At 41.0% G+C, this 288,358-nt stretch overlaps 8 protein-coding genes and 1 pseudogene across 12 annotated transcripts in view; 5 read left to right on the plus strand and 4 right to left on the minus strand.

Moving 5' to 3' along the window:
- Positions 1–32,387: 32,387 nt before the first annotated feature.
- Positions 32,388–36,778, plus strand: LOC144522976 (immunoglobulin superfamily containing leucine-rich repeat protein 2-like; annotated as a pseudogene).
- Positions 36,779–41,986: 5,208 nt separating this feature from the next.
- Positions 41,987–56,521, minus strand: LOC144522987 (receptor for retinol uptake stra6-like). Its single transcript, XM_078258232.1, has 17 exons — positions 56,421–56,521; positions 53,497–53,563; positions 51,784–51,869; positions 51,555–51,694; positions 50,948–51,114; positions 50,074–50,181; positions 49,322–49,389; positions 49,087–49,166; positions 48,084–48,145; positions 47,787–47,949; positions 47,606–47,681; positions 46,459–46,592; positions 45,130–45,247; positions 44,925–45,026; positions 44,099–44,262; positions 43,099–43,236; positions 41,987–42,246 (listed from the first exon to the last, which is right to left on the minus strand). The coding sequence occupies exons 1-17, from the start codon at positions 56,519–56,521 to the stop codon at positions 41,987–41,989; spliced, it is 2,034 nt and encodes a 677-aa protein (XP_078114358.1).
- A 3,804-nt stretch (positions 56,522–60,325) lies between these two features.
- LOC144522995 (photoreceptor-specific nuclear receptor-like) lies at positions 60,326–68,272 on the minus strand. The gene is made up of 8 exons (XM_078258244.1): positions 68,182–68,272; positions 67,418–67,568; positions 66,604–66,707; positions 65,947–66,243; positions 64,745–64,923; positions 63,091–63,331; positions 61,729–61,834; positions 60,326–60,458 (listed from the first exon to the last, which is right to left on the minus strand). Exons 1-8 carry the CDS (start codon positions 68,270–68,272, stop codon positions 60,326–60,328), a joined length of 1,302 nt encoding a protein of 433 aa, XP_078114370.1.
- Positions 68,273–89,486: 21,214 nt separating this feature from the next.
- On the minus strand, positions 89,487–102,189 carry slc67a1 (solute carrier family 67 member 1). Its single transcript, XM_078253904.1, has 11 exons — positions 101,987–102,189; positions 100,493–100,658; positions 98,772–98,869; positions 98,505–98,650; positions 97,178–97,310; positions 95,998–96,110; positions 93,290–93,400; positions 92,814–92,914; positions 92,588–92,689; positions 90,682–90,802; positions 89,487–90,146 (listed from the first exon to the last, which is right to left on the minus strand). The coding sequence occupies exons 2-11, from the start codon at positions 100,652–100,654 to the stop codon at positions 89,959–89,961; spliced, it is 1,275 nt and encodes a 424-aa protein (XP_078110030.1). The 5' UTR covers positions 100,655–100,658; positions 101,987–102,189; the 3' UTR covers positions 89,487–89,958.
- Positions 100,449–114,832, plus strand: LOC144520248 (very-long-chain (3R)-3-hydroxyacyl-CoA dehydratase-like). Of its 3 annotated transcripts, none has more exons than XM_078253923.1 (12): positions 100,449–100,546; positions 102,590–102,693; positions 104,345–104,390; positions 104,612–104,685; positions 105,172–105,336; positions 106,994–107,045; positions 107,200–107,310; positions 109,211–109,338; positions 111,294–111,406; positions 111,504–111,610; positions 111,724–111,855; positions 113,353–114,832. In XM_078253923.1, the coding sequence occupies exons 2-12, from the start codon at positions 102,613–102,615 to the stop codon at positions 113,427–113,429; spliced, it is 1,086 nt and encodes a 361-aa protein (XP_078110049.1). In that variant the 5' UTR covers positions 100,449–100,546; positions 102,590–102,612; the 3' UTR covers positions 113,430–114,832. The 3 variants fall into 3 exon arrangements, with proteins under 3 accessions (XP_078110049.1, XP_078110054.1, XP_078110041.1); XM_078253928.1 differs by lacking the exon at positions 100,449–100,546 and adding an exon at positions 101,676–101,786; XM_078253915.1 differs by lacking the exon at positions 100,449–100,546 and having other exon boundaries at positions 102,461–102,693.
- Positions 114,833–121,066: 6,234 nt separating this feature from the next.
- LOC144520269 (sodium/potassium/calcium exchanger 1-like) lies at positions 121,067–145,779 on the plus strand. Its single transcript, XM_078253939.1, has 8 exons — positions 121,067–122,036; positions 125,269–125,439; positions 126,313–126,421; positions 132,943–133,079; positions 135,738–136,013; positions 138,146–138,235; positions 139,563–139,729; positions 140,564–145,779. The coding sequence occupies exons 1-8, from the start codon at positions 121,068–121,070 to the stop codon at positions 140,811–140,813; spliced, it is 2,169 nt and encodes a 722-aa protein (XP_078110065.1). The 5' UTR covers position 121,067; the 3' UTR covers positions 140,814–145,779.
- A 2,127-nt stretch (positions 145,780–147,906) lies between these two features.
- LOC144520280 (C-myc promoter-binding protein-like) lies at positions 147,907–238,148 on the minus strand. The gene is made up of 33 exons (XM_078253950.1): positions 237,924–238,148; positions 219,875–220,205; positions 214,632–214,878; positions 210,824–210,893; positions 207,370–207,539; positions 199,222–199,514; positions 197,332–197,398; positions 196,351–196,409; positions 195,781–195,925; positions 194,019–194,194; positions 192,839–192,939; positions 191,532–191,747; positions 186,648–186,793; positions 185,834–185,872; positions 180,165–180,298; positions 179,013–179,145; positions 178,357–178,563; positions 177,555–177,683; positions 172,907–173,048; positions 170,626–170,742; positions 168,635–168,754; positions 168,196–168,345; positions 166,394–167,598; positions 165,273–165,489; positions 164,743–164,846; positions 163,780–163,955; positions 163,240–163,407; positions 162,193–162,373; positions 160,372–160,626; positions 159,639–159,756; positions 155,499–155,661; positions 152,748–152,812; positions 147,907–151,609 (listed from the first exon to the last, which is right to left on the minus strand). Exons 2-33 carry the CDS (start codon positions 220,183–220,185, stop codon positions 151,473–151,475), a joined length of 5,961 nt encoding a protein of 1,986 aa, XP_078110076.1. The 5' UTR covers positions 220,186–220,205; positions 237,924–238,148; the 3' UTR covers positions 147,907–151,472.
- Positions 238,149–263,144: 24,996 nt separating this feature from the next.
- Positions 263,145–266,937, plus strand: socs4 (suppressor of cytokine signaling 4). Its single transcript, XM_078258257.1, has 2 exons — positions 263,145–263,237; positions 264,015–266,937. The coding sequence occupies exon 2, from the start codon at positions 264,035–264,037 to the stop codon at positions 265,229–265,231; it is 1,197 nt and encodes a 398-aa protein (XP_078114383.1). The 5' UTR covers positions 263,145–263,237; positions 264,015–264,034; the 3' UTR covers positions 265,232–266,937.
- Positions 266,938–270,438: 3,501 nt separating this feature from the next.
- The window catches only part of wdhd1 (WD repeat and HMG-box DNA binding protein 1), a 30,493-nt gene continuing 12,573 nt past the window's right edge, over positions 270,439–288,358 (plus strand). Inside the window, exons 1-15 of one of the 3 annotated variants that reach the window (XM_078253961.1) lie at positions 270,439–270,502; positions 270,840–270,935; positions 272,738–272,849; positions 272,981–273,132; positions 279,736–279,847; positions 281,874–281,924; positions 282,026–282,121; positions 282,250–282,342; positions 282,530–282,636; positions 284,335–284,476; positions 285,014–285,227; positions 286,274–286,458; positions 286,560–286,744; positions 286,849–287,090; positions 287,522–287,659. In XM_078253961.1, the coding sequence (XP_078110087.1) occupies positions 270,859–270,935; positions 272,738–272,849; positions 272,981–273,132; positions 279,736–279,847; positions 281,874–281,924; positions 282,026–282,121; positions 282,250–282,342; positions 282,530–282,636; positions 284,335–284,476; positions 285,014–285,227; positions 286,274–286,458; positions 286,560–286,744; positions 286,849–287,090; positions 287,522–287,659 (1,906 nt within the window). In that variant the 5' untranslated portion in view covers positions 270,439–270,502; positions 270,840–270,858. The other 2 variants (XM_078253976.1, XM_078253969.1) reach the window with 2 other exon arrangements.

Below are 288,358 nucleotides of genomic sequence, written 5' to 3' on the forward strand. Positions count from 1 at the left end.
ATACTTTGTTATATACCCTTTGTTGGCAATGACAGAGGTCAAACGTTTTCTGTAAGTCTTCACAAGGTTTTCACACACTGTATTTTGGCCCATTCCTCCATGCAGATCTACTCTAGAGCAGGGCAACACGGACTTTCAACTCCCTCCAAAGATTTTCTATGGGGTTGAGATCTGGAGACTGGCTAGGCCACTCCAGGACCTTGAAATGCTTCTTACGAAGCCACTCCTTCGTTGCCCCCTTTGCAGAAAAACAGCCCCAAAGCATGATGTTTCCACCCCCATGCTTCACAGGTATGGTATGGTGTTCTTTGGATGCAACTCAGTATTCTTTCCCCTCCAAACACGATGAGTTGAGTTTTTACCAAAAAGTTCTATTTTGGTTTCATCTGACCATATGACATTCTCCCAATCCTCTTCTGGATCATCCAAATGCTCTCTAACAAACTCCAGACGGGCCTGGACATGTACTGGCTTAAGCAGGGGGACATGTCTGGCATTGCAGGATTTGAGTCCCTGGCGGCGTAGTGTGTTACTGATGGTAGCCTTTGTTACTTTGGTCCCAGCTCTCCGCAGGTCATTCACTAGGTCCCCCTGTGTGGTTCTGGGATTTTTGCTCACCATTCTTGTGATCATTTTGACCCCACGGGTTGAGATCTTGCGTGGAGCCCCAGATCGAGGGAGATTATTAGTGGTCTTGTATGTCTTCCATTTTCTTATAAATGCTCCCACAGTTGATTTCTTCACACCAAGCTGCTTACCTATTGCAAATTCAGTCTTCCCAGTCTGGTGCAGGTCTACAATTTTGTTTCTGGTGTCCTTTGACAGCTCTTTGGTCTTGGCCATAGTGGAGTTTGGAGTGTGACTGTTTGAGGTTGTGGACAGGTGTCTTTTATACTGATAACAAGTTCAAACAGGTGCCATCAATACAGGTAACGAGTGGAGGACAGAGGAGCCTCTTAAAGAAGAAGTTACAGATCTGTGAGAGCCAGAAATCTTGCTTGTTTGTAGGTGACCAAATACTTATTTTCCTGAGGAATTTACAAATAAATTCATTAAAAATCCTACAATGTGATTTTCTGGATTTTTTTTTCTCATACAGGCCTCTCTCATCTTTTTAAGTGGGAGCACTTGCACAATTGGTGGCTGACTAAATACTTTTTTGCCCCACTGTATATGTGTGTCCAACCCTCTCTTTCTCCTGTTCATCTCAGTTCTCAAACCCCCCCCAACACCTTTTTCCAACAAGTCCTCCGAACCATTCAACGAAATAGGCCATTTATTCCTACCCTCTAATACGACCCTCAGCAGAGTTTTCCGTCCTCGTATCTAAACCAGAGAGCGTAACTGTCGCGCCAAATAATCCGCTTACACTCCATCTTTTTCGATTCAAAATATGTCACATTGACCCCTTCAGATGAAGAACAGCGGGGAGACTTGTAAATGACTTTCCATTTGTCAGAATGAGCGATTGTAAATCGGAGGCATCCCTCTGTGATGGTGATGCATTTCCCCTGCCTCGGTCCACACAGTGATTATAACTCTCATTTGGTTCTTATATTACATCACTGGAAAGCTTGCCTGTGCTCAGGGTGTGCATTACTTACAAACTAATGTACCCACCCAGCCCAGATACACTATCACCATGCCCTATTGTTGCCTGCTGCTCCATAATATGCCAATTATTTGCCAGCATAATGATGTTCTCTCATCATGTTTGGAAACTGAGGAATGTGTAGGCAAATAAATATTCACATATGGAGACACACAAATTGAGCGTCCAGCGTCAGTTCTGACAGGCCAGGTAGTCAAGACGCCGCTAACCGCTATTGGCCAACAACACGGTCGCATCAGTTGATCTGCATCAGCGCATCAGCTGGTCAACTCCCCTCGCTTTTAAATGGCTACACTCAAACAGGGCGCCCTACTTAAAGCCGCTTTAGTTTGTTCCTAACTGCTTGCTGCTCGCATCTATGCAACCCACCTCCACCCCAGCTCCACCTTATCGTGTATAACGTAGCATAGGCTTCTATGTCATCGTTGCCGCTCTGTTCATATGGGGGAATAGTTTAGCTCTCCCAGTCTTAAACTGTGTGAGCGTCCCCTAATTCTGCTGCTGTCTCCTGACTCTCTGCTTTTTCATGGTGCTCATGAAAGGTCAGGGGACTCCTCTGAACAGAGCCATACCGCCAAATTTAATTCAGAATTTTTTCAATACATTTTTTTGGACATTTTTGGAAATGGACATTTTTATTGTCTGTGTTGTTCTTTACTTTAATGGACCTGACAGAAACTTTATTTCCTCTCCTTCTGTCTGTCTCTCTGTCTACCCATCTCCCTCCTCTCCTCTCTATTTCAGAGGAAGAACCTAATGAATATTTCCCTTTGAGCGGGAGAGTGTAAAACAAACACAAGCCTGGATCTCCTCTCCCTTTTTGGTGGTTCCTTGGAGGGAAAATGTAAGATGCATGAAAAAGCTGTGAGGCTGTAGATCACATGCACTATTAGGGCATCTGCACTGCCTCCTCTCAAATCCTCTCCAGTCCTCTCATCATCTCCAACAACCTGGCAAACACTAATCATAGAGAGCTGATGAAAGACAGAGAGATGCTGCTTAAAAAGGGATCTCTGCAACCCAAACTGAGCTGCTGATAACTCTGCAGATAACTAACACATAGGCCTAATATAGATGCATGATGTTGGAAAAGTGAGAATATAATCTAATCACAGAGTAAGAATGTGAAGAAGACACAGCTAGAAACTAGAAGTTGTTTGATGATGAAAACGTGGAGTGGAAAGATTTCATGGAATTACCATTAGTATCAAACCTCAATTGTTTTTGAGATATGCCGGTTACACTCATAGACTGTATAAAAAGATGGACGACACGTCTCCACTTCCACTGACTGTACAAAAGTCAGGTCAAAATATCCTGGATACGGGCGCTGCCATCTTGTAATTTTGGAGCCGCAGTAGTGATCGCGTGATAAGAACTACCTAAAATGACGGAAGGCATCTTTGGGAAAAATTTATTTGACGTGTACTTTGATTTTTTTTTAGCTAACATGGAGGGGGCTGGACTTACTGAACCTATACTGTAGCCTGCCACCAGGGGGCGATCCAGAATGGATCATTATCTCTGACTTTTTGACTGGGACATGCAGCTTTGTCACGTATGTGCATGTTTAAGACAGAAACAAATTGCTGGTAACATAAAAAAATCAGCTGGAGACTTCAACCAGCTCGCAGTTAAATTATAAATTCTAGAAGCGACATTATTTTAGATGACAAAATCCTGTCGTCTAGAAATGAGAAACCTGCTTTTGTTTACTTCCAGGGTTTCCCACAGAAAATGTGTTAGTTAAGGAGGTAGAGTGGGGTTTGCCAACTACAGACTCTGTACTACATTTATCAATTATTTATTAAACACTAAATATTAAATTTAAATAATATGTAATTAGCTAGTAAGTGCCGATTTTTGGCAGCCAGCCTTCCAAAAGATAGAACAATGAAATTAAATGTTAACCGATCATTAACTATTGACCGACAAGCAGGAAACAGAGTCTGGCTCTGACACATTTTCAGCACTCTGTGTCCGCGGACAGCTGTAGGCTTGAACTGGTTAATGTTCTGTGCATTGTCGGACACATGCAGGCACTTTTCTGAAACCGCTTGCGAGACTGACAAGTCCACAGCAGCCCGTGGCGTTTATGTCCAAGCCTGTCTCCACCGCCTCCACCTGTAGGTTGTCAACTGTGTGGTTTGGAATGAAAGGGCAGATATCGCTCATTTACTTTTTTCTTTTTTTTGACGACGTAGTTAAGGTGGCAGGCGTGTGTTGCTTAGGCGGCCGCCTTAGCTGCAAAGTGCTGCGGGAAACCCTGACTTCTGTGTGAAATCGAAGACACATTGTTTAAAAGATTACTGCAAATTTCAAGTGTTAAATCTACCGCAACTATCTACAGTACGGTATTTTATATCTCCTTCTCAAATGCCCCTACTGTAACCCTTGTAGCTACAAAATGGTGCCAAAAAACAGCAAATGTGTGCTGGGTGAAAGACTAAAAGATGAACTCCCAGTTCATGACAGCTTGTTCTCAACTGGGACATTATGTTTGCAACGATGTGCAGGAAAACTGAAAATATTTTAGAAATAAAAAGTGACTGCAAGAAGCATTTGCATGACAAGGTTTTCATGCAGTGAGTTATATAGAAAAGATCTACGTCACTCATTTCAGAATGGGCAGTTTCACATGGTATTCTGATTGCGAGTTAAATAATAACTCCATGTAAACTCAGCTTATGTTACTCTCTGCTACCTCCAAACAGCTCACTGGTTCTCCAGGGTGGCTGCTCGGTACAGCAAGCCTCCCCGTGGCCATGCCTGGTGTATCGACTCTGATCAAAGGGGCTCCGGCGGGAAGACTACCCAGAGAGGGAGCACTCCAGCCGGGGTTTCCGCAGGGCACAGATGACACACAGCGAGCCTGGAGGCCCGGGGCAGGAGCTGGTGAGGAAAATTAGAGGGATGCGGGCATGGTGCTGAGGCCGTCTGGGGAGAAGAGCCCCCTGGCTGCTGACAGTCCATCCAAATGGAGGCAATTTTACAGCCCCTCAAGGGAATGGCTTGCAAATGTACCTTCCTACTAGCGTGCCTCTATCTCGTCCATCTGATGTATGAATGATGCCGAACAGGAGGGGGGGGTCGAAAGGATGATATGGTGGAGGAGAGGCAGGCAATCTCTGTGTGTCCTTTGAAGCTTGTCTTATGGCTTTTCTCTGTCAGGTTTCTCTCCAGGGACACTCAGGGAATCTGGCTCTGGAAGGCATCCGTACTCTCAAAATCCGAGGCTGAGTTCATGCATCCAGCCGGGAAAGTCTCTGCATAACCTCCCAACATAACCTGTGACATTCAGACTTCCACTAGTACAGAGACAGTGACATGTGAACAAGGCAGGTCAACATACACATATGTGGCTAAAGTAAAAATCGTATTTTTGTATTTTTTTTCATGGCAGGAATGACGATAGTGTGCAACCCCAGCTGGGTGCAGGTGCAGGACAAAAAAACAGCATACGAAGGAAAAGGAGAGGTTTTCTGCACAAATAAAAGTATTGATGCAACATTTTGATCTACAAGGGCTTCACAAGGCTTTTGTTCATAAAATGATAACAGGAGGAGGCTGGAAATTCACCAAACACAGCTTTACGCCAGCAGCCATGAGAGCAATCAACACAAGTCTTTACTCTGTTCTTTCAACTTAATTGTTACTTCTCCACTGCACCGGCCAGGCCAAAGTCCTCCAATTTAAAGGATGAAATACATCTTTTGTAACTGCCTTCCAGAACAACACATATAAGTTTTTTTCTGATCTTACATCTCTATTGGACATCATTTGTCAGTGGCTTCATAAACGGTTACAAATAACTGTGGCACCACCATGGTTAAGGTTTCAGCACAATATTGACTTTAGGGTTAGGGTTAAGGAATGACCGGTGTTTTGTCACGGCCACATGTACTAACATGCAAGCGGATTACAACACACAGAGAGGGAGCGTGACTCCATTGGATGCCATTCACTCCATCTTTACATAGCAAATATTTGTTTGCTGCTATATTAAAGCAACACAAAGGCACTTTTCCTCTTCGGTCCCCCTACAGGTTGGAAGCGGAATTGTCCATTACTGTTCTCATTTGAACTACAGATCCGCTAGCCTCGTGAGACCGTCCTGATCTCGCGAGCTCCAGTCCAGAACTCGCAGATTAGTCTGGCATCTTGAGACAGAAAATTTGGAGCCGTTCGCCAAACGACCGACCAATCAGCATTGGTTTTGAGGCGGGTTTAGGTGTGACGCAAAGAGAAGCGACTGTCTAAACAAGATGGCGGCTTCCACGGATGAGATGAGCGTAGCTGTCGCGGAAGTTTTATCCAAATTAGGAAGTATTCCTTCATTGAAAGAAGAGCAAAAAATGGCACTGTAGGCTTTTCTTGGAGGAAAAGATGTTTTTGCTCTTCTCCCGACGGGTTTCGGCAAGAGTTTGATATATCGCTGATTTGATTGGTTGATTTGACAGATGGTTTGTCCAATCAGCTAACCAGTATTTTTGCCCCTTACCAAAAGTTCTCCAACGGAATGTTCCCAGATGGATATGCTGAGCAAATGCGAAGTAATCCATCTGGCGTAGTCAGGTGTTACAGATCCGCTACCCGATCTGGCAAACTTGCATAGCACGGTTATAGCCGATAGAAGGCCGCAAAGCGAATGCAGACGTGCCGTTCACCCTGTTACGAGTTGATGAACCACTGAAACGATTTTGGAAACATTATTTTAAGGTACAAAATCATCTTTGGTGTTGCTTTAATGTTCTGACTGTTTAGTACAGAACCTTACATTTTGGACTGTTGGTTGCACAAAACAAGCAATGTCAAGACACCACATTGGAATTAATTGATAATGGAAATAATTACTTGTTGCTGCCCGACTTTATCTATCAGCCAAATATGTAGTTTAGATAATTGCATTTAAATTGGACTTTTTAAAGAATTTTTTGTTGCCTGCCCTACAAAGAGATAAAAAGAGTAGATTCCCCAAGTCTAAAATCTTTGCAATGTATCTTGAGTAACATGTTATCAGGAATGTTGGCCACAACTAAAATAAGATCTGGGGTTTTAAAACCTGAGTTTTCTCTCTAAGCAGATGTGTTTGTGCCTGAGCTCCAGTCTTTCTGCAGAGGTCTCCGGTCAAAAGCCTATCTTTAGCCTGCTGTGTGATTGTGGCAGAGCTCTGTAGGCCTTGTTTAGTCCCCTAGTGCAGAACTAATGTGCTTCAGATCAATAGTGGCTCAGAGGCAGGGGCTAAGATGAAGTCTGCACAACAGCAACAGAAACATGGCAACTGTGCTCTCACCATGCTATCCCTTCTCTCTCTCACAACAGAGACAAATGCAAGGGGGGTGGTGGGTTACTTCAGACTTTCCCTGTTTAATCTGAGTTTAAAAAGGTCTTCAACGCTTCAAATTAAAGTGCACAGTGGCTGCAGAAAAAAAAACACACTGGGAATAGGTGCACTTTCTACTTGCTCTGATGGTTTCCAGCGTGACATATTTTCTCTCAAATGTCCACATTGATTGTCTTTTCTTTTTCTTCTTTCAATTTCTGTGAGGCAATTCATGTATGGTATTCTTCAAGCTTCGTCAGGACTAAATAGCCTTATCTGAGGCTGCCTGCCGCCTTGTGTACGCCGTGTCAGAGACGATTGTTTTCGGAGGACATCACAGGCAGATAGACAGATACTGCCGTATGCCGACTCCTTGTCAATTCTCTGAGCGGCAGCATGTGCGTTCACTCTGTGTTATCAGGCGGGAGATTGATTTCTCTGTCTATCTTGTTTGCCCTTCCCTTTGTGTTTCAAAGCTCAATTTAGAGAGGCCTATGATGTATTGACATGCGCACCGTGAATTACCCTGCTAAAAGATGCAAGCGCACAAAACATCTCCCAGAAACGGATAGGTTCTGTCCTTCCATTTGTGACGGCGGGTTGTTGCCGTTCAGGGCACGTCCTCATTGTAAGGCGACGTGTGATGCCTCGCAGAGATGAGGCTAATGTTTGGCAGCCAAATGTTTGACTGCAACAGCACTAACTAGATCACTTCGCACTAAAATAGGATGTCAATGGTGACTAATTAAAAACTATTTGCCTCGTGGTGAAGCTTTTTCTTGTGTGGCTCTATTCGCCTTGCAAGCGCATTCATCACTGAACAACACAATAAGCGAACAAACACCATCACTCTCTACAGCAGGAACCCACCACCCCCCCCTACACACACACACACACACACACACACACACACACACACACACACAATTTTCTCTCTCTCTTTATCCACTCTCCTGCCATAAACCTGGGCCTTTATTTCATTACCTCGACAGGTCGTTTGTAGGCCTGAATGCTGCACATCTAATTAAGAAACTTGCTTAATTAAAAAAGAGGCAATAAGCCCTTTAATGGTGACGAAAAATAATGACTGTCAAGGAGGGAGCCAATAATGACCAAATGAAATACTTATACTTGTACTTAGACTGCCGTCCGCCTCAACTGCAGCCTGGACCTGCAGAACACTCAGCTAGCCGCCATTGTTGTTTGGTCAGGAGGACAAATGAGATAGTTAGTGGCTGTAATAGATGTGGCAGTAACAACTACCATGGCCGTATTAGCTCTGCTGCCTCACCCATCAAGAGCCGGGCAGAAAATCAGCCGCTAAAGGCCTTAAGGAGAAGAGGCACGTCTCCAGAATACAGAGGAACATGCAGCTAAATGCCAGTGGGCCACAGTCATTTATCTTCCCATAATGTTTCACGACTATTATTATGCTCGTTCAGGCTCTCTGATGTACAGATTTGAGAGTTCATTGGTGTCAGATGGTTGTAATATTGTCAAGTGTTGAGTTTTTGATGCTAATTGTCAAACGTTTGACCTTGTTTCCCTTCACGCCATGAACAAACTGGAAGATATTTAAAACCCTGTGAAAAAGACTTGCAGGCTTAACGACTACATTCTACATTCAGATTTCAGTCTCCAATAGTCTGAAACTACAGGATCCCAAACAGATTCACAGTTGTAAAAATCAAAAATGTTTGATAGAATCACAACTGACGAGGCTGCATGATATCATATACGGTCCTGTCCTATTTTGCACAAACCATTAAAGACTCTCTACTGATCATGAAACTCATTAATTATGGCCAAATCATGGTTAATACAGACTCTGATAATAAATCAATACATACAATAGAAAAGCTCTAATTGCAAAAACACATTCTGCACAAAAATACTGACTTACTAAAATACTGAGAAATATCATAGACTAAAGATTATTTGCTTATTTCTTCCCTTGTTTGACTTATTGGAGTATGACCTTGATATTTTTTTATTTATGTGTTCAACATCATCCAACCACACTGTTTTCTGTATTTTTTTTCAAGTATTTTTCCGTTTTATTCCGTCAGTGTTTTTGCTCAGTTTGTGCTGTGAAAAGCAAGGTACTGTGTAAGATGTGGCTGTATTTAAGATTATTTTTTTGATGGGCGCACAAGGGCAATAACCTCCTGAAGGTTAGCGGAAGATTGTGGTCATTGTTAAATAATAAAAATGAGACGGGATGTGAACCTACATCAAAAGCTCTGAACATTCTGCACATCAATCTCCCAGCCTGTTCTCATGAACCATTCTTTCAAAAAGCTACGAAAAGTTAAGCACTGTAATTCCTTAAGACACAAGACTTTCAAGCCAGGAAGCGGAGTTTGCTTCCCGGGGGAACTAAAAAGTTTCACCCAGGAAATACGTGTTCCTTGGGAGTGTTTTGATTCAAACCACGATCTTTTTCCTAATCTTAACTAGTAGTAGTAGTAGTAGTAGTAGTAGTAGTAGTTTAACCGTAATCTTCGCCGAAACGAGCGGCAGCTCGCAGTGCTCTATACCCGGCTCAAAGTCACCCATTTTCGGCTAAACACATCTACTAACTGCCGCTGATACTACCGAGCTGTGACAGAGGTCCGTAGCCCACGTCGCGAAGCTCTGTAGCGGCTTAAACAACTAGCAACTGCCACTCGGCGTCATGGAGCTTGTAGCCAGCCAGTGTCACGTGACCAGCCGGTGTCACGTGATCAGCCGGCGTCACGTGACCAGCCGTTGGTCTCCTAAATTCGTAGGATAACATACGTTTTGGTATGCATAAATTTCCGTTGACGTGAAACATGGGAACATTTTGACATGTTACAGTATGAAAAGCACTGGTGTGAATCATAAAATCAATGATGGCTGGAATCCATTTATAGGACGCTATCAATACATCCATGTATCATAGGGGCCGCTATTAACTTTTAACTATTAAAAAAGAAGTAACATTAATGAAAATAAATCAGGAAACACTGTGATTTACTGGGACTCTTTAATCGAACAAAGCCCTCATTAATGTCATTAGTAACTCCTGTGCTTTTCCTACTGACTAGTTAAAAATGTCCGCAGTGAAAAAGGTCTGTGAAGAGAGAGATTATTGGCCAGCATTTCTGTCGACATGTACTCGTCACGTGTCGTTGCATGGATGCTGTTTAGCAGAAGCTACATAGTCTCTCTAGAAATGATTTACATTTTTTAGATGTGGGAACTGGATGTTACATCAATACCATCGATACAAAGACATGAAAATACTCCATTACGGGTAAAAAACCTGGATTCTTAATTGAGTAAAAGTACAGAAGTATTATCAGCTAAATGTACATAAAGTAGCAAAGTAAAAGTACTTGTTTGTTCCCTGTGATTGATTTATTATTAGATTGTTAATACTGATTCATCAATGTGTAAGTAGCTGCTGAAGGTGGAGCTAGTTTTAACTTACAGTTTGCTAGTTTATTTCCCTCTGAAATGTAGTGGAGCAGAAACATAAAGTAGCAGAAATTGGAAATACTCAAGAAAACTACAAGTGCCACGACTGCCAGTTATGCACAGAAAGAAGATAATTAAATGCACAAAGTTCCATGCCCGTCTTTTTCACATTGCAAGGGAGTTATTTGGTAAATTGTGCCTTTCAGGAGAGCCATCATAACTTGAGAGAGCGCCATAACTTTTGCAGTGTGCTATGTGCTGATATAAATACCAGCAGCTCGGCTTGTGAATGCATGTAAATACCTTCATGAATGCTAATAGCACATTTACAATACAAAGCAGAGCGTTCAAGAAGGTGAAGGCGCTCAAACATAATGCGTTTGCTACATAACAGATGGTTGCATCGGGCTGTAAATTTCCTCACACAAGGCCAGCATCTCTGCCATGATGTGACCCGGCCGGCGAGCAGAATGGGGAGAGGGAAGATGGAGGAGGACGAAGTCAAGGATGAGTGTGCTCTTTGCTCTGTTTAGGCTGAGCTATGATTGCTGGGCTCTCGTTCAACAGCGTTTGTTGCTGCAGTGAAGCGATAATCAATGCCTGTCTATCAGCATGAGGGAGAGAATTTCTGAGGCTCAGTGGGAGAAGAAAGAAATTTGTAAAGAGCAGCAGTCAGGGATAGTGTTGAGTGTGAAATGTCAGCAAAGGTCACAATCTGTCAGGCATGGGAAACAAGTCACAGTTCCTTTTTTAACCCAGACCTTGGTGATGAGAGTGAGCACAGTTTCTTACCTCATGATTGAAGAAAAGAATTCACCTTGTGATTCGCTGTGAACAGAACACACTCTTCAGTCACACAACGTGGTGTTTCTTATTTCATCCAAAGCCGTCTCTGCAACACAGCTACTTTATTGTGTTTCACTTTTTCCGAGTTGATTCAATGAACTAAAATGAGATGAGACACATTCATTCCTGCAGGAAAGGACAAACGCTCTCCAGAGTAGAAACACTGACTGGAGCTTCAACCGAAGAAAAAAGGAAAAAGAAAATCCTCACGCTTCAAGGTTGCTTTTCCCTGCTCATGTAAAATGGCTTGTCATTATTAAATCAGATCAGATTGTGTTTCTATCTGAAGTTATAGCAGGGTTTTATTCAGGGTTTGAAGTAAAGTTTCACCTCATTTAATACATTTGCTGCCAGTTTTACTTGTTGGTCTCATATCTAATCAAGCACCTGAGTCACTTTTATGTGAAAATATTGAAAATCAATTTATTACAATTAATCCTGAGTGAGCAAGAATGTCTGCATTAAATCTTATCGCAATCCAACCAGGAGTTGTCGAGATGTCCAGCACCAAATCCATGTCACCCAAATCCTCAAATGTTAGCATCAGTCTGCGAATCATCATAGTCAGTGGGGTTTATTGTCTGGGAACCATAAATGTCTTTACAACATTTCATGACAAACAATCCAATAGTTGTTGAGATATATCTAGTCTGGAACAACCGAACAGCATTGCCGTCAGCGTGGCAAAGAACCTATGTGCCAACTGCATGGATGAAATTATGAATATCTAACAAAATACTTTGCAGACAGCGTGATGTCTCGCCATTCTAGACTTGTCCTCTGTCGGACGCACATTTAACACATCAGGGATGAAATTGATGAGAACGTGTCAGGGGATTTGCTGCTCCGTGCTTACAATAGTAATAATGTAAGGCTTCATCAGCAAAATAGGTTTTAAAATCCTTCAGTGATACTGTTTTCCAGCGGGACACCGTCGCACAAAACATCCTTTGGCATCTGTATGGAAACCACCGGGAAGAGCAGTTGCATCATGTAGTATGAAGAGCGACAATGGCAGTAATTAAGACCAGAAGTCTTAAGTTAACTAAACTTAACCAGAAGGAGGGTGGCATTAGCTTGACTTGGCTTGGGAACCAGAGGGTTGCCGGTTGTAATTTCCCCTTGTAAAATATGTCCTCTTCTTCGTGTAAGGAGGGAGGACTTTCACACAGGAGACGGGGGCTCGTGTCTCCTTCATGTCTCGTGTGTCACTTAAACATACATCTTTTAACCCCACCCTAACCCCAACTAAGTGGTTTTACCCTGCACGTTGAAAAATGACGCCAGGGGTCAAGCGTCAGTATTTGACGAGTTGGGAGTGAGAATGTGTTGGCAAGGTATAGGCTACTGAATGTCACGCAAGCATTAGCTCTTTACGTTACATGTCTGAATAACACATTACACAACATTTACACAACAGACTCCTATATACTTAAGCTATTAATTAAACAGGTGAAGTTGGCAACGTTACATATTCAAAGTCTGCAAAGAGCTTTGGTTTCACTGCTCATTTCTATTCCACACAGCACCACGACGTTACCTGCCTCCTCTGTCTGCCTTTCTTCGTGATAAACGGAGAGTTTCACACGGTGCTCTCAGTGTTTGAGCGTCTGATGAACGCACGGACGATGTAGCGTTAATGGGTTTGTGAGTGCTGTTTTAATTTCCCATGTGGAGGCCGGGGGAGCCCGTCCTCCTGACCCTGGCGTGTGTCGGATAGCCCTTCCAGAGCTCAGCAGAGAAAAACGGCCTTATTAGCCCAGTTCATTAAAATCATTAATAGTCATGAAATGAGAGGCACCAGAGTCCAAAAGGCTTAATGCTCCATCCATATTAATTAGACACCCACAAATCTGAAGTGAGGGAAAGCGGGGCTGCTGCTGCTGCAGCACACACAAACATGCATGCACACACACACACACACACACACATACACACATTTAAGCAACCTGCCTAGTGTGGTGTAACCTCCTCACAACCCCTCACCCTCCCCTCCCCTCCCCCGGCTGTCACCGCCGCTACCCTCCTGTTACTACTCCCGATTAAATTCCGTTTTAATTAAAACTGATCACATTAAGAAACTGATGTGGTTAATTAACTGGACTCTGGTGGAAGTGGCTTCCTCTACATCTGACGGCTGCATTGTAAAACACTTTCCGTCGAGGGGAGCAGCGCTGCATGTCATACCATCACCGGCACCCCCACTGTCTTCCACCTTCACTCCCCTTCCCCCTCTTCACACCATCCTCATTTCTCTTTAAATTCACTGCAATACTCATCTGTCTTCACAAGTCATTGAAATCATTTTCAGGCCCCAAGACTCTTAATTCACGGGAAAATCTCCCAACCGGGTGACTGCATGTGCTGCAATTTCTCTTTTGAAAGTATTTCATGAAATGCCAGTATCTTTACTGTCTACTCTTTAATCCTCAATATGGCTCTATAGTAACGTCTAGTTGCAGCTGTAGGAAACTACAATTGTAAAATGCCTTTACTTCTATTTGCACAAACCTCTATTTTTGTCCACCAAATTCTTTTTTTTGTGATCAAATGTTTTTTTATTCAACAAACACAACTAACAGAACATACAGGTGCTGGTCATATAATTAGAATATCATGAAAAAGTTGATTTATTTCAGTAATTCCATTCAAAAAGTGAAACTTGTATAATGTATACATTCATTCCACACAGACTGATATATTTCAAGTGTTTATTTCTTTTAATTTTGATGATTATAACTGACAACTGATGAAAACCCCAAATTCAGTATCTTAGAATTATTAGAATATTGTGACAAGGTTCAATATTGAAGACACCTGGTGCCACACTCTAATCAGCTAATTAACTCAAAACACCTGCAAAGGCCTTTAAATGGTCCCTCAGTCTAGTTCTGTAGGCTACACAATCATGGGGAAGACTGCTGACTTGACAGCTGTCCAAAAGACGACCACTGACACCTTGCACAAGGAGGGCAAGACACAAAAGGTCATTGCTAAAGAGGCTGGCTGTTCACACAGCTCTGTGTCCAAGCACATTAATAGAGAGGTGAGGGGAAGGAAAAGATGTGGTAGAAAAAAGTGTACAAGCAATAGGGTTAACCGCACCCTGGAGAGGATTGTGAAACAAAACCATTCAAAAATGTGGGGGAGATTCACAAAGAGTGGACTGCAGCTGGAGTCAGTGCTTCAAGAACCACCACGCACAGACGTATGCAAGACATGGGTTTCAGCTGTCGCATTCCTTGTGTCAAGCCACTCTTCAACAAGACACAGCGTCAGAAGCGTCTCACCTGGGCTAAAGACAAAAAGGACTGGACTGCTGCTGAGTGGTCCAAAGTTATGTTCTCTGATGAAAGTAGATTTTGCATTTCCTTTGGAAATCAAGGTCCCAGAGTCTGGAGGAAGAGAGGAGAGGCACAGAATCCACGTTGCTTGAAGTCCAGTGTAAAGTGTCCACAGTCAGTGATGGTTTGGGGTGCCATGTCATCTGCTGGTGTTGGTCCACTGTGTTTTCTGAGGTCCAGGGTCAATGCAGCCGTTTACCAGGAAGTTTTAGAGCACTTCATGCTTCCTGCTGCTGACCAACTTTATGGAGATGCAGATTTAATTTTCCAACAGGACTTGGCACCTGCACACAGTGCCAAAGCTACCAGTACCTGGTTTAAGGACCGTGGTATCCCTGTTCTTAATTGGCCAGCAAACTCGCCTGACCTTAACCCTATAGAAAATCTATGGGGTATTGTGAAGAGGAAGATGCGATGCGCCAGACCCAACAATGCAGAAGAGCTGAAGGCCACTATCAGAGCAACCTGGGCTCTCATAACACCTGAGCAGTGCCACAGACTGATCGACTCCATGCCACGCCGCATTGCTGCAGTAATTCAGGCAAAAGGAGCCCCAACTAAGTATCGAGTGCTGTACATGCTCATACTTTTCAGTTGGCCAACATTTCTAAAAATCCTTTTTTGTATTAGTCTTAAGTAATAGTCTAATTTTCGGAGATACTGAATTTGGGATTTTCATTAGTTGTCAACTTTTTCATGATATTCTAATTATATGACCAGCACCTGTACATGTAACACCCCCCCAAAGAATGAAAACAAATAATTAATCAATTAAAATGAAATAAGGACTGTATATTTACATACGCAAAACAATATCACCCCACCCTCCCCAGGACCCCGTGGGCTGGCAACTGTAGTCACAGTCAGCCTTTTAATGTCTCTGCCATTAAAAGCCACATATCCACATTCACCTGTCTAGGACCATTAATGCAGGCTGTTGAAAGTTCCATATAAACTATTTCAAGAAAGGTCAGAAGTCACTGCTTAGTGTGTTCAGGCTTCCAGAACACCGCCATCATTTCCTTTGCAGCTGTATAAGCCCAGCAAGGACTATTCTTTTCTGACATTTAGAAATCTGGAGTGAAGAAGTGTCAATCAGTAGCAGAACTGGTATTGTCACAGGAACTGTCCCAGAAACGAATGTCGTCAGTTCTGAGGCAACATTTTGCCAGAACCGTGCAACAGGGGGACACTCCCAAAACGTATGAAGAAATGTGCCCATGGTCTTTAGCAAACACAATGTGCATGAAGCATCACCAATAATTTTCATTAGGCACAGCCTACAAGCAGTAGGACAGCTTGTTGGACAAAATTATAGTGGATTTGCTGGTGGTCCGGATTTCTAGAAGCCAATTTAACATTATTCCATACATTGCTCCAGTCAAAATCCAGCTCTAGCCCTGGGAAATCCCTCCTCCATGCTAGTTCCGTCTAGTGGAAGTGTCTGGTGTGAGGTTTCCCTTATATTCTGATATACGGTGGATACCATGCCCCGTGAATCACTTTTAGTAATGAACAGCTCGTGAAGAGGATGTGCAGGAAAAGGATGCTGCCACTGTACGCCATGTGCTTTAAGAGCTGCTCTAAGCTGGAGGTAAAAAAAGAAGGAGAAGTAGATTAAATTCTTTCTTGAGGTCTAGAAAGGAGCACAGTCTGTTTAGACCGAAAACGTCCCCTAAAAGGTGAATGCCCCCCTTTTCCCATTGGGGGAAGATGATTGGCCTACCCCCCCATCAACATCCATCCATCCATCTTCGTCCGCTTATCCGGGGTCGGGTCTCCGACTGGGGGATCCCAAGGCGTTCCCAGGCCAGGTTGGAGATATAATCCCTCCACCTTTGAGTTGTCTTCAACAGCAACTTTTATGGTCAACATTTCAGCTTTGATTAAGCCAATACTCCCTGAGATTGATGCCAGTTCAGTTCGGATGACATCCAGCTTACTGTCTGTGCCCTTGGCCAACTCATTCAGCTACGTGAAGCGAGATTAAAAAAAATCCATCTGTTTCTCCATCAGTGTGTCTGTAATGGTGCCGAGCTCGCCACCGTGTTGCCCTTTATTTGTCTTCGCAGCGGCTCCACTTGCATTGTTTCTCCTCACAGAGTCGGCCATTCCTACTCCTAAGAGCTGAACACTGTTGAGGCGACTGAGAAAGTCAAACTTAATGGGATAAATTTGTCAAGAAGGGAGAGTCAGGTGAGAGCGAATATCCTAAGATACCATCTTGTCCAACCGGCCACGTGACTCGCCTTTCTACCAAATTCTTACTGTTTGCTCTGCGCTAGACTGACATATTCTTTAAGCTTACTACCTGTTACTGACTTCAAAGATAAAATAGGTTGTTTATCTGCCTAACAAATACAATCTTAATTGTGCATCAGTGTTGAAGTGTTCGGAAGGTTTTAGGGAATTTAAAACAAGTTCAAAACACGTCGTGGGTAGTTCAGGGAGCCTGGAAATTACAGTTAGAGCTTTCAAAGCAAATACACGGAGGGTAGTGTTCAGTTCTTGAAAATGAGGAGTTTTACCAGCAAATACACAGAGTCAGTGTGCAGTGGTGTGCAGAAATGTGGAAGTTTCCCGACAAATGCACAGAGCCAGGACTTGGAAAGGTGGAGTTGTCCCAGCAAATACCCAGGGTATGTGTTATGCCTGTTTAGAAAGTTTTAATTCTCTGCAAACATTAAGGTCATACTAAAGTGGCTGGCACTGAGCTACAGCATTTGATTAAACCTTGATGATATATAATGGTGCCAGTAAAATATTGCTGATTGTACCTTTAAATGAGACAGAATGAGGCTAATCCCTGCATGATATAAAGAAAACGATTAGACGTTAGATTCTTTATGGGACTCAATAATCGTCTAAATAGCTGGCTAAGATGATTTTTTCAGTGTTGGCTCAACACTTCTCTTCCCCTTCTCAGTCTTTAATGGATGCTTTTTATATTTCATGCTTCATCCTTTTCAACCTCGACACTCACCTCTTCTTCTTCCTTTCCTCTCCCCTTTCCCTTTTTCCTTCTTTTTTTCCCTGTCTCCTCTTTGTTCATCTTCCCCCCCTTTCGTCACTGCCTCCCTGTCTTTTGCGCCAGCCTCCGACTACACGGCGCTCTTGCTAGCAGTTAGAAGTTATGGTTTGTGGCTGGTGAGCTGACAGCACTACAGAAGAGGGCGAGATAAGGCTGTGACCTCTCTGGCCGGAGAGGATGAGATGAATACATTTACTCCCTGTGTGATGGGAGGCTGGGGCGAGAGGAGAGGAGGGAGAGGATGGGGGGAGTTGATGTGTGCCGTCTCTTGGTACCTGGCCCCACCAACTAAATCTGCTGTATCTGTAACAAGGGCTTCAGACAGTGAAATTGGGAGGAGGAAAGGGGGCTGGGAGGGGCAGGAGGAGAGAGAAAAGGGAGGGGTTATGGGTTGTATGTGTGTGTGTGTGTGTGTGTGTGTGTGTGTGTGTGTGTGTGTATATATGAGTGTGTATTGTCTCGTCTTTTTCCCCAAGGCCTGATATTGGATGATGTTCCAAAATCAAGGCCTCCTGCCATGAGGCCACGATTCATCACCCTGAATATATGTGTGTGTGTGTGTGTGTGTGTGTGTGTGTGTGTGTGTGTGTGTGTGTGTGAGAGCTTGAGTGAAAGTATATGTGTACAGTACTGTATGTGCGTGCATGCCCATGTCTTTTACAATCTGTCGACATCTTGTTTGCCTTTTTTGACTTTTCAGCGCACACATTCTATAAGTAGGTTTAATTATCTAGCCTACTTCTACTTTATTTTTAAGACCTTTACTTGAAATGAACTCCTTTAACACTTAAAAAACACATATAGGACAAAGATGTGATAAGTTTTGCAAGGTGTCCTGTTTGAGATTATTTCATCAAGGAGAAAAGGAGAGGAAAGACGTGATTGACAGGAAGCAGAGTAATATAATGCTACACAGTCAAGTTGGAGTTTTAAACGATTGTTTTGCTCAGTTGAAGCGTTTCTGATACTGAAGAAGGGAAAACAGCAGATGTCATCTTCTGAAGAAGGAAAACGAGCTGACCTAAAAACAGTTTTGCATTATCTTTGCCCATTAATTGCAAACTGCCTATACTTTACATTTGATCCTCTTCAGAAGCATACCAGATGCTGATTTCTGTTTATTTTAGCACACAATGAAAGTCTTTTCAGAGACTTGAAACTTGCTTGAGAAACAGTTGATAAACCATCACGTTCACAGTGAGCATTTCTCCTTAAAGGTGCATTCAAGGACACTCAGTCAACAGCATTGTACCGATGATCTATGTTTGTAAAATAACCAAACCAAGAAGACAAACAAGATGAAAAATAGGATAATATGAACGTGTGTACTCCTTTATTATAAAGGTTACGGTTTTACAGTTGACACTGAAATCTCAGTTGAAGCATCCTTGAATCCACTTAGAGAGTTTTCTAAACTGTTGCTGCTAACAGCTTTATTTCTATACAATGACTAGCTCACTGAAATAAATATTTGCCTGCTTTGAAACCATTTAAAATATGAAAAACTGCCAGGATGTTGCTTTAAGTGTTGACATGAAAATTATAGATACAAACTCTACAAATCATGTTTTTGTTGACCAATTTTGAATTTAAGCTATAAAGTTTTAGATGTTTGAGGTGTATTTTTTCTACCATTCCAGGCAGCCAATAGTTTCCATTCATTTATAAACCTTTTTTACCTTATGATGACCCACTAAAAATATGCATCATCTACACATGTAGCATATGCCATGTGTTATGAGTAGTTCTACCAATTTTTTTTTTTATTTTAATGACTTTTAGAGGTCTAAAGAGGTAAAAGTATCAAGTTTTTCACAAGAAAAAAGCAATAACTAGAGAAACTTCAGAAAAGATAATTTTTTTTGTGTATACATATCTTTTGTGTCTTCACTTCTTTGAATCATCTTGAGACCTCTCAGGTTGTGTCTTGCGACCCCTTTAAATGGGTCCCTACCCCCAGGATGGGAAACATTGAATCAGCAAACTGTTAGTCCGGCATTGCATGACCTCCCTCCACAGCGCTGCGAAGAAAGGTCTGGCTAGTCCACACAGCACTCAGATAGAAGAAAAACGTGCTCTGGTTTATTGGCATTTCTAGTAGGGGCTTGTTCTGACCCAGAACACAGAGATTTCACACACAGACAATGAAAGCAGTTTGTAAAGGTTTTAATGAACAAAATGGTACTCAAGATACAGTGTGGATTTTGTCTGAGCAGGGAATGTCCTGGCTGGTCCGAGTACCGAGGCGAACCGAGGGGGAAGGATCCAGGTCGTACGAGACTCGAGGCGGACAGGCAGGGAAGAGTTCACAGACGTTTCCACAGGTGGAGGATAAGGCTGGATGGTGAGGCTGGAAGCCTGTAGGCACAGCGGAGGAGGCAGCAGGTCTGGACAGAAACACAGGGTTAGTATGAGCTCAGGAGAACAAAGACAAAAGCTAGGGTGCACAAGACAACACGGACACAACTTGAACGAACTGAGAACTCAGAGCCAAGTTACCACATGGGTGTAGATAACAAACTGGCGCCAAAGAGGTGATCAGCCCGGGTTTAAGTATTGCTGGAATGAATCTTGTAGATGAGCTGCAGCTGTGAGGAACGGCTGTGCAGCGTTGATTCGGCCATGCCCCTTGACCTACTTTCCTCTGAACACACCTCCAGCACTCCAGGGGCCTGTTTCACAAAAGCAGAATATATAAATCCAGGATAACTGATAAAGCGAGGCTTGACCTAGTCTAATCTGTGCATCCTGGCTTGGTGCGTTTCACGAAGGCCAAGCCAGGCTGAGGAGGAGCGACTAGGTCGAGCCAGGATGAAGTAATTCAGATAGATGCGTGTCCACGGCTTTCCTCAAAAGACCGCGAGGTCGATCACAGATTTACTGATGCCAAAATGGAGAATACGCATTGTACATACTTTATACAGAGTGAGCAGCAGCTTCTTGTGGAAGTATGATAACGTGAAACACTTCATTTGTATAAAAATAAAAGAAACAGCCGCTGTAATGAAACAGCGAGAGAAAGCGTAGCAGACGATCACGGACCGACTGAATGCGTAAGCAGCCTAAATACATGTATTAACTGACCACTGTTCTGAATTGAAACCGTCATAATCATTCCATTCAAGGATTAGGCTACTAATCATTTGCACAAATTAACAGTTGTACTCTTTGCCTTAAAAGTAAGCAGAAGATAATGTTACTCAGGAAATTTACCATGAAGATCAATTTTCTACGACGCTAGCATATGATGCGTAAATATCTCTTTCACTCTGTTCCTCCCTCTCTCTCATGGGCTAAAATATAAATTTCCTAAGTCATATGAACTTCCACTGCTCGCTTTTAATACAAAGTGTACAACTGTTCGTTTTTTGCAAATGACAAGTGACTCATTGAATGGTTTCAGTTAAGAGCAGTAGTTCATAAATGTATATTTTCATCTAGCCTATTATGTGCCACGCTTTTTCTCGCGTTTCTTTTTTTTTTTTATAGAGGACGAGTTTCCTTCTCTACATATTATATGCCTTGCTCCCTTGTATATATGGACATAGACATCAATGTCAGTTCAATCATCAGTTATTTCCCCCCCCAGCAAAATATAAGGTCAAAAACCATTGAGGTGTCCTCTCCCTGTTGTTTCATGAATGTACAGTAGCCTACATCACTAGATAGTTACTGGTCCAGTAAACTAAGACTATAATTTGGTAGGATTGTACAATTAGGATGTGTTCTTTAAATTGTACAATCCTCCCAAATTATAGTCCCAGTTTACTGGACAACACAAATTGTCTGCTAAGAATGCCAAATACAATGTACATGGAAGCTAAACAAACATGATCCTTATTGTTAAAGAATTTAAAAACAAATTAATCAACTAAAATAATTCGAGGTGCATTGGTCAACTATAGAAATGTACAGCATTGTATGTATTAACAGACTTCATTTAAAACACATTTGAAATTGTATCAGCCTTTTCTACTTATCTCAACAACTGTCATAATATATTCATCAAACTTCTAACAACAATATGAACAGCAGTCTTCATACAGCAATATAACAGTAACAATGACTGTCACATGAATAATTATTTAAAAAAAATAATGGTCACAACTTTAAATAGGCTAATAACAGTACTTAAATGAACAGCAATATGCACTTGTTGTATTTTAATCCAGGCTGATAACAATAGGGTAAAACCACTGCTGGGTGAACAGAAAAGGCTCCAGGATTAAATAAATCCTGGCTGTTAGCCTGGTCGGGAGCAGGCTAGCTGTACAGAATAAATCTCCATGGTGATTTATGTGCCTCCGCTTTCGTGAAACCGAGTCAAGGCTAAATTCATCCAGGATAACGGGGAAATCCCGGCTTAATCCCTTATCTTGGTTTTGTGAAACAGGCCCCAGGTGGAAAAACACAGATACACACAGACAAACAGAGAACAAAAACACCCAAAACAGGGCGGAGAGAGAGATGCCCATAACAATTTCTTTAAATCAAATAACTAATATAATAAGCATGTGACTCGTTCACCCCGTTCACCCCTCAAAGAAATGGAATCGAGAATCGATAATAACTGGAATTGGAATCAGAATTGTTAAAATCAAAATCCATATCCAACCCTATTCATTTCTGTGGTAATGCTGTTTAAGGTGGATTGCTTTTTAAAAGTCTGCGCCACATTGACTTGTAACATAAGTCTGTTAAGAGATTTTTTATATCATATGGAAATGAATTAAAATCACTGGATGCTTGAAAACTAAACAAAGTATTTTCTTAAAGACAGCACAATTTTGCAGTAAATGTTTAGTTGTAAATGTGATTTGCAGTAAATGCACTAAAACATGCACAACCACAGGTACAGGATTCTCCTTTTGTCTTTGTACAAGTGTGTGTGATTGTGATTCTCTTTTGAATTGTGTGTGTCTACCAAGGGCATCATTTATCCAGCAGCCCAGAGGAAAAAACAACCTGCTGCCAGTATTGATGGTCCGTCCTGCAGCACCTGTGTGGATTGGGTTCAGAGGTCGCCAGTCACAGGCAATCAGGAGTAAATGGAGCCTGTGTAACACTAGACAAACGGCTAAGAGCTTCAGAACAAGCCAAGGCCGTCGTGCTGTGTGCGTTGCTGTATACAGTATGTGTGTGTGTGTATATTTCTGCAATACTCAGCCTCCCTTATTTCACTCAGCCTGTAACAGGATTCATTCTTGTTTATTTCCAAGCGTCTGACCTTCCTTATGATCCATTTATCCTTACTTCTCCAAATGACTGCAAACCTCACCACAAAAACTCACATCTTTTTTTATTTTTAACTAAATTAAACAACTGCCGGGTGAGCCACTCAGCAGCCAAAACACATTTCAAATCCTTTTATCCCCTTAGTAAGGTTTAACACTCTCAGCTCCTACAGTCAGCCTCGTCCCCTGTTCATCTGCAGACTAATCCAACACAGTTTTATTGTCTTATTGACTCTCTGAGCCTGAACGCCAAGAATCATAACAGTTTCTGGGAAGCGCCACGAAGGCAAGCTGATGAATTCAGCATCTTGGAGTGGGGCGAGTCGAGGAGGGGCCTCCTCGACTCGGGAAGGAAGACACATATCAAAGAGGTATTAAACGCACCGATCCGTCGTGCCTTAATTCACTCTTACATCATCATAAAACATCATCCAATTTACCAGCACTGTCAGAGAGGAACCATAACACATTTGCATAATGCAGCGTCTTCACTATGTTAATTCTCCCTCAACTCAGCCATATACAAGGACCCTTTTTTGTGTTTAGGCTTATTCCACCTCTCTATTGTGTGTGCATGAGTGCATGACACCATGCTAGCACGTCGATGACTGAAAGATTATGGCGGTAAATGAGGCTCTCCAAAGCCCTCCAAGCGCTCCACACAGCGGTGCAGCGATACCACAGGGTATCACAGGAAGAGCAATAGAAACACATTACCGCCGAAATCACATTGCAACTGAGTGGTGTAAGTTACCGGGGAAATGGATGGAGCACACAGGGGGAGAGGTGGGGTTGGTGGAGGTGAGCCGAGCTACAATTTGCTTTGACACTTGTGATCTCTTTTTAATTTTGTGGCTGTGTGAAATATGTTAGATGACTTGATTAAATTCTACATCGGCTGGATTCTGATGCAAAGCAGAGCGCACTGACTGGCTGTGAAACCACGTCTGGTGCATTTGTAAGTTCAAGTGTGTTAAAGGGAGAAAATGCTCCTTCAGAAGCTCTGACACTGTTTTATATCATCAGATCTGTGGATTTATGTGATGAGCAGGAGACTTAAAATAGGACATAAAAAAGGATTTTTCCCATAGGCCACAGTTGTAAAAAAAAAGAAAAAAAAAGATGTCTGTAAAACTGCTGCCAGGACATGTCGAACTGCAAACAAGATCAGTTGAGTCTTTTTTAATCCATGGACTTTTTATATTTGAAAAACTCCCATCGAGCCGAGAAAAAAACGATTTAAAAACTTGTGATGTCACCACAATGTAAAGTCTATGGGCCAAGCAGGATCTCACGGGCGGGACAAACAGTACTGCACATATTCAGTGGGCCATATCACATATCACGGAAGTAAACCTGTATATTATGGAAGTAAAATCACTGAATAGGCGCAATTTTTGGATCCGGTGTCCAGTTAATATAATACATCCATGTTTTGAGCGAATAATCACACATTTAAACCAGGCCCGTAGCTGCCAGTAGCTTCTCACAGGACGCTGATTGGTCCAAGTCACTGTGGCTGGGACGAAAATGCATTACTTAAAGCTATACTGCGTAGTTTCTGTCACCCCCATGAGGAATTCTAAGTAATGACAATAAAACTGTCGGTGTGTCCACATGATACAAACCTTCAATCTTCTGAACATAGTCATACTGAGAGATACAGAGAGAGTTGTGTAGAGCTGATAGTCTTAATTAGCTTTGTAGCAACTCATTTGGCAATGGCTTGAATGTAACGGACGTTCATTAATATCAAAAAGTTACGCACTAAAGATTTAAAGCCTGACAAGATGGATTTTCACGTGATAATGTGAAATTGCGAGAATCCAGCTGCCTTGCAAGGTAAGAGACTTTTAGCCATGCTAGCATAATGGCTCCTATTCCATGCATTGCCAAGAAATTTTGTGCAGACATTCATGTTCCCCAGAAAATGAACCTTAGTGACTTTGGTAATCCCCTGAAATCTCCTCTAGTGGCACCATGACTTCTGTAGTTTTGAGTGAAATGTCAAATTAAACGTAGTTTAAAAGTATTGGATGGATTGTCATGAAATTTGGTTCACAAATTCAAGTTCCCCTCAGGATGAATTGAAATAACTGTAATAATGCTCTGACTTTTCCTCTTAATGCCATCATCAGTCAAAATGTCAATTTAATTTATGACTAAAAACCTGCAAAACTAATGACATTCCCATCCGCCTCCGCTGCACTGGTTATTGCTAATTAGCTAATACTAGCATGCTAACATGCTTAACTATAATTACGACCGAGGTAAACATTAAACCTGCTTAACATCTGCATGTAAGCATCATTGTGATTCAAGTGCATGTTAGCATGCTGACGTTAGCATTTAGCTTCACGTACAGCCTCACAGAGCTGCTAGCATGGCTGTAGACTCTTAATGGTGTTGAACCCAGGAACCCAGGGTCATGTCTAGATGGAAGCCAGCTTGTATCAAAGCTAATACTATGGCCAGTACTCTAAAGTACAACAGGACACTTCAAAACATCCACTTATTTAAATCAGTGTACACGGTATATTAAACTGCAGCCCAGTATCCCTGAGAACCATGTTCATGTTGGACAATTCCACAGCTCATGATTTACGTCAAATGCCAAATTTCAGTGTCAATAAGGGAGGTAGCAAGGCGGAAACTAAGGGTGTGGAGGTTGGGGGACTAAATAGAGAATGTGAAATGTGTTGCACATGGTGACAAACCATGAGAAAATTATCAATAGGCAAATCCCCTCAGCTCTATGGAGAATTGTAATGTTTTCAGGTCATTGTTTTTTGTCTCATTAAACCCCCTGTACGTTACACTGCCCAGCACTAAACAGCATACAAAGTTAGTAACTAACTGATGAACATAGTGGAGCATTTAACAGCTCTGTATCTGCTTGATGTATTATTAAGCAACTGTTTGCTAACATGTTCACCCTATCAACTTTTTAAGGGGTGCCTGACATATTTGGTATTGGAAGCTTTGAGATTTGGGCCAGCATAACATAGCACACAACATCTAAGTTTACAGATACTGACCCCTGGTGGGTCAATGAGGCTTTTTAAGTAAAACATAATTAGGTGCACAACACAAGAGTCCCAGAAACAGTGAACGCAGATTTGTTAAGAAATGGTCTGATCTCAGTTAGCTTCTCTGTCGGCCTTGATCACATCAGTTTTTAATCCCATGTGGTCACCACTGTTATCAGAGCTGAAAAGCTTTAAGATGCAGTACCACTAATGGCGAGGCAAGGCAGGGCAAGTTTATTTATATAGCACTTTTCAGCAACAAGGCAATTCAACATGCTTTACATAAAACAGTAAAAGCATTGAGACGAAGTGCAAAAGAAACACACCACAAAAGGACATTTAAATACAATTAAAAACAGTCAGTGCCAAGGGAATTGAAAATAAAAAACAAGCTAAAAAAAGAGTAAGACAGGTATAAAATACAAGAATAAAAGTCGGAGTGCAGTGTAGGAAATTAATAATTATTTAAAGGCATTGTCATAAAGTCTTCAGTCTTGATTTGAAAGAACTGAGGGTTGCAGTGGACCTGCAGTTTTCTGGGAGTTTGTTCCAGATATGTGGAGCATAAAAACTGAACGCTGCTTCTCCATGTTTAGTTTTGACTCCGGGGACAGAAAGCAGACCTGATCCACACAACCTGGTTCATAATGGAGCAGAAGATCAGAAATTTATTTTGGCTCTAAACTGTTCAGGGATTTATAAATGAACAGTATTTTAAAATGAATTATTTGAGGGACAAAAAGTCAGAGTAAAGACCTCAGTGATGTGATTCACTTTCTTGGTCTTAGTGAGGACTCGAGCAGCAGCGTTCTGAATCAGCTGCAGCTGTCTGATCGATTCTTTAGGGAGACCTATAAAGACATCGTTACAGTAGTCCAGTCTACTGAAGATAAAAGCATGGAAAAGTTTTTCCCAAATCCTGCTGAGATATAAGACCTTTAACCCTTGATATATTCTTAAGGTAATAAGCTGATTGTCTTAATGTGGAAAGTCAGGTCTGGATGCTGGCTACAAAAAACTCTCTTTAGAAATACAAAACACAAAATATATATTTATTTCACTATAAGGTATGTTTCTTCGTTCTTAATTTATCTTCTTCTGATGTGTGTCTTGCAGCAATTTGGAGTGTCAGAAAGCATAACAGCAAACCATGGAAACAGGTGGAGTTGCTTCACTAACAGGTTATTGTTATAACTGTTAAAGTGTGCTTTTAAATGTCTCTAAAAAGTGGTCCTCTAACCAGTTATTGATTAGATGATCTTTAACAATATTGCTTCAGAACAGAAATTTTCTTCATGTTTCTTCAAGGATTGTAGTGCCATCTGCTGGAGAATCATGTTCATTACATATGCGGCATATGATGTGACTTTTAAAGGACCATGCCAGGGATATTTCACGTTTACCCTCTTTATTACAAATCTTACACATTACTGTCAGCCAAGTTAACTTTTTGGGCCACACATGCTTTATACCAGCCTGCCTCATAAAGGTGAAATACAGGAAATGCATGAGCATCGTTCTTGAACTTGATAAGAATACACATTTAAGTGCTGCCAAGTTATTAACAAAATCAATATAATAAGTACTGGCCCCTTAAATTAAGGAAAAGGTCGTGGGTGGGCTTACGTTTCCATGACACGCGGGACAACAACGGGACAGTTGGGTTCAGGAAAACAACAACGGGACGGTTGGGTTTAGTAAAAGAAAAAAGTGACGGTTGGGTTTAGGAAATGTGACACGCGGGACACGATGCCCGGTCTCCTGGGTGACAGTTCTGTGTTGTTTGACCCATCCACCACCCCAACCAACCTCCCTATGCTGATTTTTGGGCTTTCATGCTACTCGCTACTGTAGTCCCTCTTAATGCTACGTCATCTTCTCATTGACTTTACATTGGCATTGTTTTCCGTGGTGGCCACACGGAATTTTCACACATTCCGTGCCACCACCACGTTATGCGGTGTTAACAGTTCGTGATCATTTCACGGAATTCTGTGAGACCAGGCTGTTCAGCCTCTTAACCCCAATAATATGCCGCCACATTTTTTAGCTGAAATCCAAGAAAATGGCAGACTTGGTTGAAATGTGAAAGAACAACAGTGCCAAAAAACAACCAATGAATCACTCAATTCTCTTTGGCTACCCGCCAAAGTGGCAGGTAGATTAACAGTTCAACTGCCGATGGCTAAATTAATTTGCATTTGGCCATTATTTGATAGGACAGATGAAGACAGGAAAGTTGGTGTTGTGTCTTTAGTTGCAGTGCTGCGTTGCCGATGTGTGAAGAAAAGACTCTGTTGACACTGATCTCGATTATAAAAAGGTTTATTACAGTCAAAGATGTAAATCTTCAGATACCACATGGGTAGAGAGACATGCAGCAAAGGGCCGCAGGTTGGACTAGAACCTAGGCAGCTGCTGTAAGGACTGAGCCTTAGTACATGGGGCGCATGCTCAACCAGGTGAGCTACTCCCCATTTCTTGGGGATGCCATTTTGTTTCAGTACGAACAGTAAAAGAAACTGGGGAGAGAGGAACAGGTGAGCAGGTGGATGAGAGAGGGACAGTTGGAAAAGTCTGAGGGCATCTGATGGATGGATGGATGGAGTTCCCAGTAGGAAATGTGCCTAAGGGCAGTGAGAAGTGTCTGGAGACAGACTGAGTAAAATGGAAACCACTGAGGCAGACATTGCATCAGGTCTGATGATCTTCTTGATCCAGCCTACTGATTAAAAAACATGCAACCAGGCTTCTCTGCTCAGGAAAAGAGAGGTCCCACCTCCACATTAGTTTGCTCCTCCACATTATACACAAGTGAATCTCTAAGAGGTGAAAGGTTTCAGTCGCTTCAAGACTTTGAATGTTTTCTGTTCGGTTTCACAACTTTCTCCAGGTCTGACTGGTCCTTTGCTGCCCCCTAGCGGACACAGAGCTGCTTCATATACAGCACATTAAGAAGCATTAAAGGCTGAGTTTAATTAATTTCTTGATTATATGGAAATGTACGTCTTGGATACCAATTGTATCTTCATACTTGAGGATATTATTTCATTTTAATGTATGCATTTTCACAATTGTTTATTATTTTAGTCTCTATTTAAATATTTCTACTGTTTTGTTAAAGGACAATTCCGGCGCAAAATGAACCTAGGGGTTATTAACAGATGTGTACTCACTCTTTCGCTCTCTGGGACATGTTTTCATGCTAATCGAATGAGTTTTTAGCTTGCAAGACGCTAGCGCGGACCGCCGATTAGCTTACAACGCTAGTATTCGGTGCACAGGGAACGTAAAAACAAATCACTATTTATACCACTAAAAAGGTTCAAAATATCACCAAACTTCAACGGTAGCATAATGAGGGTCCCAAAATGTTAACCGAAGCATTGAGAACTTTGTAAGTGTACAGACAGTTTATTGAACGAAGGGCTGCAGGAGCTCCGTGAAAGGGCTACGAGAGAGAGAGAGAGCTACCGGTAGTCAATGCCGCAACACAGCCCCGTACTTCGGGAAACTGGTGGTGTACCTGCGGACATTGTGAAGCTATGACCACCGAACAGTAGTGTCTGTGTTGCACGGAGTGGGACCTGTTGCGGTTTTGTACAGTCTGAAGATTTCCCCTCTCTGATAAACAGGGCTGTACTAGAAACTTTTTCGGCGACCCAGACCAGAAGGACCAGATGGACAGTTATCCACTGAGTAAGTACACTAGACAAGTTATGCAGAGTGCGATTATTTCAGATATATTGAGCAAATTGCTTTTGATTTTAGTTTGCATCGCCAGCTGTAAGTCATGACTGGTTTCCAAGATGGCGGCGGCATGTAAGCATGAACGCATTATGCTACCGTGGAAGTTTGGTGATATTTTGAGCCTTTTTAGTGGTATAAATAGCGATTTGTTTTTACGTTATCTGTGCCCCGAATACTAGCGGTGTAAGCTAATCGGCGGTCCGTGCTTGCGTCTTTCAAGCTAAAAATTCATTCGATTAGCATGAAAACATGTCCCAGAGAGCAACAGAGTGGGTACACTTCTGTTAATAACCCCTAGGTTCGTTTTGCGCCGAAATTGTCCTTTAACTTTCCTTGCTCATCAAAAATCTGTTTTAAAGTCTGGTATTTTATGAGCTGTTGGACTGCATAGAACCACCATAAAAACAGAACAAATAGAGGCAACTGTGGTGAACAGAGCCATAATGCCAACTCAAACCTCATATCTCCTTTTGTTTGATTGTTTTGTCGGATGCTCTTCAACACATTTAATTGAAATAATAAAATAACACATGAAATCATGGGTGTAAATCTGATCTAACAGTAGGTGGGGACAATAAACATAACATTTCTGAAGAGCAATTTTTGAAGAGGACACAAATAATACAGCCACAATTATACTCGTAGAGGACATGTGTTCACAGAGGAAAGCCTTTATACCATCATTAGTGTAGCATGGAGACTGTACCATTATCCTTCTTTTCAGCGTTTCTCTTGATTCAATAAAAAAGCTGACTAATTTGAACGAAATATTCTTCTTTAAAATCATGTATTTATTTTTAAGTTGTTTATAATCAAGCCACAAAAATACTTTAAAACATAATGACTTATTTTGAAAAAGTGTCCCCATATAAAAGAAATACAATGCTTTTGTACACTTGTTAAATTAGCTGATCATAATGTAAATGGAGCCGCTAATAAAGCTCATCTGCTCACCCTGACAGCCACACACCTCCAAAAATATGAACTGAGCTCAACACACCTGAGACTCTACACCTGTCTGTCCCTGGTCTCCCTGAGACTCTACACCTGTCTGTCCCTGGTCTCCCTGAGACTCTACACCTGTCTGTCCCTGATCTCCCTGAGACTCTACACCTGTCTGTCCCTGATCTCCCTGAGACTCTACAATTGACTATCCCTGGTCTCCCTGAGACTCTACACCTGACTGTCCCTGGTCTCCCTGAGACTCTACACCTGACTGTCCCTGGTCTCCCTGAGACTCTACAATTGACTATCCCTGGTCTCCCTGAGACTCTACACCTGACTGTCCCTGGTCTCCCTGAGACTCTACACCTGACTGTCCCTGGTCTCCCTGAGACTCTACACTTGACTGTCCCTGGTCTCCCTGTTCCTCAGTTCTTTCTGTCTCCTTTGCCTGTGACATAGTGACGTTAGTATTTCCATAAGCACCCATTCTTATAAAGATGTTACCAAATTGTCTTGATATGAGGACTTATTGTACTTACTTGGTGTTTTGGTGTAAGCCTACTGAAAAAGGATCTTATGTCTGTTTTTCTTTTCTCTGTCATTTTTAACAACAACACAAATCTTTAACGTCAGATGTCTAAATATGAGTTAGGTTCATAGGTTCACCACGCGATCATATTATAATTATAAAATGATCTTGCGTCCTCCACATAAATATTACGTTTCTTCTGGGACAGAGGATATATATTTATCAGCCACTTAACTTCATATTGAGCAAAACACAACTGTAGATCTTCAATATTAACCCTAATATCAGTTCACACACATAACGTTAGGTTTATCGCCGTGGTAACGTTAGTTGTAGTGGGTGCATTTCTATCCAACAAGCTATAAACTAGGTAACGTTACATTATATTACACTAACATAGCGAACTTTTTTTGTCATGACTAATTTATTAATTACTCAGCATCATTTCTATTTGAGAAAAGAAAAACTTAATCCGATGTTTAATGTGAATAAAACAGCCTTGAACCGCCTACTTACTACACTCCTGTCACTACCCGATGTGACTGTGAGTCTAGCGCAGATCCTACGGCATGCAGTGGACCAAACCACTGTGAGGCAAGGCAGGGGGGACTCAAAATGTTTCTAAACTTAAAACGCATGTTTGGGGGTTTGTATTGTTTATCTGCTTACAAAGATATTTTAAGTATACATCATTATGTTATTTACAATACACAGCATTGTGTTAATGATATTTCTAGGGGGGGACAACCCTTAGATGGCGGGGGTCCTTACCCCCCCAACCCCCCTGGGATTTACGCCCTTGCCCTAATGTAGATTATTGTATTAGTATGGAAGATTTTAAAAACAGGATTAAGGACTTTCTGACCACTGAATGCCCATGTCCTGTTACTGAACTCTGATAATTGATTGTTTGATGTCATTTGCTGTTTAAGTTTGTTTGTTTTTATGTTGAAACTTGTTATGCTGCCGTCTTGGCCAGGACTACCTTGTAATAGAGACTCTATGTCTCAATGGGAATATTCCTGGTAAAATAAAGGTAAAATAAAAAAAATAAAAAAAATCATTGTTACTGTTATTATTTGTACACTTTTTTTTAGTTGTAAAATACGTTGCATTAGTATTAGTAGTATAAGCAGCCTATGCTTATAGAAAACAATCAGCCCTCACTTTAGCCTCCTCTCAGTCATATTGAAGGACGTGTCCCCTTTAAAACAAATTGTGAAAACGCCGATGCTGTTGTGTCCAGAGATGTGAGGAGGGGAGGGGAGGAGAGGGGGAGATAACTCAGTATGACATACATATGCACAAGCAGCAGAAGTTCCGCAGCGCACACGCACGTTTTCACCATGTAGAAGCAGACACACACGGACTCAGCTTCATCTTCAGACTTGAAACCAGCATGTGCCCTGCGCTGCTCTGACTGGAAACACTTTCTCTGCACAGATCAAAACAAAAACGCAGGTAAGCTTGTCACGCAGTAACGCAGAGGTGAGGATATCTTCTTTCCTCTCGGGAGCAATTATTCATGCGCGACCGCTGCGTCGAGGTATTTTTTTTTACGGGGATGAACTTTGTTCTTGGTAGCGTCAGGACATTGACAGCTAGGCCTATATGTTGTTTTGTTTCATAGAAAGACTAAAAGAGTGAATCCCGGCGGTGTGCATGCCATGCAGCGGACCAGACTGCTGTAAACAAACAGAGCAGACATGCGGCTGCCTTGCAGCACCAAGGACAGAGCACCAGAGGCTGCTGCGTAGTTTAAAAACCAAAAGCTTCTGCCAGTGACATAACACACAGCTTTACTGTGTCCTCAGTTAATTAAACAGTTCAGACCGATATCAACCGAGTGCATCTTCAGAGCTTCAAAGCGAAAATCTTAATCTCTTTTAGGATAAACTGTGAGATTGCTTGCGCACCAGTTTTCTGTTTTCCCAGACACCACAGGGTGGGTGTATTCCTCTGTCCTCACAGTAGGCTGTACACAGCTGTCAGTCACAACTGCCAGTCAGAGAATATCATTTTATCAACGGAAGAATGATGGTGTGAGGATGAGCAATTAAGGATGAGTCTTTTATTTATATAGCTTGAAAACACATCAGAGGGTGTCGCATCTGTACAGCTTATAACACTTCCTATCCTTAGGAACCTCAGGAAGAGCACCATAGGATCCCTTTTCCCCTGGCAACATTATAATATGGATAATCAGGATGACAATATTGCGTGGATATAGATGCAAACATAAATGAAGAATATGGATCTGGGGAGATGTCCAGCAGCTTTTAGTTTACTGCCAAACAGGCAAAAAGCTAGACATCTGTATGGAGGTGCTCCAGATTTGTACCTAGCTTCTGCATTCTTTATATTGACCAAAAGTAGCTGCTCTGTCGCTCTCCTCCAGTAAACAGGTCAGTCATATCATGCAGAGAAAAGATTACTTACCTCTAGCCATCCAGACAGTTTGGGTTTTATGTATGTAGGTATTGTGATATCTGTGACTGAGATTTCTCAGTATGTTGGAGGTAGATGAAATGGCTCAAACGAATTGAAGGATTTAATTAAAAGATTCTGTAGTAAAAATCAATTTCCAGGAACAACTTCCAGGTAACTCTGCAATCCAAAGACTGCACAGTCAGGAGTCTTCAATAAATATTGAAGGCAGAAATGTCGGATGCAGTGATGAAGAAAACCTGAAGTCAGTCTCTATTGTCTTATGTGAATAATATATTTCATTTGGCACCTGCCTAGTGAGAAACTTACATACGACATGGGAAATATGAAATATGCTTGAGTAGGAAACCTCAGGTCATTTGGTCATGGCCTGAACATGAGCTAACAATTCCAGTCAGAACCAGTTTTGTACATTATCTTATGATGCTGAGATATCTTCAAAGTTTTTGCATTATAACAGTGCAAAATGTTGCAATGTCCCTTTCAAGCTATAGAGCAGATGATTCAGTAGTCATTTCATGTACATTTCCGCAAATTTTACAGCTGGACCACAATTATCTGCATGATTAGATGTAGCCAGAAGCGACAAAAATGATTTTTTTTTGTAATTTGTCTGGATCGACCTTTTCAATGTCAGTTTGCCAGTAGAAGTCATCCTTAAAAACAGACGAGGATCTGGTCAGAGGATTATATGAAACTTCTTGTGCTCCCTTTCTTTTATTTACTATCCTGAATGAAGCTCCAGCTCGGCAAATTTGCTTAGTTTGTTTCATATAAATGTCATTAACACAGTCAGGACTTTACAAGCTATCAGTATGTTTGAAAATAACTTGAAGATTCTCTAAATAATATGCGAATAAGCCTCTGAGTATGAAAAGTCTGTCAACAGGCTCCATTATGTGCTCTATCGTCTGCAAATGGGGCTAAAGTTAAGCTGTCTCAGTCTATATTTTGCTTTGGTGTGATATTTTCATTTTAAATAGCTATTTTTACTCTTCTTCTACAATCACTTTGCATTAAATTTGTTAAATAAATCAAGTTTAATCCACTGACTGATAGATTGACTGTGACGCTGTTTTACAGGAGCAGAAAATGGCAGCCGCAGACATCCTCTTCTTCACTTTGTGGATCGCCACAGTCTTCACCGCCGGACTCGGATGCCCTGAGCTCTGTACCTGCTCAGATAAATACGGCCGCCATTTTGCTGAATGCTCCTACAAAGACTTAACTGAAATCCCAGACGGTTTGCCTCCTAATGTGACAACTGTGAGTCTTTCTGCCAACAAGATCAGTTGGATACCACTGGGCAGCTTCGACAATGTCACCCGGGTGACGTCGCTTTGGATGGCCCACAATGAGATTGTCTCTATCGAACAAGGGTCCCTCACGCCTTTGGTTCATCTGCGTAACTTTGACATCAGCCACAATAGAATTGTAAACTTTCCTTGGGAGGATCTGCAGAACCTCACAGGGTTGCATATGTTGAAGATGAACCACAACGAGATGGTCCACCTGCCGAGGGACGCCTTCTCCAACCTGAAAGACCTGAGGTCCCTCCGACTCAACAACAACAAATTCATAACCATAACTGAAGGGACGTTTGATGGTTTGGTGTCTTTGTCCTACTTGCAGGTTTATAAAAATCCTTTTGCATGCAACTGCACCCTCAACTGGCTCAGAGACTGGATTACAACAGCCACCATCTCAGTCCCGGACCAGAATTTGATCATTTGTGCAACTCCACAGAAACTTAGAGGCGAAGTGATCGTAAAAATGCCCGAGTCAAAGTGCACAGGCACAAATGTGACAATACGAACCGAGCCAAATATCCACAACACGACTTTCTATGAGGGCAGCACGTTGGTGTTGACTTGTGAATTCACAGGAAACCCAAAGCCTCTGGTCATGTGGAATATTCACAGCAAAAGCCAGAAGCTAGAACTGGCTTTGTCCTTCACTGAGGATGACTCGGCAGAATCAGATCAGGACTCCTTACTGTCCTATAATCCGGTCAAAGTCTTTAATAATGGGACTCTTATCATTTCACACCTCAGGAAGGAAGACGGCGGCAACTACAGCTGCTCGGCCACAAATGAGTTTGGAAGAGACGAAGATTCCGTGTCAGTGGAAGTGGTGCCTCCACCTAAACCAACATCCGTAAAACAAATGACCACAACACCTGCTTACGCTAAAACCCACCCATCTACACATCAAACAGACAAAACGTCTGTTTTTGATTTTGTGCGTATCCCTGATTTAAAGAGAAAAGACATCATGAACATCACACCCACTTTCCCGCCCATAGAAGAGATCCAGTCTTCCGTGGAGGCAACAACGTATCCATCGCGTGTTAGTAAATGTGGCGTTACGGCTAACACAAGATACATTTCGAGCTATGTCTTTAACGGGAGCCTGGATGATATCAAGCAGTACACATTTGACTTTGGCGTCATTGCATTGGGGGTGTCAGAAACAGAGGCAACAGCGCGACTCAATCCCCTTCTCATACCCAGAGACAACAGCGCCAATCGGGCCGCCAACGCTGCCACCACATCTGATGAGAACGTCAACGCTGACAGTGAAGAGCGTCACGGCCTTTCAGATGTTGCCGAAAAAGTCAATTCAAATGGCTTGTATCTGTGCGTCACTGCCGACCGCAAACACTCAGCTGTGCAGTGGTCGAGGATCAAAGAGGGCGTCAACACGTATCTGTTCAGCGGTTTGCGCCCCGGCACGAACTACTCCCTCTGTCTGACCTACAGAGGGGAGGACTGTGAGGTCCAGGTGCTGTTCACCACCAGGAGGAGGGTACCGAACCTTCTCATCATCATCTCCGTCAGCATCTGCCTCCTGACCGTGTCCACTGTGCCTCTCCTCGGAGCGACATGCTTCCACCTGGTGTACAAATACCGCAGCAAGACCTACAAGCTGATCCTGAAGGCCAAAGACCAGTACCACATGGAGAGGAACCTCGCCGCCAACTTTAACATCCGTGCACCTCACACCGAGTCTCAGAGGAAGATTAACGGCAGCCAGCTGGACATCGAGGAGGGGGAGACGGAGAGCAGAGATGGAGAGAAAGAGGCGGATACAGAAGAAAGTTTCATGACTGAGTCCTTCTCTTTGTCTCAGTGCAGGGGGAATTTAGACAACTGCGAGGTTGGATCTGAGTATAGTGATAGGTTACCTTTGGGAGCTGAAGCAGTGAATATTACAAGCAACTACATATATCCAAATCAGTAATTATTGACATTGTTTGCAGTTTACTTTTGCATGTGGTTAAAAGGGTAGAACAGGATAATTTTTCAGTTTGCGCCGATGGTTTAGGTTCCCTGTAGCAGTGCAAAGGCAGCCCAGACATATTGCTTTGCTCCACAGTGATCTGACAAGACTCAAAATGCATTTGCTTTACTTGCACAGCTGCATCATTCAGTTACTAGACAGGCTACCAGCTGCAGGCTCTATCAATTGTCAGTGGATGTTTTCCAGACATTTTGTTTTTTCCAGAGATTCTAGTGAAAGCTGAACTAGGCTGTGTTCACCTTGTTGCCCATATTTTGTTTTGTAGCTGGACATTTATGTACAGTTCTGAAAAACAGCTTTCATAAACAACGCTAGAGAGCTGGTTATCTTAGCTTAGCACAGAGACTGGAAACGGGGGTACACAACAGCTTTAGTTGGCTTACTAAAAAGCACACCGAAAGTATGCACCTTAAACACAACTGTACAATTCTGGATCCAGATCTGCACCAAAATACACATAGTGATAGACAATCATGGGATGCATGAACCAGATATTTTTTCAATATATTTAAGGAAGTACAGTAGTTCATAAGCAACAAAAACGTTCAAAAATACCCCTGTAAAATATTTCTGTATCTGTCCATGTTCTTCGGTCCGACTATCGACCAAATTTCTGTAAAATCTGTTTTGAATTATACTTGAATGATAGAAAGGCAGAAGAAAGGGTCAGAATATGACGTCCTAATCAGGGTTATAATGAAACAGTAAACAGGCTGTTCATTTGTGCTTTTTGTGTGTAATTTGTCACAGTGAGATAGCGATCATACAGCTGCAAAATTGTGTAGCAGCATTCAGTTTGATTAGCTGGAAAAATGTTCCTGGAGACGATAAAGTCAACCCTGAAATAAACAATAAAGGGGTCCTAAATTCTTTCAAACATTCGTTGTTTTTTTATCAACAAATCAAACTCCTCGAGGAAGAAGTTTCTGCCAGAAAACAATTTTACAAAATGTTTCAGTTATAATTTGTATTAGTCATATGTAGGTGAACACAGGGTCAGTATAATGAAATGTATTGGAGGAGAGAACAGGTCATTATAAACATAATTATTGCTTCTGTCTATTTATTAAGAGCATCTTTGTTAAAACCTGTTCCTAATAAATTGCTAATGAGTAAAAAGTTGATGGACGCAAAAGAAATGCCCTGATTTCTGCCAACTGGCGTCAGGATGAGGACTAACGAGGTTGGACAGCAAAAAAAGATGCGTTGAATTAAATGTAACAAAGCTTGCATAGCTAACTTATTAGAAAATACTGTATGTCAACTACATGTAGGAAGTAGTAAATGGGTTAACTGTAACTAAAATGTACCTATATTCTGCTTTGAACTACTTGCAGTAAATCTGTGCTGTCTTAGTAGGAGTGCAATCTAAAATACAGAAACTTAATCCTGTCATACGGGAATTTAAATGTAAAATGTAAAACTGTGTTGTTTCAAAGAGAACAGTTGTGTCCTGCAGCTATGAGCTTGTTGTCCAGTTATACTGTGAACATTCCTATGAAGATAACTGTTTTCATGTTGCCGGTCAAAATGTGGACAATACTATCCCCCGAGTCTAATGCAGTATAAGCACTTCTGAGTGCTGAAGTTATTGCCTTGTTGTATCTGGGTCACCCTGTTGTATGTACAGTATTAGACCTGCATGCTGCCTGTCGTAAGTCGCAATATGCCGTATCTTGTGCAAATACTCTTGACTTGAAGAGTAACTTTGGGTCTTTGTTTGTCTTTCTTTTCTGTTTTATACCCCTGTAATAAAGGAAGTAGTAGGATTTACCAAAGTGTTTAAATATCCTCTCTAACTCTCCTCATCCTATGTGCCTAAATAAAGTTTTAGGAATACTCTATGATTGCTCATCTATCTGTCTCCCTTTTTCTCTCAACACCTTTAGATTAAAAATAGTTAGTGTGTTGTTCTTTTTGTGTAAATGATAATAATAAATAGGTAAAATAATAAACCAAGTAACTGAAAATGAGTGGGATGATAAAAAGGGAAAGATTAAATTAAAATGCTATTTACTAACTGAAAATTAGTACAACTCATACACACTACACACTATTCAATAATAGAGAAAAACATTTTGATGCCTTTACACATTTTATTATAATTTTAAAATGGGATATACACAAATTTCTATTTGAGCCCAAGCTCAAACATAATTAAAACATCTTAAACATAATTTAACCTTCATTATAGGGGTGATAGAATGCAAAACTGATTTTACCTTGTCATAGTTCAATAACGACAGTTCAGTGGGTAAATAGGACATACATAGAAGCTCAAAATCCCATTGATACCCCTTTACTATGCAAATCTCACATTTTGAAACTGCCGCTGAAAACGGGCAAATCTGAACGAAGCTAAAGTTGACGTAAGCATCTCAACTCCTAGTCTTTGTCACGCCCCAACATTTGCATAGGCTACACCACTGACCTGAGGTCAGCTTAGTCTTCTGAATCTAGCTAGGTCATGCAGATCTCCAGAGGTCCGTTATTTAATTACTAAATTCACTTCTGAGATTTTTTTATGCGAGAAATCAACTATGTAGAGGTCAAATATGGGCCGTTTTACGAAAATTGATGGCTAATTGCAAAATTTGTCCGACTGTGTGTCGCAGTTCAGCAGGAGCTCAGCAGGCTATGTGACAGCGGCCGGTGCGGCCTCGCCGGCACCGGCCTACTTCATAGACTCCGGCTCACCGTGAGCTAGCTGGATCTCCGTCACGAAGGGAAGCCCGCAGCGCTCCATACCTGTGCAAAGTCACCGTTTCTGGGTTACTGGACTACAAAATGCCGAGGCCCTGATGGAGCTCCAGGGCCTGCAGCTAGCCGCAATCTTTACCCATAGGACTGAAGGGACAGTAGCAGCTAACGAAATCCCTAATGTTCACAAAAATGTATTAAACTGAAATTGGACACCATTGTTAGCTTTATAAGACCTTGGGGTATAGAGCTCAACAGTCCCGCCCACAGCGGGTTCCGGAAGTATAAATGCAATGCAATTTCTCCATTGACAAATTGGAGTATAAGCTATAAAATCGTAACCGTCGATGGTAGACTTAAAACCAGCATGCTGACATGACTCGGCGATTGTATATGCTCATATAGACACCACAAATCATGGGGCACTACCCTTGTTTTGAGATAAATGTCTTTTATTCGCGATGTCTTGGATAAGTACTTCATTACCCACAATCCTGAAAAATCCCACAATCCCACAGTGATGCCTCTGATTGGTGGAACTCATGCTGGTGAGGAGAGGGGGTGTCAGTACCCGATCTGTGCTGCCTGCACAATCCGTCACGAGGATTTACAACACTGCACGATTCACGATCTGTTCCACGCTTCTGACGTTAGCCTCTGCCGGGAAGCTAACGTTAGTTTAGCTAACAGCTAATTTGGCTATCCGCTAGCTGACAGCTTGATTCAGTCTAAAATAACGTTAACTCAAACTTAACACTGGGTAAAGCCGTCTACAGCTGACGTAACAGCCGTTATATATGTTAACGGTTATTTTCAGGTTTTATTTTGAGGGTCTTTTAAAGTTATTACATGCTGTCTCAACTAGCGGTTAGCCAAATTAGCTGTTAGCTAAACTAACGTTAGTTTTCTTTGTTCAGTGGTGCGCGGTGGTTTATGGGATGAGTAGTTCCTTCGCTCTGAGATGACGATATGTACACAGTCTTGTACCTTTGACTTTTTGGGGATTTTCTGTTCGTTTTTTTACTCTAAATGATACGTTGTATGCTTATGAGTCACGTACTACCTGGTTAGCCTAAGGCATGGTCTAAAACTCTTTATATACGGATTTTTCCAGACGTCAATGGGAGAAATGAATGGGAAATTTATTTCCGGAACCCAAGGTCTCCCAGAGGAGGGCGGGACTGTTGAGCTCTATATGTTATATAAGTGGCGTGACGAAATTCAAACTGTAAATATACTCTAATTATGCCGAAAGTGAAGCTAACTGTACACATAGGATTGAAGGGACAGTAGCAGCTAACAAAAGCCCTAGCTAACGTTCACAAAAATGCATTAAATTGAAATCTGACACCATTGTTAGCTTTATGAGACCTTGGGGTATATGTTATATAAGTGGCGTGACGAAATTCAAACTGTAAATATACTCTAGTTATGCCGGCAGCTGGCAGCCAGCCAGCTCCGCGGAGCCCCGAGCCCCGGTAGTCCAGTAACCGAGAAACGGTGACTTTCACTGGGTATGGAGGTTGCCGTTTTCTCGTCAGACTGTGTGGAGCTCTTAAAGTCCAACACGTCTTACCAAAATTGCAATTAATCAATTTTCGTAAAACGGCCCATATTTCAGCTTTATATAGTTGATTTCTCCCATAAAAAAGTCTCAGAAGTGAATTTAATAACGAAATAGCAGACAAACAATGTATAACTTTGCAGTGTCTGAAATATGAGACCTGCTGTCTAGTCTCTAATGGATGGATGTGCTCATCTAAATATTCATGAGCATACCATATTTGGAAGAAAAGCTCTTGTTACAAATAGGGCCATATTCACAGGGTAGTTAAGGACCCATAAAATAGCATTAGAGCAATTTTCAACCCAACCAATGTTACATACCCTATTAGGAGACCTTAAGGAACAGTGTGAAATACCCTATATAATCATTCTATCACCTCTTTAAAGACTCTTTGGATAAACCTTGACTGACTTTTAAGTTTATTCTTGTGTCCTCATCTGGACTGTGTAAAAGTCTAGCATTATGTCAATGAGAGTACACAGTATACTCCAAACAAGATCACACTGGGCGCATTCATACACAAAAACAAAATGGCAGGTTTGTAACCAAATAACACAGCTCTGCATTTGGCATTGATCACCGAGCCCAGTATCACAAGCTTTCCCTAATCTTAACCAAATGTTTAAGTTGCCTAACTCTAACCATTAACTATGGTTTATGTGCTGTTACAACGATCTTTCTCTAATCTTAACCATATTGTAGTTGCTCTGTGCAGATACTGTAGAAAGCGAGAATTTTTAAAAACGGCATTAGATGATGTGAAGAAAAATTTAAAAAATGTGATTGGTTGCAGTTAATGTATAACTAGATTAAGCAACATACTTGCGAAATAGGATTTTGTTTGGAGTATACTGCCAACCACACAAGATAGACTAGGGATCTCAATCAGTTTTATCTTGGTTTGACGGGGTCTCAGTGGACTGGACTGGCTCGGCAGCAGGCTTGCCAGTCTCATTCTTGCTGCCTTTCTTTGAGCTGCATTTCGGGGTCCCGTTCAGGAAGCTCTCCGAGGTCTGCAGTGTCTGGTAGTGCTTCCTGGAGCCCAGCAGGGACGGGTTGTTGACCAGCGTGTACAGCAGCTGCCAGCGACAGCGAATCCTCGGACGGCTGGTTGCTTTGCTCGGCCTATTCTCTTGAATCCCTGAAAGCATGGAGGAGCAGGCTGTCAAGGCAGAAGGAGACACCACACTGAGGGATGAATGTATATACTGCATGTCGCTTTAAAGATGTATGTTTTGAAAATCTTGCAACTTTAATCATAGCCCTTTCAATGTTTTATAAGATCTTTCTGTTGGTCACTCGGTACACCCATTCATGGTCACCAGAGGATAAAGGCTACCGACTTTGAGGATCCTCTGACTCTTCATCTAGCACCACCAGCAGGTCTCAATTTTCCCTTATCAATTGAAAGATTTCGACAAATTTAAGTACAGACATATTCACGTTTGTGGTTCGACAACTGTTGGATGGATTGCCGGGACATTTGGTGCAGACAATGTTTTTTGTAAACTTTGGTAATTCCGTGACTTTTCACCTAGCGCCATCATCAGGTCCATATTTTTCATTTGTCGAATACTAAAGTCTATCTTTCTAACACTTTGGTTTTCTTTACAATAAACATTACAGCCTCAGGGGTGCATTACATGGGCTATAGTGTATACTGTTTATAGTAAGGGTTTCACGATTCGATTCAATTTGTGATTTAAACATGTTTTTTTTCTACAGGGACAGCAATGCCACTTGAGCAACTAGAAAGAAGGAAGGTACTTTGCAACAGTTTGAGTTTCTCAGAGTTTACGAGGTGCACCTGACTGCACCAGAGAGTCCCAAGGGTGGAAAGAGAAAAACATACTGGAAGAATCCTGGCTGATCCTGCGATTTTGACTATCGAAATCGAAAGCTCATTTGTTTGTGTGTGTGTGTGTGTGTGTGTGTGTGTGTGTGTGTGTGTGTGTGTGTGTGTGTGTGTGTGTTTGTAATTCAGGGTCTCTACCTTCCTCTGCGTCTCTTATTTTCTGTCCAACTCTGCCGCCTTCGATCATCATGTCCAGCAGCAGCCCACAGAAAGCCTTCATCACCGGGTGTGACTGGCTGACCTCCACCTTCAGGGATTGGGCGTAGTATCGGTAGGCTGGATAGGGTCAAAGGTCACAGGGCGTGGCAAAAGTCAGATTAACCATGGCCAAAAGTGTCCTGACAATTGATATTTAGGTACAAAACTAGTAATTAAGTATTGTCTGTACGTAAAGCTTGATATATCTTAAGCTCTATTCGCACAGGATTAGTATTACCTGGTGACCTCTAGTCATTTGTAATAATTACAGAGGTTGGCTGTGATCTTAATCCTGTGCGATGTCTATAATTTGTGAAATAAAGATTCCCTTGCAAATGACCTACCATATTCCGGCAAACACAGAGGTCCTGTGATAATATTAGTCCCGTGTGAATCAACATGTCTTTGATTTTGTTTCCTATGCGCCTTTTTATCCCTCGCAAAAACGGATATTGGTTCGCGGGGGGCTGCGAACGCCACCTTTCATGGCCAACCTAGTCTGGACCACTGCCCAACCGGAAACCTCCGGCCCTGAGTCGACGTGCTCCCCGCGGCTTTGTCCGATGGCTGACGGTGATGTTGTGTGGGTGCCGCCGTGGCAGGGATAGGGTATGCGCCTCTGTTAACCTCTACCGAGCCTGGCACAAATCGATACAGAACCCCGACCCAAGTGCGGCGCGGCGGCCTTGCCCAGGCTGTTCTCCGCGCGACTCCGGATAGCCAACTCTCGGGGTACAGATATGTCAGCAAATTCAAGTAAAAGCAGGCTTACTTACTTACTTATCCCATGCGAATGCGCGACACACAAAAATCAGATGTGGGAGGGTAATTTCTAAATTACACGAGTTCCCCAGATGATACTAATCCTGTGCGAATAGAGCTTTATTCCCCTTTGCAATAGGATTCCATTGTTTAAGAACTATAAAAGAGTAGCCTATACCTGGGTCGTAGGACTCTGCAGTGCGGTGCAGAAGACTGATGTCAATACGACCAAGATGGACGATGTTGTACAAAGCTGTTATCACCATTCTCCATATTGCGACTACCAGTCCGACCAGGGTGTTGATCAGGAACAGCAGGTACGTCAGGAGGAACAGACTCTCTCTGGAAATCACCATAACATGTGGTTTAATGATGGTTGTATTATTTTTCTGTATTCTGGTAAAGGGGCACACCACTGATTTTAGATCAATTTACTTGGCATTATATGTACTATTCAGTCTGTGACAAGAAGACTGTCCTCCCCCAAAAAACACCCACATAAGTTGTTTGTTCAAGCAGCAATTACGACATATTTATGTTTGTAGTGTTGGCGCCATCTAGTGGCTGTAGCAATTATGATGGGAGCAAAGCAGAAAGTAAGGAAGGAAAGCCTGATTTTTAAAAATACCCTTGTAGGCTATGTGTGGACTAGTGTCCTCAAAGGTAGCTACACCCCCTGCAACACCCATAATTAGCAATCAAATCATTATAATATCCCAGTCCTGTTTTCCAGTTTTGGGATGGAAACCTGCAGTGCTGGGAATGAAGCCAATAAGATAGTGGAGTAGGAGAGTTGAAAAGTGCATATATACAGAATGTATTTATTCTTTTTTAAGATAAATTAATCATTTACTCTGTAAAACAGTACAAATTATAATAAATACCTGGGAGGTCTCATCCTGAAAATCTTTTTCTGATCAGCAGCCAAAAAAACAATGACAAGGGATTCATCCATAAAGCATTAATTCCCTTATTATCACTCCACACATTAAGGAGCTTCATACCTGTTGTTCAAGTCAGTCGTACCAGCTTCTTTTTTGATAAAAGCAAACTTAGCAGTCACATGTTGAAGCGCTGTAACCAGGATCAGTGTGATCCAGCCCGGCCTGAGACATCACACAGATGGAAAATGAAAAAGATATTAAATATAGTCTCTGTTTTGATAATTAATCATAAAATTAAAAAAAGAGATAAAGGTTGCTGACTCACCATGCCTTCCCAGCGATTTCAAAAACAATGATATTGCGGCCGTAAAAAACAGGGATAATGATCAAAAACACCAGGAACAAGAAGCAGATGAAAAACACGACAGTCTGAATAACCATTCCTGCCGACACAACAGAGAAACAGGCCATTTTTCTAAACACATTTCCATTTTCATTTTTCTTCAAAGCATTCTTTAATAAAACAGTTGAGCAATGGATTCTCTTATGTCAGGGGTCTTCAATGTTTTTTAAGCCAAGGACCCCCTAACTGAAAGAGAGAAGGAGCAGGGCACCTCCTACTACATATATTGTATGAAATGAAGTTGCATATTAAACCGGGCCTACAATAACGTGTAGTGCGGCCTAAAGCCTTTATACATACCTTTTTAGTACATAGAATACTAAGCTATTAAAATAACAATTGTTGGCACGATTCTATAATAATATTTTAATTTGCAACATAAATGTGGCACAGTGAATCCATTGGAATGAACTGTATCTGTGGAAGGCTACCTTAGTGACAGCGTTACCTATAGACCAGTAAGCCTATGATCAGTGGGGATTTATATTTGCTAATAATATGTTGGATTCATGTAAAGACTTTTTAAATTTTGAAATAAATTCCAAAAATTAACAATAATTTCAAGGCCCCCCAGCAGTGACTCTGAGGACCCCCTAGGGGTCCCGAACCCCCTGTTGAAGAGCTCTGTCTTATTTCACTCTTGACTTCTAGCATTAACTAAAAGAATAGGGCTGACATTATTCTATATTTTTGGTATATATTGTCAAAAATTCCTGGGAAATACAAAAGTCTGTCTCTGCATACTGTTCAATTTATAATATCTGTCTTTTGCATTCAGCCCCGTTTTAAAGGATGATTCATTGCTGCCTTTAAATTCACTTTTCCCCTAATATATACCCAGTTCAGGTGCATCCCATTTCTCTTGATCATCTTTGATTGAATTCCCCTTGGGGTAGATTTAACTGATTGGACATCATTTGAAAAGACTTACACAGCTGTGTATGTAAAGTCTCACAGCAGACAATGCATATCAGAGCAAAAGTGCAAGCTTTGTTTTTGCTTTGACATTTTGGCTTATTAAGTGTGGACTGATGTTGTGACAATTTTAGCCTAAGTAAAGGGGTCTGAAAACATTTTGAGTGTGCTGTGCAGTATCCTTTCAATTGATCCTACGAGTGGGATTAATTCACTGTTGGTGTGTCTGTCTCTTTATGAGATGTGTGTATAATAAGAAAACTATAGAATATTACCAGCATTTTCCTTCAATAAAGTAAGAATTTGTGTGTATTTTTCTGTGTATTTGAGCTTCACCAAGGCAGATGATCGCAACCTGGTATCCTGTCAAACCCATCCAACAGACAATACCAGGTTTAGTTGGACGGATGGTCTTCTGGCTGTTATAAATGCTGTAAATGTCTCCCTTATACAGTCCTTTCAGGTTTGACCTGAAACAAATTAAAACAAGGGATGCATCTCAATCTCAAGCAAAGGAGAGGAGATCAAATGTGAAGTGACTGGCTGTTTCCAACACTTGGATGGACATGAAACTGGTTGAATTATCAATGCAAACCATAAAACACTGAAATAAAACTGATTCACAAAGTCCCAGAGAGCATTGCATGGAGGAACATCCAATCCCATAGCTTAAAATTGTGTTACCACGTAGCAGATATTTTTCTCAACAGTTGGTGACCAAAAAGACCAAAGCAGAGCTAAAAAGACCAAAGCAGAGCTAAAAAGACCAAAGCAGAGCGAAAAAACAAAAGACTCCAAATAAATATAATTTTTTTCTGTGTCTACAGGATGTGTAAATAGGCAACTGTTTGCCACCACTTTCACCATGTGACCATATTAACTTTATAAGGTGAATATATGTTGATACTTGTATTTTTTTTGTAATTGCGGAGATATGTGAAATCAGCAAACCTGTTTATTTCTGTAACTATAACGTTTCAAGATATATAGTTAAACACAGAAGTGTGACCTGTGCTGATTTAATGTACTGCAGTATTTTGCTAGCATCTTTGATAAACCAAATATTACTAACAGCAACATCTCACCGCCGGCAGTCAAACTGACTACTTGTTTGTGTGTTGTCATTTTCTTAAGTCTATGGCCCAACAGGTAAATTAGGTCTCCAACCTAATGTTAGTGAAAATGAGATGAGAGAATATCCAGTTGTTCCTCGTCCCTGTTTGCTCAGCGCCTTTAAATTGTATGTACAGGACACGGGGGTTTTCTACCCGGAAGTAATTGTAAACAAACATTGTGATTGGGTCTATAAAAGAGCTTCTTCTGTAACCAGTGACTCCTCAGTGTTGTGTCCAGACTTTTTTGACAACGGTGGCCCAAGTGGGGCACTGACTCATGCAGTGATGGAAAGTCTTGTTTATTCATCAAACCAGGCAGATAGACAATTTATGATAATGGTTAAACACCAAGGTTTTACTGCACGTACCTGTGAAGTATCATGGACCTCGTGATCATGATGAGACTGACCAAACAAGACAGGGTCACTGCACAGAGGAAACACACTAACAAACAACATAAAAAAAAATAAAAAATAATCATAAAAATTAGGCAATTGTTTTATAACGACACACACACTAGATTTAGTTTGTTGTTGTAGCCCCACATACCTTCCAGCAGCCAAGTATAGAAGGTCAGAATTTTGACAACCTCCATCCTGTCGTCTGACAGGACGATCCCAAAGCCCAATAACAGGAAGTACATGTTTTCATCGATACCAGCACGGACAATATGAAGAGTGGGGACTACCAGGACGATTAACAACAATGCTATCTGAAACACATTGAACAGTGAACACATTCACATGATACATGTATGCTCCACAATGGCAGACAGCAGTAACTATATTTTGTCTGATTTTAGAGTGTAAAGGTCATGACGGTGCCTTTGGTGTACATACAACTTACATGATATATTGCCACAAGGGCAACAAATGCTGATACTGCCAGTTTTAGTGGAAAACGAAACACTAAAGAGAAAGAAAAGAAAAGGAAGAATAACTCACAGTCACTTCTGTTACAGTGGAGTTTATCTCTCATATCATCACTGCATGACTTCAAAGATTTGGGCTGCATTCATACCAAATCAACACCAGTCCTTTGAATGTGGGTAGTGCATTTAAGCTGCGCCAGTGGGGAGAAAAAAATCCTGCGGCACAAAGTTGAAACGTCATGCTGCAGTGGCCAATCACGTAATAGCATTTGGTACCATCAGACAAAGCACAATGTACTCTAACATTAAAGTTCACGTAGTGTTGCCAACTTGGCAGCTTTCTCCTTCTCTTTTCAGACCCTCTTAGCGACTTTATTTCTAAAAAGTGACTATGCGACAAATTAAATTTTAAATTGAAGTGCAGTCCACGGCTCCTCTGCCAACAGCACGATTCCCTCTCCCTTTCTCCTTCGGCCATCAGCAGCAGGCAGTTAGCCAACACAGCCACGAAGCTTTATGCAAATGATACGCAATGGCGCCATCAATATGCAAATGAGCATAATCTGGTGATTTTTAGCGACTTTCGGAGTTAGTGCTGCTACTTTCATTCAAAATAAAAACGAGTTTGCAACACTGTTTTCACATGAAGTCACTCAATTTGGCCTTGTGCAGCAGTTTAAACTGAAATGATAGGCCTCACATTCTGGTTATTGAAAGTAAATGTGTTTTCTTAATCTGTCGATCGACAGACAATCCCCTGCATACTAGCAGCAAGGCTAAATGTTAGCAGCATGGGAAACACAATGGAGACAAAAAGGGGCTATTTAAGTGACACTCCCACACTGCTGCACAACCCTACGCTAATCACGCCTGATTTGGTGTGAATGCAGCCTTAGGGACTAAAATGTGTACTGTTCACTGAGCGGACATAGATAAAAAAAATTTTTAAAAAATCTCTACTTGTATGAGTGCTCACACCTTTTTCTGGTATATAAATATAACTCTTAGGCACCTCCAGTATTCTCTCTGCCAGCGTTGGTTTGTCTGTAGTTAAAGAGCTACAACGTATATAAACACAGAGAACATATCATGTTAGCCGCATGCAGTGTGAATGATCTTTCTTTAAATTTTAAGAAAGATGACGTCTGTACCTTATTTAACAATGTATATTATTAAATTACATTAAAAAAAAAAACACTTAATCTCCATTCACCTGGCATTTGAGGACTTTTTCTTGAGAAGTAACTTCACATATTTGGTGTAGTAGCTGCTGTCAAGGTCCTGTGAGCAGAGGGAATCAGACTTCACATCAAATTATCACTTTATGATGAGTCACTGTATGAGAGGATGTTTTTAGTAGAAGGTTGTGGGTTTAATTTCCATAATGATTTACAGTGAAAAACCTTGCTAAAGTGACTCTTAGGATGGTTCAGCATCATTTCAATATGAGAAACATTATTGTCTGTTATATTCTGAGTGATTTGGAGTCTTGATACTGCCCATTCTTGTTAATCGTGGCCTAAAAAGAAAATCCTCATTCTCAGTGGATGAGCAATAGCAATTAGTTTTTAACAAGCATAAATAAAAATACAAGAAAATAATAGATTAGTGACTGAAAGTGCTGGTTTTATTGCTTATTCTGTGACTCATCACAGGGATTTCTCTTCTAAATTATGAATGAAAACTGTAGACAGATTAAACCTGCTATTAAAACAAAAACTCTGTTGTATTAATATGTTTGAAAGGGAAAAAAATAGCAACTCCCTCGTCATAATCTGCTCAAGGACGCTGAGTTAAACCCACTCCGTTCTGCACAAGCTGCTTACAGTAATCATGGTTCTGTTTTACATAGTTGAAATTCATGTTTTTCTTGCTTCAGTTGCACCAGAGATTAGTTTACATGTTAGTATTTACACTTATATCAGAGGACAAATGGTAGTTTTGTACTGGCTGAACTTTTTTCACCTCGTCAGTCTGTGGTCCTTTGACAAACAGCAAAGGAAACTGGACACAGAGATATGCAAGGCAGGCCAGCTGTGGCAGACTTGCAAGCAGAGCGTAGTACTTATAGATCTGTGAGGAGAAAAATAGAAAGTAATTGAATGTTTTGAAGAATCAGTTCACTTAGAATCCTCCCAAAAACAGTTGTGGTTTTATTTCACCATGGTTTGAGTGTTGTTACATTATAGTCTCGCATTGCCAGACCTTCCTCTACAGCGCTGCGGAGGAGTTAAACGTGCTCTGGTTTATTGGTACTATTGTACTATTATTTGTTTAAACCAATCACAATCGTCTTGGGCTGTGAAAAAAAAGATTAAGACGTTTCAGTTTGCTGCTCCCTCTACCTGGAACATGTTACAGAGATCCATGAAACGTAATGAGTCTGATTAGTTAATGGTCTCATTGGTCGCTTTTAAGAGGATGTTGATTGACTTGGAGGCATCCACATCTGGCTGTGGATATTTTGCCTGATGCGTTTAGGATTGTGGTAGACTTTGAGGGATTTGCTGATTCAGTTGTTTTTATGTTTTATGTTTTTAGTGTTTTTGTGTATTTCGTGTTTGTGTGTATGTGTGGTTGAACTGCTGCCTGTCTTGGCCAGGACACCCTTGAAAAAGAGATTTTTTAATCTGAATGAGTCTGTTCCTGGCTAAATAAAGGTAAAGTAAAAAATAAATTAAATAAATATGCGCCAGACAGAGCCACGGTGCCGCTGCAAAATAGCTTTGGGAAGGAACTTGTCTTGGTGGAACATGTGTTCAAAAGTTGTTCTAGCAATCCAGGAAGTTAAACGTCATGGATATACACCAGTTACATTAAGATGTTATTGGTGTCTCACCTCTGGAGTCACTGGACAGTCGAACTTCTGCCACACCAGGACCACGAAGTGAGTGAAGGAGAGGAGCGTCCCGAACACGTAACCTGCTTTGTGCTGCAGAGTGCAACAGACCAACAGAGGATAATACAGGACAGGATAGTAGAAGATGGCGATTATCTTCATGTACTCTGAAAAACAAGGGATAAAAGAAAGGGATGTATCATTCCCTGATGTGCGACCTCTCATGGGATACTTAATATTGACTAAACAAAAAAGAGGGACCTGAAGTCCTGCCCCATTTCCAAATCTTATGTTCTACTAACCTTTGAAACATTTGACATATTTTATCATCAAACTGTTGTTTACATTCAGTCAGGGTCCCTAAACTTAAATTAAAGCCACTATGTGTAGAATTTTTTATTATTACTACTCATCATGTGAATTAATCTTAATCTAAAAAGCTACGAGTCATTTCAAAAATGAATTAAAAACAGATTACTCTGTGTACCTGCACATTCTGAGAATCTGAATTACAATGATCTAAAAATATCTCTTTAGAACCATGAATGTAATCCTCAAAGCACAATAGCAAATAATAATAATACTTAAATAATTTCGCCACCTCCACCTTTAATGTCCGCTGGAGTATCTTTAGAGAAAGGCAGAGGGTCTGGGGCGATCACGAGCATTGACAGCTTGCTAAACACCTGCCCAAAAACAGCCATGACCGGGCCTTTTTTCTGAGTCTGGTCCAGGAAGTTGACTGGACTGTGAGATCAGGAACAGGAACATTAAGTTAATATGAGACAAACCTGCAGTCTTACGTCCCATTTATGCTTAGACTTCCCAATATTCACCTGAAGATACTGGAGGATCCTCTTGTAAATCCTTGGCAGAGTTTGTTTTTCCTGGTGAGAGCTGCCAGGATTAACATGACCACCAGCTACAGGGCAAGTAAAGTAAATGTATCAGGACCTGTGTTAGGGTTATAACAGTATATCTTTGCACAATACATATTAGAATAAAATAGATTGGTGCATCAACAAAATCTTATCACTGTTTCCTCCTGAATGGGAGCCCTTTGTCAGTCTCAGCTGCTGCCTGAAAATGTTGACAGGTTTAGACATTTGCTCACATCGTCACAAAATTGTGGGATCAAAAGCTAGTAAGTGGACTTTGAGTTAAACGTTTAATTTTGTCAAACGACATTCTCATCTAGACAGGTTTCATCACGTTAGTTTTATGGAAAGAAGATTGTGCTTGTTTAAACTGATTCAAAGATTCTGTTATTTGTATTTTGCACTGAAATCTATAGGAGAAATTGATTGAAAACATGACTTGAAAATGTAGTTTTCGTAGTTTTTATGTGGGAGGCAGAACAAATAAGTTTATCTCTATTTAAACGTGAATCTGAAACCAAAACGTGCTCAACTTAGATACGTGATACCCTTTTTTGTAGGCTACTTTAAACATGTTTGCCTTGCTTGTCTGTCATAGCACTTTGTATAATCTGTTTTTTAAAGGTGCTATATAAATAGTTATTATTATTATTACCAGCTTATTGGCCGATATCTGCTACATAACTCGTATAAGTAACTATTTAAGTCATACTGTATTGTACCTCCTTTAGGCCCAATAATTTGAACTTTTCTAGTCAATACTAAATTACATTTTTCATAGTGTTTGCCAGCTACAATATCTCATGGAAACTACGTGAATAACAAAGCAACTTTGTAAATGCAATTGAAAATTGGGGTAGAGCGGCGAATTGTTCATGAGTGTCTTGAAAAAAGAACCTCATTTCTGAACTTTCTTCAGACTACGTCTTGTTATTTCCGATCAGCTGCGGTGACCCAGCTGTCACAGTTTGTACACATTGTTTTTTCTTAAATAGGTCAATGTCCATTTTGTGTGTACAGTATGAGGAGTTTTCTGACGTGGCCTCCATTTATAATTGGGTAAAACATCATTAAATGGAATGTCTGCCTGAGGTAAAGCATGCGGACGGATTCATAGAAAAAACACTGAAGGATTTGATGGAAGATGTAAAAACTTCAGGACACAATACAGTCACTGTATTTCGCTCATGCTTTACCTAGGAGGACAATGTAGGGGAAAAAGGGGAATCAGTCATTTTCACTGTAATTCCATCCATCAGTAACACAATGACAGAATATATGACTATTTTTGTCATGGGTTTCATACACTTTCTGTACTATAACATCTAAAAGCACAAATCCTATCAGATGGTAACCCCCCCCCAAAAAAAAGGACTCTGTGGCCTAATTTGTGCCAGTTTTGGGGTCCTTCATGTCAAAAGATTTAGCAATGTAAACTCTGTAGCTGTTTATAGCAACCCTCTGTCTGTCACTCGTCACAACGGGGTCCTGATCACCCTGTCGGGGTTGTATTTGACTGCCTCACTCTGCATTATCCCTTATACGACAGCATCATTAGACAGAAGGGTTGGGAACAAGTGGTCTAATCTATATCTACACCCAACAAAATGTGCTTTTACTTTGCAAATGTAGACCTGCAGTTGATTTTTTTTTAAACTTGAGTATGCTTACAGATATTGACAGCATGCATATGTGGAAGAGCTTGTCGTCCACTGTGGGGTCACATGGTGAAATAACTCTGTGACAAAGAGGCAACACATTAAAATAAACAAAGCTGAATTATTGGCATAAATCTGTAAACCAATAATAAACAGATACATGTTGTTAAAATTGTTGATTTATGATTTGCACAGCTGATAACTATAATTGCTATTGAATAAGTGATCTATATGATTTGATTAGTTCTTTATTACATTAATCATGGTCTATATCTACGACGTTCCACTTCCGGGATTGCTCCGATGCTGTCGGAAATTCCGCCGGATGTCACTTTTACGGCCAGATGTCCGTTACCTTCCGCTTCCTTTGTGTTGGGATTTTTGTGTGTGTGTGTGTGTGTGTGTGTGTGTGTGTGTGTGTGTGTGTGTGTGTGTGGGTGTGTGTGTGTGTGTGTGTGTGTGTGTGTGTGTGTGTGTGTGTGTGTGTGTGGGTGTGTGCAATGGGAGAGGTTAGGATTTTGATTGCATAGCTCATAGGTTTTAGGATGTGGGAAGGAGTGAGCCCATGATCATTTTATTGATGCAATTTTGCACATTATTGTAAATTAGGTGTGAATGTGTTTGTAAAATTGTATATTCTGATGTTTTGTACCTCACTTGCATTGAATACAGTCAGGTCCATAAATATTGGGACATCGACACAATTCTAATCTTTTTGGCTCTATACACCACCACAATGGAGTTGAAATGAAACGAATAAGATGTGCTTTAACTGCAGACTTTCAGCTTTAATTTGAGGGTATTTACATCCAAATCAGGTGAACGGTGTAGGAATTACAACAGTTTGTATATGTGCCTCCCACTTTTTATGGGACCAAAAGTAATGGGACAGATTAACAATCATAAATCAAACTTTCACTTTTTAATACTTGGTTGCAAATCCTTTGCATTCAATTCCAGCCTGAAGTCTGGAAGGCATAGACATCACCAGACGCTGGGTTTCATCCCTGGTGATGCTCTGCCAGGCATCTACTGCAACTGTCTTCAGTTCCTGCTTGTTCTTGGGGCATTTTCCCTTCAGTTTTGTCTTCAGCAAGTGAAATGCATGCTCAATCGGATTCATGTCAGGTGATTGACTTGGCCATTGCATAACATTCCACTTCTTTCCCTTAAAAGACTCTTTGGTTGCTTTCGCAGTATGCTTCGGGTCATTGTCCATCTGCACTGTGAAGCGCCGTCCAATGAGTTCTGAAGCATTTGGCTGAATATGAGCAGATAATATTGCCCGAAACACTTCAGAATTCATCCTGCTGCTTTTGTCAGCAGTCACATAATCAATAAATACAAGAGAACCAGTTCCATTGGCAGCCATACATGCCCACGCCATGACACTACCACCACCATACTTCACTGATGAGGTGGTATGCTTTGGATCATGAGCAGTTCCTTTCCTTCTCCATACTCTTCTCTTCCCATCACTCTGGTACAAGTTGATCTTTTGTCTCATCTGTCCATAGGATGTTGTTCCAGAAATGTGAAGGCTTTTTTTAGATGTTGTTTGGCAAACTCTAATCTGGCCTTCCTGTTTTTGAGGCTCACCAATGGTTTACATCTTGTAGTGAACCCTCTGTATTCACTCTGGTGAAGTCTTCTCTTGATTGTTGACTTTGACACACATACACCTACCTCCTGGAGAGTGTTCTTGATCTGGCCAACTGTTGTGAAGGGTGTTTTCTTCACCAGGAAAGTATTCTTCGGTCATCCACCACAGTTGTTTTCCGTGGTCTTCCAGGTCTTTTGGTGTTGCTGAGCTCACCGGTGCGTTCTTTCTTTTTAAGAATGTTCCAAACAGTTGATTTGGCCACACCTAATGTTTTTTGCTATCTCTCTGATGGGTTTGTTTAGATTTTTCAGCCTAATGATGGCTTGCTTCACTGATAGGGACAGCTCTTTGGATCTCATATTGAGAGTTGACAGCAACAGATTCCAAATGCAAATAGCACACTTGAAATTAACTCTGGACCTTTATCTGCTCCTTGTAAATGGGATAATGAGGGAATAACACACACACCTGGCCATGGAACAGCTGAGCAGCCAATTGTCCCATTACTTTTGGTCCCTTAAAAAGTGGGAGGCACATATACAAACTGTTGTAATTCCTACACCGTTCACCTGATTTGGATGTAAATACCCTCAAATTAAAGCTGAAAGTCTGCAGTTAAAGCACATCTTGTTCGTTTCATTTCAACTCCATTGTGGTGGTGTATAGAGCCAAAAAGATTAGAATTGTGTCGATGTCCCAATATTTATGGACCTGACTGTATGTATTGTTTCACCTACCTGCCCAGGGACTACGGGCCGAGAATAGCAATTGTGCTACAACTTGGTACAATGCATCTCTCCTTCGTTCTTATACAAGGTTAATGTTTAATTGTGCATTGTCCCTGTTTAAATACAATTATATTACATTACTTTATATATGCTTTTTTTTACTACCAAAAATATTCTGGTCAGGGGGTACTTGGCTAAAAACATATTTCAAATGGGGCAAATCAGTAAAAAAAGTTTTAACACCATTAATTACAGGGTATGGAGCAAACAACCCATATTGTGGTATGGTTCGGAGGACTTGTTGGATTTTGTGGTGTAAAATACCAGATTAGAAAGTAAAAGTAAAAATGTAAAGTAAAATCCACACTTAACTGTGCAGGCATCAGAATTGCTTTCATCTTTGAAAATGTTCAAATTAAGCACAGTAACAAGTAAAATCACCTAAAATCACCACTTTGCTGCCATTATGAAGTTATCAGCAATCAACTAATCAATTACCCAAAGTGCACTTGTACATAAAATCAATACTACAGCCCCCTTTGACACCTTTAGTTCTGACTTAAACATGAAATTGTCTTCAGCGGGGGGAGGGGGGGTTATACTCACTTTTTTGGTGGATTGGTTGGCTCTGCGTTGTTCGTGTACCAGTCTGAATAATCATAGTAGGAATATTCAAAAGGCTCAAGTTCAACCTTGCTTTGATTCATCGTAGCTGTTCAGTCGTGTCAAACAGGATGAAGCAGGACGGTTAAAGATCAAGAGGACTGCGGATCCTCCTTATCTTCTTTTAGTTAGGTAACCTCGCTCAGTGATCTGCTGCTGCTGCTGTAACGTGTCAGGAGAGTTTGGCCCAAACACCCAGACACATTCCAGTTCAACTGAGAGCTCAACACAGATTAACAACTGCACAGAGGGGAGTAAGAGGAGAGAGAGGGTCAACAACACAGTGAATAAGAGAAGAAGTGGAGGAAGAAACTGACCCAATGTGATCTCTGGTGATCCTTTAAGTTATGTTGAACTCAGGCCTCCTATCTGTCCAACATCTCAACTTCAGTTTGGTTTATCTTACAGATGTTCAGTGGCTAACACTTCTGCAATTTAAGAAAACTGTTACAAGTTTGTTTTTGTCGGTGCAATGTTATCCCTATGGAATGTCTTTGTAAACAACCCATGTAACTCCTAATATTATTATACCTTTCGTATTTATTCTGTTGATTTGATATTGTGTGTAATTTTTTTGGGGGGGATTTTTTTTCTCTTTCTTTTCTTTTCTTTTTAGTATTTTGTTTTTGTACCTTTTTAATTGGATAATGCATTGGAGAGTGCCCAGATTAAGCCCCTCTGAGGGGTTTTGCATCTCTCCATCACATCTTTTATTGATTATGAGTATATTAATCTGTAGTATTTGTATATGTGTAAACTAATAAACTAAACTAAACTTAACTTGTTTCTTCTGGATGTGATCTTCTAAATCATCACTTAACTTCAATACTACAATTCATTCAAGATAGGATTTAAGTACCATGTATTCAGTAGTTGAGTGTAACTAAGTACATTTACTCAAGTACTGTACTTGAGTGTAAATTCGAGGTACTTGTCTTACTTTTCATGCCACTTTTTGCCTCACTACTCTACTACATTTCAGAGGGATCAAATCACTTGACACAGAGATCACTTCAAATATTTGACAGCTGTAGTTACTAAGTACTTTATACATTAAATGTTTTACCTACAAAACATGAAGAGCTTATCAAACAGTGGTTATAGGTAAGATAACCCAACAGTAATGAAAGGAGACTTGATTAACTGATTACTTGATTGACAAGAAACTATTTTGAGAATTGTCAAGTAACTTATTTTTCATGCAAAAATGCCAAACATTTCATGGTTCCAGCTTTTCTAAGGGGAAGGATTTGCTGCTTGTCATATAATTATTTTAATCATTTTATTTTGTTTATGTTTTTGTTGTTGTCATTTTGGGCTCTGGGTAATTGTGGCAGCATTTTTCTCCCTTTTTTGAAGTTTCACAAACCAAACAATCAATCGATTAATAGAGAAAATAATTAGCAGATTGTTCCAGAATGAAAATAATGGTTAGTTGCAGCGTTGTATAAAATACATTTTAACCAAAGAAGGATTCTATTTGATGTCAGAAATACTGTAAAAAATCTCTTACTGTCTCACTCTGCCTACACAAATACATTTCCCTCTGTGTTTTAAAATCTTGCTGGTGAAGTGAAACACCACCCTCCCCAAACCAAAAGTAGAAACAATATTGATTTGCTTCATGTTAACAACATCATAATGTCTGATAGAGTGCATATGTTTGGTGTATTCATGTTGAAATAAAGCACTCTGTGGGACTCGTGGTGTTAACTTGCTGCCTCTCTCTGCCTGTTACTTAAGAGACTAATCTTATAATAACATGAAAATCTTTCATTTAAACAGGGGCAACCTTTGTGGGAAAAAAAGCTTAGGAAATGCCGAAATGAGAATGTGGATCGTTTTACACGTGAGGTAAATACGTGGGCCGACAGGGGCAAACGCTCTGCAACTTAAAATGCTCATATTATGCTCATTTTCAGGTTCATACTTGTATTTAGAGGTTGTACCAGAATAGGTTTACATGGTTTAATTTTCAAAAAGCACCATATTTTTGTGGGGTCGAAAGTCAAACTTAGCGCTCCCCCTAGAGGCCTGGAGAACTTCTGTTGTCTAAACTGGACGCAGCGTTTTTCTGTTGCATTTGTTTTCGGGGTTTGCGTGCTTTTCATTTTGCATCGTTTCTGTATTTGCAGCGTGATTATGTATATGGTTTTGCTGTGCGTGTTCGCAGCGCGTTTGCTAAATGCTGCGCATGTGTTGTCAAATTAATGAAGAGGTTTTCTTGATTTTCTTGTGTTTTGTCTATTTGCATGTGTTTTTTTTAGTTGCAGTGCATTTGTCCTTGTCAGGTACATTTTGCAGCACACTTTGCTGTAAAATGGGACAAATCTCATTTGAGAGTTGAAGGTTTCTTAATCTGGATGTGTGAGCTCGCTCATATGACAGAGGCTTTTCTGACTGTGGGCCTTGCACAGAACCCACTTCACTCAACTGCTGCTATTACAACATGAAAAGGCCTCCAATTATTAAAGCTCTTAGTATTAGTGTAATAAATAACTTGACTAAAAGCAACGCCGTGAATTGCCTTCTCTTGCCCAGAATCATCTTTTACAATTCCACTTGCAGCACTGGCCTACGAAACTGAATGGGTTTGATGTTTGTCTGATGTTTTTCATGTGTTTGATTTAGAAGGTGAAGTAAATACTGAGTGACGTCTCTTATCAGACTGACATTTCATTAAGGAACACCAACACTCGCTCGAGATGCTTTCACATCTCATTTTAAAGTAGAGAAGACTATTTCGATAAGTAATACTGCAATACTGTCACTATACAGGGTGTCTAAAGATATGTGGCACAGAGTTTCATATTAACGGTAATATTTGGTACATTTACCATTAACAAATAAGACCGAAGCCCCCTTTCTTTCACTGTATCCATCCATCTCCTAACAACAGCCTCTCCAGGCAGATTTATTACCCAAAGACAGGACTCCTGTTTGTAAAAAGCATGTACTGTAACAGGCCCTTAAACTCAATATGTCTGTTCCATAGAGTAATTGGAATATATAAGCGAAATTGGCATTCGGCAAACGGGGCAGATTATTTCTAATGATGCATCTGAACATCTGAGAAAAACTGCAACTCAACTCTCATCTTATACTTTATGTTTAGGCTGTGTGTGTGTGTGTGTGTGTGTGTGTGTGTGTGTGTGTGTGTGTGTGTGTGTGTGTGTGTGTGTGTGTGTGTGTGTGTGTGTGTTGAGGGTTTTGTGTGTTAAAGTAGACAGAAGAGGGCGCTGTTTGGATGGTCCTCTGCATTACAGTGTGTCAGTAAACTGACTTTTCACGTGTTGTCGCTACCACATCATATTTCAAATGTATTTTTTCCTTTTTTTTTCACATTTATATCTTTAAAACACCCTAAAATATTTCCTCTTAATAGTGAAAGTCTAAAGGCTACATCATCTCTTGTCAAACTCTTATAAAAACCGAATCGAAAACCGTTTTCAAGCATTGTTTTTTACTTTATCAAGGCATGAAAACATGAATATAACAGTCACATTAACGACAGCAGGGATATACAGTCCATCTATCACCAAATAATAAAGATCTGCATTGTAAATGTCACAACACTAGATGATGAAATGTGATCCGGAGTATCTTCTGACACAAATCAAAGTCTAAATATGATCCAAATAGACAGCAAGCATGATGATAGGAACTGAATTTGATTGTAGAATGACCTGACGTGGAACCAACAAACAATGATAAAGTGGCCTTTAAAAAAATAACAGCACGCAGATTCTCTGATATGTATACAGGAATACAAAGCAAATATCTGTTGAATATCATCGCTCAACACATGAAGATTATTGATGACTCAACGGGTGTGTGGGTGATGGTTTTTAGTTTTTGAACATGTCACACAACAGTTTTTCCATGGGAGTGTTTCCGATGGTCCTGTGGAAGAACAGCAGCTCTATCCGCTCAGAATTCACAAAACGCAGAGAGGGAAGAAGAAGAAGCAGCTTTCCAAACCTGAATAAACAAAAATATGATCAACTTCTGCATGCAACAGGAAATAGTACATTTATAAACAATGTGTAGCCAAATTACAAGTCAACATGGAAGTCTTTTAGGTCTTAATGCTGACCAATACAATTACATTTAAACACAAAAAAGTGTTCATGCATTTTTAATAATTCAATGCACAGGGCTAATATTTATAAATAAGGTCAAACCTCTTCATTTTTGTGACAAAAGTCTGACTAATAAAGTCTTAAATCTACAGCTCTGAATTCAAAATTCAGGGAGTTTGTCTTTATACTGGCATAACTTATACAAAATACTTTACTTTCTGAATGATTCTGAATGAACTTTTTAATTAGCATTCTTTTGGGGGAGGGGCGTCCGGCAGACGTAAGTAAGTCATTTTGCCTTGTGTTCGGACTCTAAAACATTTACATTAAATCATTTTGGCATCTGTCCTCCAAGATTTTAAAGTGACAAAATTACTTCAATAGAAGACGCACATTTAGAAACCAATTTCTTTAGAAACTAATTTCTACTGTAACAGCTAACAGCCCTTTTTGAGGGTTGTTGATAGAAGGAAATCATTAACTTAAAGCTATAGTGCGTAGTTTCTGTCGCTCCCATGAGGAATTGTAAGTAATGACAACAAAACTGTTGGCGCGTTCACGTGATACAACCGCACACAGCCCCCACCCCTCCTCCACGCAGTTGCTAGTAGCCAAGGAGGACACGGAGGATTAAAAAAAAAAACATGATGGACTCTTCAGAAGAGGGAATTATCTTCACTGGAGTTTCTGCGCGGGAAAGTCACCGGATGACACAATCTTCTGAACATAGCCATACTGAGAGATACAGAGAGAGTTGTGTGGAGCTGATAGTCTTAATTAGCTTTGTAGCAACTCATTTGGTGATGGCTTGAATGTAACGGACGTTCATTAATATCAAAAAGTTAGGTGTTTGGTGTTTTAAGCACTGCCTGGAAGGCACTAGGATTAGGCAATGGTTAGGGTTAGGGTTAGGTTTGGGTTAAAACGGTTAGGTTTAGGTGCCTTGAAGTTGATGGTCGCAGCGCTGCCTTGAAGTCGACATTAAAAACATTAAAATACCATCGAGCAAAAAGTTACGCACTAAAGCTTTAAATACAAAGTAGAGGAAGCAGGTGGACAGAACGATTACTAACCTAAAAAGTTCATTTTCCAATCACAAATCAACTCTTGTAACATAGAAAAGACTACAGGTAAATGAGATGTGACAGTGTAAACGCATTTAAAGGTACCTGGCTGGTTGACTGGGATAGTGGGAGCGAATGTGTTGTCCCAACATCACTTGAGACTGATCCTGCAGGTTCTCCACTTGTTCTGGATCTTTCAGACCACGGGTCTCTGTGGAGGACAGCAAACACCAACGTGAGTCACACAAATTCAGACAAATACTTTTAAAACAATACTGAAAGAACAGCTGTGTAATACGAGCTGGTGGTGGTGTCACTCTCTACACACAACTACACTCATTTATATTGACCACTGAATTATTTATATTTAAAATGAACAGAGAAAAGACCATGAAGTCTTTAACGTGAAATTGGTTTATTACCATGACTGAGACATTACCATGTTCTCAGCCAAGGCAGTAATCATAATGTAGCCTATATTGTAGGGGACATATCCCCCCCCAATATTTAAATATGCTAAAAATGCAGCCTTCTTCTCAGCTATATTACAAGCATGCACATGTGGTGGGCTTTAGGTTATGTTTTAATATTGCATTTGTATGATTTGTATGTGGTAGCATGTATTTTTATGTATTATTAAGTTCACATGTGTGTGCAATGTATGCTTCTCCAGGCTGCAAGGCCAATTTCCTTTAAGGGACAATAAAGTTAAAGTTGAAAGTCAAAAAGATTATAAAATATTTTGTGTGCCAAGCAGACATTTTGGGTGTCAGCTCAGGGTGGCGCGAGAGAAAAGTTTCTGTCTGAGGTTTCTGCCTGTTTAAAGTTTGTTAGAAGATTTGACGCGCCCTTGTTGCACCAACATTGTTTCCTGTAAAGTGTCCTGAGATGACGTCTGCTATGATTTGACACTATAAATAAAACTGAATTGAATTGAAAATGTAGCATGCTCATCCTCTGTGGAGAATGAATTTGCCCAGCAAATGTTACGGTAATCTTTCTTTTTCAAGATTATGTTTTTGGGCATTTTCAGCCTTTATTTGGATAGGACAGCAGAAGACATAAAAGGGGAGAGAGAGGAGGTGAATGACATGCAGCAAAGGGCCGCAGGTCGGAGTCCAACCGGGGTCCGCTGCGTCGAGGAGTAAACCTCTATATATGGGCGCCTGCTCTAACAACTGAGCTATCCGGGCGCCCATGTTACGGTAATCTTCCCATTATACAGTATGTTCAAAATCTGATCAGCAGCGGTGCTAAAGGAATAGTCAGGGAAAAACTGAAATCCTTAGGAACCTAAAGCTAATCTGCCCGGTAGTGGTTAAGATTTATTAATCTAAACCAGTCACTTAGGCCCTTAGAATGTTATTATTGCAATGCAATTATTAGGTTGTAATATCACCAAATAGAAGCCTGAACGACATCTGTATTATTTATAGTGCCGGCCCCTTAGAATCCTGTTGGCCTCACCTGGCTTGAAGAGTACGATGGCTTTGAGGCAGGCAAACTCAGTGGGATCGACAGCAAGGGCCTTGAAGCGGCTGAAGACCTCCTGCAGGAGGCGCAGGTCCAGGCTGGTGTAGCTGGTCTTCCCCTGCATGCCGGGGCAGAGGTCTGGCAGAGAGAGCAGCGGGCAGCTGTCCAGAGGCAGAGACCACTGGATGGCACAGAGCAGGAAGAGCTCGCTCCACGCCTCCTCCAGCAGGATCACCTGGTGGGACACAAACAAGAGTCGGGTTGTCAAAACTGTTTGTGTGGCTTGGCAGTTCAATCCTAGGCTCTTCCGGCCACATGTCATAGTGTCCCTGAGCAAGACACTGAACCCCAAGTTTCTCCCCAGATGCTGTATATATGTATATATATATATATATATATATATATATATATATATATATATATATATATGTATATATATGTATATATATATATATATATATATATATATATATATATATATATGTATATATATATATATATATATATATATATATATATATATATATATATATGTATATATATATATATATATATATATATATATATATATATATATATAGCTGTTTACTGCTTCTAATATACTTAGGATGGGTTAAATTGCAGAAATAAAAATGTACTACATTGTACTGTGTGTATGTGACAATTAAGAATAAAGTTTCTGAACGGTTTGCCAGATTGGATGTATATAGTAGAAAATGGGGAAAGTACCTGAGCTTTCTGGAGGGCTCCTAGGAAGCTTTGTGCTGGGGAGAGATGCGTATGATGGGCTTCTGGTGATGTCATTTCTACATATGTTTATTAGGCTTATGGTTTATTGTTTATTTTGTGACTATTTTGTTGAATGATCTGGAATATTGTAGTTACTGTGTCGTCTTTTCTTGATTTTTTTCTGGGTAGGTGGTGATGACAAAGGGGTTTGGGGGGGGGGGGTTGTATGTTTTGTATTTTGTTTAAAAAAAATCAAAAAATGGTTAATCACATAAAAAGAATAAAGTTTCTTTCAGAAACAGATGTAGCTGTTTTTAGCTTCACTGATTAGTCACAGTAGTTAGTAGGGTTGTATGGAAGGCCATTCCTGCCAAAAAGTAACAACATGTTGATAAATGATAATATATATTTATAAAATAAATCATTATCAGCAGTAACAGTATTAATTAATTTTCCAAAATAATAGTGTTTCAAAATAATTTATTAAAATAATAATTTGTAACTCATAATGTTTTTCTATATGTTTATATGATTAAGTATCTCATTTAATTATGTTTTTATAACTAATTTGTAAGTCCTGACCTACAAAGTAAAATTTACGAGATATCACAAGTTTATATTTTGACCATTCATTAAAAAAAAAAATTGTCAACCAGTGCAAATTATGTCAATGAAAACTATGACCAAAAATATTTGACAACTAAAATAATTATATACTAAAAAATATTTAACAATTGACAATACAAGACTGGACAAATGGACAAATTAAATAATTGTGAATGTTTTTGGTTGTTGTTTACTAGAACTAGAGTTAAGGTAACTAAAATCAAATGAAAACATCAATGAACTTTTACTTGTTAAATCAAAACAAAATAATGTAAGAATACTATATTCAGTAGAGTATATGTGTGAGTCTCACCTGGTCTCTGAAGGGCAGGTTGGAAAACACCGGCAGGTTCTTGGCCCACTTCACTGACATGAAAAGCAGCCTTGCCGACGTCTCGTACACATTTTCGGAGCTGGACGGGTAAAGAGCCATGTGGTACTCCGAGGATGCTCGCTCCGGCTCGTTGCTCGTCACGTCTATGTTCTCGTCAACTGAAAACAGAAAAGACGAGGTCAGGCTCATGCAGAACTCAACCTAGTTTACGTATGCATGTTAACACTTTAACTTTGGCCTGTTAGCTTGTTAACATGCTAACACTGGCTTGCTCTATGCTGAATATTACATGCAAAACAGAAGCATGTTAATGTCAGGAGCAGCTGATAAAATGACTGTCAGTCTGATAGAATGAAGTCTTAATCAGTAAGTTATGTCATATTTTGATTTATCAGAGACTCTTAGACACAATAAACAGTATAAAATCAACTCTAAAGCGTGAGAAAATACATTTAAAACATGCAGTAATTTAGTGATTAAGACCCACAGTGAAATTAGCATCCTATAAACATCCTACAGGTATTAATTTGTTCATATTCTTACTTGGCATGTTACAATTATATGTATATACAATCCTCTATCCCAGACTCTAAAAGACACAAAAACAAATATATATATATATATATATATATATATATATATATATATATATATATATATATATATATATATATATATATATATATATATATATATATACGGGAACACACAACTTCTTCTGGAAGGTCATTCCATGATTTTACCGCACGGAGTGTGAAAAAGTTCTTTCTCTTTTCAGACAGGCATGTTCTAGGGTAAAGTTTTAAAGAATTCCCTCGTGTCTCGTACCTATTGTTCCAAAACTGAAAGATAGGCTCAACTGTTACATCATATATTCCCTGTACAAGCTTATACACCTGAATCATATCTCCTCTGTATCTCCTAAATATGAGAGTCGGTAAACTTAATTTCCTCAATCTATCTTCATAAGACATGTTTTTCATTCCTCTCCCTCTATCCCCTCCTGCATCACGTCTCGCCCCAATATTTACAGTTTTCAAACATGCTCTTAAAACACATTTTTCCCATGGAATTTACATCACAGATTTGGATCCACAAACTTGGGTGATGTAAAGAATTGTACCATAAAATGAAAGCATCCCTTCTGTCTAATCTGATCTCAAATCCCAAGCCCTCCTCACCGTCCTCAGGCTCCAGCTTGGCGCAGGTCTCGGCCGTCATGAGGCTGGCCATGAAGCGGTGGTTGTTCTGGGGACTGGTGCAGCGCTGGGGGGCCGCGGAGGAGTTGATGGACACAGAAGAGGTAATGTGGGGCCACGTGATGACAGAGGAGGAGGAGGAAGAGGAGGAGGAAGATGAGGAAGAGGAAGAGGAGGTGGGCTCCCGTGTGGTGGCCAGGTGCTCCTTCTCAGGGTCCACATCGATGGAGTCCAGGCGGACCTGAGCTGTGCTGCGGGGTTGCCGCTCGTTCTGTACTGCTGCAGAGAGGAAAAGGACAGGGAAGGAAAAGGTGGAAATAATCATGAGATACGTGTGTAGTTAGTGTGTAGTTGTTAGCGTCATTTGATGTATTTTTTGCACGTTAACCCCCTGAGGGAGATTTTTACATATCTTCTTAAATATTGTATTGTATATTTGCATACAGCCTGATACCAATGTATTTTACATCACAATGTTCAGAACAAACTCAGCTGGTGAGCTAGTGAGGCCCAGGTATGTCCTAGAGCAATGTGTAAAGAGATTATTTGGGCCTAAAGCTGAAAAATTGATGTTCGCTTTTTGAAATTCTTCAAATCGCTTGGTAAAAAAACACCTTTACTCATGTTAAACACACTTACCGTCCTTATTCATGCCCGCCTGCAGGCACTTCTTCAGCCGACACGCCTGGCACTGGTTGCGATGAGCTTTGTCCACTGGACACATGCCTGTACCGGCCTGGCACCTGTTAACCCACAACCAAGACTTTAAAGGGAGAGTCCACCCAAAACTAACAGAAATACTGAATGTGATCATTAAAAATACATACTTATGGTGAAATGTATCTGAAATTCCTACACACTTGTATATGAAATTGAATCCACAATGAACAAACCTTTAATCCTAACCTAAATTTAAAATACGTTATAGCCTGACCTTCACCAAAATAACTTACAACCAATTTAAAGACACCATCTATAATTCAAATCTAAACAAATAAACCGCTTTTTAAAGGGATGGGATCTTACTTTTAATCCTAAATTGAATTACACGGTTTTTAATACACAGACACACTAAACAACAACTACATCTTTATTAAAGTTAGTCATGTTTTATGGCGCTTTAAAACGTTTGTTTGCATTACAATGCTCAAGTGAAACAAGCGTATATATATTTTCAGTTACAATCAGTTGAAAAAATAAATGATTTAATTTTGTTTTGATGTGACAAAAATGTACATTTCGTTCTGAAAAAACATGGCCATCTTTTCCTGTCCGATATTATACAAAATGTGTGGGTTTTGTTGGATATAAATCTAATGGCTGTGAGAATGTTTTGGATAAAAGTGCTTAAAAGGACCCTGGCCTTCCATACTGTATTGCACTTTGTATACTAACTGGCTTTTATGGGATGGGGGGGCATTGTTAATCTTGGTATCTGAAGTTTTTCTCTTGCCTGTAAATGAGCCTCCTCCTCACGCTGCGTTTGAAGAAGCCGCTGCAGCCGTTGCAGGCGTAGATGCCGTAGTGTTTCCCGCTGCTGGTGTCTCCGCACACTTTGCAGACCAGAGCCGGGCTCAGGGCTTTGCCCGGGGATGGACTCTTGGCTGTGAGTCAAAACACAGTGACAGGGTCCCGTCGGTAAGTGCCATTCACATGCTCTGGTATTGTTTCATACATGTGCCTGCCATCTGTACTGTCAGCTTGGTCTATTGCCACAGCCGTAATTAGGCCTGAAAATCTCATTTAGTGGATGATCATGAAATTAAAACAATAAAATGGCTAGAGGCAGATTAACAGCTAACACAAACGATGCAGGGATACTGATAATAAACCAAATAAACCCATTCATTATACATACATTCAGATGGAATTGCTTACAGTTGCATAATACATATTTATTTTGGTCTTGTTCTACATTTAATTAAGTATATTTGTATTTAAGAAATGCACAAAATTAATTTCTGTGCATATCATCATGCTTGTGTGATGTTTAATTGAATACAACTTTCTTTGACGGATGGTTTTTGTGTTAAATATTTAAACAGAAAGAAGGCACAAAACAGTTTTATGAGAATCTCAAACAGAAACATAACATTCAAGATGATCAAAAACCTCCGTTAGTCTACTTTTAATTTCTTTTACTACAGGCCAAGTTTGCGTCCCTTCTTTCAGGCTTCCTGACACCTGTTGCTCTTGGTCAACATGTGAAACTCGTACCTCCTCTGCTGTCGTCCATCCCGCCGCTCAAAGAAGACTCACTGGGGGAAGAGGACGACATCATGGGGAGCTTCAACAGGTGATCCTCCATCATTTCTTTATTAAAAAATGTCTCCTGGAATGATGGTGAATGATAACAAACTTTGTTGCAAAGCTATTAGTCCTCTTCTCTGGAGTTTGTCAATTTTCAAGTTACAATTTCCAGAAATGACAGGCGAGAAGTTCAAGTTCCTTTTGGGTTTGTTGTAGCAAAAACACTTAAAATGTGAAATAAGTAGCTGTCAGGCCTCCAGTGGTCCCCAGTGGGCAGATGGTAAATTGAGCCTCTACTGTGTTGTAGCTTCTGATGTGGAGATGCAGATAGGCTGGGGTCCTGCCATGAGCTCCAGCTCACACTTGTTTCACGTCAACAGGTTGTGTGTCCTCCCTCTGGCCGCCGGGGTCCGTCACTGTCTGTGGGTGCTTCCTCAGTGGCAGCTCCTCAAAAGGGAGCCCAGGGGGGTGGGTTGCAGGGGGAGGATTAGCCCCACGTGCTGTGTAAGCAGCATGCTTCTTTGTCATCCTTTTAATCTTTACTGTTCATCTACTGGATCAATCAGTCACATTGCCAGAACACTGGTGCTGCTCAGACTCGGATCTTCATTATGTCTGCAAACAAAAACAGAAAGAAACAGCTACAGTAACTGTAAAAATTTCTTCGGGAAAGATTACAGAGTCGACGATATGATTAATCAGATTCTTTTCTTCATGCAGCATGGAGAGCAGTCCTGTAAAAAGTGTTCTCTCCTGACTTTCAGAGCAGCTTGCCTTAAATGTCATGAAGTGAAACATAGGCACCTCATGACAATGTCGATTCAGTCAGGCATGTGCGACATTCAGTTCCTGAGCCCTTCCTAAAATCAAAAGTCAAGTTTATGTACCTCACAATAACCTTTGGTGGGTCATAACTGCCCCCCTGGTTTTACCCCCTAACCATCTCTCTGGAAAAATGACACTTCAGTCCATTGACTGTCAATGCACATCTGACAAACGTCTGACTTCACCAGAATTAATACAATGAGTACTAATAATCTAAAATCTAAAATGTCCGTTTCCCACACAGTGATGATGACTCCTAAAGCTCTCTGCTAAAAGAGTTGTTGTAACTTTAGACCAGTTCCCATGCAGCTCCGTCTCCTCGTGTCTCCTCTGTCCACGAGGGCATCCATCAGTCAACACTCCTCTTCGGTATCTGCATTCAAACGGATGATTACACGAGGTGCACATTATTATATTTACCAGCCTCTTCAATTTGTATTTCCCCACTTTTTTTGCCTCTGAATTACAGCTCCATTTCCCCCTGCTGTATATTTGATCTGTGTGATTGCCTGCCATTCATAATGACCCCCAGTGTTTGCTGAGGAGCTGCCTATTAACTCTCATTTCACTTTTTTGACAAACTAGAGATCATCCGCATCCCTCTGGCAGCCAGAAGAAAAAGGTCACAGAGGGAATAATAGAGTTTTGAATGGCTGATGTTTTAGCTGACACTAATTTAGCTCAATTCAAGAGGGTCTCCCATTTATTATTAAGAAGCTAGAGTCATCATCCATGTGGCATTTACATAGGCAGCAGTGTTGAGCTGCAGCTAACAGGAGACTGGAGGACCAGAGCTGCCAAGAACCAGAGAATATGAACCATGGAGTCTTGTAATTTAAATGAAATTGACTGGTTGTTTAGCAAAATGTCAGACAATTTGGGGCGAAATTAAAGCACTGTACCATAATGCCGTGATTAAGACAAGAAAGGCTTGAAAACGAAAGCCAAAAAAGCCATTAAAAATACTCTTGATTGTGAAAATCAAACTGGGGGAAGAGTCATAGAGGATCTCTGTGAAAGCGGAAATGTTTCAGTTCATAAATTCAAAGCAGGTGTCAAACAACGCTTCTGTTGTTAATGATGTTCCTGTGACGCGACTTTCTGCTCGTTTTCATTGTTTATTTTCTTGACACAGTTGAGCGGTTCAAGTGAATGATCTTAATCTGAAGAGGACACAAGCTGCCATGTTTATGACATCTGCGTGCTGGCATCTGTACTGTTGTTTGTTTGTCTGTTTGCTGTTTATTCTGTGCTTGTTAATAACTGTGCTCAATCATGACCGATCTTAGATTGGACATATGAACAATTTAAAGCTGCATTAATTGAGTTTTCAAAAGGCAACAAGCTTAAACCGCAACATCTGACATATCTGCATCCAGCAGACAAAAAACATTAATCTTCATTTAGAGTCATATTATTTTTTTTGTCTCCACCCCTCCTGAGAAAAAAAAGTCTGTTCTTTTTGCCGCTAAATGTTCCAATGTCTTTACCAGATAGTGGATAAATTTGTCTGTCTGCTGTTTGGTGGGCAGGTGGTGTACAATGGGGTAATTGGAGCGTGTTAGTCTTCTACGTTCCCCATACAACAAAACAAAACCCGTTCTCACTCTGAACTTGTAAAATACGGACGCTTGGGCAGTGGCTGTCAGCGTCAGATACGACACAAAAAGCGCCCTTCAGTGTGTGTGTAGAACGCAGCGGGGAGAGCAGCAGCTACACGGCACTTGAAGATGATGTAGCATTAAGAGCGACTACGGTAGCAAGTAGTATGAAAGCCCGAAAATCCGCATAGGGAGGTTGGTTGGGTCGGTGGATGGGTTAAACATCACAGGACTTTCATCCAGGAGACCGGGGTTTGTGTCCCGCGTGTCACGTTTCCTAAACCCAACTGTCCCGTTCTTCTTTTGCTAAACCCAACTGTCCCGTTCTTCTTTTCCTAAAACCAACTATCCCATTCTTCTTTTCCTAAACCCAACTCTCCCATTCTTCTTTTCCTAAACCCAACTCTCCCGTTCTTCTTTTCCTAAACCCAACTGTCCCGTAATTCTTTTCCTAAACCCAACTGTCCCGTTCTTCTTTTCCTAAACCCAACTCTCCCGTTCTTCTTTTCCTAAACCCAACTCTCCCGTTCTTCTTTTCCTAAACCCAACTGTCCCGTTCTTCTTTTCCTAAACCCAAATGTCCTGTTCTTCTTTTCCTAAACCCAACTGTCCCATTCTTCTTTTCCTAAACTCAACTCTCCCATTCTTCTTTTCCTAAACCCAACTATCCCATTTTTCTTTTCCTAAACCCAACTGTCCCGTTCTTGTCCCGTGTGTCATGGAAACGTACCTTTTTATTAGTCCCCACACAACCTTTTCCTTAACATAACTGCGTCAAAAGTGACGCCAATAGTCCAGACCAAGCGCGTTTAGATATGACGCTAAAGGAGACTTTTAGCGTCAATAACAACGCCAAAGGCACCTGACCAAGCGTCTGTATTTTACGCGATGGGAGTGAGAATGTGTTGTCCATGCTCATATCTAAACCAGAGAACATAGCAGGTCGCAGTTTGGTTATTCTTAGGCACCAAAACTACTTAGTTAAATTCAGAAAAAGACGTGGTTTGGGTTAAAATCATACGTTACGTTACTTAACTTTGGATTATGCACGTGACGCAGAATGTGACTTTGTTCCGTTTGTTCCATAAAGTAAGAAAGAAACTCTTACCTGCTTACTTTTGTTATAAAACGGGACACAAATATTAGTCGTAATTAATGCTTGAACAAACGACTTATGGGAGCGTTTTTCAGGGGAGGAGAGTCTCGTAGAGGGTATTTTAACTCATGATGTTAGTATTTCTTTCTTTTCTTTTTTTTTCAGAAATGTATCACAGTCATTTGATCCATTATCCATTTTATATATATATATATATATATATATATATATATATATATATATATATATGTATGTATGTATGTATGTATGTATGTGTATATATGTGTGTGTACATTTTAATATATATTTAATTGTTAATTTAGAATTAATCTGTATATAAAAAAAAATCCAAACAACTTCTGTCTTGTCTTTCATCGCTGCTAAACTCTAAGTAGAAAATTAGCTCGGAGGGCAAAATGAATGATGATGTCAGCGACTTCCAGCTCCACAATAACACAGCTCGACCATAACTGGAAAAACAAAGTGGAGAGCAGTTAAGTAGATTAGAGTTTGACCACATTTTGTCTGCCTGGGCACCAGAAGATGGGGGGAGGGGGAAACACAATTAGCCCAAAAGATTAAAAGAGCAGTGAAGACACACTTCTTGTGGGCATCTTTAGCCATATGGTGGCTACTCTCTTCATCCTTGGCCAACACACTGTTGACCTTTGTAAGATTTACCAGTTAATTAGTCTTCTGGGATCAGTGCTTCTGCAGGATTTTTGCATGGATTCACCCAATTACACACTGATTACTGATACGGATATGAAGTCATTCATGTCTCTAAAAAAAGAGTCACGTTAGGTACATTTAATTCCTATCTATGCACATAATTTGTGCAACAATGACAAATGTTTAAATAAAAGAGAGTGGTTGCAACCTACCTTATAAAGAATAAAAAGAGTGGAAATGTTTGTTACTTCAATGTCCCAGGTTTGAGTCTAGACAGGGTCCTTGTTGCAGCTCACCCGCCTCTCCGTCACCATAGCGACTGATAAAAACAACAAGAGAATCAGACGAAAAGTTATTTTATTTCAAAAACACACAAATACCACTGTAGGAGGCAGCAAAATAATGCTACTTCTGTACTGATACTTGCACAGGTGTTGTACAGGTGGATTTGCTTCCTGTTGATTGGTGATTCCATGATGCTTCCTTTAAAGAGAGCTCACCGCTGTCATACGTACTCAGCCCGTTGATTTTCAACTAAATTCACTCATTAGGGGCGCCCGGATAGCTCAGTTGGTAGAGCAGGAGCCCATATACAGAGGTTTACTCTTCAACGCAGCGGGCCCAGGGTTCAACTCCACTCTGCAGCCCTTTGCTGCGTGTCATTCCCCCTCTCTCTCCCCTTTCATGTCTTCTGCTGTCCTATCAAAATAAAGGCTGAAAATGACCAAAAAATCTTAAAAAATAAAATAAAAAATTCACTCATTAGATCAACAGTTAGATAAGACCTATATATACATCCCAATACTGCATCCCAATTGTGCAACTTGCACAAACATATGTTTTACTTACATCTTTATAAATATTATTCAAGTAGTTGTACATTTTTATTCCCAACTTGTATATACGTTTGTACATTCTTTCCATTTATTGTATTTTTTTTTCTTTTTGTATCTATCATATATTATCTATTATTTTTGAAATATTTGTTCTTGTATTCTATTCTATTTATTATTTCTTGAATATTCTGTATGTGTGCCATGTGTCTGATGTTTTGCTGCTGTATACTGCAATTTCCCAATTTGGGATCAATAAAGTCAATCTACTCTAATCTAATCTAACAATGAGGAGATTTTTCTGCTGTTTTTGACCTCCAGAGTTCTCTCTTCTTTCCATGTTTTTTGGGAAACTTACAGGAAACGCTGTGATACGTCAGAGTTCATGGTGCTCTATTAATAATCATGTCCTCTTGAATATATTTACATGATGGAGCATGCACTGATTCACATTTTATTGAATATAATTTAAATAAGTAATCTATATACTGTACATACTACATGTTAAATATTGTAAGTATTGTAACTTATATTTACTCTATATACAGATCTTTATTGCACCCACATTTTGTATGCAGCCATGCACTTATAAAATGTTTTTATATTGATATTTTATCTGTGTCAGTTTTTATAACTGAGTCCTGAGGAAACCATATTTCAGTTTCAGCCTTATTAGTTATAAACACAAAAACTTTCAACATATAAATGATTTGTTATACTTTAATGTACAAAAAAAGTACCAACGTGTACTCTATGTTTTTCACTCTATGCTTATGATGATAATATATTGCAGTAGTTATACTTATAGAATTAAAACAGACTGCAGTGCCACTGGAATGACCATAACTTGTCAAGAGTTAAAAAGCTTCAGAAGCAGCGTTTAGAGCAGAACCAACTAACCAGCTAGTGTACGACTCATCTCTTCTTCATGTTTTATGCAGCTTTAATTTACTTATAATGCGCTGGTGGTGCCTTTTCAATATCTTATGAGCAAAAGGACCTCATGAGCGACAGCATTATTGCTTTTCCGTGTATTATCCACTCAAATAATGTGAGATATAACAGGGTCAGGATTTGCAAACTCTCAGTTATTAACTGCAGTTATAATTATAAAAAAAATGAAAATAAATGAAGGAGGATGGGTGGTCTAAAATGTTTGATATATTTGTCATTCACATTCCTGCAGCTCTTTCTCTTTAGGTTGCAAACAGCTAAGCAATTTTTCAACCTTTAGTGTTGATCATCAGTCTACAATGTTTATTGTTTCTAATTCAAAGGACCTACCTACTAGTAGGGTGGGAATCACCAGAGGCTTCACGATACAATATCAACACGATACTTATGTCACGATACGATATTATTGCGATTTTAAACATACACATAATCTTTTTTTTATTTAATTTTTTTATTATAATCTTTGGGCTATTTTTGGCCTTTATTTTTATAGGACAGCTGAAGACATGAAAGGGGAGAGAGAGGGGGAATGACATGCAGCAAAGGGCCACAGGTCAGAGTCGAACCTGAGCAGCTGCGTCAAGGATACATATATAACCATTCATTACCATTACCATAACCACTCATTGTTTTGACTATTTACATAAAAGTTTGGGAAAGTCTTTCATATTTTGTGTCACCTGCCAACGATCAAAAATGCCTGAAAAAATATTTTTTTAAAACATCTTCTAATCTTCTAATCTGCATCTGGGTCATGGCAATGATGAGACACATTTGGACGTTTTTTTTTTTTTTGTAATTCATCAAAAAGAGAAATACTTGAAAAGATTCCTTTGTTGTTGTCTAACTAAAATGGAAGGAGTCTCTGTCTGTCTGTCCTTCTTTTCTTGACAACCGTTCATCACACTTGGCGGGTTTATTGCTGAGGACCCACGGTCTGGGACATATTTATTAGTAGTGCTTTATGTAAACAGTGTAGTGTATTGAGAGGGGATTAACAGTATTCCTAAATGTGAACAAGAACATATCACTTGTTCCTAGGTCCAGCAAATTTCATTGATTTCTGTTGGCTTTTTCCCCGTAATATCTTGCTTAGGCCTACTTACTAAGAAGGAGAGATCAAATAAATGGGATTGAAAATATTCTTTTTTTAAGAGAGAAGAATAAAACACATAAAAAGTAAAGCACATACTCTGATTACACAGTAGATAATTTAAAACAACAAACAAGCATTTGTCCCCTCTTGTACAAATGTGACACCTGCTGTAGGAGTGTGACAGTTTTGAGCTGCAGATCAGATCCGCTCTCTATGTTTAGAAGCTGACTTTGCTGGGCCAATCGCAGCATTATGGCGGTTTACATTATAATAATAAGCTGCAGCACAACGTGACACCATCCAGTTTTAGGCCAAGACTTGCTTACACGAGCAGGCCATAGATTATGCCAAGACAAACAGATTAGCATGGGAGCAGCCTAATATTCAGGATTCAAAGTGTGATTAGAGGAGCCGTGTTATTGAATGACGTTAATGAGTTTGAGTCTCGGTGAAAACACAAGACAGCACACCTCTCCAGCAACTGTGTGATAAGCATCTTAATGTGTGTTTAGATTTGATTTTCTGATTTCAAAGTCCCAGGTTTTTACCACCAATACACAGCGTGTATCACCAACACAAATCACCAATGTCGGAAATACATGCCTTTTAATTGTATTTATAATAATTAATTAATTAATTAATTTGTTTCTATGTTGCATTTTATGTATTTGTGTGTGTATTTTTCTGTATTTTTGTGTTAGCACCTTGGGCCATGGGAAACGGAATTTAGTTTCCAAATACTTTGTATGTGGAAATGACCAATAAAAAAAAACTTGAACTTGAAGTATTGTAAGTATTAGTAATTGAGTATTGATTTACCAATTGTTCAATTGAAGAATAACTCCTATATATTTTCAAGTGATAGATCTTTGTTTCTATTATCAGACAACTGAGCAACTGATAAAAAAAAAGTGATTTGATCCAAACATGTCGGCCATGTTTGTGTGGAACCATCTTTAATCTGTTGTTCACACCTGGTTACATCACCGCCTTCAAACTCAGTCACCTCACCATCCTGAGCCGGTCACACACACACACACACACACACACACACACACACACACACACACACACACACACACACACACACAGGGTAGGGAGTGTTACCATGGATCATGAAGGAAATTCAAGGAGGAGGGTGGAGATGAGGAGGTGTGGGCTGTTAAATCTGATCTGGCCAGTGCTGACGACGGCAGTTTGACTACGTCCTCACATCAGCCCTGCATCAGTGTGTGTGTGTGTGTGTGTGTGTGTGTGTGTGTGTGTGTGTGTGTGTGTTATATAACAGTGTGATAAAGCTGCCTTTGGGATCTGATCGTGGCTGCTGAGCCTCTTACCTGTGAGTTAGGTCTTCATCTCTGTGGACATGACCTCACAGTAGTCTGTCAACACAGAGAGGTGTATAATGGATGTGATATATTAAGAGTGTTTCCTGTACTGATGTTTGTTACCAGCCGCGACAGCGATACTGGTATTGTTTTTTCCTTTTGAGTCTGTGTGTGTGTGTGTGTGTGTGTCTGTGGACAGATTTTGTCACCGCTTTAGCGTCGTAACCGTGCAAGATACAGTCAGAAAACTTAACAGGTGTGTAGTTGACATCAAAATGAGGGACGCATTTGAAGATGGGTGTGGTCTCAGCAAGGGCGCCCGAAAGTAGAGGGGTGGGTAGTAAGGAAGGGTCTGTATCCTGTATTGTATAATGATAATATTCTTAAATAGATAAACTAAACTAAATACATTTTTTAATTCAGTAACTCTGCTATCTTGAAAACTATTGGCCAGATTTCTATTCAAATGTTGCTGTCATGGTCATTTCAGATTTCTGCCATCAGTTCTGTTCTGAGGTTTCTTTTCCTATAACATTTTTTTAATCTTAAATATCCATCTTTCCAGCCTCCCTGGATCATTCAGGGAAACTTCCAGATGTACTTGAGGCTGAGCGGTAAACTGTTGGCGGGAGCGTGGTCGGCTTTGTGTCCAGCTCTCTCTGTCCTGACCTAGATCTCTGACAGTAAACAGCTGGTTCCTAAAGTGACATTGTGCTGCTATCAGCAGAACAGCCTGCAGAGATAAATGTCAGATTGGACCTTGGCTGAGCCTCTTGATGCAGCTCAGGGCCCCACGGTTTGTTTAGGAGATCCACAAACACTTAGCAGCCAACTGCTGCTGCTGGCATTGTTTGGTTGTTGTGTTTTGTTCTAATTAACAATGTTTGCATTCAAGGCGCACAATAGATAAAAAAAACAAAACCTTCATGCTGCCTAAAGCAGAGGCCTCTTGTGTCTATATCAGTGAGCATCAAATGTACAGGATTTAAAGGACAAATCCAGCGCAAAAATATAGTTCAGAAAGACTCTTGTCTTTATAAACTATCTTTTTAATAAACTGTCTGTAAACTAACAAAGTTCTCAATGCTTCGGTTTACATGTAGGGACCCTCATTATGCTACCGTGGAAGTGTGGTGCTATTTTGCTAAAACTGGTCGCATTCAATTAGCATGAAAACATATCCCAGAGAACGGTCGAATCGGTACGCATGTGTTATTAACCCCTAGGTTCATTTTGCGCCGGATTTGTCCTTTAACTGACGGCAAAAGAAAAATCCCTTCAACTCTTCAAATACTGAAAGTGAAATCTGTGACGTGGTCTTTGAAATTGTGTCCTCATTAAGCTGGTTTACAGGAGCCAAATATTTAAAAGACATAAAATCCAGAACATTACCCAACATTGGGCAACATCAAACCGCAGCGCTGCCTGGAAGGCGACGTTGGGGGCTTTAAACACCAAACACCCTTATTTTATTGTGTTTTCAGTAATGGAGATCGTTACCAGTGGGTCTATCATTATGACAACGCAAACAACGGTGAACCAACTTACAACAGTTAAGAAAATATGGAAATTTTGAAAAGTCATTATTAGCCCAATTCATTTTATTAATAATATTTGAATATTTTTCTGTTTTTATTATGTGCAAAACTACAGTAATTGCTTCTACTATAAAACAAATAGTTGTCAACTACAAATAATGTATTTTATTAACTTATAAATAAAATAATGATTCAATAAATGATTTGTGGTGTTACAAGTGATTTGTCTTTAAGGTACCTCGTTGAGTTCTCACCTATCCAAATTTCATTTTGCATCAGTTGAGTAAAACAAACTAATTACTAGACCCACGTCTGGCAGATGGCTGCCAGTCAAAAGCCTAATTTACCTCAACCACTGCTGCTGCTGCTGCTGCTGCTGTGGTGGATTAGTTCAGATGACTTTAGATTGGATTAGGGCCCCTGTGGAAACACAGAGGAAACAAGAAGATTAAGCAAATGAGGTAACTGAAATGACCATTGTTACATTATTGTACAACAATACAGTGCCACTGCTTTGTTTTAACAGATGGAGAGATGTACTGTAGTTTAAGGAGCGACGTACTTTCTACATGGTCATTTGATAACTTTGTGCAAAATTGTAATTACCCTTTAACATCAGACACATGAGAGTTTTCTCCTGTGGTTCATGTTGTTGTGGAAATTTGGGAAATTGAACAATTGATTTTTGTCATTTGTTGTATGGAAACAATAGTAATTGGTTCACACAGCATCTCTGCATCTCTGTCATAAAGTGTGGCACATGGGGGGTGGACTTTACAAATATCCCATAAAATAACAATTATTCACTGAATACCTAACTTTTTTTGAAAATACCCTTTTTTAGGGCCTTAGTTAAGGTTCTGGTAATTTGATTTGCTTGTGTAAAACAAGTTAGACTTAAAAATCAATCGATTCATCTAAAAAGATAACTGTCCAAAAACCGAATAATGACATTTTTACTTTCAATTTTTCGCTTAATTTTACTGGAAGATTGTGCTCAAACATAAATAGTTTTTGTTTGCTTTTTCTACAAAATCCTCCATGCACATAGAAAAACAAAGTAGAAATACTACTTATACTACATGATAAAGACAAATATATAACTTGGAAAGCTTTTCTTTGTGAGTCTCGGGAGTGTACAGTTACAGTGTTTACAATACATTCTTTCTTCAACAATAGAACCAGGCTTTAATGGGGCTCTAATACCCCGCTCATCCCCTCCGCCCCCCCCTCACCCTCTGGCTCATCTACTGACTGCTGACACAGCCATTACTCACCAGTTTAAAGCAGCTCTTTGGTCGTGCGGCTCAGCGGGTTCATTAAGATTTCGGGGGTGGGGTATGTGTGTGTGTGTGTGTGTGTGTGTGTGTGTGTGTGTGTGTGTGTGTGTGTTTGGGGGGGGCGGGCGATGTCGCGTGTTGGTTTGGGAGGAGGTGGGTGAAGTGCAAGGGGTCAAGCCAATGGGCAGCTGGGATTACCACCGACCCACCATCTGCCATCCAAATAATAATCAGAGTGAGGAAATCAATGGCCTGAGTAAATATCACAGGTATGTAATCTAATTTAAAACAGTACATTAAACTGTAGGCCAATTTTGATACTGTTGTCAGTGTAATGAGTCACTGGTCTCCTGGTTATCAGTCTTATTCTATCTATGGCGCTTTTTAAAGCACTAACATGAGAGTTGTAACGATCTTCTCTCAACTCTTTGCAAGAAAGCAAATAAGCTTTCAAAGTCAAATATTTGTAAGTAATCAGAAACCCAGAAAGCACTGTATATTTTTATGATCCTTACTGTTAACATATTTTTGGCATTGTGTATATTTTTTATATATTTTTGATTTGCACCTTATTGATATTTTAGACCTGCACTCTTTCCTACTTTACACTGCAACTGCTGCACAAGAAGCCCTAACCCTTACCCTTGGGGTAAATAAAGTGATATCATATCTTTTCTACATACCACATAAACATAAAGGTCATATCTGGGATAATGGTCATATCTGGGATAATGGTCATATCTGGGATATATGGGCTATTAAAGCTGGAGCTCAGGGGTCATTAGCTTAGCTTAGCACAAAGACTAGAAACAGGGGCAAACAGCTAGCCTGGCTCTGTCCAAAGGTAAAAAGAGACTTCCTGAGAAAGAGCACATAACGCCTCGTAAAACTACCCTGGAAATCCAGAGTTCTCGCAAGAGCACAATTTGAATTTGCTCAGCGAGTCACTCTAGCATTCAGTAATGATGCTCATTAAATAATCCCTGATATAGGCGGGCCAGTGGCGAGTTAAACAGATGACAACAGCGCTGTGACGTCAAAGTCATTAGTAAACATTGCAAGAAGGCTATGGATGAACACCAGTTGTTTGAAACGGCTTTGGCCGCTACAATGAACGAGTTAGACTTGGCTAGGAACAGAAGACGGCGCTCGAATCGTTCTTTTGCAAGAAGGACGTTTTTGCTGTTTTGCCGACCGGATGCGGCAAGAGTTTAATCTACCAGTTAGCTCTGCTGGTAGCTAAGCATATGGGGCTCTGGATACGTCACCCCGTGTATTGTTGTGATTGGTCGTAGTGTTATCCAATTGCGTGTAGTGAGATTTTCAAATGCATGCTTGATGCGGCCCCTCGAGTTGGGCCATTTTCATTACTCATTGCCAGACCCTTAATCTTTTGGATTTGTGTCTTGATTTCCAAGGATTTCCAGGATTTCCATCGTAAAACCAGAAAACTTCGGTTTTTGTACAGGGGGAAAACATTTCGCCAATGCATAAAGTAATTACCTTATCCATTGGAGCTATTTACTAACAACAGCTTGGCGCAGTAACTGAATGCAGTATCTCAGAAGTCTCATTTTCATGGTGAAGATGCCAGCCTTGTACACCATTCCCACTCTGCACTATAATCCAGATGAATCTTGGATGTAGGGTGGCTAGCTTGCTATCTAACATTATATAACATGTAAACTTATAGATGCTAGAAGGCATAACTGTCTGCTTTCTGTTGAGGTTTTCTCTTTCCTCTGCTTCCAGTCTTTGTGCTAAGTTTGGCAACATGAGCTAGCTCCAAGAAATGTCTGACTGTATTGAAGTTAAACCACAACTTCTCTTTTAAAGGCCCTACACACTTTTTGTACATACACAAACACACTTCTTCTGCCGGATTAGACTGACTGATTGACTCCTTCACTTTCCTGTTAAGGCGCTGACACACCAACCCGATTATCGGTCGTCGAACAGTCTGGCGAGGTCGGTGAGTCGAGTCTGTTTGGTGTGTTCCGTGCAGTCGTCAGTCAGAGGAGCCATCAGCTTTAATTTGGGCCGATTTCACTTGTTGAATCGGCCAATGGGCAGGCAGACTCATTGACCAATCTGCTTGGTGATCAGTGCGCTTATGTTAAAACACTTACCGGAAATGACGAGCGGGATGAGCACGACAAACGCCTCTCAAAATCTGACAAAAATCTTTCAAACTGACCTTTGTCGAAAGATTCAGCAACTGTATGGCTTATTTCTCGCTTAAATATTTTCAGAAACAGAAACAATTTCCTTAAAATACGAGATTGTATTCTGAATGAGCCACCATTACGTTCGGCTTTGAAATTCGGGAGAAGCCAGACCCACGTGACGCGTTTGTCATTTACGGTTTTCATTTTTTGGGCGACAATACAGATTAGCGCCGCCTGCTGTTACGCAGAATGTATGCTCAAGTCGGTGTCGCTTCTGTGTGTTCCGAGGCACTTTTTGGACCAACGGGAGCCAAACGATCAGTCCGACTGCCTTTTGTGCCGATGGTCGGCCGTCGGGTTGGTGTGTCAGAGCCTAGTGTTGTTGAACCTATTTTAACTGGAAAACTCTTGGTTCATGGAGTTTACTGACAACGGTGTTTGTGTGTTTGGGTAGTTCAAATGTAGCCTTATTGTTTAGTTAAAGCCACTACATATAGCATTTTCAGCATCTTCCAATAATTATGATGGGATAGTTTTTTGTATTTGTTTTTTTGGGTAGGAACATGAAAACCATTCCAGTAAAACAGAGTAAAGTTTTGAATTAAGCTAACAAGGAGGAGCCACAAATATTATTTTCTGTTTGATAGTTCCTTTAACTAAAATTTCATTAAAATTTTTTAAATCTAAATTGGCTTTGTGAGTTATTCATGAATGTCTCTTTTATTTTTGTGCAGTTTTATATTCTGAAAAATATAATTTTTGGGGGGTTAGGAGTTGAATGAAAATAATAATTATTATATACGTATATTATTATACATTATTTAGTACATACGTTTTACACCTCAAACTGAACTTTCCAGATGCTGTAGATATTATCCAACTCTACCTAAACGTGTATGTATTGATTGTATGAACAGCTCAGACAGGCCCATATTGCATCATACGTGCTCACCCCTAAGCTGACCAACATGACCAATAATGGTCGGATTTATCTTTGAAGAACACAGATGCTGCTCCATATGAGTCATGCAAATAACATGCAGAGCTTACAGCCGCAAATTCAAACAGATGCCTTGCCTGGCACACTTTTTCCCGCCTTTTACTAATGCATCATATTGTCATAAATCTAATCGGCTCAGCCATAATTAAAATGATATCCACATCCTCTCTTTTCAACCATATTATCAAATCTCTTTTAAACTGTTTTAATCCTGAAGAAAATAATTAATTTCTGTGGCGCAACAAGTACATTACAAAGGAGCCTTCCTGATGTTCCATGGTACGCTGTAAGATAATCGGCCAACAGGCAGCAGCTCCTGTGTATGAATTCAAATTCTAGCCTATAGAAAACCAATATGACTTTTTTCCACAGAGGGGAACATAGAAGATCCCGTCTGATGCAGCGAGAGCCGATGAGAGTGCAGTGGTCATTTATTGTTCTGTTGTCGAGTGTGATGCTGCAGAGAGGAACATCAGAGGAGGATTAGCGAGCGGTGGCACATGTCAGGGAGTGAGAGTGTGGACAAGACCGGGCGTCATGGGGCTCAGAGCTGCTGACACACGACCGAGCATGCTTCATGGCAGCACAGATACAGAGGAGAGGGCAGCTTGTGTATTAAGATGTCTGGTGATTCATCACACAGCCTGTGGTTTCTCCACATGTGCAGTCTCACCTGCAGGTTGGCGACATGTATACTGATAACAGATTAAAGATACTTCAATAGAGAGGCAAAGTCCCTCCCCTTCCGATGGACCACCATGGTACCTTATTTCAGAAGAAATATGTACAGTAATGAATGGAGAAAGACAAATTATTTTTCGATAACGTTTGAATGAAGCCATGTATCACACATAGGATGTTCGTCAATTTAAAAGATATTTTTGCAAGTCGCAGTTTGTCGTAAAACTGTTATAAGACTGTGAAAATACGTAATCAGAAAGACTTACTTACCCCAAAGTCGCATAAGTGACGTCTCGCTAAAGCTACGATGTGTGTTTACCGTGCGTTCATGGACATCGGAAAAACATTTTCCAGAGTGAAAACATCATCATTCACGTCCCTTCCTGTGGGAATCAGAGGTGGGAAACTCGGGCCAGATTTTGCTAACCCAGTTTCCCGGTTGGTGACGCGTTGTTGACAACGTTTGATGTAGGCGACTTCGGTTCACTGAACATATTTCAATGACAATAAACGTATTTATTGTGGACAAACGCCTCTGCTGAGAAACATACACAGACATAACATGTTTCAAATTATTCATAAATAGGCCTATGTATAAAAAAAAACAACACCACCTTATCCGTGTCCTTTCCCGTTGGTTGTCCTGCAGATAACACAAACACCTGACGATGTGCTGTTTGTATGCTCGCATAAGAAAACAGCAGCAAATTATTGTGGCCTCCATCTTTTCACCAGGTTTTCACACACCTGATGCTCTAGGCTACGCCCAACAGTTGGTGGCAGTCATGCAACAAGTTGTTATGCCAAACGCCAATATAACAGAAGAAGAATAACACGCATCCCGACGTGAACACTGGTAGTAGCGCCATTCGTACCGGGATGTAATGTTACTCACGCGAGCAGTGGATCTTGCTCATTTTTTTGCTTCGCGGCTGGTAAAAAGACGCTAGATAAAACACATCAGGTACAATAACGTTACATGTGTTGTGGAACAGAGCTAAGCTAGCTAGCGAGCAAGCTGAGCACCAAGCAAAGTGACGTAAATTGTGCAAGACGAGCCACGTAGTTCACTGAGCGGTTTCACATAAAACTAAGTGGTGGTACTACGACAAAGCTACGACAAACTGTGACTTTCTTCACTTGCAAAATTATCATTGACGAACATCATCTATGTAATTCTTGGCTCAATTCAAACAGGATCAAAACTCCTCATTCACTACAGTACATATTTTATTTGTTAAATAAGGTCCCATGAGGTCCTATGGAAGGGGAGGGACTTTGTCTCTCTATCGGTACACATTTGGTATCAATACATGTTAAAATATACTGGTATTTTAGATATGGATTACTGATGAGGCCTACCAGGCACAGGCCCGAGGCCCAACGTGTCAGGGGCCGCCTTGGCCATCACCAGCAAAATGTTACACGAAGAGACATGTACCAACCACGAAGAGATGCAAAATGACTACAAAGATAACTGCAAAGAGACAAAATAACTACAAAAAGGGGCAAAACAACCCCAAAGAGACACAAAAAACCCCACAAAGAGACACAAAATGACCACAAAGAGACACAAAACAAGGCCTGTCCGCACAGGAGGTGTTTCAGCTGTGTAGTCCGTCTCAAGTGCATGTGACAAACAGATACAGAAACAGAGATCGGCGAGACGGTTGTATTAAATATATCCATAATGGCCCACACTTTTCCCTGGAAGACATTCATAGTGTTGCTCTTGGTTGTTCGCATGAAAAGTGACAAAAGTACTTGTGTGAAGAATGAAAAGAAGTTCAAACCCTGCTTACGTGCCTAGCGTGGCCATTCACTGAATGAAGTATGCATGATTTTGAGATTGTCAGATTCATTAAGTAGCAAAAATTGTTGGGGGTTTCAGACGTGCTGCTTTTGCAACTACTGTTGTTGATTTCAGTACCATGCATATGACCCTGAAATGAGCTAAGTTCACCTGCATGTTCTCCTTTGCTACTTTCACTATGATGTTGTTGAACAAAAAAGTGTTTTCAAGTGTTGGGACAGCTGTGGCTCAGGTGGTAGAGCGGTCGTCTACCAATCGGAAGGTCGGTGGTGGGATCCCTGGCCCTGCAGTCCCATGTCGAAGTGTCCTTGGGCAAGACACTGAACCACGAATTGCTCTCGATGCTGCGCCAGCGGTGTGTAAATGTTTATCTGATGAGCAGGTGGCACCATATATGGCAGCTTCAGACAGTGTATGAATGTGTGTGAAAAATGTAAAAGCGCTTTGAGTAGTCGGTAAGACTAGAAAAGGGCTATATAAATAGTCCATTTGCAAAAAAGTGTTTTCCTCCATCTTGGATTTGTGCAGCCAGCGTCCTCAAAGAGGTTTGCGGCCAGTCAGTTTGCTGCCATGTAATCAGGACGGGAACTCGAGCTGTCCCTCACCAGGTCGCTGAGGCCCCACTCATTATCTTATCACCCATTGTAACCCGCTGTAATTCACCCTCTCATGATTGATGATGTCGCTGTCTGATTACACCAAGACAAAAAACCCCTAAGATCACCTTTCGTTCCTGTGGCCAACTCCACGAGCTCCACAAGGTCCGCCGGAGAGGACGACTAGGGGCGGGGGGTTGGTGGCCATGTTGAGCTGCTGTCACATGCACGTCAGGTTTGTTGTATACAAGAATCGGCACAATGTCGCAAAAAATTGTGCTTCGAGACAAATTAAAGTAATTTGTCTTTAGGCTCATGCCATCAATACAAGAAGTCCAACTTTCTTGGGGAATAATAATAACACAATTTTAGTGGCTCATGTTTGGTTGATTTGGATCTTAGTTTTCAAGATGCACCTATCAAGACAAAGTATTTCTGATAAGGAGCTCTGTGTGGGTCAGCACAAACAGAAATAAGAAAGCAGTGGTATAAAACATTTAGACTGAAGGCTCCTCTGCTTCAGATCATGTCCCTGGCCTGCTTGGACAAATCAGATAGGTAACCTGTGCTCTTTTTAAGTGAGACAGTGAGCCTCGTCTCCCCATGCGGCAGGTGGAGACGGATGCCTCATTATCCATGCCACAGGGGACAAAACAAGCCCAGGACCTGATGGCCCCCCCGCCACTGGCATTCAGTTTCCAATGCACCAACACAGGGCAACCTTGGACCGACGCCGGGCCGCGCTCATCTCTGACCTCAGTGAGCGCAGGTCGCTCGCAGAGTCACATTAAACTTTCAGAGAACCCAAAGGTCCCCGTCAGGAGTGTTAACAGCAGCATTGTCCCAGCACCCCCTGACTCAAAGGGCCAAGTGTAACAAGGCACCGCCTCCAGTGGTCAGGGCCGCCCCCCTGGGTCCACAGATACAGTGACACCCTTCAAATCCATCTACAACTCCTTTGAGTCTCTATGAGTCAGATAGAGAAACACGGGGTAGAAGATTCAAGAGGAAGTGGCTTATTTTTTACAAGAAATGTAAAAAGTTAACGGAGCTGCACCGGACACTGAGACACTGTACATCAAATGTGTGTTTGTGCAGAAAACATTTATTTATCTTTAAGGAAAACGGACATTAATTAACATTCTGTAAATGTGCCAGTGTTAGCCAGACCGCTAATTTTGAACAGTAGTCCTTTGGCGAGATATTTTGAGACCAGAGCAAGGCAGCACTGCCTGGAAGGCACTAGGATTAGGCAATGGTTATGGTTATGGTTAGGGTTAGGTGCCTTGAAGTCAACGGTCGCAGCGCTGCTTTGAAGTCGATTAGGCAATGGTTATGGTTATGGTTATGGTTATGGTTAGGGTTAGGGTAAGGGTTAGGTGCCTTGAAGTCAACGGTCGCAGCGCTGCCTGGAAGGAGACGTTGGGGGCTTAAAACACCATCGAGCAAGACATTACAAGTTCAAATTTACAGACAGAAGACAGCAACAGCAACAAAAAAGCATTCTCAAGAAGCCATGCAGAGAAACAGAAAGCAGCAAGACATTAGTACAGTAATACATCAACAGTATATTTTAATATAATATAATTTAATATATATTGATAACACATTAATGTAGCCATGCAAGCAAGCAACAAAACACAGCCAAGTAACACTGATTACAGACATTTTTTTTTATACATGCAGAGCAGCAATAAGCAATGAGATGACTCAGCGAGAAATGAGGGAGTGTAGCTGTGGGATCAGGCTCAGATGATAGGATTGCCACTGATCACATTAAAGGTGCAGTCTGCCTAAACAGACTATCACATCCTGCCAGGTAATGAATTTGAATTCAAATGAACTTGACATTTGAAGGCTGTGCAGAAAGAAAATATTTTCTTCTTGTTCTTTTCCCTGAACCGCTGTCCTTAAACGAGTTTTCACTTTTTCAACGATTCAGGGATTTCTTTTGGTTATAGTTACCAGATTTTTTTAATTTCTAAAAGCATCGTGAAACTAAAATTATATTCCACAATGTCTCTGCCTTTGTATCCTAAATTTCATAGTTAAATGTTTAAGAAATATTTAAATTTAGTTTGAAATACCTTCATTTTGCAGGGAACAACAACCTAAAAGATCTATGTGATATGGCCGCATGCTATGTTTCAGAATGTCTCCTAACGATCATGAAGAAAACAAAGGAAATAACTGAAAATAAACAAACGTGTGTCCTTTATTTGTTGCAGTTTTGAAGATGTAATCTGCGGCTGCTTTCATCAGATATTTGGCCCAGATAATCTGGCAAAGAAATCACACCAGTGACATCTGTGTAGCCTGGTCCATGATAACTCCGTAACACCACCGACCCCCTACTGTTAAAATAAGATCATATTTATCCCGGATTGCTGGGCATAATATTTCAAACACAGAGTATTTTGTAGAAACAATGAAAACACCTGCTGCAGATTTTATGACATAATTTCAACATGCTGCAGCTTGGCAACTGAGATTTGTTTTTCTGCATTGATGATTTAATGTTACAAAACATATTTGCGTTGTTTACTGTGTGCGCTGACCAGTGGTAGAAGTATTTGGATTCTTTATTTAAGTAAAAGTACAAATACAACTATCTAAAAGTACTCCATTACAAGTAAAGGTCCTGCATATAAAATCCTACTTAAGTAAAAGTTCTCATTCTGCAGAAAATAGACCAAGTAACTGATACATTAATAGATTATTATTGCATCAGTGCTTAAGTAGCATTTCACTGTTGCTGGAGGTAGTTTATCAACTTTATATTTCATCAAGATCTCCATCATGATTGTTGTATTTTATTTATGTCTCATTGCTTATCGCTGCTCTGCATGTTTGCATGTGTCAAACAATGTCTATAATCAGCATTGCTTGGCTGAATTTCTGTGCTTCGTGTTGCCTGCTTGCATGGTCACTGAATGTGGATACTGTACTAATGTCTTGCTGTATGCTGTTGATCTGGTCTCATAAGTTCTGGCACATTTACAGTAGTGTTGATTAATGTTAAAAGGAAGGTTTTTCTCGCCGCTGTCACACTAAATGCTTGCTCTTGGGGGAATGGTTGGGTAATTTATAGAGTGTGGTCTAGACCAACTCTATCAGTAAAGTGTCCTGACATCACTTCTGTTATGATTTGACACTATAAATGAAACTGAATTGAAAATGTAGCAGGGTCATCCTCTGTGGAGAATGAATTTTCCCAGCAAATGTTTGGGTAATCTTCCCATTAATATGTTTTCCTTAGAAATAAATACATGAAAATGAAATAAAAACATAGGGGTAGTTTAGTCCAGTGGTTCCCAATCTAGGGGTCTGGACCCTTAAAAGAGTCACAAGACCAATCTGAACGGGCATGAGATGATTAATGGGAGAAGAAAAAATGTCTACTATCTTTTGGATTATTTGTGATATACTGGGTGATTTTATCTCTTTATTATTTAAATGAAACCATCTGAGAACTTTAGAGGGGAAATTTCTCTTCGGTGTAACTGTACAACAACTCAGAAACATCTGAACGAGACACAACTAGACACTGATGTTTTTTTGTCGCGAGCCAAAAAATGTTGGGAACCACTAGTTTATTCTTTAACAATGTGTTGTATTTTAAAAGCTTATGACATGTTTTTAATGTTAAACTTGAATCTGAAAAGGGACTAGTAGCTAACTTTAGTTGTCAGATTAATGTTTAGTTTAAGATAAAGTGACTCAATGCAAAGGGAAGTCTGGAATACACCACTGCCTTTAAATGAATAAATGTACAAAAATAAATATACATATGTATTTTTAAAGGTTTAATGAAAAACAATAGGACAAATAGGAAAATAAACTTTCATTAAAAATGGTTCTGATACTACAATGTTCAATTAGGATTGCACTTATATTTTATTTAATTCCTGATGATGTTTAATAAAATCTCAATGTCTGCCAAAAGTGTAACTAATGTGAATGTAAATGATTAACCCTGGAAAATAAAAGCATCATCATGTAAAATGGAGGGTTTGCTGTCATCTAGTGGTTCAGTCCTGAATCTCCATCACAGAATAAACAAATCATACAAAATCCGAATAATGAAGAAGTAGAAAGACTTGAGTTTATGTCATCATGTAAACTGTGGCAGAGTGCTTTATATATGCACCTGTAGAACATTGATTGATCCCAAAAATCAAACATTGAATTTCCACTTCCTCTATTAGGTTTTGTACGAATTGAATATGAAAAAAAGCTTTTCAGAAACTGAGTTGTTTTTTTTTATTCCTTTTGCACGTCTGTCTTCTTGAGGCGACGCTGCAGCAGGTGCACAAACACAGCGATATTCACAACAAACTGCATTAAGCCTATAGATGAAATGCCGTAGTTCACATACAGGAAGCCGCCAGCAGTCGGCCCGACTGTGCGAAGCAGAGCTTGGACGGATGCACACAGTCCCATCATCGTGCCTGAGTACAAGAGCAAAGTGGGTTCAATAAACAATTTAGTGATCTGCATTTTCAAGTCAGTTAATCGTCAGTTTCTGATATGAGGTGAGCCTGTAGTTTTCAGATTCTTTTCTGTTTCGGTTTGTACATGCAAATGGACAAAACAGAAGCAAATCAAGAAAACATCTTCATTAATTTGACAACACATGCGCAGCATTTAGCAAACGTGCTGCAAATACACACAACAAAACCAAATACATAGACGCGCTGCAAATACAGAAACGATGCTAAATGAAAAGCACGCAAACCCCGAAAACAAATGCAACAGAAAAACGCTGCGTCCAGTTTACAGTTTCTGGCGGCCACCGTAGGTTTGGGTAATTTTACACCTCACACTAAAACATCAGATATTTTGTAAGGTTGCACTTCTTTCCCTCCTTTTGTTTTAAATAGCTATAATCAGATGCAGTCACGCATTGAGTAGTCTCGCATTGCCAGGCGTACGTTGTGTGGTTGCTGTGAATGTCGTTTAAGCAGAAAAGCAGGATGACTTCACCTGTGTCGGAGGACGGTACGCTCTTGGTGAGCATGCTGTCTGTGATGACATTAAACACACTGAGAGAAAACACCATCGGGATGACGATGAGGCAGAACTGGAACACATTCTGCATGTAAGCCTGCAGAAAGAAAGAAATATCTAAATAAAAGTATTCAACTGAGGAGTATTTTCATTATAAACAAATGCCAATCACTTGAGCCTAAAGAAAGAATTCTTGTAGATATGAACACATTAGAAATTCCTCAAATTTGATAAGCTGTAACCAACACATATTTATATTAGCAGCATGGCACTATAATCAATCGTCATATGTCAATGTCGGTCGGTTCACCACTTTTGTCCAGACTTAAATATCTTCGACTATTGGTTTGATTGCCGTGAACATTTTTACACACAGAGGATGAAGCCTAACGACTATGGTGATCTACTGACTTTGACTCTAGCGCCACCAGCAGGTTCACACTTGTGGCTTAAAGAGGCGCTATGCAGTTTTGGCCATTTATTCGCTGTTGTCAAGCTTTTGCTCACAGGTTTCTCTATAGAGCTCCCCCTACAGCTTCAGAATAGATATTTGGCAGCTCCTATGTTTACTTGTGTCTGACTCCTCGCTCGGTCAGTCTACCGTTTCCTCTTTCTTTGTTCTTTCCGACAATGCTTTCCTAGCTTTCTGTTTCTTTTTTTCCGGCTCAGCCATGACGATAGTGTGAAAAACTCCATCACTACCTTGTTAGCCGGATGGGCGTATGTGTGCAGTGCCGTGAAGCAATTTGTTACATCGCGAGATCTGATATTACAGGATACTTCTTGGATCCTCCAGCTGAACGTTGCAAGGGTTTTTCCGCTCAGAGGCGCCAGGGGGGGAGCGAGACGACCACCATTCAATTCGAAAAAAGTCACATAACCATTCCAATGACTCCGAAGCTGTTCAGTTAAGGTAAATTAAGCTAAAAAAAATAGCAATAGTTCCCCTTTAAAGGGAAATGTTTAAACAACTATTGGATGGTTGGGGAAGAAATACAAAATGAAGGAAGTTAGGAAATAAATGAATTAAAAAAAATAGGACTGAAAAACAAGAAAAAACTAAATTGTTTCATTGAGCTGAAAAACAAACGCTGTTTTTCAAAGATCCTGAAAGATGGTCCAGTAAAATAACAACTTTTCCCTTTAAAAGACCAACTCTAAAAATAAATGAACTGGAAAAGCATCTCTTATCCAACCAGCATGCTCAATTTTTTTTTGTTTTAAAGTGCTCATATTATGCTCATTTTCAGGTTCATAATTGTATTTACAGGTTGTACCAGAATAGGTTAAAGGACAATTCCGGCGCAAAACGAACCTAGGGGTTAATAACAGAAGTGTACCCACTCTGTCTCTCTCTGGGACATGTTTTCATGCTAATCGAATGTGTTTGTAGCTTGAAAGAAGCTAGCGCGGACCGCTGATTAGCTTACAACGCTAGTATTCGGGGCACAGGGAAAGTAAAAACAAATCGCTATTTATACCAGAGTATGAGGGCGTGCCACGCTAGCAGCTAGGCGAGCATTATAACGTGTGTTACAAAATGACGCCCGTTCGTCTCCGAAGTAAAGGCTGGACTACAATAGAGCTGTTTGGAGCAGTTTGTGAACAGTGTTTTTTGTTGGAGATGGTGAGTCCCTTTGGGGTGGACTTTGGGCCTTTTGACTTTGTAAACCTATAACGTGTACAAAAAGATGTATAACACAATAAAGGAAAGGGGAAAAAGCCAAAAAGCATAATATGAGCACTTTAAAACAACAATTTTAAACACCCAATGTATTGTTGTCTATCCCTGCAAACAATACACTTGTTTTAATAAACACATAATGTACTTTAAATACTCCCCAGCTCTGGTGCGTGTGTATGTGTGTTTTTTTGTGTGTACCTGAGCCAGTCCCACCAAAGAAGAAACTCCGATGGACAGAAGCAGCAGCGAGTTCTCAGAGTATCTCGCTGTCAGCCGACCGATCACTCCTCCCTGAACAACCTGAACACACATCCAGGTTTTATCTTACAGTCTGATATCATCATGAGCTGCAGCCTTTAAAACATACGTAAGTCACTGAAATCACAATCAACCTCTCTTGTCTTTCAGTCTGTGTGACTCTTACCATTGAGGCTATGCCAAAATAAGCCATCAGATAGCCATTCTGCTCAGGTTGCAGCTTAAAGAAGTCCATTGCAATGATGGAGAACATCACTTGAAATATGCCTGAGGGAAGAGAAGAGCAATTCTTTCATTTGATTTGAGTTTCAGTACTTCAATAAAATGTCCAAAGTTGTTTAAATGTAACTCCTGTGAACCCACACTGAACAGACCGTTATTACTTATGTTATTTTTCTTACATGTTCCAGTCAGATTTATGAAAGTGGCCTCTAAACACATAGTCTTAAATAAACAGTTATTCAGACATAACAATATATTCAGTCTAATAGATCATCATGAAATTGAAGTGGGAGGCCACACATCAGGCTGTCACGATTTGTTGATTTATGTATGAAAGAGTTGGAATGGAAAGTGATAAATATATTGAAGTAAATACATTCCTGTATCTTTGATCAAACCTTTTCTCAGATGAACTCTTACCTGATGGCAAACCTGCAACTATCTTCACAAGAAAAGTCCGCTTCACACCTGGAAACTTCATCAGTCTTGTGATCTCTCCCAGGTTGAATATTGACTTGCTTTTGTTTTCACCTGTAGTAAATTCAAGAATAAAAGACCAAAAACTGATGTACAAACAGCCTGATACCTGCCAGATTACATAATCTCTAACTCAAATTTTCAAACCCTACAGTAGGATTTAAGAAGCACACAGGCTTTCTTTCATATAAAATAACAACTTTTCCTACCAAAACTAAATGAACTGAAAAATCTTCTCTTCTCCAACCAGCAAGCTTGATTTTTTTGTAGCACAATTTTAAAACAACAATTTTAAACACACAATGTATAGTTGTCTATCCCTGCAAACAATACACTAGTTTTAATAAACACATAATGTAGATGTACTGCTGTGTCTAACTCTTATTATCTTACAAATATTACATTTACATTACATTTGTATTAAATTCAAACCGTGCATGTCACATTTACACAGTTACACTAACAAGAACAACAAAGAACTAGATCAGTATCAAGTTAAGTTTATTTTTTTACTGTATATAGAAATTTCTTGATAGACAAAGACCCAGCCCGAGCTTCCTGAGAAGACGAGAAAAAACCCCTGGAAGAGGCAAAGTCTCCCTCGGACAGCTGGTAAAGATCCAAGAGCACATTTAAAGTTTTGTCCCTACAATGCTTAATTCGGACAGCATCTGGACTTTACTGGTGATTGGTGGGGGATGGGACACCTTTAATCTGTCTCCAGTTGACAGCTTGACTTTCTTTATCCTCTTGGCCACTCTGTTGCGCTGTTTTTCACAGCGGTGCCCCTTTTTTATGTCAGCCAATTCAATCCTCACTTTTTCAGTCTGACTTTTGTACATGTCCCTCTCTGCTGTTACTGCCTTCAGCTTTTCTTTCTGGTCTCTGACCGTCACCTGGCACTGTAGGAACTGCGCCGCTACCTTTGTCAGTTTTTCCAGCAGCTCCTCACACCGCTTCTGGGTTTTCCTCAGCTCTTCAGTCTGGGCGAGGAGCTCTTTCTGTAAGGACTCAACCTTCTGGAGAGGCACCTCTGGGCTGGGTTTTTTGAGCGTGTATGGTTTTTGTTGGATTATTAGTATTTTTTTCCCTATTTGATCCTCAAGAGCACGTAACCTTTTGGTCTCTTTGAGCTTCTCCTTCTGTGTGTGGAGCTCTTCCACACACTTTCGGAGCTCATGCCTCTGGACTTCTGCATCGCCGTCTATGATGCCCCTCTCCTTCTGAAGTGTCTGGTTCTCCAGCTTGAGGAGATGGATTTGCTTCATATGCTCTTTGCACTGACTGACCCTCTTGTTCATGGTCGATTGCTGGTTGCTGATCTTGTCACGCAACTCGGAGGATTCATTTTTGCAGCGCTGCAGCATGTCATTCAGGCCGTCTCGCTCTTTGATCACCTGGTCCCGTCGTTCCTTCAGGTGTAGCTGCTCGGCCCTCTGGGCGACAGCACCCTGCTTCACCGACTGCAGCTCTGTCTTCGTGGACTCCAGCTCCTCCTTTTGGGCCTCAGTCTGCTTGTGTAGCCGCCTCAGGTCTGTTTCCTTGATCGCCATCTTCTTACCCAACACCGACAATTCATTCTTGCAGTGCAACAGTTGGGTCCGCTGGTGGTCTCTGTTCTTGATCACCTTTTGGATTTTTTGCCGCTCTGCCTTGAACTGCTCAGCGTCAGTCATCAAAAAGTCTACTTTCTTCCTGAGGACCTCGTTTTCCGTCTCGAGGACCTTGTTTTTCTTCTTCGTGCAGAGATATTCCCGCTCAGCATCGGGAAGGATTGATGACAGTACATAATGGTGATAAGCTGACATGGGGGCGGTCTTATGCGAATGTTTGTCATCGGTGTCGCCTTTCTGAAAGCCCTCCATCTTTCCTGTTGATTTTCTACAGAGTCACACTGGGTCTCAATGAGATTTGAAATGTAAAGGTTTAGTCTCTTGTCACCTCTGCATTGGTAAAAGACCCATATTATGACATGACATTCCAACAGAATGTGATGTGATAAAGAACACACATTCTATAGTTGAGTGGGGCATTCTATTCTTGGGCACACACACGCACACACACACACACACACACATAAAATAAAATTTGAAATCTGTGTACCAAAAACATTGAGGGAAGTAGTTAACTCCAAGTCCCAAGGTGCATTACAGCAAGGAACATCCAATCACAAAGCTTACAATTCTGTAATGTGCTCCACTATAGTTTACTTTTGGATTCTGGGTCAATTTTTGGATGTATTCAGTAACTATGGCGCCACATTTTGTCCACATATCCAATGATCAAACCTCTGATTGTGGTATTCTCCATTGTAACAGTGGCTGAGGCTCATGGATATTATAGAACACCTTCCATGCCAAAATAATGGACAAAAGAAATTATAAAAATAATGAAAATTGGTAGTCATAACATAAACCTTTCTGTTTTTACTGTAACAGAGACAGAGTATTCCTGGTATTTACCCAAAATACAATTTTTTCTTCATTTTAACAATATAAAAATATTGTAAATAAATCTTAAAAAACATCGGACATTATTTTTTACTGCAAAAAGGTATGAGGAATGTGATTTTGGTAGGACTTTAACTCCTACTTCCTAATGCCTGTGTGCTATAAGCCTTAAAATAGTGTAGAGACGGAAGTGTGTCTTACTCTCTGTGTTGGTTGTTGGACCTTGAGCTTTGGTAGTTTTGGGGATGAACTTTAAAACCAATAGTAAACTGAAGGCACTCCCCACAGCACCAACACTTGCAGTAAATGTCTCCCTGAGAAAGACAAAGTAAAAGCAGAGTTAGGTGGACAAATATTTTGGACATTTTAGGTGTACTATAGATATAGTATACACTGTACATAGCCTGGGAAAACCCTGACGAACTTCTGGTAAATTTGAGATTTGCTCTGCAAGTCAGTCTGGCCAAGAGCCCATTCAAGGCCATTTTCAATTTTTCCAAATCGAGGCACCAATCACAACCGTTGACGCGGGCTTTACACGATGACGATAGCGCAGCGACAGAAAGCAGCTTTTTGTTTACATTCAACATAACGGCCAACGAAGCGCAGTAACCCGTTGATGCCGCTGTCACTGCTACGTCACCCGGATCGTTGGTCTGATTGGTTGAAGGACTATCCAATTGCGCCCAGAGGCATTTGAGCGGCGTCCGTTGGTGAAGCCCCTTTGGAAATGGGCTGTGAATGAACCTTGCCCAGGCCCACTCTCAGTTGCAACTGAGAAGGGTCTGGTGTCAACCAGGCTAGTGTATACATTTACTCTTTAAATTGCTGTTTGAGCAAAATACTCTTTTTAACCAATAATATGTATGCATTTACAGATTTGGCTACACATTTACAAATCTGAATACCGATTTGGAGATTATTTTTTTTACTACACATTTACAAATGTAATAAGGCACACACGGATTCTTTTACACATTCACAAATGTCAGTACATATACAGAGATTATTTCACACATTAACAGATCTGATTACACACATGAATAGAAATACAGTTGCACACCTCTCCACACACATGGCAAATAGCTGCTACAATAATGGCCCCATACAGGGGCAGCAGCATGTAACAAGGTGTCTAAGAATTGGTGTCTTACTTTAGAGAGAGACATTGGCAAAGAGAGTGGAGCAAAGAGCTTCCAGTGTGTAATCAGAAATAACTGGAACTAGTGCAGTGTATCCAAGTGCTCAAAAAACCAGCCACCTGTCATTATCTATGGGACTTTTTAAACCCTGGCCGCCTGATAAAACCCCCATCCACCTCCCCATCCTTCAGCACATCACACGATGTAAAGTCATCGTACACACATACAGTGACACTCACCCATAGCGTGTGTTAAGATGGCCGCCCAACGTGGAGCCAGCTATCATACCGACGCCAAAACACAGACCTAGTTTGGATAAAGCGTCAGCCCGTTTTTCAGGTTCTGAAAGGTCTGCAACGACCATCTGAGATGCTGCAGACAGGAGAAGGGGGAAGAAATAAAAGCAAGTGAAACTGCATCCATTTTTAGGATTATGAATAAAAAATAGAATTAGGATAAAATGGTATTTGTAAAAAGTAGAGTAACTTTGAACTATACTAAATATTTCATGGTTTCTGCATGCTGCTTGTAATATGCATTAACACTTGAAATCACCTATATTTAGCTCACAGTCATAATCCAGGCAAATACTTCTTATGTATTAGTAGTAGATGTAATAGTATGCAGTTAGATTGTTAGAAACCATTGACTGAGCAAGTAACGTAAATGTGAATATCGAATTTTCTAAAGTAAAAGCTTGAACATTGCTCAGTAGCAGAAGGGAGTGTCTTAAACGCCCAGTTGTTAATGTTTCACCATACTTATGCTCAGAATATGGATATGATGGCAATATGAAATTTGGTATGAAGGGGGGGGTTCTGTTCTTAACACTGGCCCTAATCCTCTCTGTCATGATTACAGACTTAGTTAAAACATAAAGTCAGCAAAGCAAGAAATGCGGAAGGAGTAATAAATAAATAACAACGAGTGATTAATCTAGACTAAATTATAATCTAGGTTTGAAGTTTAAAGGCCCAGTGTGTAACGTGTTAAGTTGTTCATTATCAAAATCTGTGTTGCCCGTTCACAAACTTGTCCTTTATTCATGAATATTTACCACCACCATCAATTCCAAGTATTCCTATTGACTTGACATTTTACATTTGCATGAACTGGGGTAGACGCTCCATATTCATGCTCCATCTTGAGATACGTTAGCCGGTAAGGGACATACAGGACATACTGCTCTGCCTTTCGCGTTTTCGCTGTCACACGATAAACTCACAGATGCTGCTAATGCTGCTAATGGGTATCGTAGCTTCCCGGACCCGGCAAGTTTGAAGAAGGAAACATGGAGGAACACAAGTATTCAAAATCGAAAATTTCAGGAACAGGAGTCTTCTTCTTCTTCGACCAGAAAAAGAAAAAGGATATTGAAAAGAGCAAGAGACTGGCTTTTTGAAGCGTGAAGGCTACCGTAGCTGTAATACGTACTTTGAACTGCGTGGTGCGAGAGAGTTGATTGCGATACATGATCTCAACGCTAGATGGGAGAAATTCCTACACATTGGACCTTTAAAATGTTGAACTGAGTGAGCAGCAGAATTGTAGATGAGTGGTGATTACCAGGTAGAACGTGCATGAAGACTGTGGGGAGTTTGTGGATGAACAGCATGGCAGGACTCTCTGCTATGGCCAGCAGCAGAAAGAAAACGACTGTTGCAGAACACGCCAGAGACAGAGCTGCTCGTGCTCCGAAGATATCTGCAAACCTGCAGACAACAACAAAACCCAGAAACCAAGTTTGTTTTCTGCCACAAAAAAACAGTGTAGGTACCTCCATGTGCGTCTGTAAAAGTAGCTATAACAGACACTTTTATATGTTGTTCTTACCTTCCAAACATAGGACCCCCAATCAACTGGATTACACCGACCATGGTTTGTAAATAACCCAACCACAAGGTGTCGAAGCCAAGTTTCTTCGCCAAATACTAGACAGACACATAATTAAAACACATATTTAAATTCACACAATCATGTGTAGCATGTTAACATGCTTAGAGCAGGTATTATCTAGAAACCAGATGAATTTCTTGCCAGGTAAGAAAACCACCTCTACCAGTCAACACATCCAAACTGTGACTTTATTTGGGTGACCATCGTTTTTTTCTGGATATCATGTATATTATGGCAACATTCATGTCATGTCATGCGATGGAAGATAGCGATGAAAAAGATTCTTGGGTGGAAATCAATTTTCTCCCACACCCTCTGCAGTCAACTACACGGTCACAGTTGGAAAAAGCTGTTCAAGCATTTTATTTTAGAGAATAGAAAGAGAAACCTTATAACCTATATATGATTGGTCTATGTTTACTGTACTGGGATTCTGCTTTTGTTTCTCTGGTTACATCATTAAATTGTGTCATATGATTTCCATTTCTGCCATAGTTCCTTGCAGCCTCTAGTCCAAAGGTAATAGTGGTCACAAGACTTTACAACAGTCTACCCAAAACAATAAACCACCTGGATTTGTCCAGTTTATCCAAGCCCCTTTTAAAATACCTTATTACATATCGATCATTGACCAATGTAGCCGAGCAGACAGTTCTGACATAGTCTGCATTCTGAGTGTAGCCTATTGCTTAAAAACAAAGGTGGAAACTGGAAAGTAACTAAATATATTTAATTGAATACTAAACTTTAGTACCACTTATAGGTAACTGTACCTTACTTGAGCTACTTGAAATAATGACTTTGCTAAACAATAGGCAGCTGCTGATGAACACAGCTGACATAACCCAAACCCACAATATGAATGCTTTTGCACAGTGGTTCCCAACCTGGGGAACAGGGACAGGACCCCCAACATCTGTGAGATGAATACCAGTATAGGAAATATTTTTTGCTAAACAGATAAATGCAGTTAAGCATCTAACCAGGAGTGCAAAAAGCAGAGTTATGTAAATATGTACATTGGCAAAATACAGAATAAACAGCTAAGGGGTAGATACACACTACAGTATGAACAGTGTGTTATAAATTTGCTAAAATTATTATTCAAAGCCAAATATTTGTACTTGTCTTAAAACGTGTTTGGTAGGCCTATTAGGTAGTCTCGCTTTGCCAGAACCTCCTCCAAAGCACGCTAGGTGTTAGGACTTTTATTTTGTATAGGATTTAAATACAGTATGGCTACTTCCTCCAGCACTGAATATAATTAACGTTATATAACTATGACATAAGCCAATCTAACTGCAATAATGAGAACTTTTGATTAAGTCAATGTAAGTATATGTTGCTGATAATACGTACGCCTATGTACATTTATTTAAGTGCATTTGTGAATGCAGGACTTTTACTTGTAATTAAGTATTTTTTAAATGTGGTATTGAAGGAACTACCCCCAACTGAGGATGTGAGGGTGCTGCTGTAAATTAGTGAAATTGCAACAAAGACAACTACTGTTAACGTGTCATATAATACACATAATCACTTTCACACTTCTCATAAGCATGGCCATTTGTCAATAACAACATCAGTGACGCGTCCTTGCGTTCATGACAGGCACGGAAATCTTAGCTTCCTGCTCTTGCCATAATAGAAATACTTACAGGGGTGACAGAAAACTGTAAAAACATCCATGTGATATCCAAAGCAGCGATGAGGTAAACGACGTGAATAATTTTCATCCTCTTCGGTTGGTCTGTAACGTTAGCCTGGGTGGGAGCTGAAGCTCTGGAGGTTTCATCGGTTGTTTCTCCTCTTCGACTCATTTTGCTTCATGTAGAAAACACACGTTAATGTTACCGCATAGAGTTCAGCTAACACAGTCGGTGGGCATCAACCTGCGAAACACAGTACCCTTTGACTCGGTGAACTCTCACATAATCTAGCTAACCTGTTAGTTGTACATTGGAACTGAACAAAGAGACGACCGGAAGGCGTTAGAGTACACGTTAGCACTAAAAAGTGTAATTCCATATGTTTGTTTATGTTAACGTACATAAACGTCTTTAAATAAAGTTCCGTGGCCCGGAAATTGGGACGTTTTCTACAGTGATGCATTCAATATATCCTACTTTGATTGTACTTTTCGGTTTTCTCGCTCAAAGCACATGGTTTTTGTACCTTACTTAAGTAAAAGTTGCAATACTACAACTCCAAAGTAAGTATCCTCCAAGTATTCACATATTTTACATGGTGAAAGTAGCAATACCACAATTTAAGAAAACAAAATAATAGTTGACAAAACGTACCCTAAATTAAAAATGTGCTCAACGTATCAAAAGTAAAAGTACTTATATGCAGCTGAATGGCCACTGCCAGTGATATATCCTACTTCTGGAATATTGATGCATGTAAACTATATGTTTGCCAACATATAGCCCAGTTGCAAGGGCATTTGAGCAGTGTAATGTCATGCCTTAACCTGGATGTTATTTCGAGTTAATGGATGATTGAAGTGGGAATCATCACAGTGTAGATCTGCTTAACGAAAGGCAGTCTCTTACCCCCTCTTGTGGTAGAATGCGCTGATACTACAGATGACAAAACAGTTCCAATATTCATGGATAACATCTGGACCCAAATACTTGCAATTGCATTCTTTTTTGGCCAGTAATTTTATAATGTTATGAAGTATATGTGATTCACACCCTTAGCTACAATAAAGTCATCAAGCAAATCTACAAACATAAATAATGATCTATATTGTCCTTAAATGTCTTATGGATACTAAATGCATGTTCTTGCTCAGCATGAGTGGGAGGAGGAGCGAGGTGAAATTGGAGACAACCCACTGCTGATGAACACAGCTGACATAACCGAAACCCACAATGACCCACAAATATGACTGCTTTTGAACAGTGGTTCCCAACCTGGGGGACAGGGACAGGATCCCCAACGGTAATGGGATATGAATAGTAATACCAGTACATATTTTTGCTAAACAAGAAAACGCAGAAGCATCTAACCACAAGTGTACAGTCATACAGTGGTAATATACAGAATAAACAGCTAAGGGGTAAATAGGCCTACACGCTACAGTATGAGCAGTGTGTTATGAAATGCTAAATATGTAATTAATTAGAAAACGTTAATGTAACCTTTTTGGGCAGGGAAAATCATTCTTATTTTGAAGTCCGTGAGCGACCTCCTCTCGGAAGCCAATTTATTTTACTAGGATGGCGAAGGCATGGGGAACTATATGCGTTAGAAAGTTCCGTTACAGTCAGTCTTCGGCTGTCATAAATAAATAATGACTGACGCAAAGCTCAAGTGATGATCCGTGTATGTTCTCTTAATACATCCCGGTGGTGCGAGACGTATGGGTGTGATCTAGCGCCTGCGATCTACCATAAGGAAGGCATGACCCGCCCCCTCTGATTGGCTAGTACATGGTGCCTTCGTTGGTGGGGTTGGTTAGGTTTAGCTAAAAGGAGTGGGATTGGTTGAAGTTAGAATGGTAAACCAATTAAAGACAGAGTCAGTCAGAATAGGGCGGGACATGCCTTCGCCATCCTGGAAAAAAAAAACGTTTTGCTTTTTTTTGGGGGGGGGGGGATACTTGCATCCCGGAAGTATGCTCCGATGTGATATCCTGTCCCCTCTGTTGTGTGTGTGGGGGTTGTCGGAACTCAACTGACTGTCAGATGAGGATCTCGATTCATCCTTTTAAGTTACATTTTTCTCATTTTTATGGCATGTAGATAGCCGATACCACAGAGCGACAATGCAGATTCTCACTCCTCACGTTTACTGGGCTCAGCGGCATGGAGAGATTTTCCTCCGGGTGGAACTGAGCGACACAAAGGTAACGTTAGGACCACAACATCCAACTGGCTGCTTTCAGCTTTAGCTAACTCACAAAAACCTGTCGTTTACTGCTCAAGTGCGAATGTGTTTAAATGTCTTTAAACATTATGATGTTAATGCTGTGTTGGGTATTACGTAACGTTACTCCTGTAGCGATACGGTTAGCATAACCGTTAACGTTAGATAGCTATCTTAAGTGATGCTGTTCAGTAACGTTAATAATATGGCTAACTTGACCTCTGACGTTTATTTGTGATGGCCAGAAGAAAACTAATAATACACATTTGTTCTGTGTTCAGAAAATGTATTTATGTTTTTTGCCGCCTAAATAACATTCAAACGGGTAACGTTATACGTTTAATTTCTGTCTTCGTAGTCATAAAACGCTAACGTTAAATGCTATGTCCATAGTATATCTACGTGCATGTCTGTTTAACGTCACTGTAATGTCGTAAAAAAAGTTGTTGTCCAAACTAACACTATAAAACATAAATGAATTAATGGAGAATAACAGTTGAAAATGACTTCCTTATTTTGTAGGTACACTCCATAGTTCAACTACGACAATACTTCTGATATTATCAGATCAGTCAATCAATTTCAATTTAACAATGTCAATGTATTTGAAATGTCAAATCATATACCATAATATTCCAGTTAAATGTTGAGCAATCCAAGATACTAGCTAAGCCCAGCTCAATTTCAAAATGCACTAAGATGTTTAATGATTTTTTTTGAGCCAGTCAAACCCTGTAGTCAGAATTATCTATATTTAGTCAGTTTGGGTGGGTTATGTCTTCACCTCATCACTGAGTATCTAACCGACTACTATAATTTCATTCTGCTGACCGTGTGTTTGCATTAGTAACATGAAATGCAGGTTCCCCTCCTCTCCATCCTCGTCCTGCATCTGTTAGACAAATGTCTTATAAAAGATGCATGGCCTTTCATTGTTGTTATGGATCTTATTTAAGCCTCTTAGGAGAACTGAAACAGGCTGATAGAAGAACACCTGTCATGTTGAGGGCTGGATATCTTAGAATTTTTTTTGGGGATTTGTGATGCCAATACCGTTACCGGAATTTTGACACTGGTTCCTGAACGATCCTTTTTTCAATACCAATTTTTTTACTAATCCATTTTAACAAAAAATAACATTAAACATTACGGTACAAATCCTTTTTTCTCAGCTCCTTTACACCAATGTGACACTAACTGTAGTTGATCCTTTCAACATACAACACACACAAACATGGTTCAAAATTAGCACCATCTACTAGCTGGTAAAATATGTAAGTGGCTGGTAGATTTGCTTCACTCACCAGCCAGAAAAACAATGGTAATCTATTGAGTGGCTTGTAAAATTTGAACATTCACTAGGCATTTGGCTGGTGGAAGAAAAAGTTAACTTTGAACCGTGCACACAAATGAGCACAGTCTCTTAGATTTACGTCTTCAGCAGGAACCAATGGGCTTCGGCTTTAGTGCAGCATAAAGGGTAGGGAAGTCTCTAAGTATTGAGAGACTAGCGCATAACATTTGTTTTGATCTTTTCATGGGATTTATTGACAGCAAGACATTATCGAATATTACCTGACTTATCCTTTAATTTTTGATTGGTTGTGATGGCTGCCTTTTGTGTTTTTTAGAATCTTGACATCAGCCTGCAAGAAAACAACACACTTCAGTTCAGAGGTTAGTATTATCTTCATTGCTGCATGTAAAGAGGGAAAATATGTTAATAAGAACCATTCAAGACAGTTGCACAATGACAATTTTGAAGTGAAACATTCTAAAATATTCCAAATACCTTCACATTATTTATGACATCTGTCATGACAGCAATTTCTGTATGAAACACATTGTAAAGCCTAATACTGTTATACTATTAAAAATATAATCTTATTGTTCCACAGCACAGGGCCATGGAGCTAAGGGAGATAATGAATACAAGTTCAGTTTGGAGTTCCTGGAACCTGTTAGTCCTGAGGTATTCATCTTTTATTCATCTGTGACTAATAAGTGGTGAAATCCATTGTTATATCGAAATTAGTTGTTTTTGCATCATTGTAATACGATTTAAATGAAATGCCAGAGTGCACAAGGTCAGCTATTGATTTGATTTCCCACAGTGTCTGGTATTAACTTACAGATAACTGGAAATAAATATTTTTAACAAAATAATGGCATTTAACTTAAAACGCAATAAAGACCAACCATTTTATTTGTCTAGTTTTTAACATATTCTGCCAATACAAAACTTCTGCACAATAGCACATTTCATCTAATTTTCCTTTTGCTATTCAGATGAAAAATCCACAGTTTTATCATAACTGTAGCACAGTTTCTTCTTGTTTTCTTCTCGGGTACAAAAGAACGAACTGTTCACACAACAGCTACTCACATTATGTCATTTCCTTTTGTGTCAAAGTAAAAAAAACAACCTCATATACATTTTCTAATACTTTGTTTTCAGATCAACCATAAGTCCACCCAGCGTCAGGTGGACATCAAGATCAAGAAGCAGGAGGAGCGCTGGTGGGACCGGCTGACACTGCAGGAAAAGAAGCCTCTGTTTTTGGCTCCGGACTTCGATCGCTGGCTGGACGAGTCCGACGCAGAGATGGAGCTTCAGGCTAAGGTAGGAAATAACAAATAAAAGACCACTCTGATGAGACTAACATTTTGTCTACCATGGAAAAGGGTTTTGACTGCTAATGCAAAGCTGGCATGAGTCGGTTGTGAACGCAACCAAATGTAGTCTTTGGGCGTTTTCACACCTGAAAGTCCGAACTAAGGTCCGGACCAAGGTTCATGTTTTTGTTACATTGTATACATTTGATCCGGTAAGTTTTGGTTTCACACTGCAGTTATGCAAGCGCACTAAAGATCTATACGTGACAAAACTACATCCTGCCGTCATCACATACGTGAGCTGCGTCTCCAGATACTTATAACCGATTGGTTTTTAGACGGGCTTCCCCGTCCTCTCGTATCCTCTCTCTGTGTCTGAGTTTTTTCAACTGACTGTTGCTCTCCCCCACTGACTGCTGCTCTCCCCTAGCCTACTGCTGCGGCTCTTTTGGTTTTGTTGTGATGTTGAGAAGCAAAGACACGGGAACTTTCTTCCTGGAGCATTTATTCAGAGACAAACGGAATCCTACACTGTACATTTACTACCACTTAACAAATAAACTGCTGATGTATTCTCTGCTCTGATAGCCGACAGCTGTCTGCTCTGAGCACTGACACCGTTACTGTCTCTCACGTACACATAAGCACTGAGCTATTCCTTATAGGAGCTTCCCCGGTCTTGTAACACAAGGAGAGCCTGCCAGACTTCTTGTATTTGGTCCGAAAGTCCGAGCCATCCAAAAAATGCTTTCACACTATAAACGAACCGGACCATGGTTCAGTTTGGTCCGGACCAAGACCACCTCTTTTTATCGGACCACAATTTAGGTCTTTTGATCCGGACCGTGGCCCGGGGGAGGTTTCACACCTGTAATTTTGGTTCGGATCAAACTGAAAAGTCTGAAAGTCCGGACCAAATGAGGTATGTGTGGGTAATCTCAAACCTCAAACAGGTTTTATGGGATTATTATAGTCTCAGTTAGGACAGTTGGTGCAGCCAAGAAAAAAAGAGGTCTGGGTGAAGCTACATTTCAGCCTGTTTTTTCTCCTCTTGCCCACAAAAATTAGCATTTCTCATTCTGGTCTAGCATTTAGGCCTGCACGATAAATCGTTATAAAATTGCGATTTCGATTCACCCCTGTTCCCAATTTAATTTTGAAATGACTTCGATTTATTTATTTATTTATTTTTTTTTGGATTTATTTTTTTTCTCCAATTAATTTATTGAAAGCATTTGACATTGACATGTTTTAATTATGTTAAGACATGTTCAAGGAGTTCAGACAGAGCATTCATATTTTGTTGATGGAAATCCTCAAAAGTTATTCTTTTGGTTATTTTGTAGACGCTTTAATTTTCTTTAATTTCCCATGGGATCAATAACGTTTCTTATGGGGCCTTTCTTATTTCAAATTAGCAGTTAAATAAAAAAACAACACTTTATAATGTTACACTGTGTGAATATCACTAATTGCTCTACAAACTGCACTAGTTTGTTAATGCACACTTCTGTGTAAATGTATTCCTGTAATGTTTTGAGAGTTCATCATTTACATTCACTATATTAAAACAAGTGAAGATTGCCATACTGTAAATAAAAAACACAATGAAGAACATGTTTGGTCATTGCAGAGTGAGATTCTGATGATGTGATGTCTTTCAGGAGGAGGAGAAGATTAACAAGATAAGTGTGGAGTCAAGAGTTCGTAAAGACCGTGAGTCACGCTGAGCTCTTCACCTGCAAATATCAAAAGCTCTCAGAAATGTTTCTGATATGAGCTGTCATTGATTCAACATGTACTGTCCTGTAGGAGGAGTTTTAGCGACGTTAGCATCAGTTCATTTGAGTTATTTTCTTCTGTCCCTCAGCATACCTCGGGCTGAAGAAAGGCTACTTGTTTATGTACAACCTGGTGCAGTTCTTGGGATTCTCCTGGATCTTTGTCAACATGACGGTTCGACTCTTCATTCTTGGTCAAGGTTTGTAAAAAACCAACACTTGTGAGTCAATGAAGTGATGTTTATATCCAGGTAATCTGCCACAGAAAGGCAAAGTTACTTGCAGAGAATAATTCTGACTGGCCAAAGTAAATTATACGTGTCATGTTAATTAAAGGTTGTGCGACCACAGCAAGCTTCAGTCTTATTTTCGTAGTTTGGGCCGTAATTCCTATCGGCCATCATTTTGTTCTCACCAAGTTAACTGTTGAGGTCTGGGAGCACATCATCATCGCCACAACCAAGTCCAAAGGGGCGAGAAACAGTCAGACAATCAGACAGGTTGTAAACAAGCCAACAGTTTAGCCAGTGTCAGTAGTAATCCTTCATTGCACAGGAAACCGGTGTGCTCACAACTACGGTATGTATGGTAGGTCAAAGTTAACGTAGGAAGTCCGTCTGTAAACTGTGATATTTACAACGGACAGTTTGAGTAATAATGTTACTGTTCGCATTTGTTTGCTCTTCCAAATAAGTTGTCTAAACTGCAGGTTTGTTTACAACCTGTCTGTTGTCCTTATGTTCTTATATGTATTTTATGTCATTTGAGCCTGCCCTGGCAAGACAAATTTCTGTCACTCGAGACAAACAATACAGTTTTTCTTATTTTATCTTATCTAGTCATCTGGCTGCTCGTGTTTTGTGTCATGTCTGACATTTTTTATTGATGTGTCCATGTTTCTAGAGCTCAGCTATTAGCTTGGTGAGTACAGAGTTTAGGGCTGCAACTAACGATTATTTTCATAGTCGATAAATCTGTTGAATATTTTCTCGATTAGTTGTTTGCTCTATAAAATTTTAGAAAATGGTGAAAAATGTGGATCAGTGTTTCCCAAACTCCCAGGATGACGTCCTCAAATGTCTTGTTTTGTCTACAACTCACAGATATTCAGTTTACTGTCACAGAGGAGAGAAGAAACTAGAACATATTCACATTTAACAAGCTGGAATCAAAGAATTTTTACTTTTGTCTTAAAAAATTACTCAAACCGACTAATCGATTATCAAAATAGTTGGCGATTCATTTAAAAGTTGACAACTGATCGATTAATCGATGCAGCTCTAACAGTTATCATAACTGAGATGGCCAAAACTATGAAGATAAGAACCACAATAATGACTGAGTTCACCTTTTAAATCTCACTTTGAACAATTTATTTAAAGGACCTAAGTTGTGTATTTTTGTGTTTCAGTCTTACCTACTTTTGTGTACGTTACTGCCAACCATTTTCACAGACATACTGAACGTTTAATGACTGATTTTGCACTTTCCAGGCAGCTGCTATTTTCAGTTCAATTCAGTATGCCATAAACGGCTGCTTGCAGAGACCTGAAACCTGCACATCACATTTTATTTTTAGTCTCCTTAATGTCACTTGTATTGTTCTTGGGCTTTATTCAGTACATCACACGAATCTCTGTAAAAGTGAGAACAAAGACACTCGTGAACCAGTTAAGTACAAGCAGAATTGGCAGACTGTACAGGGAGTAAATAAAGATAATTAAAAAAAAAAAAATGGGAACAAAACAAACAATTGTACTGCTTAATAGCTTTTGAATTGTATAGACTAAATAATGAATAAATAAAATACTGTAATTAGCAATTTCTGGGTGAGTGTTAATGGAACACAAAAACATATAAACATAATTAGCACAACCGTGCAGTAAAATAAAACAAGCAGCAGGTCCAATAAAACACAGAGAGAGAGAGAGAGAGAGAGAGGTCTGTGTTTTTGTTTGTGAACAGCTATTCACAGATGAGCTCATTTGAATTGAAACAGGAACACGACCCAGCAGGGATTTGTTTTGCAAATGATGAGGATTATGGATAGTGGCTCATGCAATGTGCTGTTTAATTATGTCTTGTTTTTGTTTGCCACAGATTCGTTCTATGATACCTTCCACACCACGGCTGATATGATGTATTTCTGTCAGATGATGGCCGTGCTCGAGGTCATTAATCCCTTGTTGGGTCTGGTTAAGACTGGATTTCTCCCTGCCATGCTACAGGTAATACAGGGAGACAGTCACTTCTCATTGTACTGTGATTTCAAGCCTGATGACAAAAACAAAAAATATTTACTGTAAATCGTAAAAGGAGTATTCACATATGCGCTGTTGCCGAAAGTATGTGGACACTCAGACATTACACCCATATGGGATAGTTAAACATCTCACTGCAAAACCATAGGCATCAATCTGCTGATAGTCTCACATTGCTAAGCGCCGCACGGAGCCACAGTGCCGCTGCAAAATTGCCTCAGGAAGGAACTTGTTTTGGTGGAACATGTGAACGTTTAAAAATTGTTTTAGTCATGCGAGAGAAAACTCTGGATTTACCCTGCAGAGATCTGAGGAGCAGTTAACCATAGTCCTCATAAACCCACCGGAGTTTAAAATGCCAACACAAAGGAAGCGGAAGGAAACGGACATCTGGCTGAAAAGAGGTGCATCCGGGGGAATTTCTGGCAGCACCGGAGCAATCCCGCTCGATGGTGTTTTAAGCCCCCAACGTCTCCTTCCAGGCAGCGCTGCGACCGATGACTTCAAGGCACCTAACCCTAACCATAACCATAACCATTGCCTAATCGACTTCAAGGCAGCGCTGCGACCGTTGACTTCAAGGCACTTAACCCTACCCATAACCATTGCCTAATCCTAGTGAGACTTTGGGGCCTTAAAACACCGATAAACAGCAATCCCGGAAGTGGAACGTTGTGGATATAGACTAATCTGCTGATAAAGCAGCCTCCACTCTTCAGGTTTCAGGCTTTCCATCAGATGTTGGAACCTGGCTGCAGGGATTTGATCCCATTCAGACTCCAGCCAATCCATGCAACCTCACGTCTCACAGGCATAAATGTGTTTATTTACGCTTCAAGTCAAATATCTGCTTTCAGGTAGGGCTGCACGTTATGAAGAAAATATCCAAATGCCATTATTTTGACTGATATTGCGATTGCGATATGATTCACAATATTGGAGGGAATGATCATTTTTGCATCATTATTCTCATTTTCATTGAAAATTAAAAGATATTAAAATGATCAAAGTGTGATTTTTGCAAGGATCTGCACCAAACTGTAGGATAGGATTTGTAGGCTGCGACGTCTCTGCAACACCACAATACTTAATTCAGAATGGTTTGACACATATTTTGCCTTTAATAAATAGCGTGCCCCCCAGCGATTTGGATATTGCACTAGTCCATATTGCGATTGCGATAAAATTGTGATTAATTATGCAGCCCTACTTTCAGACCTGGAAGGCATTCATAGTGTTGCACTCAGTTATAAACATGATAAGTGACAGAAATTGTTATCCAACAAATTTTAAAAGCGACTTTGAGATTGTTCAAACGTTGCTTTGCCTGCGCAACCAACAGTTCCAATGGAGGTTACTGGCCCCTTAAAGGTGTTGGATGGGGTTGAGGTCAGGGCTCCAGTCATGTTCTTCCACAAAGTCTGAAAACCATTTTTTTTATTTAACCTTTATTTATTCAGGGAAGGTTCACTGAGAGGCAGCCTCTCTTTTGCAGGAACACCCTGATCACATTCACACACTTGCACACATTCATACCTGGAAGCTGCCCAGTACAACCACAGTCTGATCTGCTGGCCACTGAGCAGCTCCACTGGAGCGGTTGGAGGTTAAGGGCCTTGCTCAAGGGCACCTCAGTGGTGGGAATGAGGGAGGGACAAGTGCTGCTCTTTCACTTTCCCCACCCATATTGTATCCTGTTGGTCTGGGGATTGAACCGACGACCTCCGATTTCTTTATAGATGTAGCTTTGTGCACACGTTTATTCTCTTGTTGAAACAGGAAAGGGTTTTCCTCAAACTGTTGGAAAAGTTGGCAGATCACCATTGTCTACACCGTATGCTGTAGCATTAAGATTTGAGTTCATCTAAACTCTAGTGTGGTTAATCTGAGATCTGTCTTTATTGTGCTCTGTGATGTCGCAGGTGACAGGGAGAAACGTCATTCTCTTTGTTATCTTCGGCAGTTTGGAAGAGATGCAGAACAAACCTGTTGTCTTCTTCGTCTTCTACCTGTGGAGCACCATCGAGATCTTCAGGTCCACTCAGATCACCTTCCACCCCCCCCCCCCCCCCATCTCTGGTGAACATGTGTTGTTGCCTTCTGTAACATCAGCTCTTCCTTCTCCACATCAGGTACCCATTCTACATGCTGGCCTGCATCAGCACAGAGTGGAAGCTGTTAACGTGGCTGAGATACAGCCTCTGGATCCCTCTGTACCCACTGGGGACTGTGGCTGAAGGTTAGTGACTAGTTTACTGAGAAAATTGTGGCATAAACAAAAGTCGGGGGAAAGTATAAGGGGTACACATGTTAGTCGTTGCTGACAGTTTGTCGTTCTGTGCATGTTTCCAGCGGTGGCTGTGATCCAGTCCCTGCCCATCTTTGATGAGACGCATCTGTTCAGCCTCCGCCTCCCTGCTCTGCTGGGACACTCTATAAGCTTCTCCTACACTCTGCAGCTCTACCTGGTCCTCATGTTCCTGGGTGAGACATCCACTAACACACTGCCATCCTCTCTGACTCACCTTCTACATCTGACCAAAACAGCCAACTAAACCCTAACATTACACCCACAGGCCTTGATAATACCTTTTTGGTACGCTCACGCTGCTGGCACGCCTGCTATCAGGGTTTTTTTTAACGTTAGTTAACATTACCGGCAGAAACACAAGACGCGTTACTGCATAAAAGTAACGAAAGAGGCTGCTAATTAGTCAGGTCAAAAAGGTTGCTTACAAAATCAACTTTTGAAGAGGAAATGTCTTACATTTAAAGTGTGTTCTGTACGATAAAATCAAAAAGGTAATAGTTCGTAATCAGAATCATTTGGTTCATGTCGTTGATGAAAATATGAAATAAAAATGAAAACATCATAGTTTCCAACGGTTATTAATTATTTCAGGTTGTTTGTTAGGTTGTCTGAATAACAACCTAAATTTTTTCTTCCATTGAGGAAATTCAGGATGTCCGTTGATTTGTTATAATTGTAAAAGGCAAACTGGGACTTCATGCCCATTGGAATCTGCCATGCCTGTTGTGTTGTAGTTAGTTTATTTAATGTAAACATTTAAAGACCATTAAAGTGTTCCACGTGTTTTACCGTATTTATGACAAATTCCTTTCAATTGCCTTCATTTCATTACACCATAAAAATCAACTTGCTCAAGCTACAAACTTGTTCATCAGAGTCTAAAAGTCAAATCTGCTTTTGTTTTTGTAGTTACTGCCATTGGTATCTCTTTTAAGTGCACACTGATTAAAAAAACTAAAGGAGACATGGGGCCCTATTTTAACAATCTAAGCGCATGGCACAGGTGCGTTTAGGGCGTGTCCAAATGCAATAGGCCAAGAATTCACCTGAACACACCTCCCTGTAAGACCAGCACGCCCATGGGCCAAAAGATGGGCGCAGGTGCATTTGCTATTTAAACAACGTGGGCGCTAGACGGTCTTTAAATAGCAAAGACACTTGCGTCTGGCTTTGTGCAAGATAGGGCCCATGATGTTCACTGTGATGGATTACTTTACTAAACCAAGCATGCTCAGATTCTTTGCACTTTGATTTTCATAGTGTAATGAATTGAATAGAAGGTAGTGCCTGCCTGAAATGTAAAAAAACAAACAACTTAACTTAAACACTGGCCCGCGTTGGAAAATCTAAAGTATGTGTTTTTTTTTTAGCAATCGCACGCTACCAAGGGTATGCTTCTTAGGTTTTACTTTGTCAAATCATAGGGAAGCAGATCGTAAAATCTGACTGTATTTTCAGACAGGGACTTTCAGTAGTCCTGTGTAAACATGTCTCTGGAAATGGTGTGGATGAATTAATGAATTAATTGTGTAGTGCTGTGCAAACAGGGCTTTTTTTGTGTTTGTCTGCTCTGACAAAAAAAAAAAAAAAGGTTTGTGTAGCCATCCGATGAGACAAACATAAACTAGTGTATCAACGTAATGCTGACAGAGGTTTCTTCTCCTCCCCAGGACTCTTCTTCAATTTCCGCCACCTGTACAAGCAGCGGAGGAGACGATACCGCTCGAGGAAAAGGAAAGTCCACTAACTCACCAGCACTTTTATTTTCCACACACCCTGAACTGCCGTCCACATAAAGATAAAGCAGCTGTTTTCTTTTCCTCTTATTGCCTTTTTATCATCTTCCTATACACACACACACACACCTTGACCTGATAATGGAGTACTGGTTACCTTATTCCACCGCGTGAACTGTTAAACTTCTCCAGACCAAATCCTGTAAATCTTGTAAAAAAACTAACATCTCAACGACTCACTTTAGAACACTGTACAGGTTGATCCAGTGCTTCACTACTACCATGTTTATTCTCTTAATAATGTCCATAATTAATGAAGATTTACTGTATCTCTGTGTCTGCAGTCACTGTCTAAGGTTTTGTTATGACAGAAATATTTTATGGATTTTTCTGTTGATTTCCTTGTTAGGGTAACGAGAGAAGTGTTTACTTTATAAACATGTAGGAGTAATTTGTTTTAGAGTTGAAAATAATGCGGTTTAGGAAAACAATTTCCTTGTACAAACACACTGCAACAGATCAGCCATTTTTGCTTTATTTATACCTTGTTGGTTCAAAAATATTATTACCCTCAAAACTGCTTTTCAAAACATGTTTTAATAGTCTTTTAACCCAGTAATTACAAATCAGATCCTTCACAGTCAATATTGATTAACCTTTATATTTTGTTGTATTGTTGTTGTGTCTTAATGCAATTGAAAGCCAATACGGTTTTGATACTCTCTCTGTTGGTGTGTTTAAGGACGCTTCGGTCTCTGGGGAATGTAGAATTTTCTGCATTATTTTAAATACAAGAGTCTGCAAATGAATATGTTCATCTCCCTGATGTCCACGTTTGCTTGTTTTCGTCTAGGTGTTATTATCTGAAAAGCCTGTAAACAAAATGCTTGTTTTGTTTCTCAAATGTCAGAATGTATTTTAGAGAGAGTTTGAAAATTGTTCCTGCTTGCGACTGCATGAAGAGGCAACAATCTCAAGTTTCACGGCTCTGCAAGTTGAATGTGAACTTGTAGATTCTTTAAAAATAGAGATTATTTCAGATGCCTTTGCATGAAAAGACTTTGGCTCTTAACTATGAATCAAATTTAGATGCTTGTTGTTGTCAGAGGTGAATTACGAAAACTGAGCCTTTCCATTCACTGCTTTGAATAATAACAAAGCATGCAAATGACTGTAGAAAGGAATATTTATATCTGCTTACACTATCCTTGCTTTACTTAAATTTGATTGGTAACAACACACATTTATGACCTACAAATGTTTTTGTCCTGCGAAAGTGTAACTGTTTTTGTTGAAAGATGCAAGAGGGACATGGCTCAAAATCAGGATTTTAGAGTTGTTAACTGTGAATGATACATAATGAATCATGTAATGTGATTGTTTAAAACGCATAAAACTATTATGTGATGCTTTATTTTATTGTAATACTTATTCTGAACTTCTTAAATCTTGCCCCTGGCAAATACCCCCCCCCATATTATAATAAAAAAAATAATAATACTGAAACTAATAAAATCTTAACTAAAACTAATATTTTTTAAATAAGACAAACTAAATTAAAACGTGCAGACCCACTCTGGAAAACTAACTGAATTGAAAACGATGAAATTAAAATAAAAACCTATGAAAATACAAAACTACAATAACTCTGAAGCCCACACAGTTGATCCGTGTCAAAGTTCTCCAGATATTGTCTCATTTTTCTACAAACAAAAACCTACAACACAATAAAAGTTCTACACGTTGTTTGAACCAGTTCATAGGGTGAGAACTGACAATTATACATTTTTTAAATTTTAAAACATCCTATTCAGTACATATCTTGGACACAATTCTTTTTAACAAACCAACTTTAAAGATTTAGTGCGTAACTTTTTGATATTAATGAACGTCCGTTACATTCAAGCCGTTGCCAAATGAGTTGCTACAAAGCTAATTAAGACTATCAGCTCCACACAACTCTCTCTGTATTTCTCAGTATGACTATGTTCAGAAGATTATCTTCACTCGAGTGAAGATAATGACCTCTTCTGAAGAGTCCATCATGTTTTTTTAATCATCCGTGTCCTCCTTGACTACTAGCAACTGCGTGGAGGAAGGGGTTGGGGTGAAACGCGATCACAGAAGGCTTGTATCAGGTGGACGCACCAACAGAATTGTCATTACTCAGAATTCCTCATGGGAGAGACAGAAACTACACACTATAGCTTTAAGGGATACTTATTAAAAATGTGTGGTTAATGTTAAAACATCCTGCATATTTGTTTTACTCTAATATTATTTGTATCAGCATCAGGAATCCCGTAATTAAAAAAAAAATATATATATATATCGTCCCTACTGCAGCTTTAAACAGGAATGTGCGTGCTCATATTTTCTCGGACAATTCATGTCTTTATCGAGCAGCAGCTTCTCGAAAATCTTGTGGATTTCATGAGTAGATTCGAGCTGTACTCCTGACGATGAACACACTAACTCTTAACATTATCTTGAGAAAATCTTGTGGCTGAACAGGCAGATTTGACTTGAACATTTTAGCAGTATGTCCTAACAAATATTGTGCAACTTTTCTGATCTTTTGTTTAGTTTTATTACTAGTCTTTGTTTTGATGGTTTGTTCCATTTGGAGCCCACATGTCCCTACTGAACCGTCCGACATATGAAAAACGTAAACTCAGCGTCCAGGAAGTCATTACTGTAAACTTGTACTCTGAAAGATCAAATATTCATCCGTGTTTTATTAATGAAAGAAATATTTCAGTTCTTGGTAACTGTCCTGATGAGCCATCCACTTCCTGTTCTCATTATTTTTTTTCCCACTGACTGTACATGAGTTCTTTGCTGTCTTTTGTCCTTTCCAATCTGTTCAGCTTTGAGCCTTTTCTTTGTTTGGTTTTATATTTCTTTTTTTGTTGATTTTAATTTGTTTGTCTATATATATTTAGATTTTTAAAGGTGTCTTTTGGTAAGGATGTGTAGTGGACATACAGCTTGATTAAGACATTTTATTGCATTTCAAAAGTCCTTATGCAGGCAAATTCAGAGTTGATTGTAAGTCACAATTAATGGTGCTCTGATTAAAATAAACATCATAGTTCCTATTTTGGAGGTGGGCTGTTTTTTTTTAAGATCTAAGTTTCTGTTGTGAAATGTCAAAGATGTTGTAAAGAGTTTTTTTTAGGGCTGTCAAACGATTAATTTTTTCTTAATCGCGATTAATCGCTGAATGTCAATAGTTAATCGCGATTAATCACATGTTTTATCACATGATTAAAATTCTATTATTTTGCATTTCAGAACTGTTTAAGTACATATTAACAATGGAACGCAATTCTTACCAGTGTATCTTGATTGGGAATCAAATTAATGCAAAGAAAGTGACTTTATGAACATGATTTTAAGATTTGTATTTGTTTATTATTTATTTACTGTAAACAAAAGAAAATCTGTGAATCTAGTCACACATTTGAATCTAGAGTCGATATAGTGTGCAATAACGCCTAAATAATGTTGATTCCTCACTGACGTCCAGTGATCACCGGTTAATGAGACAGCGTTTGCATCACTTTCCAGTTGGGCTGCTTTCTCCGTGTCGTACAGGCTGTGTGTGCGTACGTGAAACTGCTGTCCCCCTCAACGGCAATGTATAAGATGGGTCAGAACATGCCAACCGTAGTCTTTAAGACCCGAGTCCTCTACGATGCTGACAGGTCTGCAGTTAGTTGCCACCCATTTTGCAAGAGCTGTAGTATTTATTTTGGATTTGGTTTCATCCGCAGGTCGGCAAGTAGCACTCTGGGTGGTGCTTTGCCTGAGCCTGCTAGCATCAACCTGAGTCACGTTAACTGCACTATGCTTAGCTCGTAGGTGGTAGCTCAAGCTTGACATGCTTCGGTGATATTTTAATTCAGCTTTACACAATGTGCATATGGCTTTCGACTTGTCTACTGAGCCGTCCGGGACTTTTGGAAAATAAAAAGCTCCATTCAGAGTTACTACTGCTGTCTCTCTCCATCATACCTGCAGCCTGCAGCAGCAGGATGTGTTAAGAGGAAGTATCGCAGCTTGATGATAAGTAACGGTGCTGCAAAGGGTCAAAATAGTAGCCCGTTAGGCACAACGCGAAGCCGAGTGAAGTTTAAAATAAATTAATAAATGGCGGCATTCGATTAATGCAATTAAAAAGAATTAGCGCGTTATGCTCGGGCCTTAATCGCGTTAATGCTGACAGCCCTTGTTTTGTTTTTTTTGCTTAGCTTCCATGTCGGTACTCCTGCCTGCTTCTCCTAACTGGGAGCGTGCCGACTGCCATCTACTGTAGCTAAAACACTGACTATGGATAATTACCTCGTACAACACCACTTCAAAAGATCAGAACTATCCATTTAAGAAAAAAAGTGTTAAAAGTTAAGGAAAATGTATTGAACAAATATTTTTCCAGGACTAGTTTTTTTTAAATTGATATTCTTTTAACAGTTCATTGAATTTATAATCAGTGTAGTCTTGCTTTGCCAGACCTTCCTCCACCGCGGCACTGCTGAGGAGGGTCTGGTTAGTCCACACAGCATTCCAGGAGAGGAGAAAAACGTGCTCTGGTTTATTGGCATTTCTTTAAACCAATCACAATCGTCTTGGGTGGTGCTAAGCCCCATACAGAGCAATGGCGCCTCTGCAAAATAGCCTCTGGAAGGAACTTGTTTTGGTGGAACGTGTAGTCCAAAAGTTGTTTTAGTCGTGCAACAGAAAACTCCGATTGGACAGATAGTCTAGCTAGCTGTCTGGATTTAACCTGCAGAGATCTGAGGAGCAGTTAACCATAGTCCTCAGAAATCGACGCCAACACAAAGGAAGCCCAAGGCAACGTAATATCCAGCCTAAATCTCGGAGCTATCCTGGAAATGGAACGTTGAGGATTTAGACTATAACAAAGCCGCTCTACGGAAATCCGTTCCACTCCTTATTCAGCCCCATTGTACCGAATTCGGTTGCAGTTCCACCAGAGTTCCACTGGGGGTGATCGCGGTCCAGTGCTAAATGAATGGGATTCTATGGAGCTAGACGGCTAAATGTGCCTCTTTCGCCTGATTGTCGTTGAGAAATCTCAGATTTGATTGTAGTTTTTGCAAGTTCAACATGGATTATAGGTCAAAAGTTGAATGAACGAGTACTTGTGTCCTTTTGATTTCTTAGAGGTTGAGTCGTGAATGCTGATTGGTCAGTGAAGGACTGATTACGACCAGAGATCCCGCTTGATGGCAAACGAAGCGGAACCAGAATGTCAGAGTGAACATTTCGGCGTGGTCTTTAAAACATTAGCAAACCTCTCAACGTGTATTAACAGGGAGAGTCTAACCTGTCAGCTGTGTTGTCGATGCTTCGAGAGAACAAAGGAAGCGACTCAGAGCTTGCCGTAAAGCAGTATCTCTGGCCGTATATGTGTATGACGTCATTGACATTTTAAAAGGCTTTTTAGAACAAAAAAGCCACTTTAAAAAAAATCTAACACCCAGCAGTGTGTATTTTCTTAGCCTCCCCTTTTGAATGCAACATTCAAATTACTAGACAAAAAAATGATATCCTGAGAAAAATGGATTTTGAGGGGTATAGCTCCATAGAGTCCCATTCATTCTGCACTGGCCTGTGAGCGCCCCCTATACGGAACTCTGGTGGAACTGCAACCAGTTCAGAAGCCGGAAGTAACGAGAGAGTGGAACTTCTTCCCTTATTAGAAATTCTTTGACTATAATCAGTGTAATGATGATTCTGGAAAGGCCCCCTGCCACTCTTTAAGCCACCACACAGGTGTTTTCACTTTGCCTGATTGGACTTTTCTGTTTTGAAGACTGTTTGATTGACATCTCCCTCACTCTCTTTGTTATATCTGTTAGGGCGGGACAACTTAAACCTTTGTTTTTATTTTATTTTATTTATTTATTTTTATTGACAAAATGCAGTATACAGAGAATCAGGTAAGCAATAATAGCACGTGAACATCAAGTGTACACAACTTAAGCCTTTATCATCCTTATTTGGACTGTATGGTGACCTCATGTAGTCCCCAGCGTTTCTAATCAACCAGAACGAGTGAACACACCTGGGAGTGAGCAGGGACTGGACTGGACGTACAATGTTTAATTTAAAAATAAATAAAAAAATAAAAACTTTTGTAAATGAAAGTGAAAAAATAATTTGGTCACACTTACCTTCATTTCTCATTGATCCATCTTTACTTAAGTCTACTCGAATTACAGTCCAAATATTCTTTACTAACTCTGAACTAAGTCACCAAACTGTCGTACAATTTAAAAACTGCACCTGGAATTTGTAAGTACGTTTAGTACATTAAATATGTCACAGCATGTAACGACAAAAAATGTTTGGGCACAATTTGTTCATATGTGAACATGTGAAACTGTCCATTTTAAAATGCTGTGAATCCTCACTGCAAAGCAAATATGTTTTTCTAAACCTTTAAAACCTTCTTCTCTTTAAATAGACAAATAAAATCAGTTCCCCACGCTCCTAAAATGAGGCTACACCTGACCACACCCAAAACAACGGCCAAACTCCTCCTGTCAGCCTCTGAGAATCTAATTATTCTACATTCAACAGGCACCGCGCTCACAGCCGCCGCCGCCGCAGAGGTTTCTCCTCAAATTGGCAGCTGCGACCAGCACAACACTTTGAATGTTGGCGTATTGATACAGCGTTATGTGTGAAAGGGAAGATGAGAGGTGTTCGGTTTCTAATCCTCTTAGCAGCATTATGCTGAGCTTCGTTCAAGCCCTGACATGCGCTGCGTCCTTGTAGCTCCCCAAAACCCGGTGTCAGCATCTCTGCGCCCGTTACGCGCAGCTGGAGGGACTGTCCGCAGCCGGCGCTACAGGTAAGACCCGCACCACCACGCACTGCACACAGCTGCTTTCTGGATTTTATTGTGTCTTTGTTATTCTTTTATTGGATGGTGAAGGAATATAGATTAATGGTTTGTTACATGATAATCCGCGCTGGCCTCAATTACTCTGCAATTAGACCTCAACACGCCCTTTTTTTAAGTCACAGATTTGGTGCTTTTTATTAACATGGACATCTTAATGCACAACGGGTAGGGTTAATTAATGTTTCATTTACTGCACGCGCGCATTTCATCAGATCCATGCATGCGCTCACGCTAAATATAATCGGAGGCAATTTCGGATTTAATTGCTTCATTGTGAAGCAAGTCCGGGTTTTTTCTTCCCGTTTTAATATGTTTAATGTGTCTTCAATGCACTCCTGTTTTGTGATAAGCCAAAGCCTGTGTGATTATGTAGCCATAGTAACAGGTGGCTGTCTGCATCCCCCATCACACGCACTTCCCCTCAGTAGCTCTGCCTCTGCAGCTATGCAAGCAGAGAGGGCATATCAAATGCACATGTTCATGATGATGTGATTTTTTTAATTTTTTAATTTTTTTTTTAAACTGCTTTCTGTTTTCAGTCCTTCTGCAGGTTGAAGCTGCCCGCTGTAAAAAATGAAACACACTCTGTGTACGGGTGTGTGTCTCCTCCCTGCCAGCGGAGTCTTCTCGCCACATAACGGAGCTGCACTTATCGAGGAGGAATAGCCATGCATCTGGCATAACTTCCTGTTTTGGAGTCAAGACCACGATGGCAATGAACAAGTACTTGCCTCACAGGAGGAGGCTCAAGCGCAGTCGCGTCCTCTTCCTCGTCTCAGGTGTGCTGCTGTGTTTGGTCTACACGCTGACTCTGAAAGACAGGCTGTCAGAGCCACGAGCCTCCGCCCAGACGTATGACGCTCTCGGAGCAGAGGTGGGTGATGTAAAGGTCAACATTCGGGAGGTGATGGCGTCCAATGAGACGGAGGAGGAGGTTGTCTCACCTGAGAGCACCACACCTCCCTTTGTGATGATCGTCAACAGGACAGACATTGAACAGTGTATCTACGTAGATCCTCAGCCCCCCAAACCTCCTCCACCACCACCAACCACCGCCGCTCCCCCTCGTCCCCCACCTCAGCCTCCTCACAGGAAGGGCGATTACCCAGAGGACATCTTCTCAGTGGAGCAGCGACAGCAGGGATGGGTGGCCCTGCACGTCCTCGGCATGATCTACATGTTTGTGGCACTGGCCATCGTCTGCGATGAGTTCTTTGTTCCCGGGCTGGAGGTCATCACCACCAAGCTGCAGATCTCGGACGACGTGGCCGGGGCCACCTTCATGGCGGCCGGAGGATCTGCCCCGGAGCTCTTCACCTCCCTGATCGGAGTCTTCATCTCCCACAGCAATGTGGGCATCGGCACTATCGTGGGCTCGGCAGTCTTCAACATCCTGTTTGTGATCGGCATGTGCGCCGTGTTCTCCCGGGAGATGCTGCACCTGACCTGGTGGCCGCTCTTCAGAGACGTCACCTTCTACATCCTGGACCTGATAATGCTGATCGTCTTCTTCCTGGACAACATGATCCTGTGGTGGGAGAGCATGATGCTGGTGCTGGGCTACGTCAGCTACGTGAGCTTCATGAAGTTCAACAGTCAGATCGAGCACGCGGTCAAGAGCCAGATTAACAAGCACATGAGTATCGTCAAGGTGTGGACCGCAGAGGAGCCGGAGAAGGTCAGTTGGTGACCCACATTTGGGGGGAAAAAGTAGCCCAAAGATGGATGTGGTTAAATATATCTCAGGAAAGGGTGCAATGTAGAGCTGGGCGATATGGAGAAAATCAAATATCAGGATGTGTTTGACCAAATACATCAATGCCGATATTGCCACGATATTGCAGGGTTAACTTTTGACAAAAAAATGTACACAATGATATTTTAGATAATCATCAATAATGTGGATATAATGACTAAGTGGGTAAAGGCAAAGGCAAGAATAGAACAGCCTGGTAATTTCAGAAAACTACATCACTTTACTGAAATGCAGCCTTTAAAACCAGGGGTTTTAAAGGCTGGAATCATAGAAGGAATCATAGGTTGGATTAAGCAAGCAATTTGAATATGTAAACTTGATCGTGCTCTGAGAAATTTTCTAACATTTTATAGACCAAATAATTCATCGATAAATTAGTTTGTTGTCTACCCAACTAACATCAATATTACACCGAATATTTTCCTGATATCAATATATTTTACACCACAATTTGGCAAATCACTGCACAATCAAATTTGTTGTTCATTTTATGTTAAAGGGTAACTACCGTTTTTTTCAAACTTTTTCACCCTATTTTCCTATGTTTTTGTGTCTAAGTGACTGATGGGAACAACAATCTTTGACATTGGTCCAGTATTAAGCGAGATCGCTGCAGACGGCAGCGGCGAAACAAGCTACAATGTAAGTTAATAGTGCAATTGTCCAGCTTGTATTTAACTTCACAAAAGTGCTCGTTTTGCTGCTGACAGACTCAGATTAATAGTCTAAGTGTCTGACAACATTATGGAAAGGAACCCTTCAGAGATTGACCTTTAAAACCTCTTTGAGACCTTTCTGTTTCTGTTTCCCTTTAACAGAAAGGTCGACCTCCTTAGAAATCCTTTTCATAATGTTGTCAGACACTTGGAATATTAATCTGAGCCTGTCAGTGGCAAAACAAGCATTTTTGTGAAGGTAAGCTGGACAATTGTCCTATTAACTTACATTGTATCTTGTTTCGCCGCTGCCGACTGCAGCGATCTTGCTTAATACTGGACCAATGTCAAAGATTGTTGTTTCCATCAGTCACTTAGACACAAAAACATAGGAAAATAGGGTCCAGGTTGAAAAAAACGGTGCAAGTTGTTCTGCGATACATCAGGAAAAAGAATTCCTTACATACTTAATATGAAGTGTTGAACTCAACAGCTGTTGATTTTAAACTATTGTGCTTTTGTGCAACCCCCCCTCAGCAAAAAGAAAACTTACAGTAACCAGATATAACAAAACACAACACACATGTCTCTGCAGAGCAGTTATTACCAGACATTCAGACTTCCATCTGTACACAGTATATTTTCTACCTTTCATCTCCTCACAGTTGGGACTGCTGCCTGCTCGGATACAGTGAATGAGGGACAGTGGTTTGTGGGTCTGAGTAGATGACAGCCTGTATTTGTGTAAAATCCTTTGATCCTGCTGAACAGAAAGAACTCCAGGTGTCACAGACAGCGTGTGATTGAAACGTCACTCTGCCACAGCCCTGAAATACCAGTATGTAGAGATGTTATTAATTTAGAATTAAAACAAAAAGCTATTTTTAAAGGGCTTATTCGTTTGCAGAACACCTGCAGACTAACAGCTTCCTGCAGCTGACAGAAAGCAGTAAATGTCTGAGCCAGTAATTAACATGCAGAACTGCGTTTCAGTATTTCAAGTACGCCCGCACATTCTTCAATTGGCCTGAAGCACGTCTGCAGTCAGTCTGTGCTGCCACATTAATGGGTCTGAATCACTGGAATTTAAAATATCCTCTTCCAGGAATTCAAATAAATACATTGTTCAACACTTTCCTTTTTGAGTATTGACAGTCTTATCTCTGCATTGTGTTCAGAGAAGGATACCTGTTGAACACAGGACGCGGGGAGCATTCAGGATCATGTTGCAGAGACTCGGGCAGGAATCACTCTGTTTGTTCTTAAGCACATACGAGGGATTTGAGACAATGTATTTCATTATATAGCTAAAAGAAAAACAAAATCAACTCAACCAAAATAAATAAATTGATGTAAAATGAATATTCTGTTCATCGCATCGGTGTGATGTGCATCATTGTTTGCCAATTAACTGGTAACCGGTTTTATTTGGCTTGACAACTCATACGACTCCCTCAGGGTCTTTATGCAATTCGATATCCAGAAGGAACATATATTCTCTGTAATAACCACCGACGTGTTCCTAAGATCACCTGTAATCATGTCGTCCATCTCCATGATGTTGCTTAGACCGCCTCCTGTTTTAGAGTCTCACTGCATGCCAAACCATTGCTGCTTTATCTGTCAGTAACGGAGACAGCTGTGGTTATAAGACACTTAGAATATTAATCGGAGCCTGTCAGTGGTAAAACGAGCACTTATGTGAAGGTAAATACAAGCTGGACAATTGTCCTATTAACTTACATTGTAGCTTGTTTCGCCTCTACCGACTACAGCGATCTCACTTAATACTGGACCAATGTCAAAGATTGTTGTTCCCATCAGTCACTTAGACACAAAAACATAGGAAAATAGGGTCCAGGTTGATAAAAACGGTAGTTACCCTTTAATGATGCTGGTTTTACAAAAATGAGTAAATTGATTATTTGACCTCTCATCCACTCTGTGAGGCAAGAGCCTGGAAGACGTTTAAGCAGTCGTTCCCATAAAGAAAGTAAAAAAAAAAAAAAAAACGTCAAGTAAAAAATCCACATTTGTGCGTTTTCCGATCAGGATTTGGAAATGGGAATCTGAACAACTGAATGTGTGATGCAGAATTTTTTCACAGTTCAGTTTAGGGCTGGGCAATATATTGACATTATATCAACATTGATATAAGGCTAGATATCGTCTTAAATTTTGAATATCATAATATCCAGATATGACACAAGTGTTGTCTTTTCCTGGTTTTAAGGGCTGCATTACAGTAAAGTGATGTAGTTTTCTGAACTTACCTGTCTTACTAGCTGTTTTAATATTTGCCTTAAAGCACCAATTAGTCAACCCTACTATATCGCCATAATATCGACATTGATGTATTTGGTTTAAAATCTTTTTCAATTTTTTTCATATCGCCCAGCTCTAGTTCAGTTTCAAAATGGAACAAACAACGCCCTGTATGCATGTACACTGAATTACTGAGATGCTGCTAACTGATTATGTTGTCACTGACTTTACAGGATAGTGAAGCTCCACCAGCACCACCTCCTGCTGCTCCCTCTGCTGCTGCTCCTCCTCCTCCTGCACCAAAAGCTAAAGATAAATCCAAAGGAGAACCTGAACCGCCTCAGAGCGCCCTTCAACCCATTAAACTGCCATCAGAGCCACAAGAGGACAGAACAAGACTCAAAGTACGAAAAACTAAATGTGTTATTGTTGATGTAGTCTCGGTTTGCCAGACCTTCCTTCACAGCGCTGCGGAGGAGGGTCTGGCTAGTCCACACAGCATTCCGGGATGGGAGAAAAACGTGCTCTGGTTTATTGGCATTTCTTTAAACCAATCACAATTGGTTTAAAGAAAAACAGAGCCACGTTGCCGCTTGTTTTGGTGGAACATATGTACGTTCAAAAGTTGTTTTAGTCGTGCAACAGAAAACTCAGATTGGACAGATAGTCTAGCTAGCTGTCTGGATTTAACCTGCAGAGATCTGAGGAGCAGTTAACCAGAGATGGCAAAAGTACTCACTTCCCGTACTCAAGTAAAAGTACAGATACCTGTGTTAAAAAATACTCTGGTAAAAGTAGAAGTTCTTTACTCAAGTAAAACTAACAAAGTACAGGCCTGGAAATTTCCGACAACCATTTTTTATGCAAAGCTACCTGGACCACACAAATGTTACTGGAGTGCAAGCTGAAAAACTTCAGTGGACATGGAAACAAGGCTCTTTATATGCCATTGCCTACATTTTAAATGGATGTCTGCCAATAGGCCTAAAACATCACATATATGATTATTGTGACAGAGACTGGGACTCCAGGTTAATAAGATTCTGACTGAGTAGCAAGATATGAATTCAATTGTGATTCTGTGAGAATTCAAACATGAGTCCTCTAAACTTACGTCTGAGAGGATGAGGGCTAACCGATGTGTTTGTCAAATGTAACCTATCTTGGGTGTAACAAGTCTAATAAAGAGCTGAACTTCCACACAAGTTAGAGAGTACGTGAGTTGAATAAGTAATTGCTGCAGTTTGATTTCTGACTATATGTCTTGTTGCCTGTAGGTGCGTCCCGTCCTGCAGCGAGGTGGCAGCTCGGCGTCCCTCCACAACACCTCGCTGAGGAGCACCATCTTCCAGCTGATGATCCACACGCTGGACCCTCTGGGAGAAGGTAACAACCAGAACCAACTGTGAATCATTACGATTTCTGCAGCAACAACATCTAACCTGCAGCCTGGCGGTCGAGGTGTTTGTAATAGGGCTGTCAATCAATTAAAATATTTAATCTAATTCATTACATACTCTGTGATTAATTAATCAAAATGAATCGCATACATAATTAATGGTGCCTGAACCGATACTTTTTAAGAAAGTAAAAAAAGAAAAGAAAAAAAAGGGTACTAAACAACAGTTGGTTAAATTAACAGTTGGTGACATTAAAGAACGGCTTGTTTATTGCTAAGGCCATATGGTCAAAATTAAATGATTTAATAATAATGTATAACAATAACAATAACTAATTTCACTAGTAAATTGCTGTTGAATGACAAAAACAACCACCAGATGGGAAAAGGACATTTACAATAACTTCAAATGCACCACGAGGCTGTAGTTTACCAGTTTCATTGAACGCACCGGCTGTGTTGTTTCTCCGACGGCAGCTGCAGATTGTTACGTACCGGTGTTGAATCCTCTACAGTAAAACTTTACACCGTTTAGCGTTAGCTGTCAGCATTGTAACCGTGTTTAATCCGGCTACTAGCTAGCGGTAGGCTAACGTTAGCTGCTGTCAAGTATAGTTTAAATGTACCCTTTTTTCTTATTTTTGTTTTAATCTTTTTTTACATTTGATCTTTAAAAGTTTTTCCATCAAGTTTTCAGGCACACGTGAAAGGTAAAACTGTCCCTCGTAGGCTGCCGTAGTGATTTACAGGAGCCAGCTTTTCTCCAGAGTGGTGTGAGATAGAAAACGTTTTTATAGTTTATCATAAATCTGCAGTTGCAATACATTTCAGAAAACAAAAGAAACAGAACAAACATAATAAAACAAGATAATATGACACACCATTTTAAAAAAGAAAAGGAAAAAGTTTAGTATTTTGTTATTTGATCGCAATTACTTTTTTTGATTTTCTCACATCAGACTTGGCTGTCTTGGCTGTCCACCTTAACTTGATACTATCCTGTTATTTTTGTACCTCATCCTCATAATAATCCAGTGATTATTTATAATATCAATTATTCTTCTATCAGTTAATCTAATTAATATCAAGTATGAAAATCTGAAGCGCTGGAGCTTTTTTTTATTTATTTTTTTAACCTTTATTTATTCAGGGAAGGTTCACTGATAGGCAGCCTCTCTTTTGCAGGAACGCCCTGATCACATTCACACAGTTCCACATTCATACCTGGAAGCTGCCCAGTACAACCACAGTCTGATCTGCTGGCCACTGAGCAGCTCCACTGGAGCCGTTGGAGGTTAAGGGCCTTGCTCAAGGGCACCTCAGTGGTGGTAATGAGGGAGGGACAAGCGCTGCTTTTTCACTTTCCCCACCCAGATTTTATCGTGTCGGTCTGGAGATTGAACCGACGACCCAAGACACAAGCTTGCGTCTCTAACCTTTAGGCCACCACTGCCCATCACTGTGATGCTAGTGAATTTCTGCTTGAAAGATTACTGAAACGACTGATCCATTTCCTGTCAATGGACTAATTAACTAAATGTTCCAGCTCTAGGATGCAGCGACTCAGCTCTGTCCGTCCTGTCACTTCCTGTAAGTCAGGGCAGCGTGATGAACCACCGTGACCTTCAGCCCGTCCTCGAACTCATCGGGTCGTTGTTCCCTCGCTCTCACAGCACTCGGCCACCGCTGATCCTTAATCAGCTTTTCAACACAGGATAATAAAAGCTGGATAAGAGCCAGCGTGCTAGCAGAACAAGCTCTTTATCTATCTGGAGCAGGTGCAGCAGCGTGTCATCACTGTGATGAACAGTCAGCATCTTAAACATTGTACAAAATGTCGTTCATTTTGTACAATGACAATAAATCTTCTATTATATAATATATATATAAATCTGATTCTGATTAATTTTGATCTCAACCACACCTGTAAAGTTTCCCAACTGTATCTTGCACGGTTATCCGGAAAGGTGGGCTTTGACCCCTTCCCTACTTTCTACCCCCCTACCGCGGGCGCCCTTGCTCGGATCACACCCATATTTGAACTCAGCCTTCATTCTGATATCAACTTCAGACCTGTAAAGTTTAGTGACTGCATCTTGCATGGTTGTGATGCTATTGCGGTGAAAAGAATCTGGCCGCTGACGTTTAAACACCTGGCAAATTACTCAAAACCGCGTCTGTCGTAGTTCCCGCTACAGTAGGTGTCTTCAGGACTACATTTTGCCATGATGACACACACACACACACGCACACAAGGTGAAAACAATACCAGCGTCTTTGTCGTGGGTGATAAACCGCAATAATGTAATTTTTCCCACCGGGTTGGAAATTAACATCCGCCACTGGCCAAATGTGGGTGAATTTGGCAGGTGGCGATGCTATTAGATCATTGGATTATTTAGTACTCATGCATTAATGCAGGATTTTACTGTTGTAGTTGGTTAAGGTGGAGCTCATTTTGCACCGCATTGTGAAATCTGGTTTGGTTTGGTTTATGGAAGTATTTCGTGTGAGTAAATTGTTGCATTTACTGTACGTCATTGATGACGTAAATGTAACAATTTACTCGCACAAAATACTGCCAAACCATTTGGAAAGGCACTGAACAGCACAGACAGATGCTTTCTATCAGTTTGAGTGGACACAAGATGCAGACACATAGAAAACAAAAAAAGTCAGATGAAGTTAAAATGGTTGCTGTGGGTTTCCATCCATAGAGGCAGCCCTTAGAGGGGCCGTGAAAACCCCCGGCCCGAGGAAAGGCAGAAGAGGTAAGCGCAGCAACAAGATGTTGCCTCGCTGTTTCCTGTCGTGTGTCTCGTTGTGATTGTAGTTCATGTGTGCGTCCTTGAGTTCAACCCTATCAGTAACTCAAACAAAAGACCAGTGAACACGTTTAGTCTGGCTAATCACAAACTTCCACATGATCTTTATTTGACTGACACAAAAAAATGATGTTTGCGCCCGTTTTGAGACCGTCAAAAAAATGTAATTACAATTTGGAAACTTGAGGAGCAAAATTCTTTGATTTTAAAGTTTAATTTCATTGTTTCACTAAGAAATTCTCATTCCATATTTATGGTGCGTGTAATTGAAGTGTCGCATAACTGGAGAAGACGGATGATAATGTTTGGTATTTAGTCTGTTGTGTATTTCTGCCAATCAGAGACATCCTTTAATGGTGATGTCAGAGGGGAAGGGTCAGTACAGAGGAAAGGTAAGACTTTCTTTGTGTCGTGTCTGTTGTCGTTGTGCTCTGTCCGGTCTGATTCTGTCCTGCAAATGTTTCTGAACTTGTTTTGAATGTTATATTAGATTGTGGTTTGTATATATTTGATGGTTGCATGTTTTTTTTGTTTGCATCCAGTTGTTTCTGTGCTGTTGTTAAGATCACTGAGCTTTTTTTCACACACTGGCTGTTTGAAGAATAATAATTACAGTACATGATTCTTACAGCATCTTAGTTGGTGCTCATGTGAGCCATAAAAGCTTCTATGAGGCTGTGGTTTTAAAATGAATGTTAAAGGATTCACGAGTGCATCCTCTTCAATATGAATGTTTTGTTTGTTGCATTCATTAGCACAATCATAAATAAAGGGAACATACAGTATAAACAATATCTTACATTTTCCTCCGACATTCATTCATGCATTTTTGGAAAAGTCTCAGTACTAAAGCAAACATTTGTGAAGGCCATGATACTTTTTCAAGTCAAGGATACAAGGAGCTATACACTGTCCCACTGCTTTGTACCAAGATGTCATCTGCACTAAAAAATTGCTATTTTATGGAATCTCCTCTGAGGAAAAGAATAGAAACATTGATCACACGTGTCTGTAGGTCTACATTTAGCTGTGGGTAATTAACTAAAGTTTTGTTTCATAGAGGCTTGTTATTCTACGCCGATCTTTACAAAATGGCCAGAGTGTGAGCATAAGGTCAAAAGCATGTTGACTCGGCTGCACAAAACTGCTCGTGGACGACGTATCTTTCAATTGATATAAAAAGGACTCATGTTGTATATGAGTGATGATTCTCTTGATTGCAGCAAAGAACAAAGTAAAGCCTCTGAACTTCCCAGTCACGGGCAAATTACAGAGCAAGTCATATCACCGCCACTCTGAAGGTGAGTTGTATGTTAGAATTTAACACTTTTCGTTGATTTAAGGTACACTCTGACATCTCGATAAAAGCCCACAGTCAGATAAGAAGACTGATATCAACTAGTGCGGTGCCCGTTCAAAACGATTGCTTGGCCTCCGGTATCGCTGCTTGCAGCTTTTTCTCGAGTGTGGCGGAGGAGAGTGTCAAGCGGATTTCCTCTTCCACACATCATCATAGCATCACCACTAAAGATACCACAAGAGTTCCTAGACTGGGTAAACCCATCCCGATCTGCCGGTGATTTGATTTCGCCATGCAGCTCAGGCTGGAAAGCCGTACGTTTTATCTATCCTGCTTCCGTTACAAATTTGCGGGAACCAATCACAAACTTATCCACCTGGCGCGCTACTGGCGGGTTTAACACGATGACAATAGAGAAGGGACGGCAAGCAGCTTTTTGTTTACATTCAAACATGGCAGCAACCCGTTGATGCCGCTGTCGCTGCTACGTCACCCGGATCGTTGGTCTGATTGGTTGAAGGACTATCCAATTGCGTACAGAGTCATTTGAACTATGGCCGTTGATCACGCCTCTTGTGCAGTAGAAAACACAGAGCAGACTCCCCTGACTGATGTTCAATCTTAAAAGATTGAGCTTGGTCTGGTGATAGCCAGACTAGAGAGTTCCACCTCACTGTAACCTTAATCAAAATGGTTTATTCTGTACGGTGGCCGTTTTCTTTGCAGCAGCAGGTCAAATTCCTGACCAGGAGAAGATGTCCAACTCCAGTTTTAACCCACCAAAAACAGCATTTAGAGTTGTTTTCTGTATTACTGACCGACTATTTATACTAATGGTAGAATTCTCCATATAAAATGTTAAGTGTTTACAACTAAAGAAAACTGTTTAATTAATCTGAGTAGTTCTGAATCAGCCTAACCTGAAGGCTAATATCATTGACATGCTCGTAATATTTAGCATTTCTTGCATAATAACGTTTCAAATACAATATAGTTCCAACCATGTTACTGCCTCTAAAACCACAATATCTACTTAAAATGTATTTCGGTTTATTAAACAAGCTCAAATACATTTTTAGGAGTTGTTGAAAGCTTCATCTTTCCATTTTTGACAAAGGTAGATTAGCAGTTTCCCTCTGCCGCCAGTCTTTGCGTTAAACTAAAAACGTTGTAGCAAACCCACAGAAATTACATTTATATTGATTTTTCTCATTTTAAAGAAGGGCAAAGGAAGACAAACAGGCATGTTCTGTTATGTCTTAATATTGTAGTAAATATTTAATTTTGTGACTGTTGGCTGGTTTCAACCTTTTGTTTTTCCATAAGATTATATGTGAGTACTGAAGGTGCAGCGCTTGTATAAGAGGTTGGTTGTCGATCATCAGAGATGGTTTGGGGGTTGAAGGAGGTTGTTCTCCACAATCAGCAGAGCCTCTCAGTAGGCGTGTTTGTGCGTCACAGTGTGGAGTAATGAGGTGCTTCAGAGTCTGATGTACAGAGCAAAGTGGGGCTGCAGGGAGTCTGGAGAGGCCTCAATGAGCCCGAATCAATCAGCCCGAGGATTAACATGCAGATGGGACTGTGTGTGTGTGTGTGTGTGTGTGTGTGTGTGTGTGTGTGTGTGTGTGTGTGTGTGTGTGTGTGTGTGTGTGTGTGTGTGTCCGTCCCTTCTCCTTTACTAGAGCATGTTTACCTCCAATCACTCCCACTGGCACTTCTTACTGGACACCACAAAATAATAATTTTGTCAGCTCTAACATTAAAAATATGATTTGTTTTGTCTCAAAATGTGAAATAAAAAAACACTTCCTGTTAAAGAAAAAAAAATGTAACGAGCGCCAACACCTTCAGAGGATTATGCATCCATTAATTCTGTAGAAGTTATCCAGGAGTTTAAGAAAGTGTTGGGAATCCTTACACAAAAAAGAGAGTACAGATGTGATCGGATACTGGACACATCCCAGATGTTACCATGTTTCTGCAGATCCTTAGAATTGTTGGAAAAGAGAGTCATATATTTCATAGAAATAGTGGTTTGTAGTTACTTTCTTGTTATTCTATCATTATTATTATTCATTAATAGGGTTGCTGTTGTTTTTGGTATTATATAATACTACATAAGATGCATTACAGCCTTAAGGGCTTAAAAACTCAGTCATTATCCTAACTGATGCACATTAGTTTTTTTGTTTTCCTATTATAATTAAGTGTATGTGAGCAGCTTCAGTCAAACTACTTAAACTGGATCTCTCTGTTGACGTGTTTAACATTAAGACAAGTCAATATAACTAGACATGAAAAAAAGATGACTGAATGAACATATGATACATATCTGCTGTGTGTATTTGTTTGGTCATTCTGCGAGTTGTTCCTCTTTCTCCAGATGGTGATTACAAGCCGGCTGAGCCGGCCAGTGTTGCCGGTGCACCAGCGGGCGCTGCAGCCGAGCCGTCCACCTCCCAGCCGCAGAAGACAGAAGAGACGAGCGAGAAGACGGCCGACCAGCCAGACGAGTCAAAGGTACGCAGAGAGGCAGAGCCGGCCCTAACCAATTTGCTGCCCTAGACAAGATTTCAGCTGTTTTTGCTTTGGCTTTTTCTTTTTTGCACATTTTTTATGCTTTTTTTTCAATGTTTTTGTCACTTTTTTTAAACAGTTTTGTCGCTTTGTTAACGCTTAAAGCTTTTTTTTTGCCGTTTTGTCAACGTCTTTTGGCGGATTTTTGAATCTATTTATTTTTCTTAATCATTTGGACTGCCGGTGCCCCTAGCATTTGCCTACACTGCCGGTCCTGCAGATCTCAACCGGATGAAAACGGAAGCACTTATTCAAAAAGATCTGTTTAAAGAAAAATTTGAAAATTACCTTTCAATCCTCTAGTTTCGAAGTCATGACTTTTAGAAGCACTTTTTTCTCTAATGTGACCAAATGACCCTTTACTTACGTGTACTACTAACTAACTTTTCTTTTCCCTGTATCATGTTGCAAAACACAAACCACCATGTTAAAGGTTAAATATTTCCTGAGAGAAAGACCCAACATCATCTGTACCCTCCTGATATACTCCATGTTTATTTACTTACAACTCAACAACTGGGAAATAAGAAGTATTGACGAGCATGTGAAGGCTGTGTTAATGTTGTCCTCCACTGTTTAAAACAATGAACTGTTATTATCCTTATAACCGGTTCTGTTGTCAGTTTTGAAAATAGAAAACACAAAGTCCCATTGAGAAATTTCCAGCTGCTGATGATGATGTTTGATAGCAGAAACCTCTTCATCAAGAAGGGAAATTCAACGTCCTTCTCCCACCCCCACCCCCGCCCACCGACTCACTAACCCCAGATTTTTGTGCTTTTGCACGAGTCACAGCCTCGACGAAGACCACTCTGATAATCCTTTCTCGAGTGAAATTGAAGGCAAGATGTTCAGCCCTCTAATCAGCACATCAGAACAGGGTGAACTAAAGTGCTCTTACTGCCCCCACAGTGCATTTAAGTGGAATCACAAGCACAGAGAACATTCAAATGTGTCTGGTTGCATTATATAAAAAATTTTCTAAGCATTTATGAACATAAATAGCACATGATGTACAAAAACCTCATGTTCCTCAGCTTGTAGGCCATGATGAAGAAAGAGGAACATGCAATTGTAAAGGAAAAACCAATAATCAAAATAAGTGCTAAATATGGAGAACTGTACTATTTGCTGACAGTGTCTTTTTAATGCAACCTTTAGGAGTCACTGAAATCAGAAATGTTAAAAATTAATAAATTAAAAATGAATGCCCATCAAGTCTTGAAGATCTGACACCAGGCTCAAGTGCTGCAGACCTGATGGTGAGAATTGTGTAATGGATATGTGGAGTGAAACTAAGTTGAAAAGGCCAGCGGTGGAGGAAGTTTTACATATTCTACTGAAGTAAAAGTACGCATACCACACTGTTAAAATATTCAAAAAAGTCCTGCATTAAAAATGTAAAAGTATTTGAGTATAATCAAGAAAAGTACTTAAAAGTATTAAAGGTAAAAAGTACACAATACTACTATATACTATAATACTTGAGTAAATGTACTAAGTTACATTACACCACTGCAAGACATTGTGACTTGTCAAACACAGATCCTGATTAAAACAAAAAAAAAAAAGATGAATTGCTGCGTTGCAATACTTTCTGGAAATGAGCAATTATTGTTAGTTCCACCTGTGTTTTTCCTGCTGTGAAAAAGGTCAAGAGTGCTCTGATATTAATGAGGCCATAAAGATTCAGGTTATGCCGAAAGTAAAACAAAATCTAGAGTACAAGATGGACAGATTTGTCTCAGGGAAGAAAAGAAAAACGGGGGATTCTCATTGAGCAAACGCATCCGTTTAATCCAGAATATGAAGAAGCCGGTCGTGCTGTTGAGTTCAGTGTCAGTGTAGCACAGGGGTTCTCAAACACATCACTCAAAGGTCCGCATCTGATTTTTATTCCAGGTCAAAGGTCCAGAACAATTGACAATAACAAAAAACATTCGGTCCGTTTTTTGAGCTTCATGCAGTAAAAGTACAGCAGTATTCTTATTTAGTAAAAGGAAGATTTTGTTGTTAGACTTTTGTTTCAAAGGTTTTTTTTTGTCACCTTTTGACGTTTTTAGCCCCTTTTTTCAATGTTTTGGGGTCCAAATTGACTTGCCGTTTGGTCCTGATGTGGACCTTGGTCCGGACTTTGAGAAGCCCTGGTGTAGCTGGTCAGCCTTTAATAAGTTTAACTTTTGTTTTTAATTTGCACAACAGAGACGGACAAACATGCCGGTCATGTTTTTAATATAATTTCAAGTGAAATTCAGCCTTCTTTATGGGACTAGTTTCCCCAGTATTACGGTTCATAATACAGTGTTTCCTTTAGGATTTTTTTTTTTAGCAGTGGGGGCAGGTCCGATGCGACGCGCGTGCCAGCTCGCGGTGTGAAGCGCGTGTCCGCGAAATTCTCCGACCTGCACTCTAACAATGCAGCCCTATTTCTGATACCGTGGGGGGCCGCCACGGTCAAATCAACATAGAGGAAACACTGTAATAATGAAATCAATTCATGCACCAGGGGGACGTGAAGTTTGGGCATGACAGAAAAGGTTTGGGGAACACACTTTGTTAGAACAAACAGCCTTTGTTTCACCGGTGTGCTCTCTCCTGCAGGCGGCAGCGGGGGGTTCAGAGGGCTCGGAAGGCAGCCCTGAGGACGAGAGCGGAGGCGAGGAAAGCGGGGACTCCGGTGAGAGTGAAGGTGGTGATGATGATGATGATGATGATGAAAGCCAGGAGGAAGAGGAAAAGCGGGAAGAAGAAGAAGAAGAGGAGAACGAACCGTTGTCTTTAGAGTGGCCTGAAACCAGACGCAAGCAGGCCACTTATCTGCTCCTGCTGCCCATCGTGTTCCCGCTGTGGCTCACGCTGCCCGACGTCCGCAACCAGGTGAGTACCAGCCAGATCCAGAGTACTTACTTTATTTGATTATTTCCATTTCCTGCAACTTTATACTTCTACTCCACTACATCTCAGAGACAAATATTGTACTTTTTACTCCACTATATTTGTCTGACAGCTTTAGTTAGTTTTCAGATGACAGTTTTTCTTCCCCTTCCTGTCCAGTGAAAACCATGTATCTCCAGATGTGTTGATGCTGAATGCTTGTGGTAAACTGAAGGATGAAGTGTTCCTCTATGTGTTGAGAAAATTCTCCAAAGTCTTTAAAAAGCCTCATGGATCAGCTGTAAAATTCATTGTCACAAAGCTGAAAACAGGGCTGTTCTTCTGACACCGTGAAAAGTTGACTTATTAGAGATACGTGGTTCTCACAGGACAGCGACGCTACAAACATATGATGATCTTATAGAATAGGAATCTACATTGCTGTAGATTAAACTACCCAACTGTAAATAAAGGAGTTAAAACAAGCACAACATTAAAGGTCCAAATGTGTGGGAATTTCTCCCATCTAGCGTTGAGATCATGTATCGCAATCAACTCTCTCGCGCCACGCAGTTCAAAGTACGTATTACAGCTACGGTAGCCTTCACGCTTCAAAAAGTCTCTTGCTCTTTTCAATATGCTTTTTCTTTTTCTGGGCGAAGAAGAAGAAGACTCCTGTTCCTGAAATTTTGGATTTTGAATACGTGTGGTCCGCCATGTTTTCCTTATTCAAACTTACCCATTAGCAGCATCTGTGAGTTTATCATTTGACAGCGAAAAAGCGAAAGGCGGAGCAGTATGTCCTGTATGTCCCTTACCGGCTAACGTATTTCAAGATGGTGCATGAATGTGGAGCATCTACCCCAGTTCATGTGAATGCAAATGTCAAATTTCAAGCCAATAGGAATACTTGGAATTGATGGTGGTGGTAAATATTCATGAAAAAGGACAAGTTTGTGAACGGGCAACACAGATTTTGATAATGAACAACTTAACACGTTACACACTGGATCTTTAAACATGTACAGCAGGAAAATGCAACATACACATTAATGCAGCAGTGGTACTCTGGATCGACGACAGTTAATTTACTGGATAATCGCCGGAAGATCTGACGCCGCCGGATGTCCCTCGTTTTACAAAACTCAGAGCAAAAACTCAGAGCTACCAAGCTACACGCTGAAAATGGCAAGTTTTGAAGAAAATTTGGATCGTGCAACAGACTGTAAATATTTACAAAGAATATGTTTAACATGGGATTTACTATCCAACTGGGACGTTTTGGGACAGATTGTGGCTGGATTGCTGCGGACAAAGTAACGTTACACAGGGGAATACACTGGTAAGCACAAATGATGTTTAACCATGTATCCAGGTAATTTAAATATCTCTCGCTACCGTATTGTGTGAATTGTTAACTTCATTTAATATTGTATGTGGCGTTTTCTTTTGCGGCGTGTAAATGTTCCACCAAAACAAGTTCCTTCCCGAGACTATTTTCGCTGCGTCCGGAGCTCAACGCCGCCCAAGACGATTGTGATTGGTTTAAAGAAATGCAAATGTATGTGTGGAGGAGCCAGGCTTACTCTGCAGCACTGTGGAGATAGGTCTGGCAATGTGAAACTAATGCAGTATTAATCCACAAACATTAGATATAATAGGAAATAGTGGATTATTTCTTTGGCATGAAATTCTTTCAATGTGGAGGTCTAATACTCTTTAACCTATCTTCTTTATTTATTATTCCTATTTCACAACACTACTGTACTGTAATGTGTTTCACATTTTGCTGAAATAAAAAATATGGCTTGTCAAACTGATGTTTAGCATGTCAAAAAAACATACTCGGACACTAACACACTCATTTATTAGCAGACATGTTTTGATATCTGCCGAAAAAAACAAAAAAAAACATTTTTAGATTTTGGCTCACAGTGCGTCCTTTGTGTATTTCTTGAAGTTGTTGTGTGTGAAGGAGCTGATGCACCAAAAGAACTTTAGAAAGCGAAAGGTATAAGCTTTCAGTTTTTGGAAATAAACAAAGGTGATCATGCATACAAATCTGTCTAACACGTTTACATCACAGGTCATAATGTTCTGCGGCAGATTCTCTGAACATGTTTTGTATTGTCCAGGCGTCCCGACGGTATTTTGCCATCTCGTTTATCGGCTCCATCCTGTGGATCGGAGTATTCTCCTACCTGATGGTGTGGTGGGCTCATCAGGTTGGTTGACACTTAACACAAGTCATGTTTTCAGGAATTTAAAAACCACTGCAACATTTGTATTTGGTACTGAGTGTGGAAAATGTCTCATATCTCTCCACGTCTCTGTGATGCAAGTGCTACTTTTCAGTAGTATTGTAAACACAGCAGGTAGGGCTCAAAGTTTTAAGAGGCTGCCTGCAATCTTTTGTTTAATTTTAGGTGTGTTTTAGCCAGTCACATAATCATAAACTCACTTCTTTTTTTTAGAACCCCACTGGTCGCGTACAACTCCAGCACTTGACGGAAACGTTTTGGGAAATTCACTTATTTACTTTCTTGCCAAAAAGAGAGATGACAAGATCGATACCACGCTCATGTCTGTACAGTAAATATGATGTTGCAACCAGTCAGCTTAGCTTAGCACAAAGACTGGAAAGTGGGAAACAGCTAGCCTGGCTCTGTCTAAAGGTTGCAAAATCCACCAATCAGCACCTCTAACACTCATTAATTAATAAGTTATATCTTGCTTGTTTGTTTGCCCCCTGCTACGCCCTGCTACACCCGGCTACGCCCTGCTATGCCCTGCAGTGCCCTTCTACGCTATACATTGCCCTGCTATGCCCTGCCACGTCCAGTTACGCCCAGCTACGCCTGGCTACGTCATGCTATGTCCTGCTACACCCTGCTACGCCCTGCAGTGCCCTGCTACGCCTAGCTAATCCTGGCTACATCATGCTATGTCCTGCTACACACTGCAGTGCCCTGCTAGGCCATGAACTATTACAACTACTATTTCTTATCATAGTTCCATTAACTTTATTGTGACTATAATTGCCACTGTTCATCACACCCCCAACCAGCACCGTCAGACAACCGCCCACCAAGAGCCTGGGTCTGTCTGAGTTTTCTCCCTAAAAAGAAGTTTTACTCACCACTTGAGGTTTCTGCCTAAAAGGGAGTTTTTCCTCGCCACTGTGGCACTAAATGCTTGCTCTTGGGGTAATTGTTGGGTCTTTGTAAATTATAGAGTGTGGCCTAGACCTACTCTATCTGTAAAGTTTCTCGAGATAACTCTTATGATTTGATACTATGAATACAATTTTATTGAATTTAATCTGTACAAAAAAACAAAGTGTGAAAATGACACGTAGTTTTACGGAGGGCTTTCTGGAGTCTCTGCTGGTTATTTGGCGGACTTACAGTAACGAAAAAACTATTGATTTTCAGTCATTCAATAATATTCAAAATAAACTGCCAATATAACAAAATAAAGACGAAGGCTAAGAGTTTACATGCTTTACTGGAGGGGGCACTAACACCTGTTTTAAATCTGTCTTGTGTACAGGTGGGTGAGACTATTGGCATCTCAGAGGAAATCATGGGCCTGACCATCCTGGCGGCTGGGACGTCCATCCCTGACCTGATCACCAGCGTGATCGTGGCCCGGAAAGGTCTGGGGGACATGGCCGTGTCCAGCTCGGTGGGTAGTAACATCTTCGACATCACTATAGGGTGAGTGTGACTGTGACACATTTCTCGGTAACACTTTATAATAACCATCATTAATTTTAATAACTATCATTAATAAATGGCAAATTGATAGTTAATTAAACTTTAGTTAAGATTATTAAAAGGTTATTTAACTGTTAAAGAATGAAATGATGATGTATAATGTTTACTAATTATTAGTAATGTTATAATTTTTGTTATTTTATCATTAGTTTAGTGTATTATAAAATAAGTTTATAAATGTATATAGTTAATACTTTGTCAGTGGTTAATAATTGTTTTGTTAACCATCTAAACACATTTGGATGGCTATTATAAAGTTGCAACTAATGTTTATAATAATTAGTTAATGATTAATTAAGTGGTTTATAAAGCATCAAGTAACATTAATTTGTCATCAAATATTGTTTTAGCGCTCTATAAAAGCGATGACATCTGATTATTTGTGCAATGATAATAATCTTAATGTTTATAGATGCTTTACAAAGCCTTAATTAACTATTAACAAGGTGTTATAATCATCAGATGCAACTTTATAAAAGCCATCCAAACAATGTTTATTGATGGTTTATAAACGATTTCTTAATCATTAACCAATTCTTAAAATAATGTATAAAATGTTATGATGTGGTTAACAAACTGTTTAAATAACATAAGTTCTAGCATGATTAATAATTAGTAAACATAAATTATAACAACTATTGACTTAAGTTTAAATAACTATCAATTTACCATTTATTAGCGATGGTTATTCTAAAGTGTTCCTCTTTGATGTAGACTGTCTAACTGGCAGCGATCAGATAAAGTATGTGAACTGTAAACTCTCTCTGGTTTTAGCCTGCCGGTCCCGTGGCTCATATACACTTCCTTACACAACGGCGAGCCGGTCACGGTCAGCTCCAACGGCCTGTTCTGCGCCATTGTGCTGCTCTTCCTCATGCTCCTCTTCGTCATCATCTCCATCGCTGTCTGCCGCTGGAAGATGAGCCGAATGTTGGGCTTCACCATGTTCGTATTGTACTTTGTGTTCCTCGTGCTCAGCGTCCTGCTGGAGGATCGCATCCTCACCTGCCCCGTTTCCATCTGAGCTGACGGGACAAGCAGCACACGTACATCCAGACAGGATCAATCCTGTCTGTAGGATGTGTTAGGGCGTTTTTTTGCTTTGGTCTGAATCAGTTGGTGAGTTTGTAAACTTGGAGCGATTTGCCCTCGGTTTGGTTTGGTTTGGTTTGACACCTGGAAAAACCCAAGCATACCAAATTGCACCATTACAAATCACGCAAGAACGTCCACTCCTCTTATTGGTCGGATGTGTCTGGGGGCGGGAGCAAGAAAGTAAATACAGGAAGAAGGTCCTGTGTTCTGGACTAGTGCATATTTCTTGCATCTCCATGGTCAAACCAGCTCATTTCATTAAAATGTTTAGACATTGTTTCGCGAGAGACGTTACTACGTCTGCTCTGGTCACCGAGACTTCGCTCTGCTCTGCCGGCATCTGTGTCCAATTTTAGCGGCAGCTGGTTTGACCATGGAGATACGAGTGACGGACGGCAAGCTTGACCGCCTATTTCTGTGATAGAAACACTGCAAGCTGCTACAGTTTGCTGCTCTGCTGCATCGCAGATTGCTAAACACACCTGACTACATAAGACATTAGCTCAGAATTGCGGAGTACATATAGTTGGTGCGGTTCGAGTACGGATCACGTTCTCACCGCAAATGAACCGCTCCAGAGTTCGATTGAAAGCGTACCGAGACCACCTCTTCAAGCAGGTCTCAGTACGCTCGTTTGGTCCACTTTTGGTGCGCACCAGAGTGTGAATGCCGCGTTCTCACCTGCCCAAACGAACCGCACCAGCGGGACAAACGAACTCTAGTGCGATTCAACGGAACTAAAGGCTGTCGGTGTGAAAACGACCTTAGATAGAAGAACCAAACCTGGTGTCCAAAGGCTGACCTGGAGCACACTAGGGGTGTCCCCAGCTAAGAATTTTCATAGTCTAATCAGAATTGTTAAGTCTTGCATACCGTTTCAGCTCAACTAGAAAAGAAGCAGTAGCAAATATCTCACTATCACTAACTATCACATTCATATTTAGACGCAACAGATGATATCCAGCTACAAAAAAAGCCAGAAAGTCGGAAGTTAAGAACGGAAGTACAAAGAGTCATTGCTATGAAGATGATACACCGTCTCGTCTCGTCACATTGGTGTGAACTGGCAGCTTTCAGAACGCTGCAGACCGGCGCCTTGCAAGTAGCTACAAGTTTCAACTCATCGTGAATCTTTGGTCTGGACTGGGTTTTCCGCCTCTTTGCGCAACTGTGAGACTGGCAGTCGAATCAGGCTCCCTCGATCGAAGCTTTGAATATTCGACTATTTGGGGGTCACCCCTAGTAGGAACGCTAAACGAGCAGTGATTTTTAAAGGAAAAAAAATCCAACCTCAACATAGTTTTACATTATTAGTCTGTGATCTTCAACATTTTCCAGCAGCTACTTTGTGATAATTGTGTCCAAAATGACTCTATTCGTTGTGTACTGCACTGTATTTACCTTCCGCCATTGTATTTGTGTCTGAATTGTGTGAAATGTATTCACAATATAGTACACTAAAAGAGGGGAGTGATTTCGAACACAACCCTGGTTTGCAAAATTATCCTTTGCGTTCTCTACGTCAGAAATTGGTTTCCTACAATTCCCAGAATGCATTTATGCAATCCCGTTGAGAGTAATATACGGAGTGGGGTCAGCTGAGAAAAAAAATCTAAACCGTGCGCGCAGAATAAAATAAGGTAGTGTCTCCAAACTTACCTCAATTACCGCACTTACTTTAAAAAAATAAGTTTGGAGACACTACCTTATTTAATCACTAAATTATTAAATATTTTTGTGTCGGTGTTGTAGTTTGTAGACGGTCCCTAAGCACTCGTCTCACTGCCGTCTCACCACCTGCTGCTCGTAAAGACCAATGTTATTTCTCCAGGTTGGAGGACGGCTCGTTTTAATGAAAATGAGTTTGTAGCTCGTTGTTAACCTTACTACGTTAGGAAAGATGCGTCGTTTGTGATTTAATAACATTTCTCTATAAAGTAATAGACCTCAACAGTCCCGCCCACAGCTGACTCCGGAAGTAAAAATCCCATTGATTTTCTCCATAAGGATTTAGGATATCAGTCATAATGTCTAAACCATCCGAGGTAGACTGATCACAAGCTAGGTGGTTGTGAAACGAAGGTTTCTGCTCCTGAAGAAGCTAAAAGTATGTATGAACTCAACCTTGTTTTAAGAAAACATGTTTTATCCGCGTTTTAATGGCGAAAAACTACACTACCCACAATCCTAAGCGTAACAGCAACATCTCTGATTGGTCCAATTCGCTGTTACCATAGAAACGTTTACCGTACCCGCTAAACTGTGAACGACTAGAGCGAGCTTCTGCCATTGAAGTCTATGATAGTTTCTGTACACGGTCTTGTACCTTTCCCTTTCTGCGGTTTTCAAAATGTGTTTTTTGTGCTGAATCAAGTTTTATGCTCACGATTCATCTCGTAGCTGGTTGGCTTGGTTCCAGACTTTAAACTCCATATATAAGCACTTTTCGAAACGTCAATGAAACAATTAAATGGGGAAAAACACTTCCGGAGACAGAGCCGAAAAAAAGTGGGCGGTCACTGTTGAGCTCTAGTCCGGAAGTTGGAATCTGTGAATATCTTTCTAACTTTGCTCACGTTTATAAAACCGAGGGCACGGATTATGAATCCGTGCGAACATTTTATGAAATCGAGGGAACAGATTTTTATTCTGTGTGCACGTTTTTTTTTCTTCTCTCAGCTGACATCAGGGGGGCTCCGTAGTAATAGGTAATTAGTCTTGATGTAAAAAGCAAAGTGTGCAGATGTTGGTGTAATCAGGTTGTTCGAGGTTTCACAGTCAGCTTCAAATCTCGGTCACCACAGAAGTAAGATTCCTCTGAAAAAAAATAAAAACAAATAAGCAGCAACACACTAGCATTGTGTGACACAAATCCAGGGTTTTTCCTGCAAAGAGGAATTTTTGGCGCCCCACAAAGAGGTTTTAGCCAGCCCCAAAGGAAAATCCCCAATGCCAAAATGACAAGAATTGAGAATAAAAATAGCAATTAATGTGTTTAAGAGCAATTTACCAAACAACTGCTGAACAAGCAGAACATAAACTTGAATATGAGAGCTAATCTCAGTTTCATCTCCAGAGTCAGGCTGTACCGGACTCCCTTAAATATTAATATTATTTTTTAAACCAGTTTTGTTAATTGGGGCTTTATTTACTCAAGCATACATTACATTTGTGTTTATAAAAATTTCCGAAATAACAGGTAACTATATAGATTTCTGTTGAATAAGGTAACACAGACTCATTTACTGTACGCATAACGGTCATGCTTACTGCCGTGCGTTGTTCCCCCCCCCACCCAAAAGGCCCATGCTAAACCGGGAAAAACCCTGACATCAAAAGACCCACATTTATTGTTTCAGGGCCCCCACACATTTTCACTCCAAATGCACTCGTTATGTTACGTTAGTTAGGGAGGGGAGAGAGAATAGGGCTGAACCAAACCTTCAGACACATACAAGCAAATTTTGAGTAGAAAAAGCTGCTTTTACACACAAAATGTGTAATCTGTATTAACATCATATGCCAACAATGATCTGATTTAATAAAAAAAAAAAACTAGTGTGGACTTCCTCTTTAAATTTTTTTTTTAAATTTTTATTCTTTTTCCTGCACTTGTGGGTTTAGAAATTAGTCCTTTCACCTTTTTAACGGTTAGTTTACCCTTTAAGACTATTTAACTTTGGTGCAAAAGAAAAGATAACCCTCACTTTTTTAAAGTGCTCATATTATGCTCATTTTCAGGTTCATAATTGTATTTAGAGGTTATACCAGAATAGGTTTACATGGTTTAATTTTCAAAAAAACACCTTATTTTTGTTGTACTGCACATTGGTGCAGCTCCTCTTTTCACCCTGTGTGTTGAGCTCTCTGTTTTAGCTACAGAGTGAGACATCTCACTTCTGTTACATCTTTGTTGGGGGTCACACATGCGTAGCAGCTAGGTAAGGACTACTAGCCAGTCAGAAGCAGAGTATGAGGGCGTGCCCTGACAGTAGCTAGGTAAGGACTACTAGCCAGTCAGAAGCAGAGTATGAGGGCGTGTCCTGACAGTACCTAGGTAAGGACTACTAGCCAGTCAGAAGCAGAGCATGAGGGCATGCCCTGACAGTAACTAGGTAAGGACTACTAGCCAGTCAGAAGCAGAGTATGAAGTAAAGGCTGGACTACAATAGAGCTGTTTGGAGCAGTTTGTTTCTGTTGGAGATGGTAAGTCCCTTTGGGCTTTTTCACTTTGTAAACCTATTACATGCACAAAAAAGATATATAACACAATAAAGGAAAGGGAAAAAGCTAAATATGAGCACTTTAATACAACCTGTTTTAGATATGTTTTCTGCTGTAAGACTCCACTGTAGCTGCTGGAAATATCTGGATGTGACTGCACAATTATCTACAACGAAAATAGAAAAGCACACAATTAAACTGTACCAGAAATGCAACAAACACAGAACATCACCACTGACTGTTTTAAAAATAGTTTTCGGGTGGTGAGTTTTCGTTTCAATATTTAATGATGTTGTTGAATGTTGGTGACTTTAATACGTTAACTAAATACACTACAGCAGTGAAAGTTTCACATTTACTGTGCAGCAACTCAAAACTGCTGGATGCAAACTTCAGTTTTGCATGTTCAGTATTTTTTCTAAAAGTCAGTTCTGTATTCAAAGTCGTGTTTGTTCAGTGTAGAAAAGGTTTTTGTGTGAACAAATATTTCATTTTGTCAACATAACTGTGGTGGAGACAAACCGTGATTGTGTGTCCTAGCTGTGAGAAACCCCTGCGAGGTGTCACATTGTCAGATGTTACTGTCTTGTTAAATGCTCTTGTTGGATTAAAGTGGATGCAAACATGTATTATTGATAGGAAAACTATCAGCATTTCAAATAAAAATTCCATGCTGCAATAAATTATTTTTTTAACAGTGAACTGGAGTCATGTGTGCAATATTATTGGGGAAACGAGTGAAAGTGGCATCTAGGATTTAGCATTTTAGCATGCTAATGTTAACAAGTTCACAGGAAGAATGGTAACATGCTAGCATTTGGTATGTTGCCGTTACCATGCATATAGTTTGCATGATAACATTAGTATGTTAGCAAAGTCCTGTAGAGGCTGACAGTAACTTAAAGGTGCCCTGTGGAGTTTTCTTGTAATCAAAAGTTGTGTTAAACCTACATTGTGTACTTTTTTTTAGTTAATTCTTAGCAAAAACCTCTTTGTTCTTTCACAAATATGTGCTCATTCATGTGTAATTACTTTCACCAACTAATCAAAGTATTCTCGTAAGTGGAGAATCTGACATTCAGAATCATTCAGAATACATACGAGCGACTCGCTCCAATGACGGCAGCCATGTTGCGCCTCCATCTTTAAAATACATTAGCCAAGGAGGGACATACCTCCGCATTTCACCCTCTTACACCTATTGGAACCGTGACGAATGCCAGGGGGAGATTACCTGCCAGGGAAGCGAAAAAGAGAATTAAAACGACAACGCGACAGGCAAAGCAAGAAGACCAAAGTTAATATTGGAGTGGCTAGAACAGCTGCGGGTAAATGATGGAGAGAGCTAATTTCGGGTTCGGCCACCGTAGGAGGAAGGGCTAGAAAGTAATATTCAGTTGGTTGACATATACAATTTCACCGCTAGATGGGAGAAATTCTTACACAATGTAGCTTTAAGCAAAGCCAATTTAAAAAAAAATATATATATATATATATATATATATGTGTATATATATGTGTGTATATATATATATATATGTGTGTATATATATATATATGTGTATATATATATATATATATATATGTTTCCTAATCCTGCATCATTTACATTGTACAATTTTTTTTCGAAGAGTGTTTTGGTTTTACCTAAACCCACCCTACTGTACTGTGATTGGCTAGTACTTGTCACGACGACGGAGGCAGCTAAGGGGCACGTTCAGCCTCGACAAAACGTACGTTTTTTTAAACTGAAACGGTGGTGCGTTGAACACCCTTCTTTGGTGCACGAGTTGACATTCACGTTGCTGCTGATTGGGTAACATCTCTGACACACCCACCAAACAAAAGAAAACACACCTCAAAGCCCGTTGCACATTGTTTCAAGGAAACATGTCTTTCAACCCAGAAACCTTAGCAAAACAGAGGTCATGGTTAGGTTTAGTACTAGCCAATTACAGCACAGTAGGGCGGGAATAGGTGGAAAACTCACATTGACATTCTCTTAATACAGCCATGTCTTCTTCTTCTGCTTCACTGCCTTTGTGGGTGCTTTGCAACGTTTCCAACGCTACTGAGTGTCGAGCATTGTTGTGTTCAAAATGAGTTGGAGCCACCAGAGACCTACTGCATGTTCTCGATATAAACAAAAGGTAGTCTCGGACTGCCAGACCTTCCTCCACAGCGCTGCTGTTTTTAACCAATCACAATTGTCATGGGCGGTGCTTAGCGCCGGACAGAGCACGGTGCCTCTGCAAAATTCCCCCGGGAAAAACTTGTGGAACACGTGTACGTTCAGAAGTAGGAGTTTAGAACTCCAACACAAAGAAAGCAGAAAGGTGACGGACATTCGGCCAAAATCAGGGACATCCAGCAGGATTTCTGGTGGCACCGGAGCAACTCTGGAAATGAAACGTTGTCGATATAGACTAGGCGGTAACAATAGTCCTCAGAAATCCACCGGAGTTTAGAACGCCAACACAAAGAAAGCGGAAGGTGATGGATATCAGGCTCAAATAAGGGACATCCAGCGGAAATTTCTGGTGGCACCTGAACAATCCCAAAAAAAGGAAACATTACAGGGGCCCAGTCGGGAAAAAAGAACTTTGCTCCATAGCATTACCAGTGGTCAGTAGCTCCAGACTTGATAATTGTGGGCCATACGTATTTGTAATAATTTCATCATGGCAGTCATTTCAATAGTTAGATCCACCAACACTGCTTTCCTCATAGCCATAACTCAAAAGTTAGTATTGCAGAAGTACTTTAAAAAGAGAAGACAAAAAGCCAACAATGAGTGTAAGTGATTTTATTTACAGTTAAACAGTCCTGGAGATCTGGTCTCTGTACAGAACCTTCACCACATCTAAAAGGGACCTTTTGCACATGTTATAAAATGTGATTTCTACAAAGGGCGAGGTAAAATGTACATGGCCCCAGATTCTGCAAAATCATTCACTTTGTACAACTTTTTAACAACAAAAACCCACAGATGAATGGCAGCTTTTCTTCCAGCTGATGTGTCCTCTCCTGGTTCACTTTTTAGGGGCAAAGTGAAACGTGCTGCCTTTTCCAGTTTTGGTTTCCACAAATTACACACATGGTTGACATTCATGAGACCTTCTTGAGTTTAGACTTGAAGGTCCTCCTTTAACCATTGCGTCAGTCTTCACTTTTGATTAGTAGGTCACACGTGAAAATGATAAGAAATGTGTGCTGACTGACGAGTTCTTATCCAGCTTACATCCAGTTCTATTCAGAATCTATTTGGCATTATTTCCCCCGACAGCATCTCCTCAACACGTTAACAACCCGCAGCAAATATCTGTTTCACAGAACTTTAGCTTTAAAAATGCAGAAGTTGAGATTTTGGTATACATTCAGAAGAAAAATGCAAACATTCCCAATATGAAGTCACACATTTACAGATCTGTGTGCCTTTGTTTTGCATTTTCTATATTAAAGTCCTGATTTACTTCCTGTACTTTTACAAACACTAGTGCATGATGTCCGTCTCGTCAGAGAGCATTTTTTCAAAGAAATGGTTTGGAGGGGGAAAATATATCTTAACATTGATAAAGTTGCATGAGCATAGGGGATTATCTGCATGGTATCATGTTTTGAAAATATTTAACTTGGAAATGATTCTGAAATGGCTCCAGCGTCTGTGGGATCTAAAAAATTCTGTTCATTCATTAATGTGTGTAACGCCGACTAGAAAAGAATCGCTCTCCTACCTTCTGTTACTGCATCATAATTATTTCCTGTGGGCACTGAAATGAGAATCCCTTTTTGGTATGGAGGAGATAAAGCTGGTGCATGAAACAAGATGTTACCGTGTGGGGTATTTTCAAACATTTTCCCAAAGCTGTGCTTTGTACAGAACGTCTTAATGTACGTGCACAGATAGTAATGCCATGACAATTATAAAATCTTAATAATGCACCATAGAGAAATCACAGAAGCCACCTTTAGGTGCAACACTCACATTAAAAACAATCCAGAGCTCATCAATTGATGTGAAACACACTAACGAGAGATTCACTTGTTCAATACTGTCACGGGGCGAACATGTAGTACATGCATAAACATTTAAAAAGGCTGGTTATGTAAATGCATTTCTAAATAATTAGAGAAAGCCTGGGTAAAGCTTCTTTTTCTGGGATATTACCAACAAAATGGGTGTGTGCTCACTTTGTTTTACCTCCAAATAAAGTGGTTTAGATCATCTGGATGGACTGGTTTGGCTGATCTTCTGACTGTTCATGTTTAATAATAATGATGATAATAATAATAATACATTTTATTTATGGGCGCCTTTCATAACACTCATCATCTTACAGTTAAAAAAAACCTGTTTGTTGTGGCCGTTTAGCTCAGTTGGTAGAGTGCACATGTGCAGAGGTTTATTCCTCGAAGCAGAAGGTCCAGGGTTTGAATCCGACCTGTGACGGTTTTCCTGCATGTCTTCCCCTCTCTCTCCCCCTTTCATGTCTCAGCTTTCCTATCCAATAAAAGGCAGAAATGCCCTAAAATAAAATAAAATTTAAAAAAAACTGTTTCTTGTAGTCTTCGTTGTAGCGCTGTGAGCTATTATTTTGGCGAGTGCAATGTTATAGTAGCTGACAGAAATGAAGGATAACATTACGAAATTAAAAATCCCAAGTTGCAATATACCAGAATTTTTGTTTTAAGAGATGCAACAGGCTTTTGTAAAAAGAACCATAAACCTCCAACATGGCTGCCAAAACGTTAAATCACACTAAAGTCTTTTTCGACAGTGACTACGTACAGAGAAGTGACTGGGCTGGCATCTTATTTGGTTTTGTATATTTAGGACAAACCGTTCATACTGTAGTGAGTCGGCACGTTTAGTACGAAGACCATCAGCAGTAATATTGATGCGGTGCAGCGTTCCACTGATGGAGCAAAGTAAATATTTTGTCATCATATGAACGATAACTCTTTTTCAAGGTCCTATGACATGCTGCTTTTTGGATGCTTTTATATAGGCCTCAGTGGTCCCCTTATACTGTATCTGAAGTCTCTTTTATATAGACCTTAGTGGTCCCCTAATACTGTATCTGAAGTCTCTTTTATATAGACCTTAGTGGTCCCCTAATACTGTATCTGAAGTCTCTTTTATATAGACCTTAGTGGTCCCCTAATATTGTATCTGAAGTCTCTTTCCCGAAATCCAGCCTTGGTGCAGAATTACAGCCACTAGAGCCAGTCCCACAATGAAAGGAGAGAAAGGGGAGGTAACCTTCCTCCTTATGACGTCATAAAGGGAAGATTCCAGATCAGTCCATCTGAGCTTTCATTTTCTCAAAGGCAGAGCAGGATACCCAGGGCTCGGTTTACACCTATCACCATTTCTAGCCACTGGGGGACCATAGGCAGGCTGGGGGAACTCATATTAATGTTAAAAAACCTCAAAGTGAAATTTTCATGCCATGGGACCTTTAAAGTTCAAAAACAAGTTTTGTAAACACACTAAAAATATTCAGTTTAGAAACAAAACTTAGAAGTTAAAATGAATGAACCGTTCTAGTTAACGGTTGTGGCAGTACAGCGGACATTTATCTTTAGAATCTGCACTAACATTCAAGATTAAAGGCAGCGTTAAAAAGTGGTTTTTAACATTTAAATTAGGGCTGCAACTACTGACATTTGGTCAATCTGCTGATTATTTTGTCAATTCATAAAGCATGTCATCATTTTCAGTCCAACAGCCCAAAACCTTGAATTCATTTTTTGTCGATTTACTGATCATTGCAGCTCTAATTAAAACCTTTTTTTGTTTGATGCTCTGACTCATAAAGCACACAAAACCTAGACATCATTTACAACAGACACTAAATCCGTACTACAACATTGTGTTTCGGGCGCTCCGGTTGAAACTGCGAGACGACAACGATGAAACACTAAACGCCGACATAAAGAAGACACTACAATAAATAAAGCTTACTTTGTATAAATAGAGTTTTCAAGTTAAAATATTGCTAATATTAGTCTTCATTTGCTGTATGACTATACAATATAAATGTTGCATTTAAAAAAAAAAGATCCTCTACTGCTGTGTATGTACAGTATAACTTCCACAGGATTTCCAAAGTAACGTGTTTATGAACGGTGTGAGTGGCGTTTCCATCTTCAGTTAGTTGAGATAGTCTGTAGGGCTCTTTTTTTAAGTTTTGTTCCAGGCTACGTAACGCTGAACGCCGTCCACTGTACCTGTTCATGATCACTTGCAGAGTTTTCTCAAAAACATTCACAGTTTTCCAACAGGTTTCCTGAGCTCGTCTTAAAGCAATGACGTGGGGGGCGGTGAGAGTTGATCCTGGTTTGTGCGAAGGCGAGAGTTTCACAGGTAAGGCTCTCCAAACGTCCTGCGGCACTCCATGACCCCGGCGCTGGGAGGACGGTCACAGTTATGGGTCAGCTTCACCAGGCTCGGCACCAGGCGGTCGTATGCCAACTTGTACTCACGATCGAAGGCGTCTGAGGGGAGAAGAGATGAAGCAAAAAAAGTCTTTTAATCAAGCTTTACCATTTCTATCCTTTGAAAGCTGCTCTTAACAATATTTTTCCATCGTCATTAGATCAAATGACTACATGCACACGCTCAGAGAATATCAACTGGTTCTGCAGTTCTCCTCAGCTCTATGGAGCGTTTTAGTGTCCTACTAGTCTATATCCACGACGTTACACTTCCAGGATTGATCCGTTGCCGCCAGAAATTCTCTCTTTTCGGCCCGATGTCCCTCACCTTCCGCTTCCTTTGTGTTGGCGTTCTAAACTCCGGTGGATTTACGATGACTATGGTTAACTGCTCCTCAGATCTCTGCAGGGTAAATCCTGACAGCTAGCTAGACTATCTGTCCAATCTGAGTTTTCTGTTGCACGACTAAAACAACCTTTGAACGTACACGTTCCATCAAAACAAGTTCCTTCCCGAGGCTATTTTGCAGAGGCACCGTGGCTCCGTCCGGCACTAAGCACCGCCCAAGACGATTGTGATTGGTTTAAAGAAATGCCAATAAACCACAGCACGTTTTTCTCCCATCCCAGAATGCTGTTTGGACTAGCCAGACCCTCCTCCGCAGCGCTGTGGAGGAAGGTTTGAGTGTGAGCCGGTATTGGCTCACTGTGAGTTCGAAGCATGCCAGAGCCCGTCTCGGTGTTACTGCAGCACAGTACATGCAGGTGAACGGCGCCTGCCCTCCCTCTCCATGCTTCCAGTGCCCGTCATCCGGCGGACTTTTTGCTTGCGGAGCTTCTTTTTTTGGAGCAAGAGGTGAGCGATTTGAGGAGAGCGTGGAGCGGCTTTGAGAGGGAAATAGCTCCGTGAGCAAGGAGCGGAAACTCTCACCTGTCCACTTCACTCCCATGCTCTGCTTTGGGTCAGCTTGTTCATGCTGCCCCCTCGTGGCCAAAGAAATCAATTCTTGCAGGTTTAAACCAAAAAAAAAATATATATATATATGTATCCCAAAACTCAGCTAAAATGTATATATTAAACAAAAGATGAAACCACTGATACTGATACAATACTGTTAAAATAACGGTATGTCTTTAAAACTGGAATGTGTGACATTATGACATCATGTAGTAATTTAAACATCAAATTAAGACTCACCAACATCAATGTTATCTTTTCCCAGAGCCACCAGAGAGAGGAAGAGGACGTCTCTGTACAAACTCCTGAGGAGGAGAGAGTCGCTGGAGTTTACAATTTGCTTTAAAACATATCATTCTCATCATTTCCTTTTCTAAACACAAATGTATGTTTTACTCTTTCAATACAACCACATAACAAGTTAACCCAAAATTATTTTTGTTTAATAACATACACTTCTGTGATGCAGTGTATTTATCCATATTTTGTGGAAAATACGAGTGGAACACAATGATAATACAGATTGATTTACAAGGCAAACTGGATACACTGCCGTCATAGCAATTATCATATCAGTTTCATAAAGAATGGGACGGTTTGAAATCATCAGACTCTCTTTTTAAGCCACTAGATTTGTTATTGTACTGTAAGTGAATGTAAAAGTCCTGCATTCAAATTTACACATTTTACTTAAAAGTACATAATGTATCAGCATCAAAATATACTTAAAGTATCAAAAGTAATTCTTCTTTTAACTCTTTATGCAGAATTTCAAAATACATATATTATAGAGATCATAATTATTGATGCATTAAAGTGCCCATATTATGAAAAAAATCACTTTTTCTAGGATTTGGGGTGTTATTTTGTGTCTCTGGTGCTTCCACACGCATACACACTTGGAAAAAAACTATCCATGCTGTTTTGAGTGAGATACAGGTTTCTGAATGTGTCCTGCCTTCAGTCTCCGCCGGCTGAGCTGGTGAAAATCGGCAGGACCGTCTACGTCATCGGCCGAAACATTTGGTGTGTGCTAACCACTTTAGCTAATACCACATCAGCTAGCTGTTTCTCCAACTTCGGTCAGTACAAGGCAGGATTAGCCGGGAGACTTCTTCTAAACGAGGGCGCACTTCCAACTTTGCGTGGAATACCTGCAGACGAGGGACATATAAGTAGTTCTATAGTGTTGTAGCAGTGTTTTGCCACTGAGAATGAGGTGGCTAACCGCTAGTAACACTAGCTTCTAGCTAGTAGTCCTTACCTAGCTACTGCGCATGTGCGACTCCCATTAAAGATGGGACAGAAGTGAGATGCCTCACTCTGTAGCTAAAACAGAGAGCTCAACACACAGGGTGAAAAGAGGAGCTGCAGCAATGTGCAGTACAACAAAAATATGGTGTTTTTGGAAAATTAAACCATGTAAACCTATTCTGGTACAACCTCAAAATACAATTATGAACCTGAAAATTAGCATAATATGGCCACTTTAATGTGTTCATCACTTTAATGACGCAGCTGGTAAAGATGGAGCTGATTTTAACTACTTTATATATTGCTGGATAGTTTAAACTGTAATAATATATCATCATTTATTAGATGATATATATATTTTGTATTAATAATCTAAACTAACTACATTTATAAAAAAATATATATAGTGGAGTTCTCTGAGATGTAGCGGAGTAGAAGTATATAGTAACATAAAATGGAATTACTCAAAAAAAAAAGTATCTCAAAATTGTACTTAAGTACAGTACTTAAACAGTACTTAGTAAATGTACTTAGTTACTTTACACCACAAATTCTTGGCAAAGAAGTAAACAAAACTTTTTACAGCTACTTTAGAAGGGATTAAGTGTGAGATACTCAAAGACAGATTTTGGGAGGAATATGACTTTAGGTACACACAATATGACTTATATGAGCTTTACGTATTAGTTTACACAAGAATCTCTACATATGTTTTCATAAGAGGTGATGACTAGGGCTGGGTACCGAATTCAATACTTTTTAGTCCCCGACCGAATTTCCTCCTTAGTATCGAGTATCGAAAAATGCCTCGTCATTCAATACCTAATTTCAATACCTACAGTAAGGAGTAAATCTCATCAGCGTCAAGGAGCCAATAAGCACGCAGCATGTTTCTACCAGGATCTAATAATGCTTGTGATTGGCTGTGTAACGTTACACGTCATAGAGACGCACAGAAAAAACTCTGTTACGCACAGAGACGGGGCTCACGTAGTAGGAGCAGAAAAATAAATAATAAGATGTGTGCTGTAATGTGTAATGTTGTAATTTCTTTTTGTTTTATGAAAATGGTATCGAAAAAAGTATCATTTAGGAACCAGTATCAACGTCACGGTATTGGTATCCCTACCGGTATCGAACATTTTTAAACGATACCCAGCCCTAGTGATGACTCTAAAGCAGAGATCTTCAACAGGGGGTTCGGGACCCCCTAGGGGGTCCTCAGAGTTACTGCAGGGGGCCACCAAATGATTGTTAAAGTTTTGAAGAAAGATAATGTCTTTCCATGAATCCAACATTTTAGCAAATATAAATCAGCCTATTTGTGAGTAAGGTAGTCACTAAGGTAGCCATCCACATATGTTTAACATTAAAACATGATTTATAAAATCATGCCAACAATTATTATTTTAATTAGCTTAGTATTCTATACACTAAAAGGGTATGTATAAAGGCTTTAGGCCGCCCTACATGTTGTTGGAGGCCCAGTTTAAAGGCATACTGTGTAACTGTTCCCTCTTCGGTCCCCCTACAGGTTGTCTCATTGGAACTACTCCAATGAGACAACCTGTAGGGGGCCCGAAGAGGGAAAAGTTACACAGTATGCCTTTTAATATGCAACTTAATTTTATACTGCTTCCTTTCTTTCAGCTTAGGGGTCCTTGGCTTAAAAAAAACATTGAAGAGCCCTGCTCTCAAGTTAAATAAGTAATCCTGATTTGACACTTCGGTGCTGACCTCTGCCTTTTGACTCCCAGCGTCTGAGCCAGCAACTGTAGCAGCTGAGCCATCGGCCGGCTGATGTCGTTCCTCTGGATGCTCTTCACCACGCTCTGCAGCAACTCCTCGCTGAACGGCTTCTCCTCCTCCGGGACCGGCCGGGACAGAGGGTAACCCACATCTGCCGAAACACACGCACATAGTTCAGTTCAGCACTGGACTCGTCACATTAGTGCTGGAGTCATGAAACAATAATGCAAAATGAAGATGGGTTTTTTTTTTATCTCCGATCTCTGAATGGTTCTCATGAAACAGGTTTTCAGATGAAAAGTACTCGGGGCTGGGTACCTGTACTGGTATAAAGCAGTACTTCATTTGGCATATAGTGTATGCTGAGTTAGATCTAGTAAAAGTAACAATTCCCTGAAAAAAAAAAAAAAAAAAAAACATATATTGAAAAATAAAGTTGTTAGTACTTAGAGTGGGGTGTATTACATACAAGCTTGGCATGTACTGTAGAAACAAGTCTGAAATATTTCATTATTATACAACTTTTTTTCCTTTTTTTCCAACAAAAGTCAATAACAATATTTTATAAAAAACACGTTTTAATGTAACAATTTAAATTGTATTAAAAAAAAAGTAAAACTAAATTTAGAATAATTGCCAAAACCATACTTACCACACAGATTATTATTATTATTATTATTATATACTTATTTATAATATTTAGAGACATGTCAAAACAATGTATGCAGAACCCAGCAAGTGTAATGGAGAAAATAATTCATAGAGCTTTCTACGTAATTATGATTCAAGAGCAGTCATTTCTATTAATTTGAGAGCATCATTTATTACTTTGTACATATCTTCTTCTCCATGATACCTTTTGCACTCTGTCCCTTTTAAGAAGGTTGTTAAACTATTTCTCTCTAAGAAATGGATTTATGAGCTTGTCTGGAATATAATGGGGAAATTAACCCCTTAAAATACAAACTAAAAGGTACTCAGGAGAACCAGCAGGATGAGGCTGGTGTTCAGTACCCAGCCCTTTAAGTACGACAACAATGTCCTACTTTAGGAGTTGCTGGATAAAACATCTGGATGTCAGCGAGTGGAGAAACACATTCACCAAAGATGCAAACCTACATTCAAATACAGAGCAGGGTTGTATTTGACACAAACACGTTTCCAACAAGAGTTTCACGAAACAAAAAAAGAACCCCTCCGTAAAATTTCACACTGCACAGAGACTTTCATTCCAAAAACACTGAAACCATGGAAAAAGTAGAGGCTGACTTTCAGAAGACAACACTGCAATGCATCAGGCAAAGAGCACATAACAGAGGGAGACACAGCAGCAGCAGGCCTCGGACAGTACAGGACACAAACAACAGGACTCATCTGTGGGAGTCTGCAGCAGAGATGAACACTCACTTTCTAACAACAGAGTACAATTAAGCCCTGAAAGACAGAGAGCAGACAGAGCCTGTTAGCACAAGGATTAGCAGACTCCTGGGAGGAGCTAGCTGTCTCCCATCGCCTCCTTCTCCATTAAATAATCAATTACTACAAACTGGGCTAAGCAACAGACGTGTTCACATGAGAGAGTTGGGTTGTAACGAGATGACGTGATTAAAAGAGCTCCAGTCAGAGCTCAAACAATGGAAAACAATGATGGAAATATTGCATTTCTGTTTGTTTCATGTGTTAATGTGAGGAAGGTTAGAGTCTCCTCATCGCTCCACGCAGATATATGTTTTCCTCCGCCGCCTTTTTCATCGGCGGACGTTCAAGTCACTTATTTCACGTACATCACGATTAATGTACTAAGCCTGTTCCCGCATTTTATCGATCCAGACACTGTTCACGACTTTTGGCCTTTTTTTCAGAATGTCCACTCTTTTTTAACCCTCCTGTTGTCCTGGGGTCAAATTTGACCCGTTATCAAAATGTCTATGTCAGAAATATGGGTTTCTTTTTAACCAAATTGCCCCAAAATAACATGGATGGTTCCCTACAACGCTCTTCGCAAGTACAATTAATGATCACTACTTTCATTGAATTTTGAGTGTTTTATTCAATTTTATAGCATTTGAAAAGAATGTAAACGGTTTCTAAACAGTATTCTGACTAAACTTTGACATAAACAAGTCTTTGTAGACTGGGTAAACCCAGCCCGATCTGCCGGCGATTTGATTTCGCCCTGCAGCTCAGGCTGGAAACCTGTACATGTATCTATCCTGCTTCTGTTACAATTTTGCGAGAACCAATCACAAACTGGCTTATCCACCTGGCGCGCTATAGGCGGGTTTAACACGATGACGATAGAGAAGTAACCAAGCAGCTTTTTGTTTACGTTCAACAAGCTGGCGACCGAAGCACAGCAACCCGTTGATGCCGCTGTCGCTGCTACGTCACCCGGATCGTCGGTCTGATTGGTTGAAGGACTATCCAATTGCGTACAGAGTCATTTGAACTATGCCCGTTGATCACGCCTCTTGTGCAGTAGAAAATACAGAGCAGACTCCCCAGACTGATGGTTGGTCTGGTGATAGCCAGACTAAAGTCTTTGATTATCCATCAACATATATATTCCTCTAATATTAGTCAAAATAATTAATAATTTCTGCAACGAGGTTTATTGACCATGAGTTACAACACTAGTGGTAATAAGTTGGTGTTAGTGGCGTAAACAGCTGGGGGTGCTAATTCTCCAGTCAGGCGCCATTAAACCATTTCAGAAGAAGATGGTTCAAACGAGATGCTGTAATTAAAAGAGTGCCAGTCAAAACTCAAACGGACTAAAACAATGTGGAAAACATGATGGAAATATGTATTTTTTTTTAAAGAAGGATACCGTCTCCTCGACACTCCAGACAGATCTGATGTTTTCCTCTGCCGCCATTTTTCGTCTCTTCAGTTGACGTTGATGTATGTCATGTTTTCTTTTGAACAATAAACCAACTTTTCCATCTCAGCCAAACGTTTTTGTGATATTTAAAAAAATAAATTGGTAACATAAAAACAGATGGATAGAGGAAGGATACCCGACTTGAGCCTGACAGGACCCGATGGTACCAGACGGGCCCGGTCGGGTTCGGACAGATATTTAGATGTGATGTTCGGGTTCGGGTCGGGCTCGGTCACATCAGCACGATACGGCATTCAACATTTTAAGTTTAAAACAGCTTGTTATGTAGGTAGCCAACTGCGCGCCTGTGTTAACGTGTGCTTGTTGCCCCGTGTGCGCTGATGCGCTCATCTGTTGACATTTCCGAATGCCTTCCTACAGTTGTTTAATAAAAGCGGGCTTTCCACACAAACAAACGTATGTGTGTCATTAGTATGAGAAAAAAAAATGAGATTTTAACTGTGTCGGGCTCGGACATAAATATCTTAATGCCTGTCGGGGTCGGGCCGGGTTCGGTTACTACTCTGTCGGACGCGGCCCGGGCTCGGACAGAAAAATGCGGCCCGATCCGCACTTTAGTGGAAACACACTGCCACACTATCTAGACTAGTGCTTCCAAAACTTAAACCACGACTCCCGTATATAGGAAATGTTTTGGCATGTCAACCCCCCCACCTCCAAAAACAACACGCATATACATGCAAACAGATCTTCTAACGACTTGTAGAACTTACATAACACAAAATACATAACATTGTAGTCACACAACTAATTGGTTAAAGTTTTTTTTTCTTTCATTTTCTTAAAAAGTAAACTAAGATTAGAGATTAGATTAGCTAAAATTTCAGGGGGAACAGAAAAACAAAGCAAAACAAAAAAAGATCACAGACAAGTGATCTGTTCCTGCCTTTGGTTCAGAGCATGCTGGGAGAAGCTCCAGCTCCCTGAGGTTCACAAAACACAACAAATCTGTATTTAAATTGTTTCTTAATCTCAGTCTACTCCTGCTGTTTCCACACAAATATCCCGTTTATTTTTTATTTTATCAAATTTTTCTGTTGCTCGGTTTTTCTTTCGGGTTTCTTTTGCTGCTTTGAGGATACATTAAAGTTTAGTTCCACTGTTCCACAGAAAACATTTACAGTTTAAGCAGCAGTCAGTACTTGTGTGAGTGTAAATTACACGACTGCCTGATGAATTTTAAACTGCAGACAGACAGAGAGAGTGAGAGCAGTGGGACTCACTGTATGTGTTCCACAGGATGTAGAGAGGCTGGATTGAGTCCTGGTGCAGCTTGAGGTTGTCCCACAGGATCTGGATCAACACGTGCTTACTGTCCTCCGACATCCAGGGACGAGGGACCTGACGAGAGAGAGAGAGAGAGAGAGAGGCACCTTGACATTTACAGACAAAATATATTGTTATCTATGTCTCCCTAAACTCTTCTGATTCACATAATTTAACCTCCACTACATCATGTGCATTACTTAGAATTAATGCCACAGGCACTAACATTTTTACCATATACAATCGGGCTTATTATTTTTGTTTATCATAATGTTATCATGACAAAAGTTTAAACAAATCCCTTTATGAAAATCTGTAAAACTGCAGACAATGAAACTTAAAAATAAATATAGTTAGTTAGATCCATATACAGTATAGCTGAGTGTGGCTTCCAGTTTATATGTAACATACAACATTTTGAAATCTGGATTTTCTTAACAGCAGCTGAAAATCTTGTTTCTGCTGACCTCCAGTGGTTTAACTTCTCACCTTGCTGCAGTGATGTAGAAGTGTACTTTAAGGCGTGTCAGTACACTATGACATCACTGTTGGGCGTGATAAGGTAGGTGCAACAGACTTAAAACTTTCCACCAACTTTTAATCCAACAGCATTTTGTAACTGTTTAAATGATCAATACGATAATCATAATTGTGTGTGTGTGTGTGTGTGTGTGTGTGTGTGTGTCTGACCTGGGAGTCTCTGTTGCAGTGGTCAGATGTGAGCATTAGACCGGGCAGGTTGCTGGGCAGGTCTAGCCGTCTGAAGTACCAGACCAGGTTCCAGTAGATGATGGGATGATGGTCCACCATGTCGGCCTCTGTGATCACCGGGTCGCCCTCGTTCTCCAGCAGACTCTCCAGCTCCTTCCACAGCACCAGCGGGCTCAGGTAGGGAACCGTCACCGGCTCAGGGTTGTGGAGTCGCCAATCCATGCTCAGGGGCTCCTGGGTGGGAAAAAAATGAAAGAAGTGAGGTTTATTTTTGCCATAAGTGAATGGTCTGCTGATGAGCGCTACAAAGTGTCTGGGAGGTTGTCCAGACCACAGGCTGTGAATAAAAGCACTATGCTGAAGTTTACTCCCACCTTGTTCTTTTAATGGGGACAGAATAGTCAAAATGAGGGAAAATGTAAAGTCATGGCGCATAGACGACCTAATATTGTACAACAAATACCAGTAAACTACCAAAACTTAGAATTAACAGAACACTACCAAGAAGGAGACTGAAAACCAGTTCCATTCTCATCTTCAACAATCTGACACTTTCAAAGCATTCACTCTGGTTTTTAAATATTTTTTATTAATTATTAATAGTTATTTTTCTTGTAAAATGTTTACATCGGTTATTATAATAATGTCATTATAAATTGGTTATGTACTCCATAGTGTACTGAGACACTGATGATGCAAACGTAACATAAACATAAACCAAAACAAGTATTTTATTTAAGCCAAGGGGAACTGCAGGGCCCGGTAATAAGTCTCTGTGGGTTTGTTACTATGAGCCACAGCTTTTACATTACACACTCATTTGATCCATTATTAACATACAAATATTGATTTTTGCAGCTTTAAATGTTGCAAACATGAAGAGAACGTCCAGCAAGTCGTGTCATTGACATGTAGATTCTTTTCAGAGCTGAATCTTTAAACGTCTCTGCAGTCCACACGGGTCTTTGGCTTCTTCTTCTGGATTTAGTTTGCATTTATATATCTGCTTACCAAAACATTGAGACAACTGGCCTTTTATTGTACAGCAGATTGTATGGCTAGTTTTGCATTTTGTCTTAAGAATCTGCTGACAAACCTAAATATTGTTGTAGGCTTAACATAAAGTTTGTCACCATAAGAAAAAAGTCAAACTCAGTAGGAAAAATAGTATTGAATGATTCAAATACGCTAATCCGGATTCTCCACTGGGCGCGGTTTTGTACCGTCCTCCGCCACGTGCCATACCACACCGGGAGCGTCTCAGAAGCGGAGCGTCTTGCCTGCCCGACTCGCAGATATTATTGTCTCTACAAATACTTGAAAGAACAATCACGTGTTTAGTGCGCTAGTATCTACCTTCCACTCCAAGCACTCCTGCAGTTGAACTCCATGCCTTCTCTTTTCTGGTGTTGTCCTTATAAAAAGGATTTATGATGTCTATTGTGTTTTTCCACCTCCAGGATAGGTCTCTTGTCGTCCGTGGTGTTGTAGAGGAGATGAAAACTATATTGGGTGGGGGATGTCTTTTGGTAAATTGATTGGATGCTCTCGCTGTTTCACTTCCGTCCCGGCTGTCCGAATGCCCCGCGGCTTGCGTAATACACCTGACGCGTATCTTCAGCGGAGTGAAGAGCCGTGTCACAAACGCTTCTTGGACACACTGGGATGCGGCTGGTGGAATATCAAGCATTGACTTGATGGCCGCGATTGCTCGGGGGGTCGCGGCGCCTCCAGAACGCAGCGCAGACGCGCCGGGTGGAAAATAGGGGTAACATCAGTGATATTTGTGCTGAGACATACCGTGGTCTCATTGAGACGGCTGGGCAGGCTGCCTGACGTCGGCACACAGCGGTTGAGTCGGGATGCTTCGTCCAGAGGACCAAAGGCGCTGACGCTGCGGGCCATGGGCGCTCCGGGGTCCAGCGCCCCCTTCCTGTGCTCCGAGGGGATGTTGATACCTTGAGCTCTGGTTGATCGAGCCCTGTGAAGACGCAGCGAGGACAGTCAGCTTGTAACACAAACACACAACTCACAGTCACAACATTTACTTGAGTTAAAGGTGTTTTTAGTCTGCAATACAGTGAATCAAGGTATGGTTCAGTTTTACTTTTACATACAGAACACATAACACAGACAAAACTGAATCCAGATGTTTAAATCACAATAATATTCAGCAAAAACACAAACAAAATACAGTAAATCACAATTATATTCTGCTGCCTAATGTCTTGGCATCAGGGTATCATACACTCTGTACACACACACACACACACACACACACACACACACACACACAGCTTTGTAAGGACCAGGTGCTGCAGATCATCTCACATCACTCTTTTAAAATGCAGATGGGGAGGGGAGCATGTGGATGCAGCTACAGTAGGCCCCTACTCCAAAAGCATTAGTGTAATTAGACAAACTGGAAACTGAATACAAAATGAGCTGGGAAAAGATACTGCTCCAGTTTCAGTCAATTAACAATATTGCTCGTCTTATAGCATTTCAATGCGGTTTTTCTCTAATAAACGAACCCAAACGGATTCTGCCGATTTTTGATACAGTTTCCAGAATGAAAATCTGCTGAATTTAACGGACTAATTTTCTGCTTGGGGTAACGATACATTTACATTCTGAGTTTTATTTAATTTAATTTAAATGGAATATGCGAAAAATCTGCTAATATATTCTATGATTGAATCACCCTCTTTCCCTGATTGAACTATAACTTATAAAGTAGTACAAACCAAACAGAAAAACAATTCATTTTAAGATCAGCATTTAAAAAAATAAATAAAAAAAAAAGATAGAAAAGAATGCAGTGTAACACTGCGTGACGGTGAGTACCATTCACTCCCTGAGCACTCCTTGACAGCAGTCACAGGGGAGGGAGAGAAGACAGCTGTTGTAGGACAGGGGGTGGACAAGGTGGACGTCCCCGTGTCCAAACCTGTGGAGGCAGAGTATGACGAGGTCATCGCCTCGTCCACCGACGGGCTGCCTTTCAGGAAAAGCCTGTGGAGAGGAGAAGAGGGAAAGTCAAGTCCGCTGTTTATTTTCTGCAAGGTAATGTATTTAATGAGATGACTGGTTTATCAAACTGCAGGGTTCAGAAATTAATAAGGAGACACATGCATCTTATTGAGATTTAAAGCCTATTTTTTACAGACCAGGAAAACCTATTTTCTCAGTCAACTTTTTTATTTTCTCAGTCAACTTTTTACTATGAGGTATACAAACACACTAATATCTATCATCTCAGAGATTTCTGTTTTTGTCTGTGGTCTTTTTACTGGTTAAAAGCCAGTTGTGCACCAATCAGAGTTTGAGCAACATTTAAAAAAAAAAAAAAGATCAGTGGATAGTTTAAAAAATGAAATGGCCTACCTGCCGGGTCCTCGCATGTCCCTGATCTCCACGTTGAGGAAGGGCAGGAAGGGGTTTCCACAGAAGGGGCAGGTGGTGTTCAGGTTGGAGTCGTCTGCTGTCCAGCCAGCCATGATCTCCTCATCGTACACGAGGCAGTCGCACGTCTTACAGCGAGAACAGCTGGAGATCAGCAGCTAGAAACACACACACACACACACACACACACACACACACACACACACACACACACACACACAAAGCTTACAGAGGTCATCAAGATTTTAAATAACATCTAGTTAATGATCAGTTCTATTCTGCAACAAGGATCACCTATCGTTTTGATTTTGACTTCCTTTATCTTTATGTTTATTTTATTTGTATTGTCTGTAAAGCAACTTTAAAAGCTGTTACAGTTGTTTTTACTTTATTAGTACAATGTTATGTCACAGACTGGATAAATACGTCTTGCTGCATGCCCTCAGGTTCATTATACTGTGAGTTTGAACTGCTGTAGCCAGTGTATACCAATGTAATGGAATATTCTGCTGAGGCAGGATCTTTCTTTATGATAAGCTTGCAAAGCAGTTTACCATTCCTGAAAGTTATTTAAAAAAAAAACTTTCTAAAACTATTAATACAGAGTAAATACCATCAAAGAATTCATTCTTGCCAGCAGTCACACAGTAACAAATAAGTGCAGAGAAAAGCCTTAGTTGCAAAATGCTCACTTTCTGAGAATCGGCTGCAAGGACAGTAAAAAAAAACTCCAGAAAATGAGAATTCACAACACACTATATCTTTTGCAAAAATCCAGAGTAAATGCAGGAAAACACACTTTAATCCAAGCTTTCCATAAAGATATTTGTACATTCAAATATGTTGTCCAAACCATTATTTCTGCTTTCCTGACTTAAACAGTATTTAACTACTGTGACCCAACTGCTGAATTCTACTTTTCTACTTTCCACCATGTAGTTTTACCTCCATGGCGTAGTTGTTGAAGATGCTGGTGTTGCTGGTGTAGCGTGAAGAGCCGAGGTCCAACTTGTCTGGCAGAGGGAAGCCGGGAGGCGAGAGGACACATCCTGCAGGAGTATGAAGGATGATCAGAATTTGAGACGATATATAACGAGTCAACACATATTTCACATTTCACCATCATCTGTGACGACATAACCAACATTTTCTCATCCCACTTCTTCTGTTGACTTGTCTACTGCAAATTGTTTTGGGGAAAGTGGGAAATATGTCTTGTGATTTTTTTGCCTTTTTATTAAATGTTACATATAGCCTGTTTTACATTTTCTTTTACATGTGTCTCACTGTTTTTCATTAAGCATGAGGAAAATATGTTGATGAAGAATGAATATTGAATCGAGAGAGACAACATTGAAAAAATAGTAAACCATTGTTTTGGCATTTGATCATATTAGAAACTAACAAGAAAAGCTGTTTATATAATGATCCCTCAGCTCTATCAGTGAAGTGAGAATTTGTGGCCAATTTGTTACCAGGGAGCAGAGATGTAGGCCTCCCAAGGCTGGAGCCTGCAGAGGGGCTGCCCAGTCTGCTGCATCTGGGGCTCCTGCGGGGCCCCGCAGGGCCATTCCTCTGTGGAGAGATCATGGAGCCCTCTGACTGCCCACAGTCCTCCTCATCCAGCAGGGAGGAGCAGTCTGGATCTCCAACACCGAGGGAGGACACACTCACACGGTCACTGTGACCGTCCTGGATGAACAGAGGAGAGCCGGGCAGGTTAGTGTCATCACAGACTGCACAGATGTCTAACCTGAAAACTATAACACTCACAGCAGTGTACAGCAGAAACAGTTAGTTAGTTAATTAATAAAGCCTGAAACCTAAATAAAATATTTAATATATTTTAAGGGGAACAAATTAGACATTTTGTGCATGCACTTTCCCTCAACACACAAATCATTAAAATCTAGAAATATTATATACAAACACTAGAAAGGACTACCAACCAACAAACTGCCCTGCAGATTAAGGAACATGACTGTTAATTCACACACAGTCATGTTGCCACATCTCCAAACTAAATTTTAGTTAAGATAGTTTATCACAGGTAGTTGGTCAATCGAGGCTTTCATAAACAATCCACAGGGAGAATAGTGTCACTGACACTCAAAAAGCCACAAGATGGCAGCAGCACTCCCACTTTAGGCTCATCGTGGATTACTGCTTACAGTATATGAGAGCTTAATACTGAATGCCACAGAAACAGATACAGTGCTAAAATATAATCCCAACAGTGTTATATAGGTTTATCTCGAGCTCTTTGTGCTCTTAAAAACAGAAGATAACAACAACTTTCAGAAGATTCACGTCTCAGACTCGCATAACAATTCGATCTAAGTGATCTAAAAAAAATACTGGGGCCTAAAAACGGGGTCATTGGCCAGAAGAGGTTTACACACCCTGTGATTTTGATTTTTTTTCCTAATCTGGGCAGCCGTTGGTTTACATTGGTAAGTTTTCTGTATGATATCAAATAAATCTGCAGAGACTTAAACCTGCATGTGTTGTAATAGTAATTAATCGCTTTTAAAATCAATCTCTATTTCCGAACATTTCCACACAACAAGTCAACGTTGACAACAAGACTCTGTACCTTGGTCGGTGTGGTGTATGTGGCGAGACGGGAGTACCAGCGGCTTGCCTTCTCTGCCACGCCCTTCCCGGCAGAGAACACGCTGGTCTTGAATACATCAAGCGTTGGTGTGAGCAGAGTGTCCAGAGCGAAAGAGGACGAGGACGGCGAAGGGGACGCCAGGCTCATCCTGTCTGTCCTCTCCCTGTAGGGGCTGGGTCGAGGGCTGGCGCTGGGGGTAGTGCTTGAGCTGCGACAGGAAGGCGACGACAATAGACGCTGGCGTGCGACGGGCTGGGAGGGAGAGGGCGGGTGGAAGGTGCGGGAGCGGGGTACTCCGGCGGTCCTGAGGGGGGAGCTGTAGGGCAGGCTGGCTCTGCGGGGGGCAGAGAGCGAGGAGGGGTGGAGGAGGAGGGGGCTGGCCGGGTCCTGCAGGTCCAGACTGGGTGCACGGCTGCTCAGCGGGCTGCCCATGTGGTTCATGTAGAGCTCGATCTCTCTAGCTAGGTCTCTACGGGCGCTCGGCGTGCTGTCCTCGTCCCCGTCTGGGTACTGGTCCTCAGTCTGCTGCTCGGACTGTGACTCTGCTGCCAGCAGGGATAGAGGGTCGTAGCCCGTCTGTATGTCTGTGCGCTTCACAGCTCCTCTGGACGTCACCGTGCTCATGCCACTGTAGCTGACGCTGCGCTTGACAGGTTTCTTATTATATTTGTTGGATTTGTGGGAGCTGAAGCCAGCCCCTGTGGCAGGCTTGTCTAAATCTATGTCCTCCAAATCAAAAATGGCCTCTGTATTACTTCTGTCCTCATCACTGGAGTCCTGTCCCTCCGTCTCCTCTTCATCTTCCTCCTCCCTGTGGTCACGACTTCTGGCAGCACCTGCCCCCTCTAACCCACCCAGAGCCAGCGAACGAGGCCTCCTACTCTTACTGAAGTTGGCACAAGAGAGAATTTTGACATCCGCGCCTAGGTGTCCCGCAATCTTATCTGGGTCAGTTTCGCCCTGGCTCATACCCAGGCCAAGGACAGTGGTGCCACTGCCGCTGCTGCCCACCGTGTCGCCGCTCACCCGGCGGGCCTTCACGCCCTGCCAGTCCAGAGCCGAGCCACTGCTGGCGCTGCCCACCACCTCCTCCAGAGCACTCTTATGTCTCCTGAGCAAACTGTTGGCGTGGACCTCACCGATCTCCTCCAGGGAGGAAGTGAAGAGGAGACCGGCAACGTGCCCTGAGAGAGAGGGAGGGGAAGAAGTGACATGAGTGAGCAACAGAGTTACAAAGCTGGAGGAGTTATTTTGGGTTCCAGAAGTAAAGGTCCTGTTCATTTTCTGCATAGACAATGTCAGGTGACTGACTGTTGGAGGGCACTTCAAGGCTTGGATCTCCTGATAAGTCAAAGGCACAAATCTGTGTACTTATGTAAACTAAGACCAAGGAACATTTCAGTAAGAAACACCGACAACACTGAGCTCAAAATTCAGTTGCATGGGCTGCAAAGAGTATGATTTGTAGAGATAAGATAATCCATTCAGCAGTTGAAATCTTACCACTTTTCAAATTCTGAAAACGAGCAAAGTGGTCTTAATATACAACAGGTCAGATTCCTTCCTCTGGCTTCTTCTCCATAGCAACAGCAGCTGAGGCTCATGGGTAATGAAATAATTAAAACCGATGCCCATGACAGAGATCTACAGTATCGGCAAGTTATTTGAGGATATCATTAAAAGAAAACTTTGAAGGGGGGATTTAATGTGAAGAAAAACATTTACCAGCAATTCCACCCACTTTACAAAACTATTAAATCTACTTAAGTTCTCTTCCTCACCTGCGCTGGCGGAGCTCTTGGGTTTACAGGATGAATCGTTATATGGATAGCTGCTGCGAACAATACCGCGGGGTTTGAAGGAGGAATGGATCTCCATGTCCAGCTGAGGGAGGCAGTCTTTACTCCCCTTGGCACTCTCTGTCTCTGACACTGCAAACACAGAAATTACATTTTTAAATCAACTTTTATTTACTGTTATTTTTTTTACCAAGTGCACAGCTTGAAACACGGCACTGTTCTTTCCAAATAAATCCACTGAAAGAAGACACACGACCACAATGCTTTGATGTCGAAAAAAACCAAAAAGAATGAATCATCTCTGGAGGAGAACAATCAAGGCAAGGGAAGGGGAAATCCTGTGTGGCTGCCAACTTATCATTTTTTAGAATGTACAATAGACAGAAATATCAGGTGATATGAGATCCGACAGACTACTGACAGGAGCTGCAGTCGCTCTCCTTCTTGTCATCTTTGTCAGGGGCGGCGTCCTGAGCACTGGGGTCTCCTCTCCGAACCTCCTCTTTGGACAGCGAGTTATAACCCAAATCTGACTGATCCCCTTGAGAACAGAGAGAACAGAGAGAAAGACACATACATTAGATACGAAGGACACAATAGTCTGATATTAAACCACAAGATCACAGAAATATGCAACACAACGCATGGAAAACCTATGCAGAGGAACACATTTTTCAAGACGGCAACTTCTCTCAAAATAGCTGCACTTTTAACAACACTAACAACACTGTATGTGACACCTCTCCTATTACTGATTCAGGTTTGAGGGCCCTTTGTGCTCACAGTATCTACTGAAAACAACCAAAACAGAAAGCTTTTTGATGTTTTTGAAAATGTGAAGAAGGGAGAAGTAAATAAAACATACATTAGAGAAAATAGGGCTGGGTATCGCCAATGATTTCCTGAATCGATTCCGATTCACAAGGTCCCAAGTGGATTACATTTCAGATTCAATTCAATATTAGTTAGGTTAGGGAAATTTCAGATACAATGCCACTTTTGCTTGGATATAAAAGAGATTCTCAGAGAACTTCTGCTGTAAATTGTAATGGCAAGAAGCAACCCTCAAATATCTTTTATAATGCACCAGGTTAATGTTTACATCAAGACTTGTTCTTCATCCACCAAATCCATGGTGAAAAGGCATATATTAAAAGATTGATTTCGGGATTTTATCAGATCACTCAAACAAATTGGAGAATTGATTATTTTAACCCAGCCCTAAGAGAAAAGGCTAGTGAGGCTTCCCTTTCATCTCCCCATTTCTGGGAGGCACATCACTGCTTTAGAGAAGCGAGAGGAAAAAGTAGTTAAGCTGTGTTGGATAAAAAGAATCCTCCTCAGGGCATGCAGAGATCTACAGTTACTGGAAAGAAAACTAACTGCAGTTTCACAGCTGCTAATGAATTTAAGTGTTAAGACTTGACGTTCGTGGGGGAAAAAAAAACCTGCCGTCACTCCAGGCCGACTCTTCCATCTGTCTCTAAAACATCCCCGTGTCTCCAGGCAACCAGCTGTCTGATGATTTGTTCTCGTCTTTCATCTTTGCCATGAACCTTCATCTCTAAATAAAGCATGAGGCTGCACCGCTCAGCTTTAAAACAAACTCATTTCAGGACTGTAATAATCAATGATCTGCACGTCGCGGTCCTTCCCTCCTGCTGAGCTGTGAGCTGTGGTTCCCTCTCAGTCTTTCTGGCGACGTCTCCTGCCGAGGTGCCATCTCCACGATTCAAATTTTTTCCCGTAATCAAAAAGAATGGGCCTCTGGGTAATTACTCGCCATAATTGACAATGACAAGCGAGGAGTCGGGAGAAAAAAAAGAGAGAGATGAGGAAGAGAGGAGCAGCAGACTGTGATGTGCCGGATAGAGAGATGACACAGAGGAGGACAGAAAGAGGAGGCGAGAGACCACAGAGGCAGAAAAGAAAAGAGTGACGATGAATGGGCTGAAGAAGACAGAAAATAAAAACGCTGCAGCTCAGGTGAGATGAGACAGAGAGACAGACATGCAGACTGACAGAGAGGATTACCTGGGTGGAGGGTGGCTTCTCTGAGCTCAGAGCCCCCCCAGTGTGAGTGGGCCACCGGGGCCCTGGCGCCCACGCTGCCGCCCTCGCGGCCGACTGCATGCAAGGGCAACACAGGCAGGAGCCAGAGTGAAGGGCAGGGTTAAGGGACAGAGCGCAGCAGAAACCACAGCCGCAAAACCAGTGAGAGACATGGATGGACAACAGGGACGGAAGGAAGGTGGAAAAACAGGCAGCAGAGGGAAGGAGGATGGTCAGTGAGTGGGACAAATGAAGGAAGGAGGATTAAAAAAAAATGTCACTGCGAGAGAAGAAAAAGATGTAGAACAAGGTGGCTGCGTGTGAAAGATTGGAGTCAAGCAGCAGCCATGTTGAGTGTACCTGTGCTAGATCTATCGTCAGTGGGGTCTACTTTGGCGTAGGGGCCCTGCTCGGCCAGGTTAGTGTCGGCAGAGCTATCCAGGCTGCCGTGACTCAGAGCGTCCAGGTCACTGCCATCTGCCCAAAGACAACAAGCCGTTAAAAAGGAAGCCAGGCGCCATTTTTGCTCCACAACTGTTTTTTTTTTTGTTTGTTTTTTTATCGTTTTAAATATATAATTTTTTTTTAGGTGTTGATAAGCAGATGACAAGAACTGTCCCATTGAGTCTGTGTTTTGCGGGGTTTTTTTTAATGTCACGAAGAAACAGAAATGCGATGGTGTCTTGCTTCTGTAATTTGATATGAATCCAGATTGGAGCATTATGAAAGAAATAAGTGTTTAAAAGCTTAAAAGCACTTCATACATAATGTTGAGATGTGACGATTGTCTTCAAAATACATCATTTTTCATATAAATACATTTCAGCTACCAGGGTAAATGATTTACTTTATTTCATTATTTACTTATTTACAGGTCCTATAGTTTCCTCACATTTTCTAGAAAGCAACTGATGTGCAACTGTAAATACTTAGAAACATTTAAATGTAAATTGATACTACTGTAAGTATAGGGAAAACAAAGTCAATTGTTACACTGCGACTATAAACGACTCTTTTAGTCAGTGCACAGCAGGTGAGATGAACATGCACAAATGTGAAACTTGTCTACAAGAAAGCATAATAATCATTTAATATATATGGAGAATTAAGTTACAAATAATACATGAATATTTACTTGGGTTTAAAAAGGTGTTTTTTAAGTCAAGATTTTAAGGAAAGCCCTCTCACAACTCAACACAATTAACTCAAATAACTGATGCACAGCATTACATCTATTTCCCCTACAGCACACCAAATTACATAGTTATTTTCAGGAAACGTCTTAGGAAGTTATTAGAAAATTACAGGAAACGTAAAGTGAGAGACTGCCAGTTGTTTTCACCCCATGTATCACTATAAAAGCATATTATGTATGATGTGTGGGGGAGCGGAGAGTGTGAGAGAGAGAGAGAGTGGCTTGTGTCTCTTAGTGGTGTGGATGGATGAGTGTGTTTCACAGGAACCTTTGTCTCACTCAAACTGAGGAGCGTTTAAGAACACAATGCTTACAACTGGTAACAACGAGTATTTTTTTTTTTTTTTAAAAGCAGGGATTAGCAGGGACTGGGATTAGCATGCACCAGAGTGTCCAGGTGTTCACTGGCATGCAGGGGAGTTAAATCACACGCGTTGACATAGTTGTGTTTTATAGTTTATCCTCTGAACTCTGCTGGTCATTTATTACGACTGACAAATTAGAATTTTAGATCTATCTTTTGAGATAGATGTGATGTATTTCAGATTGTAGTAGGATCCCCATGTATTGTTTAGGATCTTTAATTTGTTCTGCAAGTCTTGGATCATCATCCATTTCGATTTTTTTGGATTACTGGGTATCATTAGACACCAGCCTGATTTATTTAAATCACGCACATTTTTTTTCGTGTGTAACATTACTCAGAATCTTTCACTCACTAGTTTGTTCAAGTTATGTTTGTAATATACACCATCCAAAATACCTACACCATCAATGCAAAGTTTTAAGATGTTTCCATATTTATTGCCAACAATGAATGATGCCATTCAAACTCAAAACTGTCTTCATAGACAAGCTTTTTAACGAAGTTCAAACCTTTTTGAGCTACAAAAAATAAAATAAAATAAAAATGTAAGTAATTATGGCTATAATGACAAATCTTGGCATTTGATAGCAGGTAGTCCACATGTTTGGCTGGAAAAAATAAATAAACTGAGAACAAACTACAATCTGGACTGAAATATTCAGCTATTTTTATGTTCTAAAAAAACAAACTAAACTAAGAATGTAGATAGGCAGTATGAACGTTAAACCAAATACATCAATGCAATTAAATAAAATCCTGATTTAACACTTTTTTTGAGTGAGTAAATGATATCTACAGTCCTTTTATTGTAATATCAACTGATTCTGATCTGTCAGTGTGTTCAGAGTTGCTCTGGGTTTGAATGCATTTTTTACTGAAAAACTGTTAAAGCTAAAGCAAGTGTTACATTTCTCTTTAACGTTGGTTTTGACCAAAAAAATTAAACTGTGTAAATAACGCAAAAAAATCTGATTTGTATATTTGTGAAGTTTGCATGATCACTGCAGGTCTGTGGACAACAGTTTAGTGAGACAGCAACAACTTTCCTTTTTCTCAGACATGCAGAGCGTTACGGTTACCTGACAGAGGGCTCTGTGTGAGGGGAGCGTGTCGCCGTAGCACCTGTTTGAACTGCGCCACACCCAGGACGACATTTCTCAGCTTCATCCACAGGAAGTAACCTCCTCTGGTGCTGGAGGGCCACGTGCTCTCCAACACCGCCTGGACACGAGGAGGAGAGAGACAGCAGAGGTGGAGGAGGGGAAATATCACAAGTAGGAACGAGATATAAAAGATCATTTAAAAGTCTCTGATCAGATTTGTTTTGTAGCTGTGTGGGAGTCAATTCAATTTTAATTCAAATTATTAAGTATATGGATCTTTTTTTTTTCTGTTTCAAATACCTTCCACCATGAAATGTTCTTATATTCATCTACTAAATATATCACTGAACATGAAGGGTCTGAATACTGTGAGAATATTATGGGAAGTGCAGCTCCACCTTCATTCATTCACTTTTCAACATTTTCAAGTGAGTGAACTAAAACTGACCCAATCCCTGTTCCATATAAAAAGTAATGTTGAATTCATTTTTCATCAAAGGCATTAACTGCAGCGGTGTTTGCTCCACAGTCACTTTCGACATCAGAAAAGGAAAGGAAAGGCACTTCAGGTGTTGGTGGCCAAGTCACGTTCGACAGTCTGTCTGCTCCTAAAATACACTTCAAAAGCCCCCTGAGAGAAAACATGATTGCTATGCTACTGAGCAGAACTCGGTTCATTACGCTGGCTGCTTGTGTGCCAAGGCTCTCAGGATTTGGGTCAGGTGAAATGAGGCTGCCCTTCTGCAGATGTTAATAGCAATGCTAAGACAACTAAAGCACAGCGATATGGCCACAGTCACACTTTAGTGTTTGAGAGAGGACTGTAAGTGCAGTGAATACTTTTTTCCCCTATAAAAGTCAATGGGAAATGTGCTAATTCTTGCTGAGAGTTAGATAAGAAGGTTAAGATCACTCTCATATTTGGCCGTCAAATATGAAGCTGCAGCCAGCAGGTGGTTAGCTTAGCTAAGCATAAAGACTGGAAACAGCGGGAAACAGCTAGCCTGGCTCTGTGCAAAACTAACAAAGTCAATGTTGTTTCATCTACACAAAAACAAAGACATCTTCTCATTTTTTATCTGCATGCTTTTCTCTTTTTATTCATATTTGTATGACCATTGTTGGAGGAAGCCTGAGAGCTGACCTAAGAAATAAGAGACTTAACAGTACTGTTTTGGAAATTAACTTGAACTGAATCATGCTATAACGCTGTGCTTCGCCTGCAGTGCTGCAGGGAAATGTATATTTAAACTGAAGACACAGATCACTACAGCAAACAGGGATGACTGTGGCGAGAAGATCCTTTTGCAGAGGAGCTTCAAGGTTATTTCAGCTCCACTTTCTTAAATACGGTTTTTATGTTCTATACTTTAACTTTAACAATTAGTTTAATGGAGCTTCTGATTTTTTTTCTGATTTAGCTATTTCTTCCTTACCTATTTCAGTTTTACTTTAAAAACCTGTAAGATAACACCAAACATATCCAGTCTCAGTCTTTTGTGTGCAACTGAAGGCCATCTGGTTTTAATGGATAGATAAGTGAATATACACAAAGAAAACCTCTTCCCTCCTCCTTCTCTTCCTTGGACTTGAAAGATCTAAAGAAGCATGAAGGGGGGGGGGGGCAACTGTCTGATGCAACAGCTACAGTGGACCGCTGTTGCGCGTGCTGCAGTCAAAGTTCAACATGGTTCAACTTTGACCGCGGCACGCGCAAGAGCAGCTGCGGTGCGCTGTGACGTGCATTCAAGTGTCTGAAAAAAACAACAACAAAAACACAGAATACACGTGGATCCACAAACGGAACATGGACGAGAGGTTGATTTTGGCCGTCAGCGATCTCCCAGAGCTGTACAGGCTACGACACAAGTTCGAGGTCGTACAGAGACCTCGGACGCAAAACTATGCTGTGGAAGCATATTTCACCATAATAGGCATGCCAGCTGTGTAGATTATTGTAGCCTCTTAATTTAAATCATTCAGGTTTGTTTAGCTATGTGAAATCAACATATATGTCTCCACTGAAATACAATCCTATGTTACATTTTTTACTTTGGTGCATTTGTCTAATCATAACTGCATTTGCGCAACAGTGAGTGCATTTCTTAAAACAATTGGTGTAAACTGCACCGCATAGTGACTGACCTGAAAAATCGTGTATCTTGCTGGAAATCTTTTGTTTGTGTCCAAAGCAAGTATTTATGAATCAAACTGACAAGTCCTTCCGCCATTGTTTATACCAAGATCGTGAAACTGCTTTGTGTTGTTGTCCATATTTAACAGTTCACTCTGGAAGTATAGTCTAATGAACAATGCACATGAAAGGGAGCACTATTCCCTATATGACAAAGTTACACATTATTGTCATCTCTGATCTGAGAAATGCGCCAAAGTAACTGAGAAGAACTGTAGCCTACTGTTGTGAGCTGCGAAAACCAAATACCAAGTTGATTATACAGCTCCATACAGGTATTTGTAGGATATATTTGTATTTTTTATAAAAAAATTATAATTTATACTCTTTATTGATTCCCCAATGGGGAAATTACAATTTACACTTGGTTGTTATTACACAATAATAATATTGTATTTGTATGTTTATATGATGTAAAATATGTTTGGACTGATTGACACAAGTCATGTTCATTTTCATTGAAGTTCACATATAGGTATATAGGTAGGTATATGGCCTTTACACAGAATAACTACCTAAGCTCCAGTTTTGGAGGAATTAATTGCACATATGCATTAAACACAGTGTTTTCCAGAGAATGACTGATGCATGTATGAATGTAGGCTCATATCTTAGCTTTATTATACCCAACTGCAATGACTGCAGACCTCTTACTTAAGTATATAAACATGCAATGACACATAGTGTTGAAATGCAACATTTTATTTAGAAATGAAAAAAATCCACACGTCTTCATCTATTTAGAGGAAGAGTGTAAGAAAAGGTGGAAGAACCTAAGGGACAGGTACATAAAGGAGAGGAGACAAAAAAGTGGTGCAGGGGCAGACTCGGAAGTACTTTTCCATACTGTCTTGTCTGGAGCCACACGTCAGGGAGAGACAAATAGCCAGACGCTCCGTTGTAGAAATGGGCTTTCGGAATGTTGTTCGCATCCGGGAAATCGTAGGCCCGACTCTCGTCAGCAGACTGTCAAATTGCTCCATGTTGAGCCGAAAGTACCCCTGGAACCGGTCACAGTGAATGCGGAGCTCCTTCACCAGCCGGAATTCCCCCAACTGCTCTCTGGACCTGAGGGTCTCGTGCACCCACACCCTTCTTCCTGCTGCCTTCCTCCGTCTTCTCCTCACAACCAGGGCAAGTGCCAAGGCTTTCTTTTGTTTCAAAGACAGAAACATCGTCTCCACCAAATCACTATCCACAATGTCGCATGTACTGCACGTCTGATGTAAACACCGGATGCAGACGTGACGTGCGTTCAAATATTGGCGCATGTATGACGGAAATTTGCGCTGAGCCCGGCAGCGAGCACAACAAATATAGTTGGGAATAGGACAACCTAGCGGCGAGCGCAGCGCATGCCGCGTACAATGTGAATGGCCCTTCAGATGAAATAAGAAAACACACAACGGGGTAACCTTTACTGAGGCCCCATCTCCTGAGAGCCTGCTCCCACATCAGCCAATTTACTTTTTTGCTACCTGGGTTGCCAGATCAGGGACAGGTTGCGATGATCACAGAGCCACGATTCATCCTCCTGACACCTGGGAATGATCGCACATGACGGCGTACAACCGTGGGGGGAGGACTGCAAATGTCACCAATGTTTCTTTTTATCTGCGAGCCGAGCGTCTGCAGAGACGTTACCGTGATGAAGCACCGAGCAGAGAGGAATGAATTGTGATGGAGCAACTGAGCACAGCGGTGTAATAATTTAGATGCAATCATTTATGCGAGTGATGTGAATCATGAATAAACAATCGACATCTAGGCTGCAATCAGTCTGCTCTATGATATATCATGCCGTTTCTTTCACTTATTAAGAAACTGCATTTGATCACTGTTTTTAGAGGTCATTTTACTTGACGGTTACGATTTACTTGACAGTTATGTCATGTCATTTATAACACGGCAAGTAACATATTTCTCTGCACCTTAATATCGACTTAATCAAACTCTGACTTATTTATTTTATCACATCTGATATGAAAACTACAATGACATACGTTCTGATGTACTGACTGATGTACTCTGACTAAGTCTGCATCTTCATCCATCACAGCTGATGGCAAAGGGACTAAGTATCCCACTGGACAGGGTTCCCAGAGACTTGTTTGACATTCGGCTGACCTGGGTGTGTTCACACGTGAGTCAAACATGCAACAGAATCAGCAGAATATTCGGAACACACCCACATCTGGAACACCACTCCCAGGGCGACAGTACAGCACTTGGCAGTCCCATTGCTAATATATTTATATTTGCGCCAATGTGAGACACTGCACTGGGTAGGCATTGGTGAGTTTCCCCCCGTTAAATCCACTTTTTTTTGTAAATAAGCTGCTTTTACTGGCAGATTTAGATAACATCACTTTACCAAACATTCAGGACCATTTCTGGCTTCATTATGATTAATAGAAGCATGTACTGTACCTTGTTGTAGTAGCCGTAGGTGATGGCATTGGGGTGGACTCCGGCCTTCTTCATCTCAAAGAGGACCCTGACTGCCAGGACGGGTTGGCCATACTGTCCACACAGCTGCATCAGCACCCGGTAGCAGACCTGTACAGTAATTGTACACAGAGTCCAAAATAAATGTTTTGGTCCATCTGTCAATAACTGTTAAACTGAAAAAAATGTACCGGACAAAATATTTTTCAACTGGCCATAAAACTAATAAAAAAAAAAAGATAAAAAATTAACACAAACAAACAAGCAGGTCATATATGTCGAGTACCTACGGAAAAGGCTGCAGCTCATTGTGCTGGTTTTGCTGTCATAAAAAGCCAATCTCTCCTCACCACTTTATCTGTGAAGCGCCGCTTCTCTGTAAATGCACTTTACATTATTCCTTTTGGGTTGATCTAGTCCGGCGAAGTGCCGCCACTTACTTGCAGACTCTCCTCTGTGGTACACGGCTCGATAAAGTAAGCGCAATCGTAGCGGTGGACAGTGAGGGTCAATCAAAGCACTGTGATACAATTGACAGCCATGCATTGTATGCCGCCTCCAGTTAACGCAGAACAAAACGTGGTCAATTAACTGATGTGTTGATGATGAGAGTTTGGGGTTTGTAGTGAAGAAGGCCTAGGTAACCTCATGACCTCATTTATTTTATTCAACAATGTCATTTCCAATTCTAATTTCGGACCCTCTAATTTGTAAATGGACTTTGGTGTGGAACAATAGCTCAATTCAAACAACTGAACAAAATCTATGGGAATGGCTAATGTACCTCGTCGGGGGGCTGCAGTTTCTTTGCCTGCATCTTCCTGAGGACGTCGTAGGCGGTGCGAAGCGCCCGCACCTTGGAGTGACACACCTTCACGTATGCTGGCAGACAGATGAACCACAGGCCGTAGCAGTGACGGAGCAGGCACTTGGACCACAGCTGGGGGATGGATGAGTACTTCTTAGCTATCTTCTGGGCTGTTTTGATCTCCTGGGGATGAAAAGGAGGGTGAGGAAAAGAAGTTCTTTAATGCACCAATCAGGCTCAATGATAGGTGGGATTTCCCGTTAGAGATAATGTTTGTGTGAAAGTTAATTCTCAGGCTGACATCTAATCTTTTAGATTAGAAGTTGAGCCCCTCACCCTTGACATAGTGAATCATATCCATTTTACTACCACATTTCCTTATTGACAGATTGATAAGGGCAGTCCTTTATATATGCTGATTGTTAATTGTAAAACGGAGTAATTTTCTTGGCTCATTCATTTTTCTGGGAAGATCATCTGAATTTTGGAGATTGTATTTTTTTTTAGGCTGCAAGTTTGGCAATTTAGAAAAATAGCAGCTCTTATTTTAGGTAACTCTAGAGAAGAGCATCAGCTCAATACCTAAATCAATAAATCATTGTGTGACATTAGTGATTTACTGCTGTGCTGACCTGCTTGGTGCGTCTAAACATGGGGGCAGGGCTGGTGGGACAGCTGTGCCTGGCAGCGAGGCGGGAGGAGGGGGTCCGCAGGCCGTCCACAGGGTCAAACAGGTCAAGACTTAACACTGGGAAACCATCGTACCTGATGAAGAACATACATACGTACATTAGTGACAGCAGGCACACGTTTTCTCCCAGAGTGTCTGCATAGAAAACAAGTACATTTTGGCAATATCTAACATAAAATGATTCCTTCCAAGGTTATAGTGTCCATAAAAAACACGACTGCAGAATACAAATTGCACATATTCAGATCCACGCAGTCCAGCGGCAGTGTTCAGTCTTTGGTCCCAGTAAGGGAGCTGGACTCCTGCTAATCAATTAACCAACTTTCAACTCAATGTGTTATTCAGATTTTTTAAGTTTTCCTCCTGCTGTATGGCGTTATTCCACATTCTGATTGAAAAGCTTCAGCAATGTTGAGCGATTAGGCACTGACTTGGCTCATGATTCATGTTACTGATCGTTACAATAACTTACTGCAAAATGTTACAAAAGCATAAAAATGTTATCAAAACATTAGAAATGGCCAAGAATAAAACACAAAAGTTTAAAAAAAACAAATGGTGGAAGACGTCTTCAGATGTACTTAAATAAAATAATAATATCATATTTTTTATTATTATAATAATAAAAGTAACAATACTACAGTGTTGAAATACTGCATTCAAACTCTAAAGTAAAAGTAATAAATTATTAGCATCAAAATATACTACATAAAAGTGCTCATTATTCAGAATGCCACATCTTAGAATCATATATATATATATATATATATATATATATATATATATATATATACACACTTCATATATTGCTGGGTAGCTTAATCTACAATAATACATCATCATTTTTTTAGTTGATTTACATTTTTTATTAATAATCTGAATCTGCAAAGTTGACTAAATCTATCACATACATGTATTGAACTAAAAAGTACAATATTTGCCTCCAAAATGTAGTGGAGTGTAGTAGTGAAGTACAAAGTAGCAAAAAATGGAAATACGCAAGTAATATTTAAGTACCTTAAGATCCACTGAAAAAAGGAATGCGTAGTCTCCCATTTGAGATGAATGTGGGTTCCATAAGTAGAGTTATTACCTGTAGCAGAGTGGATATTCCTCCCCCTCAGGCAGAGGAGGCAGCTCTGGAGGTGTGATGAAGACTGTGTGCTCACTGCGCTGAGATTCATCAATCTCTATCAGCCTGGCCTCCTCCGGCCTGTCACTGTCCACCTGCAGAACAGAGCACACAGACATAAACAGAGATGTTTGGGTGGTGGTACTGTGACCCTTCATCTACCCCTGCTGATGGAAATAGGGAGTAACTTAACAGTATGCCCTGTAATAAATATGTCAGTGTTTGCATAGGGAGGTTTGGGCCTAACACTGGCTGATTCAGGAGGATCATTTTAAAACAGCTTTGTAGCTGTCGCCCTGATAACAGGATTCCTACAGAACGAGTGTCTGGGAGAGCAGAGGGAGGATGACAGCAGGTGACCTAGATTTCCCAAGTGAGCATGCTTTCCCTTTTTCTTTCTTTTCTCTTGTTTTTTATACTCCCTCTACCTCTCTGCAGCCCACCACTGTCAACACACACACACACACACACACACACACACACACACACACAATGCTGAAACTAGCCTGTATAATTCAGTTCTCTGGCTTCCACCATCTGTCGTCCACATTGTAATATTTTGTTCAATGCCAAGTCAAATTATACAAATTACATATATTACAGTTTCAAAACAGAGTGTTTTCCATCACTGTCAAATATAAATCCAAGTAGGAAGGTAGCATACACTGTAAAGTAACATTACATGGCACATACAATGTTTATTGCAGCAGATTTTGCCTTCCTATGCAACCTTCCACTACGTATATCCCTGTTTACAGATACAGTTTGACACCTTCGCTGCCCTGCTCCGCGGGGAGCTCCGTGCACCGGCGCCAGGAGGAAAGCCAAACACCGTTTATCTTAATACATTGCCCACAGTGCCATGAAACAGAGCTGGCTTTAAATCAGCAAAATATCTCCTTAAGTAATGTACTTTTGAGGAACATTTTCTGCTACTTTATACTTCTACTCCACTACAATTCAGAGGCAATAATTGTATTTGTTATTTCACTACATTTATTCAATCACTTAATTTACAGATTCATCACCTATATACAGTCATGTGAACAAATTAGGACACCCATGCTAAAGTTGACTAAAAAGAGGAATACAAAAATCATCTTTAGGAAATTGATCTTAATGCCTTAATTAAAAAAATGAGGAAAAATCCAATCTTTAAGGACACCAATTTCCTTTGTGAATGAATAATGTATCGTAAATAAATAAATGTTCTTCCTTAAAATACAGGGGGCATAAGTAAGTACACCCCTATGTTAAATTCTCATAGAGGCAGGCACATTTCTATTTTTAAAGGCCAGTTACTTCATGGATCCAGGATACTATGCATCCTGATAAAGCTCCCTTGGCCTTTGGAATTAAAATAGCCCCACATCATCACATACCATACCTAGAGACTGGCATGGTTTTATTTCAGTTAGCCTAATAGCTGGTTTGATTGCATTGAGAGATGATTTTATGGAAAGTACCCCATGCCAGTCTCTAGGTATGGTGAAGGGGATGTGATGATGTGGGGCTATTTTAATTCCAAAGGCCAAGGGAGCTTTATCAGGATCATAGTATCCTGGATCCATGAAATAACTGGCCTTTAAACATAAAAGTCTGCCTGCCTCTATGAGAATCTAACATAGGGGTGTACTTACTTATGCCCCCTGTATTTTAAGGAAGAACATTTATTTATTTACGATACATTATTCATTCACAAAGAAAATTGGTGTCCTTAAAGATTGGATTTTTCCTCATTTTTTTAATTAAGGTATTAAGATCAATTTCCAAAAGATGATTTTTTTATTCCTCTTTTTAGTCAACTTTAGCATGGGTGTCCTAATTTTTTCACATGACTGTACCTATACTGACATTCTACAGTAGCATACATTCTAATGTAAAGGCTCTTGTATGAGTAAAGTCCCCAGCAGTCAGTCATGTGTACTGGATACACGGCAGGTACGAGCCCGCAATCAACCCGGTGTGAACATTACATTACTGTAAAGCTGAGTTTCTACCAGCACGTCTCTCATCCAGAAGATAACAGGTTATTGCTGCTTAATGGTGAGTAAAAGTACACAGGTTTTATTAAAAAGTGCACAGGTTTTATTAAAAAGTGCACAGGTTTTATTAAAAAGGGTGCCAGAAAAAAAAACACATCTACATGACAAAATGAAATGCAGTGAGCGCAATGGACGACATCTATAATGTGATCGCTTGTAGCTCTAAGGCCTGTCACTAAGCACTTCTCAATTAATGATGCTTCCCTTCGAGACCCTTCATTTTTTATATCCTCAGAAAACTGGAAGTCTTATCTGTCAGCTCTGCTGTAGTAAAATATGTGCAGTAACTCCAAATGTCAGCGATGATTTTATTCATGGTCGGATGGAAGGGAAGTAAAGCACTTGCTGGAAGTTCGTAATTCAGTCTTGTTGGTCTGATAATGACTCAAGTTTGATAATAACCTCAGTCAAAGCTGTAAAATGTGGGAGACTTTCTCTCTTTAATTTTGAATGGGGGTAGTGCATTTAGGCTTCGGCAGTGGGGGCGGCAGACGGGGAGCCGAAAAACCCCGCAGCAGCCTGCTGCAAAAGGTTGAAACAGATTTAACTTTTGGAGAAATGCAAGCCAACGTCACCCTGGCCTGGGGTGGCCATCATGTAACTGGCGATCGGCTTGGCAGTCCGTTTTTGAGGCGGTGTGAGAGTCCCGTACAGTAAACAGGACACATCACTGTCTCCAGCGCTGCCACAAGAAAAAAAACTATGAGGGTAAACAAATGCACTTAACTGCCCAGGAGTTTGTGTAACAGCTGACTGTTCCCTGCAACAACAAAGCACAGTCCCTCCGTCTCTTTTCTTTCTCTCTTTCTCCGTGAAGTGAAGCTGCCTTCAAGTGCGGTCGGAAATGGCGAGATCTATAAACGAGCTGACGGAAAACAACAATTGTGAACCATAAAGTCTACTTGTGCTACATTGGGGTGGTGAAAGAACACCGGATGGTTTTTCCTGGTCTGAATGGGCCCATATGAAGTGTCATTAGGCTAAGAACTATTTCATTATTTCTCTTGTCTTTTCTGTGCTCCCTTGTTTCCTTCTAATAATGTCAAATAAACTATCTAAATAATTCCAATGTAGACATGATCACTGAGAGTTCTGCAGCCCCCCTCACACTCACAAATATGTCATTTATACCTGTGGATATTTAAGCAAGGAGTTTTATTTTATTTATTTATTTTTGCTCCACAGAGACAACTGTGATGATGAAGAAGCAATCTGTCTGCCAAGCAGGCCTGCTGTCGGTACAGACATCAGGGAAAAAAAAAAAAAGACAGACAGCTGAGACGGGAACGTCTTGTTTATGTCACTCAAAGAACATTCAGTTCATCTGGATCAGACGGGGAGCTTTCCAAGAGGCTGAGTGCATGAGACAGAGCTACCCAGTGGCTGCTGAATGACTGCAGATTAAGTTTAAGGGTAGTTAATACAGAAGCAACTGATTTCATCTAGACCTTTAAGTTATCCACACTTCTCCCCAATATAGTAAGTCAAACCATCTACAGTACTGCCATGTTTTAGGAAATAGTTTCACAAAATCCACCAACCAACACCTCTAATGCTCCAGAAAGTCACTGTTCCCAGCCAAGGAATAGTCCAGTACACAACCCTGCCCGTGAATCCAGGACTTGTCGTTTTACAGATTTTGTTACTTGTGCACAGTGTCAGGCTATCCGTTTCCCTTTATGCTAAGCTAAGTTAGCCAGCCAGCTACATATTTATCCTAGAGACATGAAAATGATGTCGATCCTTTCATCTAACTCTCAACTCTCATCCAACTCTTCCCAAAATGTCAAACTACTCCTTTAAATGTACACTCCCTGACTCTGATATGGCATCAAATAGAGGTCAAATGTAGGTATACCTATAATGTATATGTTAAATACATTTAAAAATAAATAGTTAATCCTTTTTAATTTTACGGTTTGCATTTCTACAGCTTTAAATGTATGTAATTGTATTTCATTTGCGTGATTAATCTGACTTTTGTCTTGGTCCGCTGCTGGATTTAATTTTGTTTTGTTGCAGCAATGAGCTACTTTTCCTCGGGGGTCTATACGCTTTAACCTTAACCTAACCCTTTCTGTATGCGACTGCTGTGTGTGGGTTTATGCGTAGCAGAGTGTGCCGTGGGTGTGTGTGGGGGGCTACAGTTAGGGCTGCACGATTATGGCCAAAATGATATCCACGATTATTTTGATCAATATTGAGATCACGATTAATTATCACGATTATTTGTTGATTTTAACCAAAACAAATGTTATTGTCACATAGGCTAATTAAAACTGCTTTGCACATCCATATGGTGCTACATTCCTCCTTTGTTGAAGGATACTATGAAGGAGTATGGCATTTCAGCTGTTGTGCGACCGCTTTCCAAACTAAGCTGCGTGGTGCAGGGAACAACTCTGATTGGCTCATGGAGGCACGTGATCAGACAGTGGTTTGCGGAGCTTTGGAAAGAAAACCAAACTGTACTAACTAACTAACTTTAAAACTGATACAGAGCGTTCTATGAACGGAATGAAGCATTTTAAATATCGCTCAATCGCGTGAATTTGATCGTGGGAAGCCAAAATTGTGATCGTGATTCAAATTTGATTAATTGTGCAGCCCTAGCTACAGTGCAGAAAGACAGTCGGAGGATTTAATCGCCCGTGGAGCTGACGCACAGGGAGGACGAGGAGACACTGGCAGGATACTGGCCTCTTCGCTTCCACTATGTCTCAATTTCAGCCAGAACACATACACACACTCACGCGCGCACACATGCACACACATACGCATGCACACACATACGCACGCACACACATACGCACGCACACACAAGTAAACCAAGGACAGCCAAGTCTATTTCAGGGTATATTACAAATGTCACCTGCAAGAACCAGTGACCCACAGACTTGATTGGGGAATTGAGAGACTGCGTGGACTTTAAGACTGCAAACACAAACTTTAACCTTCAGCATACACTCAGTCTGATAGAGGAACACTACCCTGAGCACATGGGGTCACACTACATAAAAATGCTGCCAGTGGAGCACAGGCAATTCACTGACAGCCTCTCCAATGGTCTTCATAGTGTCACACTGAAGGAAATAAGCAGAGGGGATGCAGAAAAACACTTCAAGCTCAGTTAGCACTTCAGAAACTACTGAAGCTTTAAAAGCTCTAACTCTCTCGAGTCATGAAAAATTTAGGGCAGAAAACTGTGCACATGGATTTTCAGTGAAACTGTACTTTCGCTGTCTCAGGACAAATCGCTGTTGCGGCAAATTTGATGTAGACGAAAAATATATTTCAATATCTATTCAATATGGAAAGATTCTAAGAATGCAACATAGTTTGGATCATAAGGAACTCATTTGTATCAAACACTGGTGAAAAATTACATTAAAGCTCACTCTAAAGCTGCAGGGTTTGAGGGTTGTCTAAAGGCATGCTACTTGCTTCCAGGAGTCTAGGAGACTATTTGGATCTCAAGTAATCTAGTTGTTTGCTGGGACCATGCAACATGCACAAATCCCCCATCTGAAAACAAAATATACCCATGACAGGTGAGAATCAAAAACTAAATAACAATAGATTTACCTTGCCTCCTTTGTCTGCACTCCGCTCTGAACTGTAGAGCTGCTCGCAAACAGAGGCAGAAAGGGAGAAAGAAAGAAAAACACAAGAAATTGGAAAAGGAGCAGTTTGGCTAAACACAGGTGAAGTTACACAGAAGAGTGTCAACTACTAATACTACAATAAGTGGAGAACAAAGAGGCCTGGAGAGAAAGTAGAACCACTCCAAAAGACAGAAGACACATTACGTACATTTTTGCAAAATTCCACTGCATCTAAATGAACACATAAATATATGGTATAGACTTAGATTTTCGACTTTATTGTCCCCAACCATACCTAGAGACTGGCATGGTTTTATGTCGGTTAGCCTAATAGCTGGTTTGATTTGCATTGAGAGATGATTTTATTGAAAGTACCCCATGCCAGTCTCTAGGTATGGTGAAGGGGATGTGATGATGTGGGGCTATTTTAATTCCAAAGGCCAAGGGAGCTTTATCAGGATGCATAGTATCCTGGATCCATGAAATAACTGGCCTTTAAACATAAAAATCTGCCTGCCTCTATGGGAATTTAACATAGGGGTGTACTCACTTTTGTTGACAGCGGTTTAGACATTAATGGCTGTGTGTTGAGTTATTTTGAGGGGACAGCACATTTACACTGTTATACAAGCTGTACACTTAATACTTTACATTGTAGCAAAGTGTAATTTCTTCAGCGTTGTCCCATTAAATGATATAATGAAATATTTACTAAAATGTGAGGGGTGTACTCACTTTTGTGAGATACTGTGTATGTATGTATATATATATATATATATAACTACGATGCTTACTTTATCCACACAGTCGTCGAAGAACGCCAGACTGGCATCTTTGTCGCTGACGAAGGAGCATTCCTCAATAAAGCGGATGAACATCTGGGTTTTGGTCATCAGCGAGTAGAACTTCTGATGTGAGCGGTCGCGGCTCTTCAAGAACCCTGGAGGACATAAATGTTTGGGTTAGCTTCTAAAAATAGTAATATTACTACGCAGACTTATTTTCTTGACTAATGTGAGGAATGATTTCAAAGATAATTTAAGATATAACGGCAGCTTTATTTTCGTATCAACTCATTTCATCTACTGAAAAGAGGTAACAAATCACAAGAGCAATTTACGTGTTTGTGTGGTTAAGAAAGCCATTAGAAGGAACCATCTCTTCCATTTGTCTTCTTTTGGATAATGCAAGCCAACACATTGTTATTAGTCTAATGGCCAATTTGGGATGTACGACAACATGGTGAATAGCTTCCGTAATAGATGCTGAAAGCAGCTTAACTGACTAATAGGTCGCTGCTGTTGTGAGACTGAAAGCAGGATGGATGACCACTGGCTCACAACACAGAGGTGGAAGCCAAACACTGACGAGTCGCTGCAGAGAAACACTTCCTGAAGCTGATAAATATTTAATCCTGAAACTGGCTGCTCGCAACCTGGACCATCCGTTGATTCTGAACTAAACTTCTCTTAGTAGCTTCACTAGACCGGTCTTTTCTTCAGTACGTACCGCCTTCCAGGAGAGTAAAAAAAAAGCATCCTAGTGACCTAACTAGTGGTTTAATGATCAGTTGATTTGAATTGAAGAATCAAGTACATCATTCCTACATTTGCTGGTTAAAGCGTTTCAAATAGAAAGTGTTTTGTATCATTTGTTCATATCACTGTAATTTGACTACACTTGCCTGTAGTTTAGCCATTATTATTACATAGTTAGTCATAATTATGTGATTAAATATAAAAAATGCTAAATATTGAAACCTCCAAACATCAACCTAAAAGGATCCAATGCATGTTGTTTTGGGGGGATTTTATTAACAGTGACACTGAGAAGATCTGAGTCATTCTTTATAAGTAATTATGGTAAATGATTAAAAAAACTAAACAGAGTACTGACGATGAGTGCTGACAACACACACACACACACACACACACACACACACACACACACACAAATTATTGAATTAATAGTTGACAAAACCCATCTCACCTCAAGGTCCATTTAGTAGCTGTTCTGGAGCTTTTGATCATATGACATGATGGTCAGGAAATGACACAACTCCAGAACAGCTACTAAATAGACCTTGAGGTGAAATTGATTTGTCAACTTGTTTTCCACAGGACAAGATTGAACTTCGAAACTCAACTTTTAAGTCAACATGGACAAGAGTTGCCTAAAGTCCTAAATGTCAACATCTACAATTCAGTGACGAGGTTTAAAACATCAACAATAGAGAAACAGTAACAAAGAAAACATTTAGTTATATATATATATATATATTAGGGCTGTCAGCGTTAACGCGTTAATTGCGATGCAATTAAGGGCCGACGCGATGCAATACATTTTTTCCATATTAAACCGTATTAAAATATCACCGAAGCACGTCAAGCTTGAGCTACCACCTACGGAGCTATGCATAGTGCAGTTAACGTGATGCTACCCGCTAGCATGCTACAGAGTGCTACTTGCCGACCTGTGGTTGAAACCAAATCCCAAAAAATGACTACAGCTCTTGCAAAACGGGTGGCAACTAACTGCAGACCTGTCAGCATCGTAGAGGACTCGGGTCTTAAAGACGTACTACGGTTGACCTGTCTCGTTGCCGTCGAGGGGGACAGTAGTTTTCACGGACACACAGCCTGTATGACACGGAGAAAGCAGCCACACTGGAACTGCTGCAAACGCTGTCTCATTAACCGGTGATCACTGGACGTCAGTGAGGAATCAACATTATTTAGGAGTTACTAAACACTATATTGACTCTAGTAAGGATAGGGACTTTTAGTTTTTTAGTTAGGTACTTGGAGGAATTGTGCAATAATGACAGATTCACACATTTTTCTTTTGTTTACAGTAAATAAATAATTACAAATCTTAAAATCAAGTTCATAAAGTAACTTTCTTTGCATTCATTTGATTCCCAATCAAGATACACTGGTAACAATTGCTTTCGATTGTTAATATGTACTTAAAAACTGTTTGAAATGCAAAATAGAATTTTAATCATGTGATAAAATATGCGATTAACTATAGAACTTCAGCGATTAAAAAAAAATTATCGTTTGACAGCCCTAATATATACACACACACACACACACACACACACACACACACACACACACACACACACACAGGCTGTCAACATGTTTATTTCTACTGTAGTTAGGCATTTTTACATGGGGGTCTATGGGCCAGCCTCAAGTGTCCGTTTTAAGAACTGCAGTTTTGGGACTTCGCATTGGCTTTATTTTTCAGCGCCGGAGGTTGCTGCTTGCTCACAACCCCAGACAGTGGTGATAGGATATTGTAGACCAAAATAGCTCCTCAAAGAATTAAGTTTGTTGTGACTGTAACAAATATGCACTATAAGGCACTTAGATACACACAAAGCTCAACCAACAATTACCAATTCCACAATTTGTAAAGCAGAAGGAAATACAGATGCAATCTGTTAAAGTCACAGATGTTTGACTGAAAGCACTTTAATCATATGATGGAGGAAAGTTTTAGGGGGCAGCAGGGAAACATAAAAAGTAGTCTACACAGACAATTTTTTTGTTGTTATAGATATTAGGTCCAAAAACAGTCAGGAGTTTATACACATGATGCACGAGCTGTTACACCTTTTGTCATGTCATGATGTAATGTACTGCAGCCATTTCTGTTTGCTATATCATTTAACTCACACTGGACGTGGCCTTGGCTACAGCTATCCTCCAGCGGAGCAGCCATGACTTCACCCTAACTCATTTCAGCTGTGATGTCAACCAGCTTTCATGGGCTCCCATCCAGAGGCCACGCTCACGCCTCCGGAGCATTTAGCAGCTGCGCCGCTAACTGACTAACCTTCAGTCTGCAAACAGCCTTGAACCTTCAAACCCAGCATCTTCTCAAATCCCAGCCTTTCTACCCAAACAGTTTCTGTGTGTATTTACTCAGAGGTGGGGATGGACACTTATGAAAGCTCATGTATTAAACAATGCCATCTGTTTTTGAGGCTGGCCAGCTGTAGAGAGAAAGGTGCTACAGATGACACAGTATTTATATATTCATGGACTCATTAGCACCAATGATGCACTGGAACTGTACAACTGTGACTTCACAGACTTGGCTGTAAAAATCTGCCCGGATCTTTGTCCCAAGAACCTTGACTTATGCTCAATTTCCACTGCATGGTACAGCTCAACTCAACTCACTTTTGATACCAGGTACTGTTCTCAATTTACTACTGTTGACTGCTCCTCAGATCTCTGCAGGGTAAATCCAGACAGCTAGCTAGACTATCTGTCCAATCTGAGTTTTCTCTCGCACGACTATTTTGCAGCGGCTCTTTGCAGAGCTTAGCGCCGCCCATGATGATTCTGATTGGTTTAAAGAAATGCCATTAAACCAGAGCACATTTCCCTCCCGTCCCCCAATGCTGTGTGGAGTAGCCAGCGAGACTAGCACGTCGTCAACTGACCACAACGTGGTTTTGCAGTCTGCCATTTCAAAAAAATATCTAGTGAATAAAACAATTCTGGTGGCTATTTATGTTAGATTACCTATTTAAAAACAGCGGGTTTGTGCAGGATGTCGAGTGATGATTCTAGTGATGATTCTCTCTGACCAATCAGCGGTCTGCAGTGTTTTAACTCCACCTTTTGGTATTGGCTCGACTCGCTTGGAACTGAGGTGATACCAAAAAAAGTACCATGAACTATCCATAACTTTAGCTAATAGTAAACCAAAATATAAGGTTTCCAAGCGCGTTGAGTCTGCACAATGCCCCATTTCCAATGCATACATATATGTGTGATATGATCTAAGCAACTGACAGCACATGGGAGGTCAACCCTAAGTGATTTCCAGATGTTTGTAGAAAAAACTGGAAGCAGTGACATTGGAGGAGCTCAGGCTGTAATGGGTATGTAGAGCAATTTGAGAAATTATCTTGAATTTGATACAGGGTTATACCACCAAACCTGACTGACTGACAGACTCCACGAATGATCAGAAAAATTGCTCCATCAGAATAAGAAAATGTCCAGATTGAAAATCAGAGACCAGTGTAAACAGGTTTGTGGTTTGAAACAGTTTGTCTCAAACGTTTTAAAATCCTTGAGCATGAAAGTTTATTCTTGACCTTGGAAATAGTAGTCTGACAAAATAATCGTAACTCAGAATCCACTTACTATCTATTTACATTCATTTCATAATCTGTTCATCAAAAGGACACCTGTCGAAACATGTCAAAGCTCCTTCTGATTATATTCTATTTAAATGACTATATACAAAAGTGTCTAAATCAAGCAGTTATTATGGGCTTTCTTCTGTTTATTCACAAGAAAGAACAGTAAACCAATAATTCTACCAAGCGCTCAATCAGCTCCATCTTTCTTAGGATTTTGTGGTGGACCGGCTTTCAGATTACTGGTATTAAAGCAGCAAAGCTCAAACCATCTGTGATCAGTAAACACTTTGGTGGGAATCGTCATTCAGACACATTTCTTTCAGAGAAAAAAAAAAAAATTGGCTCATAGATGGACTTGTTTTGGTTTGTGTGTGAGGAGTTTGAGGGGGCTGCTGGGTTCATCCATTCACCCGGTTTCCTCTGTGACTCTGACCTGGCTGTTTGGCTCCAACACACCGCATGTGGATAAATAGTGTTTTGGTCAGAGTGACACTATTCCACATACCTTGCAAGTCAAAGAGCGAACTGGCGTCTGTGGCTTTCTCAGAGGGGGCCTGGGTGATGGGTCGTAAGAATGAGCGGTAGCCTTTCAAAATAGCCGCCATGAAGCGCAGGAAAGCTTCCTGGATCTCCAGCTCCAGGGCGTGGAGGCTCTTCCCACAGCTCAGCTCTGACGATTCACTCATGCTCAGCTCCATCAGCCCATCAGGCCGCTGCTGACCTGAAGACAGAGGGGGGGGGGGAAACATCAGTCGCTGTCGCTACATACTGTATTAGAATCTCTACATGTCAACGTAAGGGTTGAATCATCACTTCTGCCGCTGAAAATGAACCATTTTTTGCATTTTGATCAAAGGACATGTATTAAAAAGGTCTTACAGTATGGCCAGAGCACTGCTTAAAGTAAGTGAGTATTCATATTGCAAATGAGGATTAGACTTGCATATTTGGGAAAAATAAACGTTGAGATCAGAGTTTCCGAAAGTCCTTTAAAGGCTTAAATGTCTCCACTAAAACTTCTGGCAGGCATATCAATATTAAGCACTTCTGGCAGAAACTGGGTAGATTTTCAACTTCACTGATTTAGAAAAATTCATTTATTCAATTTCTGCAGCTCAAGAAGCAGCAGGTTTCATGGTCTCCCAGTGAGCATGCTCCACAAATAGCAGAGAAACTTGACAATAATGCAATGAGCACCACAGTGGGGCAGACGGGTAATAAGGAAATTATTCTATGATGGGATTATTGCTGGCATTCAATTAGTGGAATTGAGAGAGTACAGATTGAATGGAGAACAAAATCAGACAACAGAATCCCCAAAAAATAAAGATGATTAATGAAGCATTACACACTCTGTGATTAGATTAGATTTTATTTTTTTTATTACACTGAAGGTCAGAAAAGTTAAAAATATCATTTAAGAAGATGCAACACCATATATGGGCTCGGACCATGACTGTATGTTGAGAGGGATGACGAGTCTCCACTTCCTCCCCATTGTACAAAAATTAAGCCCGGAATATCCCGGAACCTGTCACCAGGGGCGATCCAGATGTTCTGACTTCACTTTTGGGGAGCTGTCATGTGACCATCTTTATATACAGTCTATGTTTCGAACAAATTACATGTTAGTTCAAATTAGTTTGAGCTCGAATCTTTTAAAAAGTGACAGCCCTGCCACCTTCTATACAACTAAACACATAATAAAAAGGTCTGCTGTAAGTGTACTTGCATGCAGGACTGATCATGAAACTAATACAACAAAATCAAACACATTTTTACAATCATTTGTCCGATCAGCATAGAACTCACCGTCAACCAGCTGCTGGTAAAGATTGCTCAGCACATTCATCAGGTTTTTACAGGCTTTCTTTGGCAAGATCTTCCATGTGAGGGCTCGCTTATCTTCATTGCTGGAAAAGCAGAAACACCCAGTGAGCCGTGGAGAGGCTGAGAGGCCTAAACCAACATGGACAGCGGTCGGGCCAGGGGAGTTCTGACCACCCTAACGCTGTCTGGCTGGTAATGAGGCAAAACAATGTGAACACTATACTGAAAAATGCATTCTCTTCATAATAAAGCGGGTCTGACACTACAAAAATAACCATTTTCACCCAGACTCCAGGAAAATGGCCCGATCTCTAAACTTAGAACTCATGACTTGGCAGTTATGTGGTCTGGAAAAAAAAAAAGATGCAGCAAAGGAAACAATGTTGAGCTCTTAGCTGGAAGTGCGGTACAGTATATATGTGGCTTACTGCCCCTGTAGTTAATCCTTTCAATATTCACCATGAGAAAGCCGCAAAGACAGATTAAGTTCTGCAAAACTGTCTTTTTACAGATGTTATTCCTCACATCAATAGCCTCAGACCAGCTCTTAGTTATGCTGCTATAGTTTTAGACTGCCGGGGGACTTCCTATGAAACACTGACCTCCCCTCTCTCTCTCTCTCTCTCTCTCTCTCCCCCCCTCCATCTGTGTGCATCCATGTCCCTTTAATGCATGTTACTAACCTATCTCCGGGGAGCTTATTCCCCAGAGTCCTTATGCTTTCTCGCCTCGCAGACTGGGTGGTTCGTTTTTGGCAGCTGCTGCCGTGGTCCTGCTCTACGCCCTGCACCGCTACAACTATTATTTCTAGTCATAGTTCTATTATCTTTATTGTTGATGTAAGTGCCACGGCGCATCAGGCCAACTGCTATAATTGTTATGAATCATATTTCTGTATATCTGTATCAGTATGTGTGTCCCAACAGGCAGCAGCAAATGGCCGCCCACAAAGAGCCTGGGTCTGTCCGAGGTTTCTCGAGGTTTCGCACCAAATCCTTGCTCGTGGGAAATTGTTGGGTCTTAATTCTAGAGTGTGGTCTAGACCTACTCTATCTGTAAAGTGTCCTGAGATAACTCCTGTTGTGATTTGACACTATAAGTAAAATGTAATTGAATTGAATAGCTCAACAGCAACGGGAAGTTGTGTGTGTACTGTGCTCACTGGAAGATGGTGTTTGTGTCCAAGTCCACGCAGCTCACGTCTGGTGGGGGGTCATAAAGATCAAAGTAGCGGGAGTCCACTCCTACAATGAATGGACAGGGGGCGCTCAACACGTCAGCCAACGCCAGGGGGCACAGGGGAATATACGGGCACGGCCAGTGGAACGGGAAGATCATCTGAGGACGAGGATGAAGATGAAGATGAGAAAGTGAGATAAAAAAGGAAGATAGGGCTCCCTTGTCAAATGCTGCAGGTCAATTAGAATTATTTCAAAAAAGGGTAACAGTCTACTCAAATGTTTACTGTTTATTTGAATTTTTTCTATAGGAGTACATTTCTGTTTTCTCGCCTCGCAGTTCTCCTTGGATTGGGGGGGGGGGGGAGGAGAGAGAGAGAGAGAGAGAGAGAGAGAGAGAGAGAGAGAGAGAGACCTAAATCATGGTTGCAGCTGCCGTGGTCTTGTTGTCATGCCCTGCTGTGCTCCGCAACGCCCTGAACTGCTACAACTATTATTTCTAGTCATAGTTATACTATCTTTATTGTTACTATAACTGCCACTGTTCATCAAACCAACTGCTATAATTAATATGAATCATATTTCTCTATATCTGTATCAGTGTCTCTGTGTCCCAACCGGCAGCGACAGATGCCGCCCACAAAGAGCCCGGGTCTGTCCGAGGTTTCTGCCTAAAAGGAAGTTTTTTCCTCGCCACTGTGGGAAAATTGCTGGGTCTTTGTAAATTATAGAGTGTGGTCTGGACCTACTCTATCTGTAAAGTGTCTTGAGATAACTCTATATTCTTTTATATTCATTTTATTCATATTCTTCACTAATTTATTTATTATCCACTTTTGATTGCAAACATCTTTTATCCGAATTTTTTTTATGTATTTATTTTCCCCAGATTTTTTATTGATGTTTACTTATTTCATTTTATTGTTTTCTACGTCGTGATGGCAAATTTACATTTAAGCATGATTCTCTATATTATTTGTATAATTTCTTTTACTGTTTCTCTCACAATACTGGAGGGGAGTTTTTCTTATTCTCACATGTTGAAAGTATGAGCCACAAAGTCTGGGAACGTAATGTGTACGCTGAACAGATAGAGGCTACAAGGTCACCCTAAGCTATCTGTTATTTCTCCCTGGATAGTTGAGACTTCTCACATAGTTGAGATAAACGAGATGTCTAAACCTTGGGGTAGAAAGTGCAACAGAGGGGAAGAAGTGAAGTGGCTCCTGAATGTCTGACTATGTTTGATTGTAAGAAATGTTGAGTCATGTTTAGAAAGGGGGGGCATGTGAACAGACCTTTCACTTAAGCGCTGCGTGCCTTTTGTGAACTGTGTGCTTCCTTGTAAACTTGCAAGTTTATAATAAAATACAAAAACCTAACTTGGTTTAGTCTTCGACTGTCTTTATTTTGTTTCAACGCCTGCTGTAACGAAAACTGTAACGAAAACTTCAACAACAACGTATATATTATTTTTTGTTTATTATTTTTGTTTTTTTATTTTATTATTTGTTTTTTTATTATGTATTAATTATGTATTAATTGATGGTGACCAACACAGTAACTATAACAACCACATAAGACAATACTAATAAGTGTATTAACTAAACTGAAATATAAAAGAAAGAAACGTACATTTATTCTTTCTTTCACATTTCATTTTACCAAAGAAGAGGACAGTGGCATAAAGAGTGTCAATATGGTGAGGCAACCCCTGGAGGGAAATAAATAACCACTCAAACTGACCGACACCAGAGCTTCAGTGACGCTGGTCAGTACGGCGGGTCGTAGCGAGTGGACCAGGATCTTGTGTTCGGTGACGGCAAACACCAGCAAGGTGACGGCGTTTTCTGGTCCGAGATTCTGGAGCAGCGTGGAAAACCGACCGCCACTATGAAAAACACAAGTGTGCTAAATTCAAGTTCAATAAAGGGAACTCCAACAGGGTCTTTTTCTGACCATCAAACATATTTTGGGTTCCAAAAGAATCTTCAGACCAATAATATTGTGACTGAAGTCGGCATTCTCCGTTTTCTATTTTCAAGTGTATGAAGGGAGCTCAAAATTGATAATAAAGAAAAGATTAAGTACAGTATTTAAGGCCTATTTGTGCTCTCTAATTGAAAAGGTATCAAACTAATTTGAATGGACCAGTCTTACAAATCATCAACACATCTGAACTATGTTGCATGCTGCATATACATAAACTGCCTCCTATGTACAGTCAGTAATAAGAATGCATAATTCCTTTACATTTTAGCACAGAATAAGTGCTGTCAGACATCACCAGAAGAACATGTGTGCAGCTGCTCTTACCTAAGCGGTAAAGGAGAAGACACTGGCTGGCTCAACATCAGGCTGTCATGAGGGGAAAGCTGCAGAAAAGCTGGAAAGTGAGAAAAAAACCAACCGAGCAAAAACGCCTGCACTAAATCATTTAAATATTCATCCATAATGGAGGACCTAAACTACTAAACCCCACAGGCAATCCTAAACACCTCCAGAAAACAACACTATGGACCTTTTTTCACAGCAGACATTTGGACTTGTCATAGTTGGAAAAGCACAGCTGAAATTGATAACCTTAACGATGGCTCAAGTCCATCAAGTGTCCCAGGCCCTGTTTACACGAATACGCTCGCGGGTGAAAACGACAAAATATTTGATCAGATGTGCCTTTCGTTTAGACGGCGACGGCATTTTTGAGGCTTAAAAGTGAAACCACCCTCCAGAGTGGAAATCTTAAAAACGCTCCACCTCGGGTTCCCGTCTACAGGGTAAAAACGCACTGTGCGAGTGTGTGTGTGTGTGTGTGTGTGTGTTACGTGTGTGTCTGTGTGTGCATTGTTTGGAGTAATAACTCCACCTCCTCGTCTGTCCAAACAAAATTGTCAGCTTTTGTTGTTCAGGGAGAGGAGAGGGAGACAAGTAGAAGGAAGGTTCTACGCAGGCGCGCGGACTTGGTGGATCACATTTCACACACTTTTGCGTCACCATATGCACGCAGATTCCCCCCCATAACGCTCGTCTAAACGCGGAATAAAAAGTGAGAACGCAACGCCACTTTTGCGTTTTCTCTTCAGATCGTTTCCGTCTAAACATATCCCCAGTGAGCTATTTCAGTGAGTCAGCATGCACAACACCAGGGCCTCTCCTAAGTGGAATGCAGCCATCATTGATGGTTTGGAATACACGTCTGCCGTGAAAAAGGTCTATTGTCTGCAAAATGATACACACCCATTTCTAACATGCACCATATGCAGCAAACATCACATTACTCTTGTGACCTAAACTTACCTGCACCAGGATGCGAGGCCTCTGAGAGGAAGGGAAGGGAACTTTGTGCATAAAATGAGAGATGTGCCTGGAATTAAAAAAAATAAGGGGGATGTGAGGCCAAAAATATCAGCAGTTGGCGGCCAAATAATCAGGAAATGCCTCTCAGACGGGTTAGAGTTATGAGCAGCAGTACAACATGAAAAGCATGAACCTTCTGTTACAAATCACCTAACCGAGGTAATGTCAAGTACATTTATTCCAAATTAAAACATGAAAAAGTGTTGGTGATGGATTTTATATTTCTGGACCTGGATTGTTACACCGCATATTACGTACATTTGCAAGCACGAAGATGCTTCCGGTGTAAAAAAAAAAAAAAGGAAAACATTTCCACTACAACACCAACAATAAACATCAGGCGTTGCTGTCAGTCCGTCAGATGCACTGCATATCACATACTGATAATATCTCCTTTGATTTAGTAAGGCTGACACCATATAGTCACACTAGTCGACAAAAGTACTATATATGTCTTAAAGAGCTCATATTATGCTCATTTTCAGGTTCATAATTGTATTTAGAGGTTGTACCAGAATACGTTTGTGGTTTAATTTTCAAAAAACACCATATTTTTGTCGTACTGCCCATTGCTGCAGCTCCTCTTTTCACCCTGTGTGTTGAGCTCTCTGTTTTAGCTACAGAGTGAGACATCTCACTTCTGTTCCATCTTTGTTGGGAGTCACACATGCGCAGTAGCTAGGTAAGGACTACTAGCCAGTCAGAAGCAGAGTATGAGGGCGTGCCACGCTAGCAGCTAGGTGAGCATTATAACGTGTGTTACAAAGTGATTCACGTTCATCACGGAAGTAAAGGCTGGACTACAATAGAGCTGTTTGGAGCAGTTTGTGAACAGTGTTTTCTGTTGGAGATGGTAAGTCCCTTTGGGGTGGACTTTGGGCTTTTTCTCTTTGTAAACCTATAACATGCACAAAAAAGCTATATAACACAATAAAGGAAAGGGAAAAAGCCAAAAAGCATAATATGAGCACTTTAAGCTCTGTTCAGACTGGATTTATCTCTCTAGTGGAGGTGGGGGGTTTTAATTTTACCTGCCCTCGTCAGTGATTTTAATCCTGTCAAACATTATCAGTCAATTATCAGGCAGCATTTCGACAGAACAGAGAACTTATTGGCTGAATTGCAATAGAGTTGCAAAATGTTCAGAGCTATTTCAGGCGCCTCTGGTTCCAGAAGTAAAAGGCCCATTTATTTTTCCCATAAACAATGTTAACGGACTCACAGTTGGAGCACTTTTACAGCATGAAACGCTCCTGGTCATCATCAGTACAAAAGATGAACAAATGCATTAGAAAAAGTCTGGTTCTTTGATTTAAAAAGAAGAAGTACAGGCCTGTGTATATAAACATTTTTAGGGGAGAAGGTACTCCCAACTCCCAAGGTACATTTCGGCAAAATGTATCCAATTACCAAGCTTAAAATTCTGTGACGTGCGCCACTAACGCCCCCCATCAGCAAATATTCGTTTACCAATTGAACAACGAAGCATCTTACTGGCTTCTTCTACGTAGAAATGACGGCCGAGGCTTGTCGGTATTACAATATTTAGACGCATCGCCATGCCAAAGTGACACAAAACTTGATTTATTTGGTGGTTAGAACATAAACCTATATGTTGTGCTAAATGATCTGGAAAAGTCCCAAGTTTGATTGTTCAGTAACATTGAGGCGATTGTTTAAAGATTTTTTTTAAATTTGGGAAATTAGAATGGGTGGAAAACACTTTGGGAACCAGTGGCTTCTACCACTACGTAATGTGAAAAGTCAAAATAAGCACACACTAACATAGCATAAAATGGTGTAATTAAGAGCCAAATGAAGAGAACTCACTTCTCGATGGGCAGAGCGTGAGGGCCGGAGATAGAGTAGCGATAGAGGAATGTGAGGAACTTGCGGAAAGCGTCAAAGAAGGGCCAGTGGGAAAGCAGACAGATACACTTGTTGGTGAAGACCAAGCGTGGGGTTGTGGTGGTGCTGTTAGTGGCGCTGCTGGCAGCTGTCCCCTTACAGTTGGAGGAGGGTTTGGGTGGATCGGGGCTCAGGAGACCTAGCTGGGAGCACTGCTGATCAGTCAGACACTCCTGCGGGAAGGGCTCATAGAACTGAATGGCAGCACCGTAAACCTGAAACAGGAAGAAATGTTGGATACACAACTCACCATCTGCAGATGTAGACAATACAGTAACTGCATGTACGAGACCTTTCTAAAAACAGTCTGAAGCCACGCTGTATCTCATCGTTACACAGATATATATTTATGATGCGACACTGACACCGACACTTCATTCAAAGGGCAAACTGGGAAAGCATTTCTGTTGGCCTGCTGTAGAAATGTGCAGCTCAGAGGTCACCACACTCAAAACTCTCCATGAATATACCTGCCACCACATCTACTACATCTGTGTGTTCATTAGGGCAGCAACGAATTATTATTTTCCTAGATCTGCTAAGTTGACATTTGAAAATTGCTTGTTTTATCTGATCAAAAGTCCAACAGCCAAAGATATTTAATTTACATTCAAATATGACAAAGAAAAGCAGCAAATATTCACATTTGAGCAGCTGGGACCTGCAAATGTTTGACATTTTAGCTTGAAAAACAACTGAAACAAATCGCTATCCAAATAGTTAGCAAATTACTCTTCTGTTGGTTGACTTATCGATGAATCCGCTAATCAAGACTGTTTCAGCTCTATTTAGCCAATTTATATTCATAATGTACTTCTATAACTATGAGGAGTCTTATTGAAAGAATGCATTACTGAGCACATAACATTAACCATATAACAAACCAATCTTACCCCTCGTACAAATATCCTCACTTTCCACGTGTCATTTTACAACACTAAATATTTCCTCTTTTTGCTACTTTGGTTTTATTTGCATCTTACTGTCATTACGCATTTCAATTATGCTGGCTTTTTATTATCATTTCAGTTCTGTGCTGTTCGTTCTAATTGTTGTATGTCTTGGAGGGGCTTACATGGGTTTCTGATTCCGAATTCATATCCTGTAAATCTTTGTGCTTAATGCTTGAAAAGTGCTATATAAATCAAATTATTATTATTATTATCCATCCATCCATCCATCTTCAGCCGCTTATCCGGGGTCGGGTCGCGGGGGTAGCAGCTCCAGCAGGGGACCCCAAACTTCCCTTTCCCGGGCCACATTAACCAGCTCCGACTGGGGGATCCCGAGGCGTTCCCAGGCCAGGTTAGAGATATAATCCCTCCACCTAGTCCTGGGTCTCCCCCGAGGCCTCCTCCCAGCTGGACGTGCCTGGAACACCTCCCTAGGGAGGCGCCCAGGGGGCATCCTTACCAGATGCCCGAACCACCTCAACTGGCTCCTTTCGACGCAAAGGAGCAGCGGCTTTACTCCGAGCTCCTCACGGATAACTGAGCTTCTCACCCTATCTCTAAGGGAGACGCCAGCTACCCTCCTGAGGAAACCCATTTCGACCGCTTGTACCCTGGATCTTGTTCTTTCGGTCATGACCCAGCCTTCATGACCATAGGTGAGGGTAGGAACAAAAACTGACCGGTAGATTGAGAGCTTTGCCTTCTGGCTCAGCTCTCTTTTCGTCACAACGGTGTGATAAATTGAATGTAATACCGCACCTGCTGTGCCGATTCTCCGACCAATCTCCCGCTCCATTGTCCCCTCACTCGCGAACAAGACCCCAAGGTACTTGAACTCCTTCACTTGGGGTAAGGACTCATTCCCTACCTGGAGAAGGCACTCCATCGGTTTCCTGCTGAGAACCATGGCCTCCGATTTAGAGGTGCTGATCCTCATCCCAGCCGCTTCACACTCGGCTGCGAACCGATCCAGTGAGTGCTGAAGGTCACAGGCCGATGATGCCATCAGGACCACATCATCTGCAAAAAGCAGCGATGAGATCCCCAGCCCACCGAACTGCAACCCCTCTCCACCCCGACTACGCCTCGATATCCTGTCCATAAATACTACAAACAGGATTGGTGACAAGCGCAGCCCTGGCGGAGGCCAACTCTCACCTGAAACGAGTCCGACTTACTGCCGAGAACCTGGACACAGCTCTCGCTTTGGTCGTACAGAGATTGGATGGCCCTGAGAAGGGACCCCCCTCACCCCGTACTCCCGCAGCACCTCCCACAGTATCTCCCGGGGCACCCGGTCATACGCCTTCTCCAGATCCACAAAACACATGTAGACTGGTTGGGCATACTCCCAGGCTCCCTCCAGGATCCTTGCAGAGTAAAGATCTGGTCCGTTGTTCCACGACCAGGGACGGAATCCGCATTGTTCCTCTTCAACCTGAGATTCGACTATCGACCGAACCCTCCTTTCCAGCACCTTGGAGTAGACTTTACCGGGAGGCTGAGAAGTGTGATACCCCTGTAATTGGCACACACCCTCTGGTCCCCCCCTTTTTAAAAGGGGAACCACCACCCCGGTCTGCCACTCCTTAGGCACCGTCCCAGACTTCCACGCAATGTTGAAGAGGCGTGTCAACCAAGACAACCCCTCCACACCCAGAGCTTTAAGCATTTCTGGGACGGATCTCATCAATTCCTGGGGCTTTGCCACTGTGGAGTTGTTTAACTACCTCAGCAACCTCCACCAGGGAAATTGATGCCAATCCCCCCTCATCCTCCAGCTCTGCCTCTACCATAGAGGGCGTATTAGTCGGATTTAGGAGTTCCTCAAAGTGCTCCTTCCACCGCCCTATTACCTCCTCAGTTGAGGTCAACAGCGTCCCATCCTTACTGTACACAGCTTGGATGGTTCCCCGCTCCCCCTCCTGAGGTGGCGAACGGTTTTCCAGAAGTACCTTGGTGCCGACCGAAAGTCCTTCTCCATGTCTTCTCCGAACTTCTCCCACACACGCTGCTTTGCCTCTTTCACGGCAGAGGCTGCAGCCCTTCGGGCCCTTCGGTACCTTGCAACTGCCTCCGGAGTCGCTCTGGGATAACATATCCCGGAAAGACTCCTTCTTCAGTCGGACGGCTTCCCTGACCACCGGTGTCCACCACGGTGTTCGTGGGTTACCACCCCTTGAGGCACCTAAGACCCTAAGACCACAGCTCCTCACCGCAGCTTCAGCAATGGAAACTTTGAACATTGTCCACTCGGGTTCAATGCCCCCCAGCCTCCACAGGGAATGCACGAAAAGCTCCGCCGGAGGTGTGAGTTGAAAGTCTGTCGGACAGGGGCCTCCTCCAGACGTTCCCAATTTACCCGCACTACCCATTTGGGCTTACCAGGTCTGTCCAGAGTCTTCCCCCACCCCCCTGACCCAACTCACCACCAGATGGTGATCGGTTGACAGCTCCGCCCCTCTCTTCACCCGAGTGTCCAAAACATATGGCCTCAGATCAGATGAAACGATTATAAAATCGATCATTGACCTTTGGCCTAGGGTGCTCTGGTACCAAGTACACTTATGAGCATCCCTATGTTCGAACATGGTGTTCGTTATAGACAATCCATGACTAGCACAGAAGTCCAACAACAAACAACCACTCTGGTTTAGATCAGGGAGGCCGTTCCTCCCAATCACGCCTCTCCATGTGTCTCCATCATTACCCACGTGCGTGTTGAAGTCCCCCCAGCAGAACTATGGAGTCCCCGACTGGAGCCCCCATGCAGGACTCCACTCAAGGTCTCCAAGAAGGCCGAATACTCTGAACTCTTGTTTGGTGCATATGCACAAACAACAGTCAGAGTTTTCCCCCACAACCCGCAGGCGTAGGGAGGCGACCCTCTCGTCCACCGGGTTAAACTCCAACGTAGCGGCGCTCAGCCGGGGGCTTGTGAGTATCCCCACACCCGCCCGGCGCCTCACACCCTGGGCAACTCCGGAGAAGAAAAGAGTCCAACCCCTATCCAGGAGTATGGTTCCAGAACCAAGACTGTGCGTAGAGGTAAGCCCCACCAGATCTAACCGGTAGCGCTCCACCTCCCGCACAAGTTCCGGATCCTTCCCCCACAGAGAGGTGACATTCCACGTCCCCAGAGCCAGCCTCTGCTGCCCGGGTCTGGTCCGTCGAGGCCCCTGACCTTCACTGCCACCCATGTGGCAGCGCACCCGACCCCAGCGGTTCCTCCCACAGGTGGTGGGCCCATGGGATAATTATTATTATATTATTATGTTGTTGGTGTCGGACCACAATGGAAACAAGCCTTTGGGCTTTATTGTGTTTTTTTATCCTTTTGAACATCTCTTGTTGACTGTTGGTCAATAAAGTTTTCAATCAATGATTTCCAGATGGGAAAGTCCAACAGATGTACTAATAATGAAAAGTAGCAGACAGTTTAGAAACCTCTATGCAGTCCTCTGAATCATCCCTGCACTCTTAAATAAATGACAACATTAATAAGCATAGAAATAAAATAGTGCACCTCTGCTTAACCTTTATTGAACATCAATACCATGCAGACAAACAAAGCGATTAGCTGAGCCAGCATCAGCATTAGGCCAAATAAATCCCCTCTGCTTCCTGGAAATATGAGACTTTCCCCAATTCACGCAGGGATCAAAGCTAACTGGCTTATCTGCTGGCCGCCTGTGTGAGTCGCTTTTTAACATTTTACCCTGAAATGGACCGAGGTGTCCCATGTCCTTGTTTGCTGATGACTGAACTGATGACGCCTGTGTGCGTGTGTGCGTCATATGTTGTGTTTAGAAACAAGGCATTGTATCTTTGTTCGATGAATATGAATGACAATCGGACCTGCTTATTCATGTGTTTAATCCAAACAAAACATTTGTGGTGTTTTGTTTTCTTTTTACCAATCCCCACTTATTCAAGGGCCTCATACAGGGTTGATTTGTGTTTATTCTGTCAACACACAAGTACAAGTATTCACACACACAAAAAAACATGAGGAAAGCTGTGAAAGGTGTAATTTTCGGAGGAATCATAGCCAAACCAGTCTAATAGGCTACATTGATGCCATCAACACAACATTTAGGAGCGCAATACTAATGATTTAGTTGGAAGTTCCTGTGATGTGACGTTTCCAGTCTATGGTGCAGACTCAAACACACAGAGCTCTGAAGCAGACCTGTCGCTTAGTGTCCACTCTCGCAGTAAAAAACTGTGCAGCTTCAGGTTTATGGACGTGATCTGCTGTCGACATGCTGCGGCAGATGTGACGCGTTTGTGCTCCCTGTACTTCTGCCGTAGTTTCGGTTTTCCACCTCCGATGCAAAGCAGCGTACAGCCACTTCCCTAAACTTTGTCTCATTCAGAGACCAGAGTCTCAAACGGGGCTCTGTGTCTGTCAGAAGGTCTGAGATCTACCGTATCAGCAGAGCAATCACGTACTGCACAGCAGGCTATGGTGCAGGTAGATTATTTTCTGAAATATAGTGACTTTATTCTTGTAAGAGCTTAATATAACTTTATTTTTCGGAAAATATCACGACTCCTCCAAATCTCAGAGAACACAGATGGGATGGGATGAGTTATTTTTTGAATGTGCACAAAGTTTTGGACATGAACAGAAGTCTTGCTCAAACACCTGAAATATCAGCCTACAGTCCAGGGGGTTATTAATAAATTAAAATGAATAATGTGTCATTGAGATGAATAATTGCCATATGCACATTTAAGGAGGTTACTTCCCCAACAAACAATGCAAAAGAGGAGGGAGGAGTAAATTATGCCTAGGCTACATGTGTGCTGATATAATTAGAAAAGTCGATCCAAATCGAATGCCTCAGAGCCTTATTGCAATATATTCCATTTTGTTTTTATATTTGGATTGTAATCTATGTTACCCTTTACATAAAGATATTTCCAGCATAAATTGATTCAGAAAAAGGTAGAAATAGGTGCATAAAAATTCACCAGAATGCAGGAAATGAAGAGTTTAATGCTCAAAATGTTTTGGGGGTGGACCCCCAGACCCCCCACATCATAAGTCACCACATAAATCTGGAAACAAAACCCTGTCCTTTGGGTTGCCAGGCCAGTTGTGATTAGGCCAAATGTTGGTGCCATCTAACTAACATCTACAAACTGGGCAGCTAAAATGAACATACACTGGCTATTAACAAGCTGGGCAAGCCAATTGCTGTTTTGCATTGCATTCAGTTTATTTAAATGTCTCAAGTCCTAGAAACGCCCCTGCCCGAGGGCCAGTGGTCTACGAAAATTCCCAGTAGATCTTTTGGTCCCACTGATGAAGACAACATCAGTGTTGATGTGATGATGAAGACAAAACAGGATTGGCAAGATGTGGCAAGAGTTCACGTCTGAATTAAGATTTGTTTTGAATAATGAAGAGTTTAGTTTAGGCAGCGGTGAAAAGTGAATACTCAAGTATTGTACAGTACTTAAGTACAAGTTGGAGGCACTTATACTTTACTTTAGTATTTCCATTTTTCTGATTATTATCATTATCTGATCATTATTTTCAGCTTTAGTTCCCAGTTACTTTGCATATTATGACTTTTTGAACAGAACTTGTGATCAGTTTCTAAAATAGGATTCACTGTAATAAATTAAACAAGCCAACAGTGTATAAAGTAGTTCAAATTTGCTCTTCCTCGAGCATCTGCAACAGTAAAATGCTGTTTACATGTTAATGCATCATTAATAGTAATGTAACACTGTGATACTTTTATTTCTGATCCTATCGGAATTTAATATTGGTATAACGGTTCATTACCCCTAAACTTGAATAAGTAAACTCTGCTACCAACGGAAAGCCCAAGCATTTCTTTGCAGTGGTCATCCGGATGAAATTAACATTTCACACACACACACACACACACACACACATGACTCAGCAGCAGTAGGCCGCTGAGGGTTTGGCACCAACGATCGCTGCCGAAGCCCAAACTGGCCTTGTTCAGCAGAGCCTCTGTTATCTAAACATCAGTCCGCTTTGGATGTTATGTGTTTTCAATCATGATTGTGTTTCACCACATAATTCACTAATATGTGTCAACACGAGCCTGGTCCAGACTCGGCCACCTTCCAAACCCAAAGACCAGCACAGCAGGAAAGGGGCTTGTGTTTGGATTCTCTGGGCTGCATGCAAGTGAACAAACACGGGTGTCATTTGGACATGTTCACGTGCGCGTTTCGTTTATAGTTGTGGAATTTGGGGGCTATAATCTACGTGTTATAGCAGTGTCATGTTTAGACAACTACAACGGAAGTCAATTTCAGTCCGGTGTAAACAAACCATCATAACCCTGAAACAAACGGGAAAGAATTTGATGGTTAACATAAATGGACAGGATGATAACAACATTAAGTGCCTTGAAAAGGAGTTTTGTTTCCTCTGCTCTGTTAGAAGATCACTTGCAGCAGTACTATGCTTTAATGTACACCCAAACTCTGAAGGGAAAAATAAAGAAAACTTCTCCATAGGATGTAGGATCAACCAATCAGCTTGCTTGACACGCAGGTCCGCACTACGCATTGCTGGGATTTGGGAGATGTGCTGATCGGACTATGATTACCCATAACACTCTTTCCTGCGTATGTTCGCAAAAACATTTACCTGTACTTTGCAGAAGCATAATTCCAGTTTAAGAGGCTGACCTGAGACAGAGACAGAGAGACAGTCTTGTCCTTCATGTTAACAAATTAACTAACAAAGTGTAATTGCATTTACTACTATTATTTGCGTTTTATTCATTTCTTCAGCCAACAGGATCGTCCTTAAAGAAACACTAGATGTGGAGTTACAAGGTTTTCACCTGACAAAAACAACATGCATGCCTGACCCACTTTCCCATCTGGCATTTAGAGCATTGTGGTTTTCTCATGCCCCACTGTAGTGCAGTAGTCTGTGGTCGTGTCAGCTGTATAGATGGCAGTTACAGACTGTTGATGAGGTCTAACAGTCACTGACACCCTCTCATGTCTGATGCTGCTACTGAGATGTGTGTCATTGTTGTCATCTGGATGAGAGAGAATGAAAAAAAGAAAAGTAGTAATAGAAGAGTATCCATTTGTTTTCCCATTTTACCTTCTCTCCGGAGGCTCCAGTGAGGACAAAGGTGGAAAAAACAGGGAGGGAGTATTTGGTGTTAGCTGGCCAGCACTCGATTGTGGCCCCCATGGGAAGGCAGAAGAGAGGGACAGACTCTGGTAGTGGGAATGACTCATAGTCCTCCTCTGGATATCTGCTGAATAAACCTGGAACAGGAAGAGAACTCAGTTAAGAGGGCTGCAAAGTGCACCCTTCCACTGTGATTACCAATCAACAGCCGATTTAGATGCAAAATTGCCCTTCCACAAAGCTCAAAATCAAACCAAACCAGTTCAGTTCACAGAGAGAATGTACTTTATTGAGTCAGACATGCCTGGCTTTGTAACAAGCAATCAGTGCTTGGTAATCAGGCATTTGGGTCATTAGTCACTGTCTGTGAACACAAACAAGAAACAATGATGTAGTGATTTTCAGTTTTGCACCTTCTTAACCTTGTGCTTCATCTAACTTTGGCTCAAGCGTTATTAACAGGCACAAACTGTGGGAAAAAACTCAATGCCTCCTAAGTGACAAACCTTCAAACGTCATCAAAGGTTTGTTCATTAAATGTTGAAAGATTGTAAATGCACAAACGTGCACATTCACATTCTTGGGGGGAATGACAAACTGGTGTACAATTTTTGCCATATATTTCTTACGTTTCTGTATCATTAAACACTAACATAATCTGACACATTTATTCATCATGAAAACACCTGCAAGGGCACAGCTAAAGAAATAATTTTTCCTAGATGAGGAAAACTGTCATTTTGACTTCAGTGAGAAACGATGACAAGCAGTTGTACTAGTTACAGTAACAAGTTACATGGTGGTGATGGAAACCTTGTGAAAAGAGTACACAACACAGGTAATAAATAACTGTGTAGAAAATGATATTCAGTAAAGTTTTGACCAACCGTCATCAACAGCACCAGCGAGTTTAGCTCCCTTTAAAGGAATAGTTTGACTGCTTATTGGCTTTCTTGCAGAGAGTTAAAATAGGTAGAGTCGGAAGCTTGGGGATATAGTCACTACTCACAAGGCCAGTTGGTGAAATGCTGCAGCTGGTGAGCTAACCATTAACTGGACAGCCAGCCCGGCCGGGTTACTGCTGGTCAGACACAACAGCTCCCGGAGCTTCTCTCTCCAGGGTTTCTACAGGTTTCACCAAGTCAAATTTAAGACTTTTTAAGACCATAATGAATGAAATTTAAGACCTACAGTATCACGACATCAAAAACAAAGTCAGATGTCAGAGTCCGAAAAACATTGTCTGGAACAATTCCCAGATTTCCTCATTTGCATTATAGGACTGGTGTCTAGATTGGCTGCAATATAAGTTGCATGTTGGTCTCATTTGTAGTCGTAATACAGTGAATTATATTTGGAGCTTGCTAAAGGTCACTCAGAAAACTCATAATAGTAGCATAGCATAACAGTAGGGCTGGGCGATATGGAGAAAATCAAATATCACGATATTTTTGACCAAATACCTCGATATCGATACCACAACAATATTGTAGTGTTGACTATTGGTGCTTTCACAAAATATTTACACAATGAGATTTTTGATTAATAATCTTCAGTAATGTGGATATAATGACTAAGTGGGGTAAAGGCAAATAATAGAAAAGTTACAGTCTGGTAAGTTCAGAAAATGACATCACTTCACTGTAATGCAGCCTTTAAAACAGGATAAGAAAACACTTATGCCATATTACAATATCCAAAATCTAAGACGATATCTAGTCTCATATCACGATATTGATATAATATCGATATATTACCAGCTCTACATAACAGTCTGCTGCAAACCATTGCTCTTTTGAGAAACATGTTTTACTCGGACAAAGAAGGTTGAATAAAAGTGTATGGAGCAACACGGCTAATAAGCTAAGAAAGCTTGATCTATTTTGGACTCTCCGGCTCTTTTTAAAAGTTATTCAGAGTTCACCAAAGTTGAAATCTACGCAGAACGTTTGCGCAGATTAATTTTGCCTCCTTGAGCTCTGAATATTTACTCTTTATGGCCCAAACACACTTAATATTTGGGAAATTAGTTGTTTGTGTCAACCTGATGAATATGAGTCCAATATTCACTATCATTTTAACTCTGTTTTAGCATCTCCACCAACTCCTAAGAAGAACATCTGGAATCAGCTGCCTGAGGCTGGTGGAAATGGAGATGATAAGAGCACTGAGACTGAACCAAAACTAAAAAGGGTTAATAAACTCCATAGAGCTGCAAAGTCGTTGATAATTCTCATGGAATGGAATGTGCAAGTGACTCCATTCACATTACATACTGTAGTCGTTTGATTTTACAATAAGTTCCTATACAAATAAATTGATTAATGCAACTTTGAGAATTAACATAGTATCAATTCAGGAGGTTCCTGACAGTTCTTCTCACTAAATATTAGGCTACTATAATGTACACACTGGGGAAGGTCTTGTATACGCTCTACAGCTAAATGTACACATTTAAAATATTTCCATGTTTATTTGAAAAGGGACAGATGCTACGACATAGACATTTGTGCAACAAATCTCCAATGTACAGCATCACAGCATTTATAGCTACTGCTAATTTCCACTGCCTGTCCACCAACAAAACAAACTTAGTTTGTTCAGTTCTGGATCAAACTGTCACATTAGTCTATAAATAAAGTCAGATGTTGCAGAACATGTTTGTTTCCAAATCTCAAAGCTTGAAGCATGCTGGATTTTTCCTGGCCTGAAATGTTGAAAATAAAAACTTAATTTCTGTGAGCTGACTTATCCAAAAAAACTAGTGAGAAACAGATAGGATCGCTCTATTCACAGTCTGCTGCATATTTCAAGATATGTACAACAAATATCAGCCAGCCAATCTGAAGCTGAGCCAAACACAACCACACAGAGCCAACAGTGTTATCAGAAAATGACAATCTTCTGTCAGCTGTTTCTGGCACTGAAATGTCACAAAGATTTAATGTAAAATAAGCCTCATATTACCAGTAAATATATGGCAACCATTTAACCCTTTAAGGGGGAAGGATATTGGCGTGCAGAGGCTTATCTCAGCTCCAATTCTGAGGCATCAACATGCAGCCAGTTTACTCTGCAGCAGACCCTCCTCTCTACAGACATTTCTATAACAACACACAACTGCAACACATAGAGAAACAGGCAATATGTTCATTGCAATAAATATTTTTCACTTCAAAATTAACTTACTTTTTAGTACAACTTTTCCAATTTCGTATTCATACAACAAGTAACTTTCCAAATACATCTCTTCTCACATTCTCTGACTAGTTTGTTTTTCTCACAAAAGTAGAATAAGTGATTAGGGGAAGAACTGAGGGGGGAGAGAAAGTATTGGTTATCTGACATATATACCGGGAACAGGAGGTACACAGTATTTGGATGTGTGTGCACTGGTAGTTATGGGATTAGGAAGACTTACCTGCTTTGTAGGCTATTGTGTTGGTTTTGGCCACAGACTTCTTATAACACAGGTAGACCGAGGAGCCCCACTGAAAACAAGAGCACAACGGGAAAACTTAGCATTTAAAAGAAATGATAACCCCATTTGATGATAGTCAGCATGATGTTTCTGGGAACCACACATAGCTCCTCCGCCACCATCTGTGTGAAGCTAGGTTCATGGTCGCCGTAGTGTTCCCGGCGCGAGCCATAAAATTCCGTCACCATCCCGTCTGTCGTTTCCAGCGCGAAGGCTCCACAGTCTATGGTTCGCACGCTCCCTGGTGTTTCGGATAATGCTGCAACGAACAATGCGTTGACCATAAACGTCTCAGAGCATGCACGTAGCGGGGGCTCACACCACGGTAAGCCTTGTGAGTGAGTGTGAGTGTGTGTGTGTGTGTATATATATATGTAAATGAGAGGTTAATTGCAAAGCCCTTTGTCCACTAAGGCAGAAAAGCACTGTATAAGTGCAGCCTATAATCAATCAATCATTCTTTGGCCTCAATTAAAATGTCCCCATAAAGCCAGTCAGTGTAATTATCAATAAAGTAGAAACTACTGTACAAAGATATATTACCCCTCCACCAGGTTAGACCTACACATCCCAACCAAAAGTCCAACTACACTTGTAACTAAACCATTAGCATGCAGAGAGAGAAGTGATAATGCGTCGGATAAACACGTCTTGTTTGTGACAATTAGTCACTGTAAGGGAAAGATGGTCTATGGCGACTCAAATTTGCAATACATCTTTAACAACCCGGGGCTAGAGATGAAGTATGCACCCAGAGCTGTGCTGAAATATTAAAACGATCCTCACAGCTCCTACATTAGTCAGATTGAAAAATGAGGGTAGCTAAATGTCAATTTTATTGTAGGAGCCATAACTTCTACTGCATGCATCACAAGTCTCTGTAGATGTAATGTATATACAGACTCACTAATCACTTCCTGTTTTAAGACAAATGCAGCCACACACTCAGTTTCTCAAGGGGAGGGTCGTCACCGGTTATATGAAATGCCAAATGCAGAGCACGCTGCACACAGCAAGGACTAAAAATTATGACTAAATATCATCGTCAACGAACCTTTATCACGTGACGAAAACGAGACGAGACGCAACGTAAATGCTGGTCAAAATAAAAACCATGCTAAAAGGTCTCTTTCATTTTTGTTGACCAAAACGAGACGAAATGTTATAACGTTATTTCGTCTCAGTAAGTCGCGTTATTATTAATATTATTTTGCAGTATTTCTGTTCCCTGTCTCACTTCAGAGCTGCATCAGGTCGCACTCGGGTCACACTGCGTTATTTCCTCAAGCCCTGTTGCGGCATTATTTAATTTATAAGATGCAGCGGTGAGTTAGAGACGAGCGTAAACGACAACAAACTAAATTAAGTCTGACACAGAGAAAGCTGGGACCGTGGCCGGCCAGCCGGAGTTCGTCTTTGGGAGAAAAAGAATAAACGGCATTTGGAAAAAACGGAATGTGTTGTGGAAAAAGATGGGGAGAAATGCGACCACAAAATCACAGGAAAAAACACCACGAACCTTAAGAGACATCTCAAGCCATTCCATAATTAAATTGAGGTAAGTCAAGACATTAAGGTAACGTTACTTTCTATTTTAGAAAGCTAATGTCAACTCATGAGGCTGTGGTTAATGGGTCTCATTGTAACGTTAGCTTTAGACGTTAGCCACTGGAGCTGAAAACGACGTGTGTGTGTGAGAGAGAGAGAGAGAGAGAGAGAGAGAGAGACAGAGAGTGTGTGGGTTCTTAGTTCCTACCTGACTGACTCCATGTGTACTAAGCATCCCTTGTTGGCCAACATTTTGGTTTTGTCTACACTACTAGGTACTTATACTATATTGACTGGATTAAATAGAATTGGATTACTAAAAAGAGACTAAAATACAATTTTCATTGACTAAAACTAGACTAAAATATTCGGACTAAAATACGACTAAAATGCTCAGACTTTTAGTCGACTGAAAGTTGACTAGACACGGGCCCCTGGTTAGCTCACCTGGTAGAGCGGGCGCCCATATATAGACGTTTACTCCTCGATGCAGCGGCCGCGGGTTCGACTCTGACCTGCGGCCCTTTGCTGCAGGTCATTCCCCTTCTCTCTCCCCCCCCTTTCAAGTCTAACCTGTCCTATCCATATAAAGGCCTTAAAATGCCCCAAAAATAATCTTTAAAAAAAAAGAAAGTTGACTAGACTAAAAAGAGTATGAACGTGACTAAAACTAATAAAAACTAAAATGACAGTTTGACACAAAGACTAGACTAAAACTAAAATTGAAACAGGCCGCCAAAAACAACAGTGTGTGTGTGTGTGTGTGTGTGTGTGTGTGTGTGTGACATTAAGAGAATATGACAGGATGATGGGCAATGGAAGGAAAGAGATATTTTTCAGTAGAAATACTTAGTGAGGATTAAACCAAACACGAGAGCAGAGGCCATAAAACTCGAGGGACTTCCCTCATCGAAAAGAAATTGGAACCGTATTAACACACATGGCACTTAAACTTCCAGAGGCAATGCACGGTGGTTTTAGACAATTTTCCATAATTGGATGCACTAGCCAGTTCGTGTGAGTCACCTAGGGGTTGAAATCTCAACCTTACAACACCTTACAACATAAACTGGAAAAAACAAGTAGCAGGTGGGATGCAGTCTATTCTTTGCCCTTCTCTGTCCACAGAGAAGCTCTGCTCTACATTTTTTCCAACATAACGCCATCATTTCAAATCTTTAACTGAAGAAAGTATTTTTTGTGTTCGTCAGGCTTACTCATAGTCATCGCCATGAAGCTCAATGTCATCTTGTATTTGCTGACTGTATTTCTGAAGCTCATATCACCAATTTAATTCTCTCTCCTTTAAACCGTGTGGAGAAGGATTTGAGAAAAGTGAGGCATCGGCGGTATAGAGTTGAGGATTCAAGACGTCTGGCTAAAAAAAATATCTTCACAGTTTGAATTTCAGACAAGGCTCTGACAGGATGAGCAATGACGTCTGCAGAAACCAAAATGTCATGGTGTAGCATATGTTAATACCTTGATGAAGAACATTCCAGGAGTTATTCTGTAATGAAGAACATGACCTTTTTGGAGTGCCCACTTACCCTCAACCTGCACCCTCTACCGAAGTTACCTATTTCTTTCATCAGAATTCCCTGTCCCAAAGACTTGGCTTGGGAACCTGAGGGTGGGCGGTTCAAGTCCTGCACAGAACCACAGTACGGAGTGTGGACTGCCAGCTGGAGAGGTGCAAGTTCACCTCCTGGGCACTGCCGAGGTGCCCTTGAGCAAGGCAATAAATCCCAACTGCTTGGAGTGTCGTCTAAGTGGCACCCCTTCGCTCTGACATCTCTCCACTAATGCATGTCTATAGGTTGTGTGTGTATTTCAGGCCTAAGTTTGTAATGAATTACAACAACAGAATGTAAAAATTGAATTTCCACAATGAGGGATTAATAAAGTGCTTCTTCTTAACAACTGAATGAATTCCATGTGTCCATCCTGTTGCTCTGGGAAATTGCTCTCTCGTTTTTGCAAATGGGGACTCCAGAAAGAAGCCCTTGCTTTTTGACTCTGAGGCACTGATACCAAAATGTGATGTTTACTGTTGATGTATCAAAACTCCGTCGCAGACGCTAGAAATGCCTGGAGTTAACCAAGAAACACCTCGCCAAATAAAATGTAAAAAGTACATTGTGAAAAGCCGCATGTTAACAATGACTGGGCGTTTCCTGTCCACCAGTGTCTCTCTCACCATGCTGCTGTTGAGATTCTTCTCCACCTTGCAGAAGGTGTGCGGGGGAGTCTCGCCCTTGCTCGGGATGATGATGCAGATGTCCGTGACGGCGAGGGCGGTGTGCGGCTGGCTCTCAGGCGCCCGTCGGTAGGTGACGTAGATGCGCTGGGAGGAATTGCTGCTGATGTTGGCTGGACGACCGGAGGGTGTGGTCTGGATGAGGTGACAGCCCTGCTTCAGCCGCTCCTTCCACTCATACAGCACGCTGCGGGAGGAGGCACAACACAGCAATCAGCCAAACAAAACTCCACATCAGCGTGTAGTTATTAGTGTGATTACCGCCTGGAATTAATCAACACAATATGCAGTCATGATCTCATTGGCCCAATTAGGTGGAGCTTCCTGTTTAAGTCTAGCATTGGGCATTCATCCCAGGTTTCAGTGGCTGACAGAATGGAGATGACTAAGCTTAATGTCTGCTTTGCACATCATAAACTGCAAAGCTGAATTGATGCGATTCATGAAAGACCAACATATATATGAGCTTAAAGTGGCAGGCAGAGTGCACAGATGTCTCCTTAACTTCAAGCTCAGGGTCACTTTTGAACTCAATAACTTTGGCCACACTTACCTGAGTCTACACCGCAGCAGCAACAACAACAACATACACTATGAGGTAAAAGAGCCATCAAGTTTTTGACACACAAGTGAAGATTGAAGTGAAAGTTTCAAGTAATTTAAAACTGCAAATTCTCTGGTTTCACTTACAGTAAGTCATCAGGCATTTTAGTTTCTTTGTAACTCGTGATTATACTAGCTGGTGAAAGAATGACAGTTGGGCATCTATGCTGCACGCAAATGCCATATTCAGTGTCCGGTAACAGCAACATGGCAGCTCACATAAACAGAGGAAACTACGAGCCAAGTGAGGAGCTCCAGCTGCTTTCAAACACAAACTGACAGAGTAATCACGGGGTAAAATATTACACATTCTTTATCTTCTGTATGCTGGCTTTGCTGTGGAAAGTGACAGACATAAAGTTTGGCGGGTGCATACTGAACTTGTATGACGCTGTAATTAGAAGAAAACAAATGTAATATGTTTATTTCTATACACTAATTAATCACTGTCCCCTGCATATCTGCAGTATTGACCATGCTTTAAAGTGGAGCACACTTTGACCTAAATGTACTTTTGCTATTGTTGCAAATTTAATTTGGAGCACAATTCTTTGCTAAATTATAATATTGAGTATTGTGCTGATGTGTTTTTATATAAAAAATGAAAACTTTTTTTTATTTTTTTTATTCTATTTAACCAGGATGATCTCTTGAAATTATAATTCTCCATAAAATTGTTTTATCACCTATTAAGAATTTTTTAATGACAATTTCATTTTTACCCTAAAATCACATCAAATGTGGGATTTGTTGCATCCGACAGTTCTCATGCAGTATATGCATATAGGAGTACACTGTCAGTCAAAATGTATTAACCCAGAACAGCACTGTAATAAGGCACCAGGGGACACTCACACAAACCACTTAGTGGACAAGTACTCAGAGATGTAGACTAACAGTAGCAGTACATTTAAAAAGTCCCTCTTTGTGCTTCCATTATGCACTTATCTTCCATTAATGTTTCAAGTGGATCTCAACAGACATTTTGTGGCACTTTTTAAAAGCTGAAAAGAGAACAGAATTTAAAGTGGGCAACTGGGGGAGTTTTTTTTCTCCATTTTGTCTGTTTTTTATTTCGGGTTCTCCTTGCTATGGTGATTCTGCTCTGCTCACGGCCCTACCCATCAGACCAGTACAGCCGACAGCTTCCCTTCATTGACGGAGCCATCAGTTGTGTAGAATTGGAAGCCTCGGTTGCTACAAGCATGCACGGAGACGTTTATGCTCAACGCATTGCACGTCGCATTACTCTCCGAAACACCAGGGGGCATACAAACAAAATAATCTGTGAATAAACAAAAAGTAGTAGAGAAGAAGTAGAGAGCGGAAGAAAAGGAAAGCAGGCTGCCTGGCAACAGTAGTAAAAACATTCATGACAAACACTGACGTGCCGCCAAACATGACATTTATCTGCTCTAATTATTAAACGGGTATATTGTTTAACTCCAAGTTGAAATGACTCTCGATGTTAGAAACACTCTTTCCATGAGGCTGTTTTTTTTTTTTAGTTTTTTTTTAGCTTTGACAAAGCAATCTCATGGTTTTCCACACCCTCCAGCAAAATGCTTCTTCTTTTCCCAGTGTGGTGTATCTCTTGGACCACATATTTAAGGTCATTTGACTCCCTGTGGTCTGTGCATGAAGAATCATACAGAGGTTTGTACAGGCAAGCCTGCTCGGCCAGTCTTCCTAGCCGACCACGTTGAAATGGAAAGCGCAGAGCACGCCAAGTTACATTATGGCTCATGCACCTCTATTGTATTGTTAAGGCTGTCAGATACTAACTTAAGTAATCACAAGACAGAATCTGTCAGTGTTTGGGTGTATTACCGCCTCTGATGTCAATGATCCTCATATTTCCTTCTAGTCCTCAATATTGAACAAAGCTAAATTGATATTAATATGACTGGTCACAGATAACACTAGGGATTCCCTCTGCTGTCTGAGCAACAAGTCACTGTCACATATGTAATATGTATACATCAATATGTAATAATGCAGTTAATCTGATTCTGCACACACACACATACACACATACACATACATACACACACACACACACACACACACACACACACACACACACACACACACACACCTCAGCTTCCCCATTAGTCCTACCAATGTCTGGGAAGTGCAGCTCCTCTGGGCTTTCAGCACACAAAAGCTGCTGATACTGTCTGAGCAGAGCCTCTGTGTCAGTGCCTGATAAGCACTGCACACTGTAGTGTCAGAGGCCGTGTGAGTCTCCTTAGCATCGTCACCACCTGCCTCCTGCCAGCCAGAGGTGTGCGAGGACTGAACAAATGGTATTGAATTCCCCCAGTTCAAAAGATGTTGCTGAGGTGGACACCTGTAACAGCGCTTCACACTATTCCACTTTTTGTTGCAAAATTACAATGGGGAACGGCTGCAAGGCAGACAGAAAGGGGCTGCTGTGGAAAACTGCTGCACAGGGAGAACAGAGCGCTTTAGCTTTTCAGAACCAACATGATATGGAGCAGTTTTTAGCCATAAACTGAACTTTATCACTCACAATACTAAGGAAGTGCAGGGCAGAGTCTCATGGTAAGTACAAAGCTGAGAGTTCTAGAAACAACAGCAGCCACAATGTTTGCTAAGAGCAGCAGCTATTCATTACTAGGAATGAGACAAGTAATGGACACAGCAACATGTTGCAATAGATAAACAACATGGCCGGGTGTGTGTGTGTAGAAACTGGACACAAAATCAATTTAAAGCAATTTTCTGAAATTTCAGCAATATAAAATGTGAATCAGCATTCTACAGCAGATGAAGCAGAAGCAGATAATACAACATGTGTGTCCTTTATCACATCTCTGTTTCAGTATACCAAATGTTCTGCCCCACTCAAAGCTTAAAAACTATTCTGCCTTTTTTTGGAAGTGTCTTTATTATACGTACAGTATGTACCATCATCACTGTCAGCAAAATATCCCGGCGTACCCTGTGATTATAGAGATAAAGAGCTGCATTTTTAATTATTAGGACAAATTGATTCTTCAATCGGGGTTTTGTGGTCACAATGCAATAGCAATGCCAACAGACAACCTGTCCACAGTTGGTTTGATACAATTTCTTTTTCGCCATAAAAATTCACACTTTCTGTAGAATGCAGTACGCAGATTGTAAATAAGAGTTTTGTTTTCCCCAAAGCACTCTCATATTCTGGTCATTCACGTATTGACGGTTGTTTGAATATAACTTATTCTTCACAACTGGGCTACATAGCTTTAGTTTGAGCCAATAAGATCTATAACTGAGCAGGACTGTAGGTCAGTGACATTGTTGAGATTTGCATTACACTGCAGGAAGTCTTTTTTTATAGAGCTTTTAAAATTATTTTGCTGTGGTTAAATAACTACATGTTTTTACCCATGCTAGCAGCATGGCTCTAGGGTTGACAAGGATGCATTGCCATGACATTTTGTACTGACATTCATGATGCCCAGAGGGAATGGCCTACTGACTTAGGTGATCTCCTGACATTTACTCCTGCACCATCATGAGGTTCACACTTGTGGTTTTTACTGAAACTAAAACTATTGGATGGATTTCCTTGAAATTTGGTACACACATTTTTCCTCAGGATGAATTGTTAAAACTTTGGTGATTTCTTAAAGTGCCCATATTATGCTCATTTTCAGGTTCATAATTGTAATTAGAGGTTGTACCAGAATAGGTGTACAAGGTTTAATTTTCAAAAAGCATCATATTTTTGTTGAACATGCACATTGCTGCAGCTCCTCTTGTCACCCTGTGTGTTGAGCTCTCTGTTTTAGCTACAGAGTGAGACCTCTCACTGCTGTAACATCTTTGTTGGGAGGCGCACATGCGCAGTAGCTAGGTAAGGATCACATCACCTAGCTGTTTGTTTCTACAACTTCAGTCAGTACAAGGCAGGATTAGCCAGGAGACTTCTTCTAAACGAGGGCGCACTTCCAACTTTGCGTGGAATACCTGCAGAACAGGGACATGTGAGTAGTTCTTTTGTAGATTATGGTGAACTAGTGTGTGTTGTAGCAGTGTTTTGCCATTGAGAATGAGCTAGCATGCTACGGTTAGCCACCTTGTCTCGGCTACTGACGTAGAAAGCCGTGCAGATTTTGAACAGCTCACCCGGAGACTGAAGGCAGGACACATTCAGAAACCGTATCTCACTCAAAACAGCATGGATGGTTTTATTTCAAAGTTTGTATGCGTGTGGAAGCACCAGAGACACAAAATAACAAAAAAACAAAAAAGTGATTTTTTTTCATAATATGGGCACTTTAAGTCTTCCAGCTTCATCGGGTCAAAATTTGTATTTGTTGCTTTTATTTTAACTTGATGACTAGTTTATGGTTTACCAAATACCCCAAAAACTAATGACATTCCCATCAGCCCCTGTGCTTAAATAGCAAATGTAAGAATGTAAACATGCTAAACTGAGATGGTAAACATGGTGAACATTTTACCTGCTAAACATCAGGATATTAGCAACGTCTATTGTAAGCATATTAGCGTCAGCATCTGGCTCAAAGCATCACTGTGTGGCTGTAATCTCCTTTGGTCCTTACCCCAGGTCAGTGAGTGGCGGCTTGTCTCGACCTCTCCTGTAGCACAGGAAGATCTGGGGTGCCATGAGGCCGCCATTGTTAAGATCAGCCGAATGGCCTGTTGGGGTTTCCTCTACGCAGGTGAACCCTGGCGGCACCTCCTCGCCCGTCGAGCGGATCACCACCGCCACATCCGTAATGGGCGCCTTCGGCTTGGCCGTCTTGTGGCAGACGTCGTCAAAGTGGATCTCCTGGTCCAACGGCTTGGAACAGTCCGTCAGACCGGCCACCACAAAGTAGTCGGCTACACGAGGGCCTTTGTCCTCCATCATCTCCCATCCCCGCCGGCTGCCTGCACGGCGACAGAGCAAGAGAGACAAAGAGACATAGAAAGGGAGACAGGGAGAGGAAGAGAGGGGAGATTGATTTTCAATGTGGTAGCAGGACTTGCGTCCTTGCTATGGCAGTAAAATAAAGTCTGACAGTTATAAATCTTACTAGGGGGAGGGGTCAGAAGAAGGGCAAATAGAAAAGAGAGGGTACAATGTGAGGAGGAGAGGGGCTACGATTCGGTCCTGACAGCCATTTTCAGTTTAGGCGGATAGCTGACGGTCTTTGACCAGATTGACTTGCTAAAGGTTCAGCTTTCACAAAACACATTGCTCTGAACAGGACAGCGCATTTGTTGGTGTTGAGGGTTTTGAACCTCTCTCTCGCAATTCTAAAAACTGAAACAGCACAGTCTGGCTGGCTACACAGCACTTTTAGAAGTTTTAAAAAGGAAGCAGTGAGGTGTTTCTTCACACTTGACATTCTGCCTCAATTACAGGCCGGTCCCACATAAAAAAAAGAACTGCTTATTAGAAGCTTTGTGGTATCATGGAGCCTATAAAGCAGGTTGATAAAAGCCAAACAGTAGTTTCCTTAATCTGTCCTAAGAAGGGCATGTCCTGACTGCACAACACCAGCTTCACTTTCTGAAGAAGCACAGGCTTAAGTAATACATTTTCTTTTAATCATTTTTCAATAAGGTTGAATAAAATCTGCAACTAATCAAAAGCTGCTTTGAATGAATAGATGTTTTTTCTTGCTTCATTATCACAATTATGCTCATATGTTGTAGGAAAAATAAGCCTGCCATACTGACATACAGCTGTGATCATTTCAGTCGGGCAACAGTTCATACGGTGAATCTCCAAACAACCGAGGGAGATTACCACCTTGTGAGGATAGCTTGTAAAGTCCAGTGATTGATCCAGCTTGCTGTGTCGTGATCACAGTGCCATTTCAAGAAAAAGTCAGGACCACTAAGGTAAGCGCCTCAGGCAAAACTCCTAAAAAGTTTGGGGCAAAGACACAACTGAGAACAGAATTAATGGTGTGAGGTGAAACTATGAGATATCTATAAAGAGCAGCCACTGGAGGCTTTGCTTTTGAATTTGTGTTGCTGCCTCCTTGATTTGATTTTTAAGCAGATTTGGTTCCAGATTTGGTGCAATTTGAAGTATAAAAAAGTTGAAATACATTTGCATTACGAACTGATTTGTACCACAAAATGTATCACTTATGTCAATGGTCGCACCAGACTAGGCATAGGCCGGTTACAAGGTATACCGCGGCTTGAAAAAGTCAAAACCACTAACATTTTCTGTCATACCATTCCTAAGGTATGAACTGTTTTTTATGGGTCTTAAAAGGACAGAAAGCGCAGTTTAGAAATCCCTCTCCCACTGCCAGTGTGCTGAAGGTTTTCATACCGTCAGAATCTCATACCGGCCCATGCCTACACCAGACTTTTGTATTGCTTCTGGCAGTGTGTTCACGTTCTTACTGATCAAAGAAATGCTACATTTTCCTCTCCAAGAACACAAAGATGAAAAATAAATCAGTTTCCAAGATCACTTACTGTGACCCACAAGGATGCATATGTATAAATGACAACTCAAAGAAAAACTGTGAATAGGATAAAAATTAAAAATGGTTCTCCTTTGCCATTTTCTACCTGATTATTTTCAGTCTACAAACATTATTGCCTGGCGCCCAAACCCTGATGTGGCAGCATGTGGCTAAAGAGAAATTATGTAATATTCTTCTCATCTCGTCTTGACAAAGCAGGTCTACACTTTGCATAAAAGGAACAAAGAAATATTGTGAGTTTTGTTTTACAGTGGACTCTCTTTCTTTGGCAGCCTCTGGGTGTGGTGGTGTAAAGTCTTAGTCGGCCTCAGTGACCAGATTCATCACTCAATCTCTTGACACTCGAGCCTCTGGGACACGAGTTGGTCTCTGTGGGTTAAAATGAAACTTTACCCCTGCCAGTGCTCTCGCTCTTCTCCTGCTCAGTCGTGCAAAAACACAAGAACACACTGGGTTCATGACAGCTGTAATCAGGAAGTGTGGGAAATGTGTACCTGCACAGCAAGTATGCAGATTGAATGTAAGAAACAGGACACGATTCAAACATGTCTTTAAGTTTTCATACAAAACAGAATAGTGCACAGATGGCTGTTTTAGATCTTTAAAAGATTCCCAAGTTGGTGACACAGTCAGCAATACTTTCTCACCCTGACAGCCGTTTCACTGCAAGCAGATTATAATTTAATTCTGAATGATTCAACTGGACAAAGTCTGTGATTCCAACCATATGCAGTAAGAGGGTGTGGGAAGAGAGCCTTAATAAGCAGGGTGTGTTAGCTAGTCTAAATGCGCTGGATCAGGGGAAAGGTAAAAAAGCTGCCAACTCCAGTCTGTGTGATGCTATGCTAGCAGAACCTCAGCCGCCACCACAGCTACATAAACTACTGTTATCACCTCCTTTTACTCTCCTCGCCATCAGAGAGTCAAGAATAGATCAAAGTGAGAAAACCTCTCTCTATTCCGACCTCTACCAGTGAATCTCCTCCATCTGCACAGCAACATTTCACGTCAAAGTGTCCTTCTACACATTTTTGCTGCACTGACTATCAAACAGCACAACTATATTAAAAACAGTCTAGGTATCTTCGATATAAATATCGTGCAGACTGAAACTCTTAAATGGCGAAAGTTCACTTACTAACGGTGGCGGATATAGCTCCTGTAGGTTTTTTTTTTTTTTGACTTGAGCAGCCCGCGTTGGCAGCCTGAGTCCTCAGCGCTCAGTCAAGCAGCGCAACAGAGAGGAGCGCACTGGGAGCAAGACGCCTGAATATAAAATACATTCATATCAAATTTGAATTCTAACACATCACCCATTCACCCCTTACTGTGGACATCGTCATATGCCAATTCAGTAGATATCGCCCAACCATAGTTAGCCGTTTTGAACACAACATTTGGTGGAGAAAATAGTTTGGTTTGCATGAATCTAGCTAAAGCTGTGTTTTTCATTGGTTTAATGAAATGATCTTTGCAGGGTCAACGATGAGCCAAGATTATCTCCAAACAAAGAGCGAAGAGGTTTTCACATCCAGCTACTAACAGATGGTGAGAAAACACTGTGTTCTGGCTCTTCTACTCGCATTACAAATGCATCTCAGCTCATCAATTCTGTCACTGTGAGAAACCCATGAGAAAAAGACAGTCCTTAGTGAGCTTGTTCTCTGTGCCAAGTGATGTCTGGTCAGCCCTGATGAGGCAGAAGAAGTGAGATGAGTGAGGTGGACCTATAGCCTCTGGTCCTTCTCTTCCTCATATGGCACCAGGGCTAATCGCATATATCAAATCTATCTTTATACTGGCAGTGCTCCTGTTATTATCAGCTGGGCAATACATTCTTCAACTAAGATTGACCACATTGACCTCTACGGGCTGCACATCTGCACAGCATCCTGACTCCAAGACCACAGTTTACACTCAACTTCCTGTAACAGCGCAGACTAATAAACGTTCCTGGGACACTTGCATTACAACACATTGGTGTAACACCCAGAGGACAGGATGTAGGACATGTGCTCACTTCTCCTTCAGAAATGTTTATTCAGGACTGAACACAATGCAAAATACACAAAATACAAAAAGCGAGTCCTCTCTCATTTCAAATGAAAACAGGTCCACTGCGGCACTCATGCAAGTTGAAACAGAGACGGATTAGCTTCGCTTCACATCTTCACATCTAAACTCATTATCATACCGTGCCGGAACGCGGATTGTTTTTGTATAATAATTCAAACTTTAATCAACATTGTGTCTGCTTTTGGAAGGAGCTCCAGAATAACTGTGGAATGAGGAAAACAACAGCAAGTAAAAGAGGAAATGAAAAGTGGTGGGACAAACACACACATTCCTATTGCACCTTCACATGTGCTTACAACACTCTGCCATTAAAAGCCTGCATGTGTCTGGAAAGGCTGACAGGCTGGCAGACAGCCTGAAGAAGAGGTGCGACATTGATGAAAGTTTTTTTGCGTGTGTGCAAGCACGAGGTCCTGGGGTCACATTCTTGTATTTCACGGGCATAATGAAAGACAGCAACTAATGGTCAACATGTGTGGTTTCGTCAAAAGCAGGACAATCACATGAAATGGCTACGCCAATCTAAGTTCAATTGTTCTCCATTTAAAACATATTAAAAGCATATGTAGTCCTTCTAAAGACTATAACATCAATGTATAATAAAAGAAGCCGTGGAATTACACAGGGTGTCGGCCAATACTGCGGCTATCTCGTTTCTTGCACATGCCTGCAGTTTTATTGACCCAGAGGGATTTTGCATGAGACTCTAATGACCAAAGAAACTGACGGTATTGGAGGGTATTGTTTCATGGAACATAGCAAGTACAGTTAATTCCTCACTTTGTATAAAACTGTAACAACAGAAAAAGATGTTGACCTAATTTATTGCAGTCCCATGGAGGCGAAGCAGTGGAGAGCTCTGCAGTGTCACCTCCCCGTTAGGCCACAGAGCCACATGACCGGCCAAAGAATGATACTCATCCCTGCCATGCTGTCAGCCTGCTAAAAATACAAAGCAAACCAAAGCAGCAGTATTGTGGCACACGTTACATAAGGATATATATATATATATATATAGTGCATATGTGGGACAATCCTAAACTCCCACTGACATCCAACCGCCTCTATTGTCTCTGCCTGCCCTATATTTCAAGAAGACAACAACATTGCTGAGTTCACGATGGAAACAGAGCAGGTGACTGAGAATAGAAAATTAATTCTAGATTTCACATTTGCTACTTTCACTAAGCCATCAGTCAATCTTCTTTTAAAAAGGTGAGTGTGAGGATTATTGGGTTACACAACAAAGACTGATCCACTGAGAGACCAGAGGCCCGTTTCAGGAAGGAGGTTTAACAAACTCTGGGTTGATTTACCCTGAGTTTTCGGTTCCAGAACAGCTGATATAAGTTGGTTCAATCAACTCAGAGTAGGTTGACTCAGAGTTAAGTGCGTGCACCACCACTATAGAAAGGCAGCATGAATGGAGCCATGATACTACGATTCACCATGGTAACTCTCGGCGGAAATACTCATGCGCACATACAGCGAGTTTTCCTTAAAAAGGCAACGCAGCGGCTGCTGCAAAAGAGAGAGAATTTGTTACCGCTCTTTCTGAAACAGGGCTGGAGTTACCTCTCTCTCTCAGGTTTGATTAACCTCTCTTTCTGAAACAGAAAGTTTCCCTCATCTCAGGGTTAACAAACTGAAAACGGATCCCATGCTGCACCGACACAATGATAAAACCCAGAAAACACTCGATTTCATATTTATACAAATTGTTCAGTCTGTGCAGAAACAGTTACCTTACCGATTTACAAATTTAAAAAAATATATATGTTTTTTTTTTTTTACCCAGACAGCCTTGTATGTAGGTGTATCAAAGTAATGAGATGGCATAACAGGGTGAAACACGCATCCATTGTGTATGTAGTCATGCACAGATCATTACTGGATTCCCTCCCAGGAACTGCATCCAAAAGATGCAGAGCTGTGACTCACACCGTGCCTGACACATAAGAAATCTGCATCACCACTTAAGTGTTCTAATCCAAATATCTTAATGTTCTGGCTGCCCTACTTCTCCCCTGGCAGACAGACCTGGAATGGAAAGCTTGACTTGGTCTTGAGGTAAACGCCCAGAGAGAAGTCACACAACTGATTCCTCCCAGCATAAAAAGTTGTGAATATATAAAAGAGGATGTGCTGATGCCAAAAGCCTCTTTAAAAAAGGTCACTGGAACTGGAGCCTTTCAGAGTTCCTGAGGCATAATATTTATGTGTTTCTGAATCATTTATGAAATGCGTTTGTTCAGCACAAATGCCTTAAGACAAGGTTTACCCAAGACTTTGCAGACCATTTGTCTTCGTAAAGCTGTAATCAGCATTTGACTAAGAGTGCCCTAACGATGTGGTTAGCTTGCTTTAAAGATTCTGACACAGCACAGCTGGATGCACAAATGATCTGATAGTCGACAGTAATCACGCAGGGTAGAGAGCGATGTGGGAGAAAAGTGGAAAAGCACCACAGGCCCAGAAACTTTAAACTGAAGGGCCTGGTGCCAAAGCCGTAGACAAAGCGTCCCAGCCCAAACTCACTAACTTATAACCACAGCAGGAGTTCGATAAGATGTCCAGACCGAACAGCCCTCCAGTCGCTTCCACAAGGTTTTTGTTTCAGCAAACGTGACAGAGGAACGATTTCCAGCTGTCTCGAGCTCACGAGGACTGGGGGCCAATGAAACTCGCCAAAGGGACTCTCGTGCGAGGCAAGAGTGGCCCAGTCGCTGCTCTCGGCTCCAGCTGTATAGACATCCAGCACAGAGACGGCCACAGCAGGGCAGACACGTGGAGGATCTGAAAAGGAATGTGCTCAAGAACATAAACACAAGCCAGTAGGAAGCCTCACTAGCCAAGCATCTGGTTCTAGTTAGCCCAGAGGGATGGGCATTTGGCCCTTATGGTTTTTTAGCAGCATTAAGTCATATAACATTTTGGAGGAAAGATGACCCACTGTTCCACGTTTCTGCAGCCAAACATCGTAGGTTGTTTTCACACCAGCGATTTTTTTTTGTCCGGTTAAATCCTCTCTGGTTCGTTTTTTGGTCTTGGTGCTATTTCTTTCTTCTTTTCTTTTTGAGGGCTTTTTTTCCCTTTTATTTCAGAGTGACAGTGGATAGACAGGAAAGGTGGGAGAGAGATGGGGGATGACACGCATCAAAGGGCCGCAGGTCGGATTGGAACCCAGGCCGCTGCAAAGTCCTAAGCCTACATGGGGCGCGTGCACGCTATTACTGGGTGAGCTAGAGGTCGCCCCGTCTTGGTGCTATTTGTTTGGGCAGGTGTGAACACAGTAATCACACTCGGGTGTGGACCAAAACAACCGCGCCGAGACACTTCAGAGGAGGTGGTCTCGGTCTGGAACGAACTCTGGAGCGGTTCGTTTGTGGTGGGAACGTGATCCGAACTCGATACCAGGTGTACTCCGCAAGTTTGAGCTAAACGGCTCATGCAGTCAGGTGTGCTTTGCATTCTGGTATGCGCCAAAGCATACAAACTGTGGCAGCTTGCGTAGTAGCAGTAGCAGCTAGCGGGACGATTGCATAGCAATGTTTCTCTCACGGAAACACAGAACTCCAGAACACAGGACCTTCTTCCTGTGTCCATCTGACCAATCAGCGGAGTGTACATTCTCACGTGGTTTGCAGTGATGCATGGTGGTTCGGATTTTTCTAAACTTTTTTCTTACTTAACCGAAACATGGGAAAATGCTCCAAATTTACAAACCCATCAACTGATTTGGACTAGAGCAAACAAACTATAGGTGTGAAAACGCCCTTAGACACACCTGAGTGAAATGGAGTTATTGCTGGTCAGGACATCACTGCATCTTAGAACCTTCCAGCTTCCAAAACAACACATAAACAGAGGAATGGGCAACGACATTTAGTCAGCCTTTGCCAGCTTTGTTTGTGTTTTAGAAATGTTTGCATATTTACTGTTGGTACTGCAGGAAATGTATTCATGGCTACTGTTGCTCAATCAGCAGAGAGTTGGGAGTTTTTTTTCCATTGAACACAATGATTTTTAAACACACTGCACACTGGCACTGGGAGAGGGATTTCTAAACTGCACTTTCTGTATGAATGTATTTTATTGGTTGTTGCAGTGACTTTTTCAAACCGTGACTTTTTATACCTTGAAACCGGTCACCGGTTAAGTAAGTCAATCTTATCTTACAACAACCCGTCATTTAGGCAGCTTTCCATGTTCTAACAAGGTAACTATAAACATGGTGTTGACCCACAGATATGATATTGTTTTGGGCCAATTAGTGTCAAAAAGAAAATGGACTGATAGGTGTATAATTCTTTTAGCTTTGAGCAAAGCCCAGTCAGCGGTGCAAAGGTGCAATGTGTAATGCCACAGCCCAGTACTGAGATTCATACTCCCAGGTCTTGTCTCTGCTTTTAAAGCTCTTTAAGATGCAGTATGCAAAAGACGGATCCAGAGATACAAATACATTAGGTGGTCATTTGTGGATTTTAGAGTCCTTTATGACCACAATATGGAAAATGTACCAACATCACATTTAATGCTCTACCAGGATGTTAGACCACAGTTGTACCTTGTGTTGAAAACCGAATAATTGCACACAGACTTCAGAATGATCATATTTCAGGGCAAATGATCAAACATTGAGACTGCGGCACACAGAGAGCTGAATTTGCTTTGCAGCTTATATCGATCTGTGCCAAAGGTCACAATACATACAGGGTTTACCGAGTTGACTGCAATGGACCCAGACTACAGGCCAGCGTTCATGATGAAACAGCATCTGGTCAGATTCAGGGTCAGTTTGCTGTGACACATTGTTGACAGTCGTTGGCTGGCTCCAAATAGCTGATTTCATTAATATTATAAAATAATAGCTGATAACTGTGACAAAGGGGTGAATTATGATATAAATGCAATACTTTTCATACACCTGGCAACACTGATAGAACTGGACGTTGTAACCAGACTACGGCCTATGGTTGTACCCCACATGATGAGATTAAAGAAGTTTGAAGTAGCAGGCGTCAGGATCACTTTGGATAAAGGAGTCATGAATTATCAGACCCATTTCTTTCTGCTTGCAGGATGTCAGCAGACTTAGATTAACCAGTTTACATTACAATCTCAAAGAGCCTTTTGGGGGAGATGGCTTAAAGCGGCTCAAATATATTTAGGCAGGTTTTTGTGAAGGTTTTGCTGAAAATTATCTGAGAACTGATGCTGGGAGATGAAGGCTTTACTTCAAAATTCCAAGACAGTACTTATTATCAACATCTCTTTGGTGTTGATACAGATTACATTTACAGCTATACAAAGTCAACAAAATGCCTTTGGGAAACAAGTATCTTTAACCACAGATGCTTTAATTATTTCCACTCTAGAGGCTTAGAGAAGGCACCACTCTCACCTCCTGAATAACCAAGGAGATGATCTGCCAGGTAACAAAAAGACAAACCCTCTGAAAGGTCTCATTTTTATGACATATCTTTTAAACAAGCATCAAGGTCACAGTACAATGCTGCTTTATTCAATGACGGTGGCAAAAGTTTAGCTGGCGCTTATTTATGCGTGTATAAGAACCTTCCTTGACTTCATATTAAATGAAAAGTTAAGCAAGAGGAGGATGCTCAGGGTCGGGCACTGAGGTTGTCCATTAACACTCACTACTTGCCTTTCCATGAGCTATATGGTTAATTTGAAAGATATTAATGCTGTTAACATAGAAGAGAGGAGAATGAATGGGAAGAGAATGGAAATACCAATGTCAGGGTTAGCAATTTGTGCCCTGCTGGGACTAACCTATACCAAACATGAATATGCTAATGCTACTGTGAGGTGCTTCAGTGTAAAAGCATTAGTAAGCATACCAAGTGTCTCGAAAAACTTAGTACAAGGTGTTGACCTAAAATTTCAAAAGATGTTTTGAAATTCCACTCAGAGCAATCTTTCTATCTTGGTATGAGTGGAGGACTGTGATGTGTTTGTTGTGGATAATTAAGCACAGACAGTGATGGATGGTGATGCAGCACCAAGAGACGACTTTACCTGCAAGCAACTGATCCTATTAACATCCCTAACTCATTACATCTAGAGAAAAGAAAAGAAAGTAAAGACAATAAGCTTTGAACAAGTTTGGGCATAGACTGTCAGACTTAGGGTGAGAAGCTCAGTCATCCGCGAGGAACTTGGAGTAGAGCCGCTGCTCCTTTGCGTCGAAAGGAGCCAGTTGAGGTGGTTTGGGCGTCTGGTAAGGATGCCCCCTGGGCGCCTCCCTAGGGAGGTGTTCCAGGCAAGTTCCAGCTGGGAGGAGGCCTCGGGGAAGACCCAGGACTAGGTGGAGGGACTATATCTCCAACCTGGCCTGGGAACGCCTCAGGATCCCCCAGTCTAAGCTGGTTAATGTTGCTCGGGAAAGGGAAGTTTGGGGTCCCCTGCTGGAGCTGCTGCCCCCGCGACCTGAACACGGATAAGCGGACGAAGATGGATGGATGGATGAATGGATGGATGGATGGATGGATGCATGCATAGACTAAAAGGTTCCTCATCAGCTCCAGCATTTGACCCGTTTCTTGTCCATCTCATGGAACAAATAACCATTTCTACAAATCTATCTACATGACTCAGGGAGACAAATGTGACGCATGTCAATGCAATAGCCCAACCAATAATGGATTTTTGAGGCCAATGTTGACACCAATATTTTAGTTTTTTTTTTAAATCTAATAACAATATATCCGCTGGTGTTTTTGCATAAACAGGCCTACATAATATTAACATAACCATTCCCATAAATTAGTTTCGTAAAGAATTGTGACCATGATGTGTACCAAACAGGATATTTTAATGTTGGACAAACTATGCAGTGGCTGCACTGTTTCTAAATTACCTAGAACATATTTTAGCATTGCTTTTTTATTACTATATGTGCATTTTATGCCCTGTATTACTGTAGATAACACCTGTAAATCTGACAGGAAACAAAGAAAAGACAATGGTCCCCAGCCGGACTCAAATGTTGCAGTTCATTGTTGGCTTCTTGACCTCCTCTAAGCAATCTGCATTTAAGTATTTTTGTACTGTAATTTCTTATCGGCCAACATACTCACTAATACCAATATACCTGCAATAAGCTAATAACAGTGAATATATTTGTCACCCTGGCAAATTCATCCGTCTAGATCCAGACAATACGCAACCCCGTGAAAGTTTTATGCTCTTAATCTATATTTTCTGATGTGTGCAAAGTGAACCATAATCTCCAAGGGCACCCACTGAAATCTCCTACTTTATATTAACTAAATCAATGATGATTGATCAAGGCTTTCAGTTTCACTTTGGGCACATAGAGATACAGGAGGCAGGCAAAGTAATATAAACTAATCAACAGCTTTATAATAAACTTGGAGCCTCTTTGAAAATCATTTTTGGTCCATTGAATTTTTGATTAGGGCTGCAACTAACGATTCTTTTTATCGTTGATGAATCTGTTGATTAGTTTCTTGATTAATCGATTAGTTGCTTGGTCTACAAAATGTCAGAAAATGGTGAAAAATGTCGATCAGTGTTTCCCAAAGCCCAGGATGACGTCCTCAAATGTCTCGTTTTGTCCACAACTCGAAGATATTCAGTTTACTGTCATAGAGGAGTGAAGAAACTAGAAAATATTCACATTTAAGAAGCTGCAATCAACAACGAAGATAGAGGAGATGTGTTCGATAAGATATGGTAGGGCTGTGCAATTAATTGATATTTGATCGTGATTACGATTTCTGCTCTTAACGATCCCAAAAACAGAGTAATCAAGAAAAATGATTATTTTGCACATTACGTTTTGCAAGTCAACTCTTATTTTGTCCTGTGTTCTGAATGGAGAGAAAAAAGCTCAAACGGGAAAAGTATTAGAAGGGAAATTTCACAGTTCAAGGTGTTTTCACTGTTGATTTGTTAAACTGTTTTACTTAGTTTTTTTAAATTCAAGAATTACAACATCTTTCCAAAAGTCAATGACTAATCGTGATTTCAATATTGACCAAAATAATCGTGATTATGATTCTTTCCATAATCGAGCAGCCCTAAGATATGGGACCCTGTACTGATTCTTTGAGGGGCAGGCTGCAGATGTTATTTAGTGTCCCACTGTATATTTATGTATATGGGTATGTGTGTACCTTTTTTTTGGTCCATTTTCTTGCACTCTTCGATGTCCACTTCTTGTCCTTTTGACATGACACCCTTTTTGTTACTTAATTTTCGACCATATTTGACCAAATACTGATGTGCTATGTTCTGTTTGTTGTGTAATTGTATTATTGTTCTATGCACTTATTTCTAAAAGCAATAAACATATTTAAAAAAGAAAAAAAGAAGAAGAAAAAAAAAGAAGCTGGAATCAGAGAATTTTATCATTAATCGATTAATCTTTGCAGCTCTATTTCTGATATGGTCAGGTTTGTGAAGACAGTTGGTCGCTGTCCTTTGATGTGGATGGACACAAATGTCAATAACACTTACTCACCGCTAACATCTCATTATCTGGTATCAGATAGGAGCAAGACTGGACGATATGTTGCACGCAGTCATTTCAGTGAGGCTGTGGTTCAGGTGTATTGGTGGTTTGAGGTAAAGGATGTTGTTTTTCTAACATTCCATCTGAACTTCATGTTCCACCTGCTAAATGCTCCTCTGCAGCAATACCGGGTGAAAATGCACTCCAAGGTCATATTTCAGTATACAGAATATATCAAGGTAAACACTGGGATCACAATCCCTAGGCTAAGACCCTATACAGGAGGTTACCACCCTGGCTCTGTGTACAGTATTAGCAAAGGGGCGCGCTAACGCAGAGCCCTGTGGGAATTAAAACCATGGCTCCGGGAAACCTGATCTCACCAACCTGCCTCCTCTTCCAGCCTGATCTTTTAATTCCCTAGTTGGCAGAAAACTGTTCTTAAGGCTGGTATTTTGCTTCAAGACTGATTTGTGATTTGTTAACCTTAGAGTCTGGCAGTTTTGATTTAGTGATGTCTTTAGTCACTCCTGATAGGTGCCCATTTCTGTCTGAATGCTGAGGGGGGAAAAAAGGAAGACAGTGGAGAATAATCCTTTACTCTTGTGAACCCAGTAGACCACACAACAGCAGCAGAATAATGGGAGAGTCAGGCAATTACAGCCTTCACCAGTGGAGCCTCGACTGTGGCAAGCTACATCCAAGATGCCTACATGGAAAATCAGAGTTTAATGTAATAAAAGTTCCCACAACACGACAGCATTGGATTTGCTGTCATGTTGTGTGAATTGCTGCTGCCTTGTAGCGATTCGCTGTTATGTTGTGTGAATTGCTGTCGTGGTTTGCACTTCAGGGCCACCGTACCTATGTAGTTTAACAGCATTTTTAATCAAATTGTGCACCTATTCGAGTCACGAACTTGCACGTCCCTACTGCTCTTTCTGCCAATTTCCTTGCTTAAGTGCTAGGTACTATGTTCTGCATCTAAAACAGTGGTACCACTGGACCTATACTTACTACTTCCCAATCTACCACTTCAGTCTGATCGTCTGTCTGGCTCTCCAAAAGTGCAATCCCTTCCTAAAACTACTCCACTACCTCTGCTGAACCAAACTTGTATTGTACTCAATTCGCACATACTGCAGGGTCGGGCTGCAACTAACGATTAATCTGTATATTATTTTTCTTGATTAGTCGTTTAGTTGTTTGCGCTATAAAAAAGTCAGAAAATCGTGAAAAATGCTGATCAGCGTTTCCCAAAGCCCAAGATGACGTCTTCAAATGTCTTGTTTTGTCCACAACTCAAAGATATTCAGTTTACTGTCATGGAGGAGTGAAGAAACTACAAAATATATACATTTTCATTAAAAAAAAAACTACTCAAACAGATTAATCTATTATCAAAATAGTTGGCAATTAATTTAATAGTTGACAACTAATCGAGTAATCTTTGCAGCTCTACTGCAGACTGCTGCATAAGAGAAAAAGCCCAACAACAACTGAACCGAGTGAGATTGTGTTTTGATGGTCTGACAGATGACTTTGCTAGGAGCTATGAATCTCACTCTAGATGATGAGATCAGTGCCCAGTGACGAAATTCATCTTGCCTAACACCAGATGCCACCCACCAACTGAGGACACATCCCGCCTTTCTCCCTGCAGACAATATTCTTCTGAGCTTACAGCTAAGTAGCGTTTGTGGATGGTCTTCCCTGGGAACATGTAATCCTGTTCTCAGCTGTTCTGCATGCAAATCTATAGCAGCTTTTCGTTTTTGTAGTACAGTGTCTTCTTTTGGCTAACATTGCATAAAAAGGGCAACCACGCTGCCGCTGTGACCTTCACACAATCTCCTGCTTTTATCAGAGATTTATTCACATCACTGAAAAATCAGTGCTGCTTCCAACAAGTCTTGTTACTCAAATATTAGGCATCTATCTAACCATCTGTCCATCCATCCTGCCTCAATACTTCAAAAAAAATCAAAAAACTGAAAACTTGGCACCAGATTTTTGATTTTGTGTATTTTTTAATTGATCAGATAGTAGCCACTTTCATCATTTCTTTCATAATTTGGGTAATTTATTTATTGTTTCATTTAAGCAGTGTACACCTGTTGGTGTTAGGACAACATCAAACAGAAGCATTTAAAAAAAAAAAAAAAAAATTGCTTATTTTTTTATTTTTCTTTATAGAAAATTGTTTTAACTCATATTCAAAGAATAGTAAAGGGTATATTGCTTCTTTACTGAAACAAAGATATTCAGGTATTATAGTAACACCAAAATAGCAAAAAACAGAATTAATTTTTAAAGGCAACCGTTAGCTAGAGCCAAATATGTGATTTTAATGGGCTTACATATCTTAGCATAAATATTTCTATGTGAACAAATCTAAACAGAGCTTCAAACTAATCAGCCAAATTGTTTATTCATTTTTGATAACCTTTTAAAACAAAATATGCCCTTCTACTTAGATGCAAGTTAGACCAAAGTAAAGCATCCGTGTGAAATTGTAGTCCCATGTCCTTGGAAAAAAAAGGAACCCATTCTGTTAGAAACTAACTTAAATTTGGTGATAACCTTCATTAGCTAGACTATAATGTATCCTAATCATTATGAAAATAGACCGTAAGTGTCTGTAGCCTTCGGATCCCAATATTTGACTATTCAGATATTCGTTCATTGGGCATGTAATCGGTTTTGAATTTTGGGATTCAGGTATTTGTTACATGTTGTTTTTAATACTGTACAACAACAGAATCCTTTAAATGAATGCCTTTAATTAAATAGAAAGACAGGCGTTGGAGCGCAGTTTTCCATTTTAGCTCAGTTTGAGAGTTTTTAATGTCTTTCGGGGTGCGGTTGCACAAGTTTTTCTCCTTCTTTGATCTGTGGATAGCTGCTCTGTTTCAACAATGTTAGGCTAAAAACAAAACACGCATGCAGGCTGAAATTCAACCGTGGTGTTCTGTCGGGATTAAGCTATGAGCAGAGGAAAAGTCTGCTAGCCGCTAGGCTGATTTATGCAGTGTAAACACTGAAACGTCCATCTCGGCCGACAACGGAGAAATGTCTGACTTCGTCCCTGGTGTCATCTCTGCTACAGCTTCACCACAAAATAACTCCAGCAAAGCAGTGAACCTAGTCGTATTTTCCCGTCTAAAAGTCTATGAATACCAGACGAGTTTCACAGTGAGAGTGGCCATAGTGAATCCTTCCATGGGCATCCGTAGTGTAGTAGCCTTTGCGCCAACATGCTCCAAGTTTCTAGGCCACTTGAGTCTGCAAAGTATCTTAGTTTTGACTTGTGTTCCACTAAATTAAATCTAACTGTCTTCTGAAAGCCCAATGTACTCTCAAGGCAGGGAAAACGTTGAATCAGATGGGTTTAGGCCATTCGAAGACCGAGAACAACATCACTGCAGACATTTCTCATTCAAGGTTACATCTCAACTCAGTCAGTCCATTACAGACTCGAGGGTCTATTCGATCCAAAGTTTTGCAGACTTCTCTGCATCAGCAGACTGCAGTATCAGACTTCCACTCACTGCAAAAGAAAACCTCCAGTTCAGGCATTTAGCATGTGCGCCTATGCAGAACAAGTTAAAGTGAATGCTAGCAAGCATGAGAGGGGTGAGCACCTTCATTCTATAACTGACAGCTCTATGAAGTGGGACTCTTATTTGCCCACTTTGGTTTTGTTCACCGAATTACGCAAAACGGGAATAACATGCAACTTATGCCTTTAGGTATTAGCACCATCAGTGCCACAGGAGTGGACATTTGGTGTTAGTTAAAAGGTGGACAGCAGGCATTAACCCTGAGGCTGGTGTCAGGATAAAATTAACCGGGGTTACTGAGTGTACCCTGAAGTGTTCCATCAGCCAAGCAGACAACGTCTAGTTGTCTGCTGCCTTGATCTTTTTACTCACTGCCGTAAATCCTCTTCTTCAATGGACCTGCACAAGACTACTACACAGCCCAGTTGAGCAACCTATGCAATCCATGCCATTTGACTCTCGTGGTGCCGTACTTCATTTCAAGCATGACTCTTTTTTCTCTCTGGCATTCCAATAGGGCACCCCTTCTCCCCTCCGAACATGAACAGACATGGCAATAAGACAAAACACAAACATCCTGTCCATCATGTGCACAACAACAGAATCTCACCTTGAGAAATTCCATGATATGTGAAGAGACCGTTGAATGAAAAGCACACAAAAAAAGACAAACAGGCAGATAATTTACAGGATTATAGTGTAGGTTACCTTTCTGGAATGTGGAGTTGTGGTTTTCAAATGACAGACTTGAGAGTATTTCTGTCACATATGATTTGACAAGACTTGTCTCTGTCCAGAGAGTGCATGTGCGACACCACTAAACGATGCATAGGGAATTTTTGAGGGGGGGGGAGTAAACAATCAGAATGTAAAACCCTGATGGCAGCCGTCACCATCAGACAGGAGCAGTGGACTAACAACTCAAGTGGACTCCGGATGTTTTTCCCTTTCTGCAGCTCAGTTTGCTCAGACAGACATATCTGTAGTGATGCGCCACAATACAACTGAAAGCATCCCCCAAACTTACACATTAGTGACTGTACTGTATATCTGCAAGGCTGCATCTACTCACCCCCCTTTTCCCCAGTGATGAACTCTCTACATTTTGCTTTACAACACCAGTGACGGCTTAAAAAACCCTATCAAAACCACTGACAGCCTTATTATAGTCTGGCCCATATCTGGTTGCAGTCTCTAATTTGTCATCCTGATTGTCTATACTGTCATTTTATTATGTTGGTCTATTCTGTGCACATATCTATTGCACGTCTGTCTGTCCAGGGACTATTGATCTTCCTGAGGTTTCTTCCATTTTCCCCCGTTAAATGTTTTTGTGGGGGGTAGTAGTCGTATGCTGTACAGGTTGTAAATCCCCTTGATGTAAATGTGCGATTTGTGATATCGTGCTATATATTTATTCCCATCAAATTCTTCACAAAACATGACATAACCTCATGAAATGACTCTCCTTTGCACATGTTGTGCCCTCGCCTAAATTACCAGGTTAAGCCAGAGGAAATTTCTGGGACACAAAGTACAAACTGAACAACCTAAAATATCCCCAGGCAAGGAGGGTGTACACGGAGAGGGTAGCTAGTGTTTTGGGGTTATTTTTGGTCCTTAACGACAGGCATGCTAGCGGGTAAAACTGACATATCACCGGATGACTACAAGTTTAATGTGGCGTGACTAGTGTTTCGTTTACACGCAGCACAAGTGACTAAAATATTCACAAATCGGCGTTTAATTGCAAACAACCTGTGGCACTTATCTTTAGGAATGAACTAGCGGTAAAGCATGGAAGGCATCGGGTCAAACGAAATGAAGGCAGAATTGTCATTAGCGGCAGTTAAAACACTAAACAAATGTAAACAGAAATACACAACACAAGTGACCTGACAAAGCTAGCATAAGGGATTTCTAGCTTGTTGTAGCACATTAACCAGCAGCTGTTCGGTAAATCCCTCCACAACCAGTCAGCCACTATAACGGTTCATCATCTCGTACTTACCCGCTTGTGGACGTCAATTTAGTCCTCACACACACAACTTCCCCCGGTGTCGTCTACCGGTGCAGTTTCATCACACCACTGTCGTTACCGGGAGGAAAAAAAAAAGGTGAAGTGACGGGCGTTTTTATTTATTGTTTGTCTCAAGAGTTTAACCGTTTGCTCTCCAGCCGAGCGAGGTTTCTGGTCTGTCTGTCAGTCACTGTGCCGTGCCGGCTGTCCGCTCCGCCGCCATCTTGGTTTGTGATGGGAATCCGCGCGCGCGCGCGCACACACACACATACATACACGCACGCACGCGCACACACACAAACACAAACACACACACACACACACACACACACACACACACACACACACACACACACACACACACACCCCCGAGGTGGCAGTTTTACATCACAGCCAGCCTCTCCCAGCAGGAATGATCTCATGTAATCTACCTGATGCTGACAATGCTTGCAGTTATATTATCTCACTATTATCTAATCAATTCATAATTAATTCTTTTTTAATAAAACTGGCCTAATTCGGATCTTGATTAATGACCTCAATGCTCAATACCATTTATAATCAACACATTTGACTAACATGCTGTTTTCTATTTCTAAAGGATAATTAGTAATAGCCATAATTTGCAGTAAATCCCATAATTTCCCCCTGAAGATTACCTGTCTGTCCAGCAGTGGTGGAATGTAACTCTACGTTTACTCAAGTACTGTACTCGTGAGTAAAAAAATGAGGTACTAGTTACTTGACAAAAAGATTTTTTTGCACAAAAAAACATATGAAGTTTAAAAAATATGATGTTTTGTTATAAATTAAACTACCCAACAGTAGCCTATATGGCCAGGCTACAATATTTCTCAATATTTTCACTATTTTTAAAACCAAACAATCAATCGTTTTATGGAGAAAATAATCAGCAGATTAACCCATAATCAAAATAATCATTATGCTTTTACATCAATGCATGAGTAGAAATAATAATCTAGAGCCTAATATATAATAGTGTAACAGTCACAGGGGACATTGTTCTGCATTAAGTACTTTTTACTTTAAAAAATTATCTAAATACTTCCTCCACCACTGGCTTGATGGTGTTTTAAGCCCCCCACGTTGACTTCAAGGCAGCGCTGTGACCACCTAACCATAGACTGTATATAAGAATGGACCAACAGATCCCGTTGCTCTGGACGGAGACCAGTGAAGGATATTAGAAGCACTTTTCCGGTGAGCGCTGAGCGTTACTGCGCAGCCTCCAACTGAGAGAGACGACGTAAATGTGACATGAGCAACCTGTCTGAAAGTTGTAAGTCTTCTGGTAGCTGTGCCAAGAGAAGTCTCAATCATTCCCAATCTTGCAGGGACGGAGAGCGTAGGTATATGTAAGGAGATAACATAGGCACAGGTTGAGTATTGCTAACTAAAATGCTAGTTAACATTAGTAATTAAACTTAAACAGCTAATGTAAGTCCAAACTGCCTGCGTGCTTCTCCTGTACTATACGGTAATTCCTCCACTATGCGACAGTAAGTCGCGTGGTTATGACACAATCGTTAGCCTATTTTTATAAAATTGCCTTCTACGGGGCCATAATGTGAGATACAAGGTAATGGAGCCTTTTATACATTGTTGTGTTTCTTTAGAAATAAACAATGGACAAATAGAGTCTTTAAACGCTTCAGATGTAAAGTTATTCACTGTCAAAGTGACGCCAAAATGAATGGCAGTCAATGGAATGCTGACGTCAGGTGCTACAGCTTTGTAGCATCAAAATGGCAAATTTATTTTACAAGGTGACAAGGTTCATTTATTGTGATTTTCCAACACAGGGTTGCACAGTGAAATGTAAGTTGTAGCCCTTTCACACTACACACTCATTGAACATATGTATACAATTATAAAATATATATAGATGTACACCAAAATGCCCTTCTTTTTATTTAAAAAGTCTGCTTATAAGTGGAATTAATTCCAGCGACCGTATTTTGAATTGTACTACTGGGTGCGCTTCAAAGCCTAACCAGCACGATGCCACAGCCAGTTTGGCATGGTTTGTTAGAATTAGCAAACAGAACAGCACATGCAGCTTGTGAGTGGCAACTTGTGAGTGAAAAGTAAACAAAATACCACATGTACCAACAGCATCGCAGAACAATACAGACAAACAAACACATATTTCACCAGGCTTGTAGTGGCTGAATCCAAATGGAAAAGATGCTGTGTCTGTGTCTGCCAAAAGCTGTGAAATGATCAAATAAGGTTTACCAGAACATCTCTATTACCTGCTGCTATTTGATTATCAGCTGATAGAGATTCAACGTTATACCTGCTGCCTCATATGCACCTTTGCTCCATTTAAACAGGTTGTCCCGTCCTTGCCGCTATGTAACAAGCAGTACACCAACACTGCTAAATGGAGCATTTAGACTGCATACAAAGCACATTTCATTGTCAGTCCAGGGACAAATTTGCATCTGCTGACATCTTTGCATTAACTTTAGAAGCAGTGTGATCGTATATGATCACACCGCCTCTAAAATACACTTTCTATTCAGTCCCTTTCAATCTGAACACACCTTAAAGAGCAGGTTTATACTTAACCTTTCCTGAAATGACCATTTGAAATGTAAATGCTCAATAAAAACAAAATAAGGGTTATGAAATGCAGCTACTGTTTTAGAGGGATGAGACGTCCTTTCCTCTGAAGCATCACATGAATTCATCAGCTGTCTGGGTGGAGTTAGGAACCCTTTCAGCTGCACGGCTTCCAGGAAGGCTGCTCTCATGTTTCCTCGGCTATAGCTCCTCTGTGATCCCTCCTCACTCCTCAGGCCATGGGGTAGAAATAAGATCTACTGTATGTGACGGCCTTCACGGCGCAGGAGGGACAGAACAACTTCTGGTTCAGCCGAGGACCGAGGAGCTATCAAATAAGGGACACAAGATGCAGCCCTGGGGTACATGTCCCATGTCCCTTATTTGATAGCTCCTCGCTCCTCGCTACTAGATGTATGATAATGTGATCAAAACCAGTTATTTCAAGCAAAAATAAAGGACTCTGCAAAATGCTAAAAAAAAAAGTAAAATAAAGTGTTAAACAGATTGCCCTCAGTAATAAAATGGATTATATGGAAATGTATGAATGTTCTTTCTACCTGACTTTGTATGTTATTAATGAATGTCAAAAAGATCGTTAGTGGTCGTTTTCATCACCAGGAAGCAAAAGTATGGTTTTGGATAGCATCCCAATACAATACTCCCACTCCAAAGACTCTTTATGAGCTCTGTGACTTTTTTTTTTTTTTTTTAAGATTATTTACTTTTCCACCTTCAAAGGATAGGACAGCTAGGTGAGAAAGGGGAAAGACATGCAGGAAACCGTCACAGGTCAGACTTGAACCCTGGACCTCTGCGTCGAGGAATAAGCCTCTCAGTATATGTGTGCCTGCTCTACCACACAGCTCTGTGACTTTTGAAGCGGTGCCATGGTGGGAAATGTATTTGTGCACGTCTTCCTGTTGGCTTCAGTGTTTCAGCATGCACCGTAGAATGAGATCTGTGTTACAATATCTTAACAAGCTGTCTGAACATGTTTGTGTCAGTTTGTAAGAGAAAGCATTAGAGAGAATGTGTGTGTTCAAGACATTAGGCTTATAGAGACACAAGTGTAGCCTTTACAATGTGAGAGTAATGTGTCTATTTAAATAATTGGCTTTTTACAGTAATAATTGAAATGCTTTAATTAAACCCAATGATCAAGATGTTGGGTCTGGGAACTCACCATTGGCAGGGCTCAATCCGAGGGGCGGGATAAACGGTTGTCTTTCAAATTCCCTCTGCACTCATAGCCATCCAGAGCAACGCTAGTTGATAGATTAAACTTTTGCCGTATCTGGTCGGCAAAACTCCGAACACATCTTCCTTTTTTAAGAATGACTTCAGTGCTTAACTCCAAGTCTTCCAGAGTCGTGGCCAAAGCCAAGTCGAAAGACCGCTGTTCGCCAGCAGCAGCAGCCATCTTCTTTGTTTTCAAGTAGCAGGGAATTCACACGGAACCGTCGCAACTCTGCCGTCCTTATGTTAAGCCCGCCCACCGACTCTATACACAATGTGATTGGCCTGACCAGAATTTGGTTTTTCCAGCTCGCAAGCCAACGGAGAGTTGCTAGACTGACCCTGGCTGCAAATTACATTTGCTGCCGCTAGGGTGGTCTAGAGTTCTAGACTACAAGGAGCACCAAATTCTAAACGATCACATTAAAACAACGATATATCTTTTTGAAGAGATAAAAAATAAGACCCATTGTTTTAAAGATACTAAATCAATTGGGGAGGGGGAGGGGGGAAATAAATGCATAAATAAAAAATAAATAAAAGGACCTTCCCCGACTTTCTAACAACCTGTGGACTGATTTCTATGTAAAGGATTCAAGATGTGCTTAACAATGCTTTGTCTCTTTAAAAACGGAGCAATCTTTAATATGAATTAAGGCAACTGCCGTCACTTTATAGACAGAGAGCACTGAGTTCACCCTGAACCCTTGTATGTTGTTTGTGTGTTAGTTCCTTTTCACACTTAAACAATGGTGCAATTATGAGGCACTTGTACTTTGAGTATTGTCATTTTCTGCTGCTTCTACTCCATTACATTTCAGTGGCAAATATTGTACTTTTTACTCCACCACGTTACATTTACATTACACAACGTCATTTAGCTGATGCTTTTATCCAAAGCGATTTACAATTCTTATATATGTCAGAGGTCGCACACTTCTGGAGCAACTAGGGGTTAAGTGTCTTGCTCAGGGACACACCGGTTGATGTATCGCAGTGGCAATCGAGCCCAGGTCTCCCACACCAAAGGCATGCGTCATATCCACTGCGCCATCACCACCACGTTTATTTATTAACTTGAGTTTCTTTGCAGATTCAGATTAATAACATAATCAACAAACATGTGTTATTACAGCTGTTGATAAGACCTACTTGATCGTGGGGGTAAATTCACAAGATACCCAGCAATATCATCAACATATCAATGTCATTAAAATTAGCTCCACCTTTACCAGCCGCAACATTAAAGGGATTTACACATTAATGCATCAATAAATATAATCATGTAATAATATATATGTTATTCTGAAATGAGCATAATAAGAACTTTTTTAAGTATATTTTGATGCTGACAGTTTTACATATAAGTAAAGTTTTAGATTTTTTGGGGCATTTTAGGCCTTTATTGATAGGACATAACTTAGACATGAAAGGGGAGAGAGAGAGAGTGATGATGCAGCAAAGAGGCGCAGGTCGGAATTGAACCTGCAGCCGCTGTGGGGAGGACTAAGCCTCTGTACATGGGGCGCACCATCTACCAGGTGAGCTACCCAGGCACCCATAAGTAAAGTTTTGAAGGCAGAACTTGTTACAGAGTGTTTCTACACTGAAGTAAAAGATCTGAGTACTTCCTCATCCTCCGCACTTCAAAAACACCGAGTGCAGGTGGACTGGAGACTGCAGAGATGTTGGCGAGTAATGTGTTCACCCTGTGATGAACCTGCCTTGTCCCCGGTGCATGCTATAAGTTTAACATTGAAAACGAATGAATAACAAAAGCTGACCGATTCTCCTGGCAGCCTCCAAGTCCTGATCTGTATTGAATAATTTAATTGATTGTAAGTGACTCATTTATGAACTTATAGGTTGTTTGCCAGGAGCTCATTTTTCAGGATGAATAAATCAACTTCACTTCGTGTTAAAGGGCAGAATAAATGATGAAACTGGTTGAAACAGCTTTGCTTTGAGTAGGAGTGAGGTCTGTTCTGTGTCAGTGTGGTTGGAGACCTGGAGAAATATTCCCACACAGTCCCATGCAGCCGCATAAATCCTTTCTTTTTCCTTTTTGTTCTCAGAAGTTTGATGTACCAAAACTGGCAAACAGCTCTTGGGAAATTTTTTTACACATTTCCCTTGTTGTTGTTGAAAGTTGTAAATACATAAATAAGAGTAAAGCAGTTAAACTCGCCAGAAAGTTTAGCTGGAGGCTGTTTATGAAGACGTGTTGAAGACACATCTAATGCCTCCTTCCAGACCCTCACACAAGCTGAACTACATATTTAAAGTTGTTTTGACAGACAGAAAAAAAACTTCAAAGTAGCAGCTGCATAATGACTGTTCTATTGTTACCAGACTGGCCTTATTGGAATATGTTCAAATTTGCCATACAGTATACTACCGTATACAAAAAGAAATTAAGAAAAATGTGCATATATTCTCAGTGGTCATTACACATCTTAATGTTGTTTTATTGTTTTTGTCTTTGACAGTTTAACCCTGTGATGTCACATCTTTCAGTACCTGCTTATTGTTCTCTAATCTTTATTAATTATTCACCACTCATAACATGTTGAAAATCTCATCATGTAATGTTTCAGATTGAGGCTTTCATTTGATTTCTAAGATTGGGGTGAAGGTTTCTTTAATGTGTCTTAAAATTGGGACATATAAGACTCATATTATTCTTTCATATTAATTATTTTATCCAAGGTAAGGACAGACTGATGATCTATTATTCAGGCTGTGCAATTAATCAAATTTTAATCGCGATTTTGTTTTCTCCTCCTAACTATCACAACAACAATGTAATCGAGAAAAGCAATTATTTTGCACATTTCGTTTTGCAAGTAAACTCTTATTTTGTCTTGTGTTCTGAATGACGCTCCCCCCTCCCCAAGGCTAAGCTCACTCAGCCAACATTTGAATATATTTTTCATATTATTTATTTTAAGGGGAATTCAAAAAGTTCAACAGGAAAAGTTTGAAGGGACATTTCACAGTTCAAAGTGTTTTGACTGTTGATTTGTTTAACTTTTTCACAGTTTTTTAAAGTTCAATAAATGTAACATCTTTCCAAAAGTCATTGAGTAATCGTGTTAAATAATCGTTAAATAGTGACCAAACTAAACTTTTAAATCTTGGGTTTGGTTCCCTGGTGAATGCCTTTCATCCAGTGATTATTTAATATCACATACATACTATGAAATGATTTGTAATGTGTGATGTAATATTATAATATTACGTCTGGAAATGTCAAGCATATTTATAATCTTTTTGTGGTCCTGCTGCAGGTGCAGTGATTCAAACAATCTTCAAGGCCGATTAATAAGTGGCAGTAAAAAAAAAATTAAAAAAAATACAATCACATATTTGACATTTAACTCTGTCAGCAGGTAAAACACGTGACATCACTGTTTCTCAGTCAGTGTAAAAGCCTTAATCACGTCTCACTGCTGCCATCTATTGTGTACTGCAGCCAAACACAGTTTCTCAAAACCCAGCCTGCTGCTGCAAAGACTTGTGTGTGGAATAACATTTGAAATATATTCAGTAATGACTAGTGGAGTCTAAGGTAGGTGCAGATACAGACACCGGCAGGCCATTTTCGTTAACTTTTGTTGGGGGAATGAGTTTTAGAATCTGTAAAACAGTTTTCCATGTTTGCGCCAGTTGTTTTTTTCTGAGCAGATGGCAACTATTTGATTCCCTGAGACATTAAAGGGTCCTATGACATGCTGCTTTTTGGATGCTTTTATATAGGCCTTAGTGGTCCCCTAATACTGTATCTGAAGTCTCTTTTACATAGGCCTTAGTGGTCCCCTAATACTGTATCTGAAGTCTCTTTTATATAGACCTTAGTGGTCCCCTAATACTATATCTGAAGTCTCTTTTATATAGACCTTAGTGGTCCCCTAATACTGTATCTGAAGTCTCTTTTATATAGACCTTAGTGGTCCCCTAATACTGTATCTGAAGTCTCTTTTATATAGACCTTAGTGGTCCCCTAATACTGTATCTGAAGTCTCTTTTACATAGGCCTTAGTGGTCCCCTGATACTGTATCTGAAGTCTCTTTTACATAGGCCTTAGTGGTCCCCTAATACTGTATCTGAAGTCTCTTTTACATAGACCTTAGTGGTCCCCTAATACTGTATCTGAAGTCTCTTTTATATAGGCCTTAGTGGTCCCCTAATACTGTATCTGAAATCTCTTTTATATAGACCTTAGTGGTCCCCTAATACTGTATCTGAAGTCTCTTTTATATAGGCCTTAGTGGTCCCCTAATACTGTATCTGAAGTCTCTTTTATAGAGACCTTAGTGGTCCCCTAATACTGTATCTGAAGTCTCTTTTATATAGGCCTTAGTGGTCCCTAATACTGTATCTGAAGTCTCTTTTATATAGGCCTTAGTGGTCCCCTAATACTGTATCTGAAGTCTCTTTTATATAGACCTTAGTGGTCCCCTAATACTGTATCTGAAGTCTCTTTCCCGAAATCCAGCCTTGGTGCAGAATTACAGCCACTAGAGCCAGTCCCACAATGAGCTTTCCTTAGGATGTGCCATTTCTGTGTCTGTAGCTTTAAATGCTATTGAGGAGGAGAGGGGTGGGGGGCAAGGTGGAGGGTGTGTGGCCTTGACCAACTGCCAAGCTTCGCTTGTTTGAAAGCCATGATGTCTCTCTTTCTCATGGGTGGGCCAAATTCTCTGGGCGGGCAAAGCAGAGAAAGGGGAAGGTAACCTTTCCCCTTATGACGTCATAAGGGGAAGATTCCAGATCGGCCCATCTGAGCTTTCATTTTCTCAAAGGCAGAGCAGGATACCCAGGGCTCGGTTTACATCTATCACCATTTCTAGCCACTGGGGGGCCATAGGCAGGCTGGTGGAACGCATATTAATGTTAAAAAAACCTCATAAAGTGAAATTGTCATGCCATGGGACCTTTAAGACAACTCACATTATTGATCATTATGAATATGAACCCCCTAAACAGTATTTTTGTTAAGGTTGAACCACCTGGGGACAGTAATAATCATCTCTGCTCTCCTGTAGTTTGATAACTTCAACGTGCTGATGACAAAAGGCCTTCAGATAACAGATGGGAGATAACCGCCTGCTGCTGTCATACAGCATCGTTAATAGTTTTAGTGTTGATTAACAGTTTGTGGCCTCTGTTCATAAAGACACACTGATGACTGCATTGTGTTTTACTGGGACTGCAGAGCTTCAAGTACCAGCATGTTACACCCAGATACCCTATACCAGAGGTTCTCAAACTTTTTTCAATATTGTACCCCCTTTGAACAGTTTTTTTAAGCCATGTACTCACTGACCAGCGCGAATAATCTTTGGTAGAAAAAAAAGTCTCTATAAAGAGGAACAATACCGCGATGTCAGCGATAGATTTACTAAACAACAGCATTATACCTGGAAAACATTTAAATGCTGATGGAAAAAGGCGACAAAAACTTAAAAAAAAACAAAAAACGACAAAACCTTTGGAAAAGACGGTCGAAAGAAGGAAGTAAGGCAAGAATATGTCGAAAATAGTAATAAAAACTTTGGAGAAAAAACAGTAGAAAGAAGGAAGGCAACACTAGGGCGACAAAAGTAACAACAAATTCAAATAAGCGACAAACTTTGAAAAAAGTGACAAACACTTTGAAAAAAGCAGAAAAATAACGTTGAAAAAAGAGATAAAAACTTCAAAGAAAAAAAGACAAGTAGAGTACAGTAGAAAAAAGTAAGGAAGGAAGGCAAGAATAGGTCAAAACAAACGACAAAACCTTCAAAAAAAGGTGACAAACTTCAAAAACAGCGACAAAAACATTAAAAGCGACAGAAGAAGTAACTACAGCCTTGTAACTGAAAATGTTTTTTGCAAAAAATGTCACATACCCCCTGCAGTCCTCCAAAGTACCCCTAGGGGGACACGGACCCCCATTTGAGAAACACTGCCCTATACCATACTATTTTAATTAGAGAGAGTTCATTTAACAGTGAAGTAAGTTTAATTAACATGGTCCATAATAATAATAATAATAATAATAATAATAATAATAGTCTTTGGCAGTTAGACTCCATCGCAATGTTAAATTCATGAGGGGTATAAAGACCATGGATATACAGGAACCCCCCCCCCCCAATGGAGTCTAGACACTGCTGTGGTGATGAACAGTGGCATAATGTAACTAAGTACATTTACTCAAGTAGTACAAATTAAAGGTACATGTACTTTACTTGAGTCTTTTCTTTACTTTTAATTCTTTAGGTAAATTGTTCTGATGATACTTTCATTTAAGTGACATTTTAAATGCAGGACTTTAACTTGTGATAGAGTATTTTTACAGTGTGGTATTAGTACTTATACTTACGTCAAGGATCTGAATGCTTCTTCCACCGCTGGTGATGAAGGGATGAAGTTAGAGCCTGAAGATCTGATCTGGATGGATGTTTCTGTGGAGGCGGGGCTTTTGATGATGGAGGAACTCTGGGTAGGTGAATGGGGTGGAGGAAGGTCACATCGATTTAGCCTGAAATGATAACTGACAGTTTGAATGCAACAACAGCGAGAGATCGTGGCAAAATCTGAATGGTTTAACTGAACGCCCAGAGTCAGCTGATGACAGATGCAGCTGATTAGGTTTGGAGAGAGAGAGAGAGAGAGAGAGAGAGAGAGAGAGAGAGAGAGAGAGAGAGAGAGAGGGGGAGGGGGGAGAGAGAGGGAGAGAGAGAGAGAGAGCGAGGGAGAGAGAGAGAAAGAGAAAGAGGAAATGTGAAGCATAGAAGTCTTCCTGAATACGCTAAGCTTTATATTATAGCAAAAAAAATAAGTTGCCACTCTGTAATAGGCTAGATCCAATAATAAGTAAAAAAGACTAAGATCAAATATAAATCTGAATATAATGTAAAGTTGATGCAGGAGAAAACGCAGTGATCGCCATTACAGGTCATTTTGCTGGTGTACACTTCTCTGTGTTTGATGATTAGTGTGTGCTTAATATTTGCTTTGAAAGCTTTGATATTTTTGTACCACGTTCTAATAAGTCACCCTTTAAAAACTGGTTGTAAGTCGTAACTAATGGCTCCGTAAATCTACGTATAATTTACTAATGCTTTATAGGTCATTCATGAGAACCACTTCTTTATTTGATCTGAAAAACTTCAATGGATCATTCAATCTCTTACCTTCTTGAAAAGAGCAACAGAAACCAAAATCCATTAATTACAGCTTATAAATATTTGATTTATTATTGCAAAAACTGTTTATTAATAACTTATTAACATGTACAACTATGGTTTAAAATGTACTTTTTCGTCCACCAGCCAAATGGCCAGTAAATGTTCAAGTTTTACCAGCCACACAATAGATAATCATTGTTTTTTGGATGGTGAGTGAAGCAAATCTACCAGCCACTTGTACACTGGTATTTTACCAGCATTTGGCTGGTTTTGAACCCTGTGTAGACCTAACTGCAGACCTAATGCCATTAATTGTAAAACCTACAAATGTTTATTAGACCTGGCTACTCAAACACTGTTCTGAAAAACTGTTGTAAAAGTTTATAACTGATAAAGCATTATTCATTCGTGTATTCACCATTAACAAAGCCATTAGTTTAGCCTGACGTCGTCATACTCAGATTCTAGTCAGAATAGGAGTCTGATACCGCTCTATTGGGCTGTGATTATGGGGCGTGTTTCAATCAAACCAGGAAAGCAAATGCCTCTGCACTCAATTGGATAGACCTACAACCAATCAGAGCGCCCCATCTTCTTAGTGACCATCTAAGCTGATAAATTAAACTTTTGCCGAATCCCGTAGGAAGGGCGGCAAAAAACATCTTTCCGATCGACAAATGCCTTGATCTCGGTTCTCTGTTCCTCTTTTAAAATGAATGAGCTGTCGATATCTTCTATAACAGACGCGATGGCGGAATCTACACATCTCAATTCTCCAGCGGCAGCCATCTTTGTTGTAAACAAATTCAACCCAATCGCTCTTTGGTGACGTGGTTGATTACGTTACTGTTGATCATCTGTCCATCATTGTATAAAGCCCGCCTGATTGGTCCAAACAGCTCTGGTTCAAGCATAGTTGCTCCACAACGGATCAAGTCCAGACCAAACTTCCCGACCTCAAATGTTGTGGGCGGGGCTAAGTTCGGCTGGCATCCAAGCTACCATTAGTTATGATGTATAAACAATTTAGAAAGGGTGCCCAGTGGTGGAGGATGTACTCAGATATTTAACTTTTAACTAAGCAGCAGTACCACACAGTAACAATACCCATGCATTCAAACTCTTACTATTTGAGCACTGAGACCTGAACCAAAAAAAAAAAAACAATGGGCTAAAAGAGGCTAAAAGCTCAAATTCTCTGTAGATGTATAGACTCTTCTCACATTACACATAGTCATTTCATCAATTAACAGGCGGGCAAAAGAAAATAGGGGAGTTTTACGAGTGCTAAGCTAACCAGAATTTTTCTTTGCCAAACAGCTGAATTTAGGCCCAACACAGGACAAACTGGCAGTGTACATCCAGACCATGTTTCATGCCTCTGTATGTTCATGTCTTTGTGTCACCAGGGCCGCTGTAAGACAAGCTGCACGGACACAGAGTTACTGGAATTTCTCCTCTCTGCTATTGATTTTCGGTGCAAATGTTTACATGACTAGCAAGAGACACGCAAGCTTTTTCAAATGATCCCCTCCCATTGCTCTCCACCTATGTGCATTAGAATCCAGGAAACAGGCAGGATGTGAGCCGGCCGATAAGCTGCAGAGAGACAGAAAGGCTGTCGGGGATTCTCTGGTGGTCAGTCCGTCACTGTCTAACAACGTGCACGTGGGGAAAACTGCTGCAGCTTCTCGTGCTTCACTGCCTGAGCAGTGGTCACGTTAGGATTCGGTGCAACAGAAATCATTTTGTATCCTATCGTGAAGGGGTATAGTAGGATATGAGGTCATGCTTTGAAGAGCTCCCAAAAGTACTCGATTAAATCCTCAGTTAATCAATACTCAGCCTGTGGTTTACAACACAACACACAAAACCACACAGCTGCTCTTTTGGTCTGTAGCTTCTAATGCTAGTAAGCTAAAGTATAGTTAAAAAAAGACTGACTGCTCCATGAAGGCCAGTGTTATGGTGAGTACTTCTACTTAAGTCATATAAAAGTGTGTTGGTCGGTGATGGCTGTTAGGAAAGACTGCATTGCATCCTCTATCAGGTACAGTACATGTACCCAAGTACAGTACTTACAATTTGAGGAAGTTGTACTTTACCATTCATGAGGAAATATTGTACTTTTTACTACATTTATTTTATATTTTTCTAGTCACTTTGAAGTTTTAGATTATTAATAACCTGATAAAATCTATTATTAATAATTAAACTGCACATCAGTATATAAAGTAGTTCAAATGAGCTCTACAGTACATCCACCGGTTGCAACATTAAAGTAATGTGTACATTAATCATCATATAATAAGTATATTATTATGCACAATGAATACTTTTATTTTTGGTAGTAAGTACCCTATATTTTGATGCAGTTACTTTTGCACTATTATAACTTGGGCTGGGTATCGTCAATGATTTCCCAAATGGATTTAATTCTGATTCACAAGGTCATGATTCCATTACATTTCCGATTTGATTCCATATCAGGTAGGTTGGAGAAATTTCAGATACAATACAAATTTTGCTTGGCTATAAAATAGATTATCAGAGTACTTATGCTGTAAATTGTACAAGCAAGAAGCAACCCTAATATAATTTTTTTATAATGCACCAAAAATGTACCCCCAAAAAGGGGGTCAATTCACCAAATCCATGGTGAAAAGGCATATATTAAAAGGATTCGGGATTTTATTAATCAATATCAGATCACTCAAACAAAGATCGATTGTGATTGGAGAATCCCCTAATTATAACGGTTACAACTGCCTGCTTTTCACCACAAACTGGGACTAAACTGTGCTCGCTAATTCTGGTCTGAGTACAGTTTAAGGCCTGAAACACACCTTTCATTATTACGTTTACACTTTCCATTGTTGCATTCAAAAATGGGTCATCTGTGCTTCACATGAGTTAATAATAAACTGTAGTGTTGCAGCAAAGGCTGCTACAGCAGGCAGCAGTGGGCTCTTGGGCTGATTTGGGCCGCTGGAAAAAAGATTTTAAAAATGGGGCAACACTGGTGTTTCACACTAGGTTGACAAAAATATGCAAGACTGTGTGGCTGCAGTCTGGAGCCTCCTATCTGGTGCCATCGGGCTTCTAATTTTCAAAATAAAAGCTTGCATCTGGTCCGCTATCGTACTTTGCTGCCATGGTAGTTTTAAAGTTTAAAGTTTTATGAATTATGTGTATTATTTCATTATGAAAGACTGTAAGTGTGCCTCAGGGTGCTGGTGCCACAATCTCACATGAGCCTGTTTTTTGCAATTATAGAGCAAATAATGTCCCCGTCTGAAATTTGGCCGGTAAGGGACAGAATTGCCAGGGCTGAATTTTTGTCCCAGTCCGTCCCTGCAGGCAGCACAGGGATTATTCTTTGAATTCTGCTGTTTAGTTCAGTTTTTTTTTTTTACAGCTGTCACTGACAGTCAGTTCGGTGAGACTTTTGCCCTATCACCCTCTAAAGGGCTCAACTGTCTTCCAACAAGAACGGAGGGCTGACTTCACAGCTGTTGATATTTAGGCAAGGCAAGTTTTTTTTAATATGCATTCCACATTTCATACACAGAGGCAACTCAAGGTGCTTTACATAACTACGTTTAAAAAAAGATACAGGTAAGAAGAATAAAAGCATTAATAATAATAATGATTATATTAAAATATATTTGCTATCATAGAGTAGGCTATGCTTTCAAGTTTAAATCGGCCACCAACTCCAACACCATTCACGCCTATTAGGACAAACTTTAGCAGCAGAGCATGGACATTAAAAAATAACCTTCATCAGATATGCCATTGCACCTAAATTCAATTCACATTCGTCATCTGTGTGTCCATTTCATCAGCCAAAAGGGGACAATCTGTGTGTTTGAATGCCAGAAATCACAAGCATCAACACTGCATCCGGACCAGCTACATTATGTTTCTAAGCTGAGCTTGACCTCTGACCTCTGACCCCCCCTGGAGGGGTGACAGGAAAAAGAACTTCCTTTCTAGAATCAATACAGTGTCACATTATTACGCTGTTGAAAAACACAGTAACCTTCTGCAGAGACCAGAATTAAAGGTCAACCTACTGTACCTACGTACACCAGTGGTGTACATTTACTTCTACTTTACTTCAGTATTTCAATTTCATGCTACTTTATACTTTAACTCCACTTCAATTCAGAGGGAAATTGTTATACTCCACTATATTTATGTGACAGCTTTAGTTACTAAATCATTTGTACATAAACAAACATGTGATATGCTTATAATTAATAATGTGGAATAAAATGTTTCAAGCTAAGAGAACAAAAAAAGGGAAAGCTGTATGTTAAGAGGTCAAGTAAACATTAAAAAGCACGTTGAAATAAAGTGTCAAATAAAGGGTGCGAGTCTTAAAGCTGAGGCTGTAATATGAAGAGGTGTGATGTTAAAGAGGTGTAACTAGATTTCTGCCTTCTTGTGTGCTTGTGATTCAGTGGCACGCGGTAGAAATAAGACATAATTATGTTATCTCGTTGGAGTTTCATCCTCTTAATATTGATTCATGCTGTAATGTCCGGTCAGGGCGTCTTTACATGACGAGTGTAAAACAGTGTTGACTCACTTCCTGCTGTCTTGAAACAGCAGTGAAAGGAAAACAAAGATGCTGCTGCTTCCAGTCTAAGTTTATCGTCAAACAGCACAGCATGGCCAGTGTGAGGTGTAATTACAGCACTGTGCATCCATCTGTTGGTGCAGAAACAGTTTCCATAAGGCTGAACAAGCAGGAAGACATTTTTTTTTTTTTATCATCAGTAAATGTTCAAAGAATTGTGGAACATGGGGTCTTCACATTAAAGTGACAGTAAAGGGTTAGAAAAATGCAATTTCATAGGTGTGACTATCCTTTTCTTTGTCAGAAAAGGCAAAATAAAACTGTTGTAAACAGAGCTATTCTACTGACTAAAACATGGCAAGAAATGCAGCCTGCAAAAGCTGCATTGCACCTGCAAAAGCTGGAAGAAAAGGAGACCGGCAGTCAATGTAAACGTGGGCGCAAACCATGCAGGAATGCACATTTTAAAATATTCAAAAAAATCCAAAAAAAGAAAAAGAAAAGGAAATGCATTCAATAGTATTGTTACTGTAGCCTAAGTTAGCTTAACTTAGGCTACAGTACTACAGCACTCTCCGGGTGAGCTGGTCAAAATCAGCAGGGCCATCTACGTCATTGGCCGAAACATTTGGTGTGTGCTAACCACTTTAGCTAATACCACATCAGCTAGCTGTTTCTCCAACTTCGGTCAGTACAAGGCAGAATTAGCCGGGAGACTTCTTCTAAATGAGGGCGCACTTCCAACTTTGCGTGGAATACCTGCAGACGAGGGACATATAAGTAGTTCTATAGTGTTGTAGCAGTGTTTTGCCATTGAAAACAAGGTGGCTAACCGCTAGCAGCGCTAGCTTCTAGCTAGTAGTCCTTACCTAGCTACTGTCAGGGCACGCCCTCATACTCTGCTTCTGACTGGCTAGTAGTCCTTACCTAGCTACTGTCAGGGCACACCCTCATACTCTTCTTCTGACTGGCTAGTAGTCCTTATCTAGTTTCTGAACATGTGCGACTCCCAACAAAGATGGGACAGAAGTGTGATGTCTCACTCTGTAGCTAAAACAGAGAGCTCAACACACAGGGTGAAAAGAGGAGCTGCAGCAATGGGCAGTACAACAAAAATATGGTGTTTTTTGAAAATTAAACCATGTAAACCTATTCTGGTACAACCTCAAAATACAATTATGAACCTAAAAATGAGCATAATATGAGCACATTAAGTGTAGTTGATAACTTCTAAATTCCATATTGAACATGTCTTTTCTTTGTTCTTACAAATGATCTTAATAAAAACAATGATCCAATGAGAACCATTTATTCCTATTAAACCCTCCATTACGAAGGTGCCAACATGGTGATGCTTTGATTTGATTGTTGCTTTGTGAAATAAAAGCACTTGAATCCTGGTGTTCCCAGTTAAAGATTCCCTGATGTGGAGTTCTATTGTACACAAGGTTTCTTTTTACATCCAAGGTTTCCTATCAAAATTCCTCTCTTCCTTTGCTTGTGTATTGCTGTTTCTTTGCACATTTCCACCACCTGTTCAGTGGAAAAATGTAAAAACCATCGGCAGAAATGCACACATACAATAAGATCAATGCTACATAGCACTATGGTCAGGAACTCCTCAGGGTACCTTTAACACACTAAACAGGCAGGTTATTCATATCTAAGACGGCATTTTTTTGTGGTCTCGCCATAACATCAACCTCATACATATATACACAATTTTTTTCTTTTTTAAGATTTTTTTTGGGGGGCATTTTATGCTTTTATTTTTTATAGGACAGCTGAAGACATTAAAGGGGAGAGAGAGGGGAAATGACATGCAGCAAAGGGCCGCAGGTCAGAGTTGAACCCGCGGCTGCTGTGTCCAGGAGTAAACCCCTATATATGGGTGAGGGCTCTACAAGGTGAGCTACCCAGGCGCCCCAGCCTGATATATTTTTAAACAATTCAAATCTGTCATCGAACCACGCTTGTAGCAAAGCACAAAACATAGTCAATATTTGTTTGGCATTACCTGTCACTGCAGGGTAATACATACGGGCATACACTTTATACAATATACCATATATAGCCTCAATATCATATACCAATGTGTATGTGTGTGTGTTTGTGTGTTGAGTAGAGTCCAGTGACCAGCCTGGCTTGGGTTACGCTCTTTCTAACATGACGGAGAGGAGGAACCTCTCTGGATGCACCTTGCTTGCGGGAAGCAGAGCGGGTGCAGACATAAATAAATCTCCCCCGAGGACAGTCGATACAGCAGCTCACATGTCTGCAGATATATATCCAACCCTGTCTGCATCTTAATGGCTACAAAACAATGAGCATATGATACACGCAAACATGTGTCGTCTTAATATGTAGAAGAAGTACTTGAATCCTTAAATAGGCCTACTTAAGTGAAAGTAGCAGTACCACAGAGAAAAGGAACTTAGTTCCAACAAAGTTATAATTTAAAGTAAAGAAGTGAAAATGGAAAGTAAAAGTACTTATTGGGTATAGGAGCAAAGTTAAGGTTCAGCTGGAAAAAGGAAAGAAATAACGAAGGACAAAAAGACGGCAGAAAAGAAACAAAATAAGAATGAAAAGAAAGAAAGATAACAAAAAAACAGAGGAAGGCAAGAGGGAGAGTAGCATCTGTCGTAAAGTAAAAGTATAATGTCTCATAAAATGGGAATACTCAACTAAAGAACCAGTACTTCGTTACTTCTCATCTCTGGTGTTGTCAGTGCAATAAAAGACAGATGATTGTCATAAGAAGGCCTAAACACTCATCCTCATACTTTTACTGTAAATTATTGTTATAAGTCATAAATACACATCCATTATTTATCTAAGTTTGCAGATTGATTCCATTTGTAGGTAGTCATTTATTTCAGTTAATGTCATTAAGGTATAAAAAAAATCCCTTGCAATTCTGTATTGTTAAGACAGGTGCATCAAAAAAAAAGATATCAAGAGTAAGGACCGTTATTTAAAAGAGACCATTACTGTGGAAGAACAGGAAATATAACAATCCATTCATAAACGTGAAAGAAGCAATCATACAAAAATAAGAAATTAGCCAATTAGAGCATCAACACACATTCTGCAGGTAAAATGTGGATCTATATTTTGAAGTCAAACATCCACTTTGCTTTGAGGCACATATCCCACAGCTCAGGTTGCTGCACGTACAAAAGAATGGTGGAATATTTCTTTAAGTGCGATGTAACGAGACCCTGTGGTATCTAAAGTGAGAGGTGCAGCGCTGCTGTTGGTCAGAGGAGTCTTCTGATACTGATCAATGGAAACAACTGGAGACCAGTGGAGCCAGAGACTCCCTGCTGATTCAATTTACTATCTCTGTAATTCACATGATCATACAGCCTCCCAGCCAACACACACACACACACACACACACACACGGTGGGATGTTTCAAGGACGGATGCACACAAAAAAATGGTTAACGAAAGGCAGAATTTCTGTCACTTAGATCACAAAATGCAAGTAAACCAGAATATAATCATTAATAAATAAATAAAAATAAGCTGGACTTTGACTTGTCCTGGGATTCAATTAGGATCCAAACCACCTGAGATCCTGCAGACAGGTGAGTCTGGAAACAAGGGGTGTGTCCAATTTCCCTTTAAAGTCCCTCCTCCTTTCTTCCCCTACCTCCTCCTTCCATTGACTCCAGTGCTGCCATCTTGTCAGGCAAAACTATCACCAGACAAGAACGTCAATATTAGACTATTCTGCGAAACCCCAGATTAACTGACAATGTTAAGGCCTGCAAGTTTATTGATATAGCACCTTTCAGTAACAAGGCAATTCAAATTGCTTTACATCAAACATTAAAAGCAACGAGACAAAGTGCAAAAGAAACAGGCCACAAAAGGACATTCGAATACATTTAAAGAGAATAGAAAATAAAAACAAGCTAAAATAGAGTGCAACAGGTATAAAATACAAGAATAAAAGTTACAGTTCAGTGTAAAAAAAATATCAAAAAGAAAAGTCTTCAGTCTTGATTTGAAAGAACTGAGGGTTGCAGTGGACCTGCAGTTTTCTGGGAGTTTGTTCCAGATATGTGGTGCATAAAAACTGAGCGCTGCTTCTCCATGTTTAGTTCTGACTCCGGGGACTGAAAGCAGACCTGACCCAAACGATCTGAGGGTAACATTGTGGTCATGACATTAGTGTATCTATGATCAGGGTTAGGCAAGTAAAATGCTCGATTAAAGGAACACGCCGACTTATTGGGACTTTAGCTTATTCCCCGTATCCCCCAGAGTTAGATAAGTCCATACATACCCTTCTCATCTCCGTGCGTGTCGTAACTCTGCCTGACGCATCCACCGCTAGCCTAGCTTAGCACAGATCCTGGAGGTAACCAGCTCCATCTAGCCTACTGCTCCCAATAAGTGACTAAATAACGCCAACATGTTCCTATTTACATGTTACATTACATGTACAAATAACAAGGTCACATGAGACACAGCCATCTTCTAACCGTATACAAACTGGGAACTATATTCTCAGAAGGCGAAGCACTGCTACTTGGGCGGAGTGATTAGCGCAACACCTGAAAAGCACCGTTGTTACTCTCTGCTCCTCACCACGGGGCTTCTCAGGTGCTGCGAGCAAATCACTCCGCCCAAGTAGCAGAAGTAGCAGTGCTTCGCCTTTCTGAGAATATAGAGCGATGAGAAGGGTATGTATGGACTTGTCTAACTCTGGGGGATACGGGGAATAAGCTAAAGTCTCAATAAGTCGGCGTGTTCCTTTAAAGGTTAGAGAAAGATCATGGTCCGTGGTCTACCACGATTGTGATTTGTGGGATCATCCCATGAGGATGTTATCCCTTGATACTGGGATGTGTCAGCTGCCCAGTAATGTAAGAAAGTAAGGTCTCTCCTTTCAGCTCTGGTTCTCCATCATCCCTTGGAGGTCAAATATCTGTCTCTTTAGCTGCTAAATGCTCCGCTACGTTCACCAGCTAGTTGAAAAGTGTCTGTTTGGACAGTGGTGTTTTAGAGCTTTTTTTTTTTTTTTTTTTACAGCTGCTTGTGGCCGAAAACAAAACTTTGATGAGAGTGGTGACAGTGGACCAAAATAGTAATGGTGCTCGCTGAAGAACGAAAACAATGAGCTAAACAAAGTTAAAATGCCGTGTAGAGCTGAGGGGGAACTGCACAGTCAGTCGATTCACTACACATAGTCATATTATATTATGGTCATTTTATCCATTCTTGATATAAAATTATTGATTAGAGCAGCTTTAGGTTTGTGATATGGCCACTTCCGCCATAAAATATGCAGGTTTCTGATGTCCATTGTCAGGACAGTCAGTGAGCAGTTTAATACAAAAAAATATAAACTAACCAAAATGATATGATTTCACAGAACATGTGCGTTTGATGCTGAGTGCAAACCAACTCCCTCTGAAACTGTAACACATGCATTTTGTAGTTTCACTCTTCTTGACTGTGTAAAGGTCAATAAAAAAATACTGTAATAGCCTTCATATTAAAATACAAGCAGAGTAGAGTCTCCATTCAATCACAGCAGCATCAATTATTCATAACTGCTCCTGTAGGCTGTGCTGCTCCCGAGATCGATGCCTCTGTAATGTGGACTGATATGAGCCCCTGGTCGAGTTCTGGCTGCTGCAGGTTAATGGGCCGACTGGATTTCACCCACTGCAGGATGCACTTCCTGGATAAAACTCTGCACCACACCCCACGGACACACTTTATAAGATCACAGCAGATATGAGCAGGCTTCATATGTGTTTATACTAAAAACTGTACACATAAGCTTAGCTTCGCTGCTCCTCTAGAGCCACACATACAAATGTAGCAAGAGCTTTGGGGCTTGAGTGGCACAAGCAATGCCTACCATTCACTAGAAGACTCTGAAAAGACTTTAAAAAGACTAAAGTCTGACACCATCTCACATCTAAAGATAATCTGTCATAATGTCACTGAGTCACAGACTAGAAGATTTTACTACCAAGACCTAAAACTTACGATAATATCAAACACGTTTGATTGTGTCGGAACGTCGAGACGGGTAAAAGACTGACTCGGACTGAGTTCTATGACCACCTTACACCAAATGATTGAGACGACGGGAGCGTGTCACAACTGCAAGACTCTCATGATTTCATTTTTGATATTAGAAATTTGTCTTCGACAGTAGAACTGCGTGAAAAGTCGTTTGGTGTTAGGTCGGCTTAAGTGACAACCACCATGGCTGGCTGTGGTAGGCTTAAAGATACTCTGTGTAGTGTTTTAAATATTCTATTAGCTAAAATCAATGTCTTCATTCATAAATATGTCCTCATTGGTGTAAAATGGCCTCTGCCAACGATCTGACTTATCCTCGTAAGCGAAGAATTTCTTATCTGTATTTACATTGGACAGGCAAGTCCAAGTCCAAGGCTTCCATGTCGTTCCACCATTTTGAAAAACTTCAATCGCTGAGAGGGACATAAAGCACTAGCCTACCTGTCTAGCTAATCCAGAACGCGTTTTCGTTCAGAGCCAGCGTCACGTGACTGAAACCAGCTGAAACGGAGAAGGAGATCAGTGAGAGGCGCTTGTCATCGCCAAAAAAGCGAAAATTGGAAGACATGTTGTCATAGCTTCTTGGTACATAACGGCTAACGTAGTTGCAACACGCATTTGAAAAAGCGAGGCGCTAGAGAGCACTCTTCGTTTGAATGCAAAATACAATTTCACCGCCAGATGGGAGAAATTCCTACACAGTGTACCTTTAAGGTAATGTAAATCAAGCAAACATGTCACAAAATGTGCACTGGCATTTTAAAGGGTACGCCCCATACTTAAAGTCCCCTCCAGTCACAAATGTGTTGTTTGAGCTTCACTGTGCAGAATGATGTGTGTGCACAGTTTGACACTTGACGTGCTTTCACATTCATCTGCTGACGGAGGAAACCTTCTCTGTGCTCAGCTTGATTTTATGATATCAAAGTTTGGAAGCCAACGGTGGTCCAGTATGCAATTTACACAACTGTGATTTGGAAAATCTGAAGCATCCAGTGCACATACACTGAGAACTGCCATTTCTTAGTAATGAAGAGGCATCTTGTGTCCAATAGTTAAACTTTTGAAATTAACAATATTTGCATATTCATGAATTATAAATAAATTCATAAATCAAGATTTTTAAATAAGGGAGCAGATATAATGGCAAACCGTGTGTGTGTGTGTGTGTGTGTGTGTGTGTGTGTATATGTGTTTCTCCAATCCATTATTCCACCCAATCAATTTGTGCTGCCGTTCAATGAAGAGGCTGAATGTTTCATGGAGATTGCGGTAAACGGAAAGTTTCTGAGAATCTGTGAGTGACATGATGAAAGTGTTGCCTAGTTACAGGCATCCTCCTTTTGTGTAATTAGATTAAATAATAAATACAGCTTATGATGCAGCAGATGGCTCTTGCAAGATCTGACATATATAAAAAAACATGAGAAACTAATTTGGATTTGGATTTAGTATTTCATTGTATTTGTAACTTGTATTTTAGTTGTATAAGTATCTGTGTACCTGCACAGGGACTGCAGACTGCAAATCAGTTAGTAGCTAAATCTGGTCAAATGCATCTTCTGCTTGTGTGAGATTAATGCTTTTTGTGCATGGTCCCTGACAAATAATGTAATAAACTAAACAAAATTTTTTGAAAGATTTGTTTTTGAACCCACCGTAAATCAAAATACTGTTCAGGGTGGATTGCAATTCCAATTGCTATTGTTATTTTTCCTGGTTTTTATTAGTACTATATTTAATGTTTTATTGTATTGTGAGCATACATTTTTATTTTCATTTTTGGACTAATATTGTGTTGAATTGTTTTGTAAAGCCTCTTTGGGCTGTATCATTTTATCATGTATATGTAATTTTATTGTGTATGTGTATTCTTTTTTTTCATTATGTATTGTGTTCTTAGTTTTGCACTTTTTAAACACGTGGCTTGGGTGGTCTCTTCGTCTTTTATTTCTTTCCTGTATGTTGTATAATGCCCCTGTAAAGCATTGTGTGTCTGTGAAAAGCACAAAAGAGCTGTTAGCATGGCTGTAGACTCTTAAGTCTTATTTTTCTTTGGGTACCACATACGAACGGATGGTTCATATGAATTTTAAGACATTTTGAGAAAATTAAATGAAACAGAAAGGGGTCAGTATTAAACTGGGCAAAGTGTGATTAAGAATAGTAATAGTTAACTTATCTGACCTAACTGGGGTTGTTGAATCCTTTCAGCTAAACTTCAGACAGTTTACTTTCAGTTTCTTGCTGCTATTTTGGAGTCAGATAAATTGATCTGGTTGTTTGCCAGAACATGTGGCGTTATCCTCCTGCTGGGCTGTGTGATAATCTGAGGAGCATTAAATATTCACTTAAGAGGAAGTTGAGTGTCACTACATTATCTGAGATGTCAGGCATTTATTGATGACTATCCTTTATCTGTTAGAGACACACACACACACACACACACACACACACACACACACACACACACACACACAGGTTTGTGGCACTATCTTTGTGGGGACCCATCATTGACATAATGCATTCCCTAGCTCCTTACCCTAACCTTAACCATCACAACTAAATGCCTAACCTTAACCCTTACCCTCACTCTAACCATAACCTAATTCTAACCCTAATCCTAAAACCAAGTCTTAACCCTCAAACAGACCTTTAAACTTGTGTTTAAGCATTTTGGCCCCACAAAGCTGTCGGGACCCCACAAGTATACTGGACTCCCGGTTTTTGGACCCCACGAATATAGTTAAAACAAGCCCACACACACACACACACACACACACACACACACACACAAAACCACTGGGAGTAATATTATTTGTCTGATAGATGTAGTCTATTTGTTTCATGAATTATAGATCTTCCAAAATGTCATCCACACTGTGTGTATGACATCACTTTGACAGATGAGTCCTTTCAGCAGCACTTTCTGGAAGTTTGAACTGGGAAACTCAAAAAGGTTATTCAATCAATAAGTGAAGCTTTTTAAAACGCTTCGTTGTGTCCTCTACTGGGCTGAATTGTTAATTAGACAGAGTCTGCGATGCCGAAGCGGGGAGTGTGTACAGGCTGCTCGTAAACCGAATAATCTGCTTGTAGTTTGGCATCCTCTGCAGACAGACTTAAACAGATTTAAAGCTCCCCATGAAATGTGCTTTGATGCTTTAAGTTAAGCTACGGGCCTCTGATGAAATTAAATCAACGCAAATCAGTGTGCAGAAATAGAATTACTGGCAGAAATAATTCACTTTGTGAATGAAAAAGCACTCTCCAGTTGCTCTGGTCCGATCTTTTCTCTTTCTTTGTTGGAGATGGAATTCATCAATGAAAGTGTAAAGAAGATGTAAGAGAGAGAAGAGGATGTCTCACTGCCATTAACCTAAAACAAACCTCCCCTTGAACCCTTCCCTCCCCTCTCCCGGCTCGACCCCACTCCATCTCCCTCCCTTCATTCATTCATTCATTCATAACCCAGAGAGGAAGAGAGGAAACTGCTGCCCCCTCTGGGAATTGGCATCATAATTATATAGGAAGCGGAACAGTCTGCCGTCTGTTAGAGCTGGAGCTGGCTGCAGGCGGGTCACACATGTCCGCTAATGTGCAGTGAACAACTGGTCATACCATGGATGTGGATGTCTGACACTGTTTGCAAGGTAAGATAATCTCCTGCATTAAGAGTTAATAATAGAAGAGCGTGATTACCAGCCTGTGATGTTAAACCCCTTGCTGCTCACAGGCTGATCAGTTTAATTAGAGTGTTATTTTGTTTATTACAAACTGCTGCCATGTACAAATATAATTGAAACAGACCATAACTGAAGTGTTAAAACAAAAGCTTCGTAGGCAGTTCAACAAAACTTTCCTCCTGAACTATCTCTGAATGAAGCATGAAATTGATGGTTAGTTAAACCAATTTCTGTTTTGTTTTTTTGGTTTATTTTTTTTATGGGAACTGATCCATTTTCGTCTGCAGGCGGTTTCGGAACTCTGCAGTCTTAATTTGATTTATGCCACTGGTCCTGGAGATGATAGTCTTGTACCAAAAGATTAGATAGCAGTCCTGCACAGCACACACAGATTAAATAAAGTTGTTTGGGGTGTAACCGAAATGGATCTGATGAATACATTTAAAAAGACGTAACAAAATAAGAGTAAAGAATCCAGCGTGGCTCTTAAGTATTTTAGATACAATTGATTTGAAAAAAGTTATGTTAGTTATGTTTATGGCACCATTAAGGTCCCAACTCTAAAGAGAACCTTTTCAAAATTGATCTTTCTGACACAAAAAAAAGGACTTAGTTAGCAGTGATGCAAATAATATTTTCTGATAGACTACATTTTAAATACTGTTTTGTAAATGTGTTAATGATATGAGTAATGGTCCTACGATCGTGTTTCGACTCAGACGCCTGTTTTTAAATGTGCCACAGAGTAAAAAGAGGAAGCAGCCATGTCTGAGAAGAAACCACGAGGTTCGGACACGCGTCCCAAATGTGGCCTCCGCAGTTGGAGTGCAGACAGTTATATTTGGCGGAGGAAGAAACGCTCCCGGAGCTCTCGCAACGGGTCGAGTCCCGGAGGGCTGGAGGCGGAGGGGACAGAGGAGCTTGGTGTGCGGTCAACATCCTGTCCGAGGTGGCGCAGAGAGAGAAAGTGTAGCTGCAGCACTCTCGGGGAAGCATTGACATCTGCAGACATTGATGAAGTGTGTCGGAAAGCCCTGTCTCGCCGCTCTCTGCGGCAGAAGTTTCAGGATGCTGTTGGCCAGTGTTTTCCTCTGCGCTCTCACCATCACCACCACCATCATCACCACCACCATCCATCGGGCTCCTCGCGACCCTTCTCAGTGCTCTTCTGGTCCAAACGCAAGATCCACGTCTCAGAGCTTATGCAGGACAAGTGTCCCTTCTCGCCCAAATCTGAACTGGCCCGATGTTGGCACCTTATCAAAAATCACGCCACCCACCCAAGTGCCCTCAAGGACATGGACATGGAGGCTCCACTCAAACCCAACGCCTCATCTTCCTCTTCCTCCCCACCCCAGACCCCTCTCTCCTGGGAGGACATCTGCTGCTCTCCTGGGCCTGGAGGCACCAGTCTGGAGGACTGGAACCCTTCTTGTCCTCATGGGGGAGCAGAGGGCAGCTGTGGCCACACTGACTACATCCTGGTCCCAGATCTCCTCCAGATCAACAACAGCTCCTGTTACTGGGGTGTGTTGAACCGCTTTGAGGCAGAGGATCTGCTGGAGGGCAAACCGGAGGGAACGTTTCTTCTCCGAGACTCTGCCCAGGATGAGTTCCTCTTCTCAGTCAGCTTCCGTCGCTACAGCCGCTCCCTGCACGCACGCATTGAGCAGAACGACAAGCGTTTCAGCTTTGATGTGCGCGACCCGTGCATGTACCGGGATCCAAGTGTGACAGGACTACTGAGACACTACAGTGACCCGGCTACCTGCCTCTTCTTTGAGCCCCTCCTTTCCCGGCCGCTACCACGGACCTTCCCTTTCACCCTCCAGCACCTGTGCAGGGCTGTGATCTGTAGCCACACCACCTACCAGGGCATAGATAACCTGCTGCTGCCTCCTCAGCTCAGGGACTACCTCCGACAGTACCACATTAAGTGTGACGGGGCCTGCGCTGTGTGACAGTCCAAAGCAGACCTCATACCGTGATAGGCAAAGATAGGACAAGCAAAGGCAGGTTCTCTTGGCAAAGAGACAAGAATATTGCCATTGAATTCCAAGTACATTTGCTGTTGCAGATCTTTGAGGTCTAAAAGGTCAGGAACTGGAGAGTTCTTTAAAAGATGTTTGTTGATCTAGATGCATCAAGAGATAGAACCATTAAACCTACAAAGCCTTCTCTACAGGTCTGAACTCAACTACTGTAGGAACTCAAGGGCCATGGGATGGTTTGAAGCCTTCCGGCCATCTTGACAGCTACGTTAAGAGACACTGGTAATTAATAAGCAATCATGCCCCAAAACACTTGCCTTAATATTCTTAATGGAGTAAGGATTCTCACCAAAACTTTAAACTGTAACCCTCACTTTTTGTGGAATATTGACTCATGAAGTTGGAGCGTTTTCCTCTTAACTTCAGTGCAATCAGAGTTGTCTTGTTTGGGCATCTTGTATATCTAGTGGCCACTAGAGGAACTGCACCTTTCATGGTTTCCTGGCTGAGATCATACCTCCTTTAATGTACCTTAATGTCATAAAAATGTGATTCTTTGCAATTGTTGTTGTCCTGCACTATACCAGTGCTGTCAAAAGTTCTAGGTAAAGAGACTCCAACTGCATCTAGTTGTATCCAAACATATTAATTCCTCATTCACTTTCCAACTAAACAACATTTTAGACCTATTCCCTTGTTAGGGTGAAATGGTACAGTGTGGTCCTTTCTAACATTGCCATATAAACACTGTTGTAGTCAGTGTGTGCCCGAAAAGTCGGGCAAACTGAAGACGAGAGGACTGTTTTTATTTGATACACAAAACAGCTCTCTGTTGGCAATCAGTATGGGTGACAGAAAAGGAGACATAATTGATAACTTGGTTCAAATATTGTAGACGTCACAAATGGTGTCTTAATATGCCTTTCCAACATGTCGGTTTCTTATGAAGGACTTAAACTAATTAAATGGGACTGCATTCTTCTATTTAGCCACAAGATGGTGGTGCAGCCGCACCGATCGGAGCTTTTGGGATGACTTCATCTACTCATATGTCATATTTCACACAATTCAGCTGCTTCTTTATCATTCAGTCTTAAAGCTCCTGTGTAAATTAATGTATGAACAGCAATTGTGCCTCTACAGCTTTCACAAGTTTGCTATTAGAATAACAGTTTACATGTTGGAGTTACGGTGGCCCTGAGAGCTCAGCACACTGCAAATTAAAGAAAACACATGCAAGTAGATAATTGGAGACACCAATTTGACAACACATGTGCAGCATTTAGAAAAAGAAAGCGCTGCAAAGTGAGAAAACACAACCAAATACAGAAATGCTCCAAGTTTAACAAAACACAATGGAATATTTTCTGAATTCCACATATTTGCTGTAAATCTAGTGTTGGACTTTTGCTGATTACTAGGATGCCAATTCAAATTCAAATCATGCAATCAAAATGTTTAAACAAAAAAGTACATTAGTTTGTTTCTGTAACTGTTTTCTTGAACTGTTTTTCTTCATTTTGTTCTGTTGTGTGTATTTGGTTGTGTTTTCTGTATTTGCAGAGTTTTATTTCAAAATGTACGTGTAATCAAATTAATGATGATGTTTTGTCTATTTTGCATGTGTCTAAACTTGCAGAGCTCTTAGCTCTCGGGGCCACCGTACAGACTGGAGTGCAGTACGCATACATTGTATTTACCACACTGATACACAAACCAATAAATGCCATTTACACTGCCTCTGTTGTATGACTGTGTCTCAGCTTTTTTGTCATCTCTGGACCGATTTAATGGCACAGCTCGAGTCATGCTTATCCACCCATGTCTGTTCATGCTGCAGCTGTGGGCTGTGTCATAGTCAGACAGGCTAATGGTAGGGAAAATGCTGCTTTTGAAGTAGTGCTCTGAAAACAATTCATCCCGCTCTCTGCAAAGGACACCTCTAAATGCCAGCGCTTCAGCAGAGCAAATGAAGAGATAAGGACATGAAAAAGACTACTCCCCCCATAAGTGGGGTGGAATACAGATGTTTTCAAATTGATTCATGTGTCATTCAGTTTCTCTTGAACTAGCAGTGTAAAATCAAATCTGTCCTCGGGTTATTTGTATGAATACAAAACAGTGCATGAAATATTCATCATACGGCCATTAGGTTTTCAGGCACAAAAAGTTTTTCTTCAGTACTTGTCATATGGATATCAGCAGATAACTTCTAAATGCTCGAGTAAATTGGCTAGTCTGTTGTCAGACTTGTTCTTTTTTCCACTTTGTGCATTTCATAATTACTGTTAAGGTTTAGATGTAGGGTTTCAGAGCTGCTTTGGTCTCCAGAGTTAGGATGTTAGCTCTTTGCTCTCTGACTGGTTTAACGTTAGACAGTTACACAAAATTAAAACTAATTTAAAACGTATATAGATTCATTTTAAGCCTTAAAATTCAGCCACCCTACATTTAGACTGTCGGACAACTAAAAGCTGTGCTTCCATGGCAACAATCAACAACAACATTTGCTGACAACTAAAGGCTCAATAGGCCTTTTTTCATGGAAGACATTTTCACACGTCATGCTAGGAAAAGCAGGTGGTCATAGCTTACGGGGGCACTTAAATAATTAATAAATAACAATAATGTTAATGCTATAAGTAATATCTGTGGTTTTCCTACTATAACAAGATAAAATGTCTTTTGTTTCACTTAATTTTCCAAGTAAACATTCCTGTAATTGTTCAATTCTTCCATAATATCAGCGCCAGTACTGAGTAACGACATTTCTGATTTTGTCCACATTTTGTTCTAATTGTTAAAGTATTATTAATAGGCTGATAAACATATATCTATATAGAGAGAAATAGGCTATATATGATTTATTGGGAAATACAGAGCAATTCTATGTGAAATCAGACATGCCTGAATGAAAAAAATCCTTTTTTGATTACCACATTTTCAGACACTGCGACATTTCGACAGTGAGATTGGTAGTTTAATCAGGCTCTTTAGATTGAATCGTTGAATAGTTGACTAGTTGTGTTACCCCTACAAGATACATATGAATATAAATATATCTACACATGCGATGATCATGTCATGCAACTGCTGAATTAGGGTACTGGCACCTTTTTTGGAACCAATTCAGGCACTGTACTGTAAAATATGAAGCTTTTCTGTTGGAGAGGACAGAGGATAGCAGCATCAATGTTTTTCACCATAAAAAGGAATTTAATTTACTCTAAATAAAATAAAAATTAGTCCCATTTAAAGGAGAACTCCACTGATTTTACACATAAAGGTCAGTTAACTAGTCATGGAGAGCACTACTCAGCCTCTCAGCTTGAATTTAGAGAGAATGCACTTATAACAGAAAGTCTGGATTTGGGTTATTTAACAGGCAGGGAGGGACCAAATATATAAAGCTATAAGTTGCATTATGGGAAATGTAGGATTCAGTATTTCTTGAGCATCACTCATAGGGACTGGACTAAAAGTCGGGATATTTGAGCCTGTTGCTTTTATTTTAACCATTTAAAAAAGGCGTCACACAACTTTATCAATACTTGATCACCAGGGGTTAACAACTTTGTACAACTGATGATCTTTTGTCAGATTTAAGCCACAAAGTCAATCTTTTTGTTTGAGCCCTTTGACTGCCTACATGGCAAAGCTCAGTCAATGGACAGAGTTCAAGAGGAGCCACATCGATTGATTTTCATGAACCACACACATGAAATATTAATGTTGTCTTGTATGATCCAGTCAGCCAGCATCATTTTTCAGCAGCTCCAAAGCCAATATCTCGTGTTACATTAGATTCACAATACATTTGATATCCAAATCTGAGAAATGAAACACATTTTTTTATGTTTCAAGTTCATCCGGGACTGTTACATACAGACAGGACTGTTGTTGTGCTTTTACATACTGTTTATACTGTATATCAGGTAATATTTAGACACCCAGCTGCCAACAGAGTACTTCCTGTTGCACTAATCAAATTCTCCCCTGAGACGCTGCTCATACAGGCAATGACAGGTTGTCTTTGGCAGCCAAGAGGTACTTTTGCTGTATATTTATAGCTACTTGAATGAATACTAATTAAAAGTGTTAGCATTAGTGAGTGAATACTTGTTTCTGTCTCATTTAAGTGCTTTTGCAGTGTGAAAACGTGGTCTGAAATACAAAATGTGATGCTGAGTCGCAGGTGATGTGAGGAGTCTTTCTTACATTGGTAGTTAACTAATACATTCTCCACCCAATGAAGATAAATATGAATCAAATCTTGAATAGCTGCTCTCAAATTCATTGTTAAGAGTCTAACTTCTAATACGGTGTTTGTATTATTTAAAAAAAAGGGATGAAAACACAAATCTTTACTAATTTACTATGATCACAATTACAAGCATACACAGTGCACTGTAAGAGTAAGGCTTGAAACTTCTGAGATTTCGCTTTACTAGATGTGAAAATCACCTTGTTAGGTGATCAAAAGCTGCCCTGTAGCTACCATCCAATTTAAACAACATTTAAACAATAATTGAATAAAGTCATGCTTACAGTATGTGCTTTAATCGTCCCAGGTTTGTGCAGAAACAGCACAGAGCCCAGTGGTGGAATGTAACTTATTACATGTACTCAAGTACGGCATTTACATACAGTTTTGCTGTACTTTGCTTGAGTATATCCATTTTATGTTGATTTCTACCTCCACTCCACCACATTTCAGAGTGAAATATTGTACTTTTTACTCCACTATGTTGTTGTAGTTACTTTACAGGTTTATATTACTAATGCAAAATATAAATCAACTAATAGGCTACATTAAGCTACCCAGCAGTTTATGAAGTTAAAATTAGCTCCACCTTTACTGGCTGCACCATTAAAGTGATGAACCCATTAATGCATCACTTAGGCTATTATAATACATAGGCTAATATATATGATTTTGCAAAGGGTCATTCTGCATGAGTACTTTAACTTTTGGTACTTGAAGTATATTTTGATACTAATATTTGTAACATAGTATTTTACCCTGCAGTATTGCTACTTTTACTTAAGTTATAGATTGGACAGATCTATAATAAAAAAAAATAATAAAAAAAAATCTCACTCAAACGTAGGAGGGGTTACGACAGTTGCGTCATGACGTAGCTGGCGGGAGTTGTGACGCTGCGGTTCCTTGTTTTTGACGCAGCGCGGGAGATTCAGGAGAAGAAGAAGGGTCTGCGGAGACAGTCAGCCGAGGGATTTGTAAGTTGTCAGACTAACTCTCTTCTCGAGCCATAACTGGTTAGATAACCTCTCCGTTTAGTCCGAGTTGAGCACCCCGTAAACACCGTTTATCGATCCGACCGCTGAGTTTAAAACACCGTAAGTTAGCTAACGTTACATTGGCTGTATTGTTAGCGATGAAGTAGCTCAACTCCTCGGCTATAATCTTAACGTTAGTTATCTGAACCAGCTATGGGAGCTAATGAGACAGGGCAGTGGATAACTGTGGTCTACACATGTGTCACAAATGTAAAATGTTCACGTGTTAGTCCTACCTTCACGTATTGGTTACTGTTTGTGTTTTTCTGCTCGTCAGTGTGGAGGTTTTGTGAAAAATGCCTTGCGAGAGGAAGCCGATGCGCTACGGCCACTCGGAGGGACACACCGAGGTCTGCTTCGATGACTCCGGGAAGTAAGTCAGATATTATGATGGCTTATAAAACAGGCGTTTTGTTGACCTGTCCCCACTTTATTCATGTTTTTAATTTTTTTTTTTTTTTTATGTATTAGTTTATTATTTAAATTGTGCACTGTGTTTCAATTTGTACCTATCATATTGTATGTTTTCAGTTTACTTTAATATCCCAAATGGGAAACTTGATATCCATTCAGGAGTGAAAGATAAAAAGAAACAAACACATTCAAGCAACATACAGATAGAGGCAACAATCCAAGACATAAGTACAACAAAGATTTCCTGTATGTAATACACACAACACACGTTATCACCACTGGAGCAATCTCTAAAAACAAAACAAAGTACTACATTACATGTGCAAATTAAGCTGAGTTATTGCACATGGGACAAAGGAGTTTTTACCCCTATTGGTCTTGAACCGAGGTTTTATGTAAAGCACTTTGTGATTTGTATCTGTGAAAAGCGCTATATGTTACATGTAACTTACTTACTGAATTTTAAATGTAACGCTAACTTACCTCTTTACTGTCTTGTTATAAGTTAGGTGTTCACTCTAGTCAACTTTGCTCGGAAATAAAAATATATATATTTTGAGGAACACTGGTCACTCCGTGAGTCTAAAAGATTTTTTATATTGTTTATTTTTAAATGGAGCACAATTTGAATTTGCTCAGTGAGTCACTCTGGCGTTGAGTAATGATGCTCATTAACTATGCCCTTGTAGCCGAGCTGCACCAATCACATTGGTGTGTCTGATATAGGCGGGCCAGAGGCGAGCTAAACAGATGACGTTAGTTTAATCTACCAGTGAACTCTGCTGGTAGCTAATGCTGCTTTCATGGACATCGGAAAAACATTTTCCCGAATGAAAACATCATCATTCACGTCCCTTCCTGTGGGAATCAGAGGTGGGAAACTCGGGCCAGATTTTGCTAACCGAGTTTCCCGGTTGGTGACGCGTTGTTGACAACGTTTGATGTAGGCGACTTCGGTTCACTGAACATATTTCAATGACAATAAACTTATTTATTGTGGACAAACGCCTCTGCTGAGAAACATACACAGACATAACATGTTTCAAATTATTCATAAATAGGCCTATGTATAAAAAAAACAACACCTTATCCGTGTCCTTTCCCGTTCGTTGTCCTGCAGATAACACAAACACCTGTCCATGTGCTGTTTGTATGCTCGCATAAGAAAACGGCAGCAAATCTTTTGTTATTGTGGCCTCCATGTTTTCACACACCTGATGCTCTAGGCTACGGCCAACCGTTGGTGGCAGTCATTCAACAAGTTGTTATGCCAAACGGCAATATAACAAAAGAAGAAGAACACGCATCCCGACATGTGAACGCTGGTAGTCGGAAAACCAACGTAATCACGGGGGGTAAGTCCCTGTTATTCCCAGGTGGCATGAACGCAGCATAAGCGTATGGGGCTCTGGGTACGTCACCCCGTGTATTGTTGTGATTGGTCGTAGTGTTATCCAATTGCGTGCAGTGAGATTTTCAAATGCATGCTTGGTGCCGCCCCTCGAGTTGGGCCATTTTCATTACTCAATTCCAGACCCTTAATCTTTCAGATTTGGGTCTGGATTTCCAGGCTAGTGTTATTGTACACTTAGTTTTGAATTCTGAGTCTAAACCCTCTGTATACAGTCTGTGGTTTAGATAAAAAAACAACAAAACAAAAAAACAATTCATGTGGAATTGAAATTACTCTCAATCCTCATTTTGCACAATAGTAAATTGACTAAAAAAAAGCCCACTTGACCATGATGACATCGTCCTCAGGTTCATTGTGACGTGCGGGAATGATGGGGATGTTCGGATATGGGAGGGTCTGGATGATGACGATCCAAAGTTCATCACCGTCGGGGAAAAGGCGTACTCTCTCGCACTCAAGGTTGGCCATTTATCTTCTGGTTGTTTTGTTTTTTTTTGGGATCTGTGATCATGTTTGATTGATTTCTACTGAGACCTTTTGTAATGAATCAGCTGTCAGTGGAGGATTGAGATGTGTTCGTCCCTCCACAGAACGGCAAGCTGGTCACAGCCAGCTCCAACAACACAGTGCAGATCCACACGTTTCCTGACGGCGATCCAGATGGCATCCTGACCCGGTTCACTACCAACGCCACACATGTCGTCTTCAACAGCAGCGGCTCCAGAGTCGCTGCCGGATCCAGGTACTTATGATCACTTTTAGAAAACGGAACAAGAAGCAAGTGAAAAGGGATCGCATTGTTCTGTCCAAAATGTGCCTATTTGCACATCTAAAGCTTTCTAATTTACACATCATATCTCCCGTACAAAACCAGAAAGTTGTGGTTTTATGTGGAGTTGTGCTGTAACTAGTTCCTGGTCAGGGGGGGCCAAGTCTCCGCTGGTTCCCAACCAAAAAATAGGTACACCACATTATACTTTTATTTCTGTTTTTGTATGGTGCTGGTAGGTTGTTGTTTTTTCAAAATTTTGGATGGAGGCAGATTAGCTGTTTCCTCCTGTTTCCTATCTTTATTTTAAGATAACCAGCTTCTGTAACTGTAGCTTCATATTTATGGTTCAGACATGAGAATGGTTTCTACATCCAACTCTGAACAACGGAAGTAAGTAACTAATTATGTCACATTTGACAACAAAGTGCTTGACAAAAGAAATGAGGCAACCAACCTAAAAACGGATATTAATACAGACTTCGGAAGACAAAATTGAAAATTATTATTATATTAAACAGGTGGCTGCTTTTTAAAGGTGCCCACAGATATTAAGTCCAAAGGGAGAGAGTTTAGGAGCAACAACCTTGAAGTCACAGTCTCCTTTAGTTTTAATTCTGGACATCCAGAGCCTTAAAGGGGCACTATGCATTTTTGGCCTTTTCTTCGCTGTTTTCTCTCTTTTTGCTCGCAGGTTTCTCTATAGAGCTCCCCCTACAGCTTCAGAATAGATATTTGGCAGCTCCTATGTTTACTTGTGTCTGACTCCTCGCTCGGTCAGTCTTTCGTTTCCTCTTTCTCTGTTCCTCCGACAATGCTTTCCTAGCTTTCTGCTTCTTTTTTGCCTGACCTGACATGACGCAATACTTCCTGGCGCTGAGGCCGGCTGAAAGTTACAAGGGTAGTTTTTCCGCTCACAGGCGCTAGGGGGGAGCGAGACGACCACCATTCAACTCGAAAAAAGTCATATAACCATTCCAATGACTCCGAAGCTGTTCAGTTAAGGTAAATTAAGCTAAAAAAAAAACGGCATAGTTTCCCTTTAAGTTGGATTCTGATAGGAAAGTAAATAAACATATTCCCCAAAATGTCGATTACTGAAGATCTGCATTAACTGATTGGACATTTCTATTTTGAAATCAGATGCATAGCTGCCATATATATATATATATATATATATATATATATATATATATATATATATATATATATATATATATATATATATAAAAAAAACCTGAGCGCAGTCTGTCAAAAAAACTAACTACTGAACTTTTGCTAAAGCTGCAGGTTGCAGACAACGAGCTGCTTCAAAATGTTCAAAGACACTTACAATCACACAGCCTGGTAGGTTTCAACACAGACTCGTCGATAACTGTGACAAATGTCCAATCATAAACTGTGCCGTCTTCGGTGTTGCTCTATACACTGATAGCCAGCTAAACTCTCTCCTAACATCAAGACTCTGATGACAGTCGTTCCCACGTCCACAGGTTTAATGACGTTCCAAGGAAAGTGTGAAACTGTAACATACAAAGACAGACTAATCAATTCTATGCTACCTTTTAACATACAATATAGCCTAATGTTCAGAATGTAATTTCATCAATTCAAATATTTCCTTTCTACCGTTACACAATATAATTCATGACTATTAAACTGATTGTAATAGTGATTATGCTGTACAAAGACATTTTAACATGTAAACAATATTACATTCATTCATATGAGTGTAGCCTGTCCTATGACTTATAGTTACCTAGCAACCATGTAACGTTAGTCATAGCACTAACGTTAGCGATTAACTTAACACAAAACACTGACATCAAACTAGAGCTGGGCAATATATCGATATTATATCTATCGTGATATGAGACTAGATATCGTCTTAGATTTTGGATATCGTAATATGGCTATAATAAGTGTTGTCTTTTCCTGGTTTTAAAGGCTGCATTACAGTGAAGTGATGTCATTTTCTGAACTTACCAGACTGTAACTGTTCTATTATTTGCCTTTACCCACTTAGTCATTATATCCACATTACTGATGATTATTTATCAAAAATCTCATTGTGTAAATAGTTTGTGAAAGCACCAATAGTCAACACTACAATATCGTTGCGGTGTCGATATTGAGGTATTTGGTCAAAGATATCGTGATATTTGATTTTCTCCATATCGCCCAACCCTACATCAAACTAATGATCTATGAACCTATGTAATTATTTAAAACAGTGAATGAATACATACCAACGATGCTACTCTAGGCATAAATGTAGACAAATGTAGCTGTAGTTGGCTTGCTACACCATCCATCTTCGTCCGCTTATCCGGTATCGGGTCGCGGGGGTAGCAGCTCCAGCAGGGGACCCCAAACTTCCCTTTCCCGAGCCACATTAACCAGCTCCGACTGGGGGATCCCTGAGGCGTTCTCAGGCCAGGTTGGAGATATAATCCCTCCACCTAGTCCTGGGTCTCCCTCGAGGCCTCCTCCCAGCTGGACGTGCCTGGAACACCTCGCTAGGGAGGCGCCCAGGGGGCATCCTTACCAGATGCCCGAACCACCTCAACTGGCTCTCCCGCTCCATTGTCCCCTCACTCGCAAACAAGACCCCAAGGTACTTGAACTCCTTCACTTGGGGTAAGGACTCATTCCCTACCTGGAGAAGGCACTCCATCAGTTTCCTGCTGACAACCATGGCCTCCGATTTAGAGGTGCTGATCCTCATCCCAGCTGCTTCACACTCGGCTGCGAACCGATCCAGTGAGTGCTGAAGGTCACAGGCCGATGATGCCATCAGGACCACATCTGCAAAAAGCAGCGATGAGATCCCCAGGCCACCGAACTGCAACCCCTCTCCACCCCGACTACGCCTCGATATCCTGTCCATAAATACTACAAACAGAATTGGTGACAAAGCGCAGCCCTGGCGGAGGCCAACTCTCACCTGAAACGAGTCCGACTTACTGCCGAGAACCCGGACACAGCTCTCGCTTTGGTCGTACAGAGATTGGATGGCCCTGAGAAGGGACCCCCTCACCCCGTACTCCCGCAGCACCTCCCACAGTATCTCCCGGGGCACCCGGTCATACGCCTTCTCCAGATCCACAAAACACATGTAGACCGGTTGGGCATACTACCAGGATCCTTGCGAGAGTAAAGATCTGGTCCGTTGTTCCACGACCAGGACGGAATCCGCATTGTTCCTCTTCAACCTGAGGTTCGACTATCGACCGAACCCTCCTTTCCAGCACCTTGGAGTAGACTTTATCGGGGAGGCTGAGAAGTGTGATACCCCTGTAATTGGCACTTTTTAAAAAGGGGAACCACCACCCCGGTCTGCCACTCCTTAGGCACCGTCCCAGACTTCCACGCAATGTTGAAGAGGCGTGTCAACCAAGACAACCCCTCCACACCCAGAGCTTTAAGCATTTCTGGACGGATCTCATCAATTCCTGGGGCTTTGCCACTGTGGAGTTGTTTAACTACCTCAGCAACCTCCACCAGGGAAATTGACGACAATCCCCCATCATCCTCCAGCTCTGCCTCTACCATAGAGGGCGTATTAGTCGGATTTAGGAGTTCCTCAAAGTGCTCCTTCCACCGCCCTATTACCTCCTCCGTTGAGGTCAACAGCGTCCCATCCTTACTGTACACAGCTTGGATGGTTCCCCGCTTCCCCCTCCTGAGGTGGCGAACGGTTTTCCAGAAGCACCTTGGTGCCAACCGAAAGTCCTTCTCTGCTTTGCCTCTTTCACGGCAGAGGCTGCAGTCCTTCGGGCCCTTCGGTACCTTGCAACTGCCTCCGGAGTCCTCTGGGATAACATATCCCGGAAAGACTCCTTCAGTCGGACGGCTTCCCTGACCACTGGTGTCCACCACGGTGTTCGTGGGTTACCGCCCCTTGAGGCACCTAAGACCACAAGACCACAGCTCCTCACTGCAGCTTTAGCAATGGAAACTTTGAACATTGTCCACTCGGGTTCAATACCCCCAGCCTCCACAGGGATGCACGAAAAGCTCCGCCGGAGGTGTGAGTTGAAAATCGGTTGGACAGGGGCCTCCTCCAGACGTTCCCAATTTACCCGCACTACCCGTTTGGCCTTACCAGGTCTGTCCAGAGTCTTCCCCCACCCCCTGACCCAACTCAACACCAGATGGTGATCGGTTGACAGCTCCGCCCCTCTCTTCACCCGAGTGTTCAAAACATACGGCCTCAGATCAGATGAAACGATTATGAAATCAATCATTGACCTTTGGCCTAGGGTGCTCTGGTACCAAGTACACTTATGAGCATCCCTATGTTCGAACATGGTGTTCGTTATAGACAATCCATGACCAGCACAGAAGTCCAACAACAAACAACCACTCTGGTTTAGATCAGGGAGTCCGTTCCTCCCAATCACGCCTCTCCATGTGTCTCCATCATTGCCCACGTGTGCGTTGAAGTCCCCCAGCAGAACTATGGAGTCCTCCACTGGAGTCCCATGCAGGACTCCACTCAAGGTCTCCAAGAAGGCCGAATACTTCGAACTCTTGTTTGGTGCATATGCACAAACAGTCAGAGTTTTCCCCCCCACAACCCGCAGGCGTAGGGAGGCAACCCTCTCGTCCACCGGTTAAACTCCAACGTAGCTCAGCCGGGGACTTGTGAGTATCCCCACACCCGCCTGGCGCCTCACACCCTGGGCAACTCCGGAGAAGAAAAGAGTCTAACCCCTATCCAGGAGTATGGTTCCAGAACCGAGACTGTGCGTAGAGGTAAGCTCCACCTCCCGCACAAGTTCCGGCTCTTTCCCCCACAGAGAGGTGACATTCCACGTCCCCAGAGCCAGCGTCTGCTGCCCGGGTCTGGTCCGTCGGTACCCCTGACCTTCACTGCCACCCGTGTAGCAGCGCACCCGACCCCAGCGGTTCCTCCCACAGATGGTGGGCCCATGGGATGGAGAGATGTCTGCCACGTAGCTTTTTCAGTCTGTGCCCGGCCGGGCTCCGTGGCAAACCCGGCCACCGGACGCTCGCTGACGAGCCCTCCATCTGGGCCTGGCTCCAGACGGGGGCCCCCGGGTCACTCCATGTCTTCCTCGATTTCTCATAGGGTTTTTGAACCATTCTTTGTCTGGCCCCTCACCTGAGACCACTTTGCCTTGGGAGACCCTACCAGGAGCACAAAGCTCCAGACAACACAGCCCTCAGGTTCATAGGGACACACAAACCTCTCCACCACGATAAGGTGATGGTTCCCGGAGAAGCGATGATGGTTCCTTGCAACCATAAATCACTGAACCGTTAGGAAGTAAACTAACTACGATTACCAGCTGAGAGTCTCAAAGTGACAGCAACGTAAATAGAGAACTCATTAAAGGTCCCATGGCATGAAAATGTCACTTTATGAGGTTTTTTAACATTAATATGCGTTCCCCCAGCCTGCCTATGGCCCCCCAGTGGCTAGAAATGGTGATAAACCGAGCCCTGGGTATCCTGCTCTGCCTTTTGAGAAAATGAAAGCTCAGATGGGCCAATCTGGAATCTCCTCCTTATGACATCATAAGGAGCAAGGTTACCTCCTCTTTCTCTACTTAGAGAGAGAGAGAGGGGCGCTTGAAAACAAGTGAAGCATGGCAGTTGGTCAAGGCCACACCCCCACCCTCCACCTTGCCCCCCCTCTCTCCTCCTCAATAGCATTTAAAGCTACAGACACAGAAATGGCACATCCTAAGGAAAGCTCATTGTGGGACTGGCTCTAGTGGCTGTAATTCTGCAGCAAGGCTGAATTTTGGGTAAGGTCTATATAAAAGAGACTTCAGATACAGTATTAGGGGACCACTAAGGCCTATGTTTTTTTTAATGAGCCATAATCCTAAAAACAAATTGATTTGTGATATTCAGTTATGAGGACGTTCATCCGACTGGCCAGACATGTCTCGCCAGTGATCCCAGAGAAGAACCAGAGCTGAAAGACAAGCCAATGTCTCTACCAAGCGATGCGTGTTCCCTCCGCTCCGGCTTCTCCTGTGGCGGCTGGTGAAGCTGTCATGCGTAACGTGTCTGTGTTCAGTATACTATGACTAAACCGGACTAAGATCTCATTAGATTCAGTATTGTTGTTCCAGTTCAGAATGAGCTGCACGTGGAAGTGTACCTGGATGATCTTTTCATCTCACAGACAGAGCAGCATGTTGGATTGCCTTCTAATTGGTCTAGATTAGAGATGAACGTCTGTTTGCTACCAGAATTGATTTGCCCTAAACAGGTTTATCACAGCAATAAAAGCCCAGAGCATGGCACCTCGTTGATGCTGCTATTTTCACACCGGTAATTTCTCTGGTGGTATTGATTGTAGAAATTCAGGCATCTGAGGCTGTTAGGGCAAATTTGGCATCTGCTTTCTGGCGGACACTGGAGGAAATCAGGGTTATCTTCTTTTTGTCTCGTTCATTGATTTGACAATTTGCACTTGTGCTGGGTCACAGCTGATGTGCGCCTTCCCTCCATTCCGTCGCTGGCGGTCACATGTGAACACAGATTGCCTGCACATGCCAGTTTGCACATATATGTTTCTCTGTTTTCCTCCAGTGACTTCATGGTTAAGGTGGTGGAGGTGTCGGACAGCAGCCAGCAGAAAACACTCCGGGGCCACGAAGCGCCCGTCCTCAGTGTCACCTTTGACCCTAAAGATGACTTCCTGGTGGGTAAACTTTTTTTTTTTTCCCTCCGGAGTGTTAGAAATGCAACACGTTGGCTGTTGGTGTGCTGATGGTTTTGAAAACACGGTCTGAAATTAGTATCCCCAGAAACTCCACATAAAGTTAAAACTTTGTGTTGAATTATAAGCTGGCCAGTATTTTAGGTTTTAAATCAGTGGTTCCCAAAGTTGGGTCCCAGGTCCTAGAGGGTATTCCAGGGGGTCCCCAGCAAAAAAGGGGAAACAATTGACACTATAATTCTATCCTTAAGTAATACAATGTCAGAATGTATGACTATTTTGGTCATTTGAGTTCATACACGTTCTATAATAAAACATCTAAAAGCAAAAATCCTATGCAGATGGGGGTTTGTGGTCTAATTCATTAGTTTAGGGGTCCTTGACATGAAAAAGTTTGGGGACCACTGTTTTAAATTAAAACACTGTACCTGATTCTGTTCATGAAATAATACTGAAATACAGTGAGATGTTTTTAGAAAGATAGATATCTATCGATCCTGAGGGAAATGTAAGCATACAGTAGCTTATACGACGCATACAAAACACCCATACACACAGGAATATAGAATAGAAACGTAATAATACAAACACAGCAGTGAGTGAAGATACAGCAAAGAATGTAGGGGTGTGAATCTTCACTGGTCTCACGATTCAATTTGATAATGATTATCCTGTCAACTATTTGATGTCACGATGTGTCACCTCCTCAATATTGTATATTGCTACACATGGTTTTCTATCGACAAATTCAAGCAGTCAGATATATATGAAATCCCCGTTTTATTGTATCTGCTCTTAACCCTCGTGTTGTCCTCGGGTCAAATTTGACCCATTTTCAAAGTTTCTATATCAGTTACTATGGCTTTCTTTCAACCAAATTTCCCAAAAATAACATGGATGGTTCCAAACGCTTGTTGTCAAAACAATTCATAATGCTTTCTTATTTTACTCAACAATTAGGCATAATTTCATCAGTTTATTGGCCATCAATTCCAAAAATAAGTGTAAAACTAGTGGTAATAAGTTATAAAGTTGGCAAAGAAGATGTAACACAGAATTGAGTGATAATTATAGGCTACTTGATGCTTTATAAACCGACGAACACGAAATGCAGCGGCCGGAAAATCAACAAGTGGCATCATTGGGCAATAATTGATTATGGTCTGTCACTGCATCGATGCAGAATCGTCCAGGTCCGCATCACGATGCGTCCATGCAATGATTAATTTCAACACCCGTTAAAGAATGTACACCCAACAAAATCAACACTCTGTGGGCCCTATCTTGCACCCGGCGCAGCGCAAAGCCCGGCGCAAGTGTCTTTGCTTGTTTAAGATTGACGCAGTTGTCAGTTTGCCGTCCAGCGCCCACGTCGTTTAAATAGCAAATGCACACGCGCCCATGGGCGTGCTGGTCTTACAGGGAGGTGTGTTCAGGTAAATTCTTGAGGTATTGCTATCTTCAGGCAGCGGGAAGTGATCACACCATTGACCAACAAAAACCTGGTCTAAAGTCAATAGCGCAGCATCTCATTGTTATTTTAACAGCGCATTAGTAAAATGCGCCTAGGCTCATGCACAGCGCGCACACAATATGCTTGTTACACACACACACAGGGAAGTGCAGCAGCACACAAACATGCAAAAGATTTAAAAAATATATATAACGGTGCAAATCCGCCATCATAATAGCAATGCGCCAAGGTCCAAACGCGCCTGGCTTTTAAAGGGAATGGGAGATGACACTCTGATTGGTTTATTGCATGTTACACCCAAAACACACCTATGAATTAATGAAGACACTTAAGTACAACCCTTTTGAACCCATGCGCCCGGCGCACGCACCCTTTTTTTCCGCCGTCAAACTAGCAAAAGTGGATTTGGACACGCCCTAAACGCACCTGCGCCATGCGATTCGATCGTTAAAATAGGGCCCTGTGTCAGATACCATAGTTCAGTTTATCCTAATTGCAATGAACAATTGTAATGATTCATCTGCTCTCTGTCAGGCGTCTGCCAGCTGTGACGGCTCCGTCGTGGTATGGAATATCGAGGAGCAGGTACGTCGGTGTTTCAGCACCTCGCACTGAAATATTTTTCTAAAAATGTGCGCTCCATCTGTCCAGCCTGTCAGATGCTGATCTGCTTTGTGTCCGTTCAGTCTCAGCTGATCAGTTGGCCTGTGCTGCAGAAGACCAATGACATCAGCAATGCAAAGTCTCTATGTCGGCTGGCCTGGCAGCCCGGGACGGCAAAGGTCAGTGACACAACTCTTTGAGCCCGGTGGCCACCATTACATCTGCGTCTCTCCAGCACTTCCTCAGTGCAAACCACAGAAGAGGCAAATCTAACCCTAAAGAAAAAATTGTCTGTCTGTGCACTCAGTTTTTAGCAGTTCCTGTAGAGACGAAGGTGCACCTGTACGAGCGAGGGTCCTGGGACCACGTGAGCACTCTGTCCGATGATCTTCAGACACAGGTGAGGTCCAGGTGAACATACACGTCATGTTCAGGGTCAAGTCGTCTAACGTGAAAGGCCACTCCACCCTTGTGACACTGTGAGACTGTTGTTTAAATCATAAGCAGTCTTTCTGTGCTCTCTTTTGAAATCTGATTATGTTCTCTCTTAGTTTAGTTATTCTTTTTCCTCCCTGTTTTCTGTGCAGCTCATCAACGTGGTGGCTTGGTCTCCGTGTGGGCAGTTCCTGGCAGCTGGCAGCGTGGGGGGTTCACTGACAGTGTGGGACTTGAACAGCAAGCTGTGTGTGGAAAGGTACGCAACACGGACGTGTGCAGAAGTTGAAAAACTGGTTTCAAATGTCTATATATTTTGTTTTTTTTGTTGGAATGGGATGTAATTAATCATCACTGGTGAAATTTTAATAAAAGTTAGTTGTACAAAGCAACCTGTTATGGTTGGCTACACTGCAATCGTAACGTATGTGGACTGTTCGCGGAGCGGATGTACCGCAGAATGTATCGTTTAACTGGCTACACCTGCAGCGCACGCACGGCGTAGGATTGTGTGAGTCACAGGCGAGAGGGTGAGCTTTTGGGATTGTTGTTTCTTCAGTTTTTGGAGCCGGCACAGCGCTGTAAAACGTCAATCTATCGTCAGCTATTATCAGAGAATGCAGGTGAGGGAAACAAGAAATAAAAACAGTAGCTCTCAAAACCAAACTGCCAACACGCTCATTACGCTCAATACGCTTGATTGTCACTAAGTCATTTCCTGTATATTGGTAGTTTACTTTAAAAGAAATAGACACTTGCATGCACACACCTCGCTTATAAAATAAAAAAAGTCCTATTTTTCTGCTTGTAGAGCGGATCGCTGCGGTGCATACGCACCACTTACACACTGCTCTCATGCCCGGTGTAGCCAGTTTCATTGATTATAGTGGAAGTGTAGTGTTGGAGCATCCGCTCCGCGTATGTTACGCATGCAATGTAGCCGGCTTGTTACTAACTGGTTAAATGGGTGTCTGCATTAAGGCTTTAGTGTGTAACTTTTTGATATTAATGAATGTCCGTTACATTCAAGCCATTGCCAAATGAGTTGCTACAAAGCTAATGAAGACCATCAGCTCCACACAACTCTCTCTGTATTTCTCAGTATGACTATGTTCAGAAGATTGTGTCGTCCGGTGACTTTCCCGCGCAGAAACTCAAGTGAAGATAATGACCTCTTCTGAAGAGCCCATCATGTTTTTTTTAATCCTCCGTGTCCTCCTTGGCTACTAGCAACTCAGTGGAGGAGGGGTGGGGGGCGCGTGCGCGATTATGGAAGGTTTGTGTCATGTGGATGCAACAGTGGTGTTGTCATTACTTAGAATTCCTCCTGGGGGTGACAGAAACTATGCACTTTAAGGTTACAGTCACACTAATACATTTCTTTTTTTTAAGATTATTTTTGGGCATTTCCGCCTTTAATGGATAGGAAAGCTGAGATATGAAAGGGGAGAGAGAGGGGGAAGATATGCAGGAAACCGTCACAGGTCGGACTCGAACCCTGGACCTTCTGCGTCGAGGAATACCTCTACCAACTGAGCTAACCGGCCACACACACCAAAAAAAACAGACATTTAGAAACACTACTGACCCGGTTTTGGTTTGAAAACGTCGGGGTTGGACCAGCACAAATAAATCCTGGGTCTTACTTTTCTTTCTCCAAAGTATTTTCTGTATTTACAACATCTACATTCATGATTTTCAACCGCAGAGTAGCGTCAGAAAATCTGCTTCCTGTACACCGGCACACCAGTGTGTGTGTGTGTGTGTGTGGTCATGTGATATTGTCAGACGTGTTTATATGGACCTAGATTACTGTAGTTCTGCTACTGCAGCTAAAATGCTTGTATGGAGAGAGAATTTTGTTTAAAAATGAAAACGTAGTAGTGTGGATTTAGCCTTAGAGGAACCGTAGACGTTCAGGATCACTACAGTGGACGTTGTCTCTCCTCTGCTGCAGGCAGAAGCACGAGAAGGGCTTCACGGTGTGCAGTTTGGCCTGGCATCCGTCCGGCAGCCAGATCGTCTACACCGACACAGAGGGCTGCCTGGGCCTGCTGGACGGACTCAGCACCTCCACATCCAACACCAACACCACCAAGGTACTGCTCGGATAACTAGGGCTGGGTATCGTTCAAAATGTTTTGATACCGATACCAATACTGTGACTTAGATACCGGTTCCTAAACGATACTTATTTTTTTAGTACCAGTTTTATAAAACAAAAAGACATTACAACATTACCAAAACTTTATTTTTTCAGTTCCTACTACGTGAGCCCTGTCTCTGTGCATAACGTAGAGTTTTACCTGCGTGTCTCTACGACGTGTAACGTTAGACAGCCAATCAAAAGCATTATTAGATCTTGGTAGAAGCATGCTGCATGCTTATTGGCCCACTGACACTGATGAGATTTACTCCTTAGCTATTGAAAAGGCGTTTTTCGATACTTGAGAGGCAATTCGGTCGGTTCCTAATGAGTATTGAACTGGGGACCCAGCCCTACGGATAACGCACGATTTAAACGTTGCATTGATATTTTCATGAAATAACGGTAAACGGACAGCTTCTAATAATCGGTGTGTTGGGTTTTTTGGTCATTTTGATGCTAAATAACTCACTGGTCACTGGACCTTCAGCAGGCACCAGCAAAAAAAGCAGCCAAAGACTACGACGACCTGTTTGATGATGATGATGATGATAGACTCATGGATGAAGGGCTGAGTGAGACCAACTCACCGGTGAAGAAACCCGTCACCGGGGACGATGACGACGACGACGACGATTTCCTCATGCCTGCAACAGGGCGGGTGAGGAACAGAGGGGCGATCCTGGATGATGAGAACTCACTGGGTGAGTGCCAGAAGGGTTCCAATACAGATGTGTGACGTAGGGTGGAACGGTACACAGGAGTCACGGTTTGGTTCAGACATCACGGTTCGGTACAATGGAGGGAAAAGCAAAACAAAAATGCAGAAGCCAATTTTTTTTTTATTGTGCATGTCTCAGGCTGTACCACCTAGTGTCATACAGTCTCTCCCCTGAGCTAGCTGCAACAGCCTGAAGTGTGTAAAGTAAGATGTAAACAGTAGTGGTGTAGCCTTGTAGGCAGTACAGACTTGAGGTTTGAATGATTGAAATCCCCTGCAGCAATAAACGCCCCTTCTGGGTGTGCAGTTTGCTGTTTGCTAATGGTAACATGTAGTTCTTTCATTGCTTGCTTAGCAGACAGACTTTCCAGGTTCTCAGAACAGTGACTTCCGGTCGTGACAGTGTTCATACACCATACACAACCACTGCCTCTGGTCTTACCGGAGTCTTCAGTTGTCAGCTCTGAACATAGTCCGCCCCTCCAGTTCAATTGCAATATTCGGAACACGGCCGTTCAACCCAGTTTCAGTGAAAATCATGATATTACAGTCCATAATCTGTCTGTGAGAGGTAATCCAGAGTCCTATTTCATCCAGTTTATTTGCCAGTGATCGCACATTGGCTAGGAATAAGCTTGGTAGTGGTAGTTTATGTGGGGTTAGCTTTAGCCTCGCTGGTAGGCCACCGCGCTTTCCCTGCTTCTGTTTACGCTGGCGAGGCTGAGTCTGTGTTTTTCAGACAACGGCAGCTACAGTCTGGTGTTTAGAATCCTCTACAGTGAAATACAGTCACATTTTACACCGTTTAGCTGTCAGCATTTTAACCGTGTTTACTCCAGCTAACACTACAGTTAGCTAGCAGTCGACGAACGAACGTCTACGTTGATTATAGCGAAATAAACGTGAACTTCTGCTGACTTGTTGAGTAACATGCTGAATGTATGGTTCACAATAATCGAGAATAAGTAGATTTAACATTTTTATTTTTCCTATTTATTAAAGACTTCTCTGTATGTGTGTTTTATTCAGACACTGGATCGCTGAAGCTCGGTCAGGACAAATTCGGGGACGATGACGACACGGGCAGCGCCGTAGTTCCTGCAGCTGCCCCGCTGGTGCCCATGCGTCCCGTCTATGAGGGACCCATGCCAACGGCGCCCCAGAAGGCCTTTCAGCCGGGCTCCACCCCTGCACACCTCACTCACCGCTTCATGGTAGACTAAAACAAATGCTGCTGGAACCCTTTTATTCTTCTGTATATTGTTGTAAAGAGATTCCCAGTCTCACGTGTAGTAACGGCGAAATTGTGCCTCAGATGTGGAACTCTGTGGGAATAGTTCGAGGCTACAACGACGAGCAGGACAACGCCATCGACGTGGAGTTTCACGACACGGCCGTGCACCACGCCATGCACCTCACCAACTCGCTGGGTCACACCATGGCTGATCTTTCCCGGGAGGCCGTGCTGCTGGCCTGCCCCAGCACGGACGAGCTCGCCAGGTAAACATCCTTCTGTCCCGTTTTGTGTTTTTAATGTTTTTTTTTTTTTGTTTTTTTTATTCTCGCAGTAAATCTTTCAACCTGCTCCACTTATCTCTTCTCAGTAAGCTCCAGTGTCTCCACTTCTCCTCTTGGGACACCAATAAGGAGTGGATGGTGGACCTGCCGGAGGGCGAGGACGTGAGGGCGCTGTGTCTGGGTCAGGGCTGGGCGGCGGTTGCCACCAGCGCGCTGATGCTCCGACTCTTCTCCATCGGCGGAGTCCAGAGAGAAATCTTCAGCCTGCCGGGGAACGTGGTCTGCATGGTCGGACACGGAGAGCAGCTGCTCATAGTCTACCATCGGGGTTAGAGAGACACACACACACCCACACAATATTAAATATTTGAATATTAAAAAAAATAACAATTGAAATTCGAATGGTATTATAGAGGAAGACTGACACGCACACAGAGGTGATTCAGCCCAATTTACTACAAATTCTATACACTCAACATTACAACGGACCATTTTATACTATAGTATTTATTTTGTGGTCTGTTGTTTCCAATCATTTTACTCTATGAAGACTTAAAACATGCCTGAGTTGAGTAATATGTCAGTGAACATCATGTCTGCTTTATTTTTGTCTATGCTGCAGTGTGTATTCCATGACCAGCAGAGGTAGAAATACACTTTAGTAATTGGCCTAATTTCCCTGGTATATGTACTGTATTTATATAGACACTGCAGACTATATTATAGCATCACTAACACTGTTTCATTTTCCACCATCAGCTCCAGGTTTTGATGGGGAACAAGCTCTGGGTGTTCAGCTGCTGCAGTTTGGTCGAAAGAAGAGGCAGCTCATCAACGGGGAACCCCTCCCACTGTCTCTCCAATCCCACCTGTCCTGGCTCGGATTCACTGCTGAGGGTCAGTCTGTCCGTTTGTAGAAAATTTATTTTTTATTTCAATTTTATTTATAGTGTCAAATCACAACAGGAGTTACCCCAGGACACTTTACAGATAGTGTAGGTCTAGACCACACTCTATAATTGACAAGGACCCAACAATTTCCCCCCCAAGAGCAAGCATTTGGTGTGACTGTGGCGAGGAAAAACTCAGACAGACCCAGGCTCTTGGTGTGCGTGTAATGTGGGACAGCACAGCATGGGTGGACGCGGTCGGACGCAAGGATGCAAGGACGCAGCCGGACACTGCAGGGAATCACAGCGCATAGCAGGGTGTAGTAGGTCCACAGCGACAGCTGCACCCAAAACCCAGGTCTTGGTGCCACCCTAAACAGACGTTACAGGCAACAGAAACGCCGCTGCACGTGACGCTAGTTAACACTACACTCAACAGCAGCTAACGTTAGCCTACCGCTAGCTAGTAGCTGGATTAAACACGGTTAAAATGCTGACAGCTAACGCTAAACGGTGTAAAGTGTGACTGTGTTTCACTGTAGAGGATTCAACACCGGAATGTAACAATCTGCAGCTGCTGTTGTCGGAAAAACACAGACGGTGCGTTCAATGAAACTGGTAACCTACAGCCTCGTGGTGCATTCAAAGTTGTTGTTAAATGCCCCTTTCCCATCTGGTGGTTGTTTTTCTCATTCAACAGCAATTT

This window comes from Sander vitreus, chromosome 1, assembly GCF_031162955.1.
Source record: "Sander vitreus isolate 19-12246 chromosome 1, sanVit1, whole genome shotgun sequence".
Lineage (NCBI taxonomy): Eukaryota > Metazoa > Chordata > Actinopteri > Perciformes > Percidae > Sander > Sander vitreus.

What these genes read in the sequence shown, in the direction of transcription:
- LOC144520248 (XM_078253923.1), top strand. Translation starts at nt 102,613, where the DNA reads ATGCAGATTCTCACTCCTCACGTTTACTGGGCTCAGCGGCATGGAGAG. An exon ending in TGGAACCTGTTAGTCCTGAG is followed by an intron (nt 104,686 to 105,171) that starts GTATTCATCTTT and finishes CTTTGTTTTCAG; the next exon opens with ATCAACCATAAGTCCACCCA. An exon ending in ACTGGGGACTGTGGCTGAAG is followed by an intron (nt 111,611 to 111,723) that starts GTTAGTGACTAG and finishes GCATGTTTCCAG; the next exon opens with CGGTGGCTGTGATCCAGTCC.
- LOC144522987 (XM_078258232.1), bottom strand. Translation starts at nt 56,521, where the DNA reads ATGAATCAAAGCAAGGTTGAACTTGAGCCTTTTGAATATTCCTACTAT. An exon ending in CCAACCAATCCACCAAAAAA is followed by an intron (nt 53,564 to 56,420) that starts GTGAGTATAACC and finishes TCTTTGTCACAG; the next exon opens with AGTTATTTCACCATGTGACC. An exon ending in ACTGTCCAGTGACTCCAGAG is followed by an intron (nt 50,182 to 50,947) that starts GTGAGACACCAA and finishes TTCTCCTCACAG; the next exon opens with ATCTATAAGTACTACGCTCT.
- LOC144520269 (XM_078253939.1), top strand. Translation starts at nt 121,068, where the DNA reads ATGGCAATGAACAAGTACTTGCCTCACAGGAGGAGGCTCAAGCGCAGT. An exon ending in GCTGGACCCTCTGGGAGAAG is followed by an intron (nt 126,422 to 132,942) that starts GTAACAACCAGA and finishes CTCTTTCTCCAG; the next exon opens with ATGGTGATTACAAGCCGGCT. An exon ending in ACCAGCCAGACGAGTCAAAG is followed by an intron (nt 133,080 to 135,737) that starts GTACGCAGAGAG and finishes TCTCTCCTGCAG; the next exon opens with GCGGCAGCGGGGGGTTCAGA.
- LOC144522995 (XM_078258244.1), bottom strand. Translation starts at nt 68,272, where the DNA reads ATGGAGGATCACCTGTTGAAGCTCCCCATGATGTCGTCCTCTTCCCCC. An exon ending in GGCGGGCATGAATAAGGACG is followed by an intron (nt 66,244 to 66,603) that starts GTAAGTGTGTTT and finishes TCCTCTCTGCAG; the next exon opens with CAGTACAGAACGAGCGGCAA. An exon ending in TATCCCAGTCAACCAGCCAG is followed by an intron (nt 60,459 to 61,728) that starts GTACCTTTAAAT and finishes TTGTTTATTCAG; the next exon opens with GTTTGGAAAGCTGCTTCTTC.
- slc67a1 (XM_078253904.1), bottom strand. Translation starts at nt 100,654, where the DNA reads ATGAGTCGAAGAGGAGAAACAACCGATGAAACCTCCAGAGCTTCAGCT. An exon ending in CTTCATGCACGTTCTACCTG is followed by an intron (nt 97,311 to 98,504) that starts GTAATCACCACT and finishes TCCTGTCTGCAG; the next exon opens with CATCTCAGATGGTCGTTGCA. An exon ending in ATTTTGGCATAGCCTCAATG is followed by an intron (nt 92,690 to 92,813) that starts GTAAGAGTCACA and finishes ATGTGTGTTCAG; the next exon opens with GTTGTTCAGGGAGGAGTGAT.
- socs4 (XM_078258257.1), top strand. Translation starts at nt 264,035, where the DNA reads ATGTCTGAGAAGAAACCACGAGGTTCGGACACGCGTCCCAAATGTGGC.
- LOC144520280 (XM_078253950.1), bottom strand. Translation starts at nt 220,185, where the DNA reads ATGATGGAGGACAAAGGCCCTCGTGTAGCCGACTACTTTGTGGTGGCC. An exon ending in AGAATCTCAACAGCAGCATG is followed by an intron (nt 210,894 to 214,631) that starts GTGAGAGAGACA and finishes TCTTGTTTTCAG; the next exon opens with TGGGGCTCCTCGGTCTACCT. An exon ending in CACACAGAGCCCTCTGTCAG is followed by an intron (nt 170,743 to 172,906) that starts GTAACCGTAACG and finishes GTCTTTGGGCAG; the next exon opens with ATGGCAGTGACCTGGACGCT.